The following is a 276,379-nucleotide window of genomic DNA, read 5'->3' on the forward strand; positions in this document are numbered from 1 at the left end:
AGCTGTACTGTAATTAAAAATAGTTAATGGTTCTGTTACAAGTGTCTAATTCATGGGTTCTATCATTTAGTCTTAAAAGATAATGGCTTCATTTTACTTCATTTAGTTGAGTGAGTAATCCTGACTTTTGAAAAGAGTCCTGTTAATGAGTCACATAAATAAAGATGTAGAATTGGCCCCAAATTGAAAATAAGATTTACAGTGTAAATTTTAGCTGAAAACCACATTTATTTCTTTATTCCCCTCTACCTGTAAATTAAAAGGAACAGCTTCAGCTGAAGCAAAACGAAAACACATAGATGCTCTCAATTAACACCAGATTTGTTTTCAGAATGAAATAAGAAATTTATCAAGTGAGCATTCATTACAGGGTTATGATTTTTTTTGAAAAAATCTTGGAAATGCTTTTCAGGTGGTTATCTTTGCTCATGGTCAGTGGTCAGCACTCTTAAAAAGCAAAACCCAAAGGATCTTACTGAGAATCTTACATGATATGCTGAGTTAATACTCACTTCTTACTCAATAAAACATTAAAATCTCTATATCGTGATTTTTTGAGAGAGTGACATCAACTCCAGGCTACTAAGGCAAATAAAACAATCCAGTTTATTCTGCTAAGATGAACAAGGAAAGTGAATGGATATTACAGAAGCTAGGAAGAAGTCTGGGCATCAAAACTGGTTACAGAACGGTGCAACATTCAAGGTACATCTGACAGTGCTTGAGAACTGATGCAAAAGCGGCCCAAACCAATTGATGATTCCAGTGATTTACCTCACTTTGAGGTATTTTTAGCCTAGAGAAAAGGAATTTGAGGGGAGAGCTTATAGATCTCCACAACTATATTAAAGGAGGTTGCAAAGAAGTGGTGATTGCTCCGTTCAATGAAGCTTAAAAAAAAAAGGGGGGGGAAGAAAAAAGGAAAGTGCAGGTTTCAGGCTGAAACTTCCAGCAATCAAGGAATTATTTTTCTTTTTATATGTTTATACATTGAAAACCTAAGAGTCTTTGAGAAAAAGCTAATGTTGTTGGTAGCTAGAATAACTGGAAATTATTCTTGGGGCAAGGACTGAATGGCTGAAGTGCTCTCAGAGCTAACAGCGGCCTTGAAAGTCTCAAAGGTTCCCTAATTTGTGTCAAGGGTGAACCCAAAGATGAATAGGGCCAAAATTAAATTATTATTTTATCAGCCAACAGAAAGGGCAATGATTTTGACCCAAAGGCAAGGAAAAGCTGGATATTAGGAATGCAAGTGTGAGACGATGATCGCAGAAGAGGCAGAAATAAAATTCAAAGGCCTCCATGAGCTATGGAATATTCCCAGTTCCCAAGCTGGTATTCTGAAAGACTTAGCACATGCATTCACATGAAAATACTTTTCATAAATATCCCAATTTGTTATACAAAGAGGTAACAGCAGTTTATGAGTCTGGGTTCCTGAAGCAGTGAGGACAGAAACTGCTCTATTTGGAACTCAGCAGAATACAGTGCTTTCAAACAGATGATGCTGGCAGACAGAAATAAACACAAAATGGATTCAAAGGCAGAGAAGAATGGACTAAACTTGACAGCATTCTTTTTTAAAGAGAGATGTCCTTTGTCTGGACTTAAGTAAAATAGCTAATACAGAGCTCTGTGGGAAATTAATAAAAAATGCTAGAGAAGAAAGAGGTAAAAGAGACACTGTTAGACAGGCATTGCTACAGGAACATTTGCTGGACAGTTGACAGTGCAAGGGGGAATTTGACATCAGAGGGAGCTTAATGATAGATACTCAAGGATCAGTTCTGCAGCCAATTCTTTTTAAAATTTCTTTCATATGCACAGTATAAAAAGGAGTGGTATGATGACATGAAGCAAACATTATAAATACAAAACAAAATCAAGTCACTGCAGAGAAAAATGATCTTGAATGATCTTTGAATGATCTGAGGACGGGAGTAATTGGGGGAAGGGAGAGAAAGTGTGGACTGCAACACTCTTTACTTGAGGACCTAATTGCAAATCTTTCTGCAGTAAATTTATTAAGTCACTGGTGGAAAATGGCTGAAAAAAAGGACTTCTCTTGGCTGTGAGTTACATATTTACCAGGAAAATAGAATTTGAGAGCTAGTACAGCACACATACCTCCCACTGCATGTGATGCAATTTCAGCTGTTCAGCTGCCTAAACCCCCCTGCCAGATCATGGTGTGAGTAAGGGCTGAGCACAGAACAGCTATGAGCAGTGCAGCTGTCATAAGAATGAGGAGAAAATCAGGATGTATTATTTGAGGTATTTTCTGTGGACACAGAGAACCATGTGGGCCATCAGAGAAGGCATTGGTAACCAGTGACAATTCATCAGTTGTTAAAAACAAGGAAGACACAAAGAGGAAGGGGCAGAGAGGCTACCAGAGAAAGCACAAGAGTTATGGTTTATGTAATAGCACATCTCTGAAGCTGACATTTCAGGAAGTCTTGGGCAATCTTTTTGTCTTGGATTGAAATTGGTAGTTTTTGTTTGCCTGTCTGTGTTGTAAGTAAAGTGACAGTCTTAAATCAGAAGAAAAAGGTGGGCTGAAAAAACTCTCAGAACAACACAGGTATCTTAACAGCCTTTTCTAGCAAAGCATTACTTTATACTTAGTTTTATGCAGACCCAAAGTTACAGAACCAGAAAAAATATTTGAAAACTAACAAATCCGTTTGCATGGTTTATCTTTCATGTCACTGTAGAAGAGTGCACTGTACCATTGCACACACAAAGAAAGAATCAGTAACTCAGCCATAGTGATAACATTTATTGTGCTCTGCAAGAAGGACAACTATCATCATCACATCATAACACAACCCCATAAAGAAAGATGCTCTCACTCTGAGCCAACACATGGAAACATACACCTTCAAAGACTTGTTCTAGCCTCACATCCTAACATTTCTAGGGTTAAACAAACAAACAAACAAAAAAACCCAACCAAACCAAAATGAAAAGCAATACAATTTCATTTTTAATCTACCTCTTAGCACAGGTAGATAATTTATGCCACAGTTTAAACTTTCTTCCTTGATAAGGCACTGCTTAATATCATATTGATGCATAAAGTTCCCTCCTCACAGTTGGCAGGCAGCACTTACATCCCAAAAACTTATATCCTGGATGACAGTCATTCCTTTGAATATTTCTGAGGCAAGTTAGCATTGCTGCTGTTGTGTACTAAGTGTCCCCATAAAGTGGGAAGGACCATTTAGAAACATGGGCCATATATGACTTGTCAAAACAAATGATCAAGTCTGGCTTCTCTCTCGTTATTATTCCTGAGGCACAAGTGAGGATAGAGCTGCCAGACACCTGAATATTTCTGTGCCCAGTCTTTTCCAGCAGCTCAGCATGTGGCAGTCACAGAAAAATGGGAAAGTGGCAGTGAAGAGCTCTTGTGAAAGAGAGTAGTGGGGACTGGGATAGATCAATGATTCTGGAGGCAGCAGTGAAGAATAGGCAAGGCTTTCCTTGCTAGGCATGAACAGACGTGCTGGGTCATGCATCAGCAATATTTCCATGGCTTCTACCAAGTGTACTCAATCTCATTGATTTGGGCATGTTCAGTAAATCCAGTGCCATAAGGATTAATCTAATTTAATGTGTAAGTGCAAAGCCTCTGGTCAGTCCATTATGTGCTGGCACATTACCATGAAAGAGCCATGGCACATGACTCAAGTGCTTTCATAAGGATCTGTGTAGCAGCCAAATCAGAAAGAGTGGGCATCACCAACATAAATAACAGCAAAAAAGATTCTAGATGTGGGCACCAAATGTAGTGTTCAGGTCACTAAAATTCAGTTTTTCTCTACAAGACATTCTGTCTGTGGTCCAGGGTAAATCATCTAGTATTCCTTCAGTGTCAGTTTTGTTCACAAGATAAGGAAGATGGTGCTTTCCTGCCTTAGCAGCTTGTTGTAAGGATCAGTACATTAAGGATTCTTAAACATTCAGATTATATGTTATTGTGGGATTACCAAAGGTAGCAAGAATTGTTAGATCCTTTTATTAATCCCATGAAGTTAATTGTCTCAGATCTTGATTCAGAGAGGCCAGATTTATGTATAAAGGATTTCCCGCTATCAGTTCTAAACTGAAAGGCTATGATTTCATTGTGAACCCTTTGCTCTTGTGTTTTGAGAGAGTTAAATCACTGTACCCTCTTGACCCTTCCTAAACCATTAATAATTTATACACCTCTTTCATTTCAATGCTTATTCATTCCTTGTTACATATATATCATAATCTTTTTAATTTCTGCATGTATGAAACTCTTTCCAAGCCTCTAATCTTTCTCAGTACTATTTTCTGTTTCTTATTTGTAAGTGAAATAAGGTGACTAAACTGAATGCATATTCAAAACGGAAGGTTACTATTGCTTTATGTAACATGTTCATAGTACATTTGATTTATTTTAAAATCTTTTTTTAATTTCCCTTGTGTGTGTAGTTGTTTTCAATAGGAAGTCCACAGCAACAATATAGTCTTTCCTCTGAATATAGCTGCTGTTCATTTAGGACTTCTCAGGGTGTGCAAGCAGTTCCAATAATTTTTTTTCAAATGTCCATTAATGTTTTCTTATGTTATCAGCTGCTGTTGGAGTACAGGTTTCCAAGCTGCATTCTTCACCCTAGCATTCTCTCTCTTTTTGCTTAATTTATTCTGTCTCTCCTGTGTCAGCACAGCTGTTCCCTGAGCTTTGCTAAAAAAATTCTGCTTTTTCTTCACTTTTATTTCTGTTACTTTATTAGTATCTCACCATATCTTATATGCCATCATTTTGCATGAACCCAAAGCCAACCATCTGGGCATAATGAGATCTTCAGTCATCTATTGCACTGGTCTGTCTATTTAGCTTGGCATTCCTTTATCTGCTCCCATGAACTTTCTTGCTAATTTATCATGATCTTTTCCTGTCTGTTTGCCTTCCTTTCTGTTTTGCTTTAAATCAACAGACTCCTGCCTGTCTTGATTGCCAAGTGTGACACACCACTGTTTTTTTTTACTCATGAGAAGGTGTCCTTGTTCTCAAAGTCCCGTTGACGATGACTTGGTTAAATGTAGCTGTAGTGCAGTATGGACCATTGGCCCTCAGGCCAGACACATACTCCACAAAACTCACTTGGGACTCCCTAATTAGAGCTCCTGTCTATGCGTCCTTCAGACAAGCACTTCCCAGAAATGTGTGCGGTGTCTTACAGGTGACTGTTACAAGAAGTGAAGCCTAATCTCACTTTCTGCTGTAATTAAGATGTATAAAGACTGTATTGCATACTGTCTTTGAATTCAACATCCAGTCATATATAAGCCCTCAATTAGATATTTAAGTCTGCCAAGCGGACAGACTCTCTGACTGGTCTTAGTGACATCTGTAATTTCATCCATTTTATATCAACTCTTGAGACTATGACTCAGCTCTCTATAAACAAAATGTCTCATTCACTCAGCTCATCCATCACTTTATACAAGAGATAGCTTCATGTAGTATTTATCCCTCACAAGCAGTTCGAGCAGGGACAACAAGTATCTTGGAAAGAGAGTGGGGATGCTACCTGGTTGTGTAGGGATGAGGTCAGGAAGCTCAGGATGCAGCTGGAGCTGAAGTTAGCAAGCGATGCAAAGAATAACAAGAGCTTCTACAGGTGTGTCAGTCAGAAAAAGGTCAAAGAAAGTGTTCCCCTCCAATGAGAAAGAATGGCAAAATGGTAAAAACAGATCCTCAGGGATCCATAATGAGACAAGTGCTGTTTAATATCTTCATCAAAGATGCCAACAGCAGGATGAAGTCTACTCTCAGCAAGCTTGCAGAGGACACCAAGCTGACTGGTGCTGTCAATATGCCAGAGGGACATCATCCAGAGGGAACTGGACAAACTGGACAAGTGAGCCCATGTGAACCACGTGAAATTCAACAAGGTCAAGTGTAAGGTCCTGCACCTGGGTAGAGGCAATCCCAGTAATCAATACAGGCTGGGGGATGATGTGATGGAGAGTATTAACCTAGTGCAGCATAGATTTAGATTGGATACTAGGAAGAAATTCTTTACTATAAGGGTGGTGAGACACTGCAATAGGTTGCCCAAAGTGGAGGTGGGGACCCATCCCTGGAGATACTGTGTTGGGCTTGATGGGGCTCTGAGCAACCTGATCTAGTTAAAGGTGGCCTGGCTCACTGCAGGAGTTGTGGACTACATGACCTCTAAATGTCCCTTCCAATCCAAACAATCCCATGATTCTATGATTCTAATCTGCTCAATGCCAGAGTATGAACTCTTCTGTTCTCATTAAGCCCCACTTCTATTAGAGAGAGTGAGACAGGAAAAGTGCACACTGACCTTGATAAAAGAAGTAAATATAATGTAGTCCATTGTTGGTATCCATCTGAGATGCGTGCTTTATGTTCAGAAAATCCAGTTAACATCTGCTACTGGTAGTGTCATTGCTCCATCTTGTAGTTCTGTACTTCACAACACTCAGTCATCTGAGTGTACTCAGAATGCAGTTTCTCTGATGAGACAGCACACAGTGCTGGTATCTAGAGATGAGCTGGTGAAACTATTTGTTTACAAAAAGCTCAGTCTGTAACATTTTTCTTTATAGACACATTTTGTGTCTCCTGTTGCTTTATAAAACCTTCTGTAAGATGCTGCCTCTAGCAGTCATAGTGTCCTCAGTTTCCTGCAGGACAATTACTTTAAGGAAATACTTCACTTATAATATTTTTATTCTTCAAATGTCTCTTCTTGGATGCATGACTCTTCTTACAGTGCACCACTATGAATGAGAACCCACCTCAAAGGCTTTTGGTAAGAGCACCCAGTATCTAAGAAGACAATTACTCATTCCTATAGATCATTGGCTCCCCTCATATACATCTGTCTTACATATCCTTAATAGCATCTCAAAGCCTGACCATTATTTCCTAGAAATGTACGGAGTTGACTTCACCTTCTTTTTTCCCATCTTTTCACAAATATTCTCTTCCCGGTACTTGATTATGAATTGTTGCATCTTGACATTAAACACCAGCATTGCTTGTGCCTTGATGCCTTATTTACCTTAGAGAATGTAATCAGAACTGCTTCTAGGACTTTTTCTAGTGAGTATTTCAATTGGTTAAAATTCCTTTGAAGATGGAGAGATATTTAAAGTTATGCATGGCCAGCAGTACTAGCCCAATGATAACAGTAAAGGCAGTTGCATTGCCTCATCTTACTAAAACATTTACTTAACTTCAACTAAAATGGCACATTTACCCTAAAGCAGATCTTCCATCCTCAGTCTTTGGATAAGGCCAATAACTTAATTTGGGTTTAACTTCTGTGCAAGTTCTGAAAGTAGCTGAAGAGTCCTTCATTTCTTGTGAAGTTCATTATCACTGCAGTCTGCTGTAACTACTTAAATATGTAGCATGGTAGTTCATTGATATATTTCCTAGTTCCTTTCTATGAGGAGTTTAAAAACATTTAATTTTCTCTCCTAGTAAATGTGGGAATATACCTCTAAAATGACTCTGCACTGTAGGTGTTCCATTCCTATATTATCAGTCTCCTGTTTGGATGCTGTTAGGAAGTTTTTATTTCTATCTCCCATCAAGCATTTCATTGCTATTCAACAGTGGGAGGTTGACTATTCATTTAGACTATTAGAAATCCTAACAAATAGCATACCATTTGGAGAGGGGAGTTTTTATGAAAGTGTGCATCCACTCCACTGACTTCAGAAAATTTTCAGTATCTTTTATCACTTGGTAGACACCTTGCTTAAATCTAACCACTTCTCAGTCCTACTTAGCAGTTGGTATTAGAATGCAGCTGGAACCCCAATAACATAGCTTCAAACAGTATTTGACATGAATATATGTATATTATTTTGGGGATTGCTCATATGTGACACACATCTCTTCTATAGGCTTCATTCATTACCCACACTGATGGTTAATGGTCCTATGGAAGTTTCATTCTGTGGAAATGAAGTGTTTCTAGTCCTCATCCCTGTCCATAGCTTGGCTTTTTTTCTGCTTTTTATGTTGCTTTCTAATGTCTGCCCTAGGTCACAGCATCAGCTTCAATGTCTCCTGTTTCCTGGCTTTCTTTAATTTGAGCCAGTAGACAGGTGGCATTTTTTTCTAGTATCCACTACTGCTTCCATATTTTCCCTGGACAATGCAACAGCCTTTGCTACTGAAAGCTATGCTGTTATGCCCAATCAATGTCTCTTGACATTCTGTCCTGTGAGAACTTTGTACCCCACATACAAATCTGTCATTAACAAGGAATCTTTAATGTTTCCAGAGTTTCATGGGGCTACGAGGCTTTTCAGATCTTGGTATAATTATTTTCTCTTCATCCTGGTTTTAACAAAAACAGCACAACAGCCTGTTTTCCATGACCTTCTTCTCTGGGGTCACATTAGTCATTAAGTACTTTTATCAGTCTCCCCCACGTTTCAGACACAACACCATCTTAATTGTTTCCCTCCCATCTTTTCCCAAAAGGAGAGTAAAAAACCCTTTACTGTCATTTTCTCATCTTTATTCCTTTGTGCATACACTCAATTACTGGTTTAGCCACTTCCTATTTTGTGTAGGTTATTTAATCTGGAAATCCACCATCATATTTTTTAAAGTCCCTCCAGGCCATCTGTTTGCTTTACTCCCAGCTTTATTTTCTAGTTAATCATATTTGAAGTGGGAGGTATGTCTCTCTGGAATTATTGCTGCTGACATATTTCTGCATCATGTTTTGGACAATAACACAAGAGCATTCCATGTTTATAACACTAACCTGGCTTTTTAATAAGCAAACTATTTACACAGATGCTGAGAGTGCAATTAACACCAAAGCCATGGGCATGCAGATTAATTTATGTGTGGTGTCTCAGATCTCCCTGCAACCCATGTTCTTCTCCCTGGTTTCAAACAGATTGCTGTACTCAGTTATCTTTATTTACTTTCCCAGCCTAAGGAATTGTACATGATTTAACAGCAGCTAGAGAAGTCAGATGCTGAGCACTTATCAGTAGTGGTGGCAGCTGTTATTCCAATAAATCTGTCTTTTCCAGCTTGACTTTACATTTAGGTGCTCACTTCAGCAAGACTGAATCTATGTTAAAAAAGAATTCCACTAAAAAAAAAAAAAAAAAAAAAAAAAAAACAAAAACAATAATTTGTGTTGGAAAACACAAAAAAAACCCAACAAAATAATAAAACGAGGGGGAATGTTAACTGTTCATTCTGGTAATTTAATGTATTTAATGTAATTTTCAAAACTTGGTGCTCATGTTGCACACATGATGCATACATATGCAGATAAAATGACCAGTTTTGATTGCTGATGAGATTTTCTTAAATCCATTACTGGTCTTGTACACTGTATCTCATTTGGACTGTATCATGTATATAGGATGTCCGAAAAGTCTGTCCCTGATGAAGCAGTGTACTACGCTGACTGAAAAACCTTTAACAAATTCAGTTTTACTCTTTGATCATAGACTTTGATGGTATTGCCAAGATAAGGATAACAAGTGCATTTAAAGTTACTTTAGCTTAAATGTTTAGACATTACTATTTCTAAATTCAAATGTATAAGAAGTTCTAAAACATATGAGCTACTAAAAATAAATTATAAGTTCCTCTTTTAGTTTTTTAACTCAAGCAGCTAAACATGGCAAAATGCATCACAATATTTTGATAGGGTATTAAAACGTGATCATTAAAATATGGTATCTATGTGGAGGGCTCTTTAAGTCAGTAACACCTGTGCTAATCTAGAAACGTCTTGTGATAATTCAGGCAAATCTGAGAATCAAATGGCATCTCAGAGCCTGTGTTTCAAGCGTTGTGTTCTTCTGTGTAAAGCTGGAATGAAAGATTAATTTCTCATTTAAAAATTAAATAGCTATAAATACAAGATAGGGCAAAACTGCAAAATGAGGATTATACTGCCTTTAAGAAAATCTAGCTAATTTTCATTCAAATGTGCTCAGTCTTACTTAAAAATTAATATATAGAGAGAAAGGTATATTGCATTTTTCCAGGAAGAGAGACATGTTTTCTTACTGCACAGTGCAGTAGAAGTGGCCACATCTGCTCACCTCCGAAAGCAGATGGATATTCAAATACTGTATCAAAGTATATATTTCAAGGAGGAAATTTAACTGCCTGGGTGTCACAGTTTAATTCAATATAGCTGAAGCAGGAAGATTAGAAATTTTTAAAAATTTGCTGAGTTAATTGATTGATGACTAACAGCTTCCTAGAACAGACATTTATTCATCTCATTTCATATACCCTGATCTGACATTCACTCAGATTACCTCCGGTCATAAAAAATGAAAACTAAGGACACACTGAAGTGTGCACTGCACACAATCAGTTTCTATTTTCTAGTATTTTCCTGGGATTTTAATTTCCTGGAAATACATGACCAGCATACCTATTTCTATAAAACTGCTTTAGTCAAGAAATATTATAAGCAAGTATTTCCCCATAGTGTTTCTGTGAAGAGCAGTAATGACCTGGTGCCATTTCCCTTTCTCAGGAGAGAAACATTTTACAACTCTTAACCACAGACAAATGGGAAAGTTTCTCAGCTCCAATGATAAAGATTTTTATAAAGGTTGTTATTGATGAAAATACTTCCATGTTTCCAACAGATTAGCTTTCTTACCCAATAGCTTATACAATTGAGGAGGTGTTTGCTAAATGATAACTATTTAAGGGTACAAACAATTTAACAATAAAAGAACACCAGCATGAAGTCCGAAACATGAAATCTATACACATCATAAGTTATTGCGGATCTACTTGATTTTATCACTGCTGAATGGTTTTTAAATATTGGACTTCTTTCACTTATGCATCCCCAATAAGCAAACAAATGTCAGCTCTTCCCATTATAGTCACCCAATAACAGACAGCAAAATTGTCTAAATAGTAAAAGGGAAATTTAAGAGATTTAGGTTTTGAGATTGCAAGAACCATTTAGAAACATTAAGCTTTGGAACACAGTTCAAATTGTACCTTCCTAAAAAATGATCTGTGATCCATCATACTCAGCAGCTCCATAGCTTTCAGTACACCTCATCTGGACTGTGTCCAGCCCTCTATAGAACATAAATGTTTTTCACAGGGTACTGTGTAACACGATGTTCCACACAGACCAGTGTGGAACACTGGCTTCATTTAGCACTTCACTCGGCAGTGAATGGAAGAAAAGGAAAATTACCTTCCTAGTCACCCAAACTGGGTGGATGAAGAAGCATTCAGTCTGTGAATAACAGAAGGAAAAAACAAAATTTATTGAGAACTTGGGGTTTCTTGTTTAGCATAATAGTAAAATATGTGCTCTTCACAATAATTTATATTTAAAAATGAATACTTGTTCTTGAAAAATAAATAAATGTTTTGCAGCAGAACTCCATCACCTCTGACACTGATCACAGTAGTTTTCTTCTGTCGTGAGAGTGATGGAGTATGATCATTTTTAAGCAGGCCATACCATATAATTATTATCAACATCCATATACATTCAATTGGACAGGTAATTTTTTTCTCACTGATATTGGCCTCTATCAGCTCTATGGATAGATCTTCACTTTGTCTTCTGGAATGTTCATAACACTATTGGGAAATTGATTTCTAAATTATAAACGAGGCAGGGTCATTTATAATAAACTAGTTTTTAAAAGATCAGGCTTTTGGAAGTCAGTTTCTAACATTACATGAACTGTCATTGCAAGGGGTTTGTTGAGCACAGGTAGAGCAAACAGGACAAGCAAAGTACGGAACAAGAACATTTGAGAAGAGGACAGTATTGAATAGAATAAACAAAATATCATGCCAAAAATATACATGGTGTGAGAAGTCAGCTTTAAGAAACTATGAACTTTAAAATTATCGTTTCACTTGTAGCTTGGTGCTGATAGCAAGTTGTCAGCTCACTGCTATCATCCAAACAAGTGGCAAGTTGAGGTTACCAGCTGTATATAGGCAACTGTGTAGAAATAGCCTAATGCCCAGACTTAAGATGAACTGGTCACTTCTCTACAGTAATTTCTTGCAAAAGGGACAGCTCTACAGCAACCCAACTGGTGCACCTAATAGAAAAAACCCACGTGCTTTTGAAAGTGTATAAGGTTATGCTTACTTGCTACATGGATGTGCTGCAGGATACTTGCCCTGAGGATGACATAATGTCATGGAGGTCAGGAAAATGACATGGTGGAAGGTTTTTCCAAGAAGGCCACACTGACTCTTACTGCAAAGCCAAATGGGATGAGCAAGCTCCAGCTCAAAGAAAAATGTTTATAATAGAGACAAGAAGATGGTATTAAAGACTCAGGAGCTTACATTCCAATCTGTTTGGAAGAGACATTGTCTTGTGATAAAGGCTTCTATAACACACAAAGTTTCAGGGTATTTGAGTTTGCTGTAAATAACCAAAACCAAACCAAACCAAACCAAAAAATTAACACCAAAACCAAAAGAAAAGCAAAACAACAGAAAAACGACAACAACAAGAAAAAACCAACAAAGCTACATTCTCCCTGAAAGATTTCTTCCACACATTAACATAGGGGATTTCTTGGGATTGGCTCGTTTTAGGAAGCATTCCTCTGACCGTCATTCTATTTTTTTTCAGTTCTCTTTTTGGAGTTGGGAAGGTACCCAGAAATAGGTGCTAGGCCATCGTAATTTCATCTTCCCTTCAGAATCAAACAAAAAAGTTAGCACTATTGGGTCAAACTCATTTCCATTTCTTGTTTGCATTCTGGAAAGAATACTTTTATATTGCAACTGTACCCTTGCAACAAGTGTCTTCAGGTGTTTTCATTTTTGTAAACTAATGCTTTTTATTCAAGGAAAGGGGGATTGAATAAAAAATGCAGGCAAAGTTAGCAAAAGAAAAATCCTTTGGAGCAAAATTAATTGGGTCATCATTATCCTAAGTTGCTCTATCAAAGGCATCCTCCTATATTCACCTTAACAGTGAAAATAAGAGGTGTCTGCTTCTGGAGAGCAGTGGAAATAAAGTGACAAAATATTAGCAGTATCACAGCAAGTAACAGACAACCTCTGATGTGACAGAATAAAAATAGAAAAGACATCTATTTAATGGACAAAACATACTGATGTGTAGTCATCTTTACATGGAGAGACACTGAAAACAACCCCATAACCTGGCTTCCTAAAAGATGGTAGGATATCATCTTACTGCCTCTCTTTCCTGAGAGACACAATCAGGTACACAGAAGAGTGGCAAGTGCCATTTTTAAAGAATGGTAGTAAGCTATTTCTAGTTAACTAGATAATTTCTTGTCTACCATTTCCTTCACAAGAAAAAAACAAACAAAAAACCAAAACAAAATTTAAAAAACCCCAAAAGTATTTCAAGTTTACTGTTAGTAAGAATGCTAATAACACTTGTCTCTTCATATGAAGTTTTCCATCTCACAGCACTTTCTAAATGTTCTGTTTTCCGGTCTCTTTCAGCCAGGGGATTCAAAAGCAAAGCAGTGTCAAAGTGAGGATGTCTCTGAGGAAACACCAAAGGAGGAAAAAACACGCCCAAACAGTTTTTGTTGCTGCCAAGGGCATTCATATCCTGGCCCTCATACTAGCAAGTTCACAGCTTGAGGAGGCTCCGTATCAAAGGGAGTTACAGAGGGAAGGGGTAAAGGTAAGCAGGCTGGCTGAATGGAAGCAGTGAGGGGAAAATAAAGGTCAGGAAAACCTTGGAGGCAGCACAGTTTGATAGAACAGAATGTGAAAAGCTTAAACAGTTGGCAGGGCCCAGACCCAGAGGCAAAGATAATTCACTAACATTTATGTAGACTGCCAGCTACCTGGGGAAGTAGACCACAGACATGACACCTATTCACTGCATTACAAAGTTAAGTTTTAATGGTGAACATGGCATCTGTTGCACAGGGAATAACATCTCATCACAACCTATGGGACAAAATAAAGAAGCATTTAACTGAAGCTACTATTTTCAGTAGACAACAGGTAAATTCTCTGCTCTATAGACTGAGGTTTGCTTTTTCCTCAACTGCTAAATGAGAAAAAGCTCTACTTAGCTCTCAGCTAGTTGAAGATAGTTCTATATTAAGAAGAGTATTTCTTTGCCTTATGAAAGTGCAATGTGCACTTCACTAGACCAGAATACAGAGCTCCTCTTCCAAAATCCTTTAAGTCACATATCCCTTAGTAGCAGAATCTACAATATGGAGATCAAAGTAGTCACTGTACCAGTGCAGTTCCAGCAATTATCTGAAAAACAGTGTTTCAGACACTAAATATACAGTTTTCATTGACTTACAAAACAAAATTATCATCAGCAGTGAGTGACTACACTCCTCAGAGTTAAGGTCTGATGGAAACAGTGACTGCATCTGTCACCACAAAAGATGTACTCTCTTAGACAGCTCTTAACCATCCCTAGAGTCAGACTCAACACTTAAAATTCATCCCTCTGAATTTAGGCAAGATTATAAATATGGAACAGTGCCCAGTTGTTGCTTATTTGGACCATAATTCCTGTGAACTATAAATGACAGGGTTTGAGACAGAACTTTTAAAGAATACTTACCTGTATCATCTGATTTCTAGTTTGCTCACAGACTTCCATACTTGACTTACGATGTATCTTTTTAAGAACATTTCCAGTATAATTTAATTTCTTATTAAAGTATAAAAAAAAAAGCTGAAAAAACTCATAGGGACCTCAGGGACCTCAGCAGTGTCATTTCTATATAATCCCACTGTTTACAAGAACAGCAATACCTAAAATATTAATTTCTAAGAACTTCAACTCTAGCCACTCTCAAGCCTTGCAAAATCAAAAAGCCTTGCATCCTCAAAAGACAGAAAAATCAGGTAGATCAGTTAATTGTTCCTATAGTAGATCTCTATTCTGTGCAGTGTTCCCACTTGTTTAGTGATGTGGGAAGGACTGCAATTTCCTGTTGTTTCAGTCCCAAGTCACACAAGACCCTGATTAATGCAAGTATCTAGTAAGAATTCCTTTAACAAAAATGAGCTTTAGAGAAAAAGTGTGCAAAAGGCTTGAAGTGTTTAGTTACTACCTACTCAGGTGGAATGTATCACATAACATTGCAGTCATCTTTTAACTAAACATGAATTCTATTACCAGATATTTAACTCTATCTGGCCAGACTCCTCTGTGTCTTAACCTTCTGCAATCATTTACATTTATTCTAGTTTAAAATAAAGAGTAGATAAGGTGGCCATCCAGTACTGACGGGACATAACATTCTCTTACTAATAGCACAAGATGCTCTGCATTAAAGAATCTTTTTGGATATTCAAATTCTTAAATATTGATAAGCTACCACACAGACAAGTTGATTAAAATGTATTACCAAAAACCTACTTAGAGACAAATATTTTTGTAGTAACAAATGGCAGATCTAATCTGGAAGTCTAAAACATTGCTAAAGATAATCTTTGCAGAGTAGACATAAACACTTAAGTAAACTTCTGTTTACTTTTACTATTGTTTGATTGTTGCTGTCACCAAGAGCCAGTCATGGAACATGAGGTCACATCACCTTCAGTGTTGAAAAATTAATATTTACTATGAAACTGAGCTTACTTTTACATTCTCAAAGGCTTCATGGCAGAAAACTGAACTCTTGATGTCACCAAAATTGAGATAAGTATCTGTTGGCTGCCCATAACATGATGCAATTCAGTGCCATACTCTCCAGTTAACAATATTTCAAGAAAACAAACCATACTTGCCATAGAATTTTGTTCTGTTTCCCATATCTTCACTTCTTGTATTTTTTGCATCCTTCTGTTGCCTTGTATAAGTACACAACATCTACACCTTCATTTTTGTAATGAGAACATGTCTGGGTTTTTTGCCATCCCATCAACTTCAAACTTTCTTTTTGTCTGGTGGAGTTAAGATGCTTGGGGGGAAAATATTGAAAAGCCTCTACATTATTTAACAGTGTTTGACATGAGAACAGAACTGGCAAAAAAAACCTATCTTTGAAGTGCATGTGCTATCATACTGTGACATTATATTACCAGGTAGTGATAAAACATGAGACTACATGAAATGATGATACACCTTTTTCATGGAGAATTTTGGCTGCTTTGAAAGAGTATCACTAGCTGTTCTGGGAAAAAAAAAAAATCAAAATTATCAGGAAACTCACAGGATGCCTGCATCCAACACTGAAGAAAATTACTTGAAAATAGTTTCAACTTCACTGCCCAGAGCATATATTAAATGCATTATCTGTATTGAGCTCTGCTGCAGCTCTAAATTTAGTGAAATGTGGTTTTCACTGGGGCAATGAAACTGGCAATCCCTATGGAGAGGGAAATTTTGGCATTTTTCTTTATTCAGTATCTTCTCATTTTCCAACCAGACCACCTCAGGCTATGATTTATCACAGCTCAGAAGCTAAGGCTTGACAGGCTTTTTAAATACATGGATAGGAAATCTTTCTTGGAACACCTGGTATTGAAGGAAAAACTCATAATGATACTATTGCACTACTATAGGGTGAACAGAACAAGGGTAGCAAGTACCTAGCCACTGAAATTGCCTTCTTTTCACTGACATCTAAAATTAGCAGAACCTTTCAAAAGATTTTTTTTTTCTTTTTTCCCCACAAGAGGAAATGCCTATATTCCTGTTTCATTGAGGTATGAGGCTGTTGTTCTGTGTCCCACCAGGTCACATAGCACGTAACCTTTATTCTGGCTTAACTGTGGGCACATAATCATAGTTTCCAAAAAAACTGAATCATCCATACCCATCGTACCCATTTGGCATGAAGTCAGCAGGAACAAAGCTAGATCACAAAAAAAATTTCAGAGGACTCTAACCTAGCCACATGAGTGTGGTCATTTGGTCCTGTGGCCAGGGCACTTCCTATCCAAGGCCAAGAGCTCTTGTGTTGGATTTAGTGTGTATGATCATGTTATAGTTTGGACACAGGTCCAGAGATGAAAAACTGTAAAACTCAGTAAAAAGTTACAAGGATGGAACTTACTTCTGGATTAAGACATCTAAACATAGGGCTCTACATGTGAGTTAGATGTCCTCACTCCCTCTGTAGTTAGTGGAGATCTGATCAATATAGTTCATAGGATCCAAAAGTTATTTTATTCAAAAATCCATTCTGAATTTGGCAGCTCAAAAGACCAGCATGGTTAAGAGCATTGTTTCTGTAGCCAATTTTATACAAATGAACGATGCATCTGTCAACCCACTTCATTACTTTCAGTTCCTGAACCCAAACAATCAAGGACCCATGCACTGCAAGATCAATCATACAGAAGGCTGAAATTCATAAATTTGTATCTCTACATACTGTAAGGGCCACTCTACTTCCACAGAGTCATTGTTATCTGTACTTCATCAATGCATCTTTACTTTAAAGCTCCATTAAAAAAAACAACAAACAAAAAAAAGAGAGAGAGAGAAGCATAACAATTCAGATTTGGTTTAACACCAAAGCTCAAATGATATCATTTCCTATCAGTATTCCTATCAGAGTACTAAGTCCTCTTGAAGAAATATATAATGGCATAATCTATGCAAAGCACCTAAAAAAACACCTGCAGATCAGCTTAAAATCTTTTTAGCTTGGTTAATAGACCAAGATCAGCTAACTGATCTGGGGGAACAAAAATCTGTTGTCTTAGGTTTAGCCTGTCTTAGAACTGCCCTGTAATTAGCTGATAAAACTGGATAGTCTGAGACCAAGACTTACCAGACACAGCACAGACTGGCTACTGGATGTTTTTCAGCTCAGCAACTGCTATAGACACTATCTGGATCATGCAGTCCCTTGTTAAGAAGTGTCAAGGATTAGCCAGAACTAAAACCACTTGTGGGATTGGGGATTCATTATATGGAGACAATCAGGAAAGTGAATTAACTAAAAGTGTTACTTTAAAGAGAATCTGTAAAACTACATTAAACCCTAATGTGGATGCTCTCCTTTAGAATTACATTTGAATGATCTAACTTCACTGAAGAAGTAAATTAAATTAAATTAGGACCACTTGAATTCTGGATAAGAAGGTCCTGGGGGGCTGTAATGGACATTGTAATGACTGATCTGTTTCTAAGTCACATTTGTAGTTAACTCACAATTAATTTTCATTAGTTGATGTGTAGATAACTTTTAAGTTCTGAAATGAGGAAATCCCCCCGCCTCAAAAGAAAAGTGACTGCTAAATTAATGGCAAGAAAATATTCCTAAAAACAGTTGAACCACAGCTTGGTCATCTGCAAAGGCAAAAATAATCACAGTGACTCTGGGTCTGCATATTGAAGGACAAGATTACTAACATCTCTCAAATAAGCTCAAGTGAGCTCCTTGTATACTTCTCACATGGAAAAGTGCTTGCTCTGTGATTGGTGTTTAGCTAGTCTTACATCAATATTTGAGAAACCTCCCACCATTTTGGAAGGCACTTAGTCCAAGGTTAAAATTTATAATCAAAGAGCTGTAAACTATTGACATATGAAGAAAGGAGATTCCTTTTCTCGTTTTTTTTTTTCATTCCAAGCTAAACTGCTAGAAGCAAAAAGAACAAAACACAAACAAAACCACAAAAAACAAACACCCTCCCTCAAAAAAAAAAAACCAAATACAACAACCAAAAACCAAGAGTTTTGAGTTCTTTCTTCCATTTCTGTAATCTATGCAATCCATGGCTGACAATATCTACTTAAACTATTCCTTGTATAGTATTAGAAGGCCAATGGGGCAAATGGCATTACTGACCCTTCTGCTTTATGGATGTTCAATATCTTATTTCTAGAAAGGAAGGAACTACATGACTCTATAGTACTATTGATACTGGAGTTAAATTATGCACCAGTTAATTCGTTGTAAATTCATCTAATTTTCCACAGGCATCCTGCTGTGCATCTAGAGTTCCTTCTGTGATTTTATTGACTATAGCACAAATGCTATTACAGACACTCATATTGGTGGTGTGCCTAAGACTTCATTCCCTGAGACAAGATTTCCTTTTCTTTAGGAGGTGTAACATAAGAATATACATTTAAATTTAAATATAAGGCATTATAAATAGATTTTCCTTACAAAGAGATACTTTCTCAAGTGCCTCATGACATATGTAGTAATGAGCATTGTACCATTGTAGATGGGTTGCAGTTATTGCTGTTCAGAGAGTACTTAGAGGTGGAAAAGTAGGCAAAAAAACAGGCTAAAAGATGTGGAACCATTGGCTCAAATCCTACTGTTTTCATCAATGTCAGTGTGAATGCATGATCTCTGTTGCTAATAGGAAACACATTTAGATTAAAATGTAGGTCTAAAAGTAGTCTACTTTTGAACATGTGCACCTACAAGGATGTTATGTCTCATTTAGGCCTTTTGGGAGGCTTACTATTTTCAGATCTTATTTTACTGATGTCTTTGTATAGTTGCAGAAGTGAAGTACAACATGTTGATTTAGTAGCAACTATGCTTCAAAAAAAATCAAAGATACAGGGTTTTCTCCTCCTTGAAAGAATAAAAGAAAATGATACCTGGGACCAAAAAAACAAAGCCACTTCATTATTGTCATTAATTAGGTCTGAAACACCATTCACACTTCCAGAGTTATTACAGAGGCAGAAAAGCTAAAAAGTTGTGATGGAGTTGCAGTAAGGCTTAGCTTAGCACCTTCTCATTTTTCCATTATGGACTTAGGATTTCAGCATTTTAATTAATAATTCCTGATCCTTTTTTACTCATTATATCATAATTTTCAATAGAAAGTAAACACAACTTGCCAATTTGAAAGCACTGAATAAACCAACAGAAGTAGGGGGGTGCATTTATGAACAAGGTAGAGAATGCAATCCATTTCTGAACTTTCTTGAAAACACAAGGGGCTAAAACCAGTGCAAGTCAAGGGAGGAAAATGTGCCAGCTTTAAAATTGAAGGGGAAGCCTGAACTCTCCATGTGTTTGTGAAATGCTACCATCCCAGAACTTGTAAATGAAAAAACCACCCTACTTCTCAAATATTCTGGGGTGACAGCGATTGCAGAACTTCAGAAAGTTTGGTTCTGTGATGCTGGGATGCTGTTACACATCAGAATACCCTGATTTTTTTTTCCAATCTATTTTTTTTTTCCTGGGGCCCTGCACTAGTGATCGTTTAAGCACCAATCTAAATCCTTGTGATTTCTAAAATACTCTATGTTTTTCAGGACTCTAATTGGCTTTTCATTATGTGTTTGTGCAGACCCTTCCATGACAGATATTGCAAAAGCCTGCCTGGTTCAGCAAATAAACCACCCTATTTTCTGCTGACTTAATGAGCTGAATCAGCTCATGAGTGGCTGAACAAGTAACTGCCTGTACAAAACAGGTTGGACCATGGGGCAGAAAGAAGGGAGGGCAGAAGAGAAAGCAGGAGAGAACAGAATCTGAAATCCTCCTTTCAGCAGCAGCAAAGTATTAAATAGGCTCAGAGATCTCATCTCTTTGCAGGTTTACAGACCCAAGGGTGACACCTGAAAATAGGCAAGCTCCTCTGCTTTTTACTCTTTCCTTGCTTCCAAAGCAGCATGGTTCTGCTAAATATGTGAAAAGTGCTGTTTAATCCTGCAAGTTTTAGCCAAACTTTTTTTTTAATTGATGTTCAAATTTTTTCTAGTAGCTCCAGTGCTAATAATAAGCCTGATGATTTCTCATGTTAGTTAAGAGAATATATTAAGTTTCCAGATGAGACATTTTCATATGGCTTTTCAAAAAGCAATGTCTTTTGCTGTAAAAATGAAAACAATTTATCAGTTTTCATCAAAAAACTGCTAATGAGGTTAAACTTGAATCTTTCCAAGTACCTTCTTCTGACTACAAATAGCACCCCAAAAATTAAGAGAAAAACTTTCCTCTGTGAAAGTCAACATTAAAAGCTTTTAATAAAAATACTTTACAACTTTAACTGTGAAACTGCTAAACCTCCTCTCAAAATGCACCGAAAAATACTGGGGGAGTGAGGTACTGAAATTTGCCTGGATTTTTCTCAAAATAATTATCAACATGCACTGGCAGACTTTCCCAGAACATACAAATCGCAGTAAAGGAAAAATGTTGCCCATTTCTATCTATATTTAAATTAGATCTTTGTGCAAAATCCCATTTAAGATGAGAACTTTCTGCTTAAACCAACATTGGAAAGATGAACTATTGAAAAAAAAAATCCCCTGGTTGAAAAAGAAGAATTATTCCATTTTATTCAATATATTCAATTTTCTTTTCTACCCAATTTTTGATTAAACCTCAGTGATAAAAACCCTCATATGCTACCCTGTGTAATTAAATGTTTTATAAGCAGCATCCACAGAAATCCTAAAAAAAAAAAAAAAAAACCATCATTCAATGCATTTTGAATATGATACACAAAAGTCATCTGTCTTTCACTGTGCAATAATACAAGTACAGAAACTACAAGGTCTCACATGCTCTTTTCCTGGACTAGAAATACTCTCGTGACAAGTTCTTTTACAAAAGTTATCATAAAACGGATAAAAGATAATGGTATTTTTATTCTGAGTGTTGTATCTGCATAATCACAAATACACTGGTAGATTTCTACTGTGGTTTTATTTCAGCAGCTAAATCTTATCGTTGGTTGGAAAAAGGAAAACGTGTGTGTGTGTGTGTGTGTGTGTGTGTGTTTAGGGAATGTATGTGTAGGAGGAAAGGAAAGCAGAAGCAAATGTGAACTCCTGCAGAGAAAAGGTGGTAGTAGCAAGTGGGGGATTCAACATAACATTTGCAAGTAAGCACAGAAATGTAAGAACAGAAGGATGATACGAAGGGACTACAGTTACAGAGTATGCAGGGATAAATCAGCAGGTAACAAGCAGGAATATGGAGATGATTGATGGATAAACAGTGAGAAGGGAAAGCAGCGTGGCTCTGCAGGGTCTCTAGAGACTGAGGTTGTCCTGCTGAGCTATGCAGCAGTGGGACTGTGGCTACAAGATGGGTGGAGCATATGCTGGGGATGGGATGAAACAGATGGAAACAGGAGAGAAAGCACCTGCAGGGAAATGCCATCTTACCCCTATGCAGACACCCTGTCAATTATCCTGCTCTGCTCCTATTGTCAGATTAGTAATTGATCCACCCATTGAAGGTAACATGGGAGGCAGGCATGCAGGGAACCTTTGGAAATCAGAGTTGGACAACAAGGAATTTAAAGATCCACAGTTACAGATACTTTCCAAAGGCTACCTGTTAAAAGACCTTCTGTCTCAGCTTATCTCTAAAACATAGCTACTCTACAGAAGATTTTGAGCTGCTGGCAGCAAAGCTCTTTTCAATACATGGGGTACTATAAAAACATTAAATATTTTTATTGCTACTACTACAAAAAAAACAATAAAACACAATATTGAACAAAGGGCAACACACTGTAATACTGTTACATCCTGCTTGAAAAAATATCTATTTCTGTCAATGATAATAAAAACGTAGTGTACAAATGGAAACTTGTTAAATAAATCTCAGATCAGTAATCTAAAGAGGGTGTGAGTGATTTAAGACGTCGGCACTGGTTCACTTGACTGCTTTTATGCTATATGACTTGAGGGCTGGACTGAATACTCTAGACTGTCATAAGATTCTCTGTTAAGGTTGGATTTGTCTAAATGCATTCCTCTGTCAGAATTGGTTATTTATGCATGTGTTGTAGAGAGAAAACAAGTACTACAAAGTCTCAAGATAGTGATGTAACTCCTGTATTGTAATTTTTTCAGTTTGAAGTCACCACAGATCACTTAGATGTTGCAAATCTCTTTCTTTTCCTCCACAGGAGTCTGGACATACTGACCTTTCTTTACTCTATGCAGGTTTGAGTGGAATAAACAATGTGCTGCTTTCTACAAGGCAGCATAGCGTGGGTGTACATACTCAAGCTGACTTAATTAACTTGTTTGGTGACTGACAGCCCAAAGCAGGACCAGTCTCAATAAATATTGTTAAAGCCTAAATATATCAAACAGCCTAAATGCTCCAGACATCTGTCTGGCTATTCTAGGTATACAAGCTAGCTATTTTAAAGCCAGCATAGGTGTATCATGAGGAGTTACATTGCTAGATTTCAGCATAGATGTATGATATGAAAGACAACCACAGAGATTCATCAAGCTTTAAAAATTAAAAAATGCTGAGGATGAGAACAGGAAAGAGACAAAGACAAATTTTTAAAGGAAATAAGATTTTTACTTTCTGGAAATGACTGTTTGGGCATGAAACCTGATTAATGAAACTATAGTAATGTTTCTAGAATCTAATGACATTTGCTCGGGGTGGTTTTGGCTCCCACCAGTGCTGGCTGTCCAGTACATTCCTAACCAGTGACATTTCCTAAGTCATCTGAAGCTTTGGTGGGAAGATTTCTTGCAACAAACTGATCACAGTCCAAGAGGTTTTTCTCAGGAATGCCACACAAATTTTGAAGATTTCTATTTTTAGCTTCCTGGGTAACAAATTTGCTCATTTGCTTACTTTGCTCAGCAACTTATAACAAGCAAAAGTAGTAAAAAACCTTCTCAGATGGCAGCGCTGCTTCTTTGGGGATCATTTTTTACCTCACTTCATGTTTTCACTTTATTTAAGCAAAATATCCCCACATATATATATCCTTTGTATAATATCCCCTCATATATTTGCAAAACATCCCCACATATATCCTTTGTATAAAACTAAAGTCCTTTAAAAAGAATGTATAAAAATAAGTTGAATGTGGACATTTTTTTAAGATATTAAGTACTTAAAACATTTTAGCATGGGCATAAGTCTCATCAATATGTTTGGGAAGGGAGGGGAGTAAGTCTGTTTCTTAATGCCTGCATCTATATGGAGGGAAAACATAAGAACACACTCCGTGTAACTAAGGGATGAGGGCCATAAAATTTTCAAAGGTCTTTTTTGCTCATCCACAGCTTTGTAGGCAATCATGTTATTTCATTAAGATACAATTCATTAAGGAACTTAAACCTGCCAAACTGTAACCATGAATGATTCTGTTTCTAAGGCTAGAAATACTGGAATTCCTGTGTTTATTTAGATTCCAGCTATTCAGAAAACTGAATAAAACTTTTCTTTTAAAACTTCTCATATTAAAGATACGAATATGCTATTTTTAAATTTAAATTAATACTGTCTTTATTTTTATATGAATTGCTTTAGCAAGCTATATTTTAGGCTTATTTATTTAAACTGATCTGTTTTCAGTTCTGATACTTAGATTAATCATCCCCACATTGTACACTCTTACACAGCAAATCCTTGTTATCACTTAAGTTTTGCCAAAGAAGTGATGAATCACTGTGCTCATGGGCAAATAGATGTGCTACTATGTTTTAAACCACAATAAATTATTTCTGTTGCATCTTCTAGAAGAACAGTAACAGTTTCATTAAAGGCTGAAACAAAATGAAAGTGAATGTTAGATTTTTATGCCTATATGATGCTATTCATTACGTTATCCTTAATCTCTCAGAGAGATTAAAAGAACAAGACCTGTGCAATTTGTTCCAATGATAACATTGTTAGTTCAGAAGGAATGCCCATAAAGACCTACAGTGCTTGGCAGTAACAATTATCAAGGGCAGTAGCAAAGACATATAGTCATGAATTTAAAATAAAGAGATATAATTTACAGATCTCATTTTGCTTACTCTTATTTTTACCTGCCATTGCAATTAGCAGTACCTTAAATGGCTGCCATAAGAAATCATGGCAATAGGAGAAGCTTTTTTTTTTTTAATCAGGATGTATTCAAAAGAATTTTTTTCTACAGTATATAGGATAAGAGGAGGGGTGGCACAGCCTTACTGTAACAAAATAGAAATGAAAACATAATTGCAAAACCTCAACATTTGTTGAGGCACTTGGGTATACAGAGCATTGAACTGGAAAATAATATTTTTCTCTCTCTATGTAGCTCAGAAAAAATCAGACCACAAATTGCTACCCGTTAGAATGTATCTATATCCACCTACTTATTTATATATGTATGCTAAAAATGAAGTAAAATATAATGAAACAATTTTGAATAAGTTATTGAATAACTTCCCTAGAGAAGTGGTCAAAATCCTGCTATTTGTAGAGATATTGAAAAATGAATTGCATAAAGCAATAGAAAAGGTTAGGATACAGAACCATTTCTCAGTGGCAAGGCAATAGACTATGTAACTAGTATGTCTTTCCTAGCTCTAGATTCCATGATTCATATAGTAAAAGAAAATTATTAATTACAGCATCTTATGAAAACTCTGTCCTTCATTATATAAGGTTGAAAAGTCCAAAAAGTTCACTACATGTTCTAAAACTGCAATCAGATCAAACAAATTGTTTAGATTTAGGTTCCATTTCACAAGTTTGATATCATACTTAGGCTTCTAAAATATTACACTTTCTGACATGTTTAGACTTGACTGTGGTCTAACACAACTTGTATGCTCAGGGCAAAGTGACACAGCAAAGTCATACAGGTTAAGAGTATGCCACAAGTATTTAAGCCCAATTTGGGATGTTAATCTAATAGTCAAGTTAGAGCAATAAATGATTGGTAACATCAGTGAGAATTATTGAAATGACACCATGTTAGTCTTCACAGACTAACTGGCTATATTTACCAAAATACCTGAAATTAACATCATCACCTTGAGCTTCACCTACAGCCACTTATGAGAAAGCTGCTCTGCCATGCTATTCAAGCCACCTAAAATCTACATGAAAAAAAAAGACTGAACAGAGGGAGCTTCAGTTATTGATCCCTGCCACACCAAGGAGTACAGTCTGAGACATTCCTTGAACATGATTGTAAATCCTTCCTTGGAAAAATTAGCAGATAATACTCTCCAGCACCTCAGCTACACACCTATTGCAGCTGTGGCTGACCCCACAGTGATACACAGCCCCAGTTATGGCTTTCTTCTCTCCACAGGAAGCAGAGAGGCCATTTACTGGTCCCATGCTGAGTTTCCAATGGGACAGAAAGAGTAGTAACTGGGCTGTACACTGGCTATGCCTATCAATTGGGTGAGTCTTGAGTAACTCTGGGTTTCTCACATGATCTCTTCCCTCAAGATACATGCCATGCACCTTCCGGAGAGCATATACATCCCTGTCATCAAAAAAAAAAAAAAAATTCTGAGACCCATTTCTGTGGGCTGATTCTTCCAGAACAAAATTACAAATAATTCTCAGTGGCAACAGTGACTTAATTCAGTTTGCAGAGCGATAATAGAATTTCTTGAGCACGATGACTAGTATGATACTGAACTGGAGCAGGAGGGCAGGTGATGTCTTCTGCTTTCTCTGTACACAGATCCAGCCCTTAAGCTGCTTATTACTGTCCAGCATTTTATACATTCTTAATAAAAGAGTAATATCAATATCTAGCATCATATGCGTACCATATACAACTTTGAGGGAGAGAGGAAGGGAGGGAGGGGAAAGATATTTAGGGCATACTTCTTGCATCTGGGTTGCTGAACCGTGCATTTATAGGAAAATTGCACTAAAGAGAAAGAAATTGCACTAAGAACATACAGAAAGGAGCAATATTTCCACAGAACCTGGTAATACTGCTCACCTATTTTTATATATTTTTCTTTTCATGCATTAAATTCTCTGGGAACTTGATTCACCAAAACACTTCAGCATAAGTTTAGCTCTATCCACTTTAATAGGGCTATTCACATACCTACAGAGAAATACTTGCTTAAGTGCTCAACTTAAGGCTTAGACATTTCAACAATTTTAAGATTACAGTCTACAAGTAAAACATGCTAAAATAGATTTTATGAAAATTGATCTTATAAAAATACTTCAAGCAACTTTTCTCCCATCATCCAGAATCTGCAGTAATGTCCTAGCCCCATCCCTTGCAACAGAGAATCCTCAAACATGCCTCTTTTGTTATATCCAGACATATAATTAAACTACAAATGTCTCACACAACCTGATCTCCAGAGGGAGCACAGAATTTTTTTTTTAAATCATAACTCTTCCTTTAATTTTTCTAGGAAAAAAAATGAAACGACATACCTAGAAAACTGTCAAAACAGTATATACTGTCAAGAAAGATGCTTTTCTGATCCAAACCAACATGCTTCTCCAAAAAGATATTTTGATCCTGATTAACAGTCAGCAGCAAGTAGCATCTTGCTGGCTTCTAAGAAGACTATGACACAAAAGACACAAGTTTAACACACATGTCACAGTAAGTGCTCTCTGACAACATTTCACCTCAACTAGATGGAAACCTTGACAGAAAAATCACTGATTTTTCTTCTCTCATAGACCTCATTCTTCTTTCACAGATTCAGCCCAGTCAGAAACCAAGCAACTCTATCTTCAAAAGAATTCAAAAAGTCACAGCAAGAAATGCTTAATTCTGTTACTTTAGGCAAGATGCCTAGATTAACCAGGTAGCTAAGCACCAAGAATGCCATCTGATTAGGATTTCATCAGTGCTCCTTCAGGCACAGGCATTTTTCTTTTTCTTCTACCACAGTCAGGGGAAAGAAGCTTAGAATTTAAAATACTTCTAACATTTCTCCACAACTGAAGCAAAGACTTCCACAACTGTCAGAGTTTTCTTCCTTTCAGCCTCAGGAATTGCAGTCAGTACCCTTGCAACACAGCTGAAGGGCAGGAAATCTAGCACCATTTAGTATTAATGGTTTGAGGCTAGAAGTTCATCTCTCATCAAACCAAGATACTTGCCAATCTACAGTACTCTTCTTCAGAGCCCTAGCAAACCTAGATTTCATTAGTTAGGGACAGACATTTTAAAAAGTCTATACACTATCATATTTTTACAGTTCTTTTACTCTACATGTAAATTTTATTCATCAGCAGACAGGACTGGAGCAGCTCCCTATTCACAGTAGGAGACCGTGTATTAGACCAAGAGTGTAAACATTGGCCACAAAATAGCTGTTTTCAGTCATTTTCAATTTTTACATCCCCTTTGGAATAAAGTTTTCCAAGGAAGAATTATTTCTCCATAGTCAACCTAGGGTCACAGGTGCTGGACTTCCTATTACACATTCCTTATAGGCAGTCATGATGGGGATACACTGACCACACTTTGAAATATATCACCAGTGTTGGTAAAAAAAGAAGCAGTCCCTGTGACCCTGTTCCTCTAGTGAGAAAAAGCTCTGCCAGCTCAGCCAGTGAGAAAAAGTTAGGCCTAAGTAACTGTAATTTTTAAAATACTCAGTTCACTAGATACATGGGTAGAAACACAGTGTTTGTCTGCTCATGACATCCATACACTAATGAGCTTGTTTTGAATATTTAGCATCTCAACTCTGCTACCAGTGTATTATCTATAACTCCAGAGCATTTCTCAAGCCTTGCAGATGCCTGAAAATAAGGTCTACATAAGCATAGGCAAGAAGGCAATGCCAAAGGTGATGTGCTAAGAGGCACTGTTCTGGCCAATTTAAATATTCTTTCCTTGGTAACGTAAAGCCTTTCCACATTCAGGTTCTCCATTAAACAAGAGTTGAAGTGGTTTATATAGCAGTACTTTAGTGAGATGGAATCTAATTATGGTTAATCTCCCAATATACAAAAGGGTGGCTTTCCAAAAGTTAATAAAAAGCAATAGTTAGGACTGATGAGCTGCTTCCAAAACGAACTTAAGATAAAGCACAAGAACACCTAGTTACCAGATTAAAAGCCTGTATTGAGAAGTATTCATTTCTCAAGCAGTGACAGGTGGAACAAGTTATCATAGAATCATAGAATCATAGAACTGGCTGGGTTGGAAGGCACCTCAGAGATCATGAGGTCCAACCCTTGACCCACTACCACTGCAGTTACCAGACCATGGCACTGAGTCCCACATCCAGTCTCTTTTTAAATATCCCCAGGGATGGAGAATCCACTACTTCCCTGGGCAGCCCATTCCAGTGTCTGATCACCCTCTCGGTAAAGAAATTCTTTCTAAAATCCAACCTAAACCTCCCCCAGCACAACTTGAGACCATGCCCTCTTGTCTTGCTGAGAGTTGCCTGGGAGAAGAGACCAACCCCCCCCTGGCTACACCCTCCTTTCAGAGAGTTGTAGAGAGTGATGAGGTCTCCCCTGAGCCACCTCTTCTCCAGGCTGAACACCCCCAGCTCCCTCAGCCTCACCTCATAGGATCTGTGCTCGAGTCCCTTCACCAGCCTGGTTGCCCTCCTTTGGACCTGCTCCAGGACCTCGATATCCTTCCTGAACTGAGGGGCCCAGAACTGGACACAGTACTCAAGGTGTGGCCTCACCAGAGCTGAGTACAGGGGCAGAATCCCTTCCTTGGACCTGCTGGCGATGCTGTTCCGGATACAGGCCAGGATGCCATTGGCCTTCTTGGCCACCTGGGCACACTGCTGGCTCATGTTCAGCTTCCTATCAGTCCAATCTCCAAGGTCCCTCTCTGCCTGGCTGCTCTCCAACCACTCTGTCCCCAGCCTGTAGCGCTGCATGAGGTTGTTGTGTGGAGGACCCGGCACTTGGCCTTGTTGAACCTCATCCCACTGGAATCAGCTCAACTCTCCAGTCTGTCCAGGTCCCTCTGCAGAGCCCTCCTGCCTTCCAGCTGATCCACACTCACCCCCATCTTAGTGCCATCTGCAAATTTGCTGATGATGGACCCAATCCCCTCATCTAAATCATATATAAAGATATTAAACAGAACTGGGCCCAACACTGATCCCTGGGGGACACCACTAGTGACCAGCCGCCATTTTGATGCAGCCCCGTTCACCACCACTCTCTGGGCCCCGGCCCTCCAGCCAGTTCCTAACCCAGCACAGGGTGCTCCTGTCCAAGCTGTGGGCTGACAGCTTCTTCTGGAGAATGCTGTGGGAGACGGTGTCAAACGCTTTGCTGAAGTCCAGGTAGACCACATCCACCGCCTTCCCCTCATCCACCAGTCGGGTCACCTGATCATAAAAGGAGATCAGGTTGGTCAGACAGGACCTGCCCTTCCTAAACCCGTGCTGGCTGGGTCTAATCCCTTGCCCATCCTGCAGATGCTGTGTTATTGCACTGAGGATGATCTGTTCCATAACCCTGCCAGGCACTGAGATCAGGCTGATGGGCCTAAAGTTCTGATTATACTTGCCAACCTGGATGAGAGCTTACTGTATGCATTCCTTTTGGACCTACCTTGCACTACTGCTTAGGAAGCTGAATGCTTCTACTTCTTTATCAAGAAACTAGATGACACGATGTTGGCTATATAAGTAAAAGGATAATAATACCATGTGGAGACAGAGCAACTAAAATAGTGATATTTCATTTTTAATCCTACTGGGGATCTGTCACTCTTCATCTTGCTCCAATATATGATGGACAGATTAAAATGTCATCATTTGCCATCATAAATAAATATGATTCAGAATTGAACACCTAAAAGCACTCAGGGCTTGACCTTGTGCTTCCAAATTTTTAGGAGTTTCTACAATACTGCAAAATGTAATAGTATCATGGTGACAGAAAGTGCTAATAAAACTACAGAGGATCTGGCTGATCCTCAGAAGCATACCTTTAACCCAACTAAAACAACAAATCAAGTAAAAGTTGTGTGACTCCATAAATATGTACAGCCTCTGAGCATGATATTAAATGTGTGACATTGTAGAGATAAGTATATTATGTAAGAGACCTCTGAACAGAGTAAAAAACTATGGTAACCAGAAAAAACATACTGTGATACTGATAGTTTGGTCACAATCCCTATCCAGCTTGCCTGTGTAAACTTGGAAGCCTGTATTGGGTACATCAGCCAGGTTGGTGGCATTCTATGATAATGTATCTTAAAAAAGATAAGAAAACACCAGCTAGAGGGAGGAGGAGGGAACAAAAAAGTTAGAAACAGAAGGAACACCAAGGTCTGAAGAGAAGAAGGAAGAAGGGGAGGAAGTCCTCCATGAGAGATCTTCCATGCAGCCACAAGACTCTAACTTTGTACCATGCATTTGAAAGGATGAAACTACACTCACAAAACACATCTCTCTCAAATTAATGCTGATAAACTTGTCCTGGTTTGGGCCAGGATAGACCTAATTTTCTGTCTTGCAGTTTTGCTTTCAGCTAAGTCTTTTGTAAGTAGCTGTACCTGCTGAAATTAACAGCAAGTTTCTCAGTCAGTGTCTCCATCTGGGACTGATAATGCTCGAGGATAGTTATGGCTGGAGAATGTTCCTTGGAACCAAGGCCATTGCTTGGTTCTGAGGAACAACTTCTGCTCTGGAAATAGAAAAGGAGTAAAGAGTTCACACCTGCAACCCTTCTTTAGGGAGGAGCAGACCAAAATTGACCAAACAGAGTATTCCACCCCACACGCGTGATACTTGGAATAAGTTTGAGGAATCACAAGGGTCAAACCTTGTGCCTCTTCTTTCTTCCTTTTCCCTCCACCTCTCCCTGTTTGCTTCACCCTGTGAGGATTCCATCCATTCGTCTGCCTGTGGTCCTGATCTGTGCCAGCCTGAATCTGTGTTCCTGCCTCCAGCTCCCAATTGCTGCTGACTCCAGGAGTCCAGCCTGGACTTTCCCAGGGCTCCCCTGCAGCCTCAGTAGTGATGTGAGAGTTATTAGGGGAAAGCAGAGAGGAACGGGGTATCACTTTCCTGTATATTTGTATATATTTAATAATTTTTCCTTTTTGTCATTACTGTTTCATTAAAGCTGTGTAGTTTAGTTTCCAACCCATAAGTCTCTCTCCCTTATTCTCTCTCCTTTCTTTATCAGAGAGGGGGATTAATAGAGAGCATCTGTCATCCAGATAACTGCCAGGTCAGTGTTAAACTGTGACAAACCCTTTATGATACTGTGTCTGTTAGAGGACAGAGGACAAGAGCAGGTATGGAAGCTGCTGCATAGTTTGGATGCTGGTGCTATCCTGCTGTGTCATGTCATCTGCATCCCATTGCCCCACGTTAACAATGCCAATCTGACACAGGAGATGACAGAACTGGAAAGGCCCTCAAGATGAACCTTGAATCCTGTACACAATGGTCCACACTTAAGGCATCACTACAGGGAACAGTTGGAAGGTTTGTCCACCTCTCACCCACATGATTTTGAAGTTTCACAGTTTGGCTGTTCCGACTGTGTGATCTCCGTGGCACAAAGAAGCTAAAGCAATGCATTGCACAAAACCAATATGCACCTCTTGTAGCTCAGCAAAAAAGCAATGCTGAGATTAGATACACAGGTCTTGGCAATTTAGCAACTTTGGCTCCATGCAAAAAGGAGGCACAGTAACAATAAGGTGAAGGATGGGAGCAAGCAGGCAGGCTGCATGTATGTGCTAGGGGAGTAGAGTTATTAACTCAGCATTTTTAAGGCACTTTTGCACCTTTATGTTAAACACAACTTCATGCAACACCCCCAAAATGTTTTAAATGCAATACGGAGAGCATAAAAGGCAAAAACAAGAACAAGTTCTAGAGGACAGAATTCACACCATGAAACAACGGAGGCTTTTTCAAGTTATGAGATGGCTCGTTCCATTAGGGCATATTGCTTCAGCTGACTGCAACATCAAGGAAGGAAAATAGAGCATGGAACAGTCATATAACCTGCCCAGTAAGTCCAGCAAGTGTCTGCTTTAAACGTTGCTTGGGGTGCTTTGGCAGCAGAGTCTGTTCTCTGGTTCTGTTTTTGCAGCAGCACTTCTCATAGGCAAAAAAGAAAACTATGTTTATTTTTGCCTCAATTTATGTGGTTGCTTTCCTTTATCAATTAAAAATTATCTTTTAGGAAATTAAGTTGAAATACCAACTTTTTATTCTGGGAGCACATATCAGTAACTGGCATATAGTATCAATAGGGATTTCAGTGTTCTAAGACCTATATAAGCAGAACAAAAATTGAGGGAGGGATACAGGAAAAAAAAAAAAAAAAGCAGCAGTAAGGATTAATTATTATGGGATCCATTTCCTCAGGATAGGATTTTAAATTTCATTGTTCCAGATACATATACAATTAAAAAAGATTTTTTAAAAGTAAATAATTTTTTTTAAGTATCAGAAACACATGCCAGAAATATAACTGTGTAACAAAGAATCTGGGATTCAAGTGCTACAGTCATTTGCAGAAAGAGATTCCTGTGGTTAGAACTGACGACCTACATAGGTATCACAGAACATGGTGTCTTAGTACACATGTGGACGGAAGCCATTAAAAGCCTGTAAGTAATTTTTCTCCAATACAGAAGTTTTTCAGCTTCTGAAACCTCTAATCATTTGATGCCACTGCAGCAGCTAAAAAAAAAAAAAAAAAAAAAAAAAAAAGTCATAAAATAGTCATTGCTGAATTCTCTTTTCAATAATGTCCTCACTCCAAATCTATATGTAAGGATGAATTGAAATTACACTATCCCAAATCACCCATAAGCTCTTGCTTTGTATTGCATTGCATCTTTTGGCACAGTTAATTCTGCAACAAAATTACTGTCACTCTTTTGCAATTCTGATGCAGTTATGGATGCAGCATTGACTAGAAGATTATCTACAAGTAATTGAGAAGACAGCAAGAAGACAACAGAAAAGCAGCAGAAATAATGCTTTGTAAACTTCTCTTTCCTCTATGCTATGCGTATTTAGACTACAAATCCAGTTATGGAAAAACTCTGCACAATTCTTGCAGAGAAGCTCCCAGGCATGAGGAATTCTTCACTGGTATTATAAAAATTTCAACTTTTTCCCTACTGAACTAGTTAATGTGCTTGGCTATCTTTGATACTGTAGAAGAACTATTCAACTTAAACAACTTGCTCAAATTTATCAACCAAATTAAAATCAGAAGAGTTTTGATGAACTGTGCCAATAGTCTACAGACACTTTGCAAAGAATACCCCCTTCCCCTTCATTCAATTACTACGAGGAATTGCATGGAATGTTCTGGTGAGACAGGCAATGAAAGAAAATACAGCTCAGGGGTGATCAAAATCCTACCAACAAAATACTCCCAATAATTTCATAAGGCTTTAAATAACATAAACAAATAATAATTTGCTTTCCTTTCTGTTCCTCTCTTCCTTGCTGTTTCCAGACATCTTACTCCAATGTTGTAACACGCAGCTGGTGTTACAGCTAATGGCAGAACGCCACCTGCATATTCTGCTCTCCCCTTTCACTTCAATCTAGTGACGAAATTCACCTTAATTCCAACTAAGCAGTGGCAGATCCCATACATTTAAAATTTATATATCTTTCACTACACTCCCCAGAGTTTGGCTCTTCCCCCCAAGCTGGTTCCCTTAGGAGGTTTGCTGTTCCAACATAATATTTCAACAAGGCCCAGTACCTGCAAATTCTGTGGACATAGCATTTACATTTTAAACATCACTCCTCAGCTATCCGATGGGCCATTTAGTGACATCCCTGAAGAAAACGTTTGGGATTTTTTTTTTAAATTTTACTTTTTGCTAATCATCCCCAAGGTAGCACATTCTTTTTTACCAGAAGGAAGAAAATGAAAATTCTGAAAAATTCTTGGCTGCAGCATTTGCCAAGAACAACAAAGCTCTTGTTAAGGTGCTTGCAAGCACTAGAGGTGACAAAACACAGCACTTCAAGAAAGGTACTTCAGAGATCCAGAGGTTTTAAATAATGCACAGCACTTATGCATATTGGTAAAAATATACACATGTATAATTTTGAGTATGTTTGTTTTGGCTTTGTTATGTTGGGGTTTTTTATTTGTTTAAACACAGGCCCACTTGGTGCCTCTCCCTCAGTTTTTCTAACATGGGACAAAGACTTTGAAGAGCTGGTACAAGCCCATCAGAGGGGAAAAGGCCCATTTCTTCACAAGAAGTGAAGACAAAGTTTATACAAAAGCAGCAGAGGAATATGCTGGGACTGGGGAGGGAGAGCAAAAAGCACTGTGCTTCCTGGCAGATGTGTGTGTGTAAATTGGAGTGATTTTTACCACTGTGCTGGTTATGGGAAATGGAAATTAAGTAGGATAATCAAAACAGCAGAAGCAGAGAAGGAGCATCAACATGTGATTAAATTATTAGAAAGGAAGAGGAGAAATCACCAGTAGAACACTGCCAGGAGTAAGTCAAGTTCTACTTTTATTGAATTACATGCTAGATAAAGGCCTTGTCAAAACACAACACTTGTGTCATTTTAATTCAAATCAATTAAACACCTCATTATAGTTACACAGGTGCAAAGCTCTTTGCAGACAATCTTGTATCAGTTTACAACTGGCTTAAGTGAATTATATGTATCCACGAAGGGTTGCACCTGCTGAATTAAACTGATTTTCAAGTTATTTTAAACCCAGACCATTTTGCAGATATGGAGACTAATAGTTATTTTAAAATGCATTAAAATTCAGATTCTCAAGTAAAATAATGTACAATAGTCTTATGTTTTCTCTTATTTAAACACTGCCATACATTTGTGAACAATGATCATCTTGAACACATAGCTGAAATCAAGCATCCTCCACCGGATCAAGTTATGCTCAACTGTGCTACTTACATTAATATCCTTCAGCTCAGGAAGGATTGTATCATTAATTTCTAAAGTCACCCTCAAAAAAACCCTTAATACTAAGCTTATGAACTTGTTCATAGGCAGGACAACAAAGTTGGAAGGACTGTCTTGTTTATTCATCTTAAACCTGCACTGCTCTTGAAATGTCTTATTAAACTAAAGTATATACTCCTGTTAATAAACACTGCTGAAATATTCCAATAAAGCTTTTTTAAAAACAAGCTGCTCCCAACAACCATGAGTTTGTACTTCTGATTAATAAATTATTACCTGGATGTGTCCATGTGTAGTTTTTTTCAGCACAAATTAAGTTTGACATTCTTTCAATAGCAGACTGAACATCAGTGACATATGGTAGCTGTGCTGAGGAATGATGAGCTCTCATCTGACATTTTCCTGTATGCAGCTTCACAACTTTTAAGATGCTCTGGTTTTTTACAACTATAACATGAATTCAGGACTTGGCATTATCACTGAGTAATTCCATTATTAAGGAAGCTTGAAAATTATTTTTTTCTTAAGGTTTTTAGCTATTATTTTGCATGCTCAGAACAGGACACTGATTTTCAGTATGCAAAGTGGTTCATGACACAAAGTCAACTCTTAACATGGACATTTTTTTTTGTATTCAAAGAAAATGCCACCACACAGAATGGTACAAATCAAACCAAATTACATTAAAACTAATGGAGAAACACAAAGAGGTAGGATGGGGAAGAATGTAATTTTAAAAATAAATAAAAACTGAAAGATTGAAATCTGTTTCCCCATCAAGCTATTAGTATGGGTTGAATGCAGCCTGCAGAATACATTTTGCCTCTCCTCTACAGAAATGTACTTTCCACTGCAGTCATGGCAGCATCAATACCACTGAACCCTTCCATCTAACTGCAGGAGCCTATGAATTTCCACCTGTGTGTGTTCCTTGAATCAATTTTATTGTAAGGCTGCTAAATATGGTTTCATACAAAAATTCAAACTATATATTTACAAAGAGTTAATAAAAGCTTTTACTAGAACCATGCCTTTGCTACCACTAAATTTCATTTCCCAAGCACTGAGGCATTCAGCAGTACAGACTTTGGTTTGAAAATAGTCAACAATATCATTTATTACCAATGACAAGGAAACACTTTACCATTAGTCAGCATTCAAATAAATCATGTTCTGCCTGGGCCTGTCTATGCTCAAAAAATCGTCTGATTTAACTCTGTCTAACTATAGTTAGAATGATAGAACCTCCTTGTTGGATGTAAAAGTTAAAGCACTGAAATTTAAAGTAAGCACCAAAAAACCTTATCCTCACCATGTTCTGCAATGATTTTTAAGTGAACCAGATTCCCAATCAAGTAATGTTAACACTGATACTAAATAAAAAGAAGTTATTATATACATTTTTTTTTCCAGCTGATATGCATCATCCATCCTTTTGGGCTGCTTAGCATCTAGAAAAATGGTCGAGGGAAGAGGAGGAAAGACAAAAGTATTCTATATGCAACACTACCATTTAAAGCAGCTCCTCTACTGCATTGCTAAGCTTGAACTGCTGCTGTCAAAATACAAGATCCCAGCGGAGAAAATGGTCATTTCATAAAAGTACACCAGGGTTGAGCCTGTTGTAAAAATCAGTCAATGCATTTTAGAAAACATTTGATACTTGTGTATTTCTAGTCACATTTGCTCTTTGTTCAGGAGCCAATTAAAAAAAAATCCTTCACTTGAAATGCCAGTTGGTCAGCTCATTAAAAAAGCCTCACTGACAAAACCAGAAAAGGGGCAAATGTCTAACTTTGTTTATCTTGAACATATTATTGGCCTATTTTAACAGGCATTAGAAAGAACGTGTTAGGAAAAAAAAAAGAAAGAACCAAACAAATAAAAACCCCACCAAACAAAATACAGTCTTTTAGGAGACACAATTCACCAAAACTGAAATTCAAAATTTTCTTTTAAGTTTTTCTAAGCCTTATTCTAAAAGCAGATGTAAAATGGAGTCCTTTAGTAGCAAGGGAATATTAAAATGCTCATCCTAAAACACACTTTAAAACACAGTAACTCTGCTTTGAAACCTGGTGCTCAAGTCACAGCTGTTGACTAATACAAGGATTGAGGAAAAAGCTACATTCTCCACAAATTCTTCAACAGAACTTCCCACTAAAAGAACAACTTTAATAGAAAGGCTTCCACTTTGCTTACAAAGAAGCATACTGGCTTCTTCCTCTGCCAAGTACATAAAATAAGGGCAGTAACAAGGACTAATTAGAATTGTATTAGTCATCTAAGGCCCAGTGTAGTCTCCACTGATATTAGTGAAACTGAACTGCAAATCTTCAGGACCTTGGAAAAGCCATGTTTGTGTCCGAAAACAACAGCCTGGATCTCAGACAAGAAAGCCTGAGCTATTCAATTTTAAAAATAAAGTTCTACATAAAAGTCACAAAATGAGTTGTTTGTTTTAAAATATATATTTTTATACTGCCTGTGCTTATTACCTATAACTTTTACTAAAGAAAGGCAGTCTCCTGCTGTCTCAGAGTGGAATGAAGGTCAACAGGACCATTCAAAAAACATGGCTGCAAAACTTCACTAGCTTTCCATCTTCTTCACATTCTCCTTATAACTGCAAGTGAAACATTTAGGGAAGTTAGGGAGTTATTCTCAAATAGCGTTTCGTTATGAAAACTCCACAAATAGGCAGACAGGTCTTACAAGGAGACTTCTGGAAAAAGAGGAGGTTGAGGGGAGACCTCATTGCCCTCTACAGCTACCTGGAAGCAGGCTTTAGTAAGGGGGGTGTTTCCTTCTTCTCCCCAGTGATAGAAGATGAGGTAATGGGTTCAAGCCCTGCCAGGGGAGGTTCAGATTAGACATTAGGAAAAACTTCTTCACTGGAATGGTGAAGCACTGGAACAGGTAGACAAGGGAGATGGTGGAGTCACCATCCCTGGAGGTATTTAAAAAACAGCCAGATGTGGTGCTTTGGTATATGATTCAGTGGTTAAGGAGGTGTAGGACTGATGGTTGTACTCAATGCTCTTTAAGGCCCTTGCCAATCATGATGATTCAATACTATGATTCATTAAAAAAAACAAAAAAAAAAACCCAAAAAACCACCCAAACAAAGAAACCCCACCAACCCAGGGTTTCTGTTTGCTTCTGCACCAGACTGGAAGTGCTCTCCCCAGAGGCAGGTGCAGGAGCTGCAAGCCCTCCCGGCCCCAGGCCAGGCCTTGCCTACAGCTCCTCTTGTTGCTGCCTGATGGTCAAGCTCTGGCTACAGCCAGCACGATTTCCATGGAGGTGACTGACCATTTGAAGCAAAAGAACAAAAGATACGTAAGCCCCGAGCGAGGAGCCACAACATCGCAGAGTCCGTTCACACGATGAAAGATAAACAAGAGCAGCCTCCACAGCTTGACAAGCAACTGGCCCCAGCGCTTAACGCCAGCCTAGGGCCCCTTCAGGGGAGCGAGTGATACCCACAAGGACTCCCTAGGGACGGCCGGGGTTGCCACACACACCTCACCTCCCCTCCCCTCTCTTCCCTTCCCTTCCCTTCCATTCCCACCGCTAGAGGCGCCACGAACCCGCACTCTCCCCCCGGGTCCCCCCAGAGGCAGAGGCCGCCGGAGCCGTTACAGCCGTTGCGGCCCCAGGCGGGCTCAGGGACTGGGGCACGCCCCCTCCCGACGGACTACGACTCCCGGCAGGCTCCGCGGCGCCAGGGGCACGCCGAGAGGGGAGGGGAGCGGAGCCGCCCCACAGGCACCGCAGCGCCCTCGCCAGGCGCCGGTGGCCGCCAGGGCGGATGGCGGCGTCTGAAGGATCCGGTTGAAGCGAGCGGCTGTCGCTCACGGCTGCCCCCGGTTGTTGTGTTGGGGTTTTTTTGTTTTTTTTTTTTTCCCCGTATCCCACCAATGGCTACAGGCGACAGCAGCCTCCCCTACACGCGCTGCCACGCCTTTATCCCCGCATCTCCCATTGGCTGCCTGGCCTATCCCCGCCCCTCTTCAATACCTGTCGCTCTGTGACAGGCCCTCACGCAGCTCCCGTCCGAGGGGCTGCCGCGGGCACCGGCACCTCCCACCCCCATACCCGCCTTTCCCTCCCGGAGCCCCTCCCCCCGAAACCCCTCCCCTCCACCCGTAGCTCCTCCCTCCCTCCCGTAGCTCCTCCCGCCTTGGAGGGCGGCAATGTCAAACCTCTCGCCGGTGGAAGGACCCTACCCGCGACCCCTCAAGGCCGCCCGCCGGCCCTCCCGCCTCCGTCCCTGCGCGGGTGCGGGACTCACTCCCCCCCGCACTCCCCCGCCGGCCCCTCCTCCTCTCCCGCTCGCCCGCCTCGAGCTCTAGCCCGGCCCTCGGCTTCCCGGCTCCGCCCCCTCCCCGTCATTGGCCCCGCCCCCGTCATTGGTCCCGCCCACCCGAGCTCGCGCGCCGCACCGGCTCCCCCCCTTCCACCCCGCCACCCCCCTCCCCCCTCACACTCCCTCTTCCGCCCGCCCCGCGCCGCACTGGGATGGTAACGGCGGCGGCGGGAGGCAGAGCCCGGCTGAGCGAGGAGGCGGTGGCGGAGAGCGAGTGAGGAGCGCTGAGGGAGCGGGCGGGCTCCGCCTCTCCCCTGCCGAGCCTCCCTCCTCCCCCTGCCCTTCCTCCCGCTCCCTCCCTCCCCCACCCCTCGTCCTCCGCCTCCTCCCCGCACGCGCCAGGCGGAGAGGCTGCGAGGGAGCCCCGGGTACAACATGGCGGAGCACTCGGCCCCCGACAACAAGCACAAACCCGCCGCCAACTCCGTGGCGCTGCTCAACAGCCGAACCGGGTCGGGGGGCGGCGGCACGGCGGCGGCGGCTGCCGGCGGCCCCCCGGCGGGCGGAGGCGGCCTGTCGGGGGGCCTGTCGCAGCCGGCGGGCTGGCAGTCGCTCCTCTCTTTCACCATCCTCTTCCTGGCCTGGCTGGCCGGCTTCAGCTCCCGGCTCTTCGCCGTCATCCGTTTCGAGAGCATCATCCACGAGTTCGACCCCTGGTGAGACCCCGTCGCTGCCGGACGGGACGGGACGGGGAGGCGGGAAAGCCGCCTCCTCACAGGGTGCTCCTCGGGCGGGCGCCACGCCGTGAGCCCCGGCGGTAGAGGTTGGGGGGGGGGGGAGGCGGTACGCCCCGCAGGATTCCCCGGCAGCGGCTGCGGGGATGGCGGGAGGCCCCTGCCCCCCCTGCCCCGTCACTTCGCGAACTTGCGCCCTGCCCGTTCGGGCGGGCGGAGGGAGCCGAGAGCCGCGGCCACCCGGGGAGGGAAGTGGGGAGGGGTGGAAGCGCGGACGGGACGGGCAGATTATCTGGAGAGAGCCCGAGGGGTCGCGGTGCGCAGGGACAGGCGTGAGGGACCGGCGGGGGAGAGGGAGTGGAAGCGCCGGAAGCGAACGGCGGTGCCGGGCACTTTGGTGTCCCCGTAGGGCGAGAGGGACCGCAGCGGCGGAGAGCTCGGGGCCGAGGAGACGGCTGTTCCCCCCGATCCGGCAGAGCTGTGCGGGCTGGACGCGGTGGAGTTGCGGCAGGGACTCTCGGCCGCCCTCGGAAGGGGCACGGGGAAAGTTGTGTCGCTGGCGGGGAGGCGGGGTGCCGGGCAGGATCAGGGGCTCCGGCGACCGCCCTCGTAAGGAAACAGTTGCACTAAACGTGATCGGCGCTCGGGTCCTTCTTTGGCGGCGTTGGTCTGTGCGGTGCGGCTTCTCGGAGTGGTCTTTCCTAGAGCCCTTGTCGTCCGGGGAGGGAGGGATGGGGGGGGAGGGAGAGAGAGAGGAGGGGGAGGAATGCACTGCAGGAAGTAATCTTCATAAAAGTGACTTGAGGGATTACAGTGAAATGGGTGACATTGATTTACTGCCAGGTGTTTCAAAGCTGCGTTTCTGAGCCCAAGGACTTTTGCTGTTTCCCACGCATCTTGATTTTTCTGAAGACTGCTTTCCTTTCTGTAGAAGCTGTCTGTTCTTTTCCCCGTTGGAGGGGATTGAAACCATTTTATGTATAAGATCAAGAAGTGAGCACTCGTTCCTTGCAGCAAGGCGAAGTGAAAGATGATGGGACTTGTGGGGCAGTTTTTTTAATGCAAGAACGTGATAATGAATTTTTATATCCGTGTCTATTTCATCCTAGGAATCGGCGAGGTTTTTTAGAATTTAAATTAGGATAAGCGGCAGATGACTTTAGAACAGTGAAGTCTTTGGTTTTAATTTAAATTTTTATGCCTTATTGTTAATCTCATGAAGGAAGGTGATACTTCGTTTAGAAATGCATGGTAGACACTCTGTGTTAAACTTAATCTGAAATTCTTTCTGAAACTGTACTTGTCTGTAAAGTATGCACTCTTCTTTGATACTTTCAAAAGCACAACTTCCTCTTTTCTGGTTGATTTGCCCCCCCCTCTTCCCCCCCCTTGCTTTCCCCCCTTCCCCAGTGTAATCCATTCACAAATCATGGCTCAGAATAGTGCATAGAGAACAAGGAATTGCTTTGTTTCTAAATGCTGTTTGAAGTAATACACATTTTATGGTTTGAAAGCCAAATGTCTCAAAATATCAAGTAATTTCCTGTAATTTAAATGTTTTTCTGCAAATACAAATGTATGGGAGGAATGCAAACTTTCAGTTAAAAAAAGTTAACAGCACAGGGGAGCAACAGTTAAACACAGGCTATGAACCCAGGGTTATATCCTATGGAGTAGCTCTCAGATTCCTATAACCTAAATCTAAGCTAAAAAGATCTTCCTTTCTGTCACAGAGAACACTTTTTTATTAAGCATGCAACCTACTTTTTTTTTCCCCAACCTTATTTGATTTTTATAACCAAGGCTCATCGTCATTGGATAAATGGAAATATTGCAGTGTCGAGTTGCATAACTTTTATTATTAAGCCTTGGAGGACATTAAAAAAGGTGCTATGGGAGTTAAGTTCATAACCATGATGTTGTGGTAAGGGTAAAAAAAGATAAACTTCTGGTTTAAGCAATACGTAAGTTGATGCAAAGTCATCTTCCTGAGTATGCAAAGTGAAGGCATTGCTGCCTATGCTGCTGTGCCTCTGTGAATTAAAGAACATGAAGTTGACAAAATTGATTGATTTTGATGGAGGTCTGAAAAGGAGTTGAAATGTCAAGAAACATGCCAGTGTCATGTTGCTGCATGCCAGAAATGGTAGAGGCAAATGCACTTAAGCTAATTAGCAGGAAAGAACCTAAAATGGCAGAAACTAAGGAAAAACAAAGAGCTTTCTCTATAGCAGCAGCAGTACTGGTGGAAAGAGAGAAAAACGATATCACTCCTAAATATGTTGACTAACTGGGTAGGAATGGTTTTTCAGAGTTGTAAGGGTCTTACAAATCTGATCTATTGTGGGAAAGGAGCTTATAAGAAGAGATTAGAAACAGTGCCCTATATGTTTTTTTTAATTTGTTTTGTTTTGGTTTTTAACCACTTCTATAGGAACTTGTTCAGGTAAACTGGATTTTAAAATTTTTCTTTTCAAGGACAGTGGCCATAGTCTTTGCTCACGGGACAGTTCTACAGTTTTCTCCATTCCTTTGGCTTTTTTCTGTCAAACTTGCATAGGATATTTTGCAATGTGTTGATATGTCACCTATTTTCCAGTATTCATTTTGTGATCAAGAGAGGAAGCTGAATTGTATTTGATAAAATGAGGAGCACTAGGCAAGTCTTGTGTTCTTCTCAATGAAAATATTGTTGCTTCTGAGGTGTAGAAAGCTTTCTCATTTACTTGCAAATCCAGTTTTCTGATATGTACATAAGAAATGTAGGAGATCAGGGTGGGAAAAAAGGAAGATTTACCTTGGGCATACTGAATATTAATTGACTGCTTTTTTTTTTAACATCCCTTTCAAGCTGTATTTCTGATAAATGGCTTTTGATTTGGAGCAGGAGGTTTTTTTGTTTTGTAAAATTAGCCTCCAAGACTTATTCCAGTTGGCATTTCTTCCAGAAATGACCCAAATGTAGTACTATGTGCCAAGGCAGTAAAAAGAGGGCAGCTTCTGCTCTTGATCTCCATTAAGGTACAATGTATGTGTGAGGGGAAAACAAGAAAAACAAAACAAAACCATATTGTGAAGTCACCATGCTGTCACTTCCAAACTTTCTCATTTGGTTGTCATTACTAGGATGGATGGGTTTTTTCCATGCTGAATACCTCTTTCATTCAGTATTGACACTTTATTTATATTTCTCTTATTGTCTTTACTTTCTGTACTTTAGCTGGGGCTTTGAAAAACGTGTGTAATTTTTGGCAGCTCCTAGATCAGGTGAGCTGATAGATGGAGTCATATGACATTGACTTTAAGCTGTGCTATTGACAGGCCTCCAGCATTTAACTTCAAGATTTCATCATCAGGCCAAGAACTCGAAACATGGACAGTGATGGTACATTGGGATGGACAGATTTCATGTCTGAAAGTTGTTTTTTCTGTTGGCTGGTTTGGCAGCTGGGTGAACCAAGAGCGTAATTTCTGTGCTTTTCATGAAAGTACAACAGCATGTTTAACTTAGTTGGCAAGCGAGGTCATTCTTTCTGTCAGATGCTGCCTTAAATGCCAGCATGCCTACTGAACCAAAATTCTGAAGTACTTGAACAGAGACTACTCTCTATGCACCAGTGTGTCAGAAATACAGCTCCAGCGTGCCCTTATGTTCTTTCATTTGGTTGCTTAAATAAATACATGATTTGTAAGTGTGCATATATATGTATACAGACAAAGTAGATATATCTAGCAAGGCTGTTGCATCCTGATGATGCTACAAACTAAAATGTTAACAACCTTTTGGTACACCAGTAGTCTTCAGGGAGTGCTGTCAAAATAGTAACATTCATTCTGTTTGCATAGTTATTACCATTAAGTCACACGTGTGAGAACTGTATCTGAGTTGTTAATCACATCCTATGACATTAAATCAAATTTTTGCCTTTCCCTGAGAATTTTAACATCTTGCTAAACAGCAGATAATACCAGTTACTTGAGGGATGAAAGATATGGCTTAAGTTCGAATGCAGAAGTTCCTGTGTCTGAGTATGAGGTCCTCTCTATACTAGTTTCCCCTTGCAGGATGGAGCACCAGTGCAATCTTTGTCATTTACATTTGCCTACCTACTGCTACCTGGAATGTTGTCTCCTGCTGTCCTCCCAGTTCCTGGTACTGAACAGCACTACCACAATCTCATTTACATCTTTGCCTCTTCCAAACCACTATCGATTGCTCAAACCACCAGCTTTTTAACTGCTATAATAGAGCTAGTGGGAAGTACAGCTTATAGTTATGATAGCAATCCACTCTCTCACCACTGGCACCATTGTCTACCATTAATGGACTTTACTGTATGGGGATGAACTGGTGAAAGTAAAAATAAAATCAGCGTAATTGCTTGCATTCCAGAGGCAGATATGTTAAAGGGATTTTTAAGATAGGCACAATCAAAAAGGCAGATTTTGCTGTGCTGAAATCATGTTTGCTAGATGGGTTCTTGAGTTGTTATTAACTTCTTTCATTAATGAAAACTTAAATTAGCATCTATAAATACAATATGAAAACTTCATTAAAATACAAACTGTGACTCAAGTGAACATTAGAAGTGGTGTATAAAATTGATTGAACACTGAAGGTTGTGTAAATGTATTGATTTAGTTGGGAGAGAATGAGGTTGTGGGTTTGTGTTGTAGTTAGCTGATCTGATGATTGCCTTTTGGAGTAGGAGTACTCCTCTGTCACCCACCGTGCAGTCCTGCTTTTTCCTTTGTGCTTGCTCTAAAGCCGTCACGGTGAGCTGATTCAATGAGGTAAATTGTCAAAATACTGTAACATTTTAGTTCCCTGAGCCTGCCCATCATTATTTTTTATATTGCAGTTCAGTTTCTTATTTTTGACAAAGAACATGAATACTGGGAGGGAATGTAAAATTTAGAGGTTAAGCTGGAATTGAGTGATAGGCTGGGGACATGTATACATACAAATCCAGAGCATGTTAAGGCAGTGGAGCAAAAGGAGTAACAAAAGAAGTGGTATGTATCAGTGAATGAGAATCTGTTAAGCTGGTGTTCATATGAAGGAAAAAATAATGTAAAGATGATGATAGTGTTGATAGTATCAATTAACAGTGCTCAATCTTTGGCTATGGTCAGATGTTGCCCATGTTGTGTTCCCAAGGTGTGACAGATGTCTTCCTAGTGTCTTCCTGGAGACTTTTGACCTATAGCATAACCTTGCAGGTGAGCACGTGAGTGGGAATCTGTTTAGGAAACATTTCCCACCCACCTCAGGATTCTTTTACCAAACACTTCCTTTTGTTGGTAATGTTCAAAAGCTTCCAGACCATAGGGTAAAGTATTTGATTCCAGTCCAGTTTGAATATAATCAGTTTGGACTGATTTTGAGATGTTGCAAATGTAAAGAGATTCATACTTAAAACTTAGGACAGTATCTTCATTCCAAAGCTTTTTAAGTCTGTGAAATGAGAAGTACTCTATATTTTAAAAGATTGTGTACTTACTGTTGATGAATGGTTGGATTAAGTATTTTGACTTAAAGTGTAAGATACAGGCATATACTACATTTGAATGATGAAAACTTTATAGACTAGTAATACCATTAATTTTAGCAGGATTTCAGGTAGCCACGTAGCTCAGGATCATTTCTGCCATATTATGGTAAGAAAAATATTCTAGCATAGTCTCTAATTCTGATTTAGTGGGGTCTGTTTGTTCATGAAGGGCAAGTTCAGAGATTTCTATGTTCTGGAAGAAAAGCCTGCAAGGTGTCTTCTGCCTTCTCCCTTTTTAATGAGGAAGATCCAGATCAGACATTTTTTTGATCACTCCCATTACAATATGACGTGTTGAGAAGCACCGTTAATGTAAGTCAGTCTCAGGCTTTTATGGCTTTTCTTTTTATGGCAAGTCCTGTATATCCTGAACAGCCATTCCTTGTTTAGGTGCTAGGTTTTGAAGCTAAGTAAACATTTCTAGAAGGTTGATACATGTTTAAGAGTCAAGAAGTTGTACAGTTGATTGCATTGAACTTCTCTACTGATTAGGAAATCACAAATAGAAATTTGATGGAAGGAGGACAGTGTGGAAAAAGAACATTGGATAGAGTTGAAGGCATAGCAGAGACTGCTTTCTGAGTTTGAGACCTCAGGAAAGATGTGTTCAGTTAGACTGATGGCAGCTGAAAAGTGGTTTACCATATGGCCTCATAAAGTAGCTTTCATGTAAGAATGAAACCTCTGCACCATCTCTACTGTTGTTTTCTACCGTCTTTACATAGCAGGGAGTACTTCTCTCACTTTCACAGCTTTCAGTTGGGGTGAAAACCTCATTAGGCTTCATGTGGGTGCAGTAATGGAGTTATGCATGAGAGTCTAGGAGGGGCAGCATTCATTAAATATGTTCAGAGTATGGTTGAGTACAGAGACTGCCCTTATGGTATTCTCTTGGAAAACATAGGAGGTGAGGCGGAGTGCTTGCAAAGTGTTGACCCTTTTATTGATTTGTGAATAGAATAATGAAACTTGAAAAGGAAAAATGTGTTTTATGTTGGTGAGGTCAAAGTGAACCAGTAAGTTTAGCTTTTAATGCCATGTTTTAAAAATGGTCTTCAGCAAATACTCTCAAACACTTGAGTAGCTAGAGCAAATGCTATGCTAAAAATCCTTGAATGGACTTTTCTTGGCAGATATCCTATTGTTTGAGCAGCCTATGCTCTGTTTTTTTAAACAGAAATTTGATTTGATTACATAGGGTTAGGGTGGTTTATGAGGGTGACCTTCTGCTTCCTATCATAATTCTCTCTTCTCTGTTTTTGGCAGCCCGTAATCCTACTACTCATGTTTTTAAATCTGTCTCATGTTGAACTGGTGGCGGAGGGGGAGAATAAAATTTTTGGGCAGTAAACCTAGCAAGACAATGCAGAATTCTATAGGTGCTAAGAATTTGGGGGTTGAGGGTTGGCTGGGTTTAGGGGGGGTCTTTGCTGTCCTACAAGGATCTCTTCTGATTCAGTCAGGTTATTTCCCATTTAATGTCTTATCTTTGCGTGTGCTACAGAGACTCATCCTTAATTTTTGAAAATTCCATTCTTGGAAGTCCTTTGAGGTACATCTGTACTGACATTTGGGGCTAATCCTGAGGGCTTCTTTCTGTTTAAGCAGTAGCTTTAATCACTCTGCTTTGAAGCCTGTGGAGCCTGCACCCTGTAGCCGGGCACGTGCAGATGTTTTTTTATTATTATAAGTAACTCTTTTAGCAGAACTTCTAACTATAAGTCTCACCACTTGCTAGGAGGACAAAGTGGATTTAGGACAAGTATTGCTATAGTCTTTTTGTGCTTTACGTGCAGTAAATTTTGTAATATGTCTAATGGGTAGCCTTCATTTCCGGCCCTGTAGCTGAGCAGAGTTTGTGATCTTTATCTGAGCTGTTGCTGGGAATCAAGCTGAGGTATTTTTAATGTGGGTAGCTGGTAGGTCTGGACTTGAGGTGCTGTGAAATTGACCCTAATGCTTGTACCACACCTTCTGTAAGCTGAAGCAGCCAGAGGAATGAGTTTAAGGAAATACAGACAAAATAGATGAGCTGTATTTCTCATCATACTGCTGCTTTCCCAGGATACAGATTTCTTTGGCATATGGAGAATTAAATTCTTTTTGTACTTCAAAAGTCCTTGCTAGTAAATAAGCCAGTAGCCCTGTGCTTTAGAAAGAGAAATTGTCTATTTTAAACCAGGAATAACCGAGTGTTTCCCATGAGTGCTTGTAAGTGCAAGAAACAGCATTTAAAATGGTTGTCTGCTATGGGAGACCCAAGTCCAGTACCATATGCTACTTTTCAAAGAACTTGTCTAATATAAATGACTTGTGGTCAGTATTGTTAATTGCTTCTGGGTGGTTAGAGTGCTTATCATAGCATTTTCTATGGCGATTGATTTATATGTGTTGTGTTAGTTTGTTAGTTAAAGAGCATGATACAGTTCTCTTCGGTTGATAATCAACGAAGACAGAATTGCAAAACATCTTTTCAAAACTTCTTCACTTGGAACAAACAAGAAGACCAAAAAGCCTGTGGAAAACTACATTGTAATTGAGGACACAAGTTTGGTTTGATTATTGACTTTTGGTGGTGTTCTTACTGGGGTTACTGTTATCTTCTAGACTATTTTAGGAAATATTATTTACCTTTATTTAAAGAGTGGCTCACTGTATGCCTGGGCACCATCTATCCTATTTGTTGAATGGTAAATGTGTTTTGCATAGGAAAAAAAATAGCATGTAATTATATAATTTTAAACTGTTCTAGCACACGTGGCAGGGCAATCTACATTCTGTGAGTTCTTTGCTTTATTTTTTTGAGTCTCTGCATTAATTTTTCAGAATTATTGTACTGTAAATGGTAGGCAAATTCTTTAACTTCAAGAAATGTGATTTTACTTATTTTTATTTTGATTCTCCATTAGATGGATGTTTTAAGGAAATCTAGGTATGGAAAGCACCTGCTTGAGGATGCAGCTGACTGGGAAGACCACGTGTTAAGCAAAATACTTCCAATATATAGCCAGAGGATTTGAAAAATACAGTAATGCATTTTCTTGATGCAAAAGTAAAACATAATAAAAGAAGCTTGCTTGTCCTGAACACTTTCGTTTGTGTTTATCCATCTGGGGTGGGGGCATTGTTTATTTTCTGTAGTCTGTTGTTCATGTCTATTGTGCTTCCTTCCTGTTCTAAATTTATTCCAAGCAGCATTTGGAAGTGAAGTTGAATAACTTAGGATTTCATAAATGTTGTTTGTAATGCATATCTTGAAAAAGTTTCATCTTCATGGTTAAAATATCTAAAGATTGTAATTTGGAAATAAAATGCCTTTAATTCTTTCTCTGGCATTAGATAAAATGCATTAAAGTGTTGCTGTTCCTCTAATTTAGAAAGTCAGTGAAACAGAATTGGAGCTCTGGCATTATTATATTGATGTCAACAATGGAAACAAATAGATGTCTCAAACAGGAGTCAGTGGGAGGCAATGCAGTGTTTGAGGTTTTTCAAGAAGTTGTGTGGTGCTTCAGTATTTTGCTATTTTATACAGGTGACTAGAATGATTTACTAATGTCAAATGTCTGAAGTAATATTTGAAAAACTGGTGCATATGTCTCACAATTCATTTAACTCTGCAACAGTTTTAATCTTTCACTTGCAAAGTAAAAAATGGATTTTGACACTGGAGAAACTACCTTAAACATTTGCAACAGTATCTTAATTTGTGAGTCGCAGGTCAGCTAGTGATGACAAATGAAATTTTTCTCCTATGGCTAAACATTTTCAGGAGCCAAGGAATTTTTAGTGCTTTAATTTTGCAAGCCACTGCTGCTTCACCAATGCTCACCCCACTTGCTGACAGTAAAGCCCAGTTTTTGCTTGAGAGAAGGCTGGATGATAAGTTTTTTGTCAAATACCTCATGCTTGTAATTGTTTCATCACTGAATTTTATTTTCTAGCTTTTGCTTTGGAAAGTCAGCTTCAGGGCTCCTTTTTTCCCTGTGCTTCCATAATGCTCTAGTTTCAACACCATGTTCTTACCTATGCACATGACGATTTGGCTTTGCAATAGTACGTTCTGTACAGTGCCATCTGCAGTCTTCATCCAGGGCTATCTTCAAGAAAGAAAAAAGCCACGGGCTAGCTTTAAATTTAGTTGAAAGGTACTTTTACCTGGGAAGTTAAGCAGTGTCATTCTCTGTCTCAAGTATCAAAAATTCATTTCTGGTGTGCCAGCAGGTGTCATATGCACATTGGAAAACACATGGAAGATGATTCCAAAATTTCCTTTGACAGCTTTCAGGAAGCTGCTGTGGCTAATAAGATGGCAGTTCATAGTTTTGAGTGAGGCCTGACTCTGAATATTTAGAATATGACAAGGTGCTACTAATCTTGTTCTCACTATTATAATTTGGCCTTATTTTCATCTGATTAGGTGGAGCCATTTTTCTGGGTTTACCATCTTCTGTTGGACATTTTTTGGGATGGCTTTTTGCTGTGTTAACATCAGTAAAGATTGTAAAGCAACAAGCAGAAGTTGAGTAAGTTCAGGTGTCAGGATCCACAGCTGGATGCCACGAGAGGGGAAATTCCCATTTCCTGCGGCATTGAGCTACTGTATTGGTACATGTTCTGCCCTTATCCAGTCTCAAGTATCCATGAGTTCTTGCCCCAACAGGTAATTGAGTGAACAGATCAATATTTTCTGCTAAAGGTCTTCTACTGCATAAAACCTCTGCCAGAAATAAGATTGTCATTGCTTAAATAGTTATATCGGATGTTTGGGATCTAGAGGTGAATCCCTTGCCTGAATTAGGAAGGTTAACTCCAATTTTCTGATTTAAATGCACATTTATTGAGAGAGAGTTGAGAGGGCATACAATCTGGTAGGGTTGAAGCGTGAAAGGTCTTGGAACAGGCCAGTTTAGTTCATGTCTGGAGAGAAGATTTAGGATTATGTGACCTAAGAACTATCCCTTTAGACCTCTTGTTCAGTCCTTCCCAACAACTCTCCTATCCCCTGCAATACACTGTTTTCAGCCCTGTCTGACCTGCAACTGATCCTCTTGATTTTGTATCCTTCTCTCCCCATGCCTTTCCATGGGCCACCAGACATTCTTTTTACCCTACCCCATTTCATGTGGCAATGGGGGAGATGGGGGAGGCATGGTATGTCCAGTCAGTATTTGTTGTTATATATAACAGCATAGAAATTAAACTCGCCCCTTTTACTGTTCATTAGTATGAGACAGAAGGGCTATCACTGCCAACTTACATACTAATGCAGCCAGCTGGTCAAGGAGGTGAAGTGTTCTGTAAAGGACATGATCCTGGACAAATGATAGAGGAGGCAATGGTGAGTGTAGTCTATGAATGTCTTTGTAATAGCATTTGTGGCAGAAAGGCATCACTGCTTCAAAGCACATGTGTAATATTAAGCCAAACTCATTTTAACAGTGTTTCCCCACCTCCACTTTTCTACTGTATTTTCTGTTCTTTTAAAAGCTCCTTTGAGGTCACTTATAACCATGAATTACTAAAGTGATATAGGAACACGAAAATAGTTTGATAGCTAGAACATAGTAAGACTAAATAATACTAGAAATTCCATTACATAATGAGAAAACAAACATCTAACTTTAATTTCACATTGTACATGGCAGGAATTTAGTATTCATTATAAACATTGGCCTAAATGCTGAGCACTGTAGTCACTGCAGTACATTTAATCTAGTGTTTCTGTGAGGATACCTAATAAAAAGGAAATAATGTTTTGTTATATCATTAACTACAATTCTTAATGGGTTGAATTAAATTCTAGGAAAACCTGTGGTTTTTTTATTTAGAAATACATAACCATAGGGGATAATTTACTTGAATTCAGGTTGCCATACTTATCTCAGAACAAATCAGGCATTAAAAGTGGATCAAGAATGCAAAATATAGTTAGAAAGAAACTCCAGTCTGTGTATTGTAGGGAAGGATGAAGACTGTTTCCTTGTCTTTTTATGCTATTAGTGACATCCTACTCCCACATAGATTTCCCCCAGTGTGAGAATAGGCAGTCACTTTGCAAACAGCTGGAAGTCTCTGCCCTCAGCTGGAGGTCACCACCCCTTCTGTTGGACTGTGTGAATACAGCATGCGAGTACTCTTAATCTGCTTCAGAGCTAAAACGAGTGATACAATTTATATTGTCCTCAGAGTGGTTTGCTTTTTAGCTGTGACTTAAACTAATTTGTCTGATTTGAGCATAGAACCAGATGAGGAGTGCTTCTGCACTCCTATTAACTCTCAAAGGTCAGTTGAAGGATAACTGCCACAGGTAAATTTGGATGAGTATGTAATTCATTTCAAAGCATCCTGGAATCTTTTTTTTTTTTTTTTCCTCTTACCCTTTTGCACTTCAGACTATAATTATTCCTTTTTCTTTACAGCTTTATTTGATTAGGGAATAATTAGCTCTAACTCTAGGCTGTGCAAACCCTGGGTGTATTATTTGTTCTGCAGGTAGCTATCTGTGTACGTACATAACCACAGTGGAAAATTGCCTGATCCCTGCTACGTGCTTGATGAGTATAATTCTTATGTCAATTTATGCCAGGTTACTGAAGGGTTAAGCAGAATTTGAGCAAACATATTTCAATTAGATAAAATTAGGTCTTCAGTCCAGTCTCAATCACTGAACAAAAACTGTTCAAATTAGATAGACTGGTTCTGCTTTGATGCTTTGGATTATCCACTCTGAAACATTAGTTTTTGTTTTTTCAACATTCATTGTAGTAAAAAGTCAGAAAGTCAATATTGCAACAGATGGAGCTGAACAGGTGCTTTATGAGAGGTCCGGATTCTTGGATTTGACATAATCTACATAGAGAAAGGAAGCATGGTCAGAGAATTCAGGTAACAGAGTTAGATGTGGGAGGAAGAATAGTAGGTACAGGAAGAGATATACTAGGGCAAAAATATTTAAGGAATATTGGATGAAAAACTGCCTTGTTTTAATTGGCTAAACTGGCTTAGGTTGCTGACATGTAACCGTAACACTGTAGATTCTTTTAATGTCTGTGATCTGACAAAGGCTATGCTGTCATAATCTGTACAGAGCAGTTTGATGTCTCATGTCCGATTCTGGCTGCACCTGCAGTTTCTCTTGTTACATGGAAATTCAAGCAATAGGCTATTGGTTATCAAGGGATGAACACAGTACTTTCTGCTAAAGCTCTTCTACAGTGTTGTTAACCCTTTAAATGTTTGCCAGAAGTAAAATTGTTATTGCTTAAATATTATAGGTGATGTTGGGAAATCTAAAGCTTTCCTTTTTACCATGTCTTGTATTTCTCAGGGTAAAAATGGTCTGCCAGGTCACATTGTGTCCAGGTTGATTCCTTAAATTTCACTTAACTGGAAGTGTTGTAAAGTTGGTACATGTTCATTTTGGTATAGGTGGCACGTCTGTAGTTGTTGCTGCAACGTAGCATATAGATTACTTTTATTATGTAAAAGAAATACTCCAAGATAGTCTGAAAAACAGAGTAAATGAAAGCATATTCCTTATTCATTTGGGGTATGTTATATTTTAACTATTACAAAAATTACTCTTATTTTTCTGGGTACATATTAGATGTTGCTGTGGAATAGCAACTAGTATGTTTGAGATCAGTTTAGTAAAGAGTCCACTACAGTTCTTGAGGTGTTAGAGGTTGCTTTGTTCTACAGTAGAATGCCATGAATAAAGTGGCTTGGGAGCTAGCCATCCTCTATTCCCAGTCGTCTCTTCTGAAGCAACCACATTCAGTCCCTTGATTTCTAGTGTCACGTTTCTCACGGAAAGAATGTTTTCCTTCTTAAAATTTATTATGCAACTTATTACCTTATAAATTCCTTTCTGTTGACTACAGCCTCATGTACCAGCCTTTAACTTAGAAGGTCCTTAAGTCACCTCCATCACGTTAAAAGCAAGTGCAGCATTAATCTGTTTCATCTGTAAGACACATTCTTCTTTAATATAATCTTGAATTTGGTGCAAAACCTTGAGAGTTGCAGAATACAAGGATAATGTGCTATAGAGTAGCCCAACAGCACTCAGAAAAAGACATAACACTGTAGGGCCATTTGAGTTTGTGGTAGCTAATATTGATCAGGGAAGTGATGCTTCTCCAGAAACTGATGGTGTCAAAAGAATGGAAACAATATTGCCATTAGTATTGGTGCCCATCTTACTGTAGAATCTGCAGTGAAAAGCATGTCCAGTAGAGAGGGAAACAAGCATTCGAGTTTCCCTTGTAGGAATTTTACATGCTTCTATTTGTGTATCCTGTCACTGAAACATCTTGGGAATTTTGACTGTCCCAAGAAAAAAATTTTGTCACTTTCTTCTGAAGTCTAAAATGTTAAATGTTATGAATGGCAGACTTCACTGGTGAAGTATGCCTTTTAGCATTGATCAAATAAACGCTTTTCTTAATAATTTGCCTTGAGACATGGAATAAATCACAAGCAAGACAAAGGCATGGAAAAGCCTAGTAGGCATTAAGAGAAAGTATCTGTGACTGGGAGCAGATACACACCCACTATAGTGATGATGGGAAGCATATAATGACTTCAGATATGGTATATAGTGTGAGAAGTACGAGCTGTTGTCATGAACTGCTTTAAAATGTTTGTAGCTCTTCAGAAAAAATATTGAAGAAGCCCTGGGCTCTCTGAAAAAGTCAGAGTGACTGTACACTCTCTGCACAATTTCATATCATTATGCTAGTGGCAGCATGCAGTTGCTGATTTTAGCACTTGCTAAGCGTGACATCTTATTGCAGGCAGTGAAAATACCATGCCAAGTAGTGCCAGTAGGAATGCTGTAATCCTTCTTAAACACATTGGGGAAATTCTGATATTATTGAAGTTTATTCTGTAACCATTCTGGTATTCTTCAGCATTACCATTCAGCATGGCTGAATGTATAGGTGCCCTTCTGGTTGTGCCATCCAGCTTATTTTGCTGCCTGGACTTCCTACTGTTCTTCCCCATCAGGGATTACTCTAATGGTATTACAAACAGGTGGAGTTTTGTTGCTTGGCTGGATTTCAGGAACAGAATTTTCTCTTTCTGACTCAGAGTATCCATCTTTTCTGAAGTTAGGTGGCCACATTGCTGCAGAACTTCCTGGCATTTTATTACTTCAGCAGACTATCTTTCTTATAAGAGTCTTCACTTTTTATTTTTCTTTCTTATAAAAGTCTTCACTTTTCTGAATGTGTTTGTTTAGACTTTAAAAATCTGTAATCAAAAGCTGGATCATGATAAATTCTGCACCTGCAGCAACTCAGATAGTACTCCTGCCAATTCTCTTACCACACATTAGACTTCTGGTTGACATTCAACTTGCAGGATTTGTATTTCTCTTTTCAAACAGCCTTTTCTTGCAGCGAAACCCCTCAAGATCAGTTGGGCCTCTCTAAATGTAGGACAGTCTTTGCAGCTTTCACCAAATACTTACGATTAGTGGCAGCTTACCTCAGGATAGAAAGAGTAGTTACATATCCATATATTTTGAGGTAAAATTATAAAGACTAAACTAACAGAAATTCTGTCTTTAACTCCCTAAAAACATTGAAATTAGAATCACAGAATCATCGAAATTTAGGGGTTAGAAGGGACCTCGAAAGGCCATCTAGTCCAACCCCCCTGTCAGAGCAGGGTCACACAGGAATACACCCAGATGGGCTTTGAATGTCTCCAAGGACAGAGACTCCCTGGGCAGCCTGTCCAATGCTCTGTCACCCTCACAGTGAAAACATGCTTCTTAATGTTTAATACGGAACTGGCTATGCTCTGCTTTATGACCATTTCCCCTTGTCCTGTTATTAGTCACCCCTGAGAAAGCTTGACTCCGTCCTCCTTGCACTCTCCCCTTACATTTTTATAAACATTATTGAGGTCACCCCTCAATCTCTTCTTCTCCGAGCTGGACACCCGGCTCCCTCATCCTTTCCTCATCAGGCAGATGTACCACTCACTCACTTAATCATCTTGGTCGCTCTGTGCTGAACTCCTTCAAGCAGTTTCCTGTCCTCCTGGAACTGGGGCCCAGAACTGGACACAATATTCCAGATGTGGCCTCAGCAGGGCAGAGTAGAGGGGGAGGAGAACCTCTCTTGACCTACTAACCACCCCCCTTCTAATGCACCCCAGGATGCCATTGGCCTTTGTGGCCACAAGGGTACACTGCTGGCTCATGGCCATCCATTAGGACAATATTAAATTCTACATCAATGAATGCTTTTATTTTTCTTACTGGTTGCCTTGGCTAAGTGATCATCTTTTAATCAACTTCAGTAAGAGCTGTGCAAACATGTTCCAGGTCACTTGTGAAAGACTGGAGAAGTTAATGTGTTCCTGATTCCTGGGTGTTTGTTGTCCAGTGAGGTGCAAAAGCTCCAGTTCAGCATGCAAAGTTGTAACATTTTCCATGTAAAACTGCAATAGGTGTGCATCCAGAGAAATTTAAAAATAAAGATTTGTGGACACAAAAGTACTTGATTATATGTGAATGTTCTAACTAGGGAGAGTTCATGCATTGTATATTTCTGTTGGTGTTAGATCTGTGACCTAGCAAAACCATTCTGCTGATACCAGCTTAAGTTAAGAAGAAAGGAACGTGAGATTTTTCTTAAATAAAATTGCCTGGTTGCTCTTTCATTTTGCAGAGTTATGTCTGTTTTGGCTTAGGTAAACAACCTTCCATCTTGCTGGTTCTTACGTGGAGCTCAGTATCAGTTTTCTCCATCCTTATTGTGAATACCTTGGTTTTGGACTGTGAGTAGTAGGAAAGGCTGTTTACCTGTCATCAAGCACTTTTGCATACAGATACTGCTGGTGCAAAATTCTGATCCTGATTAGTTGAAACTGGCTTAAGTGTCCATGCATACCTTCCAAGGTTATAAACTCAGCCCAAGTAAGCATTTTCGTGATATTAGGTACTACTGTAGTTCATTGAATTCATCATGTGATTGATGGGGTAGTGTACTTCCATTTTAAAAACCGTATGCAAAACTCATTGCGGTAATTGGTTATTTCTAGATACAGATTTCAGAATAAGACTTTAAGGATGTTGTGGTTACAGTGTAACACACAGACAAGCACATGTTTTGAAATCTGGTATGGAATACTGTATATATGTTTCTTCATTTCAGTGGAAGTTACTGAGCTTTCTCATTAGATTTTCCATAGAAGTGTTGCACTGAATAAATTCTTTGGATGCAAAGAATACATCAGATATGGAGTCAATCTGCAACCATCTCTTTCAAGAATCTGGATTTGCTGTTTCTAATTAGATGCTGTATGGCAGAGTTGATTCTGTAATCTACATTTGCATTAAAAACTGAAACTCCTAGAACTGCTCAGCTTGTAATGTTTACAGGTAGTTTATATCATATCTTTTTTCCCAGTTTGCAGAAGTGAAATTTTTGTGCATCTGCAGCTGAAGACTTTCAGAGCACAGAAGCATTTATAATTGCAAGCTTAGAAATTTTTCAGCAGATTCTGCCTGTAAGGAGATTACATATTCTCAGATGGCTATAAAATGTTAGATAAAAAGTCTAGATGATGGGGTATTAGTAGCATGTAGATGGGGTTTTAGACAGTCAACACTCCCACAAGAAGCAACACTCTCATCTTGCACTGTGTTGTAATTGGAGGGTTAAAATGAATTCCATCACTGTTAGTTTAATTTGTCTTAACTGTTGTTAAATATTGAGCTGGATAACGTAACTGCATTGCTCTGTGTGTGTGTGCTCTTTTCCTGTGTGTCCTTATGCACTCGGTAGGCTGAATTTTATTTGAATGTTCAGCTTAAGTGCTACTTTTGTCAAGGAAATACTAAACTTAGGAGTGTCAAAGCCATAGATGCCTTCTTATAAATATAGCAGTAATTGTTGCTGTGAAGTGCTGGAGAATTCTATAGGTTCTGGATAGAGCAAGTGATTGCTGTGAGTAGCTTTAACTAATCATCTTACAGCATTTCCTTGTGTCATCATAGTTCAAAGGGTGGAATAAAAATCACACCCAGACATGGATAGTTAAGATTATGTATTAACAGTACATAACATACAACTGAAAACAGGATTTATTTTGCAAGTTGCCTGGTTAAGCTTTCCAAATTAATGCTGCTACTAAAAAAAAATAAAATGCCTCTGCTTAGTTACTTTGCTGCTTGTTTTCTGTTCTATGCTGAAACTGAAATATTCTTTAAAAATGAGAACCCTATCTTTATTAATACATCTTCAGTTGTCTACTGAACCAGCTATCATAAAGGTAACTCAAATAATGCACAAAACAATGATGCCACACATAGAGCACTTTTGTCATCATTGGAGCATCCCCAAAACGGTTCAAACTACAATGTCATCCTAATTTGGTGATTGGGACTTTGAATTCTGAAATGTACAGAAACAGGATTGTTTGATGATTCCTTTAAAGCTTAGTTTGGAGGAGAAGACAGTTCAAACTACAGACCTGACAGAAAGAGGCAAGGAGAACAGCAGATTATCACTTTTCCTTTTAGAACATCAACTAAAATAAGAAAAGTCAACACTGTGTGTGTGTGTGTGTTAGTCAGTCAGGTTCTTAGGAGCTCTTCTCTGCTGAAGGTTAGGAAAAGTGTATCTTCTTCTCAAAATGGACTAAGAACTTGAATATTCATCTCTGTCTTTTAAGTTCTTTTAAGTTCTTAATTAGGCATGTACTTCACATAATGTAGTTCTTTATTCTTCTCAAGTCTGTGTTAAATTGTCTTGGATCAAAGGGAGGAGGGAGGGTGAGAGGGAATCATGGGCAGTGGGTGAACAGTTCCCATACCTCCAGGTCAGATGGGTGTGAGGGTTCAAGATGGGAGGAAAGGGATCCTTTCCTTCAGTCTGGTCCTGTCACGTGGTACTCCATCCTGTTCAGTCACTGTAACCAGAAACATACTTTGGTTCCTCCGTGTCCTTGGCTAAACAGAGAGAAGGCTGGATAAAAGCCCTAAATACCACCTATTCTTGCTTCTGATGGAGATAGAAGAACTGGGGGAGGCAGTGACACCCAAGCCTGAAATGTTGACTGGTGCACTGCCCATTGCGGCTGTTTTGTCAGTGCCTGAAGCTGGCTTTGATAATGCAGTATTACTCATCAGGCTTCTCCTTATCTATGCATGTGTTTCTATTTACATTTTAACTTATTTTTGTTTGCAGGTTACCTAGTGGGAGGTGAAGTGAGGACTTTTGGGTTGTTTTTTTTAAGTCAAAGTGAGGTACTGTAGTTGAGCTTCTGAATACTTTTTTATGTTTCTGTGGTCAGGTTATTTCTTTTTCTCACCTACAGGTTGTCTAACAGAAAAACTAACATACTTGTAGTATTGCTAAGAATTTCTGTTGTAATGGCATGCCCAGCTGTGTTTGTGTGCTTTCATTTGTGGCAAAGGAAAAAATTGCTTTTTGAAAGAAGGGGTAAATAGATATGTATCTATCCAAAATTATATGAGTAGGGAAGATTAAATTAGAAAGAAAATTATTAGAAGAAAATGCTGTTATGTCGCGTTTCAATTTTGGGTGGTAATACGTTATTATTAAAAATGTAATGGGATGCTGTCAAAGCACTAGACAGTTGTTCACATCCTTCTGAAGTCATTTACGAGTTTTGGAGGGGTTTTTATGTTGTTTTGAAGCATCTGAGTTTGAGTCAAAATTTTAAAATTTTATATTAATACATATTAGTAAGTATCTATCTTGTTTCCATTTTTAAGTTCTAGGGTAACAACGTTGACTGGGTTTTCAGTGTGTTTTAAGACCAGTCCATAGCTGGCTGGACTGTATATGTGCTGGCCAACATGGAACTGATGCTTTGTTTTGTATTGTACTACAAGCACTTGGTAAACAAATTAATAATAGACCTTGCTACACTACGATAAAAGGCTAATTTTACAGGTGCAGCATTTCATAAATAGTATTATAGTTGGCAATTCAGAACCAGAGAATTAATTAATATTTAGAAATCTAGTCAAATGGGAGTAATTGAAGGCTTATTAGAAACAAATGTCACATTGCTGTTTGATACAAAGATTTCTAGGTCAGAATGACTGATGTTTGTGTGAATTTTCTTATATAAACCTAGTCCTATAATTTTCTGGGTTGGCAGGGGCCTTAAAGATCCTCTAGTTCCAACCCCCCTGCCTGGGCACAGACACCTGCCACTAGACCAGGTAGGTTGCTCAAAGCCCCATCCAACATGACCTTGAATATTTCCAGGGAAAGGCCATCCACAGCTCCCTCAGCAGCCTGTTCCAGCGTTTCACCACTCCCATAGTGAAGAATTTCTTCACTTTATCTACATCTCTCCCCTTCAGTTCAAAACTATTACCCCCTCTTTCTATTGCTACGTGCCCTTGTAAAAAGTCCCTCCCCAGGGAGGACCCTTCACGTTCTGGAGGGCCACTATAAGGTCTTCCTGGAGCTTTCTCTTCTCCAGGCTGAACAACCTCAGCCTGTCTTCAGAATAAAGCTTTTCCTTCCCTCTGATCATCTCTGTGGCCCTCCTCTGGACTCGCTCCAACAGCTCCATGACCTTCTTGTGTTGAAGGCTCCAGAACTGGACTCAGTACTCCAGGTGGGGTCTCAGGAGAGCAGAGTGGAGGGGGAGAATCCCCTCCTTCAGCCTGCTGGCCACGCTTCTCTTGATGCAGCCCAGGGTATGGTTGGCTTTCTGAGATGCAAGCAGATGTTATCAGCTCATGCTGAGCTTCTTATCAACTAGCAGCCCCAAGTTCTTTATTTCCTCAGGGCTGTTCTTAATCCATTCTCTGCCCAACTGGTTAATTGTGGTTGGGATTGACCTTACCATGGTGCAGGAGTTTGCACTTAGCCTCATTGAGCTTGATGAGGTTGTCACAGGCTCACCTCTGAAGCCTGTTAGGGTCCCTCTTACTTTTGAAAGTCCACAGTTTTATGTATCCTATATAGCTGCTTATTTAGCATATAAGAGAGTGTTCCTGGAAGTCCTGCGCTACATTTACTTATTTTTTATGTCACCTGTAGTCAGTGGAAACATGCACATTTGCTAACATCTGAACTTGAATTTTAGACCTTTTTGTCGTTTTATTGTGCTGAAGAAATCTGCCCATGACCTCTGTGGCTGTACTTCAGATACTAGAGTTGCACTGATTAAACAAGTAGGAACGTGATGGGTTTTACAGTCTTGAATTGGATTAACTTTATTTATTCTGTTGAAAATAATTACTTCGAAGTAGACTGGTGATACTTTGGGAATTGTAGATGTGTGAAAGAATTTGATGTAGTTATACAAATTGTGTTAAAAGTGATACATTGTACTTTTATATAAGTAGATACATTCTGTAAAATAGACAAAATGAAAAATACATGCAAGCTTTTCCAGTCTTGAATACTAACTGTCTTTGGAAGTCTTTCATGGTGGTTTGTGCATCTAACCTGTTGTCTGTTATGGTATTCCTTGTAGTCACCTGAACTACTTAACCAATGCATACTACTTAACTAATACTACTTTTTAACTGAGGAGTTTCATAATGCTATCTAAATTCCAATTACAATACCTGTTAGGAGGGTTGGTTCTGTGAACGTTGCTTTTTTCAGAAGTGGTGTTCACCTAAGTTTTTCTAAGCCTTAGTTTTCTTTACAAAACTTCACAAAACAGCATCAATACCTACAGCCTTGTTAGTTTGTCTGTTGAATGTTCACAAAAGAGTTGCATTTTGGAGGTAAAACACACTACTGTTTTTCTCCCAGCAGTCTAATATTGAAGATTATTGAACCTGGTAATAGTTAAAAAGGTTTTGATATCTGAAGTTTAAGAAGTTGGAAAAATTATTTGCCAGAAAAGTGGAAAAATTATGTCTTGATGGCAGTCCATCAATGTTGGTTTTTATGTTCCATCAATGTTGGTTTTTATGTGGAAGAATGAACTGAAAGTTTGCATAGGAGGGCTTTTGTAATAAAAGGAATTGTCTGGAGCAGAGAATTTACAAACTTTGAAGATGAAATTACATCTGTGTAGATTCCACACTGTTTAGATTCTTACTGATTGAAAGAAGGGAATATATCAAGGCCATTCAGTTGACAGTCTAAACAAATAGACTGATTCCCCTTGTTGTATTATTATATTATGTCACCTCCTCAATGTTACATACAAAAGAGCAGCAGCAAATGTACTGGGTAGCTAATCCTGTCTTGGAATGGGAGTCTTGCACTGATTCTTTCATCATCTTAATTCTGCTTAAGTGGCATTCTAGATGTGGTACATAACTGGTTGATAGACTACATTTGAAAACTAGCTCTAAAAAGAATGCAGAAAATCACAGGAGTCTTTGTTAGTATGATAGAAAAATTCTTAATGTTTACAAAAAAACACCCCAAAACTGCAGCGTTTCATGTATGCATGCACTGGCTGTAGAAATAAAGAAATGGTTAGTAATGGAGAGCTTAGTTTTTTCCTTTAAAACTATAGATTTGGAGAGGACCATTGGATTTGTAATTTTAACATCTCATTTAGTAAATTTTCCAGGTCTTAGAAAACAGATGAGTTAAGGTATGCCTAAACTTGAGATTCTTGATTTTTATCTCCCCCTACACTTCTTTTCCTCTATTTCTTTCTAGGTTTAACTATAGATCAACACATCATCTTGCATCCCATGGGTTTTATGAATTTTTAAATTGGTTTGATGAAAGAGCATGGTATCCACTGGGAAGAATAGTAGGTGGAACTGTAAGTATTTTAATAGTAACTTAAAGATGATATTACAATAAGTTTTTTGAAATTTCAATACAAATTCAACATTGATAACAAGTAGAATTTTAATAAAATATGCTTTTAATTGTCAAATTGGTGCAGAGGGAATAGGAAGATGTTTTTAAGTTTAGCTGCAGGAACTAATCTCTGTGCAACAGTGCAATGTGAACATGAAATAGAGAACTGGGGGTTACTTCCTTCATGTGTACTTCTAATAGCAATCAATAAGGTATCATGACTACTGTAATTCTGGTACATGAAATGTAAGAAAGAAACCCTAACAAATAAACATATTTTTTTTTAGTTATCTAAGTCACTTGAGGCACAAGCTTTAATCCAGTGGTGTATATTGGGTGGGCTGCATGTATATATGAAAAATGTTAGTATTTCACTGGGAAAAGACTTGTTTGAAATTAAATCAGTGAGGCACCTGAATGAAGAAGCATCAGGCGTACCTAAGATTTATGCAAGTTGCAAGACAAGGAAGGTGCACAAAACAGTATTATCAAAGCAGAATATAAATATTAAATAAATAGAAATATTGTTCATTTGCTGAATAACTTCAGTAACACTAAGTATCACAGCCACATGATACCAAATATGTGAGAATGTGTTAAAACTTTCTAATTATAGTACATGCCATTTAAATGCATTTGCAAGGTTTTTTTTAAGAAATTAGGTCAATATTTGTTTTAGTATCTTAGAGATACATGAGGTTCTTTTTTATGTAACATATATACATGGTTTTTCTATACCTGTCTTATAGGATGTAAAAATCTTTAGGAAATAGTACTGAAGTGTTGATTGCCTACACTAGTTTGCAAGTCACATGGTATATTATGTTTTAGTCGTTTACCTTGAAATCCAGCTCTCAAGGATATATGCCACTAATTTAATTTAGTACCACACCCTGCTTTGCTTTCGCAAGAAACTAAGGCAGGTGAAGTACATACTTTTCTAGTACTTATTGATTTTTCTAATGTTGATAAATGTAGGACAATAGAATTCCTATTAAGAATATTTTTAAGTTCTCCAATATTCCATGACAGGCAAAATAGGTTTTTGTTAAGTCTGTGTTATGTTTTCTGGAGGACATCTTAATTCAGTTTTATTGGGCTTTATTTTAATCCTTCAAATCCAAAAAGATATTTACAGATGTCTTGCAAATACATAGTCAACTCACATACTCAACTGACTGTCCATTAGCTTTTCAGCTTAAATAAAAGAGAAGAAAAGTTGTTGATGGACATTTTCTTTCTGTATGGGTGACAAGAAGTGTAAGAGTGGCATGGTATATTTTGGAGGAAAATGAATAGGGATGGAAAATGTTGGATTTCTTTTCATTGACATAGAGTTTGGTTTTTTTCTTAAAGCTGTTAGGTGGCTTGAAATTCTCTTGCAAACTTTAGCTTCTACTTGCATACCGTAATGACAAATTCTTCTCATTATATGATTACTGTCAGGCAAGATAGGATATTATCTGTATGCTACATATTCATTTACAAAATGGATTATATGTAATTTTCAGCGTTTGGATAAAATGTAAAGAATCTCCAGCATTCAGCAGTGTTGTCAAAACATGATTAAAATGGTGTTCAAATAATTCCATTAGCTTTACCTGCTCACTGCTTATATCAGCTTAAGAAATTACCATTTCATTGCACCTTATATGCAAATAAATCTACCATAATCAGTTTCTGCAGTAACTTAGATTGGTTTTGGTTTTGTTTTTTTTTCCCTCCTTTTAGGTATACCCAGGACTGATGGTGACGGCAGGCCTTATACATTGGATTTTAAATATGCTGAATGTGACAGTCCATATAAGAGATGTGTGTGTGTTCCTAGCACCAGTTTTTAGCGGCCTTACTGCTATTTCTACGTTCCTGCTCACCAGAGAACTGTGGAATCAGGGAGCAGGGCTTTTAGCTGCCTGTTTTATTGCCATAGTTCCAGGTTACATATCCCGATCAGTAGCAGGATCATTTGACAATGAAGGCATAGCTATTTTTGCACTGCAGTTCACATACTATTTATGGGTAAGTAATTGCTGAGTCTTTTGCTTTGAAAAGGTTTTTTGGTTCCTCCTCCAACCAAATGAGTGATTTTTCTTAGAATCCATTGAATTCTGAATCAGTCTCTTCCCTCTCATCCCTCTTCCCCTTGGCTCTTGATCAGACAAGTACTGAGAAGTCACATGATCTGAACCACTCCATAATCATGCTCTTTAGTTCACTATGGAAATACACAGTTCAGCTGAAGGATGTGTGTCCTGTAGTATAATAGTAATGATGATAAGTCTAAATTTAAAGCAAACAGAAGGGTTGTTTCAGTTTTTCAGTTTGGAGGTATTAGTACTATAGAAGCATCAAACTTTATCCTCCTTCAGCTGGTGAAAAACAATAGACCCTGAATTGCTTTGTCTTCTGGATATGTTTTTAACTATATGGAGAGTCTGGGTGTTTTGACATTAATTTGACAAATTAAATACCCCAAGCTGTCCAGAGCAAGATATTAGTATTGCTTGGATGCTTTAAAAAATAGTCTGATGTCTTCTAATTAGCCTGCTTGCTAGTGCAGCTTGTCTGTTGCTCCTTAATCTGTACAGAGAATTGCATCTGTAATGCAGTTTTGTATGAAGGAGTTTACTGATTCATCTCTTAGAAATATCACAAATAACTGTTGGTAATTCAGCATAGCCACTGTGTGGTACTCTACCTGGTGCATTCCTTGAATGCATATACTTTCTATTTTGAGTGTCTCCATTCACTACCTTCTCCATTCATTACAGCTTTTCACATGATTTTTTCAAGGGTTCTACTTTTCATAAGTAGAGGCATACTTGCAAGTTTTTTAGCTTTAGAATATTTCAAACTTGGGATATATTGTTGGTAGGAGTATAATGGAAGGGGATTCAGGTTATTTCATGACCGAGTGACTGGTGCTACTCTAAATGTGTTTTAAATCTGCCTTAAAAGAAACTGCTGCTATAATTGTGTACTCTGTTTGATATCAATAGTAGAATCCAGCTATGTTGTTAGTTTATAACAACTGAGACATAATAGCAGCTACCTGTTTTTACAGAACTCTTATTTAACTAAACTGTATGGTGTAAGGTTTGCGTGAAGGCTTGTAGACTTACGTGTCAATCAAGCATACAGATAGATAACTTCCCAGGTTTATTTAATGTTGGTTTTTCATTCCTATTTTCCCACACCATAACTGCCACCATAAATTTTGGATAAAATCACTTGGGCTAGTTCATGAATCCTGATAAACCCTTAGGAGTATCTGAATGCTTTCATTAACCTTAAGTGAGTTTTTCAAAATTACAGAATAGGTCTTTTATCTGTCAGACTCAGCAGAACAAAGTTTACCATCTGAAGTAAACCAGGGATAGCCAGGGATAGGCTACGTTTAGAATTATAAAGTGGTCTAATATCTTGGAGAAAGTAACAACTACTTCTCTACCTCAGATCATGCAGCCAAGAGCTGCATTGCATCCTGCCTCTGCTTTAACTAGAGAGGAGCTAGGTATAAGTTCTTTTGTGTGTGAATAAATTGCACTTGTGTTTTTTTATGGACATCAGTTCAGAAGCACAGAAATGTTACTTGATACATGCTAAACAAGTTCATTTTACAGTTGTTTTAGAATGAAATTTTGGAATATTGTCCAGTATTTGTCAGTCATGAATACTTGGTTATTTTTAAGGTGAAGTCTGTGAAAACTGGGTCGGTCTTTTGGACAATCTGCTGCTGTCTTTCCTACTTTTACATGGTAAGCCTTTTATATATATTAGTTAAGCTCTTTGACTAGGGTTTACATAAACCATATGCTGATGAAGAACAGAAGATGATTTTTTTAGTGTTGGAGCCATAATATAAAATTGTTGCTTCATACTGCTATTGGAAGCTTAAACATATGAGCAGAAAGATATAATAAATATTTTGAAATTTGAAGTGTATACTCTCTAAGTATAACAGCTTTACTTATAAATTTCTTCTGTGCTGTGAGTAGGTCCTCTGATTCAGTGGGGTTGTTGTTTTGGTGAATTAAGGTGGGATTTTGATATTCATTTGTCAGTGTGTTATTATTACTAATATGCAATAGCAGTAGTTAAAACTTATGGATAAAGTGGCACTTATGTAACTTCAAAAGCTATTTCTTTAGTTATAATTATGCCATAATGTAAAGCTTACCACCAGAACTTTTGAATTAATGCAATGTCTTATTAAATGATCATAAAGTCTGTTTTTATTCATGCTCTAAGAAAATGGAGACTATTGCAGAGGTGTTCCTAAGGGCCAATAGAGGGTAAAAAAAGTAGTAAAATTGCAGAGATAAAATTAATAATAAAATGGAAGGAATTGGTTTTCCCCTTTGTCCATCTTCTGAAACCTTAGACTTCAGGAATTTCCCTGTATGAATCAGAGGTCCTTTTTTCCCCTAATTGATACATTTACTTAATTTATTTTTTATATAGCCACAATAAATAGTCTCTAAACAGCTAGTGGTGGAGCAGTCAGGCTAATTGCTTGGTGTCAGTTGAGGTCTCAAATACTGCTTTTCCACAATCAGGTAACTAGGCTTACAAAAAAAGTAATTTATGAACCATTCTGCATACCTTAATTTAAAGTGCAAGGTTAATTCTGAGGTTATCTGGATATAGCCTAGTTTTATTCTAGCTTTAATGTTCATTGTGTTTTCTGAGAGACTTCTCCTGTCAGTACAGCAAGTCGTAGCTCTGTAGCTGTAAAGAATATATTTCTTTCCTCCCCCATTTCCCCTCCTTTTTACCAAGTTATTGAATAAACAGCCACTTCTTTACACATAGTGTTGGTGTTATTGGTGGTGAGGAGATTCTGTAGGGTTGGTACAGACTTATGATCAGTACAAAACTGGGCATGTAAGTTTTTGAATTGTTATATTTATATAACAGTCTTTTTTATGTTATGCCAGTTTATTGGCAAGATCCTCTTAAAGTAGTTTCCATACCTAGGCTAATAAAAAATATGATACTTTTACAGCTTTACTGCTGCAAAATCCCACAATAACAGGTTTTTAGCATCTTAGTCTGACTAGTGTCTAGGTCTGTGGGATTGTTATGAGAGGGAGGGGAGTGATCTAGAGGGTGCATGAGTGACAGAACATATGAAATCAGTGTCATTGTCATGACCTTCAATCCTTGAATATAAATTAATGTGTGGGGGGTTTTTGTATTTGCATTTCAAGTGCTGTCAGCTGGTGAAAGGTTTAAGTTTTGTCCCTAGCTTAGCCTTAGGGATTAGATGATAGGTACACTCTGCAAGCAGTAGAATTCTGCTTCATCCCTGGTGGTAGCTTTCCATATTCCCTTTGGTAAAGAATTTTGTTAAGATGGCCTTCTAGATGTTTTGCTTAAGTAAATTTTTAGGGCAAAGCATGATATTACTATTCATTATATATCATTCACTTCCCATTTTCTGATGGAACTAGTTATGTTTTCAGTGTAAAGTGAAAATTATATCAAATCACAATTTTGAGGTAGCAAGTCTTTTCATGTGGAGTTAGAGGAAGAACTTCTTGAAAGAGAAGTGTTTTTTTCTTGTATTTATATTTTTCTTGCTTTTATTTGACTTCAGTAACTTATGCTTCAGATAGCTTTTCATGACAAAGAGGTAAAATAAAGCAAAGCTTTACATTGAAGCAATCCTTGTAGGAGTTATATTTTCATTCTTTTTGTCAGTGCATGAGGATACCTCCATTTTGTTTGAAAAGTTCCAAAGTGCATCTTCAATTCAGTACAATCTTTAGTGCTTAGATTTGGTTTAATATTTTAATAATGAGGGATGCAGGTCTCTGGTCCATGCAAGCTGGCTGCTACTAGCTTCATTCAAAACTTCCCCTACATATGACAGCATCCTAATTGCACTTTTTTTTTTCTCATTCTATTCTCTTTGCTTCTATTTCCCTTCAATAAACAGACCCGCCTCTGTAAACTGTGATACTTCATGCTAATAATTTGGCAATAGAACCATGATAATCTGAAATGAGGGTCTGTAATGTTTAGATGTCCAGTCTATTTTTTTCACATTGTATGGATCAGTTACACCAAATTTTGGATCGCTGAGTTTTGTAGTATTAGTATGAAAAAGTAAACTTGGCCTTCCCTTATTTTAGAATCTACTCTATGGTGCATAGTCATTTGAGGGGATTTTTGGATTCTAGGGCTTTAAAAATGTCTACATGAATCTAAGCACTAAACTACAATTAAAGAAGTGAAAAACACATTAGGTAGTACATTCTAAAAATTAAGATCTAGGGTAAGCATGGCACATATGGGAGAAGTTTAGACTGTCATTTGACAAGAGGACAGGTGTTTAAATACAGATTGTCTAGTCAGCATTAGCCCTTCTAAATATGTTAGGAATTTAGATAACACATTGGTAATGGTAGCTCATTAAATCCTTATCTAAATCAGCAATTGGTGATATATTGATAAAATCGTAGTGTTTCAGTTTTAAATACATCACACCATGGCTTCTGTTGCTATAGACAGGTTCACAGTATCCATGATGCTGTTGTACACCATGCCACAGCTCAGCCCAGCTTCCCTATACATCCACCCTTCCCTTTTGTTTCTTTCTTTACTCTGCAAGCTGTGTTGGCTTCTCTGCTCCAGTAGTTCTCTTCCCAGAGGTTTACCTAGCTCTCTTTCTTTTCTCTGGCTGGAGATACTGTTCCCTGTGCCTAGCAAAAACAAAAAGTGCAGAGCATGGTACTAAATTTGTGTGTCAAAGTAAAACTTTGGATCCTACATGGGAAGCATACCAGTGCCTTGTGCTGCAGCCACCACCATAGGGAAAAGCCTCCAGCATCCTGTTCTTGTTTGCCAGCATGACCAGATGTGCTTGGCAAGAGGAGATACAGGAAGAAGGATAGCTTTGAAAATCCACCAGCTCATTTCAGAAGTCTTTAGTGCTTTGGTTTGTAGGGGTTTTGATGGTTTGGTTTTGTTTGTTGTTTGTTGTTTTTTTCCCCATAATAAATATTGAGAAAAATTCTAGTACAGTTACTAGTAGTTGTTGTGACTGCTTGTCTGGATAGGTGGTGTTTGTGTTTTCTTGTTAGACCATTAGGATGTATAAATCCAGCACTGGCTATCCTAAGAACTTGCAGGTATTTTCAGATCTAATTTCCTATTCCATTTCTCATAGGTCTCTGCATGGGGTGGCTATGTTTTCATCATCAACCTTATTCCACTGCATGTGTTTGTTCTGTTGCTGATGCAGAGATACAGCAGGAGGGTCTACATTGGTAAGTGTTTGTTCATTGAACAGTCATTGGCAAATGCTGAATCATGACATGGGAAATTAATTACACTGATGTGTTTTGTATCAAGTGGGAATTAAGTAATTGCATAGCAGGTATTGTCTACAACATGGCAATAAAGATTCAAAACATACCCTTCCAAAATTTAGTATATGGAGCTGCTAACTGATTTTTGCCTTTGTAGTGCACTGAAAAGAACCCAAATAATTTGTAGAATACTTTTAATATTTTTTTAAATATGCATGTGATGTGTGTCTGAAATAATGTTTCATATTTTTGTCTTTTCCTGGTATGCCAAACAACTGCTATTTTTAAAAAGTTGTGCAGCAGAACTTATGTGAATTATTGTGATATATATGAGAAAAGACACGGCGAATTTTAATGTATATTCTCTGTAACCTAGACTAACAAATAGTGTAGGAATCTGTCCACTCCATGTAAATCCTTAAGATTTTACTGGATTAATGGGTCAGCCTTCCTTCCAGTTTCAGGAATGTATGAATAATAATCCTAGGAGACTAACATTTAATTGATCTGCTTGACATTTAAATACTCTGTAAACCGTTTTTACAGAGACTTCACCAGTTAAATCAGTTACCTATGGTGTAGGTGTGTGAGTGAAATCAGTATTAAGCAATTAGGATATTCACAGGTTTATAAGTTAGCGAAAACATTTTGACTTTCTGATGTGAAGTCTTTACAACAGATTATAATTTTAATTATCATTTTAGTAGCATTTAATCTTTTTATCTTGATATATCTGTTTTATCTTTGGGTTTTTAATTATTTTAATGCATTTTGGTGTCTGCTAGAGAAATTACTGTCCTTATGCATACAGTGGAACCATCATATACTGCAATATTTAATCAAGTTCATTTTCATATTTTTTACCAAAACTACAAATTCTGCTGTTTTGCTTTGTTGCTAATCTATTTATGTAGTTCAGAAATGGCAATTCTTTGATAGAAAGAAAGAGGGTAAGAAAAAAAGAGCTATCTAACTAATTTTTTTTTTTTTATGTTAGTACTACTTCTGTATTAACAGCTTCTTCATAACTTAAGGGGAAAGTAATTTATCTTGGTTTGCTTTTAAAATTACTGTATTTAATATTTTAATTCTCCAATTTCTACAAGTTAGACAAGACAAAATTGAATCTACTTATTATAAAATCCTGGAACAATGTGGTAACCAGAGACAATAGAGAATAAGCACTCTTGCTTTTTAAGCTTTCAATGAGCTGTGAACTCATCTGGGAAAAAAAAATACTGCAGGTTCATATAAATTAAAGGTTTGGGCAAACGTGTGTTTTGCAAATAGCAACAGTGTTTTTGAGATGTTCCTGCTTTTCAGCTGTGAGGGAGATGTACTACAGCAGAGCTGTCAGAATGAAAATGTGATGGTGCCTCTGCTGTTCCATTGCAGCTGCTGGCTCAGTTCAAGCTTCCAAGGGAAGCCTCACACACATAGAAGTCTGTACAACTCCCATTACTCTCTGGTTTCTAGGTTTGTTTAACAGATTTTTTTTTTTGTACAACAAGTAAGACTGTTCAAGCACTCCTTGAAGGAAATTAAAGTGGGCTTCACTTTTGAACTATTCAGATAGGGAGAAGAGTTAATAGAAGCTCACTGAAGTAGAGAGAGTAAAGATATTTTTGGAGTTTCTATGAAATGCAATTGCTCGTGTGTCCACAGCAGACTCATAATTCTCAAAACTACCAATGTTCAGCTGAAACTTTTGTAAAATATTGTCAGCTGACAGTAGGTAGTAAAATCTGCATCCATTATAGTATTACCAAGAATTTGTGGGGTTTTAATATCTATTATCAGTTGCTTAATTTTCTTTGAAACTAGGATGAGCCTAATTTTTTAAACAGATGAATGTTTGATTGAACATCATACCATATCTGTAGGGCACATTATCTGGTAGCACCAAGTTTTTAAAAATAGTAATGGTTTCCTGATAAACATGTTTCATATGGGTGTTCATACACCACAGAAGATGTTAATAGGACCATGATCTGATAGGGCTGACAGTGTAATTCAGAATCATTTGATCAGTAAAAGTTTCCCAGAGCATCAACTTCTTGCCAATTTAAAAATATTTCATGACTTGAGGGCAGATGAATTTATTGGCCAGGTAACTGCCGACCCAGTTGGCATCAATGATGATCATGCTACCTGTATTTGAGAGCTTAAACTGTGTGGGGTTTGAGTTTTATTTTTTGGTCTTGACAGTGGTCAGTATCTTTCATCAGATCTTAGAAGCTTAATAATTCAGAACCGGTGCTTACGACTCCAGTGTATTAGCAGCACTTGTATCTGAATGTAGAGGGTTTTACCTATACAGGAACCATTGGTACTTTTTATTAATGTACTTGTAGTTTATCATATGTTGAAAAAGAAAATTATATTTGGAAAGGTACCAATATAGGTGTAAGTCACACTTCAGAGACTTGCTAGTTTTCATTTCTGTCTGTCTGGATTTTTTTCTGTACAATTCTTAAGTTCTGCATGCTTTTAAAATATATGGTAACAAACACCTGAGATATTACAGAATTTAAAACTTGATTTCAATAATTCCTTGTTCTGTGTATTGGGTTTTATAATTTAAATCATGTGCAGGCATGTATTTATATCAACTAATATTCTAAAACTCCAGGTGATTAGTTTGTGATTAATAAAATCCAATAATTGAAATTATGAGGTCCAGTATTTGTGCTATCTGGAGAAGTTTTCCAATAAATTCTTCCTGTGTTTGCACAGTGTACAAGTAACTCAAAATTATTTGTAAAATGAGTTTGTCCACCACAAAGGTCAGAATGCTTTTGTTCTTGACCTAGTCAAAGTTACAACGAGAGTAGCTTTCAGGAATCAAATTTAACTTCTTGTTCTGGCAAAGACTGTGCACATTGGGGAATGTAAAAGAACATGGAAAATTTGTGATGATTATCACATATATGGAAGCTCCTAGAAAAATTTTGTTGCTGTGTAAATTGCAGGTTTCTTTCAACAACATATGTGAGAGCTGTTTGCAAGAAGTGGTAGTGAGAGGTGGGGGGACATAGGCATAGAAAGTATTCACAGCTGCAGGACTGGGCTTAAAAATTATGATTTACAGTGGTCTAACAAATGGGAAATGTAATGATTTATGCCAATCATTGAGCTTCCACGGGATGGCAGTGTTGTAGCACTTTCATGGTACAGTAAGTGATTTATTGTGTAGTGAATTCTTAAAATAATTAATTTCCTACAGCAAAAATGTATTTCAGTGATGTAGAAGATAATAGATCAGTAGCCAGGCCAAGTAGTGCAATACAGATGCTTGGAGGAATACACCAGTGAAGACAACTGGTTGGAAGTATCATCACAGTGATTTCTGTGACTTTTGGAAAGCATGCAGTACTCTGGGAACATAATCCTCCAGTGAGACCATACAGGTGCTACAGAAACAATACCCCTGCTAAATTATGTGCTACACAAACCTGTCCTTATGGAGGTTAGCACAAGCTGGTATGAAAACAGGGATCTCTTCATAAGATCAAGACAACAGTTTAAAAATCTGTGAGGCAGATTATTGTTGTTTGCCACTGAAGGAGCAAAACTTCATTTGAACTTCAGGCTGGGTGGTTACTTCAAATATAGCAGGACTTACAGCTGTTCAGAGGTGATATTTCTCTCTTACACTTCCCATTGCTTCACCCTGAAATACTGAGTAGTAAAACTCTGTCAAAATAAAGTATATGAATCCTGGTGTATACAGAATAATAATTCTTTTTATTAATACTATTAATGTTACTTATGTTCTTGGCCTCTACTTTTGGGATGGTTATGAGTCTCCATGGGTGATGTAGAGCCATTAATAGATATGCTTAATATTAACTCTATTGCTTTTCAGTTTTTTGGCATGCCTCTGGTCTTGTGTTTAAAAAAATGTATTAAGTGTACCTCTTTGCATTTTCTAAATAGGAAGTGGACTCTTAAAGTATTTTGCTTCCTTGAGGTCTGGTCCCTTAATTTCTCCTCATCTAGAAGGCTTCTGTTTCCACTCCCTGAGGGCTTTTTCCCAAACCCATGGCCCATGAAAACAAGAAGAGAGGAGTAAACTGTTCCCAAGCTAGAGCATCTTAGGTGGATTCTTTCCCTTGAAGGAGACAAACATTTGATGGAGAGCAACAGTACTTTGCTACTTCCTCTAAAATTTGATGCAATAGGCAAGTTTATTCTAGACAAAGGAAGAAAAACTAATTAGGATGGCAGAAATATTTAGAATGATACTGCTCTGTTTCAGTGTCACTGAAGTTGGGGGAAATATGGACTCTAGTATAGAACCAGTGGGTTTTGGAATGTGTTTATTCATTTGCTTCCCTTCTTTCTTGTCCTCCCCTGTCCTCATTTTTTGTTTTTTTTTCCTAGCATATAGCACTTTCTACATTGTGGGATTAATATTATCAATGCAGATACCTTTTGTGGGATTTCAGCCAATAAGAACAAGTGAACACATGGCAGCTGCAGGTAAGATAATTAAATGTCCGCTTCTGAACAGCCTGCTCAGCACAAGAGAACCTCATACCCTTGTGACTTTTTTTCCCTGTGCTAGAAAGAATACATACTAACAAACCAAATTGTTAAAGAAAGAGGTACAGTTTAGTGTCTATAGGGGAGTCTCCTTCTCTATGTGAGCTAATGGAGGTAAAATGCTTCTAACACTGGACCAGTTATACATTCTGATAAGCACTTATTTTACACATTGATAATCTCCACTGCTTTGCAATATAATATTGCATTCAAGCACTGTACAATTGTAACATTCCTTACTGGTAAATACAGATTATGATAAGCAGTTTGGGTTTAGAATTGAGAGGATACTGTCATTTTTCAAAGCAGGTTAAAACAAATTACATAAATTACTAATTAATTACTATTTTTAATACCGTTTTTCAATCTTGTTTGATTCTTTTTATTTCTGTAAAGTTGATTTTTCAATAGTAGTTAACAGTCAGACATCTTGATTTCTTGACAGCAGTAATCTGTTGAGACTGATATCATTAAACATATGTTCAGTTGCATACACAGTGTGATATAGTTTAGCTTGTTAGATTCCTCGGGCTTTTTATTATATGTAGTTACTTATCAAAATGTATTTGGGACAGCAATTGGAATATCATTAAAATTTACCAGTAAAATACTTTAAAAATTTAAGATTTTTTTTTAATACTCCAAATAAAATTAAAAGAGTAGAGATTATCAAAACTGCATTTTGCATCTGAAGAATTAAATGTTTAGTAAACAGAGTTTGTTTTCCTCTGGGAGTTCAGAACTAGTGAATTTCAATATTGTGCACCTCAAATATAATGTGAAATTGAAGAAAGACCTTGCACTTGGGTTGTTTTCATCTGCTGCCAGCTACCAGTGATTTTTCATTTTTGAATGGAATATTCATTGGATTGATCTGATTTTCTATGTTGAAATGAATAACAACAGAATAATTGTGTCCAGGTTCTGGTTTAGTGTTGAACTCTGAACAGCTTTTTTGAAAGTATTGGGTGCTTACCCTGTGATTTCTGGTATTTCAGTGTTAGCTTTATGTAGTTCAGTTGTCTGTATCATGTTATGCTTGTCTTGTCTGTTTGGGGGTTTTTTTCTTTCATTAAATCATCCTGGTTTTTTCAGTATCTTAATTTCCACATATTTGTATATTAACTTTGTTCTGTGTTGCCTGGGGTCTGTGTCTTCATTTTTCATTTAGTCTAGCAATGTTAACCTGTGTTTTTGTCATAATCTAGTTTTCAGGTGGTTCTCTTCCTTACCCCCCACGTCAGTTAGTGAGCAAAGAGATGGGGGTGTGTATTTGAGTTCTTGATATAATAAGCAAATACTGTTTTGGAAAATATATTCTCTCATTGCAAGATCAAATCATCCCTGTGAAGTGTTTAAGGCCATTTGTCAGAAAGTGATGTTATGCTGGTTTTTAAGATTTAAGAGTGTACTTTAGATTTATTTTTCTGATTGAAATATAGCCAAAGTATACCAATTGATATAAGAGCTGTTACTGCTTTTGAATATTTACACAAAAAAATTTCATCTTCCTTCAGGTGTTTTTGCACTGCTGCAGGCATATGCATTTTTGCAGTATCTGAGAGACAGATTAACAAAGCAAGAATTTCAGACATTGTTCTTCTTGGGTGTCTCACTAGCTGCTGGTATGGTATTCCTGAGTGTCATCTATTTGACGTACACAGGTAAATAAATGTGAAACTACTTTACCTTTGGAGCAGGAAAACCAGATGACCTGCATTGGGTTTACTCTGAAGTAGTTGTTAGCAATACTACAGCAAACCAGTGTCCATGTTGGTTTGTATTTCTGGGTGGTGGAATCCACTGGGCTTTCTGGGCTGCAAAAAACAAACTTTGTTGCATTGTTTCATTATTTTGCATTTATCTGCAATCCACATGATGATATAAGAAGTCAGAATGGTTGAGGAACATAACTATGACCGATGCATATTATGAAGGTATAGCTAACCTATTCTGAGTAGAATTGATAGGTCAGGGCACCTTCCAAAATACTTGGATCTGATTTCTGTATGACTGAAATTAATATAAGTTCTGCTTTACTTCTGTGGTTCATCCTCCAGTATTGAAGGTAGTTCCACTCAGTCTCCCAACAACAAGCTTCTCTTCCCTAGGCTGACATCCCCAGATGCCTCACCACTGTCTTCTATGATATACTTCCTTGGTGATCTAGTACCATACTTCCTTCCCCTGATAAAGAAAAAGGAGTCTTATTTTCCTGCTACATATGTGTTACCCATGCAAAAATTGACTTAAAAATTGGTTTAAATTACAGGGTCTTCAATATTATCCCACAAATATAGTTCTTGTTTGTCAGACCTTTATTTTAGAAAAAAACCAAAACACTTTCCTGATATATAACTTGATTTTATTTTAACTGATTTGTTTTACTTCATTTTAGCAGTGTTTCTGGCGAAAATTACTATTGCCTTGGTTGTTTAACATTTTGTACTGGTTAGTAGCAGTTTTAATTTTTGTTAATTATGATACCATTATTCCAAAAGCAAGCTTACCATCTACTTGTTTTAAAGTCTTTTAAAATCAGAGGTTTTATGATTTACTTTTCAGTACCTACAAGCAGGTCCTGCCAATACTTAGCAAAAATTTTCAGACTGGCTTATCAAAAGAAAGCTCTTCTTTTAATATTAATGTGCAGCAAAATATGTCTTCTGTTGCATTTCTTAGGAAGTGTTGATTTCTACTTCAGAAATTCACCAACCATGCTTCAGTAGGTAGAACAAACCTCATTCCCTCAGCCTCTGATATGATGTGCAATCTGGGCCCCTGACCATCTCACAGCACTCTGATCCCCCCCTCTCTTATTAATCCTCCTGCAGAAGAGTGCCCAAATCTGGACCCTCTTTTCCCAGGTGCAGCACCTGGAAGAAGGTGTTTAGGTTCTAGATTGACATCCTGCCTGCCATAAGGTGTGTCAGCCACTCTTCTCAGTGTAGTATGGTTCAGTTTTGGTCTCTTTACCAGCCACCAGCTGGACCCCAATCCACTGAGCAGTGCTTTGAGCTCATCCAGCCCATTCTTCCTCAGTTTATAAATAAGAAATTAGGACAGTGGTTCCAAAAGCTTTTACTCATGTCTTTCACAAAGCTGTGTTCTATGATCTTTGCAGGGACTCAGATTACTGTTCTGTAGTTTCCTGTATACTCCCACTTGCTTTTCCTAGAGGTGTAGCTTTAGTCATTTTCTAGGCACCAGGTCCCTGTCACCCTGATGAAGATGGTGGGTGGTTACCCTGTTGCCCAACTCTTTCAGCACCCTCAGTGAATGTCATCTGATCTCATGTTTTGGATACATCCAGAGAAAACCATAACCAGCAGTTCCCCATCTGCTGGCAGCTCCTTCTTCTTGTGTATGCCATGGTATGGGAGCCAGCTTTGCATCCAAAGACTGAAGGGGTAAAAAGCATTAAAATGTAAAGGATTAAGGACAGTATTTACATGTCTGAACTGTGTATTAAACTTTAGTCAAATTATGCTAGTGATAAATAACAGGTAGAAGGCTTATGGTGTCATGAACAAAGACTTGGGTAATAAATAAAGGATTTAACTTTCTCTTATCTCAGCTTTTCTGTCATCTGTCTTCAGAGGGAGCTGAAACAGTTGCAAGGAAAGTGAAAGTAACTTTTACGAAAAATCCTACTAATACCTTTTAATAATAATTTTTATCTTTTGTGTGATAATCATGCTGTTGTTTTTCATCTTACAAAATTCAAGAATTAAAAGTCTTTGCTTTAAAAAAAAAAATATGGAAAGCTTATCAACAAGTCTTGTAACAGTTCTCTATTCTATTCCACATGTAGCTCCATCAACAGAGAAACAATAGTGAATTGGTGTTTCATTGAGTATTAATTTTTTTGGCTATAAGTTCTTCCCACTTTCTTGCTCAGGCTTTTCAGAAAAACTAAATTTCTTGTAATTTATATTTTCTTATACTTCTTCACAGACTATAGGTTGCTATTTGTCATATTCTTTGAAAAATACTATATTTATTATTGCATTGCTTTGACTTCTAGAGTTATTCATGTCTTGATACTCAACAAGTACAATGTGATCTTTTAAGAGTGTTCTTTTGAAACAGCTTCATGGTTGGTAGACTTTATAGCCTGCCTAATGCAGGAGGTCAGATTCACATATATTACAAGTTCAGTGAAATTTCTTTCATTTTGTGCTACAATTTGAGGGAGTAGAAAAATTACTATATTTGAATATCTTAAGCAGAAAAAGGTTTTTTTAACTTTTTTTCCTTTTATCTTTTTCAGGTTATATTGCTCCGTGGAGTGGCAGATTTTATTCATTGTGGGACACTGGGTAAGTAAGGATAAAGAATATAAGGATTTAGATATTAGTAGTGTTCTACAGAAAACTAAAGCTTTTGCTCTGCTCATCCACAAGTACATTCAATCAGGGAGAATATAGTGGACTTTGTTCAGTTATCTAAAGAGAGCATTTATAGTTAACTGCTTCATGATCTTTGTGACCATTTCACTAGTATGTCTATTAAATTTCTTGCTTCTTTGGAAGTCTGATTATGTAATGGTATGTTTTTCTATATGGAATTGTAGTTGTTTTCAGCACAGAATAACCAAAAGCTGTAACAACACTTGAGGACACATTTAAAAATGACTAAGAGCCTTAATCTTAACACTATTTTCATTGCTCAACGTTGCACAAAATCACAAATGTGTTGTACTTATCATCTTGCATGTTGCCTGTTAATTATGTTCATACATTGGTTTTGTGCACACAGATGTCTACTGTGAACAAGTCTGGTTTATTAATGTGTGTTTTCATGGGTAAAACCCCGTGTAAGTTAATCTTTTGTTTTAATTAACCTTTAAAAAAATCAATGATGGATTCTTTAGTCAGCCAGTAGAAGAGGAATAAAGCTGAAGATTTTTCTCAGATAAATGTATTTAAAGTGAAATGCAATTGGTAGATTTTTTTGTTTGTTTTGTTTTGTTTTTTTAAGATTAAAAGCAGAGGTAGGAAACATGAAACTTTTACAGTTCATGTTTTTTCAGGCTCTGAAGTCCAGTCAGTACAGGATTCTGTAGCAGCTCAAATAGGTGTCAGCCTCAGATGAAGAACTTAGAGGTGTTCTTCTTCATCTATAAATTAAGCGATCTATATGTATACAAAGCATTAAACTTTGGAGGGCTTGTCTACATTAGAAAATCATGTGCTGAAACAAACAGTGCAGTTTTGAATGAGAACTAGATCTCAGTGAATAAAAGGAGATATGATTGATGCCTCAAGTAGCACCCCGGGCTAGGTAGGTATGTATAGCTGTCTTCAGTATAGAACACAGTTTTGTCCTTGTCTGCATTAAGTGTTTGACATGTTGTTCAGCTGGCATGCATTTCCAGGGGTAGACAAAGCTTTGGGTTTTTTCAGCATCTAAAAGAACATGGGGACATCAATAGCTGGTCTGGTATTTAATACTGTAACTTTCTGTACTAAGAAAATAAAGGTATTCTGAGTACAGGAAAGTTTTCAGAAATAGTGTTGAAAATCTAGGAGGCTTGCTGGCTTGGATGATTATCTGTTCAAAATGTAATGTTTGGGCTCCAATAATTGTGTTTTCATTTTGGTGAATTTGGCTTCATGGTTAGCCATAACAAAGCAAAACATCCATATTTTTCATTATTTTAATTCGTATGGAAGTAACCCTTTATATTGGTGTTTTAAATAACTCTGTACACCAAATAATTCCTAAATACAGTAAGACCTGGGGACTTTTTTGGTATAAAAGTTTCTTCTACTGGATAGGGCACTTACCATTTTAAATTTAAATGCTTCCTTTGAAATGATTTTCAGAATTCCTAATGTTTACAAGTTTTATTAATTTTATCTTTTCAAAATAATTTGAACTGAATTTTTTTTAAAAAAGGTATGCGAAAATTCACATCCCGATCATTGCCTCTGTGTCTGAGCATCAGCCTACAACATGGGTTTCCTTCTTTTTTGATCTGCATATTCTCGTGTGTACTTTCCCAGCAGGGCTGTGGTTCTGTATCAAAAACATCAATGATGAAAGAGTCTTTGGTAAGAGAAAATATTTTAAACTTGTTTTGAAAAAAACTTGCCTTCAACTTGATACTATTTTGTTTTGTTTGCTTAAAGCTGGTATAGGGCTTGTTCTAAAAAAGTGTTTAAAAGTGATGTGTTTAAAGATGATCAGGGAAAGTTGCCTGCACCCAGCAGTATTTAAAGCCACGTAGAAAAACGCAGAGGTTGGTGAAGTGGTGACAGTGTCATCCCAAGAGGTGGGGTTGAATTATTTGTCACCATGGTTCTGGTCTGAAGTTTCGTGCTCCTCAACATGTCTGATGTTGCAAACCGGTGCCTTGGGGTGCAGCTCAGGTCCCTACCTTGCAGCCTGCAAACTTTCCCTGGATGCCTGGCACTAGTCCCATCACAGCTGATGATTCAAATTGCCTTTCCAGATTTTCTGCTATTTTAGTGAACTGAATCATTTTCTGTGGAACAAGTGCTAGAAAAGACACAAAAGCCTAACTAAGTGGAGGTGTAGGATCTTCCTGTGTGACAACAAGTTGTTTATTTATACAAAGCTGTACTATGAAAGCAGATTTTTAAGATTATGAATGAGGCTTACAAGGATGTAATTTGAAGTTGTAGCCTTTTACGGAGCAGTGAAGATCATTCAGGGACAGGAGGCTTCTGACTAACAAAGCAGCCTCTCGTGATTACCTAAGAGGTGCGTAGGCAACAGGAACATTTACTGTGTTAAATCCAGTGACTCTGGGGGTATTCTGTGCTCTGCAGATTACAAGACCAGTGCTGGGTAACTCACTTTCAGCCACCTACTGCTCCATCCTCCATTTTAGAGTTTAAAACTTGGAGAGGGTATTTAGGTTGGACATGAGTAAAAAAATTCCTTCCTGTGAGGGTGGTGAGACACTGGAACAAGTTGACCAGGGAAGATGTGGCTGCCCTCTGCCTGGAAGTGTTCAGGGCCAGGCTGGATGGGGCCTTGAGCAACCTGACCAGGGAGGTGTCCCTGCCCATGGCAGGGGGGTTGGAACTGGATGAGCTTTAAGGTCCCCTCCAACCCAAACCATTCTCTGGTTCTGTAAGTCTGCATAAAGAAGACCTGTGAGTGGGAATGGAAAAGCCATAATTACTTCACTAGAAAGTAAAACATTTATGTAATGTAATCTGATAAATCGATGTCCCTTCATCATTTCCTTGGTAATTCTTTAATTAAAGTGTATTGTTGAACTCTAGCAAACAAGGAATAACCACTATTACTTGAACAATAGCTGTTCCTAACCATTTTGGGTTTTCTAAGAAAAGTGTTCTGACTGTTCCTTACTATTCTGAAAATCCTGATTTGTTTTTTGGGAGGGGGAAGTGGAGATAATACTGTTCAGGAAAGCTCGCTTCAGAATAGGCTTACAACATCATATTATTTATCTGTCTGGAGTTGTAATGTAGACAAGCCCCCAGGCTCTCCTTAGACATCTCTAACTTAAAATTTTATATTCACATTAAATTTTAATGCTTTCTTTTGCTTTTTCAGTTTTGGTAACTTGTTAGGTCTAGGGCAGTTTCACCTTTTTAATCAAGTGAAGCCATCTATTATTCACTAGCAATTTTGGTATGCGCAACTAAATTCAACTAATAATGTACCTTTTGATACACTGTTAATGAACATGAAAATGGGGTTATGCTATTGTTAGAAGTCATCAAGATGAACTTCAGGAAAGGGTTGAGGGATAAAAGGGATAAGTGTTAATCAAACTGTATCTCTGCAATTCAAAAAGCAATGAAATGCAAGATGCACACTGCAGTCTTGATATACACAGAGGCTCAATCCACTTCCAGAAGTTGTTCTATGGAGAGCGTATATACAGCAGTCAGAGCAAGTGTTACTTTGTAAATGTCATCAGGAGATTTGTTTCTTTGCAGTTGCTCTGTATGCAATCAGCGCTGTGTACTTTGCCGGTGTGATGGTTCGGCTGATGCTCACTTTGACGCCGGTGGTCTGTATGCTCTCTGCAATTGCTTTCTCCAATGTCTTTGAGCGTTATTTGGGTGACGATATGAAGAGGGAAAATCCACCAGTAGAGGACAGCAGTGATGAAGATGACAAAAGGAACCCTGGCAACCTGTATGATAAGGTGAGGTAGCAAAAATTAAAAAGTCAGGAAACAGCTTAATTTTAGTATTACTTTTTATTTTTTTGGTCCGAATATTTTAAATGCCACTAGAGGTCTGAATCACACTAGCATTTATAGTTAGAACAGCTGTTCTTCTCTAGTAATGTGTAACTGATGTCCTGAAAAAATTGGTGTAGCAGTGTGGTTCCTACCAGCTTGATTGGTGTTGAGTCTTTAACCTATAGGAAAGCATACAGTGTTGGCTTGGCTTTCTATAGAAGCAATGGCAGACAGCTGCTCACTTTCCTTAGCTCCTTGCAGCAGTTGCATTGTTTTTCCTCTAAGACATGGTAAAATTTTAGAATAATGCATTTTATGAAAGAGTATTCCTGTTCATGAACTTGTATGCTTACTTCATCTTGAAGAAAACTATCTTAGATAATAAATTTCTTTATCTCTTAGGCATTGTTATGCTGACACTGCCCATGCATCATCCATGCATTTGCTGCTTTTCCTCACAGCCTTTTTTTTTTCCACCCTTTTATTTAATTAGAGCATCTTTGTACTGAGCCAAACCCAGGAAGTCATATATTGGTCCTCTTGTAATAGGTTTTTTTTCTTTGGAAGGAGGCTTTCAAGGAATCATCCATTTTTAGGAGTTGCTGAATGGTCAAAATATTCTTGTGCATGCTTAATTAATTTATGGTACAACTTGGTGTAGCTTTTTAGTATCTTGTAGCATTTTTGGGGGTGCATGTGAAGAAAAGACATTGGTTCCATTGTCAGGAGCAATAAAAGTTGCCATAACACTTGTATTTGTGTTTGTTTAGGCAGGCAAAGTGAGAAAACATGTATCTGAACAGGAAAAAACAGAAGAAGGTCTGGGTCCCAATATCAAAAACATTGTTACTATGCTGATGCTGATGTTATTGATGATGTTTGCTGTCCACTGTACCTGGGTAACAAGCAATGCCTACTCCAGCCCCAGTGTTGTTCTAGCTTCCTATAACCATGATGGGTAAGTAAGGTCTGAAAATAATTAAAGAGCAGAAGCCTACCTGTTGCATTGCCAATTTGCTTTACCTTCTTTTAATCCCCACTTAATACATAAAGGCATAATTGTCACCTGAGTAAAAAATTCTTAATATTTTATTATTCAAAAAGATACAACATTTTCTGGAATATTTAATGGAAATACTTAAGGATGATCCTATCCAAAGCCAATAATGATGATAGCTATAAACAAGAAAGTTTTTGAGTCAATTGGGAATGCTTGTTTATGAATATATATTCAACTGGAAATGCATTTCTTTACATTCTGGATAGCAGCTCAGCTTTCTCATTCAGCCATCACATTCAAACTTATGACTGGTGATTGCACCCCTCAGAGGGAGCTGAGCTTGTAAGAAAACCCTTATTTGTGAGCCCAGATTTCTCACGTTGCAGTTAATTGGTTGCTATTACTTGTACCAGTGTGAATCAAGTGAACTCTGTTTCCCAGCACTCGGAATATCTTGGATGACTTCAGAGAAGCCTACTACTGGCTGAGGCAGAACACAGATGAGCACGCCAGAGTGATGTCTTGGTGGGACTATGGTTATCAGATAGCAGGAATGGCCAACAGGACAACCCTGGTTGATAACAATACTTGGAACAACAGCCACATAGCCCTGGTAAGGGATGGCAATTCTCTATAGAGCAGAAACACCAAAATGTTTATACTGCTGTCAAGTAGGAAATTTTCAGCATCTGTTGATAGAGAGCTTGATATTAAGGAAAACTTCCTTAGGACAAGAAGCACAGAGGTGGAAGGAATGTATTTTTTGCATTTATTGGAACGTAAGGATAAAGAGTTTGGGGACTAGTGATCAATTTTGCTTTCAGAGTTTGCATTTTGTTTACTTGGAGTTTCCAGAACTTCCATTTCAGCTTCTCTTCTTTTCTTCATAGGAGGATAGACAAAAATCTAGTGTAATTATTCCCCTTGTGATTTAGTACTATGACAGCTATGACTTGGTACCAGTGCTTCACTGGCACTGTCCAGATAAGAACTGCTTCGGTCCAGCAGTGTCTTTGCTGACTGGATCTTTGAATGGCATGTGAAAAATACCCTCACAAAACCAAGTTTTCAGACATCTTGGGAATTAGAGAAAGTTTATGAAGAGCAAAGGAAGCATTGCAGATTTGGTGCAATTCTCTCCTCAAAATCACAGTTAAATGAAACATTGGTATTTTAAAATCCTTTCATTTCTGAAGGGTAAGTTTAAGCTTTGTGAATGCACTTAAAAGCAGGGTCTTAGCACTGTCTGTGGTTATAGGGCACTTTGGGCAACTGTTTTCAGAACCAAAGGAATGCTCTGTCTTGTAGCTGGGTCTGCAGTGTTACTGGGTGCTGTGTAATGCCTCCTCACCAGTCATCACTCAGTGGCTGTTTCTTCCCAGAATACCTGTGTCATGCTACCTGAGAAGAATGGGGGAAAGGCTAGAGAAACATCTTAGGGTAGTTTCTTTTCCTGTGTCTGGTAGCTACTACAGCAGTTGAACCAGACAAGCAGTGTTCAAAATCAACAAATTAATCAATCTCTGCCTTAACTGTACAAAATCCTAAAAAAAAAATAAATCTGTTGGGGTGGGGAATCACACAGGTTCATTTTACAGGGATGGGGAACTCGGATGAGCTGAAGCCAAGCTTAAGCTTGTGAATTTGTGCTGTTGGTGCTAATACCAGTCAGCAAGCCTTCCCATGTAGTCCGAGGCACTTTTATTTTGGTTGCTGAGCTGACAGCATCAGTGTGTTTTTATGGAGGTTGAACTCGGGTAGCACACCTCCACCACCAGATTCCTGCAGGACATGATGTATCATGGGAATAGAGACCATGGAAGGCATTTGTATTGCATAAGTGCAGTAGCCATCCACATTACAGCAATTAGCAAAGATGGTTTTTAATAAAGAATGTTCTACAGTCTGACTGCTGGCACTGTCAGGTTACATTTTGGAATGAATGCTCCATAAAGGGGGGACCCAAGCAATAAATGCCTGTTGGGGTGAATATCTGAACTTCTGCTATAAATGAGGCATGCCCTGGAGACACATCCAGATGACTTCCTCCTGCACAGAGGTGGAAATCTGCCAAGTAACTGCACATTGATTAGGATCGTGGCCAAGGAACTGAGATTCTCAGTCTTTATGACAGATTGCAGCCTACGCTGAGCATTTTCTAATTACATTCTTAACTGAATGTTACCAATTTAGATGCAATATTATTTTTATTGCAGTTACTCCATTTTACTACAGTGATCCACTGTTATGTCTTAAGCACAAGAACTGCAACAGCAGGAAAAAAAAGAAAACGTACTAAGCTGAATGCCAGTTACTGACCTAAGCGAATTGTTTAGATGTGGGAAGTCACCAGTATGGAATAGGTTCTGGATAAAGCTTTAGAAAGTTCTTCAAGGTCAAAACTATGTTATGACTTTAGCTCAAGGGTGTCTCTGCTCTGACATCTGTGCATGAACTTGCCTTGAATTCAACACTGAGGATGCCTGTATGCTACTGGCTGGTATGCAGCAGCACGACTGCTTCCTTAGCGAGGGACAGAGATCCAGATAAAAAGACCCCAAAGAAATTTCTAATGTTTCACATAATTTATTCACTTGGGTCTAAAGCTTTGAAAATAATTTGTAGTTAGGTATTTTCTGCAGCATTTGAGTTTTTGGCCTTACAGCCATGAGGTGAAAAATCTGTATGTGCCACAAAGGAAAGCTCCTTATTGTTGTATTTGATACGCAAAACACTGACTTGAGCAGGCAAGCACTCCTCTTACAGGGGAAGGACTGTTTGGTTTAGGTTGGGCTTTTGAGTTTCTAAATAGACATTAATAATGAGTTTCCTTTATCTAGAACAGAAGTGTGGGCTTCTGTAGGCAGGTGTGTATTCTTGGGCTTTGGTCTGGCTGGTTATTGCTGTGTTTCAAAGGCAATCATGCAGGTACTTAAAATACTTTTATATGATGCAGGTGGGAAAGGCAATGTCATCAAATGAGTCAGCAGCATATGAGATCATGAGAAGCCTGGATGTGGATTATGTTCTGATTATATTTGGTGGGGTGATTGGCTACTCTGGTGATGATATTAATAAGTTCTTGTGGATGGTGAGAATAGCAGAGGGGGAACATCCCAAAGATATTCGGGTAAGTGGAAACACACGCAGGAAAACTGTTCTTGACTGAACACTGAGTTTCTGCATGCTCGTTATGTGTGTGTTAAGATTTTATTCGTGGAGGGAAATCTCTACTGCTTACTCCAATTTTATTTGAAAAAAATGTGTTACGAGTTCTTTTCCTAGTAAGAGTGCAGAGGCCTGTAGCCCAGTTTTTCCCAATATTCATGGTTTTGACAGGTCTGTAACCTCACAAGTTTTTCACTTTTTTTTTTCCTTGGCATGATACTAAAAGTACAGGATGCCTCTTGTAATTCTGCTGTGTGTTTCTCACTGTGCACTATCATACTTTACTTCAAAAAAGGGGTGTCCAGACTGCTTAAATGGTTGCCATTACAAGTTTTTTTTCAAATTCTGTAATCACAGAAGACAAGTTGAAGTGTTAATATTGACTTAACGTCGAGTTTAAGTTACTCAAACATCTCAGGGATTGCAGAAGTCTGGAGTAATATTTGATTAAGCCGAGCAAAAAAACTTGTAGATATTGAGCACATACTGAGCACCAGCTTAAGGGGGTATCCTGTGTTTATAGTTTCATCTTTTACTGGTGATGAAAATCGCAGTAATTTTTTGTTTAAATACTGCAGATATATTAAGCTTATGGTGTTAACAGTGCAGACCTGGTATATTAACAATGCAGTGTTTTTCACCTTTCTGAAGTATAATTTTGATAGATTTACAACTAACTTTTACATTTTGAGATAATTTTTCCAGTAACTACTTGTGTAGAAGGGAATGTGAATGTGAAATGACCTTAAATAGGAGTTTAGTTTTTGACTCTATGTATCTTCTTTTCTTTTTAAAGGAAAGTGATTACTTTACTCCTCAGGGAGAATTCCGGGTAGACAAGGCAGGTTCCCCAACTTTGCTGAACTGCTTGATGTACAAAATGTCCTATTACAGATTTGGAGAGATGCAGGTTAGTGCTACAACTTCTAATGAATCTTAACTGAAAAACGAGAATACAAATGTTATTTTGATGTATTTTCCAGCTTTTAGATTGTGAGTTTTAGTAGCAGAATCAGAGGTAAGAGTTAGCTATACAAATTAACACACAAGCTGGCATGGTCTGTTGTATCTAACCTTTAGAACAAAGCATTTCTGCTGCTACCCTACACTTGTGCTTTGCTTTCTACTGTCCTTCACATTGCCTCAGATAAGCACCTTAATTCCACTTCGCAGTGTGCTTGCTGAAACAGTAACTGGTACATTGTGGAGAGCCTCGGGATTTTTTATTTTTTGCAATAACATAAAAGCAGAACTGTTAATTGACTAATTAATATCTGTCAGAAACTGATTTCTATCCAAGTCACATCAGGGTATTAAATCAGACTACACTTACATAATTAGGCCATAATTCACAGAGAGTGTTGTCACTCCCCCTTGGGATCACCAAGCATATATAGTGTGTAGCTGTGTCTGCCTTGTTTGCCTTTTTCTTTCCCGTTCTTCCCCCCCCTGCACCCTGCCTTGCCATGGGCCCTTCATACTGATGTGTCAGCCCAAGAATCCTCTATTCAGCTAAAACTGATCTTATTTGTAACCTGATCAAATTTAACTGCTAAATAATGAACTGCTTCCTATTTGGATGGAAAACCACAAGAGTACAAATTACTGCATTACAGAAGAGAAGGCACAAGGGAGCAGCTTTGCTAAAAATCCACCACGGGCTTCCACACCTCAGACTTTCACTGGAGTGATTTCATCTCTGAATGTAGACATGGGATTTCTGCTAAGACATGGAAGTGGTGTCTCCTGCAACAGCTGCGGGAGTATGAGTTTGTGTCCATCTTAACTGTAAAATAAACAGGGGTTTTCTGTGTAATAGTAACCCGTGCAAGAGAAGTGTTTGTCCCTTGACTAGACAGCTGAAACCACTGCCTTTTGGTATGAAGTACCACGGTTTGCAGTGATGTGTGTTTTGGGTTTTATCTCAAATTAATGTGCAAATTTTAATTTTTTTATAGCTGGACTTTCGGACACCCCCAGGATTCGATCGTACACGCAATGCTGAGATAGGCAACAAAGACATTAAATTCAAACACCTGGAGGAAGCCTTTACCTCAGAGCACTGGCTTGTTAGAATATACAAGGTGAAACAACTAGACAACAGAGAGACACTGGATCATAAACCTAGAGTCACCAACATTGTACCAAAACAGAAGTATTTGTCAAAGAAGGTGGGTTCCCAGTGAAGTAATGGGGAGGGGGTCAGGAGATGGCATTTTTAACAGTGGATCACATAGCTGGTGAATTATGTATTTCCACGAGCCAGAATGTTATGGATACTCTTCATGTTAGTGTCCAATATCAGACCTGCCTGCTGGTAATAATTGTTAATTTACTGTCTGCTTAACTTAAAAGCATGTGAAGACACAAGGCTAGATTTTTTTTAGGCAGAATGCTAACTGGAAATAGAGTGTGTCACTGGCTGTTACAACTCTTCATGTAACTGGAAGCATAATCTCTCAAGTACATCAATTCATGTTTCAGTAACTATGGCTCACTAAGTAAATACTGTGGAAGTTGCTTTCTGACTTTGTTTGGAAGTAGTGATGCCTAGAAGTTTAAAAATGGCAATTTTGTATGAAATAAATTAAATATCAAACTTTTGTTGACGGAACTTTAGTGTCTGGCTGCTTACTGTTTGAAGTCATCTTCATGGTTTTAAGTGTTAGCCATGGTGTGCTACTTCAGCCATTTAAGAAAGATGTGTTACCAGGGGAGGTGGGGAGACTTTTAGCAGCCCTCTCCTTCACAGCATCTGTTTTCTCTATATTCAGATGCATGTTGTAGAAGGGAGTCCAGAATCTTGTCAGAAACAAATGTGTAACAAACAAAATCAGTATAGGCAGTAAATGTGCACTGCAATGTGGAAATACAAGTAAAGAATGTTAGAGGGGGAAGAGGCTCATCTTTTTGATTTGATGGAATTGGCTAAAATAAGCTATTTGGGAGTTGCCACTGAAGCTAGGCTTACCTTGAAAGCAAATTATAAACTTTACTGTGCCCCTTATACTCTTAAAAGTGTAATTTTTTTATCTTAAGTGACAAGCAGGGTTGTAGTTATCAGTAATAGATGCATTAGCCCCACTTAAGCAGTGGATGTGTCTGTTCTGTCTAAAAACAGGGTAAAATGGAAGTTAATGCAAATTGGGATCCATCAACAACTCTTGCAGTACAGACAGGCTCCACTTCTCATTAAGAACTCAGAGAACCAGCAAAGAGCAGGGGGCAATTTACTAAACCAGAATTTCTGACATGAATTCTTGGTAGCCACAGGTTTTCAGTATTTGCTTCCTCTCTGGGAATTCAGTCCATCTCCTACCACTCTTCTGTGTTAGGAATGACATTCCTCAAGCTTAAGAGACAAAACATGTCTGAGTATTACCTGCTAGTTCAGCATTATCTCACTTTATAACACTACTATTGTTATTAAAAACCTAAAAGTTGCATTTAATTGACATAATAGAACCTGCTGATAAGCACAGCAAACTTCAGAAGTCTGGGAGCTGCCTGCTTTCTCATTTGTAGCAGGCACGTTGAATGGACAATTCTACCTGCCATGAGCTAACTAGATTTTTGCAAGTTTGAAGTTAGTTTTACCAAATATTAACATTAATTCTTCCCCGTTAATACCTTAAAAAAATAAATCTAAAATATGCTGATAAAGACAAATGAGCAGTAAGTGCTAAGTAGCCTACAGAACTGTAGCAGAGGACCAGAGACTAAAATGTGATTATTCAGTTTTTCTCTTATTTTTGAAATTGCTGCTTTGAGCAAATATTACTGCCTGTCATCTTGCAACCTTCCAAGGGAACCGAGTTGTCCAAAAGCAGGAAGAAGGTATTTCCAAACTAAATGAATGCTCTGCACCACTTCTGCTCTCCAGGCATACGAGAGCTTTATCCTGTTGGTTAATTATTAATTCTGCCTCAGCACAAGCTTTGAAAAAATACTGTATGGGTCTGGTAGATGGGACCTGCAAAGGTACCTCTTGTGCAGAAGCCAATGTTGGGCATGAATTAACAATCCCAGCTCTAATAAGTGGACAGCACCTAGTTGAGGGTTTGCCATTTAAGCTCCTTATAATCAGTGTAAAGATCAGACATTGAAATGCACATCACTAAACCGCGGTCAAGACCAAATCACTAACTAATACATTTTATTCTGTTTTTCTTTTTAGACCTCCAAAAGGAAGCGTGGCTACATTAAGAATAAGCTAATTTTAAAGAAAGGCAAGAGACCCAACAGGAAGACAGTTTAAAAACACTGTTCTGATTGCTAATACGAAGCAGTTGTCCTTGAGATAACCAGTCTTTGCCTTTAGCTCAAGTCATGTTTCACAGCAACATGAGGGTACAGAACCATCATTGGTCCAGATTATTGTACAAAATTTTCAGGCAATGTCTGATTTAAAAATATTGGCTTATTGAGAACAGCTGTTTTAGATTTGTAATGTGAAGCAAGACAGAGCTGCTATCAAAGTCTAGCAGCATTTTTTTTATTGGTACATATTATCCTTCAAATCTGTTAAGAATTTGGACTGACTGCACCAAAGAACCCTGTAATTTGGTCCTTGGCACATGCATACTTGTCAATCTTTTTTGGAAAACGCTGTCGAGCTGAATAGCAGCAGTACCTAAACTGGAGTGGCAACATCTAAAAATGACTTGGTTTCAACAATTAGGAGGAAGCAGAGCTCTCTGAAATTAAACCTTCCCAACCAGTTACTCCCATGATTATTTTTCAGCGTCCTTTTACTCTTGCTGCAGAGGCTGGTTTTGGGCTGGAGCCTGAGCAGCAGAGCTGTGGTTTTCACAAGAGATGACGGGGCAGGTTAATGGGATGCAGGCTGAGGTTGGCCAAGCTGCTTCTGTTGAAGGTGGGATTGCAGTGCTGCTGCCTGTCGGTGTCACTTCACAAGGTAGACAAGGCACATATTGCACAGGGAAGCTACAAGGGCTGAATTTGTATCCTCCTGACAAAAAAATAAATCTGTCCTGACAGTCATGAATGCTACAGTAACAAAGAGCTGAGCGCCAGGTAGTGGCTGGTGCTTCAGAAGAGAAATAAAACTATTTTAGGTCAATGTTTACATGGGTAAAACAAATATGGCCTGGTTAATGGAGGAAAAAAAATTAAAAAAAAAAGGTTGACAGGTATACAAACCCCCTTTTCTGTGGCTAGCAAGAGGTAGAGGATTTGCAAATCTCCTCTTCCCCTCACTGCCTTCTCTTGTGAGGGTAAAAGTTTTTCTGGAAATCTGTTTCTCTGCATTTTTATTTAGACTGCTTAAATCAACTGAAGAAATCCCTGCTATAGTGCTATTTGCTTTGTCTGTCTTTTATACTGTTGGGTTTTTTGGTTGATTTTTTTTGTTGTTGTTGTTGATTTGGGGTTGGTTTTTTTTTCAGTGATGAAAACTGTCAGATTAAATGCACTAAAATATAAATGGAGACTGAACATGTTCACTTTCCAGCTATAGGAAAAGTTTATACAGACTTGAAAATTTTCTTTAATTAAAACGAAAGGGTTTTGCAGTTTGTTTTCCTGCCACAGGTTGTAACTTTTTATAGAAACAAAACTGGCATCAATAATTTGATGTAAGATGCAGAATAGTATGTACCTTTCATGAAGAAAATTTACAGTGTTCTGTGAGAATGTTACTGCTGACTTTTTTCCCAAGGTGTAGAATATTTTTTTTGATTTATGAACTCATTTTTGACTCCAGTGGTTTATACAGACCAATACTACAGCTGCAACATTTTCACAAAGGTAATTAAATCTGGATTTCTGGCCCCCTGTCGTTTGGAGATTTCATTTTATTTTGTTGCTTTAAAGCTCAACGCAGACCAGTTGTTGACTGTAGGGGAAAATAAAGTTAATTCAAGTTTTGTGTTAAGGGCGTTGTGTCAGTTTTGTTGTGATGGATTAACTTGATGAGATGTGACATTTAGTCATTGGAACTCCATAATGCCACTCTGCTGACTACATGAAGTTGCTGTAATGAAACCATAGCAGCCACCTAACATCCTTCCAGCTTGCATTTGTTGAGCAAAAGGCAGGGTCTGGACTGTGGTGAAACCAAGGCATTGGAATGGGAATTCAGGCATTGGAATGGGCTGCCCAGGGAAGTAGTGGATTCTCCGTCCCTGGAGATATTTAAAAAGAGACTGGATGTGGCACTCAGTGCCATGGTCTAGCAACCGCAACGGTGGTTCAAGGGTTGGACTCGATGATCTCTCAGGTCCCTTCCAACCCAGCCTATTCTATGATTCAAGGAGGCACCGGTGTTTTCAGGGAACTGCAGCAGCTTTTCCCAAACCCATGGTGCAGCAAATCCCTCTTGCATCTGGAGCAGCAGAAGGGCTGAGGATGTGCTGCACAAGTTGCAATCATCTTGCTTCTTCCGAGCAGATCTGCATCCTCCCCCCTCACCCCAGGTAAGAAATAGGGGATCCAACATTGGGAAGAATATCTGAAAGGCAGCAGAATGGGTGCTGCTGCTCACTCTGTGGGTTGGCAGTAACGCAGCTCTGATTTTTTAAAAAAAGGAAGTAAAAAGGTACCCTCCCATCTTGAGGTATCTTTACAGTTCTGTCACGTTGTTTTCTGTCTCAGCTGCCAATATGCTCATTAACAGAGCAGAAATGAGGGGATCCTGTCAGCTTTTATAGCATTTTTAAAGCTATGTGAAAGAAGAATTAGCCAGCTGCAGTAATCTTAACCAGCCAGGGACTGGAGTTGCCCACCAACTTACCTGAGCTTTCTTACATCTAACCAGACTTTGAGGCTTCTGCCCATGTTCTGCATTTAAATGAAATGGAAAGTTGGAGTCATTAAGGCAACCAATTAAAAAAAAAACAAAACACTTCAAAAAAGACCTGGCTGGGTGTTCTGTCACCTTCCCTGGTTCCCCAGGAACCTGCATGCCACATGGGTTACTTGGTTCTAGAACTACTCAGTTAAATGAACTTTCTTTTCTGAGTGATGAGCCACAACTGCAGCAGTGAAGCATCGTGCAGCATGCACCAAGCACCCCTTTCATCTGATCTTACTGCCTTAGCTACAGCCCTCCTGTTCTTCTGCTAGGGCAAAATTTGAAGCAAAACAACTCCCACAAACAGCAAAAAGAGACAAAAAAAGAAGTGCCTAAGCCAGGCTCCAGTCTTCAGTTGCTAAGGGACTGAGTATTTAGAAGCCAGGATTGTGTAAGTTCTGCATCACTTACTTAATCATTACTGTTGAAAGCAGGGAGGGCAGACAGTCCTGTGGGTGATCCCAGGAGAAATATTTTGACTTGTGGAAGTGATTCCATAACAAAGGGGGAGAAAAGTCATTAGTCAACTAACTTAATAGATTTACTCTTGAAAAACCCAGTTAAATGCTTTGCCTTAGCTCTCTGTACATGTCAGTCCCACTATGAGTAAAAACTGAACATAAATCATATTTGGCTACGACTGAAATGCAGTAATGCTTTTAAATCAGAGGTATAAACTGCTCCAAGATGTGGCCTGGAAGGAATGCAGCAAAAGGCAAGGAGCTTCACTGGGTAGTGATTCCTGTCCCCTTTACAGCCAGGGTTGTTTTCTGTTTTCCATACAGAACCAGTGTTCAGGTATGATGGTTTCTCACGCTGTGGATAAATGTTTAAAATAAACCAGAACTGAATAACCTAACACTCGAAAAATGTTGAACAGGAGCCATGAAATCTTTAGGAACATTTTTCCTCTCCATGCAGGTGTCCCATGCTACAGTAATTCAGAGTTGTATTTTAAGAGGTACCTAATTAAGCATGCCTGTTGATGACAAAAGATTAAATACAATTTTCAGAAAGAAAGAACAAAGGAACACCTTAGCCTATTTGCTTTTGATTTGTTAAAAAAAAAACGTATTTTCCCCATACTTTCCTAAAACTCTGGTGCTGCCCAGCCCTGTTTTTCTCTTTGAAGTGCCGTCCAGTGGAAACCAAACCTTACCTGTGTGGTGCCTGGCAGCAGGAACAGGGCAGGGAGATCCCCACAGCAAACCAGCTGACAAATCACTTCTGTCAGACCCTTGGCATCAGCTCCCAGGGACCCTGAGTGTTTTACACCACTCCTGGACATCTGAGCATCTGATGCATGCCAGGGAACTAATGCTTCAGTGGAAAGAGAAAGGGTGTCCCACTACTAAATGAAAGAAATCTTTTATTCATGAGTAATTGTCATCTTAAACTCACAAATTATGAAAGGAAGGCAAATCAGTAGAGACTGCCAGAGCATCTTTTAAATAATAAAGGTATAAATTTTCTTTCTGAACATTTCTAATTTAAGAAAGGAAAAGGTTGCATAGGCTTTCTACAGATGTGCACAAAAGAAGAAGAAGAAAAAAGTACATGGAGCTTTTTACATTACAATTCAGAGTGTACATTGGCTATTTGAAAAGGAGAAGATTTACTTGCAAGTCCAAGACACCTATTGGAACAACCTATAGAATAAGGCTTATGAATATTTACCTTTCAGTCCTGTGACATATACTGAGCACATAACTATCAGAAAAACAGTGACACTTGTGAGCCTCGTTCTGGAATCTCTCCCTGATGGGACCTTTTCAGAAAGGACTATTTTACGTTTGCCTCTCCCAAGTTACTTTGGAAAAGAAGTGGTGGTGATGGCATCAGGATTCTTCACAGCAGCAGAACAAACCAAAACATTTATCAGAGTACAAGTGGAATGTTCTCGGCATGCAGAAACAGCCAACCATGCTGACAAAAAAAAAAAATCTTCAATAAATTACAAGCATAAAATAATTCAGATTTCTCCTTAAAAGAATGGCTACAGCATCTGTGCAGCCTGTACAGTCATACCACCAAAGCTGAAAGAGGTCCACTCTTTCAGGAGCTCAGGCCTGCATGCCTGACAGAGAGAGGTTTTTCAGTGGCTATTTGTAGTGAGCATGTGGCTTGTTCTTTGGTGTGTGTGAAATTCAGAGTTCTGGGAGGATGTTCCAGGTGTTTAATTCTGCATTTTTGACTGTTCTTTGTGATGAAGCAAACTGTAAAAATACTTCTGGTTATATTGATCAGACTAACCTCAAGAACAAGAGAGGATCCAGTATAAAGTTTTTTCTTGAAGGTGGTAAAAGTCCACATTTTCCTGTTGATACTTCGTTGTAGTTCAGTTATTACAATGACAGCATCATTTTGGTTTTGTTACAGAAAACCTAAAACCTATTCCTAAAAATAAGGATTTTTTTTATTAAAAAAAAAAAAAAAAAAGTGTCAGTTACAAAACCAAGCTCATAGAGTCCACAAGTTTTTTTAAAAAATAGGGTTTAAATCACTTGTAACTTTCTTTCTAATGTGTAAAGAAAGAACATAGAAGCAGACAAAATGGCATTTAGGAGAAAAAAAGGGCCACACCTTCATTAATAGAATCTGAAGTTCAAATTTAAAGATCTGCTAAGTATTACGTCCAAATGAACAACTTCTGGTGTGTTTCCTTGCATTCACACCTCCATTCAGCCTTTGGAGTTGCTCAAGAGACTTTATAACATCTACTAAAAAAAACAAATCATCATAAAATGCAGGATGCCCAAGAACAGATATAAGCAGTGCTTTGACCTAAACATACTTGTGTGGTATCTATAAAGCCTAAGTTATGTAGTAAGAAAGCAGACAAAAGGCACAAAATTAATCAGTACTAGGGGAAGGTAGGCATCCATGCTCCTGGATGTTAGAAATACAGTGGGGTTTTTTATGGGGCACTGAAGAAAGCCCCACTGAGCAGAAATAGAAGTCAGCACATAACTGCATTTGCCTTTTGTTCCCACTTCTCTCAAGCATCTTCACTTTCAAACAAACACAAACTAAAAAGCCACAAAGCTTTCAACACTTTCGGAATCCATTTTCTTCATGTCACAGTGGTTACCTTACAAATCAAGATCCAGCTATAGGATTGTGTACTTACTAGGTGGGTTGTTTTGTGTTTTGTTTTTTTTTTCCTTTACAAAACAAATCATATCCTATTGCATTTGTTTCATTAATAAAGTTACTGTCTCAGTGTAACAATTTACTTAATTTTACTTGTACATCAGAAACCCATTTATCTGAGAATGACCTCTGTTCATCCAAATGTTTCTTCCACAAGCAAGAAACCAGGTTAATGGAAAAGGGAAAAGGGAAGGGAAAGAGAAAGAGAAAGGGAAAGGGAAAGGGAAAGGGAAAGGGAAAGGGAAAGGGAAAAGCCCACAGATCTGCTCAGAGCCTTAATATGGAATTGAGGGCTCTGACCAGACAAGCTCTGTCTCATTTCCCAGAGCAGTGCACAGAACCTGCCTCCCAGCTGGTGGGAAGGCTCCTGCCTGGCACGGATCTTCCCAGCCTCACCTCCACACCCAGCTCCACTTCAGCCTGAACTCATCAGCAGAGTTTTAACTTGAGAGGTGAGGCTGTGAACAGGGGGTACCTCAGGCACAGCCCCAGGGGAGTGCACGGGGGTGAAAGCTGAGGCAAGAGTGAGCTGGAACACCACAGCCACATCTGCCAGCAGCTCTTCAGTGGAGCACATAACTCAAAAGCAACTGCATGACAGCAGCCAGGGAACATTAACAGAAGATGAAAATTACCAGAGCAGCTGCTTCACTGCTGACCAGAGATGTATTAAAACACTTGGGAGCATGAACAAAAACTTAAGTGAGGACACAACAGGTTCATGCAAACAATGTTCTGGAGATGGCATTGATACTTCCTAAGTGATGGCAGAAAACTCACACTTGTGAGAGGAAACATGCTCTGAAACCAGCACCCCAAAAAGTGAGGGTGCCATCAGCAGATCATTCTTACATCAAAGTGAGCTACCCAATGGCTGTTGGGACAGAAGTGACACGTCACATTTTAAGTGCAAAACATTTTTTGGCAAAAGTGAAAAATAGAAAAACCTTAAACTGGTACTAATAAAAAAGTATTTTCTTAAATACTAGCATAGGGCCTGATCCTGCAAGCACACAACTCAGGGAACCCCAGCTGAGTCCAACTGGAGTTCTATGCCCTAACTCTGAAGAGGAAAAGGTCTTGAAATCACTGCTAGTGTTAATACTTGTTTACATGTAGTGTAAATAACACACACACAACCACACACTGGGTGTATATATGTCTGTATATATGGACGTGTGTGCGTGTCTGTGTATCCATACACACAAAATGACTCCTGAATAAACTTGAGCTTGTGGGTATTTTGAGATGCATCATTCACAGTATATAGCTTCTTGTTTGGATCTTCTGATAAGGGGACCTACTCAGTGGCATCTCGAAGTTACAGACTGTATCACTTTAATGCCTTTAAGGTAAAGTCGTGAGGCAACTGCTCTATCCCGTCAGTGGGTTTTCCAAAGAGGATTCAAGTATAGCCAACCATCACCCTGAAAGAAAATTACAGAGAGTTTACAAACAAGATTTATACATACCGAATCTCTATACGTCCACATAAAAGCTAAAATACTACTAATCAACACCAGAAACTAGCCTACTGCCTGAAAATTCCATGCTTAACAAATTTACAGATAATGAGGGTGACAGGGAAAGAATTACATGGGGGAAGAGAAGCAAAAGGAAAATTAAACTGATGAACCACTAGTTTAAGCAGTTGCACAGACTGGCTAATGTAGCAGCAGAGTCAAATAATAATAATTCCCTCAGTCAGTTTTCCCCTTCAACCTTTTGTTATAAAACCGGTTTCATTTCAAGAAGATGAAACCTAAAGATGAAACCTAAGATTGTGTTTCAGATGTCCATGCTGGCTGACTTTGGGCACATATCCCTATATCATGTTCATTTTAGGATGCTGAGATCAAGATTAGCAGAGGATGTCAGTGGACAGCACATGCAAAACCAAATGTGGATTTTAAGGTAAAAAAACATTAAGGTTTTGCAAATTAAGGTAACATACAATATTTTAAGGTAAAAACATAGCCTCAAGTGCCTAACATTAGGTACCAAAAATTCAGGTTAAAATTAAGTCTAACTAAGAAAATGAAAAAGTTTACAATACAGATATGGAAAAATCCATTTGCTCTTCAGAGGCAAAAACAGAATTTGAAACAATCAGTGGTATACAACAACACCAGCCCAGGGTAAAAAGCACAAATTCATATGTACTGGCATCCTCCCTGGAGCAAAACCACACTGCAGAGTCCTTAAAACAATACCACAGCAAGTACCTCTTTGGCAAAGTATTTTGGTTTCCAGGAGGCTGCCAGAGCCGCACGCTGCCTCTCCTCCGCCCGCTGCCTCTCCTCAAGGCCGTGCTTGTGCTCTGTCGCTGCATCAATGTTTCCTTCTTTCAGAGAACTGGTGACATGTTGCCACAGGCGCCTGTGTGATGGAGAAGGGGGACAAGTGACAGAGTGAGGACACTTCAGCCCCAGCCCAGTGCCTGGCCAGGCCACAGTATGCTGAGAGGCAAGACTGATGCTGATGATTGATCATAGAATCATAGAATTGGCTGGGTTGGAAGGGACCTCAGAGATCATCAGGTCCAACCCTTGATCCACTACCGCTGCAGTTACCAGACCACGGCACTGAGTGCCACATCCAGTCTCTTTTTAAATATCTCCAGGGACAGAGAATCCACTACTTTCCTGGGCAGCCCATTCCAGTGTCTGATCACCCTCTCCATAAAGAAATTCTTTCTAATATCCAACCTAAACCTCCCCTGGCACAACTTGAGACCCTGCCCTCTTGTCTTGCTGAGAGTTGCCTGGGAAAAGAGACCAACCCCCACCTGGCTACACCCTCCTTTCAGGGACTTGTAGAGAGTGATGAGGTCTCCTCTGAGCCTCCTCCAGGCTGAACACCCCCAGCTCCCTCAGCCTCTCCTCATAGGGTCTGTGCTCGAGTCCCTTCACCAGCCTGGTTGCCCTCCTTTGGACCCACTCCTGTTTGGGCAAGCCACAGTCCTTGTGGACCATCTCTTACTCATTGCATTCGTGGACCAGATTTTCAGGTTTGCTCAGCTCCCAGCATTTTCTTCATGTTCCTGACTTTTCACCACCCGAGTTTTTTATCAAAGCAGACTGATACAATTCTACCATTTCCTGCTCATGTTCTTTACTGATGATCCATCCCCAAATGACAGGTGTTCATACTGCATTTATTTGCAGTTTAATTTTTGAATTATAAGGGCATGCTAACCAAAAGCCTAGAGAACATTACACTGGGACCCTGGCTGTACCCACCTGGTATTAACAGAGGAACTGATGCCCTGATTCTAGGGAGCCCTTCTAGGCCTGTGCTTCATATTCCCAGTCAGCTCGAGTTACCAGTACATAACCAAGCTTGTTTTTCACACAACTGATGGCATTTGGATGTGATGCCTTCTCACACAGTATTAGCCTAACAGAAACTCTTGTCAGAAAAATACTGAGGAGAAACTGACAGCAGCTTTCCCCAATTTCCAGGGATGTTTAAATGAGTTTCTGATTACAATCTGATAAAAAATGCATATCCTGGAGAAACACTTGAATATTTGTAACTTGCTTACTATTATCCAAAAAAATTCAACAAATATTCTTCAGAGCTACTGGTTTCCTTATTTACTCCAACCTTTCTGTTCCTAAACTACAGGAGGAAAATGAGTTTCTGATCAGAAAGAATGTCTAGCAAGCTGGAAAATGGTATCTGACCCTGCACAATGACTTCTTCACATCTTCAGGCAGTAGAGAGAATATGTTTACAGATAGTAAAAGGAAGCTTAACTCACGTTTTTAAATCCTCCAATAAAAGGTTCCTATATTCAATAAAAATACTGATTTTTCTGAGCATCAAAGTTATTGACAGTGAGTAACAGAACAAGTTGGGTTTTTTCTAGTGCACCTAACCAACTAGGCATGTGATGAGAGCCTTAAAACCACGTGTGTGTGTGTGTGTGTGTGCCCATATTTATAACTCACATTTTACATATTTTATCCATATATATGTTCTAAAATAGACAAAACATGAAACTGTAAATTTTAACATGCAATGTGACTTGCAACACACCAATTTGACTAACATGTTACAGACACTCAAAAAGGCAGATGAAAACACAGAACTACCATTTTCCAAATGCTTACTAGAATGCATACAAGCATTGCATAGGAAATTGATGTATTCATCACTGTAATGTAATTTATGTTCCCAAGAACCAATACCCAGCCCCAGCTAGATTAATGTGCTGTAGGAACTGAGGTGGTTTTGAACCACTACACTTAAAACTGCAGTTTGCTTCCCTGTCCTCTTCCCACCTGAGGGATGAGAAGCAGAACACCTTAACACCTCTACCCTCACCTTGATTCCAGGGGGCCTTGCTTTTCTATCGGCCTGATTTTCTTCCTGATGACAGGCAGTTTGTTGGTGTCAATCACTTTGGTTTCTCCGTTGCTGTAAGTAAATTCCAGGGTACCATTCCACTCTCCCTGGGCCTTGCAGACAATGGTGTTAGTGGGATTGTGTTTCACTTCAGCTGTAACCCTGAGTCAGGAGGGAAGAAACAAAGACCACGGAAATAAGAGGTACTATTTATTGCCAGCATATCAAAGCACTGCCACAGCTAATGCTGCAGGCAGCTCTCCATGTACACAAACTGATTTTTCAAGCAAAGTAGTGATGTAGTCTCCAGAAAGACTCAACCCAAGAAAGCTCTGCTAACCCAGCGATAGCTTTTGGATGACCCAACTTGAAATTCTGAGTCCCTGCTCTAACTCAGAGTTGTTTACTTCATCAGCCTGAAAAACAGCTCCTGCCATTCACGGGACATTTTCTCACCCGGACATAATGCTGTGAGATACTGTGACAAAGACTTCAGATACCTTTATTTTCTACTTTAGCTCTGCAAGTTTACTTTGGAGAGGCAGTGATTAAAGCTACCTCAATGATCCCAGAAACAATGTGAAAGAGCAAAACAGGTAGGTAGGACTAGAAAATTAAGATGCAGGGAGAAGTTTTGTGTGTGTATTTCTATGAACGTGCCCACGTGTGCTTCAGCAGGCCATGTCAAGTAATCTGGAAACTCAGTTAAGTTTTTTAATTATTAAACTAACACAGCACAACCTTCCCCAAAACTCAGGCAGCCTGATGGCACCAATTAGTCATCTACACCTTTTAAAGCAACACCTGTCAAAACAGCCCATGTTGATATTTGCCTGAACACAATATTGAAATGGTTGACACACACATGGAAGAACAAGTAAACCCACTGAAATAAAGCAGAGGTAGCCATGCAAAAGCACAGTCTCATGGACACTGCTACAGTCTACAACAGAACCTGAAAGGGATCTTGTGTACGTGAATAACTGGGTCAGCCCAAGCACAGAAGAAAGGAAACTATCTTGCACTGTCTCTCTTCACACCCTTAACAAAGGGGAACCAAAGACACCTAAGTAATATTTTCATCATCTGAAACTCCTGTGCCAAGGTCAGAGTCCCCAGTATGGAGTTACTGCTAAGGACAGTGACACTGTGACACAGTGTCACACTGGAACACCAGTTCACCCACAAGACTCACAGAAGCAGCAGCTGGTGTACCAGAAATCCTGCCTTTTCTGCATACGTTTTTCTGATCCTGCACACTTCCAGCAATTTTCAAAAGCAACAAACAGTGGAGGAATGCATCCACTTTAGTTTAATGAGATAAATAAAGACAATTCAGTTAAATGACATAAAATGTGCAACTGCAATAAGGCGTGCTCTAAAGCTGTAAGTCATCTCAGACATTACAAGGAAAAGATATTCAGTTATCTGTGCATTAAATACTCCAACAGAAGAACCAAACAGATGCCCAAGAGTCCAGTGGCAGCTAAACAAGAGCAAGACAATAATTCCCATACCTGTGGACCTTCCCTCCATAGAATGGCTTGGTGTGGAACGTGACTGTAGCAGAATAGCCAGTTCTGGCACAATTGATACTGACTTTCCCTCCAAGCTCCACCCATGGGATGGTAAGAATTGAGCGAGCATAGGCACTGGGCAGGGTGAAAACATACTCTTCTTCATGTTCCATCAGGTATAGGACACCTGTGTAGGAAAAAGGTTGAAAGTGAAATGATAAAAATTTTCCTGATAAGACCTGACAGTCACTGACTGATCACTGTCATTAAAAAGTATTTCCACAGGGAGGGAGCACAATGTGCAGTTGGCTTTGAAGGAGGGTACCCTCTGGTAAGAAAAGAAATCTGCCCTCTGGAACAAATTCCTTCAAATATTTTCAAAATCACACAATTTGAATGTGTGCCTGGAGGTCCTTCATAGTACCAAATGGCTTATCAGAAAACCTGACTGGATTACTTATTTAGGTGCTCACTCAGAGTCCTATTATAGTTTGTCTCCAGAAAAAACATGGGTGTGACCAAAGACTCTTCAATTCTCCTCTCAATCAGACATGGCCAAGTCCTCTCCACTAATTTCTTCCTGATAAATTTGTTGGTGGCAGCAAAAGGCTCTCTCTAGGTCTGCCTAGACGTGAGTAGGAAAGATGCTAAAGGAAGCCCTCTAGAAATTTCCTCTAAGTTTGCTCCTTCACTTCTAAATGCCTGATTTTCCACAGAACCTTTGTGAAAGTCTTGCATAACAAAAAGGGGTCACCAGGGCCACTGCTCTGTTACCACCAAGACCCAATGTCTCTACCATGCACAGAAAAATTACTGGCAATTCTGTTTCACTCTGTAAAGGCTCCTCCAGCCTCAGCATTATGGGGTAGTAAATAAAAATACGCAGCAGCAGTAATTTCTCAAGATTACTTAGGACTACCAAAGAATTTGCATGTCTGATCAGATCTTAGCTTCCCTTGGGGGTTAAGGAGGGAGCTCTGTCCCCACCATAGGTGTACTGTGGTCTTCAGGATCAGGACAGAAGACCAGATAAAGAGCACCTTAAACCTTACACAGAGAACCAGATCACTCCAAGTATCTGTAGTATATTTTTGATTAGAGTTTACACCGTTCCCTGTCCCATTTAATAACCGCCTAGAGGCAAAAACTACAGCTTTGAAAATAATTTTTCACAACAGGGTTTGAAAATAACCCATCACAGGAAATGCTAACTACCCAGAAATATTTGGGGAAGAAAAAAACCAAAACAAAATGAAACAGGAAAACTATCTTGACAGAGTAATATTATCTGCTTAGAAACAAGATGAGCTTGAGCCAATTTGCCTTCACCCTGGAGCAGATAAATGAAGAACACATTGGTAGAGGTATTGATTAGTTTGTCTGTTTAAGGGAATAACAACACTAATTTTGCAAAGTGATTTGACCTGTAGTGATGAAAAGGCACTGAACGGGAAACAAGGCACTACTACTGCCAGCATCAAAATAAGCTCTTAATGCTTTGTGAAAACACAAATCTAAAAACATTCAAAATTTAAAAGCACTGAGCTGTAACACCATCTTAACTTAAATATTGGCTCCAATTAATGGAACTAAATGCAGGCACAGGAAGCTCTTCCATCTTGTCACTTCTGCCTTCTGAAACAACTCCACAGGAAAATACTTTTTGCAAACCAAGAGTTTTATGCAGTTGTTTTCAAGACTTCTGCACCCTCAGCCTGCCAGCAATGACCCAGCCAGTGCTTCTACTCCAGCAGCTTTGACACAAATGAGCTGGGGAGTGCAAAAGCACAAACAGAGAAACACAATGTCTTAAAAGGACCTTAAATCATTTTGCCTTGGCAAGTCAAAAAGTCTCTCGTGTCACCTGCTGAACCTTCACCAGCAGGGAACAGCCAGGACACAGCTGGAACACATACATATTTTGCCTCAAGCTTCCTCAGCTCTGTACCTGCAGGTGAAACCAAGCTGAACACATTGCAGGAAGGCTGAGCTACCCAAATCAGCTGGGACACACAGCCAGGTAGAACTTCTACTCAAAAAAATGACTCTCATCAAACTAAGTTTATCAAACACATTAAATGGATGCTGTAATAACATTCAATTAATAAAGAACAATCATGAAGCCTTTTTAACTAGATGATGTTCAAGAAGGATCAAACAAAGTTGGTGAGTACTGATCAAAGGCAGAAAGGAAACCTCACAGTCTGCAGTTGGGCATTTTCCACAGAGAACTACAGGAGGTGTAAGACTCCAGCCTGTCAGCTTTCCTCTCCTCTCCTCTTCCCATTCATATTCCACCTTCACTACAGTCTTGGGCACCTGACTGTAGCAGCAGTCAGCTGCAGAAACGGTGTGTGGTGCTCCCCATAAAGTCACATTTCCCCTGTCTTCATGTCCTAAGCACAGACACAATCCTCACACAGTCAAAAATCAGAGTTTGCCTGAAAGCCTCAGCTTCTGACATGACAGTTCATCACAGAATGTTTGGGGCTGGAAGGGTCCTTAAACATCATCTCCTTCCAACTCCCCTGCATGGGCAGGGATGCCTCCCACTACACCAGGTTGTTCAAAGCCACATCCAACCTGGCCTTGAACACTTCCAGTGAGGGGGCCACCACAACTTCCTTGGGCAATCTGTGCCAGTGTCACAGTGAAGAATTTCTTCCTAGTATCTAGCCCAAATTTACTTTCTTCCAGCTTAAAGCCATTTTCTTCCATCCTATCACTTCAAGCCCTTGTAAAACGCCCCTCTCCAGCTTTCCTGTAGCTCCTTCAGATTCTGGAAGACCACAACAAGGTCTTTCCAGAGCCTTCTCTTCTCCAGGATGAACAACCCCAACTCTCTCAGGCTGTCTTCATAGGAGAGGTGCTCCAAGACCTCCCATGATCTTTGTGACCCTCCTCTGGATTCACTTCAGAAGGTCCACATGCAGTTTTGGGGGTTCAGTTGTTGCAAAGTTTTTGTGTTTATTTTGTTTGGGGTTTTTTGGTTGGTTGCTTGTTGTTGTTGCTGTGGGTTGTTTTTTTTTTTTAAGACAAAGGTCTGAATTCATGAACCACATCTTCATTGAACTTCTCCAGTCTCCTACTTCCCCAGGCCCAGCCATTCCCCCTCCCTTTGACCATCACTTCACATCCTCGTGAGAGAAGAAACTACCATGATAAACACAACTTTCTTCTGGGTTAGTACAGGTTTGCTTTTGTCTCGCTGATGGAATTCATATCTTTCTTACTCCACACTGGAGTAGGAGGGATGCAGAGCTCTAACAAATGCCACTGAGCACACTGGAAAGTGAACAGCAAATAAGAGCAGTGACCTTCAATGTCAATATTTAACCACCACAGCCAGTTAGATATTAAAAACTGAACTCAGCTCTCTTGGCAGTATTTTTAGCACTTGACAGCACATTTTTTAAAATTCCTTAAACACCTGAACAAATAAATTTTTAATGAAGTGCTGTCCCACTTGAAATGTGACTCCAGATGAATAGTTAGAATCTAAAAAAGAATAAAGGGAAGGTTTGAATATCCATAACTTGGTATACTTGTAGCATTAACATGACTGTTACTTTCACATTCTATCTTTTCCACCATCCACATGAAAAACATTGTTTTATTGAAGCACCACGAAGACTGTAGCTGTACCATGTCTGAACTGAGACCCATCCTTTCTTTGGGAAGATGAATCTACAATGAGTCAACATTTTAAACTGCTACCACAATTTTAACTCATGGCCTGTAGTGCCAACTTTAAATCTTGAGAAAGGCAGAAGAACCAAAGAACAACTATTTTTAAAAGCATTGTGTACTCTTAACTCTCCTTAGTGCATCATTACATTGTGAACCATCTTTAAGGATACCTACTGGAAAACACAAATACATAGGCTATTCTTCTTCCCTTGCTTCCTTGCTGTAGGGGATTATAAGTAAATGCACATAAAAAGTTGAAGAAGATTCTCCCATTTTCAGCAATGTCTCCTCCTCTCACATCAAAGAATTATTTCAGAAACTGCTGAGTCCTTTAAAAAAAAAATCTTAAGCATTTATAGGCAGCTGTTACGCATAGAAGAATGCACCAGAGAAGTACTCTGGGAGGAAGAGTGGATTTAGTTTATTAGAAGACAAATCCCACAGAGGAGGGTGAAATTTTCATAAACAAGTAGAGAACTTTGAAATTACCCCTTGAAATGTCCTCAACACCATTTACTCCTGCTTTTGACTGAGGCAACATATTCACAGTCATGCTCCTTTCTCAGCCTGCATTAAAGGAAGTGATGTTTGTGGCATACAATTTTCCCTGTTTAACTGTTACACGTCCCTCACTAATGCTGCAGCTTTGTGAATTGATTTTCCAGTAACACATATTGACAAAACACCCAGAGGAGGCTCAGGATCAATAAGCTGCAGAAGAGACATGTGAAATGTAATGCTTCCCACTGATTGTATGGAGATCAATCTGAACAACAAATGGTACGTGGGACACAAATCCCCTAGAGCAGTTTCCTAATTTAACAGCCTCTACCCTCTGTCTGCATTATTTGTAACACACAAACAGGAGCAAGTTACAAAGGGGATGAACCCCATAGAGGGGTAGAGCATCTCCACCCGTGCAGGTTGTGAGATGCCAGAACCAGGATCTTATTTTTCTCATAGATGCATTGCACTGCTCCTTTTCCAAAGACTGAAGCCATTTGCTAAATTAAGTAATGAGTGCCATGCCATACAGAAAGTGTTCTGAAACCACTGGGCAGAAAAGAATATTAATCCAGACATTAGCACTAGGAAATATTTTGGTAGTTGTAGTTGCATAGAGCCAGCAGTCTTTGGGACTGGTAAATTTAAAAGTTGCTAATGCCTCAGAAATAGAAATTATAGACCTGTATATCTATAAACTCATGCACATATGTATACTTCAACAGAAGAAGAGTAAAAGCATTCACTGCTTCCATTTTTATTCATTCTGGAAAGAGTACTGAATCTTTTCCCTACCCATCAATCCTTTCCAAGGTTGATTTCATTTTAACAAGTGATCTTTGGCTTGCCTATATACCTCACTAGTTTTTAAAACATTTTAAACAGCAGGAGTGAAAACACAAGACATAACTAGCCACTTGATAATACAGAGCAATCCACTTAAACGTAGTTTATGGTCTCAGCAAAATTAACCCATGAATCAAAGGTGACACTTTTTATTGGATTTTGCTGCTTTGGAACTAAACCCAAGAGCAGAAAAGGAACACACACAGCTCAGCACTGAGGTGTGCTCAGCACATCGTTAACCACTAAAAAGCACCCTCATCCTCATCCACTAAAAAGCATCCTCATCCTACAACCCAAAATCCGTTTGAAAGATTCTTCAGATCACATACAAAGCATTAAATATTTTACACTGACTCTCTCATCCCTTGCTAATTGAAATCTTAATGATTCTATTTATTACACGCCCTTCCTCACCCTCACTCCCCCATCAGTACATAATTAGTTCAAACCAGAATTAGAGACTGCACATGCAATGTGAATTCTTTTATGAAAAAGCCCACACTTCAGGGTAGCTTCCCTCCTGAGGAAACCCAAACACTGACTACTCTGAAAAAACGGGGTTTTTGTTATGCAGTGAAAAAAAAGTTGAGGCATTTTCTTAGCAAGTTGAGGCATTTTATTAGCAAGCCAGATTTAGACCCCTCATAGCCACAGAGGAAAGGCTAGCATACAAAACAGCTTCTCACACAGATTTCCAGCACTTCCCTCTTATTCATTCTGCACCTCACATCTACACTGAAACTTACTTTGAACCAACAAACAAAAATTGCAGTTAGGGAAAAAAAAAAAGTTGCTTTGAGGTGTAACATACAGTAACAATTGTACAAATCTGGTACTGAGATGGACCACACCGTCCTCAAATCCCTTAGTTCTTTTAATTCTTACTGAATCCTTTGTACTTCTGTGGCATCCTATTGCAGTTATGTCCATGGCTGCTTCTAACAACAAAGCATAAGAAGCAACATGTTCTACACATCTAAGGACACTGTGTTTAAAAAAATAGGCTTCAAAAGCACCACAGAAACATTAGCAGCACATTCCTTACACAATAGAGATCCAAAACTTCAGTACTACTTTTATTTCTGTAAATAGCCATGCAGTAGAAAAAGCTTCACCGAATTGTTTGATGGCCACACACAAAACTATGCAGTAGAGAGCAACATTTCAAAACAAATTCCAGTTGTTTGTATCCAACACTAAGGTCACAACTAGCTACAGGTCAAACAACATTGTTCTGATAATATCTGAAATAGAACAAGATGGTAACTCCCTACCAACTCATTTATCCAAAACATTTATTGCAGCTCTCTAATGCTTTGTTGGGAAGGAATTTATGGGTTTTTTTCTTACATACAAACAGTACTGAATGAATGCACAGGTTAACAAAACTGCTATAACCACCAGAATGATTTTAAGAAAGTCTCAGAATGGGTATATGTATTTTAGAGATACCAAAGAAACTGCTTTTCAAGTAGTATCATGCAGAATTTAAAATCCTTAGTCATCTAACCAAAAGTCACAGGCACCCCCATGTGCATAGGTAAACTTTAGCAACAGCCAGAAAAAGGAGCTGAATACTCATAATGGAAAGAAAAAGAAGGGGACCAGAAAAAAATATGTGGTAAAACCTCACTAGTAAGGTCATCCAATGCACAGCTGCAAAATAAAAAGAAACAGAAGAAAAAAACCAAGGATTCTGTTATTTGTGAGACGTCAGTTTGACTCTTATCAAAAAGCAGGATCAATCAAATTTCAATCATTCCTGAGGAGCTTGGTTAATCTGGTTTTAACAGTTTAAAAATAATAAGACTTTAAAATCCTTCCAGCAGCCCTTGCCATACGGAAGCTCCTCCTAGAAGATAACTTTAGATTCTACCTAACTACCCCTCCACATACTGTCTGACTAATACCAGGTCTTTCCTTAAAGCTACTCTGTGCTAAACTAATTCACTCCATTTGAAAAGCTACAGTACATAAAATGTCTTTAAATATGAAGGAAATAGTCTAAATTATATTTCCCATTAAAAAATTATTAGGCTCTGCTTTATTAGACATGTAAATAGATAGCTTTTTCACACTGTAAGTCCAACAGCTACTTTTTTTTTGGTTCAGAAATCTATTCCCCAGTACTCATGCTGACCTCAATCTAATACACAACTTATGCTTCTGCAGCATATGACAATGAGTGCCTGCAGTAGATTGTAATTTTTGCACAGTCTGACAAATCTACGCACCAATGTATATAGGAAGACTTCCCTGGGATTAAAATAAATAAATAAAAATCAAGAAAGTGTAGTTTCGAGTGAATAAAACCACACTGCAGAGCAAACATTTTAAACCAAGTCTGTCAGGTCTAGGTTGAATGTTTTAAGATGACAGAAAAGCTTCAGCACTACAACTTCTTCCTGGTTTTTGCCACTCCTCAACAGGCAACAGAAATGCTTGGGCTGCAGTGGAGTTTCTCCATCACTTTCCAGAAATGCTGTCACTGTGCAGCTACACTGCTTACATGGATAAAAAAACAACAACAGAAAAGATGAATAATAACTAAAAATTGGAAAGCTTCCTCCCAAAATGCCCATCATAAAGACAGCAATAAACCTTGCAATAAAAGAGTTCACCATTGGAGGTGTTCCCCAAGGCCTCCTCTACACCTAGGGTATCTCCAGGGTGGATGGAAAAAAAAGGGGAGGGGTAGGGGAGAGCTTATTCTCACAAATACTCATTTAACAATCCTAGGGGTAGGGAAGTGGTTCATTCCCAACCTTTTCTCTCTCAAAACTGGGACCACCATCAGGACTTTGAAAGTCTTTAATCACCACAGTAGACACCCCAATCCCAGGAACTCTGTGCGCTAGCAGCAAGAAAAAGGGATGTCCCTACTCCCACATAAGCATAATTACTTTGGGGTTTAATTTTATTTCCATTTAATAGCTCCCTTCCACAAGGAAAAGCAGTGCTAGAAATGAGAATGTACAAAAAATGCAGCAAGTTAAATTGACCCAGGCTGGCAGTAGAACAGTCAGGAGATGGACAGAAGGACCAACTTCCCTGCTCACAATCCCTTCCCAACTTCCTTAACTCCCTATCAAAAGCAAAATACCCAAATCAACTGGGAATAAGGGAACACCAGTTCTGTCACAGACTTTAACCACCACAACAACATCAAGTATAGTAGTAAGGAATTTTCATGGCTCTCCTACAAAAAAGGGAAAATATTGCCATCAGCAAAGAAGCTACTGTAGCTCTTCCAACTGTTTGAGTTTGTTCTTCAGTTCTAGCAAGCAGCAACAGCAGCAGATGTCTGTATGTTTTCACCATGATTATTTTGTTATTATTAATAAGCAAAACCACATCACTACATTTCCCACTCTGTTTTTACTAGGTTTAATATCATAGTAGTTAATATAATGGTGACAAAAAGAAGCACTACTGTACATTGTCTTGGTACTTCTGGGACTACAGCCTAAAAAACTAGTTAAGAGTAAACATTTAAAATTATACACAGGAAATTACCCTCAAATCATTGCAAAAGAGACTGAATTGCTTTCCTATGTGACCTCCTGTTGGTGACCCTGCTCTGGCAGGGGGGTTGGACTCAATCATCTTTCGAGGTCCCTTCCAACCCGTAAATGTGATTCTGCTTAAAAACATCAAATCAATACATTAGCAGTCAGCAACCACACTGGTACAGGTGTGCTTATCAGTTCAGATCATCCACAAAGAATCTGCTATGACCCCCTGTTATTTCTGAATTGATGCTGAGCAATGGCAAACCACCAAAGCAGACTGAGTGTGTATGATGCAGCAAATCACAATCACTCAACTACATGACTTCCTATGAAGCTTGAGACAATACAGTGACTTTATAACACTACAGAAACCCTGATTATTTGCAAAACTATGAAAAAAAGAATGTTTGGCTTAAGTAAAAATGTGTTTTCTCTTATTGCTTTGTTCCAATTGTAAAACTGTCCCATACCAAATCATCTTACTTTAAAAGTGCAAGAGCAAGAAAAATAATAAACATCATAACAAATAATAAACATTCAAATGTTCTTATAGACTATTCTATCAGTAGGCATTTGCTACTTCAAGCTAACACATGGCTGTAATTAACAGTCTCACATAAATATAAGCACACACCTATATACATGACATTCTGTCTGCAGAAAAAAAACACACTTTGAACCCTACAGTTTAGTTCCAAACGTTAAAAACAAGAATAGCCACAAGTTTCAAATGAAAGGGCCAGAGGCAGAGCAAGCAGGAAAATATCTGGGTGCTGACAACCACAACATTAGATCAGAAAGAAAACAATAAATTAAAAGTACATTTCTTACCTTCACCTACCATAGAAACACCTATTGACATGCCCATAAACTTGCTTTTGGTCCACACGTGAGCGTTCACACACATTTTCTTCTCTTTGCACTCACAGTAAAAGCAAGACACCGGCGGGTGATGGGAAACTTGTTCAGCTACAAACCTCAGCTTGTAGCACGTGGACTGGTCCGGGCTAAACTCCTTGGTTGGGTCCTTGGAAACCGCAGAGGCCCCGTTAGTTCTGAACCCTTTCACTTGATCTTTAGGCACATCCCACGAGCAATGAAACGTTTCACCAATTATAGGGTTATAGGGCTTCTTGGCAACTGCTCCCTTTCGGCCTTCGTGAAAAGCTGTTAGATAATACTCCACAAAGCAGATAATTCTTTCCTCAGGAGTGGCTCCAGCTGCAATTGACAAAAACAGGTCTGGATGGGCCATGAAATTTGCATACATCTCCAGCAGGGATCTTTTCTCCAAAATAAATGTTGGAAGCACTACCTGTATGCAAAGCAGACAAAGGCAGATATGATTTCCCCGTGATCATACTACCACAGGGGGAGGGGAGGGGAACAGTTATGACAGCTGCAATTATGGCTCTGCCAACTTTCAGGGAGAGCCAGTTTTTCCTCCCTGCCACAGCAATTTCATTTTCTTTACAGTGTAAACAATGAGAGAAGGAAAAAGCAGCAGCATTGATAGCCATGCAGGCTGCTTCCTATTTCATTATGATTCTCAACAGCAGCTCACGCAAGAGGGATGGGCTGTTCCGCTCACATGGAAATCTGCCTTTTCCTCTCCTCTCAGTTAACAAACCAACCATTGTTGTCATTGTTGTTTACAGGAGATAACAACATACTTTGATGTAAATTAATTCACATCAAGCACCAAACCCAGTGTATCATAACCCTCCAAAAAGAGGCAGGCACACCCTCCTCCCAAACCACTGGAAGATGAATAAATATAAAATATAATAATTTATATAAACATATACATCACCAATTTGTAAGGGGTGGAGTAAGGGGTAAGGGGCTCATCTACCCATTCTGTCAAACATACAGGCTCCCAATTCCACTCCTGGGCCCCTGACCAACCACAGCATATGAATTAGGTCCATTCCAAACTCTAACAAACCAAGCCAACTAGATCCAACTAAAAAAATCTCTGTGTTTCCAAGGATAAAACTACACCAAGGACCCTTCCCAATAGGCTGTGGGCAAGAAAACAGTCTGACTCCCTTTGCATTACATGATCATACACGTTATGTTCCCTCCCAGGCCAAATCCCTTGCTGCCTCCACACTATTCTGTCACCCCCAAGCACACAGCAGGTCCCCTCAGTTTGAGCTTGCACATGCTATTGTGTCCCCCTCCATGCCTTCACCTTATTTCAGACAAGCTGAAACAAACAAAACTTGCACAAACTTTTACGTTAACCCCCTGGGACTAGAGAAGCTCCAGGAGTCCCAGAAAAAAATCTGGACTGAGCACTGGGCAGTCTGCACTGGAGGGAGGCAGCCCTGAGTGCTTTTGGATGTAGTCTTGAGTGACCCATCTACAACACACATGCTGCCAAAGTCACCCACTGAGAAATAACACTTTGTTAAAAGTTTTCAGTGAAACATCCTGGGGTGCACTGCAAGTCAGACAAAGGCTACAGAACCTAAAAGAATTTCTCTCTCTTCCCTTTCCATTGCACTCCAGACCTTGCGTGGGGTCCACCACAGAGGAACTCAAGAGGTTACTCCTGAGTGACCAAGAAGGAAATTCTGGCACACACAGATTTGTCCAGAGTCAAGTGGTCAGTGATGCCATATGCAGCCCAAACAGCTGTTCTCTATTAAAGCAATTCTTCCACTTTCCTCTAATCCTTCATTTACTTCATTCTTTCTTTACTTTTTCCTTCCCCAAAAACAAGGGTTATTTACTGCAGGCAGGGAGCCACCATTCAAACATAAACACATTTGTTTTCCCCACTTTGGCTCCAGCTTGATGTTCCAAGTGGAACCAAAGCGCAGTTCAATCCTTTTGAACCCCATGGATAATGAAATAGAAGCTGTCAAACTTTTATTCACCACTTAGTTCCTTTCAAAGAAAACTTGTAAACAGGAAGAAAAATTCCAGTCACAACAGCTCAAACACAGTCTTAAGAGCTACACAGGAAGCCAACATAGCAGGACTGCAAAAACCAGGTCACTGCTCCATTTGGTAACACCCATGCTCTCTTCCTGCATGTTACTTGCACACATACACTCTTTTATAGGCCAATAAACTTTAACAAGTTTCACTACAAATCAAAGTTCCACCTGCAATATTCCTCAGACTCTACCCTGCAAGTCTTGGGAATGAGGCCTCAAAAGATGAAGGGCCTTAACTTTACACCCTGTGTGGCCAACTATTGAGTCCTAAAGACAGTCCGCAGTCCCCACGGTGGTGTGACAGTGAGGGGCTGAGGAGACTGAATTTGAAAAGTAAAATCTAAAACTGTGGAAGGCAAAGTGGAAAGGCAGTAGATTTCTTACAGTATTTCAACTCTTCAGGCAATTCTCTCTTACTAGCAACATCCTCACTGTGACCAAACACTCATATGCAATACAGTGTTTTTTAAAACTCAATTGAGCATTAGTGAAACTCAATAGAGGATCTCATTTTAATATAAATTGTACTGTCAAAGACCAGGTTATCAAAGAGAAAACCAACAGCAAAACAGAAAAAAAACCGCACCACTTTTATGTAGAAGTGCAAGTAGTGACTACCATGAGTTCACTGCACAGACTTCAAAGGGCAAAGAAACTCATTTGAATATGCAGCACTCTGCATCTCATTATGTCCAAGTATCTCTCTAAAGTGACCTTTATTAGCACAAATGGAGGAGGAAAAAAAAACTGCAGACCATACTTAAGATGATGCAAATTTTCTGATACAACACTAAGATTGCTGTGGTTTCATCCTACTGCTGTGATCATCATCTTCATAACCACTCTCATGAGTAGCACACAAGCTGTGTGCTTTGCAGCTACATACTTAATATAGCTATACCAACACATCCACTAAATGAGATGTTACGAATCATTGGACTCTTGTTATTCCTTTTTTAAAAAAATCAATTTAAAATCTGAATAAAGCTTGTACTTTATTCAAAAATAAGTCAAATAACCTCACATTAGAAGCCCAACTAAAATGGACACAATATGCTTAATTATAGCAGGAAAGGATCCACTGCAAAACACTGAATAACAGAATTGCTTCCACAAAAGGAGGCAGAACTACCTATGAAAAACTCAGTTGTAACCTTATGTGGCTCCAGTGCTAGAAAACACACCTAGAAAACATTGCCTTTTACCAGATAATGTCACAGCCTCAAAGTTTCAATATGCACCACACACTAATATAGTCAACCCCATCCCTTCCCCCACCAAAAAAAAAAAAAAAAAAAATCACACCAGTTAATTTTTTTTAATTGGCCCTATTGTGATTTCTGCATAAATATGCAAACCAGAAGTAAACAAATATGGAAGCATAAGACATTCTTCATGCACTTTGGTAGTACTGTAGCTTCCCAAGGAATGAGGTTTTCAACTCATCTGCAGCCAAAGAGAATGCACTGTTCAGACAAAATACACTGAGGACCTACGTTCTTTATATTTTCTTTGGACAATGACAATTTATTATTTTACTTGTAATTGGTTGAAAAGTCAAAACTGCCTAATTTTTTCCTCTGAGAAACAGTCAGCATGACAAATGGACAAAAGGATCTCCCTACAATAAATAATAAACTGCTGAAGCCTGAAGTAAAACATCTACTGATCGCATTCTAAAATGTTAGAATAACCTCTGTTCTTATGTCTTCTCAGTCTTCATGTGAAATTAAAGCAGTTTAAGAGGCATTCTTCCATTTTCATTGAGGTCAAAAAGAGGATATTGGTTCAAAGCTTGATCATTATCTCCTAGCTTTTAATTCTGAATGATCTGAATGAGGATCTGAACTGAGAAAAGTAAGAGCATGAATTCTTAAGAATAGAGTATTCCCACTACTATTTACTATGAGGCAAAAGATGGTGTCAGCACCATTCCCTACTTCTTTTCATTAATCTGACCAACTCTAAGATGTCCTTCTCTTACAAAAGCTTTCACACTGCTATCTCTGTTGCTGTGGGAATAAACCAGGTCATTTTCATCCCATTTGTATTTCAAAATTACAATGTATAAGTACATTGACAAGCAAATTAAAAACCTAGGACATCATCAACACAGTACAATGTTAATTCACAATGGGTTGATATTCTGCAGAATTACTGGCAGCTCTTTTACACAGAGGAGCAGCCCTTTATTTTTAGCACACACTAACTGTGTAGGGGAGGTGAGGGAATCCAGGGATGAAGGGGAGCGATCACCCATCTGTACAAATTGTCAGCATTAATTTCAATCCATCAGATGTCATTTGCAAAACACATTTATCAAGCTGTCAAGTTAGTTTTGGCGCTACCTTTTCATTTTTCAAAAGTCTGAAGAACAAACAAATTAGAAACTTTGTTTCCCTGCAGTAATTCCAATTTTAAATGAGGTTTAAAGTCCTGGCCCATTGCAAGGTGTCAGTTTTGTACTATGTTGTGTTGCAAACTGCTCCCCTTCCCAACTCTCTCTAGCAGCTATTTGGCCACCACAGAGCCTTGCCTGGTCTAGCAAATCACAGGATCATAGAATTTTCAGGGTTGGAAGGGATCTTTAAGATCACCTAGTTCCAACCCCCCTGCCAAGGGCAGCAACACCTCCCACTAGATCACGTTGCTCAGAGCCCTGTCCAGCCTGGCCTTAAAAATTTCCAGGGATGGGGCTTCCATCACCTCTCTGGGCAATCTGTTCCAGTGTCTCACCACCCTCATGGCGAAGAACTTCTTCCTAACTTCAAATCTAAATCTACCCTCCTCTAGTTTGAATCCATTCCCCCTAGTCCTATCACTACCTGACATCCTAAAAAGTCCCTCACCGGTTTTCTTGTAGTCCCCCTTCAGACACTGGAAGGCTACAATAAGGTCTCCTTGGAACCTTCTCCTCTCCAGACTGAATAACCCCAACTCTCTCACTCTGTCTTCACAGGAGAGCTGCTCCAGCCCTCTGATCATCCTCATGGCCCTTCCCTGGACACGCTCCAGCACGTCCATGTCCCTCCCATAGGGGCTTCAGAACTGGATGCAGCTCTCCAGGTGAGGTCTCATGAGAGCAGAGTAGAGGGGGAGAATCCCACGCTGATTTAATTACTTCCATGTGGGTGCTTTCCTTCCTGTCAGCTCCTCATTAAAAGGCAAGGCAGCAGGACACGTTTCCAAGGTGCAACATCACACGTGGCTGTCGTCACTGTGGGAAATTCATGTCAGTGCCAGCAAGGCCACCACTAACATAAGCAAGCACCCCGTAGGAAAAGATGCTGTTTCCTCTGATATGGTACAAGAAGATAATTATTATGCATCCAGAACCAAAAGCCATCAAGGGCACTGAAGAGCTGTTTTGCTCACGTGTTTGTCCCGTTACAATGCGCAAGCTGAAAAAAATGAGCCAAAGAAACGAGCCCAGGGAGGGTGGCACAGAAAAGGGAAAGATACAAAAAAACCCCTCAGATATCTGTGACCATCTTCCAGCAGATGCTGACCAGCATCAGGGCTATCAGTAATCTGACTTTCAGGCAAATAATGAAAAAAGAGAAGAGGTGCAGCCAACAAACTAAGCTTTACTGTCACACATCTGTGGCCCTAAGGGCCTCATGTCAGGAAGCACAGTTAATAAAAAAAGCAGCCAGCTGTTGTGCAATTCTTTTTTTTAATCCGAAAAATGGTCCAAAAAACGATATGCTCATGTGGCATGTCTCATTAATACTCATCACATGTGTATTCGTGCATCACAGAGACTGGAGGTAGACCTAACTCTGCCATATGCCTTTTCCTCTTTTCAGACAGTGGGTATTGTATTACACATCCATGACAGCATTCTGCCATACTATAGATCTGATAATATTCATCACAGTCCTCAAAAACTCCAAGAGCACTGTGTAAAAATTATGTTATCATATATATTTCCCTTTCTTCTTTTCTTAGAACTGTCTACATCTACAGGAATTTCTCTAATTTACATTAGCTGTGTGTCTTTGGGTTTTTTTCCTCCTCTGCCATGACAAAAATATTACACCAGAAATCAGGGAAGAAAAACCTGTTTCATTACCAAATACAAAATATTTAGAAGAGACAAGAAGAACTGATAAGGAATCTTATTCTAGTTTAAATGGACTGAGACAAGTCTTAACAAACCGACATAGAAAAGAGCTACAGAAAAGTGAGGAATTTCAGAAAAACAAAATCAAAAATGAACTGCGCATAACCCCAGACATACTAAAAAGTGACAAGTATAAATTATTCCCAAATTAAATTATGAAACTTTTTAGAGCAAACATTAATTTCCGTGCAGCTATTCAAAAGCTATACTTAGCAGCAGATCACAAGACTGCTTAGTCTTAAAAATGTAAGTATTTTTAAATATTATCAATTGTTCCCAGGGAAACAGAAAAGACTATATTAAGAAAGCTTTCTTTTGTAAGAAGGTGATAGTAAAAATAGATTTTCATTAGTAAGTAAGATCAAAAGGAAAGCAGATGAACTCTTCAGAATATCAAAATGCCCATGAAGAGCCTCCCCTGCATAGTCACTTCATGCACAAGGGTAATGCTGTGGTCATCCCAAGCTTTTATTTTTTTATGGAGGGACTGGCTCAGAATGAGCTCTTCTTATTTGTGGAAATGGCTTATAGTGGTTTTATTGGGTTAGTTTTGTTTTGTTTTGTTTTTTTAAGTATAAAACCTTTGTGGAAGGAAAGGGTATTCTATATCTTTACAAATATCCTCATGAGAAGGATTCATTGGAATCATTAGACTACACAAAAGAGCCATTCCCTGCCTTCAGAACATCTACCTCATTTCCAAAACTCTAAGGAGGTATGAGAAATTTCACAGACACCATAACTTTTCTGATCATGTCAGTATGGGTAGGGTCATGACAGTACTGGTTACAGGACCAGAAGGATGCAGAGAAGCTTAAACTGCTGAGCTGCTTAGCACAGACAAGAGCAGGGATACATAGAAGACTGTAATTTGTTCACCATCACTGTTTTTCTGAAGCTGCCAAGTAATTAAATAGACTCCAACCCACAGAGAAGTAACACGAACACATATCTCCTTCCATAAAACTCATAGTTCCTCAAGCACTCGGTGCACTCTGACTTAACATATATGTGGAATACATACACAATATATAGTTGTTTTGAAAGACATAAAAAAAACCCATTAAAGAGTTTCTGAGGTTTTTAATTCTTCTTTTCTCCTTCACTTCCTTCTGACCTTGTTTCCCCTATCCCTAAAATACCCAATATGGTCACATCATGTGAAAGGCTGTTTAGCAGGAGATACCACACCATAACTCTCTGCAACCTTTAGGAAGAGTCAAACTCCACTGCCCACACAAATGGACAAATGGGCAAGGGGGCAAAAATGCTCACAGGAGTCACATGCATACAAACACACACACACACACACAGAAGGATGAGAAGAATTAAAAAGAATGAACAATTATAAATGAGATACAGTGTCCATACCCTGGTAAGGTCCATGCCAAGTTTGAGCTGAGAGATGAGATGGAGAATTACGCTACGTTGATCATCCATGACTCCTAAATCCTCTTCTTCATTATCTTCAGTATCTGTCATTTCATCTTCAACTAGGATCAACTCAGAGGCTGAAAGCTGAAATGAAAAGAAACATCACCATCTGGGCAAAAAAATACACTATGGTTTTCTCCATCATGTACACTTAAAAATGGAGCTGTCTCAATGGAACCAAAGACAGCCTCTGTTAAAACCAAGAAAGAATACAAATTTAAAATAAATTTTAAATCCAGTGAGGGGCTCATGGTGCATTTTGATCCTATCCTCAGAACAAAAGTGGTATCTGATGCTAATTTATACTTTATATTCTCATGTCTACATTGCAGAGATACCAAACAAAAATCACAGCAAAATAAAGAGATCTTCTATTTATTAAATAGAAGAACTCAGCTGAAAATGAGTCCTGAAGAGTTTGTTTCATAGCACTCTCCAGCAGATATTCATACCTTACACCTAAATGCTGCCTGACCTGATTTCAGACTGTTTCTCCTTTTCTCTATCCATGTTATATACCTAGGAAAGTCAAGACTATGAAATGAAGGAGATGAAATGACAACTATAATTGAAGTGTACACCTTTGAAAATACACACAAAACTAAGACCTAGATTTTGTGGGTTAGACTTTATGACATTTGCACTACCACACTGCTTCACAGTACAATACATCCAATACTGCCCAGTTTCCAGAAATACCAGCTGAAAATCAAGTGAGAGACATCATGCCATTTCCTTTCAAGAAAAGCTTTACAGCAAAAAGGGGTAATGATTTGTGGTACTTTATTTCCCCTCAGGGCTTACAATACATTACTAACAATAATCCAAACAGGTAGTTATTTTGTTCAGTCTACCGAAATCACTCTGTAAGCCTTCCAGATATATATTTAGCTAAGTTTTTTGTACTTGAAAAAAGCTGTTGGGTTATACAGCTGAAAAATTTACAGCCCAGCATCTCATTACTCCCCAAGATTTCCATGCTGTAAGACAACCTTACCTGCAAAAGTTAAGGTAACTTCAAGCTAAATAGCTTTTATGGAGACACAGCTAGTTATAGAAAATGAAAAATTCATCTCACTGTAAAAAACTTTGAAAATGAAAAGTTTCATTACAGACAGATGATATTTAGAATTAGGCTTCAAATTAATATTTCTGAATTAACATTTTAGAGAACCCCTCAGGTGAACAGCAGCTTGTATAAGAAGGGTGCCTCTGAAATTTAGTTATTTACAGATGTTTCCAAGAATCACATAAAATGAATAAAGTGTTTTCTATATTTTTTTTAATTAAATAAAAGTTAGGTAACAATTCTCAAGAGAATAGCTGTTTGGTGATATCCAAGGACATCTGAATTATGCTTTACAACTACTTTATTTAGAAACTCGAATATGTAGATTACATAAAACAGAATCTGGTGAGCTGTAACCTCAACAGCTTGGAGCTGTTCAAAAGGATGAAGCACACACTTTCTTCTTCCCATTCCCTCAGCAAATAAAAAGATAGAACAATAAGTCCTTTCCTCCCAAAACACACAGCATTATAACCCAACTGATGCCCGACTGACAAGTTCAATTAACACAAAACCTGACAACGTCACACAAAATTATCAGTCGGGGAGGCATAAAACACAGAAGCCTGTCTCGGCTGTACAGGCTAGAATTCATTCGTAGGGAGCGTGGAAAAAGCAGGATGAGAACTTACAGTAGATGCTTCCACAGGAGGTTTCCCTTTGATCCAGCTTGACCTCATTGAGAGCACTGAGCTACCGAGCAAGCACTCCTGATGCTGCTACTGCCATAAACAGAGCTCGCGGCAAACAAGCTCCAGCAGGAATTAATAATGCTAGGGGAAGGGGGAAAAAAAAAAAAAAAAAAAGCAAGGGAACCTCCCCTCCTCACTCCCAACCCCCTCTTTTTTCCTTTTTTTTTTTTTTTTTTTGGCTACCCACTGAGTTGGGAGTGTGTGTGCCGGATGTCAATCTGCTCCTTGCGTCTCCAGTCACATGGCACCCAGCTCAGGCAGCTCCAATGCACGCAGCTCCAACTGGGAAACGCTGCTGCTGCTGCTGCTGCTTCCCCAAGGATAACCCCGTGGGCTGTCCTCCAGGTGGGAGGCAGGGAGGGAGGGACATGAGTGTGCATGAGTGTGACAACGTGCTAGCAGGTAGCAATCCTCCCCAAGTGAACATCTCGCAGCTGCGGAACCTTTATAGCTGTTACCAGCGTCAGGAAATGAACAGACCACAAATCAACAAGTTCACAGATTAAATTTCATATTAAGGATTTTCATTTTCTCCTGAAAACTGCACGTTCACTCGGGGACAGAAATCCTTCTGTCTTTTTGGCTAAAACAGGCTTTAGGTTTTCCACGCCTTTCACAGGGTTATTAAAAGAACAGCAACAGCCTCTCCTTGCTACTCTGCAAAATGTGCACAGTGAGGGCAAGCAACACTATAAATAGTTTAGGTGCTCAGGATAGCAGTGTTTGCATTAATTTAAATGAAAGACTTTCTCCTCATTGGGAAAGGTAAGCACAATGCAACGTTAGGATTAAGCATCTTTAATGCCCATTCTGCAGTGAGGTTTATAATTTTAATTATTCTAACTCCCCCCTCTTTTAAAAATGTGTACAGGGGCACCAAAAATCCCACAACTCTAAAATTAGAATTATCAGCATTCTGGTGACCTTCAGTACATTTAGAATGACATCAGGCATCTGCATTTTTCCTCACCTTTCAAGAAAGTAAGAACTTCAAGCAGCAATTTACAATGTATGTCGCAGGAACTGCACAGCACTCATCTTTATATTATAATATTCTTGCTGTATTTTCCTCTCTTCTCATTAGCTGTTCTAGGTCATTACTGAACTACTTTTTAAAAGCACAGAAAACAGACATTTCTTTTTGCTTTTGTAATGCGTATTTTCTTGAATAAAAGCAACCACGTAAGAGTGTGTGGACATAGAGCCACAAAACACAAAGCTACCATATTTTTCAAGGGTCATAAAAGTCCAAGCAGGCTTTTAATTCTTTTTCTTTCCACAGAAATAGCATGCAGTTTAGTAGTACTCAATGTGCCAGCATGTGGTAGCATGCAAAAGATTATTTTGAGTGATTATCCTTTAATGGCAGCTTTTCTGAATTATCAGATACAGGCATTTCCTTGCACAAAAAAAAAAAAAACCAAATAATAATAATAACATTGCAAAGCTGAACTAGGAAAGAAGTGATTTGCTCCATTGCTGTGTGGTCAAAGCATAATGCAAAAGCTATTGACCCCCAGGCAGCTCAGCCTGGGAATGAACAGCAAAGCTGGGCTTGGGTGCCAACCCTGAGAATCAAATAATCAGTTGCAAACAAGTACCAAAAAGAGGCTTATATTTAAAATAATTATTATTAAACTGCATTCCCACCATTGGGCTGAAGCACCAACATTTTTCAGAAAAATCTGCTAGAAATGCCATGAAGGGATTCACTTCAGAGTTTAAAGGCTGAAGGCATGAGAACACACACTGGCAGAGATCTATTTTAAACAGGTCACTTCACTAGGACTGGGATCAATTAATTGAGAGAGGTCATCTGCTGGGATACAAAACGGATGCTCTAGTCAGCAGTCTACATCAGAAAACATGCTGATTCTTTTTTAACAGATAAAAGCAGTAAGGGAAAGAAATTGTTTCTGAAGAAAACAATCTGAATTTAACAGAAATGTCTTCAGGGGGGAAAAAAAAAAAACAAAAAAAAACCAGACTTCATCAAGCCTGGGATAGAATCACAGAGTTAACAGCTACGCTTTTGGCAAAGGGCAAATCTACTCCTGTTTTTCCAAAACCTCTTCCACAAGTTAATTTCTCAAATTAACTGCTGTGCTGGAAATTAGTTTTCAGATAATTAGTTCAATTGTAAGTCTTGCAGCTTCTTTCTCCATCATACTTCACAAACCATATCATGCAAATTCTGGCCAGCATGATCTCATCTTTTTGCTGATGTTTTTGGGAGGGGAAAAAAGGAATATACAGAATCACAGGATCGTTTAGGTTGGAACAGACTTCTTGAGGTCCTCTTGTCCCACACCCTGCTCAAGCAAGGATACCTGGAACAAGCTGCCGAGGACCAAGTCCAGCTAGGTTTTGAGTATTTCCAAGGATGGAGCACCCACAACCTCTGTGGGACACCTGTACCTGTGTTACAGCAAAAAAGCATTTTCTGATGAATATGACTGATTTTCACGTGCCTATTTGCCCCTAGTCCTGTCACTGGGCACTGCTGAGAAGACTCTGGCTTCCCATTCTTCACTCCCTCCCATCAGGTATTTACATACACTTAAAAGATCACCATGAGCATTCTCTTCTCGAGGTTGAATAGTCTCAGCTCTCTCAGCCTCTCCTCACGTGAAGGATGCTCAAGAGCTTTCACCTTCATGGACCTGTGCTGGACACATGACAGTAGCTCCCTGTCTCTCTTGCACTGTGGAGCCCAGAACTGCAGATGTGGTCTCACTGTGCCAAGCAGAAGGGAAGGATCACCCCACTCCACCTGCTGGCAAGGTTCTTCCTGCAGCAACCCAGGATGCTGTTGGCCACCTTTGCCACAAGGGTGCATTGCCAGATCATGGTCAGCTTGTTGTCTACGAAGATCCCAGGGTCTCCTTTGCAGAACCATTTTCCAGCCAGTTGGCCCACTGGTATTGCTGCAAGGGCTTACCCTCAGGCATCCCCAGATGCAGGGCCTGGCATTTCCCTGTGCTGACCTTGACAAGATTCCTCTCTGTTCAGCTTGTCAAGATTCCTCTCCACAGCAGCACAACCCTCTGGTGCATCAGCCACTCCTCCCATTTTATTTTTTTTTATCATCTACAAACTTGCTGAGGGTGCACTCTGCCCTACTGTCCAGGTCTTTATTAAAAGATGCTGAACAGTATTGACCCTTGAGTGACTGGCCTCCAACTGGGCCTTGTACCCCATCCAGACAGTTTTTAATCCACCTCACTGCACACTACTCTGATCATACTCTGTCAGCCTGACTATGAGGATGTTGTACAAGACCAGATCAAAATCATTACCAAGATCAGAGCAAACAACATCCACTGCTCTCCCCATATGCACCAAGCTAGTCACTTCGTGGGAGAGGGCTATCATGTTGGTCAAGTATGATTTCTCCTTTGTAGATCCATGCTGACTACCCCTGATCACCCTTCCATCCTTCATGGCTTGGAAATGCTTGGGTTAGTTGCTTGGGTTAGTTCCTTTTCCAGGGATCAAGAAGAAGCTGGCCAACCTGCAGCTCCCCAGATGTTGCCAGAACATCCTCATATGGTTCTTCTTGCCCTTTTTAAAGACAGAAGTGACATCTGCTTTCTTCCACCCTTCATTAACTTCATCCCAAATACCTTGACCCTCTAAATACAATAGATGGTGACCTTAAGATGACATTGGCCAAATTCCTCCATGTTCATAGGTGCATCCCCTCAGGACCCATGGAGTTACCTACATGCAGCTTAAGTGCTGCCTAACCTGTTCCTCTTCCACCAAGGTTAAGACTTCCTCCAGATTTTCTCTCAGATCTCGAATGCCTGGGATTGCTAAAGGCTGATTTCACCAGTAAAGACTGAGGCAAAGAAGGCACTGCATATCTCAGCCTTTCCTCCATCACAGTTATAAGCAGAGTTATTATAAACAGCAACACACAGAGCATTTGTACAGGATTCGTAAGGCAATTCTTCCTGTAATTACACCAAAATATTCTAAGAATTTTCATTAAGGCATTAAAAGGTTTATGTACTACGAAAAGGACTGCATTTGGGAGCAAGAGGATGAATCTCAGAAACACAATGCATCTGGAGAAAAAGACATCATTTAATAATATCTTAAGGTAAATAAATAGTTCTTTCCACATTAAACAAAAAAATGCAAAAGAAATACTAAAAAAGTAACACTGTATGAAACATTTCTGCATCAAGAAAAAGACGTAATACATTACTTGAAGGGCTTGTTCAGAAGCAACATTAAACAGAACTAGCACTTTCAAACTAGGCAAGGAGTGCTACATTTTCTATAGTCATCTAATTACAATTCATTATACTAGTGCATACAAAAGTCAAAGGCCTCGTTTTCAGATTCCCTTTGTTAATGATATAGGCTTGCAAGCATCAATTCCACTTGTACTTGTGTAACTTGAGAGCTCACAAACAGGTTTTCTGTGGGTGTAAGACTAAATATAACTCTTTAAGGTCAGAGAGCTTTAGCACATTTACATGTATGTGACAAATTTACCCCATGAGATTTTCACCAGTCTCAAGATGAAAATTAGGATTCTTTTTGTAAAGTAGATACAGTAAGAATACCCTAAAAGTAGTACTATATAATGAGCTGCTAGCATCTTGCAGGGCTCGTCACTGGATCAGAACAGACAAAACTGCACAAACTTAAATGCATCACTTGTCTTCTCCCAGCATGTACACCTTGAAAATATTTAATTGCATTTACTACCAGCTGTGGCATGCACCTGACACAAAAACATGCAAGCTTACTGCACCCACCCCACGTTAGCAGTGACAAGAATCTCAAAGGTAGTTTGTCCAGTAAGTTGTACTTAAACTATTTTAAGTGCAGAGTAGCATATTAGGGTGCTGTTAAAGGTATGATTTCCTCATAGAAAATTGAAATTGATAATAGAAATAATACAGAAAATTTCAGTTTACTTCAACCTAAATCTTGAAACAAAACAAACATGTAGTGAAATGAGGCAACCAGGTGCCACTAATTGCCAGGGAGTGGCATGAGCTTGTGTCAAGCCCACCTGTGCCTAATTAGGGGAGGCCCCCACTGCACATGAGCAGGACCAGGGTGCCAATAAAAGGCCCTAATCAGGCACAGGTGGGCTTGACACAAGCTCATGCTCACTCCCTGGCAATTAGTGGCACCAGGTTGCCTCATTTCACTAAACAAACAAAACCTCAAATACACTGACTTCAAACCCACTGTAAATACCAAAATCATCATCTAGGCATTTCTCTAACTCCCAAAGGCATTTACAAATAATAGAGACATACCTGGTTAGAAAAGTAACTGCTGCACCTGTGTTTGAGGTATGAGAGAGAGGGTTTAAAGCTTTTATATAATCCTGGATACATACATCATTGATAAGCCAAATCACAGAATATTTAGTAGAAAAACATTGAATTACGAAAGAAAATGTAAAAAGTGCCCAGAAACTGACTTCTTACCAAGTTTGGTTGTGTTCTGTAATGCAGGTCTCTAGAGCAAAATTACATTTTTCAGACTAGGACTATCAATGATTAAAAAGGTCATACTTTGTTTGTGTGTGTCTGTGTGTGTATGGATAATTCAAATGTATTCTGTGATTTGTTATCTGGCTTTCTTTATTGAATATGCTAAACACAGTGGATGTTAAGGTCTCTCCAGCTAGGGACAAGTGGAAGGATTAATGTGTGGCAATGTCAGCAATCTTTCACACAAGATCAACTGTATACAATATGAAATAGCAGATTCATCTATTGAACCAAGCAATACGTAGCTCTCTTTAGGACATCCTTCCTTCAATGTGAAGCAAGCGGGCAAAGAAGATATTAATCTTGATGCTAATACTTTAAAAATATAGACAGGCTGACATATGTATGATGCAAGCAAAGAAAATAAACACAAAACCTGTACCTTCAGTGACAAATAGATCTGCAATCTTTTTCCTTTCCAACAAAACTGATCCACTAGGCATCTGGAGGCAAGAGCATTATCTGGATATTCATGATTTTGAGTGCTTTACTAATGCTTTTTTGTTTATGTTTTGCAGTAGTATCTGGGGGAACAGAAGTCTTTTCATCCTTAAAGATAAAGCTCAGAAAGCTTCCTGTTCATACACTGCAGATGTGTCTAACTCCGACCTGTGACCATATTTAGGGGTAAAGTGATGAGGACCAGATAAAATAGGAATTTCAGAAGAAAAAGGATTGATTTGTTCAAAGAGCAGGGAAAAAAAAGCATGTGACATGAAATAAAGGGTATCTATGTTTATGTTGAAGTATAGCCTGCATAAGACTTCACAAAAATATGAGAACATAACCATGAAAGTGATTATGTTTAAGATTAAAGAATCAATCAGTGACTTTACATCTTTTTAAACAGATATCCCCTTCTGAGTTACCTACAGCACTGTAATCCTATTACACACAAGGGTTTGTTGGATAATTTTTTCCCTACAAGCTCTTTGTAAGACAATTCCTCTGGAAAATTTTCATAAACCTAAGGCAGTCAGTCCTGAAAAGCAGCTAATGCTCAAGCCCAGACTCCACAGGAAAACATTAGATACCAGAACAAGTCCCCACACATCTTGCGAGCATCTTTCTTGAAATGAGGGCTCTGGAACTACAGCACTGTAGTTCTAAACCCTAAATCACAGGAGAACTTTGCAGTATTTCATAATTTCAGTGAGAACTGGGAACAAATATTTTTCATCACTGGTCTCATCAGAGAGAAACTGCAACATGAGATTACAAAAAATGCACAGAGAGAAAAGCCCCACGGACTTGTCCTAAATTGAAGCAAAAAAACCTCGAGGGACAGCATAAATCACAACACTAAATTTTATGCTAACCTAAAACCATGATAAATACAGTCTTGTATCATAAACAATTTTAACAAAATCTGTTCTTAATGCAATACAGATACTAGTGAAAAACAATTTCTTTAAAGTTCTGTTTTAAGAATGTTTTTTAGAAGCCTGATAGCTATGAATACAGCATCTGACACTATCCCAAATAACTTACTCAGACTTTACAAGCTTACAGACAGCTTCCACAGTGTGGAAGGACAGATTCCTATCAACAGCCATGCAGGACTTCAGAGATGATGAGGGTTCTGAAAGTGGTGGGTTCATAACTTTTGGGAAGCTAAAGACAAAAAACTGCACTGAGCCTAGCATGGAGGCAAGTATGGCAGAAAGCTGTACTCTCTAGGCATTTCCCTGTATTAAAAGGGATCCTCTTTAGAATGAGATCCCTGGGAAGAAACCTGAAGAACTAAGGAGCAACTTGCCTCATACTGCCACAAAAAAGGGAAAACCAAACACTTTGTAACAGATCCAGCAGGTGCTTTTAGCGACTCACCAGACAGCACAGTACATTGGTAAGAAAAGGCATCATACACAAAAGAACCTTTGCTCTTGTTGATAAAATCCCTAAAGAAACTGCAATAGGTTGTGCAGAGAGGTTGTGGGACCCCCACTCCTGGAGGTACACACGGCTTGACTGGACATGAGTTTGAGCAAGCTGACCTGATTAACTCTGAATTAACTCTGGGTCCTTTCAGTCTGGAGTACTCTGTGATTCCAAAATGATTCTTCTTGCAAAGCCAGTAATTGAGAAGTTTGGAAGCAACAGAACTGAAGTAACTGAGCCAGCTGTAATTTTCTTCTCTCCTATGTAGCTGCGTATGCTAGCTAAGCAAGTTTATGGCAGAAAAATGCTGCCACGTTACTTGATAATACACCATTTTACATACTCAAGAAGGGCACAAAAAGATGGACGACTACAAATTTAACCTTTAGAATCATCTGTTTTTGCAATACTAACCTATATGTACACCCAGTCCTCACGGTGCTATTTCTGGTGTGAAATATCACATGCCAACATGTTTATAAGAGGAGAAAAATGGTAAAGGCATTTTAATATAAGCAGTATTAAAAATCGTTCCATCCACCATATGCACCCTCCTTGCTGCAACACATATACACACAAAATAAGTAAGTAAATAAAGACAGGCTCAAGTCCTCCAAAAGAGAAACAAAATCATTGTAAATCATACCAGGAGAACATTCAATATATACACAAAACAGATTGTCATCTTTCATGTGGCCAGCCTCCTGAGGCCTGGAGAACTCCACTTGAAAAGCTCCTAAGGTTTGCCCTCAGCCTGATGAATCTCTTGGTCTCTCTCAGGCTGTGAGGACAACTTTGTGGTCCCTCTACACTCTAATGTAGAGGAGTCCTGCCTCTTCCATCTTCTCCTTCCTACTATGAGACAAAGTTTTATAATTCAATACTTTCATCCCCACTGTTTCCACATTCAGAGCTTTTCAAATAAAGAATCACCACAAGCAGAACATCCTGTTTCTTCCTAGCAAGACTACGTAGGACAGCTACGTAAGACAGTTTGGATAATGATTCTCTAAACCTGAGAGAGATACTCATTGTAGAAGATTTCAGACCACCTTACTAAAATCTGGCTAAGTTGTTGACAGTCTTAATGAGATGAATAAGCTTACTAACTTATTAGTAACTTAGTAATAAGGCAGTAGAGTCAAGCCCACATACACAGACATACTAAGAAATAAAAAAAAAGCACAAAGCAAATCAATTGGCACACAATAAATCTATTGGCACACAATTCTGAAATAAAATTAGCATTGGCTTCAGAGTTCATTTTGCAGAGGCCACAGGTTTTATAATGAACAGATTAAGCAATTAATCCAATTTAACTCAACTTTTAAGCCTCACTGCAAAAGAATCTTAAGTTCTTTATACTCTAGTGACCAGTTTTCACTGAATTTTACTAATAATTATGAAATTCCAAATGAATCAGAGCCTTGTATTTATTGAAATTGGATTCAAATTTGTATATTGGATTCAAAATTGTATCATATTTTTATTTTAAGTAGGATATTATTCAGATCTATGGAAAGTAGATGGAATACATGCATTTTGGAGGTGGGAGTGACTCAACAAAATGCAATGATGTTGGCTGAAGCTAAATTTTTATTAACTATCACACATAAACAATGTTACTAGAAATTGTTTGCTGACACAGGAATTATTCCAGAAAGCTAGCAAAGCCAAAAAAAAAACCAAAAAAAAAAGCCCTAAAATTAGCTAGATTATCTAAGTCACTGTCAGTGCTGCTGTAGCAGGCTTAGGGTCACTTAATTCTACTTTTAGTGTAATTGTGCATTTAATCCTTAAATATACTTTCCCTTGATTATCCTTAAATATACCTTCAATTGATTATCTCAGATTTCATTTTTTAGATGGTCTGCTAGTGAATGGATTAACTGGTACCATCTTTGCCTAGAGATTAATTTAGAATTTTAAGTCATTACAGGCCATTTACTGTGCTTTTCAGACCAAAAAGTACTTAATCATGCGGAAGGCAAAAAGCAGACTACATTCAGAAATCCTGTAATGTTTGACCTAAACAGTGAAAAGGAACTCTCTGTAATACTGCAAATGTTACTTTCCCACCCTGATCTGTTCTCTATTCATCGCTGTGCTGGTGGCTAGCACTGCATGTCAGGGCTAAGCTGATCACCCAACACCATTGACACAGATTTATGTCAAGAACAAAAAGGAAATAGGAAACACCAGGAACAATTTATACGAGGAAACAATCCACAGTCCTGCTGAGATACAGAGACACAAGGGAATATCAAATGAGAAATAATTTTTTGTCTCTAGCTTAGTTTCCAGAATTGCAGGAGCACTTTCAGAATTCTTAGCATCTCTTACACATTCTGTAATAGCTCTAAAAGCTATTACAACTTCTGTAATGGATGAAGCATCACCATTTTAGAATGCATACTAAACCTACAGATAAAAAAACAACTTCAGCTTGAAAACAACTGTAACCTGAAGAAATTGCACAAAACCACAATTTTTTTAAAATTAAGAACTAAACAATTCAGTACCTCCTGTAAATAATGCAGTTCCTTCTTACAGTTAAAATCACCATGGTTCAGATCATCCAGGAAAACAAAGTGTCTTTAATGACCTGGACTTCAGTGCCCTTGCAGTCACCACCACAATTAAAACCTGGTTTATCAGAGTAAGATAATCAGAGCTAAAGCCTCAATCCTACAGAGCTAAAACTTCAATCCTATTAAGAAGACACTTCAATATGGAGCAAGTGTACAGTTTCTCATGTGCACAAACAAGGGAAAGTTAGGGACAGGAAAGCAGGACGGAAAGAATCAGCTGTCACAGTATTTTAAGGCATAAAAATCACATGAAGAGAGCTAAATCAAAGATGTAGTTACAGCATGGTTTTTTGCAAGGCTTCTTAACTAAATTGTTAGATCAAAAGAAAACTGTGCCTTCCCTCTCAGGTCTTGCATAAAGCAGCTTGTTTCCAATTTGTATTTGGCTGCCAGGGGACACATTTGGCCTGCAGTTACACTTTGTCGGCTCAGAGGGGAATTCTGACACCCAAAATAACAGGGAGTTGAACTGAAACAGTAGCTCACACATGGAAGTGATTGCCACCTTGATTCTACTTAGGCACCAATGTTTATTACAAGTTCATTTACTATGAGACTCAGTATTTTAAAACTAATCTATTTCAGCATTTCCTGAAAGGAACTTCAAAATTAGAAACCCTTAAGTGATGGAAGCAGGGTCTCAGTCACTGCAGACTGAACACTAAACACAGTTCACGTCTCAGCTCTGAAGAGTGCATTCTGGCATATTCCACATTAAGTCTGTTAAGGAAAAAGCCCTAAATACCACCATGAAATTCTTAAATAGCTTATGCAAAAAAGTCCAAAGTGGTTCACTAAGGCATGCACAAAAGGTATTTTACATTAACTCACATCATATGAAGAATAGTTTTGTTCAGCTCAGCCCTTAGTCCTGTTTCCACTTGATGTTTTCAGAAGACATACCAAACAAATCCTAAAAAGGAAACTAACTGACACATGGAAACTTATATCTCCCCCAAAAGTATGAAAAATAAAGACAAAGATGCTTTATCTGGAATTTAAAAGTCAGGTGTTACTTCTTGCAGAGAAGATAACAGGCTTTAACTTCATGCTATCCTATATAATGACCCTAAAAGAAAACTTAAGTGGGAAGACAAAACAGCAACATTAAGAAAAGAGATGCTAAAATAGGCAAGGAACACACACAAAAAAATAATCTCTGATACAAAAATGCATTTTCTGAACTTGTTTAAGTATTATCTTAAATTATCTCCCTGCATTTGGAAGCAAGAAACACCCTAAATAACAAAAGGAAGTAAACACCAACACAGTACTTTAGGAGAAGATTTTGTATCTGCTACATTATTTCATCAGGGGAGCAACTGAATTCCTGAAGCCCTGACAGTGTGACAGACCAAAAAGAAAGGGGTTTTTCTATAGTTATCTGGCATCAAAACTCAACTCCGGAACTTACTATATCCCACAAGAATGCTTATGTATTTGAATAAAACTGCACCAGATGAGCCTTGTTATTCCAGAGGAGAATTATAAAGACCTTTGCTTCTTTATAAACATATTAAAAAACACGGCAGAGAACAAGTAATTGTTTTTTTTAATGATGCTGCCTAATGCACTGCTGCAAAGTGTCTACATGCTGTGCTGAGAATTACCACAGCTATCACTAAACACGTTCAGCCACTTGGTCATGCTGCCAGGATCCTGCTGCCACTGGCAGCCTGCGAGATGGGAAAGATTCCTCAGCAGCCATTCCTACCCCCTCCACAACGTAACAAACATCTCTGTTTGGTTTTTAAAGTCACTGCTGATCCAGGTACCTAAAATTATCTTTCCCTTATAAATAACATTCTGTAATGTAAGCAGCTGAGTCGGCTGTTCCTCAAGGGTAGCAATTTAATGGCTTTTTCTATTTCAGATTACAGGTCAATTCACAATTTGTTTGGTTGGTACGTCTCCTGATGTTTCTGAGTTTTAGCCAAAAAGCTCTTTCCCATTCCTTTAGGGTATAGCCTCAGAGTAAGAGATAAGAGGTTATATCATAAAAAGTAGAGATTTTTTTAAAAATAAAAATCTAAGCCCAGTCAAAGAACAAATTTGGATTAATTTTGTAGCACTGATAGAGGAAACAGCACTCTCTTCACATAAATTCTATAAAAGCAAGGCTTACTTCTTTTGGCAGGTATATTTTCAAAGATGAGTCCCATTAATAAACTACCAACTTCTTCAGAAATTAACATCATCCAGTGCCTAATGGGGGTTGTTTGTTTTCTTAAAAAATAAAATCATTTAGATAAATAAGCTTCATTTGAATGACATTTGTGTGTTCTTCTTTTCTACAAATAAAAGAAGCTACCAGATAAATAAATACAGAAATCAGGGCCTTTGGTGTCAAAAATTTTCAAGCAAGGACATTTTTTCATTCTCTGATGATGCCAGCAGTTTTTCATCTTGATGAAACAAGTGTGATGATTTGTAGTTGCCTTTATGTATAATTACACATACTAAGTAATTAGCACAGCCAGTGCTTTTATATCTTCAAGCCAAGCATAGGCTCCTGCTTCGGACAGAAAACAGGCCAGAATATATTTAAAAATATGCTTAAATACTGCTGGGTAAAGTGTGTTAAGCAAACACCTTTGGCAGTTCTGGGAGGTGCAAGATGTCACCTCCTGGGTGACTAAATGGCTCAGACAGCATTCTCATCAGGGCAACAGGTTGGTCAAAAGATTTTTCTCTTATTCAAAGCCTGTTCTCCCTCCCTCCCTTCTCAAGTCACAGGGAACTCCAGCTTCCTGCTGGAGCTGGCTCAGCTTGGACAGCTGGGCAGAATCTAGGAAAACTTCACCTCCTCTCCCAGAAAAGGATCTGCTCAGAGCAGCCAAGAGGTGCAGCCTCTGTAACAGGGAATGACAACTTCCTTGATATGAAGGCAAAGACCAAAACACAAAACCTCCAACTTCCATTAAGATAAAATGTTTACCTCTCCCACAGCTCAGGTTTTGTGCTTGAGCTTGCCAATGGGGCACGGATTTCTTGATCAAAACTATCAAAACTAAAAAAATCTATCAGCTACAGTTAAAAGAGCACTTCAAACTGGGAGTCAACAATGTCAGCCTCAGACAACACAAAGCACATAAGGAAAGGGAAAATGCAGGTTCAGAAAGAGCTTCCAGGAATGAAGCCTGATTCAGGCCACCTTCTTCAGGCAAACCCAAATTTCTGCTTAATAAACTATACTATGTAATAAAAATTACATGCATGATTCATCTGCTTCTTGTTGTTCCACCAGTTCACAGACTTCCACTTATTGCTTGTAAAAAAAAAAAAATCAGATGTTTATAATTTAAAAATCTTTTGTTGTTTGTTTTGGGGTTTTTTTGTTTGTTTGTTTGCATTTGTTTGCCTGGTTTTTGGTTGGTTGGTTTGTTTCTGTTTCTAGACCCTTTTCAACTGCCAGAGCCCCCAAGGTCTCCAAAATGCAGCTGATTTCAGGAAGACTGTGCACAAAGCACTACGGATTCTGTACTACAAACAGTGCTATGCTCCCTTGCTTATTTCCATCTCTTCAAGGGTACTCTCTTGTCAGTAAATCATGAAGTCCACAAGCAAAGCAGTACCTCAAGCCACACACACAACTCAGTACATTTCTCTCACTCACAACTGAAAAGGAAGAAAGAAGACTTTAAAAAAAAAGGTAATTTAAAGTCAGTCATAAATGGCTCAACTCAACTGTAAAATTATACCCTGAGATGAGTTAAATCGGCTGCTGCTTTTTATGTTCTTGCTGCAAAGGCCATGCTTCCACACCTCATTTGGTTTTACCAGGTGGTCAGGAATAAAAACATCCAAAAAACCCTAATGAAACAAATTACAGTGTATCAGTCAGCAAAGCAGTAACTCTCAAAACAAGGTTCTTAAATACCCTCCTTGAAGTAAAAAAAACCCACAAAAACACACCACAAAAAAACCAACCCACAAAACAAAACACCACTAAAAGAACTGCAAAATTACATGACTTCATAATAAAAAACAGCTAATTTAAACATTGTGATTAATGGACATTAAGAGTAACAGAATTTGACATTACTTTTCTAAGGACAGATCTGGACCAGGACTAGAGTAACACATAACATTTGAAAAAAATAAAATAAAATCTGGTTTTGCCTTGGATTTTTTTAACTATATTCAATTCAAGATCCTACAAAAGAACTGCAAAAACACACAGCTTTATTGATGGCTCCAGCCATTATACATTTTATTAAAGGCAATATAATTCAATTTAAGCCACCGCAATTGCCAAAGAACATTCACTAGTAGAAAAGGCTTTCTTCAGCTCTCTCAAAAACTTCTTCCCAGATCTCCAGGCCTCAGGTGCTCCAGGTGCCCTACAATCTGTGAGGTCTCAGAGTGAAGTGTTTTCCTGGTGGGCAGCATGGGAAACCGAAGCAGAGAGCAGAAGCTGGAGAGGTTTGGCATGGTGAGAGACTTTTCAGTGCATGAGATGCCTGAGACGCAGCTGTGAGCCTCCTCAAAGAGCCGGTGCTTCAGAACTGCCCTTTACCAAGTAAATGCCACAAAAGCAGAGATCAACAGGCTGGTGTAGGATTTTATGGACAAGATCTGTCCATAACCACTTAGCAGGAAAAGGGGTCAGAAAACTAAATAGAGTATCTCAACGCAAGACTAGTCAGCAATACACAAGAGACACCCAAGAGGAAACAGCAACGTGGTAGAACAGGTAGAAAACAAATGTTGTGGTCTCAGTGTCTCCCATCTACCTCAAAGCACCATAAAAAAGAATCAGCTTTTTTTTTTTTTTTCTATCACCAGAAGATAGAAATGCATACTGACCATCTGTGAAATGGTTTTACTAATAGAAGAGACTATGCTTGCCATAGTCTGCTGTCTCTGTCCAAAAAATATCAGAGAGCAAAAGCACACACAAATATTGTCAGATATTTTTCTAATTTTCAGAGTGCACTTTTGCATGAAACATAGCACTTTTACAACTAATTTCAAACAAATAACATACTATTTTAAAAAAGGGCAGTAAGTCATTAAAATAAAAGTATCCACCGTCATACACGGTTTGCATTTAGCCAGTGTCAGGTGTCAGATAAAGCATAAAAGGTCTGTAGAGACCTAGCTTGCTTACCTCTGTATTTGGTTGTAGTGCCTGTCCATCCTGGGCTGCAGATGGTACTACTGCCCACGTTATGTTGGCACTAGCAGATGATAAGGAGCTGAGGGCACCATTTTTCAGTTGCTCTGTGGAGTGAGACTTGGGCCCAGGCCATCCCAGGATACCTTCTGAAGCAGAAAATGGGTGTCAGCTTAAAAGAGACAGATTGCAGATTTCTTCTATTCATCTCACCATTTCACTGGTATCTCTTTTCTGCTTCCATGCACAGTTTTCCTTTAGTAACAAAAATACTCTAGGATCTTCTATGCCAGTCTGTGATAAATATTTTTTTTAAAGTCAATGAAGGAAGATTTTAAAATGTTACTCCTACCACCAGATAGAGTTATACATAAAGAGCATACAATCTGATACATCTCAGTAGTTAAGTATTCTCATCCAGTATTTTAATAATTATGAAGTAATCCAAGTTATTCTTGATACAGTGCAGGTGCCAGCATGTGCCACATCTTATAAATATGAATAAGCACCAGAAGGGGGAGGAATTACGTAGCTTTTGCATCAGCCCTGAGGCCAAAGACTAGTTCAGGTAACATGCTCTCCATGCTTCCATTTCTTCTTTCTGAAATCAGTTTTAAGTTTAGCAGCTCTATTGCTTTTCTGTCTGTACTATGAAAAGCTTTTTCTAGATTAAGTGCTAAAATGCTTTACTGGTCCCAAGACCACAGTTTAGAGAAATACACATTAAGTAGGAATCAAGGAGAACTAGACATCAGAATAACCCTTATTTTTTGGGGGGGGAACCATTATTTCCAGGTTGTGCCAGTATTTAAGGATGCCAAGACAGAAAGAATGTTCAGCTAAGGTGACTAATCAGCTAAGGTGACTATAGTTGTTCCCCCCTTACTGCTCTAAAACATAATATTAACATGCAAATCAGTAGCCCTTAGCATAGGGCTTAAACTTCAGCTATTAATTACACGCTGCTATAAAATGCAGAGATACGATAAGAAAATTGCAGCTCTTCAGTCATTACCATAATTCATATATGAAAATACAATTAGTGTCACAGGGAGGATCTCCTCCTCTCATCACAGACCATTTTTTTTTAAGATGACCCCAATCAACACAAAGTACATTAAGGAACATGTAATTTCTTCTCTCCATATCAACAGGGGTTACCAGGGCTTCCCAATTAAAGTAAATGGTTTGATCTGGTGAGGTAATGCTGAGTACGAACATATTAACGCTTACATTATTTAAAAATGGGCCACAAATTCTATAGCTGACCTCTTAGCAAATTCTAAACGTAAAATAATTACACAACATGCCTCTCATTTAAAATGGCACTGTTATGATGTCTTCAGGTCTACTTAGAGTGATTTCATGGCACTGTTTTGTTGAAGAAAGCATAAGCAGATAGTTAAGTATAAAATTGTTTTCAAAGATCCGAGTAACCAACAGGGGAAAAAAATCCAGTGTATATTTCACAGAATTACTCAAATTTCCCATCACCAAGGGAAGAACCATCTCCATGGTTCTGCTATGAGGCTACATACTGATAAGCTTTTTAGGTTTTGCTGACTTTGAGGACAATGCCAGTAGATATTTTAAGTCCCAGCCAAATTATGCTAACAATGTGAAAGAAAATGCAAGCACCAAACAAGAAAACATTTCCTTGGACTGGCTCTAGTCATTGGTCCAACTCATCAGGAAGCCAAAATCTGCCCCCATGCCAAAGATGGGGTCAAATCAACACACAATGTTGGTGTACATGGCAGGGAATGAGGAGCTCAGTGACTGTAGTGACATCGCTTGCTCCCCAGGTCCTGAGCAGTTTGCTGCTAGAAACAAAGGATAAACTCAGATCCCCCCAAACAAGTCCTGATTCAGAAGATAATCTGAAGACTGTTTTGGTGGATCCAAAATGGATTGTCCCTGCATAGGAGGCATGCCATCAGCATCTACAACAGAACTTAATGGGAAAATTTCAAACAAAAATATTGGCTCCTTGGAGGGAATTCACATGCCTCTAAACCATTAAATCATTTTAGTTAGTTGATTTTGAAGACCAAAAAAAAAAAAAAAAAAAGAATAAACTTGTTTCCCTTTTTAATAGCCATAAAGGTTTTTAGAGAGCATTGTCATGGTTTAGGCCCAGCTGGTATCAGGAAGGAGAAAATCTACCTTAAGGCTCATTAATCAAGACAAGGATAGGGAGGTTTTCATTCCCCAGTTAGAGTAATGGACAAAAACCAGACAAGTTCAACTTGAGAAGATAAAAAAACCTAATTTAATCTACAAGGAGAAAGAGAAAACATGGACAGACCTTATTACCGTCCAGTCCACCCCTCCCTTCTTCCCAGGCCCAGATCTCTTCACTCTTCTCTCCCCCTCAGGGCACAGGGAGGGGCAGGGGGGGTTTAGGGTCAGTTCCCCACACGCTGTTTCTGCCACTCCTTCCTCCTCAGGGGGAGGACTCCTCACCCCCTTCCCCTGCTCCAACGCGGGGTCCCTCTCATGGCAGAGAGTCCTTCAGGAACCCCTGGGCCATGAGTCCCTCCCACAGGTGCAGTCCCTCAGGAACTGCTCCAGCCCGGGCTGCACACAGAGTCACGGCTGCTGTGGGAGCAGTCACCTTCCCTGACACGGGGACCTCCACGGCTTCAGATCCACATCCGACCCTCTCCATGATCCCGCACAGGGCACGGCTCCATGGCTGCCCATCCGTGACACTTCAGGGGCCACAAATCCATGTTTACCCCACCATGGTCCTTCAGGGACTGCTCCACTGTGCTCCTCCATGGGCTGCAGGGGCACAGCGGCCATCTCACCATGGGCTGTGGGGAAATCCCCGCTCGGGCACCTTTCCCCCTCCTTCCTCACTGACCTTGGTGTCTTTTCCCTCTGGCATTTCTCTCTCACTTCACGTTCTACCATGCTCCGCAAGTCCTTTTTTTATATATTTCTTTTATTCCTTATATCTTGCAGTTTCATTTCCCTTTCCTAAGTATGTCACTCACAGAGGCCCATCCAGCCTTCCATGCCTACCTTGGGCACAGGTGGGGCAGGGATTGGGACGGGGGAGCTTCCAGCATCTTCTCACAGAAGCCACCCCTATGCCCCCCCTGGCTTCCAAAACACCACTGCACTAACCCAAGACAAGCATGCCCATGCTCCTGCCTCTTCATTACTTTACAGTAACAAATCTCAAGCTATTTTTCTGCTTCTCCCTGTCAAACAGCTGAATATTGAATTACTGCTGCTATTTTCCTATTACAGAGACTAAAAAAAAATATAAAAATTGAACTAACTTCTCTTTCAATGTTTGAAAGTAAGTCATCTGATCATTTCTTTGGACTACCCATTTTCTCTCTGAACACACAATTTATTTTGGCCTTCAGTGTGCAAAAAAAATATTTTTTTTTAATTAAATTTCTGAAAATAAACAAGAAAAAGCTTTCACTTCAATAAACATATTGCTTTAGGGTAAATTTTAAGTGTGAAGATTTACTTCACCATCACATATTTTTAAAAACACTACACTAGTTTTCCTCTTCAGTACTAACACACCATGCAAAGACTAATTCAGTTTTCTCCATGTATATGGACACTCTCTTGAAGAAACAGAATCAGTCAGAATTATGCAAGTATGTTTTTCCACCTGTCTCAAGGGCAATGATTCCCTCACAAAACATCAGATCTTGTCAGATTAATCAATTTTTAAGCAGATCTTAACAACACATTAGGACCTAGCCAATACCAATAGGATGGCAAGAGTGTGGATGGCAAGATCCAAAGGATAAAGCACATCAGCTTTCTCACCACATCTACATATAAAAAAAAAAAATAACATCAAATTGTGTTTGCCTGCAACTTGACTACTTTGCGGAAGAGGCATATGAAATAAAAGATATTAATCATATGGCAAGGAACTTAAATAAATAAAATGTCAGCTCTCTGAAGAAGTTGAGAAACTTCAAAAGCTTTGAAGTTTCATCAGGGAATCTTTGATGATCTTGATAATCTAAAAATCTTATTCTGAGATGTCAGCATTCTTGTATGACCCCATGGGAGTTGCTGTATACATAACATAGCAGCTTCTTTAACTTCTTCAGGCAAAAGCAAAGTAGAAAGAGAGAACTCAGATATATTCTTAAAATCTACTAAGATGAGCAAACAATCTCTATGTAGAAAGTGACAGGACACAACAACATGGCTCTTACTTCACTCACATGATCACTTGTACATGAAAAACTCTCACCTGCACTAGTAAAAATTACTCTTACCAGAAAATAGTAAAGGCAGTTATTGTTTGTCCCATACCAAATCAAATTATTTTTTATTGGAATCTACTCTCCACAAGCTAAGCTGCCAGCCTGTAAATAACTTGATGCATTTTAATGGAGCTGCCATCTTTGCCACTTATGGCACTCTAAATTTTCTATGCCAACTTAATTCCTGTTCTTTTAAAGGCTTGAAGGAGAAAGAAAGAAGATATAAAGACTACTTCATGAGAAAGTTTGGAGAAACTCTGAAACTCTTCAGAGCTGGAGAAGAGTAAGATGAAACTGCTGTCACTGTTTTGTTTTTAAGCCAGATTTTTGCAGTGTTCTGTCACAACTGAAGACATCTGACAGAAAGGTAAACTCAATTCTTTGACTTAGAATTTCACAGTTCTAAAGAAACTCTCCAAAAAGACAAACACAAATTAAATAAAAGCGCTCACGTGTACACAGAAGCATTCATATTTACACAGCTATTTTAGTATTTGCTTTAAGACTATGCAAAGCACTACACTAATTAAAATAAAACATCTGTTTCTGCAGTAAACTGTGCAAAAACTAAAAAGGAAATTCCAAATACACGGCTAGAAAAATCAGCCAGATCTGTTCTACCTGCACAGTGTTGGTTCTCTGATTCCAAGAGTGAAAACCCAAATGTGATTCCTCTGAAAGTTCATTGCACTTGTAAACACTAAGTGACAGTTCTTAAAAAAAACACCCCAAAATTAGTTTTTTTCCTTTTTCACTGTAACACTGATTTCCACAGTGATGAACAGGCAGCAGATAAATGCACTAAGGCACAGGAGAATGCTTCTACATGAGTACAGCATCCTGATACAACCGGCTCTCCTTTCTCTATAGCAATGCTGCAGTTCATAAAACCCCACCTATTTCAGATGGCACAACAGGCTGTATCCCACACAAATGCCACTAGAGAAAAGTGTTTCCTCCTCACAGATGCATGCAGCAGGAGGGAGGGAAGTTCTTCTCAAAGCCAAGGTTCACAGGAGATTTTTCACTTAAGCAATGGTAATTTTCTTTTGTTGGTTATGATTTTCTGCATGTCTGATGTCCCTTCAAACTATGTTTTTGCATGATGAGTAATGCCTGAAATATGCTTAACACCTACTTCATAATTCTATAGCAAAAACCTTTCTATTTTTAAGTCCTCTGGTCTTGGTTTTCCTGGAACAATTGTAAACTAACTTTTACTGGTAAAACTCTTACAATATACTGTAACAAATATCCCCTTAATTCAATGGTAGGCCTTGAGGAGAAACCAAGATTAGATCTGGATTCCTTCCCCTGCCAGAGAGGGATGTGACAGTTTTGCTTCTCCACTGAACCCTACAGTAGGCTAAACCAGCAACAGCACATAGCATCTGCTTTTCAGATTTCTCGCACTTGCTAATGCTGTGCAGAGACTAAAAAATAACATTATCTTCCAAAGAAAGAAGAATATATAAGGAATACTGCATTAGCATTTAGATAGAAGAGCAAATTGTTTTGGTTATTCTCAACAGAAGCAACTCTTGTGACGTTGTATTTAAGGGAGAGCTGACTGAACATCCCGAATTTAATAAATTACACCAGTAACAAAGAATATGTTCTCTCCTGTTCCTCACCCTTCCCTGCCCACAAGCCTTGGGAGGGATGGTATGGGGGGGTTGGGGAAAGGGGAGGGGGAGTTAAGCAAAGAAGAGAACTCCTCATTTTTCTCCTCTCCTGCCATCTCAGCCGCAGGAGTTGTCATTTGTAGTTGTCAGTCCCTAATTGTCATTTGTAGAAAAATTGAAAGCATCTAGATTTTGTCTTTCCTGTTCATTTATTTTCTCCAATAAGGAGGCAATCGAGTATCTGCTACAACAAAGTTCACATACTCCCCACCCCCAACTCCAGAATACTCTTCAATCCATTTGCTGCCATGGAAGCCAAAATAAGCAGCATTTGCACACTTCAGAAAATCCATAGGGAGGATGAGTTTGGGTTTAGTTTTTAGAAATCCTCAGAACAAAGAAACATTCTACTTTTCACTTTGGAAAAATGGGCAAGTGTGAAACAGCAAAATATAGGAGAGAATTCCTATCAGGGAGATGCTTTATTCAGTAAATGAATGGCTGCTGTCAAATGCAGGCTAAAAGAACAGATCTATCTGTGCAGGCTGCTACTACGAGACAGGATTCTGTCTGCTGAAACACTGGAAAAGAAAAAAAAACCCAAAAAACCCACCATGAAATGAACAGATTTACAACACAACTTAAGCTGGTAAAGCTACTTTAAAACAAACATTCAAGTCTGCTCTGTTAGCAGTTTGGGAAGGAAGGCTGTTAACTATGGTAATAGTAAATAGGCTCTACAGATACTCTTCTGCCAAAAGCTGCAGGGGGAAAAAAAATAACACTAAACATTTTCAAATCTGAAGGGAAGAAATGTGGTTTCTTCACCACATTTTTATTTGAAAAGGCACCTATTCCCTGTCCATGCCAAATGAACTCAGGCTTGTCACAACACACTTAATTGATAAGCACGGACAGGTGACATTCTTGGCCAGTAAGAAAATCCTCCACACTTTTCTCCCTCCTACAAAAAAACCAAAAATCATAAACCCAAAGATGCTTGTATAGATGCAATCCCTCATCCTCAACTCACCATATGTAGCCAAAATGGTCAGCTACCAATATCCTTCTCCAGTGTGTTTTTCAATGAAATTTTTTTAAAATCCTACAAATAATTTAACGAGTGATCAATGTGTGTATCTTTAGTAACAACAGCTAGAAATTAATTTGACATTACTTTGATGCAAAAGTAGAATTACAGTATTTTAAAGACAATCACAAAAAAACTTCCTTGAAGCTTTAGGGTAGAAATAAAACTAATAATTGACTACCTTTCATCACAAGATTGAACACTTCAATTTAATCATGTCGGCTTGTAAGCTTGAGGTCTAACACTGACAACTCATGAGAAACATGGAAATGAAGAGAAAGAATCATGACAAAAGTTGCCATGAAATACTTACAGTTAAGACCTACAGAATCCTAGATTCTGGCTAAGATTCCACTTCATTTTCTACTCACATTAGTGGAATCAAAGCAATAAAAATATTTACATCAAAAGCAAGGAGAGCTTGAGACTTTTTTTTTCCATTTAAAACAATATAGGTCCGTAAATCCATTTAAAATGGCTACTATTTAATTCTAATCTTCACACGTGCATTCCATAAGTAGTAGGTCAGAAAATCTCAGTCACTTCAAATCCTTGCTTTAAAAGCAGTAATACTGCAACACCTACAACACACGAAGGAGAAATCATCAATCCTTGAGTAATTTGGCCATGAAGACTTCAAGGACACAGGCAGAGCAAAGATAGAGAGAAAGCAGATGTGTATCTCCTTTTCAGGCTGTTCTCCCTCTTTATGGCATAGTACTGAGAGCTTTAGATGCTGAAGAAAGGTAAACTCAAGGTTTAAGTTCAAATCACCAAAGCTAAGTCATTGATTATTTCTCACATTTCACATGAGCAGAAGTGTGCTGCACTGCCAGACTGGGCTGCTCTCGTGTACTGTGGGCTAGAAGCAAGAAATTAAGTTAAATTCCTATCTTGTCTCTCTACAAAATTGTGGGGATCCTGCCCCACAGTGGCTACGAGCATCTGGGACACCATGCAGAAGCTAACGAGATAGCACTGGGAGGAAAACATTTGGTAATTAATTGCACAGGGCCATCACCTCTTGTAGAAAAGGTGTTTGAGACTTCCTATTAGAGGAACAGATTGCTTTTACACTAGCAAAGAGATATTTTCATCAGACAGCATCAAGAGATAACAGTAAAGGTCATCTTTCGGTTGTGCCTTCTGGGTATGAAACTAAAAAAAAAAAATCACCTGGAGGACAAAGAATCAAAATGAAATCTATCATTTCTCGTAATTAAAGTATGCTAGAGGATTACTTAAAAGGCATTAGTCCGATTAGGCAGGAGTTTATGCAGCCTTGATGACTCTGAAACTCTACCAACTCAGCAGAAACATTAAGTCTATTAAAGTATGCCTGGACAAAGATTAAGTGTTCAGGAGGACCAGTAATCAAGACTTTTAGGCCAGGTTCTTTCAGGCAGCTGTGTTGTATAATAAGGCCTTGAGGAAAAGGAGAGGGGGAGGGAAAAAAAAAAGAAAAGAAAAAAAGCCAATGCATTTCACAGACTCTCAGTCAGGGAAAGGAGAGTAAATATTTCAGCAGCTTTTAGCTTTTTTTTTTCTTTTTTTTAAATTGCAAGACAAAGAATAAGCACACATGCATGGTAAAGAATTAACTATTAGCATCCAGATTCTCACAGATTCACCAATGATGCTTGTGTGAACTTGTAATACAGAATTTTGATTCCTAAAAGAATTCTTTTAAACATTTAAAGTATTAGGATGAACAAAAACATTTATTAAATTTTATCAAGTACTTCATAGTTGTGGCATTCCACTGTTTTTCAAAAAATATGGGATTTCCTTTAACCAATAACTATTTTCTCTGTTCTTGTGCACAGATCCTCAAAAATCATCATCAAGTCAAAATACAGGCACTAATTTAACAGATTATTTGGACACAGATTCAAGGACATGAGCAACTCAAACCATCTATGTCTGACAGTTCACTTAGATCACATGGACATGAAAAACAACCTTCAGGGACTTTGGAACTACAAAGTCTTTTCTCTGAAGGATGCTTTTCATCTTTATTCCAAACCACTCTCTTTTGAAATGGTATTATATTAAAAAAAATCAGTTAAATGCATTTTATTGTTACTATTTAGATATGTGCAAGGGGTTTTGCATTTTCTACAAGAAAACCAGCACACAGAAAACAAGAAAAAAAATTTTTTACTTATGTTCCTTTATGAAATATATCAGAAAAGCTACGATATACCACAATACAAGTGTCAACATTTTCACAGGTTTTTTCCAAGAACCCTTTTTACATCATTTGCTCGCTTCTCAGCTGCCCTCACATTTCTGTTCTACCCACAATGGGAATTCTTCAGAGGGCTTCCTAACTAACTGTCTCAGCAACCCTGAGGGCATATCCTGCCCTGTCGTAAACCTGCTGTAAGTAAGGACAAGTTGGGGGAGGATGTTGCTAAAGCACTTCAAAAAACATAAAGAGCCCATTTCTGCTGCTGTTGCTCCTCTCATATTAGGTCCTGATCCTGCTCTTAGACTAGGCAGGGCAGTTTGTGCATGAACACTGGCCACCTTTTTTAGAAAGCTAAAGGTCCAACTTCCAGTGTTACAGACAGAGATGCAGAACTGGGTGAACGGAAAAAACTGAACTACGTAGGGACTGAGGTTTGTGCCAGCAGAGCTCAATGAAGAATCACGCTGTTTGACATTTTAAATCTGCCACAGTTTTTTGGAGTTTTTGTTTGGTTTTGGTTTAGTTAGTTAGTTTCTTTTTTAAATAGCAGCATGGAGAACTCTTTCCAGATTTAAAGAAAACCATACACTGGAATAAATCTGCCTTAACAGCATCCTTCAATGTAGAAAACTAGAAATATGATTTTCAGTATGACATTGCATAATATAACAATTATTTTTATTTAAAAAATTAAATCTGTATTGTTATTTCAATCTAAAAAAAAAAGCCACCACCAAAAACCTAAACAAACAAGCAGATTCTGCCTTGACGTTAAGAATACAGGCTTATCTACCCAATCCCCATGCCTCCCCTGTTTTCTCTCTTCCTCTCTTCAGAACCTAATTTCCCTGAGAAGACTTGATACAACTTCTTTTCCTCCTCTCTTTTGATTTAAATAGATTTTGCATCTTTTTTTTTTTTTTTTTTTTTGGCAAAAAAGGGAAATTGTAATACCTGAGGCTATAGCGCTGTTACAAGCTGCCCACCTCCATTTGCCTCTCAGAGGAATGGTTAATTTTGCTTACATCAGGAGCATAATAAAGAACCCCATGGCACATAAAGTGATACTCAAGAGAGCTTGTGCTCACCTGATGACAGTGTCCTGTTATGATGCTGGCCCACTTGGTGCATGCTTTGCTGTAACAGAGTCAGGCATTCTCCAAGGCAGCTCAGGGTGGCAGCAGAGGTAGCTTTTAAAAGCAGCAAGTCCTGATCCAAGGCAGAAAGGGGCCCAGAACTTGGGAGAGCTTCAATGGCTTGTACAAGATTCTTCTGTTGTACCTCAACTTGGCTCATGATCTGTAAAGGTCCAAAAACATCTGCTGTCACAGGAAATATGACTATGTAACTGTTGAATTCTTATGGGTGACTAAATGTGAAGAACTACCACAAATGAATGTTAATGTTCTGATCCAAACATACCGTATACTTACCTACAAAAACGAAGGGCTTGAGACCATCAAAGGCCTGTAAAAATGTCAAGACTACGTTAGAGAGAACAGTCTCTTAAAACAGAAGGCTCACAGTAGGTTTAATAGTGTCACTTTCTGCAAGTCTTTGTAAGGAGAGGTATGAAAACGCTACTTCCTTCTCCATTATTTATTTAGGCTTAGATTTTCTTTCTTCTGCATGTAAGCTCAGACACCCAAAGAAGCTACACTGTCCCTACTCCTCCCTTCCTACATAAAACTTCTGACTGTAGTTTAAAAATGGACATTTTTCATTTCTGAAGCATCAATAAGGAATTATTTTTACTAAAAAAGGTAACATAAAAGCTTTCATACATTAGCATAGGATACAACATAGACTAATTATTCACTATCAAATATGAGTAACAGCTGTCAAGGAGAAAGTTAATCTGTTTGTAGATTCATCCAGGTGAAGATAAAATGCGTGCTTGTATAGCAGATAAAAACAAAGTTATTTGAGCAAGCTGTTCTTTAAAGAAATTCCAAAATACTTCCTGAAGCCAAAAGAAAAAGCAGATGTTTAGAACTTTTCTTTCCAGTTTTACAGCCTGTACAAAATGACGCATGAAAATGACAAGCCTCTTTTCTTACTTACCTCATAAAAAACTTATTGTAAAACTTCAAATGTTCATACTTGGTTATCCAAAGCTTTCCAATAGAAGTGACTAAAAGCTTTACAAGCAACCAAGATTCAAGATCTATTTGTCCAAGTTACTATACCGTAAAAAATGTATTGTTATGAATGTCATTACTTTTTTACTATTTTTATTATATTGTCAAATTATGGTGTGCTTCCTGTAGCCTCTTTATGCTGTGGTAACAGACTTATTAATTCATGTTGAGTGCACTGAAAATCAAGAAAGGAAACTGAACTCAAAGATACAAATAATCATCCAAATAAACAAAGAAGTTAGACTAGAATTAAGTTAAAAGATGTTGCAAGGTTCATAAGAAAATATAGCTAAATGCTTTGCTGAAGGTTACAATAATGAGATTTTAATACTCAATATTTCAAACAGAGGCCAAAGCTTCAGTGGAAGCCACAGTCAATTCCAATTCCCTTTGGCAGAAAAGCAGCTCAGTCAGAAGGTGACACAGACCCCAGGGAACTGCTGGTGCTCTGCTTTGGGAAGCCATCTATCCTGTAACTGAGCTCCACAGCACAGACAGAGGGCTGCTTCAAAGCTAAAACAAAACCAAGAGCAATGCAAGCACACACATGTAAATATTTCTCCCTCGGGAAAGAGAACTTAGGGAGGGAAACTGAAGGAACAGCTAGAAGATCATCTCTGTGGAAGACTGCACAATATAATTGCATGGAGAAATGCTTCCTTTCTTTTCCCACTGTGAATGGAAGTTTCTATTCTAAAGAGTCACTGAAGAACTCTGTGGCAAAAAGGGAAGGAAATAACCAATATTATTGAAATAAGTGAACTTTTTTACATGCTCACCAGTATTTTTTTAAAGTTGTTGACAAAAAGATTTTAAAGGAGCTGAAGTGAGATTGTACTGAAAAGAGTAAAGCAAAGGACAGACACCAGGCCGTGCAGCTGCAGCAATGTCATCTGTCTTGCTTGTGGGCCTGCTTTTTGCTGTCTCAGGAAGAGAGGAAGCAGAGTTCTTGATTTATCCACTCTCTATGCTGGGTTCAGAACCACAATTACAAGCTTTGATCTTGAGAAAGTTATGATTTACCTTTCCTTCCCCAAAGTTAAATAACTTGCTTAATTTCGAGTGACTTTGTTCTTACACAGGGTTATTTCATTATCTTACAGCTCTCCATCCTCCCCATTTGCAAATAAGTTCTCAGCTTTTGACAACAGCAAAGACTATTTGCCCCTGTCTCCTCACCAACTCTTAACCCACTTCTCTTTCCATTCTTCTTTCAGCTTTGGCATCCTCTCTTCACCTTCAAATAGCTTCTCATAACATGCTGAATATTCCCACAAACACACTCAAGCTACAGAAATGCAACTCTGTGATAGATATGAGATAGAAAAACTGTCAGGACTGTATGTATTAAAAGGAATTATATGTGTGTATATCCAACTTGACATTTACCTAACTGCAAAATGTTTGGTAAGAGAAAGCCTCAGGCTAGGAGACCAACTCCTAGCATGGTTTGCTCCTTTCTCTGTCTCCAGCCCACAAGCAGACAACACTGTTTTCCCCATCAACACCTTTGCTGAAGCTCAAAGGAGATGCAGTTCTTGTAGGCTGCCAGAAATTCTGATATTGTCTTGTGGTAGGCTGATGTTGGCACCAGGTGCCTGCCAAGGCACTCTATCACTCCAGTCCTCAGCTGGACAGAGGTAGAAACAATATGAGGAAAGGCTTGTATGTCAAGTTAAGAACAGGGAAAGATCACTCACCAATGACCGTCACAAGCAAAAGACACTCGACTTGGGGAAATTAATTTATTACAAATCAAAATCAGAATACAGTAACGAGTAAATAAAACCCAAACCTTAAAACACTTCCCTCCCCACCCCTCCATTATTCCCAGGCACAACTTCTCTCCTCATTTCTCTACCTCCTCCCTTCAAGTGGTGCAAGGGGAGAGGTAATGGGGGTTGCAGTCAGTGTGTCACACTGTTTCTGCTGTTTCTGCCTCCTCAGGCTCTTCCCCTGTTTCAGCATGTGGTCCCCTCCCAGGGGAGACAGTCCTCCATAAACCTCTCCAGTTTGTGTCCTTTCTGCAGGGTACAGTCCTTCAGGAAGCAGGATGGGTCCTCCACGGTGTCCTGAGCCCTGCCAAAAAACCCACTCCAGCATGGGCTCCTCTCTCCACAGCACGTCCTGCTGGAAGCCTGCTCCAGCATGGGCTTCCTATGGGATCACAGATTCCTTTAGTCATATCCACCTGCTCTGGTGCCAGGTCCTTGACAGGCTGCATGTGGGTATCTCCTCCACCCTTAACCTCCATGGGCTGCAGGGGAACCTCTCTTCCAGTGCCAAGACCACCTCCTCCCTCTCCTTCTTCATTGACCTTGGTGTCTGCAGAGTTGTTTCTCTCACATACTCTCAACACCTCTCTAAGCTGCACTTGCAGGGGTTTTTTTTGCCCTTCTGAAGTATGTTTTCACAGAAGCACTACCACCACTTCTCATTGGCTGTTTCAACCAGTGGCAGATTCATCTTGGAGCTTGGCATTGGTTCTACTGTACATGGGGAAAGATACCAGCATCTTCTCAAAGAACCCACTTCTGTAGCCCCCCCCTTGCTACCAAAACCTGCCACCAATACAGTTCTTCAGAATAACACTATCCTCCAAGAAACCTGCCATCCAATGACACCCTCACAGAAGACTGAATGCAATGGAAATCATCTCTGATGTTTCCCTCAGTGGATCATCTGCTCTCTAACTGCTTGCTCCAAAACAGCTGATTCACAGCTGCTCTTGCTGCCTGCTTCCTCCCTCCTCTTCCTGGCTGATCTTAAAATCTTGTGTGCTTGCTTTCCCTGCTTGCCACAGCAACTGCTAAATACTCCTTCACAGCAGGAACTGCACCTCCTCAATCTTCCTGTTGTGAAAGCATTGCCAACCACGATGTGAGGGACTGAGGCTACAGAACAAGACCCCAAACAAAGGGGTAAGTAGAATTTACTCTGCTGGCAGAGTCACTCAGTGACTCAGCCACACAGTGTGTGAAAGAGAGGCAGAAAAAAAGCTATAAGGTACTTTAGAAGTGACAAGACACAGGTTTCAGATGTAATACGAAGAACATTCTGTGATACATTAAACAAGCTAAGATTAGCTGCTAAAATTAAGAAATGTAATGAAAAATGGAGGTGTTATTTTCTGTGCTAAATGAAACAATTACAGTGATTCAATATTCTTGTTATAATACTAAATGACATATAAATCTTAACAAGAAGAGAAACCTTACAAAACCTGAATGTAATTTTTTTTATTTAAGACTTCAATTTGTTTCTGAAGCTAGAGAGAGATACAGACATATTCCAAATTTTTATATATTTTTCTTCTCATCCTGAAACAAAGATAGGTAGAAATTTCAAAGGAAGAAAACTGAATAGCCACACCTAAATTGAAGAACATAGAACGGCTTTTGACATTATTTTAATCACAGTAGAAATGCTTTGTTATCCAGACTCCAGGACTAGTAGGCCTAAGTCTGTCTGTCCAGCCAACACGTGTGTTATGATAATCAGAACATCTTTTCTTCTGGAATTACTGATCCTACAGGATTTCACCCAACTAGCTCAATGCATCACAACAACCTAAAGCAAACACCAGCCTTAAGCCATCTACATAACTACCCAATCCACAGATGTCTCAGGGGCATCTTCCAAGACAGTCATTTCAAGCTCCCTGAAGCAAAGGAAGAACGACATCAGCCATCATTACCTCAAAGAGCAAGCAGATATTCTCCCTTTGTCATAAAAGCCATCTGGAAGGGGCCAAGGAAATAAGCACCATCACCAATCCTGTCTTTATATATAACAATTTAAATACTTCAGATCTTCCTGTCCTTCTTTTAGAACACAAAACCCAAAGAAGGATCTTCACACATCTCCAGCCACACTCAGATACATACATGAGCAATTTAATTTTTAACACTGCATTTTCCTTTTCTGGTTTTGATCTTCACACATATTGAATCCTTTTATAGTAGGCGCTAAGATACTCTGTAGCAAAAAATTCAGAACACTTCAGAGAAAAAGGAAAAATACTCTTTTAGTGCTGAGAACCCACGGAAAAATTGTATGGTTGAGCTCCTTTGTGATGTGTTAGCAATCATTCAAAGAGACATTCAGCTCCATCAGTTAATAACTCTTTTTTGCTGCTGTAGTATTCCCTGCTCACTGCCACCAGCAGCACATTGTCTGCCTACTCATCTCTAAGCAATTCCTCTGAAAGATTTAATGCAATGATTTTTATTTTTAAATCCTTTCCATTACTGACTGCATGTAAGTTGAAAACAATTATTAAAACCAGGAGAAAATAAACAACACAGTGCTTATAGGAAAAACAAAGCATCCATAAAAATGCACAGCTGTGTGGGATAAGCTTTAGATATTTAAATAGTAATTGAAATGCAACACGGATCCTTTCTTACAGACCCTGAGCCAAGTTGCCCTTGTTGCCCAACCTTCAAAGGATGGGAAATAGCCAGCTTGCTTCCTCAATTTTTTGGAGCTTTTTTGTTTGGTTGGTTTGACTGAGGCTTTTTTAATAATTGAGGTATTACATGAAAATGTGGTATCTCTATCATGCACACATATACACACTTTCTGGAAATATTAGTTACTTGCTTATAGACAATAGCACCAAAAGAAAAACATTTCAGAAGACACTGGGAAAGGACACAGGGAGAGATCAGCTTCACAAACCACCCTAGAGTAAGTCATGGTATGAGTCAGGACCTTGGTTCTCATGGTTAAACATGCATATACCACAGGGGGGATTGTGTTTTGTTTTGGGTGAAGCTTTTTGGAGGGGCTGTTTTTTATTTTCCTTAATATGAAGCACTGCTTTTCTTAAAAGCAAAAGCAGATGAATGACAGAAGAGAAGAAAGTCCACACACAAAAAATAAAAATGTTCTAAGCTATTGTACACCAAATACATATATTGTAAACCAAATACACTGGGTTGCCATGTAAACCTAACATATTCACCAATTCTGACCATGAGCAAAGACTCCTCTTGCAATCATCAAACACAATACAAAATGTCATATGGTAAAAATTAAAAAAGACAACCAATATATGTGGCAGTAATAGATATATATACACACACAAGCACCAAGTATATATCAAAATGTAAAGCATAGACACTTGGACCTCCAATGCCACCAAAGCAATCATACCAGTCATTAATTGTACACAATAGCTACCAATTCAGCTCAAGTTCACAATTTCCCATGCATCTTTCCCACTTTCAACTATTTATTCTGAAAAAGGAAAGAGCATAAGCACACATGCAAAAAGCTACTGTAAGTATTGTTAATTACCAGCTCAAAAGGTATACTTCTCCAATTGAGAATTCTGTCAGGTTGAGGAAACTTCTGAAAGTGCAGTTGAAGTTTTTGTTGTTTGGTTTGTTTTCTTTTTACCCAATGTAGCCCATTATTGAGTTAAGCACTTACACCTAACCACTGCAGAGCAAGAAAACTTCTGCCTTGGCTTATTTTCTGAAAAGCATTCTCATACTACTCAAGGTCACTTGCTACATGCATCTTACTACTTGACAAAAGAAATTTTCTAGTAAGGATTTATAGGCTTCTCTCTTTTCTTCAAGTAAAGTCATGTCCACAGATTTCTTTTAATGGGATTCCATCAATAGAATGCAAGCTGGGAAGCCAAAATTACAGCATAAAACTTAAATGAAAGAGCTTAACACAGAAGTTGCTGCTACAAGTACTGCAATATAGACCCTGAACCAAACCTCAAATTTTGCATTTCAGTTTTATAAGTATCTAACATAGAAACATTTGCAATACTAGATGACCATAAAGGTGCTTAGGTACCACAAGTAGCACATCTGTCCACTTTGCTTACAATAGAAACAGAACTTTTGACCAGAAAGGACCTCTCCTTGAGCTGCAGAGAGAAAGGAATTCTACACACAAAGCTTTGATTTGCATGAAGATCCACAGGAGCCTCCATGACCATTACTATGCTAATGAGAAAAAGTATTTTAAGAAAAGATCCTAGAACACCAAGTGAGATATTCTGTAAGCATCTTGGAACAACAGAACCAGATAATGACATTCATATCAGTTGTCCTTTCTTGATTAATGCTTCCCTCCCATAACAGAGAATAAGCACACAATTCTCCATTAGTGTCACCTCAGGGTAGCAGCTAGCTTGACCTCAATTATTTTAAAGAAGCAAACAATGAACAGTAAAATTGGAATGACTAGTTATATAATAGTTATTAAGGCTTAGACTCATACATCCTATCAATGAAGCTTCAAAGGAGCAAATTAATTTTCACTTGGCATGTAATTTGCAGACAGAGCTACAAAAAGTGATAGAACAAACAGAACTATACCTCTGACAATCAGGATGGCAGTAATCACCAGGGCAAATTTCTTCCTCTTTTCAGGTCTTGCCTCTTCTTTCACAATTCTATTTCTTTACTCTGAGAATGAAAATGAGCTCCCCCTGTGCCCCATCCACTATTGTGTTCTCTTTTCCCTAACCTCATAATCTTTGTTAAAGGAACAACCAAAAGACAAGTTGTTAAATACCTTCATCCTCTTGTCTAACAAAACAATATTTCCTTTGGGATTTTGTTTTGTCTCTTTGTTCCATGCCTTCTTAGGGCATGCTCTGCAAGGTGGTTCCCTTGCCAGAAAAACCTTACAGTACAGAGGAGGAAATGCCATTAGGACTGATTCTAAAAGCCAAGTCTAAGACAACGAGGAGAAAATAATGTGTGCAGGAAGCAGTCTGGCACAATTTTTTTCCTGTTCTCAGCTACTCTTTCCAATCTGCTGCTTTCATGGATGCTGCTGCTCTTCCACTGGTCACCATCAGCACCTGCAGGCTTTGAGCTCTGCAGGGACCTCAGCACAGGATTCACACTCCAGGGAGCAGCTGTTCTTTACCAACTCCTGTCACACACTTTTTAAATTGTCTAGTAAATTTATTCATGTAGTAGGCATGATCCTATGCTCTATTCTTTACACAATCAATTCATGTATCTTTAAATTCTGTAACTTAGACACGTTGCATATCTTTACTACATAGTATCATTCTATTTTGTGAAGACAGCATTCATTAATTATTTGATGGACTACAGACTTTTTATGTCTACTATCCAGTAGCCCACTAGTCACACCTCCAATCTCCCTTGCTATTGGTTGCACAGCTACAACCATCTCTCTGTACTTTGTAGGTCTGCTTACTATTGCTTTAGCTTGTAAGATTGCTGGATTTAGGGGAAGGAGGAAAAAGTGGAAAAGGGTCATGTTTGTAGATGGGTCTGGAAGCCTTCAGCATTCTCTTCCAGTACCAGAGGAAGAAAAATAACCTACCTTCCCAAGAAATACTCAGTCTGTTGCAACTCAGGAATACAGGAGGAAGATGCTCCTTTCTTGCAGTGCTTTGAAACAGGCAGAAGCTCACAAGTTACGGACCTGACCTAACTACCTGTTTTACAAAAGCAGTTCTCTGGTCAGAAGAATAAAAGACAGAATATACTTAGCCAATCTCTTTTCAAATACCAAAGAATATTATGACAGATGTAACTGTCAGCATTCTCTAGGACTTCATGCAGACACTTTGGATTTGAATGCAAATATTCCCATTCTGCCTGTCTGTCAGAATGTCCACAGTAAGTCTCTAGAAAACTCTGCATCAGTCAAACAGACACAAGAAAGAGGTTCACTAGCTCATATGCTAGTTAGTAGAGAGGATTTAGCAGTTCTGGCAGGATCCCTGAGAATGCCTCCAGAAATCTCAGCAACACAGATCACCAGCATTAGGCCAAAGAAAATCAGACTCTTCCCTTCGCTACCTCAGGAAGACTCCTTACCATGCTTTGTTATGATCAAAATTCCAGCCTTAAGGTTAGGTGCATTATTTCTGTATTCAGTCTGTCCTTCTCCTCATCTGAGAAATGAGTTACTAAAAGACAAAAAGGAAACTGGGAGAGGGCCAGAAGAGGAATTAGAAAAAAGACCTTGTGTCACGGAGAGAGACTGGAACAAAAATTTCCAGTCTTGCTAGAGGATGTTTTAGCGGACAGACGATCTTGGATTTTCTAAAGTAGAGAATGCTTTTAATCTTAATCAATACCCTGAGATATTCAGCTTCCCTTGAATGGCTTTACATTTTATGGATGAAAAACAAAAACAAGAAAACAACACTTTTTCTTGTCATCCTCCCAAAATTTGAAGTTATTCTGAGAATCCCTTCTTCCTGCTTAAGATGTGAAGGGGAGAAATGTTTTGCCTTGCAAACTGACATAAGCTTCAGGTCCTTTTCTGTGTGAAAGTTTTACAAGCAAACCAAAGTACTAAAACAGATGAGGAAAATAAAATTCCTCTGATACCATCAAGTATTTTTAGAGTATTTCATGGAGCTACGTCAGATGTCTTTAGGTGAGAAATTAAAGCTTTTTAGGTTTTTTAGCTGCCATAATACACACTCAAGTGAAAGAGCACGATACAGACAAACTGTAGCAATAAGCACTACTTTTCCCCACAAATCAGAGTGAGTGAGCTACACATTTTCTGCAAAATAATCAGTATCAATCTAGTACTAGTCATTTTGCCTCTGAAGGGAGATGTTAGTGCACCAGGGTTCATTGCAGAAGACATGATATTTTTCTTTTTTGCCTGCTGGAGCAGAGCTCCCTGTGGATACTCCACACACTTGTAGGTAATACATGACATTTGCTACCAGTATAAGGACTGTTCCAAAACACCACTAGAAAGTGCTAGGTTCCCCCATCAAGAGGTCTCTTCTTCAGCATTTGCCATGAAAGCTGCTATATTAAGCATATCCAATAATAGTCACCTACTGAAACTTACCATTTACTATCAAAATACAACTCCAGGAGATCCTGGACTCCAGGTGTTGGGATCTTGAGATAAAATCATGGAGGAGAAAAGACAAAAAAGAAGGCAATGGCTGCCGGGGTTGCTTCCCCCACCTTGAGATGCTTCCAGTGATCCAGCATCAAAAATTAGAGAAGGAAAAAGGAGGAGCTGGCAAGTTCAAGGAAATCTTGGACAGCAACTGGCTGCCATCCAGCCAAACAGGAAGAACACTTGTATTTTAAAACAGAGAGTGCAGCATTGAGAACACAGCATATAAAAATATCTTAAGGGACAGTATTCTTACACATTTTGTTATAAAAATCACCTAAAATCTGCAAGGAAAAGTCATTAGTTTTAAAGATTAAACATTGCTCATACAGAAACATTATTGTTTGTGCTTTTCTTAGCAGCAGTTTTTCTTTAGTATTTCAGAAGGATCACTTTGGTGAGTAAAAAACTATAGCACACACCCAAAAAGCATATTTTGAATATCAGCAATTAAGACATATTTGTGAATTTTAAGATTTCAAAAGAGCACCTAAAAGGTTGCTAGTCATTAAGTCAACATCAGGATCCACAGAAATTTTTAATTTACCACAATATAGCATACTATTGATAAAACCTCTTTGTCTGTTTTTACTTTGCAAGAAATCAGCTTTCAAAAGAGAAAAGGCCATGTTGCACTGAAAATAAATTACACATTTCATTTGTAGCTTCAAGGATAAGGAGGTTTCTCTCAGAATTCATGTTGCAAGAAAATGTAATTTTTTTTCTTTAAATTATTCCATTTCTTCTAGGAATATATAAACACACAATACAGACATTCATAGCAGTATTCCAACGTCTCATATAGGACTTATTCAAATTTTTGGTAGACACTTTGAGGGGTTTTTGGCTTTCCCAACAACATCTACACTTCCTTTTACTCCTCTTCCCTTACTTGTAGTGTCTGAGCATACAATCAAATTTTTTTTCCATCTTTTAAGCAACTCTTAGGTGTGCGGTATACACTGGAATGACCTTCAGTTTGAATCAAAGTACTTGTTACTTCCCCATATTACAGTGAATTCACCTCATGTTTTCTGAAAAGCATGAACTGTCACTATCAAGGCTAATTATGCCATTCCTGAGCTTTGAATCATACAAACCTTAATATCTGTGACAAAGCATTCCAACTCCACTCCTTTGAACTTCACCCCATGTCCCAGAGCTGACCATCAGCTGGTTTAAATTGACATCATTAACTTCATAGAACTGAAGAGATTCAATGTACACTACACAGTGATTTGGAGCAGTCAGTTTTACTGTAATATGAATGAACTGCATTCACATAGCAAGTTTCCCACAAATCTACGTGCTTTGTGTCTGCTGGCCTAAACCTATCAAGAAAACTGCAACTGGATAACTGGGGATCTCTGGGAGAAAAACTGCAAGCAGCCACCTCAGATCACAGAAGGTAATCATCAGAGGAACATGCAAGTAGCTAATACTGTTTCTGGATCAAGAAGGAAATACATGAAGCATAACAGAAAATTAAAATAATTAAGCAACTACAGGTATACATCTAATACCTACAGTACAAAGCTACATAAAAGTGTATGTCAAATTTAGGCAGGTATAGTTCAGTTTAGCTTGCCAGATGACGTTGCTAGCCAGCAGTGCATTAGCTATCTTCTAAAAACATATTGCCAGAAACCAGAATTGCAACCACAAAGCAGGTAAGCAGCTGCTTAGAAAGATCTTGTGTGTAACACATGCAAAGCATTCAAACTTGAAAACCAAGCATTAGAGATGGAGATCACAGTAAGAACATGTGAAAAAGCTGCTATAGATCAGGTCTTTGTTAAATAACTGATGAAAGCTATAGTGTTTGCTATTCCTATTTTTTGTAAAATTGAAGTGTTTCCTGTATTTCTTATTTTAGCATGCAGCACTTTCAGTGTTACACAAGGAGTGGAAAGTCCCTCAATAAACATGTGTGATGAGGTAAACTGAATGGTATGTTTAAAATATATCAGCCACTTCTATGCTTACTTGCTCCTGGAGGGCATTTATATAATTACTTTCTGTACTTAATATTTGAAGCTTGGCTAGCCACCTAATACTACATTGTCATTTACTACCATTGAGAACATTGAAAAATATCTTCTACTTAATTTAAATGTCATATTTAAGTGTGGGTTAACAAAATAGCCTGTGTATCTTGGAAGCAGTGAAAAGCATTATAAACAGTTGCAGAAGGTTGGTAAGTGCACCTTGCCACACTCAAGGCAAGAAATCACTGCTGCACCAGCCAGACACCCAGAAACCCACACTTGAAAGCAAGGCCACTAAATAAGGAGCCAGGAGATGTGATACCTTCATAAGAGAAAAGATTTACTGAAGTACGTTTTCTTTAAAGCTTCATTTTCAAACACTAAATTAAAAGTATTGCAGTATTTGTGCTTTAATTGTGAAAGAAAACAGCCTTGTAGCCTTCAAAACTGTAGGTAAGTCTATGATACACTGTGCTGGTATACACATCCTATGTTCAAGGGAAGGTTGGATGGGGCTTTGAGCAACCTGGTCTAATGGGAGATGTCTCTGCCCATGCAGGAGCATTGAACTAGATGATTTTGGTCCCTTCCAGCCCAAGTCATTCTATGATACAAAACAGAACAGTTGAATTCTGCCTTATGGATGGTTTTGAAGGCATACAGATGCTGGAGATTAAACTCCCTTCAAATCTGACCTCTCAAGCTCCTTTGGGAACCTGCCATTTAGTTAAAATTTAATGATATATTTTAATAACTGCAAAAAGTCATCTTCGCTTCTCTGCAACTGCTTAAGAAAACAAATGATGCAGCAGTCTCTGAATTTAGCGATCATATGCACTGTATTATCCCAAATTTATAAATTGCCACCCATTAAATGAATGAATATTACAGTATTTGCTCATACTCTATTACTCCTAAACTTCGGGATTAAAAGAAAAACAAAACAAAACATGAAAAGAAGCCACCTATGCATCTTAAGTATTTGGGAAGTTAGGGAGGTAGGAAGAATTGGAAATAATGAGCCAAGTTCACTCAACACAACCTGCATGGACAATCAGTGTAATTTTAGTAGAACATTTGCTCTACGATTCCCATAGCAACCTTAATTCTCCCTGCCTGGGTATCTGGAATCCAGGATGATTCAACCTTTGCATGAATATAAAATAAAGTGCACAGAGAAGGGTGGTTTTTAGTTAAGTGTAATTTGTGTGCTCTTAGTGACCTCAGAGATACTGCAAAGACAAGGTAAAGATTCAGAGAGCATTCAACTCATGTTTAAGTGATTTTATAATTATTGGTTTATAGTATTAGAATAATTTACATTTCCTCATCCCCAAAGTGTGACAGTTAATGCTATTTATTGAATATATTTCATAAGCACATGCACATTTACTGCTGAGGAAGATACTAGACTGACACTCCCAGAGATTTAAGAATCCCATTTATCTCTTGAGGAGACATGGTTTTATTGATCTTTGCTGCACCAACTTAAGGTAGAATAAACAGACACAGGAGATGAGCCTTCTATGGGCAAGTTAAATAGCTTCCAAAGAAAATGCCACAGGAGACACCAAATAATTTAATCTGTTCTTTTTGCTCTAAATTTACTTTTTGTCTATAAGGATATGGATGGCAGCTGAACTAATATTGCTGAGCAGCCAGAACAATTCTGCATTCTTGCACTCATATCTTCTTACTGTAGGAGGAACACATTTCTAGAAGTGGGGCCAATACAAATTCAGAAGAAAGTTCAATGACACCACCTGCAGCTGCCCCTTTTTAGCCCTCCTACTAGTTTTGAAACTGGTTTATACTGTAACAAGTTTAATGCCCCTAAACAAATTATAACGGCCCCTTTTAAAACACAGCTGGGAGCAATTATTTCAATATTAGCCACCTCCACTGCAATTAAGCTGTTAAAGGTAACTGTAACACAAATTTATATTACAATCCTTCTCAATTCAAAAAGAGTTTCTAAGCATGGTTAAACAGTAATAGCTGTAGTATAAATTACATGAGTATGTTCTATGCCACACAAGTATCAATAGCTGAATTAAGACTTAAGGCCTCATTCCCTTAATATTTACTTCAGCAGACCCAGAGGTTTTCTGTCATCTTCTGTTCACTACCACTAGCCAGGAAGAAATCACTGTTTTGTGGGAAACAGCTATGGTTCTGGTTTGGGTTTTTTGCAAGCACTTCTTCATTCTGTTTTAATGTGGTAACATGAGTACCTGTTTTCCACACCCTGCTAATTAAAATGAAAAAACTGTGACAGTGATTTTTTACAAACAAATTAAAGTACCATACAATACATAAAGTATAGATGTGGCAGTACTAAGATCGAGCCTATTAAGAAACATTTCTTATTTTCTGACCAGCATCCATCTATAGTTATAGATTACATATTCTGTTTATGATATGATGCACCTGATTAAAGTTGATCAAATTACCTTTATTATGTATAGTGGGGGACTGGGAGGAAGACATTTTAAATACAAGTACAGAAAAAAATTGAGATCCTTAACTAACCAAGGCTTCTATTCTGTGTTCTCTCTCTTTTCTTTCCAAAACTGCCACTCACTGTACCACCATATTATTTGTCCAAACGAACAGAAAATAGGATACATTTATTTGCAAAAGTGAAACACTTTCTGTGAAAATTGAAATAAGTAAAATTTTACTTCTTCAAAACTGAAAAGTAAAATTTGGCATGAAACAAAAATTGTTTCATTATCATTTAATTTACAGCTTAAGCAGATTACGAAGTTTGCATACTCAGAGCTTAGCTCTGTGTTCACATGTGAACGTCCTGCAAGTCTGAATGCTTCCCTGAATAACTCCAGCACTTCCTCACCTGCAATGCTACCTGTGCAGTGCTACAATTCTGTAACTGAATAAACAGTTCACACACAACAGCATCCTTTTTCACAGTTGTTAATCACAGTTCCTAGTTTTGCTATCCAAATATTACAGTGACCTGAAGACATACAATTCTCCTTTGAAATCCCCAAAATGTTTTAGAATCATCTTTTTCTCTGAGTAAGCACAAAATTTGACAGTTGCAGCCCCACAAAATGGCAGGAAAGTTCAATCCACACAGCCCTGTATGCAAGTCCTAGATTTTCCTACAATGTCAGGCAGAAGGAAAGAACTATCAGATAGCTGTATAATTCCTGCAGGAATCAAATGGTAACCACGTTTATAAATGGCAAAGGATATGCAAGCAGCATCAGGATTGTCATCTTACCAAAAAGCAGTCCTTTCCAAATACTGGAACTGCCTACTGGCATAAAAAATAGGTATCACTCTGGTAGAGGCCCCATGACATTTGGATCTCACCATATCAGATGTTCAGAAACACAAGCTGACGACAGGACCACTGTATAGTATCAACAGCTGTCATAAACACCACATTTCAAATGAATTAGAAATTCCCCTTAGTGACTTTTTTAAGAAATGGAAAAAAAAATTTCTCTAGACAACTCCTGGTTAATTCCATTTAATTTCTGTAAATTTCAGTAAATAATTCATGTAAATTAGTACAAAATGGTCACATTTAACAATTATTTGTTCTTTAACAACAATGGTAACACTGGCAGAGGTCATAAAATAGTCAGATATCCTCTGCCAAAAGGAACAACATTCCAAGATGATGTGTGCCACTATTATTTAGTTCAGTAATAGATAAAATTTAATATGAAGTGTGATGTGGCCACTTGACTTTCTGTTCCAGTTAACTTTAACCACCTGCACTAAGGAATTCTGCAAGTACAACTCTTATCACACGTTCCTAAGAGGCTAACAATATGTATAGTTCAAAAAACAGAATTCATTCTCATGACCACACAGCATAAAATCACTAACTAAGAAATAGAAAGAAACCCTTAAATCATAAGTTATGCCCAAACAAACAGGTGAGACCTCAAATAAATCTGAGTAGAATAGAAGACATAGCAGATCAGTTCTCCCAAGTAAACACATGGTGAATTTTAGCTTTCATATATTATATAAACTGGTATGGACAAGTTTCTTTTGCTACCTTTACAGAATTTTGCATGTCCTAAAGAGTAAAAGAGTAATAACATTAAATTAGCCAGAAGAACAAACAACAGAAGGAAACGACATATTGTTTATACTTCCTATGAAAGGAAAAAAAAGGCAAAAAAGAACAACCAATATCATTGCATTATGTCAAATAGAGAAGTAAATTTCTGCAACATGCAGATATGCTTCACTGTTTCCAAATAACACAGCCAAATCAAGAAAAACTGGTCCAGAATTGAATAGCAATTTCAAGTTCAGTAATTCCCAGGGATGCTGTCCAAGCTACTGAAGACCATATGTCCCAAGTAAAGGATGTCCCTTTTGCAGCATTCCTTTTTCTCACAGATTTTGTATATAATACCGTAGTATGACCATAACATTGTTACAAAAAAAAATTTAAAAAATAAAAAATAATTTTAAAAAGCTTATTTGCATATCAAGCTTCAATTACTTCATTCTATAAGGGGAACACTAACACAGGTCCATAGTCCCTTTGCTGTCTCTTCCTTTCATCCAAATCATACCAAAAAACTTGCAAATAAAAAGCAAAAATTCAGGTGTTGAAGAAATTAATTCTTGCTTATTGTACTTTTATTGTACATTTGCACATTTTATTGTCCTATTTCTTTCTTATTGTTCCTATTTCTCCTCAATTCAAATAATAATAATAAATAATAATATATATAATAATAGAAAAAGACTAGAAGAGATTTAAGCACACTTTTGTGAAAGTCACTCCACAAAACAAAGGACCTCCTTCTCATGAATTTAACACAAGAAGGTACATCTAGCAGTACATCCCCTTGACTCATACGGGGAACAAGAATATTCCCTGAAAAAACAGGCAGCATATACCCAAGTTTATTGCATTCACTATTTTAGCATCATTTCCCCTCCCTGAAAAACACACTCCTATTAAACTTCAAGCAGTACCATATGTTCAGTGTCTAAGATTTTTTTATTGCAGCCCTATAAGTTGTTCTCACAGGCTACGGTACTGCAACTGATGTAGCTCTCACATCAAACACAGCAAAATAATTATCTTCCATGATTACAGATTAAAGCCCTGTAATATTTAACTTTTTGGAATGATGTCACATTGCAATATGGTGCAAAAAAAAATGAGTCAGCAACCCTGAGGCATTTTCTGCAGGGATGATACCTGTATTGTATTGTATTTATTTTTTTCCTTCACAAGTTCAGTTCTTTAAATCTGTTGACATTTTCCCTTCCCAAGTTACAATGATCTGAACTAATTCTCTAAATTCCTTCCAGCCCTACTCAGTTTCATTTGACAGAAGTGCAATAGCTCCTGCTGTTTATTTTACTAATACATTTAAGGTGGACTCTAAATTAAGCCTTAGACAGGAAATAAACTTAGTAAGGTAGAAGCAACTCAGGGCAGATGATGTGTAGACAAAGACAAGATATTCTCTTGAAAAACAAAGAGATGTGTGTTTTCTGTAATGCGAAGAAAACCCATGTAACATTCAGCCAGTAGGCTCTTCAGAGCAAGGTATGACCATTAATACAATAGGGGATACAAAGCAAGTTCTTTTGCTTTTAATGTCACTAGGATAAATATAAAAACAAGCATTCTTCATCAGGATATGTAATTTAAGTCTTCACTGTGTGCACACACTAAGAATTTATTCAAATTCTTAATACAAAAGGCCTCCGTTTATAAAATATTATAAAATATTTAGGGAGCTTAATCTTAAAAGGAGACTCTTGAGACTACAACTTGAAGAATAGGGGTAGACATTTTAAAAGCATGTGATAAAAGAATGCTTTTAAGCAGCAAGGCTGCCAACAGCCTTGTCTTTGGTAGAAGAGGTGATAGGGGGATCTACAAAGGCACTATTAGAGAACAGCAAGAAATTCAGACAAAGAAAAAATAACAATGGATGAAAGAAAGATGAAGGCAAGTTCTGTGCAAGTCTGACATAATATTTAAGGTTAAAATCCTGCAGTATTTTTGTTGTCTGGAATACAGACTTAAATCAGCATACAAGCTATACTTCTTAAATCCTGGTGAACATACTTTGAAAGAAACATACTTTCTTGTTTGCTTTTCATGTGTTTAACACTGACAAGGCATTCTTCCATCACAAGGCCAGCAACAGAAACTTGACAACAAACTGAAGACTACAGCCTTAAGAAAGAAACTGCTGAGTTTGGGGAGCTGTTACTTCTCTCACATTCATTCAAACTTATTAAAGTTTGGGGTTTTTTCTAGTTATATTTAAATGCTTCAGGGCTCTCTTTCTAATCTGATAGGTTTTACTCAATGCAGCTTAAAAAAGAAGTTCCTCAAGCACAGCAGCACCACTGCAAAGTTTGGCAGCTGTGGCAAACTTAGTTCTTTTAAGCACATGCACACAAATTTTAACACTAGCAAAAAAAGACCTGTATGGACAAGATTTAAGCTGAACCAGAACCTCTTTTGCTCAGCGAGGGAATCAAAATAAATCAGTCAAAAACAAGTTAGAAACATAGAGAACTGCCAACTCGTCAGACTTGATCACTTATTCTAAAGCAAAATAAGCATTTAGAAGTTGTAGCAAAACAGCAGATTTTTCTCTCTTACCTCTCTGACTTCATGGAGTTGACCAGAACGCTGGCTCTTTGCTCTTCGAGCAGCTGCAGGCGATTTGTGATGTGTGATGGTTACAACAGCTGACCCACTTTGATTTGTATGTTTCTGGCTAGCAGGAGATGCAGAATTAGCTGTCCCAGGTGGCAGCAGAGATGAGCTTCTACTTCGAGAGGAGGAAGTGCTCTAGAACAAGCAAGGGCATGTTGGTATTAGCAACCTCTATCTAAGTAAATAATTTATAGTTCAGGTTTGTGCTGATCTTCTTCTCTCACAAACCTAGCTCTGAAGGTATAACTGCTCTCAGGATTTATTTTTTCTTTCTGAACCACCTGCATAGCTCTGCAGGGATCTTCTGGGAAACACTGTGGTTATCATCTTTGTTTCTTGGATTGTCTGCAATTGGTCTTCACAAAAATCTTCACAAGTTCATACATATACCAGCAAGCTGCTAAGTTCTTACAACTACAATTTCTAGGAAAAATTAGGAAGGATTCTGAAGACAAAGTAATAAGTATGCCAACAGAACTATTTTTATGAAGCCACTGACCTATATGTCACCAAACTGTTCTGAACAGTATGGAAGAAAAAAGATCTTAATGCTTAAACCTGATGACCTTCCGAAATAATGCAGTGCTGTTTTCAACATCAGAGGAGTTGCAATTTTGGTAACACTTCTCCATGCACTAATTAAAAAAATTAACATTCAAAACAAAACATGGCTTTAAGAGTCACTACATTTTGGAGTAAGTTTGAAATAAAATCTAGTTACAATAAAGGCCACGGTATCTGTAGTGTGAATGCTCTTAACATACAGTCTGAACATTCTTTCTGTGTTATTTAACCATTTGTCAGTGTTGTCATCTTGGTTTATTTTCTGCAGCCCTCAAGCCCAGGTTTTCCTGAGGGTCTTTAGGACATCAGCTCTCAGTCAAGCTCAGCTGTGCACTAAAGCACCATGAAATATAAAACTGCAATGTGAAAGGTTTTCCTTTCTGTTTGAATTGTGGATTGCATCTGTAATGTTAAAACTGAGACAGAGTAACTCTTACCTAATGGAAGACAAACCACTTCAGAGAGTGACATTTAGTAGCTCTTTAAGAAAGCAAGGTAAACATACAGCTCTATGGGTGAAATAGCATTTCACCTCTCCTACAAACCCCACTCAGGTAAGGATGGAAGCCTTCAACACTGCTGAGACAGTTGCCACCAACGTGGGGTACTACCTTGGAGTCAGCTGCCAAGTGCAAAAAAATATTTCTTGGGTATAATCTCTCTCCATATCCCTTATAGGTCGAACTTTGCAATTCTGAGTTAACTTCATTAAAAGACTTTTAATCCAACGTGGACAGGTTCCTGCTAGGACTGGAATAATAGTCAGGCATCACATTACCATTTACTGACTGTAAATGACAAGGCAGACTACTTGGCACTGCCAAGAGGGAAGAGTGAAATAAGTAACATGATCCCTTTGCTACCCCCAGACAAAACCAGAAGTCCAACTCTTGGAGGCATTTGAAGGTTTAAAAACAGGGTTATCACATTCCCAGCATGCATATTTCTGTACTCAGAGAAATAAGCATTATTCCACTCATCTGGATTTACATTTACAAACACTTCTAAGAATGGTGGTCTGAATGCAGTTTTGCAACAAATATATTCTTTACTACCATGACAAATAGGATTATAAGAATAGGCATTCGCAGAATCAGACATTCAAAACTATCCATCCTGGCTGATAATTCACAGTTGCATATAAAACAGGACTTGACCCTAAGGAAAAAAGAAAAAAAGACAGGGGGTGGAATTTCTCACAAGGGCACAGAAGGTTGCCAGGTTTTTAATTCATCTTCCATTTGAAAAAGAATTGCTTAGACATAACTACAACTAAAATAAGAGCCAGAGGAAAAGGTATTTGAGAGAAGGAAGGGGATGAGGGAAGATGGATGTGATTGAATTTCCTTTCTTAAATAGAGGTTTCACAGAAAAAGGCTATCCCTAGTGTAAAGTAGCAGAATACATTTACTGATGCTTCTTTTTTTAAACTGACTAGCCTCAGAAAACTTCTAAACTAAATTTAGGGTAAAGAAACAACAGGCTCATTTCATTTTTTTGCAGCATAAGATCAATTTCCCTTCCAGTTGAATAAGCTGCTTTATTTTTAGAATTAAATCTTTTGAAAATCAAAACTATTCTAGTATCATGACATTAAAAATACACAACTACCTTCATATAACTAAACCGATCCTAAAACTCAGATAAGCAGCAACAATGTAAAACAGTGAGTTTAGCCATTAGTTTTGCTTGAAAGAAAACAACATTCTGTGAGAAGTGAAGTTTTATTATGTTTTAATTTTTTGGTGGAGGGGATGTTATAGATCTGTAAATAACAAAAAGTAACACAAAACAAATATGGAAAACCCCACGAAGTGTTTCTTTCAAGTTACAGAATCAGGAAGGAATTCTAGGTGAGAGTTAGCTTTCAGAAAAAACAGCTGCCAAAATAATTTCATTTAACCTGCACACATGGAAAACTATGTTCATTCGAAGTCAGTATCTATCACTGATACTATTTGGCAATTCAATGTTATTTTTCCTCAAGACAGTGTTTGAAACTACAGTGAACTGCATGATCACAACAGACACCTTGACTGCAGTTAACACCTCACTGGTTCTCTCATTATGTCCCCTAACACAATACACCTCTCAGTGAACCCCATTTACGCTTGGGAGTCATAAATTTGAGAGTGCACTATTAGTAAAAAATCTGCTAGCTAGCTGTAATTTTTTCAAATGGTTTTGTTTCACAAATAAATAATGAACACATTTCCAAGAAAGAGAAAACTCCATCATTTTAGGAGTCTCTTAACCTAGATTTATTTTTTTTTTCTTGCAAGATTTGCTCCAGTTCATATCACAACTCACTGGGCTATATCAACTATACTGAACTGCGGCTTGAGGCAGAATGAACAGTCTCTGGAACCACAGTGCATTTAAAATGGCTTTTCATTAAGCTTTGCAAAGGCACATGATAGCTCAAAGCAGGCCTTGTTGTTGGACAGATATTTATTTGCTTGGGAATCAGTACAAACAAGAGAAAAATCAGGAAGATTAATATATATAGTTTATATTATAAATATATTATCGTTTTAGTAGCAGGTGGTGCCAAGGAAGGCTGTCTTGGTACAGGGATACTAGGTAACCCCAAAACTCTACATATATAAGTTCACATTATACATTCATACACCTAGTGACCCAATGTTTCTGACCAACGTGCCAGAAATCACCAGCTCACAACATAAATCCTCTAGCATCTAATTTGGGATTACTTTTTAGAGGACATCTGTAACACACAAGCCCTAAATGAGCTCAGCACCAGGACCCCTGGCTACCCATGAAGATGTCCCTGGGCACGGCCCCTTGATAAATGCAAAAATTCCAACTTAAAACTTCCAGAAGCATTCACACACAAAGTGTGGGTGAATGTCTGCAGGAGGCAATTTCTACAGACAAGCAAAATCTTCTGAAGTGGGGCTGTGCTTCACTCCCGAGTGCCACAAAGAACAGCAGCAGAGCACTGTGCCTGCTTCATCCAAGACAGAGGCAGCAGCTAATTTCTTCTGACAGCTTCTTCCTGCCATTGCCAGAAGAGTCCTCTCCAGAAATTACAACTCAGCCCCTTATGCACTTCAGAATTCTACAACACATTGTCAACACCTATGTCCCAGCCAAATACTTCACTCCTCTTCCACAGAACTTCTTTGGATTAAACACTGGGAACAAGCAGCATCTCTTTTGCATTGATAAACAGATGTACAAAAATCAAATATTTTACAAGAGTGGAACACTTTAAAACCTATGTGATGTTTTCCACAGCTAAAAGCACTTTTATTACGTATCATACTATAACAGTCATTAAAGTCATCCTCCCAGGAAATCAAAGCTATGACAGTAACTGATGGATCTTCATTCCTAATCCCCTGCTCCTTACCCCAGTGCCAGTGGTATGGCTGATTTGCCCCTGTGACTATTATCATAACTTGACCTACTGCTTCCTGGTCTGCAAATAAATAAGTTAAAAGACTCTGAAAAGTGTAATGAAAGGAATACATAAGCTCTTCAACAATTAGTAATGGATGGTGCCAATAATGAGTCAAGAAATCCATAGGCTGAAGCATCCCAAAAACATTACAAATATTCTTTACTAACTTCACCAGAGCTCAAACAGTTTGCATGCTAATAAAATTAAATTAATAAAATAATAGTATAGATTCTAAAAAATTAATTTATAACATGCATTACAACCAAATGACCTAAAGATAGCTAAAATATGTTTAGCTAACAGATTTGGTTTAAGATTTTTATTTTAGTAGACTGTCCGTGTCCAACATAAAAAAACCCACTACAACTGATGTTTCCATTTGTATATCAAAATTCTTAACAATTAAAATAATATAATTGTAGAACAGTAAGCTACTACTACACTAATGTTTTCATGATTCATTCTCTCTGGAGATTGCCCTTCCTGCTCACAAAGAAGGTAAAGTGTTTTTCACCACTTACCAGAAGCAGTTTTGTTTCATTTGGAAAATAAATGCAATGTTCCAGAGATCAATAAACTAATTTCTGAAGTGAACTGTCATATCTGTCTATGGCTGATAATCATAATTTTCACAGGCAGTATGCTACAGATGTTTTCTACAGAATAAATAAATACTGTAACAATATTCCTTTACTCCTCTATATATATATAGAACAAAACCAGTCCTTGCACACAGCTTCACAGCCACAGAAAGTCACACATTATTAGAAAATAATTATGATTTTGAGACACCACCATTTGGTATTTTAGTTCCCATCTACTTTTCCAATGCATCCTAAGTAAACAAACACTGGAAAGAGAAAAATATGGACAGAGATCTGTTTAATTTCCATAGTAAACATTCACAAATGTTAAAATGCAAATAACTGAGCCTACATATCATCAAGACTTCAGGGACCAGCTTGACGATGTGCTTTGCACATTTGTGTAAAGCACCATCATAGTGCTTCATCATCTTCAGTAAGGCAATACATGTCTGCTTTTAAGCAAGAGACTATGATAATAATTCCATCATAAAATAATTTCTTTCATTTAAGCAAGATCATGTTCAGTCCTAAATGGATTTATTTTTTTTTTCCATTTCTGTAGAAGGGTTTTGGAAGCAGAGAGCTGTAACTTATCTTTATACAGCTTCTGCAGGGAGTTAGAAAGATGTCAAACACACATGTATCTACAGCCCAGCACTGCTTCCTTCTCAGCCTCACCACTGTGAGGATTTGCAAAGCACATTATAATTAGAAGCACCATCCTTTTCCTCTCTCATCCCTAACCTATAGAAGGCATCTAAATAGACAAGCATACCAAAGGAGCACAGGATGAACTTGCTCAGAAGGAAAAGAGGATTGGTGTACATAAAAGAACCAAAACAGCACTCACAAAGACTTTCAGTAATCTAGCTTTATGGGAAGAGTTATCATAGAGATGCAAATAATCCATTTAGAAATTTAAAGGTATCTCTGTGGTCATTTATAAATAAGGCAAGAAGAAACCAGGTAAAACTGAAGGACCACTGAAGATCTATGATAGCCATTCTTCCAGATGTAGAGGAAAATTACACATCCACCTCAGAATGATTTGATAAAATGTTGACCTCAAGTTTTCAGGCATTACTACAGATGCTGTTTCACATCATAGCTAAAACTGCCACAGTAGTTGCCACTGAAAGGGGCAGGTGTGGACTTTTTTTTTCACCATCTCTCCATGCTAGCTCTCAGGTGCATTTGACCTCAATGAGAGCCACTCCAGGGAGTTAAATGAGAATACAAACAGAGATGTAGACAAAAATACATAATTTTCTGCTGATTTAGGTCCCCAAAATGCCTTTCCATAGGGCTGGATGATAGTTACAACAGGCATCAGGAGCAGTGCTCGAAGGGAAAGAGTACAGGACAGTCAGTCCCTCCGAGACACATGTGGTCTTAGAGTTGGCTCAGTGTTGAATACAAAGCCTCAGATGAAATCACAGAAAAGTCACATTTTGGCCAGATCCATTTCATCCTCCATCCAGGAGAAAGAAGAAAGCAAGGCTGTACCACCAGGGACTGATGGAAACAGAGTCCAGCTTCCCCTACGTCAGTGCTCATCAGATTCCTCCATGAGCTTGGCCAAGTGACTAAGTCCTTTCTAACAGGATGTGAGTTTTTCTGTTTCTGACGTGCAAGCTAACATAGAAGCAGAACCACGACAGAGCCAGCAAAAGGCGTGGCAGCAGAAGGAAGGGAACTGGGCTGCCATTTACAGCTGCAGGGGATCAGCAGACAAGCTGAGCTGAAACATGAAACCACACCATCCAATTTTTGGCAGCCCACTTGTGCAGCTCCAACGCAGGAGCTGGAACAAAAAGGAATCTACCTCTTTATTCCAGCACAGAACTAAGCTGAAAGTCATCACAAGATGAAGTTTCCTGTTCCCTGACACTTTCCTGAGGCACACAGAAAAATACAAAGGTTATATGCCAATCCAGCAACTGATTGACACATTGGAATTAAGAGCTGGTATAAAACCCCATGTGTTTTTTTTTTACTAGTGCTTTTAAAGACATCATCATTAAACAGTCAAGAAAAAAAGAATACAAAACGGAGGAACATACAAGCTTGTGACAATTTATGGGTGTGAAACTATTATTTTTGGAAGTTATCACAAAAACTATGCATAAGCTTGCTTCTTGGTAGCATTTTATATCACTGAATTCCAATTTGACTAATGCTTTAATTAAAACTTGCATGATCATATTCACTTAGAATAGATTTTAAAAGCACCAATCCTATCCAGGCATATAAGACTTCTTCCTAACCAGTGTGATTTGGCACTCTGTGGAGTTTGAGCAGTTTGTAATTAAGCTAAATGAGACTTATATGGGAATACCAAGAACATTAAGACTATCTTTCACCTTGGGAATTATTTGCTAGAGAACATTATCCTTTTACTGCTTTTTTATCATTAAGATGTAAAATTTAATTAAAGCAAAGTGACAGACTTAGCTTGTGTTACATCCACTTGTTAGCTGTATAGCTCACCTTTGGACCATTCATTAGGACACAACTAAATTTAGTCATCAGTATACAACTTTATTTTTTTTAATCACTGCTCTGCTTAATTGCCTCTGCAACTCCTGTCCTCAGCTGAAAATTTAAAGATAGCAATGCCAGCAAAGTTAAACAGTAGCATTCTGAAGCAGGCAGTATCTCTGAAAAAGAATGGAAAGCGCTGCTGATCTGGATCTAGTGCAGGAAGAAAGAATGCTCTCTGAATATTTCACAGAAATAGTGACACAGCTCCAGCTTTTAGAAAACATTATCCTGTTTTCCTGTGAATCTCCTTCCAATAATATCTATTCAAGATTTTAAAAATGTGTTCCCTCTCCAGTATGAATGACCTGTAGGTGAGAATTCTTTATTGGTTAACTTAACTGAATTTACCTTCCCACTGCTTGCCTGATTGTCCCATTATTTTTCCCCAGTTAACCTATATCCCACTTGCACAAAATAAAATAAACCTCACACTGCATATTTTACACTTCCCATCCCACCTTCTTCTTAAGTGCATAGCTCCTAAAGAATAACTAGAGATTTATGCCTCATTCTTTCTGCAAAAAAGGTGAGTTTAAGAAGCTGGGAACAAACACTCAGGCTCCAACTTTCCAGATGCAGAAACACACCTGTTACCAGCCAACAGAGAGCTTGGAATCTGTTCAAACTCCACAAGCTTAAACCAAATAAATATCTACACATCTGCCTGTTCAGGATACCACTACGAAAGACAGATAATTAGCAGTGATCACTTACTACAGCCCTCGGAGTATGGTGAGAGAAGAGAGATTCAGCCCTGCTGCAGGTAGAATAACAAGGCACATCATCACAGCCCTACCAATGGAAGGGCTACTTCAACAAAATCCAAAAATACAAATTTTTGTCAAACCCCCAGTTATGAAAAATGAAGTAAAACATGTACCATTCTCTGTGCCATTACAGATTTCTGTGTGGAATTCCAGCCCCTAGCACCCCTAGAATAAAAGAAAGAATGAGGTGGCTAAAAGAGCAATTTGCTGGTTTATATAAATTGGAAAGATTTTAAACAGCATGTTTCCACTTCCATGCTAATAATTACTAAAGTATCTGGATCTATGGGAGAAAGAAAAAGAAGAAATTTAAAAAAAAAGCACAAAGAAATAGCAGTTTTTTCCTCTCTTATGCCCTACCAGGCAGTGGTTTTGAAGTAAGAAGCTTGAAGGAAAACTTTAAAAAAGAAGTTAGAGAAATGCATTTTCTTCTCGTGTCTGGTCCTACTACTGCTTTCTGTCAAACAGCACTCCTTTGTGGCCATTATCTGATCTCCAAAGTCTAATCATTATAGCATTAAAGCTTTTGATCCCTTGCTTTTGTAGAGAAAAGCAGAGAGAAGTTTTAAAGCTTAATTGTAGGTGACATCCAAGTTAGCACTATGTGCAATGCTACAGTCAAGGAAAATTTGCCCCTCGGGTAATACTCTAGCACTGAGAAGACAGGAGGGGAAAAAGGAAAAAAGATTATTGAAAAATAAGAGACAAATCTTGTGAAAATAAAAGTTCCTAGGAGCAGATAAGCACAATAATCCTTTTGTTTTCTTCCATGATAAAGCCTAGAAACCAAAAGAAAGCCACAGCAGTGGTAGGTCACTATGCAAGACTACAAGAACGAGCCCAAAGAGATGATCCAATTCTAAGTCCTCCTTGTTCCAGAAAGTTGCATCTTAGACCTTCTGTGACAGTGGCTGCCTTTATACTTAACAGTCTCCCACTCACTTAAGTCAAGACTAATAACATTTTGCCTTTCAGAGCCATATACACTTTTGCTATCCAAAGCACCCCATAATAATCTTCGGTTCTTATTCATCTGCTTTTACTTTGAACCTGTTTTCAGCTCATTCTTTTTGAAGGCTTTCCCATATTCATATTATTATTAACAGCTACGAAATACTTCCTATTGAGCCACTATGGAGCACTTATTAACACTGCACCTCCCTGATTTGCCCTTTCTATTCCCAGCATCAGGAAAAAAAAAAAAAAAAAAAAAAAAAAAAGACTCCAGTGTACTCAAGTTTCATTTCACAGAGTTCTTTCTGTACAGAACACTAACAAAAGTGACGGAAAGCACTTTCCCCCATTCCAATGTTTCTGTTTCAGAAATGGAAGGGGACTGATAAAAGTATTCAAGAAAAAGCATCTCACAGCGTTAGCTCAGGCTGTGCATTTTCCCTTTTATTCTCTGCTCTTTTCCCAGTAATTATTTGCCTCCTAAAAGGGTTTAATTATAGCATAACCATTTCCCGACAAGTCCACATGACTCAAAAAGACACCAAAAAAACTTATTTCACACACTTCAACAAATGCCACCCTCCTCAAAATATCATCCATCTTTTCAAAGACTGATTTTCAAAGTTACTCAGGATCATAACTTTTGACTGTGGGTAATATAATACTGATATCTTCAACATCTCAGTGCAGGGAAGGATCCTTTCTTCTTGCAGTTACGTGCATTTTTTAAAATACAGTAAACAACTAGTCATGAGGAAAGCAACCTTTTTCACACTTGTAAAGCTATCAACAGAAGTACTTTAAAAAGAGGATTTTTTTTTTTAGTGACTTAGTATTAACACCAAAAGCATGCAAAAATAAATACAGTATTAATTTCTTTCTACTAGGGTTTTTGGTCAGGTTTTTTTTAATACCTCCCATTTTCAAAGTGCATTATCATTTAAACAGATTCATGTCAATTGCTACTTAAGAGGGAGGGGACATCCTCAACCCATCGCTCTACTATTTTTGAAGTGCAAACAGTTTTTACCCTTTTCAAAATACTTACCTAAGAACAAAAATTCTGACATCACTTCTAAAGAGAAATAAATACTACAAATATTGATATGATGACCTCTTTCAGATTTGCTAAAGAAGTTAAAGACTGACCACTGTTAACATCTACATGAAGCTTCTATAAGAACCATTAAATATTACAAAATGAAATAAAATTAGTATCAGTTAACACTTATAAATACTATCAGCACATCACACAGACACTTATTAATAAACTGTTAATCTAGCCACCCAATTAACCATGTACTGACAGCATCTGAACTGCACTTCATTCATTTTTCATAATAGGATGTTAAATTATTAAGATTGCCCAACTGACTTAAGCCTGCTCCAGGTAGTGATGCATGACAACTCACTGCTTCTATTCATAAACCTGTGAACATCAACCCACTTACTACGGCAGCCTTTCTACCATCCAGATCATGCTATTCTTCACCTACACCACTTAACACATAATAATTAATTCTCTCTCAATTATTTACCTTAGAATTACCTTCCTTGTGATGTTTGGCACAGGATCGAAGCTGATTTATCCAGTATTGTTTCTCCTTTGCATCAGCAGCTAGAACAGAAACAAGAATACACAGGGAAACACACATCAAGGAATGCTCTTTTTTTTTTATTGCAAAACGTAAAGGGGACAGGGAGGAAATTTTTTCTTGGTTAGGATACACTATAGATTTTCACTTACACTACTTGAGTGTATGTAAGTTCATAAGTACAACACATCTAAACCTCAACTTAAGAGTGTGGTCAGTTGGAAGAGATAACTGAAGAGAACTTATTAGCTTAGCTCCTTCAAGTGTTATTAAAAGCAGAATTACCTCAAGATTATTTTTTTTTTTAATTTAATCCGCTTTTGCTTCACTCATCTCTCTCTTTGAAGGATAAGGGCCCCACTGTAACATTCAAATTGATGAAACCTCTACACTCAGGCTGTCAATCAGCTACCAGACAAGCTACCAGTCCCCCAGATACTTGAGTACTTCTGTTTCAATGTAGTTCAGCCAAATCTCTTTAAACCTGTGCCATTCACACGCAACTTAAAGAGACAAGGATGAAAAAGCAAAATTTTCCCCCATACAACTTTGAAAAACAGCTCTAAAAATTATTGAAAAGATTGTCTGCAGTGTCTACCTGGTGGCTCTTGTGTAACACCAGTAAGTATATTTAGGAGACAGATCTGGTCATGGGGTTTTTTAATAATAATTTTTAAAAGAAAAACAAAAAAAACAAAAAACCCAACCCACATTACTACAGTACTCCTAACTAAGAATACCAGCAGACTGGATAATGTCAAATATTTTCTCTTACTTCCTCTGCTATCAAGAATCTCAGTGCTTACTGACTCAGCATTAAAATCATTTGCTGTTTTGAAGCAAATTCCTAGATCTCATTGAATTAAAAGCAGCATATTGTGTGTTGATAATTTGATAATTTCAAGTGACTGGAAAAGTACAACAAAACCACAAGTGCTCATGACTTCTAGCTGTCCAAATTCCAAATCTTGTAACAGAAACCCTCTCTGTTCTTCTCTAAGTTCTACATATAAAGTAAAATATAAATAAATCACATTGTACCACAGGGGAGTCCTGCATACCCTGCCCTGCTAGCCAACAGATAAAATGTGGCCAAATTGGTTTGGGGTTTTTGTTTGTTTGTTTGTTTTTGGTTTTGTTTTTTTTTTAACTATTCTAAAGTAACTTTTTCATACCATGTATTTTCTTTCTTACATTGAAAAGCAAGGGAGGGCAAAATTTTATCTTAAATATGCACCTAATTATCCCAAGACTAAAAAGAACAAGAGTATCTTAACAGTCTTTCACTGGCACTTTTTTCTTTTTCTGGCTCAGCAGCATATTCATAACTGCACATTATCTGCAGGATGGTGGCAAGGAAGAACAATACAAGAAATGAAAGGCTGTGCCATGGACAGCCATGAAAGCAGCCTTTTCTTCCTTTGTAAGTAAATGAGACATACTGTACAAACAAAATGCTTTTAGAAGGCATTTTGAAGCATCTTCCAACCCTGAAAGTCTATGTGTTGTAAATTCACACATATTTAACTCCAGATTAATGTTCCACTGTGTTTTCTAATAGAGTATGTAACAACACAGCTGTATAACCACTACTTTCTGACAGCTTAGGGAAGTAAAAGAGAAATGAGACAAGAGAGAAGAGGCACAGAAGTAGGAATGGGAGAGAAAATTCAGCTGGCACTCTAAGCAGCACTTTACCTCTCAATTTATACATCTCTCCATTGGCAGAGTAGACCACCAACATGTGTGGCACTTCATCACTGGGCGATATTATAGCTCCAGCTAAAGACAAGGTTCCTCGTGGCTTCTGGTTTTTACTTTGTTCATTCACAAAATACTGCAGAATCCCCGTCTCAAAGTCCAGCACAAAGTACCTGTTGAAAGAAATTGCAGTGGTATAGTGTTTCTGTTAAAGAGGTTTTTTAACATTTACTTAAAGAAGAGCACAGGTTGATCTTAAATCAAGATCGCAAACAAAAAAATTAGGTTGAAGTAACTTTTTTTCATAAATCAACTTTATAAATTACTGTTATTTCAATCATTACCTTTGCTTAAGGGTATGTGTGAGCTATTCTCTTATGTTTCTTTCAGAGTAACTGTGAGGTTCACACACATAACATTAAAGCAAGGAAATGAGAAGTATGACACTGCTGCTCCATTTTTTTTTCCATTTATAATCTTGAAAGACAAGCTAACTCCCCATTTAACTAGTCTTGTGAACAGGTGACACTGGTTTGGAGAGGGATGAGCTCAATTAAAGGCACTGTGGTACTTTCATCTTTGTGGTAACATTTTACCTACAGATGTTGAGTGCAATTTTGAAAACTGGCCAAGGAAATTGAACATGCAGTTCCAAATAAATATTGGGTAGGCACTATCGACACTCATGTAAAAGAAAACAGTAAGAAGCAGAGAAAAGTGAAGTCTAAATTCTATTAGGTCACTCTGCTAACGAATTCTAATAAGGAAAAAAAAATTACTGATGATCATATATTTATGATCAGGAAACACTCAGCCAGTGAAAATCCAGCAACCACAAAGATTAGGAAAAAAAGTCCGGATAAACAAAAGCCATTCCACAATAAACCAACTGCTAGGATTTCAAGATTAAAACAAACTAACTGCATTGTCCAAGTGCACTAAATGAAAGTGAAAATGTACGGAACTTAGTGTCTCAGTTTCAGAAATTGGGTTTTTTTGCAAATAAACAGATCTTTCACAATAGCACAGATATCAAATTCCATTTCTTTGTGGAAATGACCAATGCTACTACACAGAGCAACTATTTAACTCCTTGCCAAAAGTGGATGGGCAGCAACCCCCTAGCTCACATGAAGAACAGTTTGTGAGGACTTGCCACAGACCAGAGTGCAGATCACACAAATGCAGGTTATCCTCTTAGCTTCAACTGAAAAAACCCAGCCCTACAAACCTGGCTAATAGCACTAATCTGGGCATTTGGAATGCATACTATTTGCTGCTGTTCCTCTAGACAGGATTACTATAGGTCATACGAATTTGTGTATTCAGAAACAGTGAGTATTCAAACTTCTATGGTTTTATGTACCAGATTTGCTCATGTCAATACTTCGTTTCAAGGTTACTGCAGTACTGCTCAACAATTAACAAAAAGAGGAACAGCGGCTAAAAAATAACTAAATAAAAATATAAAATTAAAAAGGAAAGAAAAAAAAAAAATCTGCAAGAAACTTCATCTTTCCTATCAAGACCAAAGAATTCAGGGGAAAAGGTCCTCTGAGTCTATTAGAACAGACTCTATTAAGTTAGATAAACACTATGAGCACTTCAGCTCAGAAACCACTGCATGCTAGACCAGCAAAGCACTCCCAGAATGACTGTAAGCTCCACGAAGAAGGGCTTTTGCATTGCCATAAAACTATCCCAGGGACAGTAACCAGCCACTCAAGTAGAGAATACACCTTTTTACAGCATAATGACATCCCAGAACAGCAACTTCTGCAAATCCACATGTGCAGAGACAGCATCTTTCCACATCCTTGTGATCACAGCTACAGCAGTAGTGTTACTTTGACCTTCTAGCCAACCATTAACCTATTTTATGTATAGTCTTGGTAAAGCAGAGAGTTATCATGGCCTTGTACCTTCAGTTTTCAGTACTTGTGACACTTAGCTGCCTCTAAAAGCATACAATATGTTTCCAGTAAAACTCCAGCAGTAATTTTAAGAAAGAAAATGTAACCAGCTCTGGAAAGCCTTAGCATTGCCATCTTCAAGTATGTTACCTTCCTTCTTGTCCCACACAAGGTTTGCAACCTTTGGAAGTCTTAAGAGAATTATCTACAGAAACACAAGACCCAAATGCCCAACAAAAACCAGCCATGTCAACAAAACAGCTTTTCTGTGACTCTGGAGAGCTCACGAACTTTTCACAGGCATTCTGACCATGACATTGTTCCTATCACACTGCATTTCAAGAGTTACAGTTCGATGCACAATTTCCCTCTACACCCTTCACAAAGTGGCATCGCAAGAAAAGATGAGGAGAAGTAAAATGCACAGGCAGCTACAGTCTCACAAGAAAAGAGGGGTGACGATGCATTTTAAAAGCTGCTAAAAGGACAGGAAAGGCCAGGAGAAAGAATAAGGAATTGTCAAATCAAGCAGAGCAAGACTTCATACAAAGAAGGTGGAGGAACAGGAACAGAAGAAAAAGAAGGAACCTTCAAAAACTTTTTCTTGCATCCACAGACCAAGTCACTATCCAGGTCAAGTCATCATAAAAAAAACCAGAAGAAATGTAGACCAGATTTTTTCATTAACTAAAAATAGAAAAACATATATATATGTATATATATATGTGTGTGTGTGTGTGTCTAAAGAACAGAAGTGAGAGAATGATAGGTGTCCCATTTTAGAAGCCCCATGAAACTGTATCAAAAGGACAGGGCTACCTTTAAGCTGTTGTAACAGAAGTCATTTGTTCTGCAACCAGGGAAATAAAAGCATTAATCTCTCTAGAACTGGTTAATCTTATACCTTGTCCTGCTTTATTTTACTGACCTTACTCACAGAGCACACATTTACCCATGATGTCAAATTTCTTTAATAATTTCCAGATTAGCATTGATGCAAACTAACACACTCTTTAGAGAACAGTCAGCTAGGAGGCACCAGGGTGAAGCTGTATCATTCTAGACATACAATTAGCAGCACACAGAAATTATTGAAAAACATGAGAGGCTTCCAAAACAGCTAAACTTTTGTTATTCCAAAATTGGACAAAAATCGCAATTTTGTTGCGGTTTTAAATTAACATTAATAAAATGGGCATTCTAATGATCAGCTAGAAAACTGTCTCTTTAACAGATTTAAACAGAACAGAAAACAAAAAAACCAAACCCAAACAACCAACTATAGCAGAGAACCAACACCACCACTAAACATCAACCAAACAACCAACAAGAAACAAACAACAAAACCAAAAAAAGCTAAGCCAAATAAAACCCATGACAAACAAAAATCAAAAACCAAACAAAAAAACCACCAACCACCCAACAACCACCACAAACAAAAAACAAAACAAAAATTAAAAAATAAACAAAACCAACCCAGCACAGGAAAACAAAAAGCAAAATAAACAGGAAAACAAAGACAGAAACAATAAGCAAAATAAACAAGACCACAAAAATAAGCACAACCAAAATTCAGCAGCCCCAAACCAAAAACAAAACCATCAAAACCAGAACAAACCCAATCAAAACAACAAAAAACCTAGCAACAAAAAAGAACCACCAACCACAACCACCACCAACCACCACCCAACCAAAAAGACAACACAAAAATAAGCACAAGCACAACCAAATCCTAACCAGTGGCAAACAGACAAAAAAAATGGTGAAAAAAATAAATTAAAAAAATATATAACTAATACACAAACCCCAAACAGTTTGACTCTACCAGATTTTTTATATTCATCATCAGTTTACTAATGAAGCCTGATAGTACTCCTGTTTTACTTCCTGTATTTCAAAATGTGTTCCCTCAGAACAAACCTTAAATTCTATGAAGCTTGTAATTATGTGTCATAATTTTTCATTTCTATTTCCACTCAGCTTGACAGCCAAAAAAAAAAAAAAAAAAAGAGTCAGGTTGAATTTGTGTGATACATTAGGAAGTGCAGTTACGTTGCCTTCAGAATTCTTGGAGGGAAACAGAAAGATCCAGACACTCTCCCAATAAACTATTTCAACTCGATTTTGCATTCATTGGTATGAACAGTTATGATAGTAATAATTATAATATATATTGTAATTATTATCATTGTATGTTAAATACACAGTTATAATAACTATAATATAGAACTATATTTTGTTATAGACCATTATCATAATTTATTTTTTGTCCCTCATTCAAGAAGGAATTAAGAAAAGCAGTAATTGTGGTTTAAAAAGTGATGAAATCTTGATGGTACTGTAGACCACCACCAGAACTTAAGAATGAGGACAAGCAGCTCTATAACTCTTCCACGAGAAAAACTGACATTTCCAACATTATCCCAGTTTGAGGCAACAAAATAAACTAATACCCAAAATGATTTTCAAAGGCACTTAAAAAGATCAGAGGCATACTATATGAACATTTTCCACATAATTTACTCACATCACTAGATTTAAGAACCTTAATTTTCCTGTTTCCAGTCAATTTAAGCATTTCCATATTCTGCAGTGGAAATGCATGCTTAAAAAAACAAATTAAAAAAAATCCTATTAAAAAATCCAAACTTTTCTAGGCATTTCAACATTTAACTGCACATCCATTACATGGTGCAGTGCTCACTCCTCAGGCTCAGATCCAAGCTGGCAATGCATCCTAAGGTATGGCCCAGCAAAAAAAAAGAAAAAAAACAAAACCAAAACCCTCTGAAAATAAAATTTCTTTATTTTCTCCTCTTATTCTGAACACGTTTCAGAAACCAACCATCTGAGAGTTAAGTTTTGACTACTCTGTATTTCCAAGAAGTTCTCAAGGTAGGACTGCCAAATCTTACCACTGCATAATTTCTTCATAATATCATAAAATGCATTGGGTCATTGAGCCCAACCCCTCTGTAGTGAGCAGGGACAGCTTTAATCACATCAGGTTGCTCAGAGCCCTGACAAGCCTGACCCTGAATGTCTCCAGGGATGAGGCCTCCCACACCTCTTGGCAACCTGTTCCAGTGTCTCACCATTCTCACAGTAAAGTACTTCTTTTTGAACTTTACTTGGTTTTTTTACTTCTTTTGAACTTTACTTTTTAAACTTCATAGTAAAGAACTTCTTTCAGTGAGACACTGGCACAGATTGCCCAAGGAAGCTGTGGCTGCCCTCTCCCTGGAAGTGTTCAAGGCCAGGTTGGATGGGGCTTTGAGCAACCTCGTCTAGTGGAGGTGTCCCTGTCCATGCCGGGGGCTTGGAACTGGATGAGCTTCAAGGTCCCTTCCAACCCAAACCATTTGATGATTCTATGATTCTTCCTATCTATATCTACCTTGTGCTAGTTTAAGACCCTTGCCCGTCATCCTGTCTCTTACATGCCCTTGTAAAGTCCCTCCTCAACTTTCCTGTAGCCTTCAGATACCAGAAGGCTGCTATCAGGTCTCTCTGAAGCCTTCTCTCCAGCTAAGCAATCCCAATGCTCTCAGCGTGTCTCTGTAAAAGAGGTTTTCCAGACCTCTGATCATCTTTGTGGCCCTCCTCTGGACGCACTCCAACAGGGCCATGTCCATCTTGTGCTGAGGGCTCCAAAACTGGACACAGTACTCCAGGATGAGGTTTCACCAGAACAGAAGGGTAGACTCACCTCTCCATCCACTGGCCAAGCTTCTTCTGAAGCAGCTCAGGATGTGATTGCCCCTCTGGGCAGCAGCCATGCATTGCTGGCTCATAGCCCACTTTTCATCCACCAGTATCCCCAAGTCCTTTTCCACAGGGCTGCTCTCTAACACATCATCCCCCAGACTACACTGATAAAGGGAACTGCCCCAACCCAGGTGCAGGACCTTGCCTTGTTGAACCTCATGAGGTTCACATGGGCCCACTTCTCCAGCTTGTCCGGATATCTCTGGATAACATCCCATCCCTCTGGTTTATCAACAGCACCACTCAGCTTGGTGTCATCTGCAAACTTGATGAAGGTGCACTCGATCCCGCTGTTGACACCATTGATGAAGATATTAAACAGCATCAGTCTTAGTACTGACCCCTGAGGGACACCACCTGTCACCCCTCTTCATCTGGGCATTGACCTGTTGATCAGTACCCTCTGAATGCAACCATCCAGCCAATTTCTTGTTCATCAGCCCACACATCAAATCTGTATCATTCCAAATTCAAGGACACTGTGGGGGATGATATCAAAGGCCTTTGCAGGAGTCCAGATAGATGTCCACTGCTCTTCCTTTGACCACTGATGTAGTTACTCCATTGCAGAAAGCCACCAGGTTGGTCAGGCAGGACCTGCCCTTAGTAAAGCCATGCTGGCTATCTCAAATCACCTCCCTGTCCTCCATGTGCCTTATCAAAGATTCTAGGAGGATCTGTTCTGTGATCTTCCCAGGCACAGAGGTGAGGATGACAGGTCAGTAGTTCCCAGGGTCCTCCTTTCTACCCTTCTTAAAAATGGGTGCTATGTTTTCCAGTCACCAGAGACTTCACTTGACTGCCATGACCTTTCAAGTATCATGACGAATGGCTTGGCAACTTCATCAACCAACTCCCTCAGGACTCTGGGATGCACCTAGTGATTTGAATTCACCCCACACTCTTCTTCTCCATCCAGTCAGTTTTCTGGATCAGATTTTAATTCATAATGTGATAGAGGGTTTGAAAAAGACTTTGGCAACTGGACAACCACAATCCCAGTCAAATCTTCAATTATGGACGCAATCTCCTAAAAAATCTCTTCTGAAAAGTAGAATTGTATTAATTACTTCCTTGGATTTATAAACTAACCTACATGGGAATCTATGCTTCTCTGGTTCTCAGAGCTCATCTGTTTAAAATTGGTACAGATACCAAAATACTGCACAGTAGCACAGACAAACCCTTTGACTACCGAAAAAAATCTTCCAAAATCTCCAAGCAATAAAATGGTTTTCATGATACGGTGACTTAACACAGCAACTACTTCTGGATGGAGAGGTATACTAAGTTTCTACAGCAGGCTTGCCTTGGTTTCAGCTGTTTAGAAATTTTTTTTCCCAGTTACTTCCTCGTTGATAGACAAATGAGTTTTCCTCTGTAAACACCACTTAAGGTCTTCATAAGACTCCTTTTCTCCTATCTCAATTTCTCGATACATACTTCATTATCTACTTTTTTTTCCCTTTAACAACAAAAATGTAATTTTTTCACATAAAATACATTCATTTGAAAAAACACAAGGTCTTCTCTGACTTAAAACTTTGATAGGAGCTTCACCTTCTTCCCGTATTAGAAAAGCAACAATACATTATTTCCCCTTCTGACACTGCTGAATTTATTATTCCAGACAATATGACAAAAACCAGGCTCCAATACACATTTCAGCATCATTCATTCAGCACATTAATCACCAAAAACAGAAGCAGCTCACCAACAGAAGCATTTCACTACCTTCTTAACACCTGTTAAGTGAGTTTTAAAACACCTGTTTCCTTTCACCCCATTCCAGTGTTCCTCCATTAACTGCCAGAGTGCATTATCCAGTGAGGATCCTCAGAAGGAGGACATTTTCAAGATAAAATCAAACTATTCTATAGTTCTCTTCTCTTTTTGTTTTGTTTTGGTTTGTTTTAATTGTAGTTTAAAAAGAAATAGAAAGGAATTATAGCTTAGGAAATAAATGTGTCAAAGAAAAGCAAAGTTTATGATCCCAGTAACTGAATGAGAGGTCACACAGAAAAAGTACATTTTTAGGAAACTGTATCTTATTAGGCCATCTTGTAAATGACATTTTATGCAAATGCTGAATTCTTTTTTTTCTCTTTTACTTTGAGCCATAAGATTAATGGAATTACCCATGCCAATAAAGATAAAACATGACATACATATCTGACAGTCAATGACTTGATTATTAAAAATAATCTCTGAAGTTGTCATTTAAAGACAGTTGCTTGGAAAAATATGCTCACATTTCAGTACCTGTTTAACATCCTTAATTCGTTGAGGCTCCTCAATTTATCTTTTTCTTACATAAAAAACATAAGAACTGCAACATTCATTAAAAGCTTTACTGACTAAGAGCACCTCTGAAAGAAAACTGAATTTTTAAAACAGTAATTTCTCTGTATTATTGAATTGCACAACAGTCAAGCTGAGCTACAATTTGCTGAGTAGTTTTAGAAGTATTCCACATCTAAAATGTGAGATAAGAAATAAAGGAAGTAGTATCCACAGTAATAAATGGATGACTTGTTCATGATTATCATGCCCTTCATGATTTCAACATCCACAGATAATATTTTAAGAGACATTTTCTTTCCTGTTTTGTCAAGTCCCAATCAATATTTAAGTTTACAAGCAAGAGTGCTTTATGAACTAAAATGCCAGTTCTTTCTCAACATCCGCAGATGCTACAATTGCCACTGACTAACTCATCAGTTCATCAACTTCTGCTTGCCATGTCAGTTACTTCCAATGGTCTGAAAATCTGTACAGTCAGCAACAGACATGCTGCCCACATTTTATTTAGGTAAAAACAGACTAGACTAAGAATAAATATTAGACTAGTTTTCTAATTTCAAAGAGAGTTGCTTAGGCATTGCTTTGTAAGACTGAGAAGGAAAAACAGGCCCTTAAAATAATGGATCCACTTTTACCCATCAGGCTTAGAATTCATGTGGATTTGTGGCAATGTTCATTCACAGAATCATAGAATCATAGAATTGGCTGGGTTGGAAGGGACCTCAGAGATCATCTAGTCCAACCCTTGAACCACTACTGCTGCAGTTACCAGACCATGGCACTGAGTGCCACATCCAGTCTCTTTTTAAATATCTCCAGGGACAGAGAATCCACTACTTCCCTGGGCAGCCCATTCCAATGCCTGATCACCCTCTCCATAAAGAAATTCTTTCTAATATCCAACCTAAACTTCCCCTGGCACAACTTAAGACCGTGCCCTCTTGTCTTCTGTGTTCATCACACTGATCTATGCTTTAGCATATTATGGCCACATTGAGGAGCGAGAATTGCAATTTAGGGGCAAATACATAAATAAAAGATATACAGTTGAGATTGACACCATAAACAGCACCTACTGCTCACAGCCCATCAAACCTGCTGTCTGACCAATGCCACATTGTGTCATTTAGTAGTCCCTGCTACCTTCCATTTTATTTAGTCTTTTTATTCACTACTACTAAATAGCTAAGCAGTCTCCAACTTTTGTTGGAGCTGGATCAGAGAGGAAAGGCTAGCACTAACATAATGGGGGGAATAAAAGGAATCTTAATTTTGGCAGTTATTATCCAGCTCCATTGAAATCACTGATTAAATACAGACCTCCCAAATAGGAAAATACATTTATACATCTATATGTACATATATAAAATAAATGTATGAGTGTGTGTATATATATATAAAAATAAATAAAAATAATTTGCCTGTGATTAAAGGACTTTAGAAAGACATATTTCTGTGTGATTATAAAGCAAAATACAGGTAAGTTACAAGAAACAGCTAGTTACACACACCAATTCCATTCCACACCTAAGAAGAAGGCAGTGATCTCTATGACAGGACTCTCCTGCTAAACTGGTTCTTACAGAAGCCAGGTCCATAGGGCAGTCATTTTGCATCCATCTTTTTTTGCTCCTTTGAGAAAGCAATATTACAGGGACTGACTGTGGAACCTGTGTGGACAACTGCTGCTCTGCTCCAAGTCTTTATGCAGTATTGATCTGTCCTAACTAGCAAAAAAAAAAGCCCAAAAGCAAAACACCAAACCTTAGCAATTAACGTGGCAGCTATCAGAAATCAAGATGCTAATTTTTTGTTTTCCCAAAATCTAGCTCAAGTGGGGTTTACATTATAATGTTTAGATTTCACCTAGCTATCCCAAGAGGATGCAAATGAGTAGAATTCATGTACTTTTACTTAGTCTAGGATTATTCTAGTTGGATGGCACCTTAAGTCTATCCAGAGATAGGTTCTATAGGAGAACCTATAAGCAAACTAGGTGAGAAGTAATAAGTATATGAGAAAAACTAATCCATTTCCTTTCACTACTGTAGCATCAAAATTCTAAGTGATACAGTAATATTTGATCTTCATAAAAACACACCACTTTTTTGCTTGAAACTTTCTGCAACAGGTTCCATGAGATTTGACAGCTTCAGCAAGCACACTTCACATCAAAAATTGCATCAACTCATCTTTCACAAGGTGCTTGCAGCATGAAATAAACACCTTAGCAGATGGCCTAATATATCAAAAATATACTTCTCCAACAAGCCAGATATATTCAGGAAGCCTGAAATGCTGAATCAAAGGCTCTTCCACAAAATTAAACACACTATGGCTGGTTTTCTCAGAATGTAAGCATCCCACAGACCTATTTGAAGGAAAGTAATCAAAAAGAAGGCAACACCGAATGGGAACACAGCTGCTCAGAACAGGGAGTCCAGCAGTGACTGCCATTATTGTATATTATCATTTCAATGATCTCTACTTCAAGTAGAGTTAATGCAGGCAGCACACACAGACACAGAGGATGCATTTCCAGGGAAGTCACATATGGAGACAGAACAATAATGAAGTGAGATTTGATGAAGGACAGTATTTTGTAGATATTTCTCTCTGCTACTTGGCCATCTTCTGCAGAAGACTTCACAAACTGAAAAGATGGGACCTTACTTTGATTTTTCAGTACTTGTTATTACACCATCCATAAATGAATCAAATATAAATATTTGACAGCCTGGTTCTCATAATGAGAGAGTAGCAAATTTCAGTCACCTAAAATAATTCTCCAATAACACACTCATAGGGAGCCTTGCATTGCTGGTTTCGTATCAGCACTACCACGCAACAGTTGAAAGAAAACCACATCCCACTGAATTTGCATGAGTCAGATGGCTTTAAACCAAAACTTCATCTCAAAATACTATCATCCATAATCCAAATTCTCTGCAATTTGCAGTTACTAAATTTCAGCAATCTCAAGCATACACATGCCTGGAAGGGGCTACTAAACAAAAAAATATCTATTAATTAGAAATGCCCCCTTACTCCTCTCCTTCACCTTCAGCAACTAGAGCCTGTTCTCTGAACTGCCTTAAGAAAAATGGATATTAGTACTAGAAATTTAGACTTTAGACTAGAAATTTAGGAAGGAAGGAACTAATAAACACATGTACACACCTCCTGCCTAGGGTTAGCTTCCACTAACCCCACCCCAACCTTTCATATCACTTCCCTCTTTACATTGTATCACTGATAAATCAAACCCTCATTTGCAGAGGTGAAGTTGGTTTATGTTTCTCTCACGCCTCCCAGCCTTTCCTCTCTTCTCCAATAACCTGCGTTCCTGACTGGTAAGAAATAACCTTAACTCAACCCTGCACTACTGTTACTGGATACTATGGTCAGTCCAGGAGATGAACCTTCATACATCAAACATCCGCAGATTTTCAGAGCTTATTTTTGCTGCCAAAAATTAGAGACTGTATACAAAAAAGCACTCAGCTATGAGACAACAAATATGACCCCACGTTTTTATGCCAGACTTGATGTTAGTTCAGATTTCACTTGGAGATAATATACTTTCAGGGACTGAAATATTAATGAAACAAATAACAAAGGCAAGGAGAGTGACCCTAAACAAGAGCATGAGTGCTGAAGCTAAGGAAGAGGTGACTGCTGGATAATAAGACAAGGGATGGCCCAAACGCCTCCAGGTGGGAATATCAGGCACACTGTGCAGGTAATCAGACTGGCAAACAGACTGCAAACACAAGTAGCTCAATTTACAGGACTATTCTAGCTTCAATTAGAGTAGCTGTAGAACAGTTCAGCTGCTTTAAGTGCTGCTTTTTGCTCAATTTAACAGTGAGAGAACAGAATTTAGGAGTTTCCAGTCATATCTTGAGCCAATTACACAGACAAAAAGCGTCTGTTATCTCAACCTGAAGGATTTGGGCTGCATGTCTCCAAGTTAAAAGCCGATGAAATTATCTGTGTAGGTGAACCCTAATGAGTCTCTTTCTCACAAGTGAATATGGTCCCATGAGCAACAGTAACAGCCTGCAGTGCTAAGTCAGGGAACTTCAGAGTTGACCTGCATATAAATAAAAAAAGAGTAAATGTCAATGCAAGCAAATTGGCCATTAGAAATCTTTCCAATTCATTTTCACTGCTTACTGGAAACCAAAGTTGCTTTAAGACAGATTGTAAAAAACCTCAAGTCACAGGAAATGTATCTTAAGTTATACAACTCAATAATAAATTCTATGCTATAAAATCTGCACTATTCTTTGTATAGCAATTATTGAACAAAATACCTGAAGCACAAAACTGTCTTAACTGTTAACTTAGCTTTTCCTTCTGTCATGGTTCGGGCCAGGATAGAGCTAAGTATCTGTCTTGTAATTTTGCTTTTAGCTAAGTCTCTTGTAAGTTGCTGTACTTGTTGGAGTTAACACAAGTTTCTCAGTCAGTGTGTGCTTCTAGGACTGATAACGCTTGATATTTATAGTAATGGCTGGAGAATGGTATGCAGAACCAAGGACACTGATAGATTCTGGGGAACATTTTGTGCTCTGAAAAGAGAAAGGGAGTAAAGGGGTCATACCTGTAACCCTCCTCTAGGGAGAAGTGGACAAGACAGGTTACCAAAATTGACCAAACAGAGTATTCCATCCCATACACATCATACTCGTTATAAATTTGAGGGATCACGAGGGTCAAACCACCTTCACCCTTCTCCACCTGTCCCTGTTTGCTTCAGCATCCTGGGAGGATTCCATCCATTCCTCTGCCTGTGGTTCTGACCTGTGCCAGCCAGAATCTGTGTGTTCCTGCCTCCAGTTCCCGACTGCTGCTGACTCCAGGAGTCCAGCCTGGACTTTCCCAGGGTTGCCCTGCAGCCTCGGTAGTGATGTGAGAGTTACTGGGGGAAAGGCAGGAAGAATGTGGTATCATTTTTCCTATATATTTGTATATATTTAATAATTTTTCCTTTTTTATCATTACTGTCTCATTAAAGCTGTGTAGTTTAGTTTCCAACCTGCACATCTCTCTCTTTTATTGTCTCTCTTTATCAGGGAGAAGGATTAATGGAGAGCATCTGCCATTTAGTTAATTGCCAACCCAGTGTTAAACCATGACACCTTAATTTTTAATTATTAAATGTGAAATATAGAAGACTAGATAGGATTCATAAACTCCCTTTAAACAAAAAGATGACACCAACCTAAAAGTTTTCAATAGAAAAATGTTGCTGAAAAATATTTAGCACAGTCATGCCTGTCACAGTTTGTGAAGACAGAACCTCAGTTTTACTATGACCACTCTGCTGCCACCAGGAGAGGGACAACCAACAAAGGAAATGAAATGGTAGGATGAAGGAATAGACAGTTTGGCAACAGGATGTGCCAAAACTTTTCAGTATGTTTACCTAAAATTAAGTACACAAGAATCTGAAGAATTGTTTGACATTACAATCAACAATAAACACCTTACTAGCGAGACCTCCAAACTTCATCCAGAGCAAAACACTCTCCTGCACTGGACTATATATACTAATGCTTCATTATCAGGGTAGTGAAGATTGGTTTTATTCCTACTTCTCTCATCTTGAACATAGCCTTAAAGAAAATAATTAGTTGGTTACTCCTTTCAAGGCTTATTAAGGTGACTGACAGAAAAACCAACATCAGACCACACTGTGACAGCACATTCATATCACTCTCTTAAGCTACACGTAATGTGTAGCTTAAACATAAACGTAAACGTAAGTATTACACGTTCTCCTCATTGCTGAGTAGTTTCAACAGACTAAGCAAGAACATACAGGAAGCAGAAAAGATGTAACTTGCGTACTTTCAAGCTGGAGTACCTAGCAAGAAAAATACTAACATCTGATATGTACTTATCTTAAAACTTTCATCTTTTTTGGTTCAGTTAATCTTCCTATCTTCCACCATTTTAGTAAGCTGAATGCCATTTCCATCTGACCAACAGGACAGAGTAACAAAAAAGGAGGAGTGAAGAGCAGTGAGTAACATGAAAGGCAGATGCTCCCTTTTTGTATTAAGAACAACATGTTCTTAATACAGTTTAAGAAACCCCATTAAACCATAACTCTTGAGGGCTATTTTAATGACATAGCACTTTACTGTATTTATCAGGAGAGATAGAACTGTAGAAAATAATTCTGATGCTTCTGTTATTCTCATTTGGCCTTTCATATTTCCAGCACTACTAAGTATCATAATCTGTGGTGTGCTGTTAGAATTTTGGGGGTTTATTTTTCAGTTAAAGATGAATAACCATAGTACAATTTTTACGCATTCAGTTTTCTCTTATGCCATACTCTTGACTTTCATTGTACCACCTGCTAATCTAATATAGAAACCTGCATTTATGGAAAATGTAAACCTACAAGTGGAAATGTAAATCCACTAAATTCTGTACATTCAACACTCCAGGCAAGCTGTGTGGAGATCTAGTTCTATCACTACTGCTACGTTTTACAGTGACCGGCAGGCAAAAAAAAGCACTTGCTTTATTCCTTTTTGATGCATGACAGACACCTAGAATTCTCTCCTCCAGTCATATCAGCCTCAAGATATTAGTTCCAGCTTTCCCTTGTCTTCCTGGAAAAGTAATATGCCAGAAACACTATCACAAGACATTAAACAAATAAAAGTTAATAAACATTCATTCGTGAAGAGCAAGCAGGGAAATACTCAAAATTACACAGGAATCTAAATCAGCCTGCAAAAGCATTCCATCTTCTCTCTGTGTGCTTTCTCAGAGCATTTTTTTTTCATTACAAATCTTTAAAAATGTCAAACAGGTAACATTTAAAAAATATGAAAGTCATTCTTTACTAAATACCTGCAGGCTCCAAATCACAAGAGCCACTAATGCATGCTGTGGCAGAAGAAGCTGTTTGCAACTTGTTTGTATCTTCCCGTTGTCTGCTCCCCTCCACTTCATGGCCAGAAATCATCACAGAGGAGCAAGCCCTACCAAAGTCCAAACCCAAACTGATGGGCTGGTGGCAGATGACTGTATTAACACTACACCACATTATGAACAACAGCAGGCAAATGTGTTGAGTCAAAAACTCTACTGCAACAGGTAAATGACTGACGAAGAAGCATGAGTGGTAAATAAGTGATTAGAAACAGGCCTCAGGGACACAAATTATCACTTCCCTCTCCCTCAGAAACTGGTGTGTTAGGTTTACTGCCAAGTGTAGGTTGAATTTATGTATTTCTGACTTTCTTCACAAAACACAGTCCAGTTACCTTCACCTCATGTCGAAAACTCATCTGCTTGTAAAATGTAGTGTAACGAGGCAACCAGGTGCCACTAATTGCCAGGGAGTGGGCATGAGCTTGTGTTAAGCCCACCCGTGCCTGATTAGGGTGGGCCCCCACTGCGCATGAGCAGGACCAGGGGGCCAATAAAAGGGGCTTAACACAAGCTCAAGCCCATTCCCCGGCAATTAGTGGCACCTGGTTGCCTCATTTCACTACACTAAAACATCATCCAAACCTAGGGCTCACCACCACTCCTCTTCCCTCCTTCTTCTCCTGCTGCATGTTCACAACCCATCCCTTGAATGCTCTCTACTGCTCATCAGACTCAGTGAGAACTAACTCATTATGCTAAAGCAGTGGAAATAAATAAAGAAGGAACCAGCAGCCAGGAGAAGGTCTCCCTATTCAAAATTAGGAAGGCGAAACAGGGGCTCATCTTCTGTTCTCGTGAAAGCAGTTAGTGCAAGCTACCACAAAAGCAAAGAAGTCTGTTTCAGACATCATTTATGAGCTTGGTCAAAAAATATAAAATACATTTATGCTAATTATATCAGCAGACATCAACTGGAATATGCAAAGTAATTTAACTAGTAAATCATTATAAAGGCCACCAAAGAGAGATAAGCCGTGTTCATTTTTTCCTCTTAACTATGCAGTAAAATTTTACATCCTATCCTAATCTCCTTTTCCAACATTGTTATTTGGAAGGAAGTCAGGGATATTTAATTCTGTGAAAGTTATTGATATGAGACTCTAAAGAACATGACATTCCTCTGGAAGCTAAAGCCCTTCCAAAAATTATATTTAACCTAATTTACATTCACTGCACTTCCATGGATGAAGACTTACGAAATCAGCACAAACATCATCTGATAATTGTTTGCGTTCTATGTAAACAATTCCACTTCAGAACTACATTATTGAAGAAAATACATAAAATAGCTCTGACATTTCTCAACACATAGAATTCCTTTATTACCAGTACATCAAAATAATAAAAAAAATATTTAAAAAATGGTTAAGCATCAGATATGAATCCTTTAATCTCTAAATCACCTATTTTCAATAAAAGTACAATGTTTTGTATGTTTATACCACAGCACACTGCAATGTTGTAAAATAAACAGCAAATGTTCCTCAGGCTGCTACATCAACATAACTGGGCAAAGTAAAAATCAGTTGTAATGTCTCACTCTTCCTTCTGGAGGAATAACTGATGATTTGCAGTTTTAAAACCTGGTTCAACTCAACCAGCTTTCCTCTGTTTGGTGTCACATCAGAACTACTGCTCTGGCACCTTCATTTCTCTGCTCCCATCACTGGTCAGCAGCAGCAGTCAGCACCATAGCCCAGAATAACTTATACAATACAAGAGTTCTAGAATAATGCAGCCAGGTCAGTCATTCAGTAGAAGAGGAACTTTGCAGAGTCATCCATCCAATGGGAAAGAGATCCATTTCCTCTGTAGCTATAAGAATTTAATGGAAACCAATATTTCCAGCTGTAGGTCTGTGGCAGATACACCTGACCCCTTGCAGTACTTCGATTCAGGCTGACTAAGGAGCTCTTTCCAAATTACAGTCACTAGGTGACTCTCCCCTTGAGCAAGAAAACCTCTCAAGGTTTGAGATGCCTTACCTGAGACTAAGAGACCCTTCCTTACTCAGGGTAGAAAGATCTCTTGCCTGCGACAGATCCTCAGCAAGTGACTGACGGCAGGTTGAATTAATGCTAATAAACCATCATTAATTCATGTAACTACTCAGTATTATTATAAACATGGTATAAATAATTCCATTAGACATAAAGCAATGTCCAAATCTTAAGTCTCAAAAATCTGACCTAGCTGCATCTAGGTTCACAAAGGAGTTTACAAAGCAAGGGAGTTCACTCTGAACCTCATGACTCAACAGGACTGTCCCTGTTACTCTTTGCATCCCCAGCCTCTGTGTGAATCATTCTAACTCAATTCTAACCCAATTTTCCTTTCTATATTTCTTCCATGCAGTGATAAGGTGAACCCTGCCATCAGACGTACTGAACCATGTGAAGCCACTGTTAACCTTTGTTAAAATCCACCAAATTTCTTGAACTCTGTCAATTATGTTACCTCAATAAAGCATATTGCTGCTCCTCTCTTTTGAGTGTGGTGCATTTCACTTATCTGCAACAAGGTCACATCTAAGTCATCATACACAGTAATTCTGACTTGACAGCTTGTCAAGAAGCACACAGAAACTTTAACCCACTGCCCCATTATCAACTTCCAACTACTCCAAACACCTTTGAAAGCAAGCTTGTCTGCAAGTATGAGCAACAACTTTCTGCTAGGTTGAAAAGACAGCCTCTCCTACACTAACAACTACTTTCTAATATGAATCTTGGATGGATGGTCAAAGAAAACAGATAGTAAGAACAATTCATTCAACTGAGCACCAGCAGTCACAACAAATCAGCTTCCAAAGTACTCAGTTCTACATCAGCTTCCATTTTAAAATTACAAAAAATGTAATTTTTCAGAAGCCTCCTACATTCATTACATATGTATCTGTCAAATCCCTTGTTGAATCTTATTAAATTACTGAGAAGAGTCATATTGACTGATCAGCTGGCAAATAGGCACTTTTAAATAAAATCTGACATAGTTCTTACTACAAAAGCAACCAGCCCACTCTACAAAAAAGCTCAAACTTACAACTTTTTAAAAGTTTAACATAATTTCTACAGCCATTCCTACAGTTACAATCACAGTAGTTTTAAAAGCAATTCAGAAATGGCAGATCTAATCCACCCTCCCACACAAACAAAAAGAAGTTCCTTGATAAGAGAAATTACGAATTTCTGAGCTATGAAACTACAAACTGACACCTTCCAAAACACTGTAAATTCTTCACTTTTGCAATAAACTACTACATGGGTATTGAAGAAATAACGCTAATAATGAGCACATGATGGCAAAACCAGTTTCTCCTAAACATGCCAATGATGTCACAGCTTATCAATGATATGAAATAGAATCACCTGTCTGTGTAGAAGGTTGTTTCAAACCATGGAACAATGAAACAACTTAATGAAACAAATAAAACATCTGTCAGAGTCTGCTTCCAGCTCAACTTCAAATTTTTATAGATTCTCTCATGTCAGGTTTGTGCTCTCCTCTTTTTGGTAAAACTGCCATTAAATATACCAAAAGAAGAAGAATCTTTCCATGTGATGGGAAATTACATCAAGTTGAGAGATTTCATTAAACAAAGAAAATATCCTAGCACCACCTAGAACCCCAAACCATATTCATAGTGTCCAAACACGATGTCTTCATGAATCTCCATAGCTATAATGATGAAACACTACGGGGAGATTTGTAAGAAGGAGAGATCACATTGTTATAGCGTAATTATTTCCTCAACTAGCAGTATTTATGCTTCAGTTGCCAGAATTCTTCAGCTTTAAAAAGCAGAAGCAAGAAAAATTACTCCACTGCACCAAGTTCTTTTCAGAAATTACTTATTTTTTTTTTTACTTCAAGTAGAGTTCAAAAAGCTCTTCCTTCTAGCATTTTTCCTTGTCCCTAATTATGAAAAAACAATGCTGTGTTAATTACTATTTAACCACTTCTTTGTAATTTCATTTTATTTTTTCCCAAATGTTATCAAGTGTTTGCAAACAGTCTTAATGGATGCTGTTCCTTAGTAGTTTTTCTTATCTAGAGCCTCAAACAGACGAGATACGATCTGAGAGCTTCAGAACATACACCATTATTCTCTTCTTTCCAACAAAATAATTCCTCACTCTTCATATTTGAGACTTCCAAATAAAAATCAGAAATGCTCAAGCAAAAGAATAGATGGAAAAAATCCCAAAAGAATGTTAGTCCCAACTGAACACTGAAACTACAGAGATGCTTTTTTTTTTTTTTTTGAGACATTTCTAAAAACTTACTCTATTTCTCAAAATAAAACATTGTAAAGCAGTATTACTCTCTCACTTCCAGAAGCAGAAAATCTAAGTCCTGTTTTCTAACAGAGATTTGACACTTCAAGGTCACTCCTGCTCTGCAGTGCTCTTTGGTATCCTACTACCTGCCTTCACCACCCTCCTCAGTACTCCCACTGCTCCTGCACTGCAGCATTTCACAAGGCACCCTCTCTGCTCTTTGTTTCATCCTGAGCAGTGACAAGCAGACAGCATGAAAAAAGGACCATAAAAAAGCCAAAACCTGCAACCTGAACACACTCGGAGGAGTAAGTCCTTAAATAAGAGACTAAAACACCAGCAATAATTTCATGTGCTTCATTAATTCCATTAAACTCCTCTCATAAACCCCATGCTGGCTGTTAGGAGAATAATACCCAGCTTGCCTACTATGCAGTCCCTGAAACAAGAGATAGGGAAACAATGCAGAAAAAGAATTTCAGGAAGAAATTCAGTAGCAGGGATGTCAAGAAACAGAACTTCTTCCCCTGAAGGGCAAGGCATAAGGTGCTTATTTTTTTCCTTCAGCAGTATAAACATGCCATAACCTAACTGAACCTCTGAGCCTAGCATAGGCAAATGCATACAGAAAGGTGGTGGGCAGAATAAACCAACTCATAAGTGCAAAATACTCTTTATAACAAAAGAGACACAATTACTCCAGATGACATTAACAGATGACAGTGTTACCAGGAAAAGAAAAATGCATAAGCATGAAACAAGTGGAGATAATAAAATTAGATACCCAAGCAGTTTTCACATTTCCAGAACTAAGATGCAGTTTCTTAATTCTGGTATTTTCCTTTTTACAGCATGCAATTCAGCATCCCAATAATCAAATCTAGTTGAGAGAACCATTTAACAAAAGTTATATCTCAACATGAGTAGGTATTCTCAATCTCAGACAGCTACTCCTGATGTCCTGACACCATCCCAAATGAGCAAACTGCCAGACACTGCACTATATTTTTTCCTATATCAGCTGTTTTCTCTATTACTACTGACAACTCCATTGAGCTTTCCAGCTCCCTTGCTTGAGACAGATTCCACGCCCCTTATGGTCGATCAGTTCAAATGTCACTTCTGAAAAAAGAAAAAACAATTTTAAGCTCAAGGGGAACAAAATCCAAAAAGTCTTCATGTCATTTGCCTCCTCTCCAGAACATGAGGTCACAGTTCAACCATCTCTAAATTTTAGCACATGTGACATTTTCATATCTGATCTCCTTACTTTCCGATGTTTTCTTCAGTCCATCTCCTGCAGCACTACTCCCCTTACACTTGCAGTGCAAGGATCAAATAAAGAAGGGCAGAGAGATTCTTAGGAACATGGGAAGGAGAAGAGGTGGATACATACCACTTATATGATTCTACAGAAAAGTGCCAGACTTAACTGCCAACCTGTTTGGTCAGCTCAAGGAGCAAGAATGCATCTGACATCTCCTTCAGAGTTCTTCCTCAAGGCTTTAATTCTTCCATTTAAAAACTAGCATAGAAAAAACAAGAACCAAGTTATGAAGCTAACAGCTGAAAGCTGCTACAGTCTGCTTAGAAGGTCCAGCTATATCCTGTGGCTTGTAGCTGAACCCAAGAACTTCAATCAGAACCTCTGTGCCTAAGGAGCATCCTCCCTAAGTCTCCTACCAGCTTCCCAAAGTCTTCTGCAAAAGATGCTGCACAGGAAGATACTTCCAGTAATTTTCCACACTGACAGGAGCACTTTGTGCTACAGGGAGCCCTGAACTCTGTAGATAACTATCTGCCAGCCTTTTAGTCCACATCAGAGCAAAAATCCACTGTGTATTACAGGATGTCTTTTGGCCAACAACATTCATACCACCACACTGAACAAAGCAAGCTATGCCACACCTGCAACCTACCCTTTGCCATTCAGCCCAGGGGCTGTGAAATGATTCTGCAGATCAACACCAGTCTGAGCTCACAGGCACACATGAAATCCAGGCCACGTCATGGTGAGAACCCCAAAACTGGGATTCAGGCAGAGGCCAGTTCCAGCTGTCAGAGACCACAACAAAACTCTCTAGTGTCCCCAAAACGCAGGCATCACCCACCTGCGCCCCGTAAGCAACACAGGGCACACAAGGACAAAAATGCTGGAAAAGCACCACATTACTGGAAAATTGCAGAACGAAACTTGATGTTTGAACCTCTGACCCCCTGGGAAGGACAGAGCAGCTGAACAAGCCTGTCATAACCAACAGGTTATTGACTGCTCATTGCCTGCAACTGATTCTCCTGTTTGCACTCACAATTAACTGTTCTCATTCCCCTTCATGATTATCCAGTCTAAATTGTTATCTTAATTTTAAAAAAAAAAAGGATAAGAGTATCAGTGAAATTATCGTTTTCCCAGCATAAATTACATTTTCAGCAGGGTTTTTATTAACCAAATCTAACTACTGTGGGCAAAACTAGGAGTCCTGTTCACAAGTTATTCAGTGACAGAAGAAAACTGAGGAATTACACATATCTGGAATTTCAGTCTCTCATACTTTTTTTCCATCCAGGAGCAAAGTGACTCACCTAGAACCCGACCCCCAGGTCAGGTGTCACAAAACCACCACCCCCTCACAGATTTAATTTTCAGACAACATTACCAAACTTCCCTAGCCAGCACAATTTGGGACTTGGGAGGAAAAGAGGATAGTTTGAAATGAGCTCCAAAGACAAAAGTGCCCCCCTAGAGAGAGAGAGACAGAAAATAAGAAAAGAAAAATATGACCCACATGTTTTATCAGCAACCTCCGGATCCCCTCCATTTCACTATCTCCATGATGATTAATTTACTTGGCACACCAAACTGCATTCTTTACTGGGTGTGGAACAATTCCAGGCACACTGTGTGAAGCCTGGTAAGGTTTAAATACAACATACACATAGACTTAACTGGACAGGACCTGTACCAATTACAACTGTAGTTTTCACAAACAATATGAACTCAAAGAAAGGCTTCAAGCTGTCCAAAAAAGTTTGAACACACCACAGAGAACAGAGGCAGTGGCAACAGAGGAATAGGAATGGAAGGGAAGTATGACTACAATCAATTTAAAATAAATCTATGGAATTTTTTAGAGATCTTCTACAACAGGAAGTAACTGTATTAATCAAGATCATGTACCATGTAAGTTTTTTTTTCTCAGTACATACTATGTTAGGGACTGGCAAGTATAAATAGTTTATATTATGATTATGCTAAAAAATGACAAAAACATTTTCAAGCATACTCAAAACTACTCCTACTTTATTTTTAGATCAACCAGATTTCAAGTTGACATTTTTTCAATATTTAAGAGCTATTTTGCTGTAGCCAACTTTTTAAGAACGAGAATATATCAAAAGAAAGATACTGTCTGTACTGTATTACAATAATGCAATCCAGTGAGGTTCCAACCATAACCACATCCCATCGATAGATATTAATGTATAAATTTCTAATTAGGTGCCTTGAGTCAGCAAAGTGTTACAAAGGTTGTATCACAGTTCACTGACTTCTCTGCCAGACCTTCATAGCTCACCCTTGTTGTGCAATGCCCTGTCCTCAGCAAGAATCATTGCCAGAAGCCAGAAACTCCAAGCCTGCGTTATTATCTAGTCCATTGCTAAAAGCATCCTGGAATGAGACCCCAAGAGATAATAATAACCTTCCTGTAAACTGAAAGATTAATGTTTAGATTTGAAAAACACCTTGTCAGTGAAAGCCACTTGTGGATCTCAGATTTACACCAAAAAAAGAAATACATAAATATTACAACTTGTGATGATTTAATGAGGAACAATGTGCTTAGACATAAAGCACCTCTTCCTCTAACCTAAGTAGTGTAAGCATCACATCTGAGGCTTGCTCAAATTTTGTGAAGTACCTACAGTATTTTCGTATTAAATATTTTTAAATAACATACTAGCACAAGTAACACTGTATTCAGTGTTTAAAATTTTAAAAAGAGAACATTTGTGCTACAACGTAGTTTTACCAAGTAGTTCATCTTCACTGAGTTATGTATTGCAATACTGACAAGGATGCAAGCTCACTGACAGCTTTTTTTTTTTCCTGTAATATAGTATGGTATGTTTGAAGAATTAATAACATTTCTAAGGAAACTGAATAGTAAACAGTTTGAAAAATGTTTCCATATGAAATGTGCTTGTCTTCATCATCTACATCATCAGTTATAATGCCAATATATTAAATTTCTGTATTCAAGAATCTGTATTCCTTATTTTTCCTGTGAACTCTCTCATCTAACTCTTTCATCTAACTACTTTTTCAGCTTGTGGACATATGTACATTGCTCATGCAATTTGTGTGGAAGAAACAAACAGTAACAAGAGCTAGGGAAAGTAACACAAAAATTTCAATAGTAATGTCCAGGTAAAGACACACAAATGATGCCAGGAGACAGCAGTCTTCAAACCAATTCTTCATCCCTCATTCTGCTCTGTACTTCTATAATTCACCAAGGGTAATATTCTCTGTAGCTGTTCTAGACACAGTTTATCACAATATATACTAAGTAAATACATGGACTAGCTGACACTTTCTAGGAGACAAACACTTTCTGAACACATCTGTTTAGACTGTAACTCATGTGCAAGCCAATGGAATAAAACATCTGTTTTTAAATTTGTTCTCTGATTTTACTGCAGCATTTACAGCAGCTGTTATTTTTTACTTTCAATATGCAGATAATTTATCATCTAGGTTCTAAAAATTGAACCCCGAGTTGAACCATAACACTGGCATTTTTCCCAACTGCAAGTTTCATTTAAAGAATTATTTCACTGACAGAACCTGTTCAACAAGTAATATTTACTCTACTCTCATATAAAAGGGGCCAAAATTCAGCTATGTTACTCTAATGCCATTTTCTGTGAACTGCACATATGTTTTTTAATATATATTTACATAGAAGAAAAAAACGCAAAAGGCACGTTAAGGTCTTGCTTTGGGAATTTTTAAGTTCTCAGTTTTATATCTTCCTTTATCCTTGCTCATTCTAGCTTTCTTGTTGTTCATCTTAGCTTTCAAATTTTTTTTTTTTTTTTTACACATACTCTAAAGGTTCCTGGTTGGAAAGAATTAACATATCCAAGACCATGTAGTATTTTCTTTATGCATCATATGGAAGAAAATAGGATACACTAAGTAAGAATCTTGCCTGTAATGTCAGTATGCCTACTCTTCAACAACAACACTGTTGTTCAGTGTTGTTGAACAACACTGTGCAAAAACCAGACCATTCTTACATTCTGCATCATCTTAGGATAGGGGGAACTTTTCAAGTTTTCTGTACCAATACTTTATAGTTCAATAGCTTCATGCCCTGCCTTTACTTTGAGGAATATCAATTCATTGTCTGAAATGAGAGGTTTAAGTTTCTGTGTTTTGTCTTGATTCTGACAGCTGATGTGCAGCCATCCTCACCACAGAGTATCTTGTCAACACTGTTTGTTAGAAGCATATGTATGAAGTCCACAGTGTCCAAAAAAGGTGGTTTCATCAATATGTTGAAAGCTATGATCCTTCTGAAGAAAGCATATTTAGATATACGAGCAGCAATCACTGCTGAAGACCTTTATGCATTAGGTTCCTATTTATATATGTATTTCTGTTCTACAAAAAAGTCCAGATCCTCATTGTGTAAATCAAAATTGAAGAAACAACACTTAGAACCTTGACCAGATAAACAGTTTCATCATCACATATGTTTGAATTCTCACATAAACAGTTTTATGTATAAAAGGGCAAAGGTAAGTCTGGCACGTTAATATATATCCAGGTGGGCACTGTCAGTAGCTTCCTCTGGCTGCTATTCACACCACTCATCCACCAGCCTGAAATGAGCTCTGCTACAGAAGGTGTCAGAGGAAAGAAACGAAAACCAGAAAAATACTCACTGCACTACACAATCTGCTACTTAAAAAACAGTAACTTCCTCTCCACTTGTGTGCTTTTCTTAATGGCAGTATTAAAATTAATAAATAAGAGCAAATTATCTCATTTGAGCTTCCAATACTTACTTCTGAATTAACATTGTGTGATTTCCAAAATTATTATTTCTTTGAAGTGGTAAAGTTCTATCACTGTGTTGTCTCCAGTTCAATATCTACATCCTTCTCTCATCTGTTTCTTCCCTTTCCTTCCATCAGTTCTCTTTCAGAGGCTTTAACTCCTTTTCTAAACCTCTCCCACCATTTTATTTGCATCTCACCCTTCCTCCCTTGTTCTATTGCCAAACTACCCCTTCCTTTCACTTGCATAATAAAAATAAAATAAAGTTTGATACATGAACCCAACAGTCACAAAATCAAAGCTGACCAACCAGGTAAGATAAAAGAGGCAAGAGAAGGAGAAAAACAAAACACAAAACCCACAGTACAAACCTTCTAGCTCAAAAGACAGAAATCTATATCCCATTTTCAAGGGCAGGAACTCAGGAACTTCTATAAAAAGCTCACTGTGATATGCCACCCAAGGAAAAAAAAATATATCTTCAGGAGAGGTTTTTGTGACAATGCAAAAAGTCCAAATGCTTACAGAAGTGAATAACACAATTTTTGGCTTTTCCTATCTTGCCCAAACTTCAGTATCCTTTTCATCATCAAGTTCACTATCTTCCTTCTATCACCACACTAAATGCAATATGGAGAAACTGCATATAATTCTTCTTCAATACCCCTTCAGCTCCAAATAATGGCAACAGACAAGAAAGTGTTCATTTGCCCTCTTCCTTTATTTTCTTTATTTTTATAAATTTACAGAGAATAATAACAAAATGCCTGGTCTTGCCTGCACAAGCCTAAATGATGCTCCTTTTACTAGGAAGTAAAATCCATATTCCAAAGCAAATAAAAAACACACACTCCTCTCCTGGTGAAGGTTAAACATACTACTCTGAATACCGTGCATTTCCCAGAGTACTATGTCCCCCTTACATAAAAGCATCATCTTATCTCAACAAAGGATGTAGCAACCAATATAGCTGTAAGTGGCAGTGTGGGTCACAGTTGTGTTCAAAATGTGAAAGCAGAAGCTTTATTGACTAAGAGGCACAACTTAATATTTATGCACTTCCTCTAACTTCTAAATATACTGTTGAACAACCCAGACAAATCATCCCAGTTCTTACCTGTGCTCCAAGTCTATTCTCAAGCAAATCAAATAATAATTTCTGACTTATTTCATTTAAAAAAATCTTCAGAACCTGATGAAAGACACATTATATAAGGTGCAACACTTAACACTGCAACAGGTGGTCTCTAAAAGGCTGTGACATTGAAGCAAAGCCATTTCCTAAGTCACCAAGAAACAGGTACTTGATACATGAACTTGTGGGAGTAACTTTATCCAAACAACAGAAAAATAACAGTTTAGGGATTTGAACTGACAACCATGCAACTGATAGACTAAGGCCTTTCAGTCAAATATCTTAAGGTATGTGCAAAAGCTGTACAACACATCTGCAACCATATTTAGCCTGTGGAAAGGTCCAGAAACAAGCACCAAGCATACAGCAATTAACAATAATTGTTACTATAATAATACTTATCATAGTCCTGTCTTTTCTTTTGAAGACTAGTATTCCCAATTTTAAATTGTGATTTTATCATATGGCTACTACCAACACAATTCTTAGGTTTCACCAAGCATAGTGAATTTTTAGAAATATTTTAATTTCACCAATGGAATGTCGGCGCATTCAGCTCCTTTCCATGAAAAATAACAGGAAAGTTCCCAAACTGAAGAAAACTATGCTATGAAAGCATTGTTAAAACTTTAAATACAACAGCCTAGTTCATCACATATGCAGTTCAGCCTATCCAGTTCTCAAGAAAAAAAAAAATACAACATCTGATGCAGTACAATTTTAAACAAAATACATTTAAACCAAGTAAACATTACTAAAAACGAATTTCCTCCAGAAAACCTGCTAGGTTTCCAATACCACAAATTTGGTTCATAGTATTAATGGCAATGAAGCAATGGCTTAATGCAGGCAGAACTGTTTATTAAGTAAAAAAAAAAAAAAAAAAAAAAATTAACAAGACATTAAACACACTGAAAAACTGTTAAAAGATGGAACCAGCCCCAAAATATAACTAAACATGGATTTTTCAGTGCATGGGTAGCTAACAGGTTTTCTTGGTAATCAGTTCTTGGCTTTCGAGTGTTTAGCAATGACCTAGATGGGGAAAAAATTTCCATAAAGCTTGCTGATGATAGGAAAACCAGCTATCTTTAGCAATCAACATGCATTCCAATTCTGCCAAAATAAAATCATAGATCTAGTGATGGAAGAGTCATAATTACAAGATAGAGGACTTACCTGGAAAAGCACTGCCTCATAAAAATTCAGAGTAAGGAAAACCTACTGATTATTTTGTTTAAGTAATCCTTCTGACTAATAATCAAGTTTCCTCAACTACATTTTAAATTAGTACCTTCTGCAAACAAATAAATACTATTTTTACCCCTTCAAAAAGAGGGCATGCACACACCATATGAGAAAGCCCAAGAAGTGTTACTGGTGATATGCAAAAAACATACTACCTGTGGAGAGAGAGAGCATACTGCAGGCAGACAGCTGCCACAACACTCCTTTTCATCACCTTCTCACAAAAAAGAAAAAAAAAAAAAGAAAGAAAAAAGAAAGAAAAAAAAAAGTTAGGTGCTAGTCTTCATTTTGACACTTCTAGCATTCATTTTGGTAGTGCTATGCCATATGGTACCCTATGAGGAGAAAACAACCTAAGAAGCACCCAGGGGGTTGTGCCACTGATAGCTTAAAGCAAAGCAAGTAGGAAGTAACACAAGTCACAAGTGTGGTTATAAAGATACCTGCCTGGAGAACCCAGGCAGCAGCAGGGAACATGAGGTCCCCGTGTGGTGTGCAATTAGACTATGAGCTAAATTTAGAAGGCAAAATTTACAACTCAGTTTTCAAAGAATAATGATGGAGACCTAGGAAGCTAATAGTCTTGGAACTTTTTAAGCAGGCAACACTGAGCTGGAGGAAATGGGATGCATTACCTCTGTATTTGATCCCTGCTGCAACTTCAGCTGAAATGCTACACAGTTCTGGTGTCCACAAGTGATGAAAACCACTGAAATACCAAATAGTAATCAGAACTGTCACACATTATTGAAATTACTGGGAGATCTGGCTTGCAGTAAGAAAACTCCATTGGTCTAGATACTCCAAATACACACAAAAGATAACCTAGCCTGCACAAAAAGACTGCACAGAGAAATTAGTATGTGGTAAGAGGCATCTTCAGTCTCATATAGAACCAGCATAATGATATTCAGTGAGATGCTGACAAGTACTAAGAACAACAGTCAATTTTTTAAATAGTTATTAAAACTGGGCAAATTGTTCCCATAGCTATAGTAAAGAATACTCTACCACTAGTGGAAAAATTCTCAGATACCCAAAAAGAAATGCAAGTCAAGGTGGAACAGAAGCTGGGTATATAAGGGCCTATATTTATCAACCCTAAATTTACTAACTAAAAGTCACTTTGGAAAAAGAAGTGTAGTAGCATTTAGATAGCATTTACTGAAACATTTTTATGTTTAACAGTTAAATACTAGACAAACTTTGCCTCCCCGGATTGGTTTCCAAAAAGTAATAAAAGATCTTAGTAAAATACCTACAAAATCCTGGAAGGTCTCAAGCAAAATGCCAAGATACTTGAAGGGAAAAAAAAAAAAAAGTTGCGAAAGTGTATTAGGACCAAAGAACCATTTTTAGCTAAAGCAAGTTCAGTAATTTTTTTTCTTTCTTCATTATAACACATACTTAACAAATATGATTTTACATAAAAAGTAACAGTCATGGCAATTTTTAGCTTCCTTTTGACTCAGAAGGTTTAGCCCTTTAAATACATCATAAAGAACAAAGTAAAAATATCAGCAAAAGCTAAAGTGCAGGTACATTCTTCTTAATAAATAATGGGTTTTAAGTACAAAATGACAGGGGGAAATCTGAATACTTTTGTTATATACTTAAAAAAAGACACCAGGCAGATTACTTAGTTTAACAACTTATTATCACTTCTCCTACATGAACAAAATCCATATTCATAAACTCGTGGTGTTTTTTCGAATGAGCCAGCAAGTGCATGTCTGCTCCCTCTAACCACATCTATCATTGTGTCTCTAAGCACAGAAGTCACCATGCAGAAAGCCAGCGGCAAGATGAGCAAGTAATAACACCCAGATAAGAAGTGCCTCAGTGTTAGTGCCAACTGCCACTTCTTTTCACTGTCTGAAAGCTAAGTGTGACATCTGAGTGAAAGGAAGACCATGCTCTATTTTGCCTGCCACTTCACTTCCTCTGGTACAAGACAGCTGCTCAGCTCTGAAGTTCACTTGCAAATCCCCAATATAACTCCTGAGTGAAACTGCCCAAGTCTCATTTGTTTTAAACAGATTTTTTTTAAGTTATCTTCAAGCATCTTATGCATTATATCATTATGCACAGGGTCGAGCACAGACCCTATGAGGAGAGGCTGAGGGAACTCGGGCTGTTCAGCCTAAAGAAGAGGCGGCTCAGGAGACCTCATCACTCTCTACAACTCCCTGAAAGGAGGGTGTAGCCAGGTGGGGGCTGGTCTCTTTTGCCAGACGACTTTCAACAAGACAAGAGGGCACGGTCTTAAGTTGTGCCAGGGGAAGTTTAGGTTGGATATTAGAAAGAATTTCTTTACGGAGAGAGTGATCAGGCATTGGAATGGGCTGCCCACTGAAGTGGTGGATTCTCCATCCCTGGAGATATTTAAAAAGAGACTGGATGTGGCACTCAGTGCCATGGTCTAGCAACCGCAACGGTGGTTCAAGGGTTGGACTCGATGATCTCTGAGGTCCCTTCCAACCCAGACAATTCTATGATTCTATGATTATACAATTTTATCCGCTGCATAGGCATAAGCAGTCCTGACATGCTGTGACACAACCAGATGAAGAACAACTTGGTTACCTGCCTGGAGATAACAGAAATGCCTGTGGAAGTTCTCCAACCAGAATCTACATTTCAACAGTGCAAACCATAACCACAAAACCATCCTTTTCAATTTCAGTCTGAGGTCCAACGTTGCCTTCCAAATGGTTCTCATCAGAGTCACTGAAGGGCAGAGGATGCTGGATTCCTAGATAACCCTCTTACCCTGTTAAAGTTCTTTCTGTGACTGCTCTGCTTAAACAGCCTCCTCCATTCTCTCAACAGAGCTGGTTTAGACACAGCATGCAAAAGCTACTCAAACTAAATCAACCAGTTTGCAATTAAACTGCCTAGGTGTAATCAGCTACTAACTAAACAAGGAGAAAGTGCATCTTAACTGAAAGTTATAATTCTCCTACTGACACATTAGTGATATATATTCAGAGAGACTACTTTTACTTGTTTGAGGGTTTTTTATTACTTTTTTGTTGTTTTCTTTTTGTAAGTGAGCATTAATGATGCTTATGGAGACAAAAAGTTTAAACAGAAAAAGGAAAGAAGAATGAAAAGAAAGCTTATATTTGACCATGATTATTTTTTTCTACATAGATTTCAGGATTAAGAAAAAAAGGTTAGTGCGTTAATCCAAAATAAAACAAGTAAATGATTTTTTGACATTTTACACTCAAAGTTTATTTGAAAGCTTATTTAATGACAAATATCTGAATTTCAATAATATAAGATATTGGACTCCTCAGTGTTTAGAACAGAAAATACCCCATTCATTTGTTCAACAGAACTAAAACACATTAGTTTTAAGCATTTTCTTCCTTTACACATTGCCTCCTACTACAAACTGAATCTACACATGAAGGGACACAGTCTCTAGTAAAATCTTTTTGCAAGTAAAATCTTCAATAGTGTTAGCCCAACACTATCAAAATGCTTTAAAAGTGGAAAGTGTTCCCACAATTCCTTACAAATTATAATCAAGATTCCAAAATTTAAGGAGCAGATTTCCAATACCAGAAGAAAGAAGCTTGCATCTCCAGCTCCTTAAAATTGGGTCTCCCTTTTCCAAAACTCTGCCAAGAAATTCTGTAAGGTATTTACAACAGTACCCAAAGCCCTGTATAGGTATGACAGAAACACCCTAAGATTAAAAGATAAGCAGTGGACAGGATGGTGTTAATCTGATTCAAGAACAAAAGAACTTCCTACTACAGCAAACTTCACAAACATTAAATAAGCACATGGCTATTTTCTCCTTCTCACATACTGCCTACTGCTACAATTCTGACAGTATAGTTTATTGTATATTAAAAAAAACAGTTTTCTTCCTCTAGAACAGACTTTCCTCCCAAGTTATACCTATACAACTATAGTCATATAGCTTGTTCAGTAACGATCTCTTCTTTTTTTTTACTCTAGAAAAAGGCCACAAAACATTGCTAGAACAACTTGACTGGTACCACTGAAGAATCTGCAACTACTAGAGGTGCTAACTACATCAAAGCTCCATAAGCAGATGTGTCAATCCCAGAATATGCAAAAGATGGGCTAGCTAATTCACAAGGAGGGAGTAGGGTACTATTACTGATATATATTTGAAGTATAGTCATCAATTCCTTTTCTAAGACTTCACAACCTCTTTCTCCAGAATATATATAAAATAACAATAATGATGATAATAACAATAAACAACTTACTTATTTTAGGTATTTTGTCAACATATGTAGAAAACAACCCTCCTGTAACAGCTATTGTCAGAGCAGCATAACTTCATAGAATCATCAAGGTTGGAAAAGACCTCTAAGATTATCGAGTCCAACCATCCACCCTACAAGCCCTAACCACCAAACTATCCACTGTAGCTCTCCATCTACCCGTGTGTTGAACACCTCCCTGGGCAGCTCATTCCAATGCTTCACCACTCTTTCTGTGAAGTTTTTCCTAGTATCTAATCTGAACCTTCCCTGATGGAGCTTTAACCCATTTCCTCTTGTCCTGTCCCTGGTCACAAGAGAGGAGACCAGTATCTGTCTCACCACCACCTCCTCTGAGGTAGTTGTAGAGAACAGTGAGGTCTCCCCTCAGCCTCCTCGTCTCTAAGCTGAACAGCCCCAACTCCCTCAGCCTCTCCTCATAAGACCTGTTCTCCAGAGCCCTAATCAGTTTCGTTGCCCTTCTCTGCACCCTCTCCAGTGCCTCGATGTCCTTCTGCACACAAGGACAGTGCCCAAAACTCCACACAGTATTTAAGATGCAGCCTCACTAAGGCAGTGTCTTGGGGCAGGATCACCTCCCTGGTCCTGCTGGGGACATTGTTTCTGATGCAGGCCAGGATGGAGTTGTGGCCAAAGTACAGAACCCAACATTTGGCCTTATTGAAACTCATGCAGTTGGCTTGGCCCATCGATCCAGCCTGTCCAGGTCCCTCTGCAGAGCCTCCCTACCCTCAGGCAGATCAACACTTCCACCCAACTTAGTGGAAGCTGAAAATTAGGGTTAGGGTTAGGGTTAGGGTTAGGGTTAGGGTTAGGGTTAGGGTTAGGTTAGTGCAAATTTACTGAGGGTGCACTCCACCCCCTCGTCCAAATAATTGATAAAGATGTTAAACTTCTGGTAGTCAAAGAAGCCAGGCTCTGAAATAGCTCAAGGAGCAGAGTCTTTTGGTTCTTCTGACATTATCCTGGCTGCTGTCTAAACTCTAGAAATAAGGAAGGGTCTTTTCTGTGGTGGCAGCGGTCAGATTGCAACCCTTCTCTGCAACTGCTCAAGCAAAGAGACCACACCACAGTACTGGGAAGCCAAACAAAGAGACACAGCACAAAAAAAATCCCCAAATTGCCCCAGAGTACACTTTTTGTTGAAAATCCAGAAGGGCAGCTAATCCCCAAAAGAAGTCTGGTGGTGCCCAAGCTCAAGTTCATCAGGCACAGTTCTTGCAGACTGGTAAAATATATTTTTCAACTGAGAGAGGCAACAGAAGTAGGCCAAAGAAATGCTTTAGAAAACACCAGGCCTATAGAATAATTTACACAAAGCAGTTCAGCTCAGAAAAGCAACAACATCCATGAGCTGGTGCTCCATTTGTTGTTGTTACAAATCCAAATTTAAGCCCCAGCCCAAATGCAGATGATCCAGGGGCTTAAATATGCTTGCAGGACAAAACCCTAGAAGCACAAGTACTAAAAACATTTTCAAGGAAAAAGTGGGGGGAGAGAGGCAGACCATGTAACAGTTTCACATACCTCGAGCAAATAGAGTTTAAGACTCTTTACATTTTATCCATCTATTCAAAAACAGGGTAATAATGCCACAGGCAATAGGTGTTTCATTATTATCAAATTAACTCATGCAAAATAGGCTCTGCATGGTATCAGATGATTGTACAGAGACATTTTTCTCCATCAAGCCCACACAACTCCCACTTAAAATACAAGCTACTATTTTCCCACACATGTAAAACAAGTAAACCCCAATGGCAATGCTTTGGAATAGTACTTCAATTCTGATAACACAATTATTTGTAATTTCACAGCAAAGACAGTCAGATACCCCTTACATCTCAGATCAGACACAAGGGTTCTTACCCTTGTCAAAGTGTCTGTTTTTTAGATTAATACTTGTGTAAAGTATTAAAACAAAACATTACTCCAGTGGAGGCACTCCAGATGCCCAGGCCCTTTTGACACCTTTATCACAAAACAAACTTCTTCAAAGCAATGAAACAAAAAAAGCAGTGTTTCCTTCTGCTTATAATAAAGGTGAAGAACTACACCTCATTCACTTCCAAATCAGATTATTCCTGACCCTGCCAGAGCAGAATAGATTTCTTTACTAACAGACAGCACACCCTTAGAAGTTCTTCAAAGCAGTAATGCAGCTCCCCAGATTGACTGATTTTGAGGCCTTAAATTACTTCAGATAATCCTTATAAATGCAGTGTTAACTCCAGTATTCATACTCAGTTGCCTCATCCAAAATAAGATTACCTTGTATAAATCTGTTACAGGACAGCTGATAAAAAAGTGACACTAATTTATTATAATTCAAATGACAATGATTTCCTTAGACTTGAAGAAGCTAGCCTGCATAGTAAGTGCTGGATAATCTAGGAAAGCCTTTCAATTTAATACTGCGTGGCATACACTAGCATTAAACACATTGAAATTATTTAGGCTAATGAATAATGAGCTTCAAGGATGAGCATTCCAAATCCACAATCACTGAACTCTTGTCAGCTTTCACTTTATTTTTCTATTTTATTTATATTCATGCCATCTGGCTGCATTGATCATGCGATTAAACAATCTTGCATTTTTTCAGATTAAGTAAATTCAAAACCAATTTGTATGATCACTCAGTAATACACACACTCTTGATTGATTTTCAGGTGCCAGCTATGAAGTCACGTACCAAATGTTACAAACTGGGCTCCAATTCACAGAAAAAAAGAGGCTCCATGACAAATATTCAGAAGGCCAAATGGACAAGAACGCTCAAACCCACGGATCACTACGCATTTACTAGATGCTGTAAGATCAACTTCTTTAGCCTCAAGTTTTGACTGCTCCATTTAGAACTTGTATCAGATTCCCCATCCCAAACAACCAATACATCACTGACACAACCAAACTGAACAAACCAAAGATAGTCAGCATTAAAGCTCTGTGTCATGGTAAACCACTTGCTCAATCACCCAGATTTACAGAAAATAAAACTGGCAACTGACAAAGCAGCATAAGAAAGAATAAACAGACATTAATTTCCAAGTGCTATGGTAGAATGGTTTAAGTGACATTTATCTTTTTTCTATTATGTTGTCAGATAAAAGTTTCTTGGACCTACACAGATTACACATGCTAGATCAAGCTGTCAACCTTATGAAATATTTAATCTGTTCCCAAATACAACAGTTCTACACCCAAAGATTTATAAGCATTGACCTGTATTTTGAAATTTCATCAGATTAACATGACAGCAACCCTTAAAGTCACACACAATAAAAAAATTCCCATTTCTACAAAAAGAGATGGAGGTGTCAAGGAAAAAAAGGGGAAAGGGAGGCTTTTAATTTTTAATCATTAATTTTATTCTTACATTTTTGGTATCAAAATGTGTTTATTTGGTTTTTAAACAAAACTACAGGAGGACCACATAAATCAACAGATACAAGTCAAATGTGAGTCTAGCACAGAACTGCAATAGCCAAGTGATACAATAAATGGTCTTCTCAGTGTCTGCACTGAAGCAGTCTAGTTTCACGGAGATGAGTGCCAACCCAAATCATACCAGACATATTAATTATCAGTCATAGCTGGCACACCTATGCATGCCCTCCAGTGTATGAAATTAGAGCAGCTCCTGAAACTTTTCAGGAAGTAGTGCTCCAGCACTGCTACCACTGGTTTAGCCCTTGAACGCGTCAGCACCCTAGCATCACTGCCATTAGTGCAATTAAAGTCTGTCAATTATATATGTTTCAAAATTACTGTCAAAACATCAAGGTCCCCACCACTCCCATGTTCTCACAGCCTGGGATCCCTTCATATGAGCAACAGCAGGTTTTGGTAGGTTTTTCTTTCTGAAGGTTTGTGCAAAGGTGTGACTAGTCCTGTAAACATTCTCTCTTATAGCATTTGCTTCTCCTCAAAACCATCACTGTGATGCCTTACACTAAAAAGTCAAGTTCTAGATACTCATCAGCATCCATCCTCTTAGAGGACAGAGTTAAATAATGACAAGTAAAACACCAATATGAAATCCACCTTGGTTTCAACACATCCCAATACAAAATTATTAATTCCCCAGTCTAGCTTCAACTCTTGAGACTCGAGATTCGAAACCAGACCTTCCCCAGGACTTTGACAGATGCACATCAGCCCGTCCACGCCCAACAAATTGCAGGACCAGGGCCTGTCACCGTATCAACCTCAATTAGGACTCGGCAAACAGGAAAGACAACGCAACAGAAGAGATCTTACTATACAATACACAGGGATAAAGTAACACTAACAATCACAAGCGTGGCGGTTTCCTCATTTATTTTGCGAGGCTCTCACCCAGTCTTTCATTCTTTTGTTATCCCAGGTAAGTTCACATAAGAAGGAGACTAAGGTGATAGAAAAGGAGCTTTAAAAAGCTGTAGGTAGGTAAGGACGGGGCTTAGCAGTGGACTTGGCAGTGCGCTAGGTTATCGGTTGGACTCGGTGATCTTAAAGGACTTTTCCAACCGAAACGATTCTGTGATTCTATAAAATTTTAAAGAGAAAAGCATGTGCAGCGTTACACCTCCCCTGCCCCCGCGGGGGCAGCGCTGGGGACCATCGCTCCGCCAGCCCAACGCGGGGCCGCACCCCTCCTACCCCCCTCCTTAAGTCCAACTGCTCCTTCGACTTGGGGGGGACCAAACGCGTAAAATAAAACGAAGGAAAGCGGGAAGGGAGCCTGGCCTCGGGCAGGGCTGGAGGCACAGCCCGGCCTACCTGCCCAAGGCAGCTAGAGAAAGGGTCGGGTCGGGGCGGCGGCACCAGCAGCCCGGACACCATCTTGGGGGCGGCTGGGGATGAGAAGCGGCGCCCAGAGGGGGAGGACGCGGCCCCGCAGCGCTGCCGGGGTCCGGCCGGGCGGTTTACCTGCTCTGCCAGCCCTGCAGGAGGTTGGTGTATTTGCTGAGCGTCCCTTCCAGCACCGGCTCCCGCCTCCTGCCGCCGCTACCGGGCGCCTGCGCGCCCCCCGGGCTGGCCGCCGCCGAACTGGGGCTGCTGCTGCCGCCACCGGCCCCCCCGCCTCCATCCAGCCTCCCCGAGGCCGCCGCCCGGCCCGGCAGCCCGCGGCTGGCGGAGGAGGACGAGGGAGACGAGCCCGCCGACGTGGGGCGGCTGCTGCTGCGGCTGCTGCTGTTGCTGCCGCCGCCGCCCTCGCTCACCGCTGCCGCCTTCTCCATGGAGCCCCGCGGCGGAGGCTCCGAGCCCGCTGCGGCCGCGGCTGCCGCCTGTGCCCGGCAAAGCCCTGACTCACAGGCGGCGCGGAGAGGGGCGGCGCCCGAGGGAGAAGGGGCCGGGCCGCGCCGGGCGAGGGAACGGGCGGGCCGCCTCCTCCCGAGTTGCTGAGGGGAGTTGGGCGGCGGTTGCTGCCCCGCAGCTCGGCCGCCTCCCGCCCACCGCCCCCCTCGGCCGCCCCGCCTGCCCGAGCCGGGGGCAGGGCGCTGCCCTGGCGGCGGGGACCGCGCAGGCCCTAGGGGGGTGCCCCGTAGACGAGGGGAAAGGAGGGAGGGGGCGAAGGTGGAGAAGGCGTGACATGGACACAGCCAGGGGGGTGCCCAGGCAGCCCGAGCGGTGACACGCAGGCGCGGGGCGTGCGATACCGAGAGGGGACCCAAAAGGAAAGAGTGCCCGGCAAGAAGAGGGCGTGGGGCGGACGCGTGGCTACCTACACACACAGAGCGTGATGACACTGGGAGAGGATCCCAGGCACACCGCATGAGACACGCATGTGAGGAGCGAGGAGAGCAGTGTCCGTCTGCGGGTTGTACGCACGAACACCACTAGAGAGAAGGAGGAGGAGGAAGATGCTCAGGCTGTTAAGCCTATGACGGTACTCGGAAAAGCTGTGCCCACCGGAGCATAGTGTCAGAGAGGGGATTTCTTCGTACAGACTGCTGCACATCACTGCCCATTACCGCAGAGCGTGACACCAGGGAGGCGACTGTCCCTGGTGTACTGAAGCAGCAGCAGCACAGAGCTGTGACAGCAAGCAGTGAAATACCGAGATGCAGGCGGTGTGCCTGTCAGCAGTCAGGAACCCAAGATTCATCCCCAACACACAGCACATACTGTTTTCACATAATGGATATCAACATATCGCATCAATCATATTTTCATATGGACTTTGCAAAAAGTGTTACTCTGGTTTCTGTCACATCTCCAGAAAGCAGAAGACGTAAACTCAAGGTCACTGTGAAGAGCTAAACTGGTCCCTGTACAGCCAGCTGGGTCCAAATCTATGTGGTTACATTCCCCTAAATCCCTTCTGTGGCCATCCTCGCTGCAGTAACCCGAGGACCTCAGTGTTGTTACAATATGTATCTTCACAGCTTAACAACGGTGTAGTTACTCTTGTCATCATTTCATAACCAGGGACCTGAAATACAGAGGAGCTCAGAGAGTCTCTGACAAAGTACGAATTGAGCTTATCTTAACCCTGGGGAAAGTTTTGCTCTCCTCTGTACAAGAGATTTTCGGAGTGTACCAAATGTCATGTGCCTGCTGTGTTCTGTAGCTCAATGGACACCCAATCCATCTGAGTCAACATGCAGTTAGAGGACTTCATTCCCCATACAAATGAGCACAGACAGGAAGCACCCAACTTATTTTTTTCCCAGTTTGATATCTGGAAAATCCTACCATATGAGTTGTGGTTGGGTAGCAGAAATGTTGGGCAACCTGACCCTGAATTTTGGGTAGCTAAATTTCTCATGTTGTAGCTAAATACCAAGGCACTGCAGTCTGGAAACTTGAATTTTAATTTAGTATTTCATTGGTGGAATATTTAATGCACATCTCTCACAGTGCAGACAAAGATTATAAACTCAATTATTTTTTTAAAACTAAATATTTTAAGCAAAGTAATTTTTCAGGTCTGAGCTATTACTTAAGATGTTCACATAAAATTCCCCAGTCATCATTTACAATAGAAAAGCTCCATGATCACAATCTGAAAATCCTCATTCTTAGGCTCAATTCCACGACTTCTGATGACCACACTTTTCAGAAGACTTTGGAATAAACAAGGTATGCTCCTTCAGGAAGCTCACCCCCTGCTTACTGAAAGAGGACACCCCTGCATTTCTCTTCCTAGTCAGTTCCAATAACAGCTTGGAAGAGTGAAACAAAAAGCCTCTAAGAAATGTCATCACATCAGCCACTGCAATACGTTACCTATATATGCTCCACATTATAGATAATAAATGTAATTTTTTCTGCCCTCCACAGAATGTATTGGAAGAGAATTATGTCAGGAAAAGAAGCCTTCTTACATAGGTATAGAGAAACCTCCTCATTTACATGTTGTGTAGAAACACAACAAAACTCAAGTAACAACTGTGTGCTCATCAGGAATTTTCTGAAATGGAAGGAACAATGGGGTTTAAGTATATCATGTCCCCAGGAGAATTTTGCAAATTGACGAAACATTCTTGACTGCTGCTCAAAGGATTACTGTGATGTGATAGCATAGAAAGTCCTCTTACCAGTTATAAATAGGTTAATAGATGGGAAACAAAATGCAGGAATAAGTGGACACTTTTCAAATAAAGGGAAACCAGGACTCTGAGTTGGGATCTGTTTTAGTATCTTCTAAAATCAGAATCCCTTCATTTGCTTTAAAACTAGAATCAAGTGCAAAAATAGCAGAAGGATCTCACAATGGTGACAAAATCACTGATAAAATGTCAACTGAAGTTTAATGCTGATAAAAAACAAAGAGAATCACACAGGGGGAAAATAGCTTTTACTGTGTATGTGTAATGATGATCTATAAATTAGCTATAGCCTCTCAGGAAAGAAATCTGAGTAATTTTAAATAGTATTCTGAAAACCCCATCCCGGTGATCAAGGGTAATCGAGCAAACAGCTGTGATGAACTTATTAGAAAAACAGAAGTACCAGCATGGTACTATTGTACCAATGGTACCATTGTCTGTATACTCTGCATTTATAATATCCCTTCAAAAAGGACAGTTGAAATAGAAAAGGTGAAACACCCAGCTTTTCCATGAAGAGAGAGCTAACCGAACAGGGTTTTCAGTTGGAAAAGAGATAACCAGTGTACAAAACAGTATTCAGGTTAATAGGAACGGTACTTCACCGTTTCTCATTAAACAAGTAAAAACAAGCACAAAATAATACTTTTCACAGAATTTGAACTCATAAAACTTATGGTTACAGGATGGTTTTGAATGCCAGAAGTCTAGGAAGATTAAAAAAGCAATTTTAAACAAGATTCACCTAAGTGTTGTTGACATGTACAAAGTTCAGAAAGGTCCTTCACTTCAGACTCCTTGAAGACTATTTACTTTCTTGATTAAATAATCCCTTCCCTGTTCTTGAGTCTTTCTCTAAGCACCTACAGTGGAAGGAATAAAGTATTGGACAGACCTCTGAAATAACCCATAGTGCAGGTCCTTGGTAAACCAGAAGTCCTTTCGAGTCAAGCATTGGCACTCCATGCAGCTTTTTGGTTGCATTAAATCACAAGACTATGTTATATACAACCTTCTCATCTCTTTTCCATGCCCAGTATGTACATACTGTTGCTATCTAACAGAGCTGAACAACCTTCCATGGCAATCTTGGTGTCAGTGAGCCCTTATCCTTATTTGTTTTAAGTTATTAATGTTCTTCAGAATTAATGAACTTGTTATTTTTTTTTTTCACTAGCTAATGGTCTATCCCAGTGGAGCCAGACATCAGGGTAATACACACTGACTTAGTCTGATGCCATCCTGCATGATTTGTTACAAGTATTCTTAATTAGCTGTTTATGAACAGCAACCTAACAAAGGTTCTCACTGTTTCTACAGTAACATTGCTGCTACATTACAGTCCTCCTTTAGAACTTGACTTTCACACTCTGGCCAAGTCAAAAATTTACCTCTTTCATTAAGTACCTAAAAGAGCCAAAATAACCTATTGTTTACACCCCCACACCTTTTAGAAAGCAAAACATCTGGTAAGATAACAAATTCAGCACTGTACCCTTATCAGGAAACAGCAGTTTCTCTGTGCTTTGCTGAATGACACAGTTTTTTAGCTTCTAGAGCAAGGTTAGCTTGTAATTGCTTTGCCAGTTTCTGTTTCCTGGTCATCTTGGTTTGGGTTTCTATAGCTTTTCAATGCTCCCCTAGCCAACAGTTCTTTGTATTACTTTCCAGGCTCTTTTTCCACCTCCTCCTGCCCTTCCTCAGACCAGTTCCATAGATTCCTGGATTAAAAGAAGCCGTGGCCCCTCTTATCTGCCCTTTTTCATAACACAGACCAAGAAATGTATTATAATTACTATGTTCTATCATATATAATGATTTCGCTTGGATTTAACCATCATGTCATCCATAAGTAAACACTTCTGACCTGAGGATTTCAAAAACATAAAGAAGCTACTATGAACTTTGCATTCTGCCAACTTTAGCATTAGCTTTGCTGAATTACTGTGTATCTTACCTTCCCTCCCTGCTGCCTACAAGCCTGCAAAGTATGCTAAACATTCTTTTTTTGCTGCACTTGATCCTGTTCTCAGCAGCTTCTCATCCAAGTTAATAATTCACCAGTGTAACCATCCCCTTAAACCCCACTTAACCGAAAGCTGGTGAAAGGGAAACAGTCAAAAGAAACACAGCATATGGCAAAAGTACCCAAACTACATTGGCTGCCAGAAACAATTGAGCCCAGGAAAGAGACTTGTGTGCACAGTAATTTACTCTGCCACAAGGCATTGCAAATTCATTTTGTACTGAGGCTTGTCCTGCCACAGCCAGACTCTCATAGCTGGTTTACTCAGCTACACTGCACTGCTCTGTAATTTGCAGGTTAGACCAGTTGAAACAAAACATGATCAAAGCGTCTGACTCTCTGGAATACAAACTTTGAGGTGATTAGGTGGAGAGAATATCAGTTTATATCATGCATATATAAACCTCTTTTTATATTTGCACTGTATGTCATTAAATGTGCATGAGGAAGTGATGGGTATAATAACCATGACAAAAGGTTTTGCCTGGATAGCTAGAATCAACCCTTAGAACTGTGACCGGGAACAAATAGGAAGGCAGTGCATGAAGAAACTAAGTGAGGATAAATACCACTGAGACTGTATATTCTGCCTTTTGGCTAGTGGGAACAGCCTTATTCTGTGCCAACTAACATTTGATCAGTTGTTACAGGTAGCTGCAAAGACAGTTCTTTAAAATAGAGTCATTCATATACTGAGGCCTGAAGTAAACACTGAGATGATCTAGCATAACCTGCTTGATAACAGAAAACCTCTTAGGTTTGATGTGAAGCTATAGATAAATGTAAATTTACAAAATCTCAACAGCATGCTCACATTTTTACCCATTGTCTTTTTTAGTTCTCTAGTTAAATATTTAGAGATTTGAAAAGGACACTTGCCCACTAAGGGGGAAATTCAAGACCAGGTTGAGTTTACTCAGTGTCACTCTCCTATCTCAGACCAGTGCTCAACTTCTCTTTTACTCCTGTTTTTTGAGAGCTGAGTAGCTCCAGTGGAATCTGTCAGATTTCAACATTATTCATATGGCATGAGGCTGAGTATCACTGTAAAAATACCCAGCTTAGTGTCCGTCCACTTTTTAAATTAAATACCTATGCACCTGTAATCCTACACCTAATTTGCAAAACCACTTTTATATTATAAAAGTATTGCTATAGAGCACTTACGCTGCAGAGTGTATATTTATTGATAATATAATGCTATCTTATGCCACTTGGGCTCTGATCTCAACAGCTATTTGTGTGGCTGTTTGGTAACAGTGTGCTGTATTTTACAGCTCAAGAACCAGTCTCATTCAAATTGTACAAGTTTTTAATCCTGTTATTCACTGGCAGCAGAGCTGTATTTTACTCACATTGTCTTTAAAATACTATCTAGGTAGTGTCAGAATCCACCACACAATGGGATGATAGCTTAAAAAAATACAAAAATAACTATGCTCTTGAAATCAAAAAGCAAAACAAACATTTTAAGATTTTTTTGGCACTGAAAAGGGAAAAAAGAGTTAATAAAACTTTCTAACAACTACTTATGCAGAAAATACTTTGTATTACTAATTTCAGGCTCCATTCTGCAAGCACTTTTATCTATAGAAACCTAATTGAAACAAACACAGGTTTTTAATGCAACATGACTGACTCCTTTTTTACCTACAAATTTGCATTAAGAATACTTGTAGGTATTTCAATATGTGTGTTTCAAATATATAGTCATGACAGAAGACACATGTGTATATTTTACACACTTTCTGAAACTGCAGAACCTGCTAAAGAAGTGAGCATAATGTTCACCCTGCTTTTTCATGTTTTAGAAGCTGTGCATATTATATAAGTTTCCTAGGTTTTTATGAGTAATGTTAGCAAAAATGCATGAACCTCAGTACAAATAATAAATATCCATATTTTTAACAGCGTTTTACTATCAAAATAAATCTCTTGTAAATTCAATAAACTACTGAAATATATTTTTGCTGTTCAATTCAAAAGTTTGGCTCTCACCAATAAAATCAGTCAATAGGCACGTAAAAGGCAGTAAAAGGCAATAAAGTTTGGGGTTTTTCCACAGTTTGGGGGTTTATAGTCTTGAGGGTTTGACTTTACTCAACTCTAGAATGTGTGATGTGTGCAATTATCCCAAGCTAGGGGTGACATTTTGTTTCCCAGGATTTAGCACTGAGTGATTTTAATTTGGCAGATAACAGACAAATTATAGTAGCTTGTGAAAAACACATGAACCAAAAATTTCTTACATATTACAATAAATAAGATTAGTTTATAAACAGTGCAAATGCTGGGCTAATTCTTTCACGGTTTGCAGGTTTAATGCTGATGTAGCAGGCCACATGTTTAGCGGGACCCCACAGCACAGAATTGATAGATACTTTCACTGAGTATGAAGATCAGTAGAAACTGAGGTTTAGAAAAACCTGACAAGGTCATTTATCTATAACTCTTCTGGTTGCTGGACAGAAAAAGACAGCCATTTTTCTTTCTCCTTCTTCTCCAGTGCATTTGCTTTCAATGTTTGCTGTCTCATATCACACTCAGCCTTGACAGAAGTGTCCAGTGGAGCTAAACTCAATATGCAAAGAGCTGAATTATGATTCTGTCTCTCTGGTTTCTAAAACTCAGCTGACAGCTTTGATCTTTGCCTTTTTAGATCATATTCTGAAAAACTGAAAGTGCATTTGTACATGGTGATCAGATATGAGAGCATTTGCCTTGATTTCAAAGGTAGAAAAAAAAATTTAGAATAAGTAAACTACAAGTTCAGGAAGCTGTAATTTCTCAGTTTAACTTTTCCTGGCCTTGGTCTTTTCCATAGAGGAAAGCTCTCTTCCTTAGCTGCAGTTTCACAAATCCAGACATTCTAAACTCTAAGCTCTGCCAGCTTCAGTAAGTCAAAAACTTCCCCTTTACTATGGTGATGCTGTGTTACAGCCTAAAAATAAGGTAGCAGTAAAGTTATGAAAACTGATAAAATGCATTCCAGCTACTAATAACCCGAAATTACAATAATAGGAAGAAACCAGGCATTTGCTCACACAGATGATTTTCTTCCTTCTTTATAAGATACAGAAGAGATTTGAGAAATTTTTTTCTATTTTTCTTACATCGTGTTTGTAGGAAATAAAGAAGGAATGCCTAATCCTACTGTCCTACTGGGGAAAAAGAGGGACTGATTCTAAAAGACCTTGAAATCCTGATCAGGAGAGGTCAACACCTAGACAGGTCTAGGATCTCAAAAAAAGTCTTATCACAAATATTTGAAACTGTTATAAGAAGCAAAAATTTAAACAAACAATATAAGAAAGCCTTGAAAGGTCTCAAGAATTTTCCCCATTCAAATTAGGCTTTATTTGATCTGCTGTAAGATTTAATAATTCTGCGAGTTCTCTGTATAATTTTCAAAACTATTAATGAAAAACAAATAGAAAGGATCTAAGCTTTTAGTATAAATACCAAATGGAACAGGAAAGGTCTTCTAAAGATCATCCACCTCCTTTTTTTTTTTTTTTTTTTTTTGAAGACTGCTTAAACAAAGCCCTCATCTAAAAGCTATGAAAAAACTCATACATAGCAGCACTTCATAAACTGGAATAGGCTCTTATTATGGGAGTACATAGCCCATGGACTAATGTAATCTGATTTCAGATTCCTTCATGTCAGAAATCGAATTCATACTGCTTTTAGTAGAGAGGACCATAGAATTCTATTGCTGACTGGGACAAAATTGGGCTCTGAGGCCGAAAAAAAGTTAAAAGCCCATCAGCTTGGAAGAGTTTTAAATTTTTTCATTTCCCAACAAGTGTGGGGACTGTCACACCACATCCAGAGCACCAGCAAGGTCTTCGGCAGTTGGTCTTTCCTTATTTTGCCAGAGAGATCTGTTCTAACCAAGTTTAGACAATACTTTGGTAGCAACACAAGCAGCTGCTCTACTTCAGAAATCCCAGTGGAGGTGGAGCTGCTCCTGTGTCAGCCTAAAAGTGTAATGGGGAGTTTGCCAGAAAAGGATAGGTTAAATGCAGTCTTCAGAGGCTGCACACAAACCACGTGTCAAAATCCTGGCAGTTAGCTGCCAGGAAGTTTATAACCCAGGGGGAAATAGAAGATGAGTCTCCTGACATAACCACAGGATTTTCTCACTCTCACGTAGCTTCAGAAGGAAAACTGATGTTGTTTGATGATGCAGTGCATCAGAAATAAGTCACAGGTCATCAGCCACAGGCACAGATAACCAAGCTTTTCAGGGTGATTTGAATCATAGGAGAATATTACAAAGGCATATGATCTAAGGAAGCCAACCCAAGCCATCACTCAAGAAAAGAGAAGGGCTTAGGAAAAAAAACAAAAAAAGACCCCTTTCTCTGCATGACAGTAAACTGATGTTTTGATGCCATAGATTTTATGATTCTTTTTTCTTATTAGATTTGAAGGAAAATACCACTCCTATGTACAGAGTTTTTATACATAACACTTCTGACACATTTCTTGAGCTCGGGTAATCTTTGTAGAGGACAGGAACTGTGCTTATTCAGAGGCACTAATGGCCTTAGTAACCAATTAATATAGAAAGAGATACACAAAACTTTCCACATTTCTTTCCTAACATATACCTAGCATATAGTTAACACAGTTCTCAAAAGTAGAAATTCTATTGGGTTGTTTATAAATATAGTACAGGTCCTCAGTCTTGAGTCTTGCTAAAAGAGAAAAAAAAAGAGAGTGAAAGGGAGAAAAATAACATTGCATCAGCCTAACCTCTTTTTCAGGAAAATTCTCCACTTTAGTTAAACTCAAGAGAACTAAGATTATCAACTCCTTTTTCTTTGGCCAAGAGCAGTTTTCTTCAACCTAGGCTTGGGAGGTAGAAATAAACAGCAAGCAATACACAGTATCAGTTTACAAAAAATGAATTAATATCTGTTTGTAACATAGATCCAAAGCAGCACTCTTTTCATTTTACAATCTACAGCACAGCATAACTGATGTTTCTTCCTTGTAGGAAGAAAGTTGTTTTCGTTTCACTAGTGCTGCTCTTACTTACAGGAATGCACATGTGGTAGGACTGACCAGGAAGCATGCACCTTCCTGTTTCAGTGGCTTCTGAACTTCCCCTGCATTCTGTGTCCTGCTAGTGGCACTCTTCATGAAGAAACGTGACTCTGAGAAATTTGTGCTATGTATTAGAGAAGATCAAGACATCCAAGCCCAACTGGAGTCAGAGCACTCAATGGAGTTGATCTCTGCTATACCTTCTCTGTCTCAGACTCTCCTTAATGTCGTGTAACATCAGAAAACAACTAAAATATATATCCTACAGGCTCAATCACAGCTCTAGCTCTCAAGAAATACAGCACACAATGGAAGGAAGTTCAAAGACTGTTATACTGAGTGTACAAAAGCGATAGGTATCACGAAAGGAAAAGTGACATTGAAAAGGTCATCTTTTTATGGTGGCTGGTGCTGAAATACATGGTATGTTCAGGCATCTCCTATTAACATAGGTCAAATGAAGCAGTGAAACTGAAGCATAGAAATGTAAGAAGTCCAATAGCTGTGCCATGAAAGGAAAAACAAAACCATGGTTTTATGCAGAGTACAAGGTTACGTTAGAAGTATCTGTGGCTGAGAAGAAAAAACAAATTAAAATCTAGGACAGAACTGAAAAGCTTCAGAAAACACTTTCACTTAAAAGAGTAAAAGATTTAAAATTAGATATGTGTCCATTATGTAGAATTAGCTCAAGATCTACTCAGTCCAGAACAAGACTTCTAGAAGAGGGATGGCAGTCTAATTCAGCAGACATGGTTGAAAATTCAAAATGCCAGTAAAAAGGACAGTTCAGGTATAAAGATCACCTTGGTAGGGTAAAAAAGTATGCATGCAAAGCTCAAAGTCCAGAAAAACAACACAAGAAGCCTTACATTCTGTGATAGTGAAAATACGCCACAAAAGATAAGCAGAAAGAGAAGCAAAAAATCTAATACATTATGTATTTTGCAAAAGCAAAGGTGCACCAGCAGAGTACACAGCATCAAAAAGGAGATGAGGACCTCATTAAGTCTGATTAATTCTTCACAACACTTGTATCAGGAGATGAATGGACTGTCAGCTAGAAAGCAAATGGGAAATGTATTGTTTTGTGCACCAGTGTTCAGTTAAAAGCTAATGTATTGCCAGAACTGCAGAGTTTCTTCAAAATGCCACTAATAATAGAAGGTAAGCAATAGGACCTAGATCTCAGAGTGGTTAGCTTTTCCCACAGACATAATATATTAACTTGTCTATATTTCTATAAATCATAATGATGTCAAAGGAAAAAAATCCCTAACATTTGGATGAGAAGTAGGTATCATCCTTGGTCTTACTCAGGAGGTTGAACTCAGAGGCAAAGGGAAAGCAAAACATATCAGCTTAATATCAAGTGAACACAGAATTCCTCAAAGAGTATAGAAAAGAGCTGTAAAAGTTCAAGCACTTCACATTTCATGCCTCCAGGACAGTTCTCCTTAGCCTGAGAAGAGAATCTGAATGCATTATTTTGTGAGTCATGGAGCAAACAGAAGAACCAAAAGAGCAAATGCATTTAAACATCACAGAAAAAGTATTCCGCTTAGGCATGGATTCCAAAGAACTCAGCAAATATTTAAAAAGAAAACGTTCCCTTTTCTCAGAGAGAAGGAACACTCAGGAAACAGGGCTGATGCCAAGGATTATTTTGTTCACTGAATGCATTCTCAAAATCTTCCAGATACATCTGCCAATCCTGAAAAGCTTATGTATTTCACTTTTCCATTTGAGCACAGACTAAATCATATTTTCATTTAATCCAATATTCTAATATAATCTTTGAAGCTTAAAGGTGCAAGAAAGTACTCAGTTAATGTGGTAATTAATGACTACAAAGTCAATTTTCCATTTCATTATAATTTGGACAGCTCACACACTTCAGAAGACTTCTAATTGCACTACTGATTATAAATTTTGAAAGGTCAAAGCATTCATGTGCTGTGCACATTTTAGTGCCTGGAAGGGCAGCACACTAAATAATTAAAAACTTTCAAATAAATACTCTTGAAAACTTGAAAGCTAAACTATAAAGTACATTACTAAGTTTACTGTTATTACAAAATTAATTAGTCATGAAACACAGTTTATGGGTGCACAAAGACAATGTATCAACTCCACTAGCAGCAAATATAAAGATCTGAATCTCAAAGAGAACTGGTAATATTTTTGTTCTAAAAGATGCAGCAAGTTGAAAAAATAAATATAAATATAAATATAAAAATAAAAATTTATTTAGGTGATTTATTTAATGAAGCTTCATTATCTACTGTGTTAATCTGTTCTTCAATCCAAATGTTTTCTACACCGTTTTGGTATCATTCCTATGTATTAGGTAGAAACTAGAATATCAGATCAGAGAAGATTCGTTCGCAGTGAATGGGAATAGCAACAGGGAGAATGGTCTCTTTGTGCTAATAATTGTAAAGAATTTTCCTCCTTAAGAAAATCAATACAAATTTGACTATCAAACAGTGCTAGAGCATCTGCTCTACATAAAAAGACAGCTTTTTTTCTGTGTTTTTTTTGGTTGGTTTTTGGTTTTTTTTTTTTGAGACAATAGTTCATGGAGTGCTGTTGGCACTCAAAATAGATTTATGTGAATAAAACTCAATTTATTACTTTTGCATATTAAAAATAAAAAGTCCTCAACTGAGTGGTATTTGCTGATATTTACTGATATCTGGTGATTCCTATCTATCTACTGATATTTATTGGGTTTTGTTCCTGTCAGTAGTAATCAAAACTCAGCTCTTGTTCACTCTGTTTCTACATCAACCTGGCTTCATCTTATACTCCCATCGTTTATGCATGCACAACCCTATTTATGGCAAACAAGTTGCTTGAGCTTTGAGGACAAATACTTCAGGCTCTAGAACACTGATTTATGTCTGAATAACACATTAATACACATACCTGTTACAAATAATGAAGTTTTTCTATCCAAAACTGAAGAAAAAAATAGTGATAACATTGTTACCTTCACCACAGTTCATCACTAGTTTTCTAAAACTTGCAGAGATTTTTTTCTTCCTGTTGCTTCTCCCACACCCAAATAACCAATTGAGGCATCACTCAGGAATTTGGAACTCAGAGCTCTTTTTGAAATGCCTCTGTTGAGCAGGGACTAAAGCTGCTAAAACTTATGAAGCTATCCAGCGAATACAGATTTGTAGTTTTAGTTTGGTTACAAGGAACATCCCAGTCTTTCTTAAAGATAAAGGGTGGAAACTTAAATTAGGTCCATAGTGGGAGATTAATTCAAATAATTTAGTCATTTTAAGAACTGCAATAATAATTGTTATGTTAACTGGCTGTATACTTTTATTTTGTGCTACATCTTGCCCAGAAACATTCTGTTTAATGCCTCCTTAGTTCCATCTTGGCCTTTTGCTCAGTCACTTTGCATACAAACTCTGCAAATCACTCTAGGTCCCCTATGTTTTGAACTTCAGCTGCATGGGACAGGATTTATTGTCGGGAAACTGCAACTCCCTCTAGTGCCAAAGGAGCTTCCTCCTTCACAACACATTAAATTAACCTCCAGTGAAAGTCATTCTTTGCTGATTAATATTGTGTTCTTGTTATAAAGTTGCATTCGGGAGTCTTTTCATCTGTTACCAGGCTTTGTTGTGTCTGCTAACACAAATGTTATCAGACACTTAAATTTAATGAAAAAACTCCTCCATTTCCGTGCTTGCAAATCAGAACACTGCCAAACACTGGTGATTTTTCCTTTGACACAAATGATGAGAGACCCACTGAAAAGCTTTGGTGTACATACTCAGACCCTATGAGACTGGCATGAAAGCTGAGTAGCTGCCATCTTTGAAAGCTGTTTCAGAACCCTCTGGTCTTTCACTCAGTTTATGGCAAGTGTATGATTTCCAACTAAAAAACATTCAGATCAGTCCCTGTTACTCTGGGTGCTAAATTTGTCCTAGGTGTCTGTACTAAGGAGGTAAATAAGCATAGACTCTGCCACAGAAAAACAAAATAGGAAGCTGGAACACCCTCATGGGAGTTTTTATCCTCTTCAGGTAAGATAAGTAACCCTTAGATTACAAACTAGCAGCAGCAGAGTTGTTCCAGAGGGGACATTCCATGCAGCTTGGTATGCTGGTAGCAGGAGTTGGATGGTGCTGGTCCACCTAATATAGATCTGCACATCCTGTACATGAAGGTTACTGGGATTGTCACACTCGATGCAGAGAGGCTTTGCACACAATCAGGACTGCACAGCTTGCATTGTTTTCTGATGCACAGCAATGGAACAGCATGAATGTTAAGTGGTAAAGGCAAAAAAACCCAGCCCACTGCCGGTGAGAGATAACATTGCAATGTCATTAAAGGCAAGCAGAAGCAGAAGGGAAGCTGTCCTACCTCCATCACAGAGAGGTAGGACAGACCAGCCTGCAGTGCTAGATCTGCCCTCTGTCCTGAAGGCACACTAAGCACTGTGGGTGGAAAAGAACAGGAAATGGGATTTATAGATAAGACCTCACTAGAAACTCCTGTTACAATGCTCTAAACGTTAGGCAACGATTTGATGTCCAAAATTACCCATTTTTAAAGTGTTAAGAGATCACATATTCTGACCTACTATCTAGAAAAAAGGATGAACACAGGAAGCCACCAGCTGCTCTGCTGTCTTAAGGTCAGAGGTTGAGGTACAAGCTGCCCCTCCTGCAGTGTATGTGGCCACCTACCAAGCACACAAGCACACGCAGACCCACAGCAGCAAGTGTGTCCCTGTTGCAACGTGGCAGAGTTCTGTACAGTGCACAGGCAAACACAGCACAAATTCAGGGTACAGAGAATTAGGGTCTCCACAGTGCAGATAGAAGGGATGAAGGCAATGAGGCCAAGAAATTACAACTCTATCCCAGTGCAGCTACTGAGTACAATTTAGCTTTTCTTCTCCTCTATGCTTTTTTATATTTTTCTGAGATCACTGTCAGCCTTTCAAGTCCTATATAATAAAACCCCTCCATACTGTATGGCTTTACACAACAGATACCTCACAAACTGGTCTTCATCAACAGCCAGGTTGGTTTGGTACTCAGATCAAAAGCTTGGAAACTTCCTCCCTTCTATAAAGAACCATGCATTTGGAGAATATCACCTGAGATTTAACTAAGTAACCAGCCTGACTGCCCAGATGGAGCCCTGGTATAAAGCAATTCTCGAGTCACCCAAGAATCTCTTAAGGCTGTTTTTCTACATCTATTATGTATTTTGTGGCTAATGAAACATTGTCTGGAATAATTCCTGGAGTTTTCAGATTTTTCATGAAGAGTTAGAAAGCTGCTTTTTACTATATAGCATATATGTTTTGCTTGACATGATGACTGTATTTTAAGACATAGCATGTTACAGATATAGATTTTGTTTATCTACCAGATTTATTTTTAGTATGATCTTACATAATAATAGAGGAATGTGCTCCAATTCTACAACAAGAGAATGAGATGATGTTTTCACTTCCAGTCCTAATTAGTTCTGCAATCTGGAATAATTTACCCTTTGTACACACCTTCACTGTGTGAGTGAGTCACTTCTTATGGCCCTAGTCTCTAATACTGCATAACTTTAGTCAAATAAACTGGCTTTGCAGCTGCTCAGATGACTGAGATCAGACAGGAACACAGGTGAATCACCTTTCTGTGCAGCTGATCTTTGTCCTTGTTGTTAGTCTTACTCCTACTCTCAGCTATGCAGGATCAGCACAGGCATACCTGCATAACTAAGAAAACATTCTTCCATTTGCTGTGCTGAAAGTGAATGTTGCATAACCCTGCATCATTATAGCTTTAAAAGTAGTGTAGAAAAATATTTCTACCTTTATCTGTCAGAAAACAGCAAGAATGAGCAGCTCTGCAAAGGAAGGTGAGCTAAGAGGATGAGCCAGGATGGCAAGCAGGTGGGAATAATGCCCTTTCTTACAAGGGTTCCACACTGCCTGAGTACGAAGAGCAAAAGCAGGTCTTGTAACAGCAACGAAGTTCAACCAAGAGTCCACTGATGGCTAAACAACTGCAGATACCTGACAAGTCCAAGGTCAACCCAAGGAGACAAGTCAGGAAGGCAAGATCAAGGTTGGCAAACTACATGCGGCATGGTTCAGGCAGGAGCCTACAGCAAGGCCTGAACTGAAATGCAGCTGATAAGTCAATGGGTGGAGTGTTTATGGATGGAAACGCACATCCTGGTCCCACCTGACATTTTTCACAGCTCCTCACAACCTAGCTCTGTACAGAGAAGTCTGATGTGATGTCACACAACTCTGCCACACCACAGTGGCCTATACAAAAAGGCAGCCAAAGCCTGGGAGATGAGGAATGGATTCCAAAGCAGGCTTACAGTGAAAGATGGTTATAGGTTGGCCAAGGCAACTAAAGACTGTGGGGTCACTGCAGGCCCTAATAACACCTTAGCTAAAATGTTTTGTAAAAACTTTTCAGCTATTAATTTCCATTTAAACATGAAGTACTCATTTCATATTTCTTTTCTTGCTACATCAAATGTTCACCTATTCTCCCATTTTGCTTAATGAACCAACTTAGTTTCTCATTTTAGTACATAACATTGACTGTTGCACAGTGAATTTATATTGTTTAAAACATGTTCTATGGTTCTCAGTTCAGTGTCTCTTGATAGACAAGACAGTTCACTAATTTGCTCTAAAAATGACAATGACATATAATCAAATTTGAATGCAACAAAAAATCAATTATGGAACTGCATGAAATTTCACATAGACAACGTGAATAGGAACTATTAAGCAGTAATAAACTGACTTGCAGACACACCTCTTGAGAGAATCAGCTAAGTGTATCATTGAGCTAGCAGGAAATGCTAGGCATAATAGTTTCTAAAAGTCAGCTATTACATCTGTCTACAATAATTTTATCTGAATGTTTTATTCAGACTATAACTGACATATGGAGAGGAATGAAGACATTCTTACCTAGGTCAACATTCACTATTGTCACAGTCTGACAGTTGCTCTATCACTTGATCCCACCCATGAGAGAGGATCCATAAAAGGAAGGAGACCTATGGGTTGAAATGAAAACAGATTTAATAGAATATTAATAATGAAATAATATTAACCCTGATGCTAATAAAGAAAACAAAGTTATACTCAGCTCCAAACAGTAGTTACGAGTGGTGTGCTTCTAGCAGGGAATGCTGAATGCCAACACTGTGAGCACCACAGCTCTAGTGGTGCTAGAACATGATGGTCACAGAAAGCAGAAGAGATGTTTCAGGTAGGACCCTCTTGGGAAGGCAGCCATGGTAGAAGCTCCCAAACATCTCCCCAGACTTCCCAATTTATAGTGAGGGTGATGTTTATGATATGGAATACTTTGTTTGGCCATTCTGGGTCAGATGCCCAGGATCAGCTTCACCCCACCTGGCCCACTGCACCTGCATGGTTAAAAACAGCCCTCAGCCTTGGTCATTACGGAAACTTGCACACCAGGGCACCTTATATCGTCTGTTCTGACAGAATTGGACTCTGCAGTCTCTTGAAACTACAGTTTCTCTAAACAGTAAAATTATTTTAGAATTTTGTCCCAGCAAAAGCAGGACTGCTATGTTGAGGGAACTACCTTCACAGTCGCAATTCTAATTCTGGAAATCCTAAACTTCACATTGTGATTTACTAAGAACTCACAGTGAAAGCACCAGAGTGTCTTTCAGAACATTTTCAATCTGCAAGTGTAGCTGGGTGCAGGTTAAAATTCCTTTTAGTTTCAGTCACTGGAACCCAGTAGAGACCATAAGTGATCTATCCTGATTGCAGATCATCAGATACTGCAACAGGCTCCATTGTGGATGAGAGAACTGTGTAGTCACTTAGATGTGCTTCCCATCATGTGAATATCAGTTATATCCATAAAACTTCTGATTCAATAATTTAACTGACCAAACAGTCATTTTACATCTTGACCAGCTAGAAATAGTTTTTGCTTCAAGTCCAGACTCTTCTATTTGATCAGATCCTTTAGTACAACATTGAATTGGGGCCAAATAGTCCTCCAGATTTACCCAGTGTCCATGATGCTGGCACACTGCACTGCACTAAGCAACCCAATAAACCTGTAGCAGTACTAAGGAAATCCTGACTATTTGTCCAGAGCTTGTAAGCCTACTCAGTAGTCTCTTATGTTAAAATATGGAGTCAATGATGCCATTTTGGAGTTTTGTAAGAGATCTTGTCACTGCACTTGCCTGGAAGGCAGAGCAACCATGCAAGGAAGAGTTATCTGCAAAGTAGAACTCGGTGATGAGGGCAGGACAGTGCTGCAATAAGCACCAGAGTATAGGCATTAGTTAGTCCCTAGAAGCTGTAAATGTCATGTCAGAGATACTGACTGAGGGTTTGAATTGAAAGCTTTATCAGAGCTGACTGATAAACAGCAGGGAACTAGGCCTACATTCTTACACTATCACCTTTCTTCAAGCTTCCAAAGACAAAGGTCTTTTATATAGTTTGCTTTGTGGAGGAAAGGTTAGAAAGAAAGCATTCTGATAGAATGGTTCAGTGACTAAGGTGAGATGAAGACTAATTCACCTTTGAAAATAAAAGAATGGAGGATAGAAAAGAAAGGCATGATTTGAAGTCATCTGCACTTCCAAAAAGGGAAAAAAACCCTTACATATGTAGAGCAAAGCTTGTCTTTACTTTTTCTTTTATAAGGGATGTCTTTTGATACTGTTTATTTATAGGACAGAGCAATGACATGCAATTCTAAAAATGGTTCTCCACTGCCTAAAGATTGTAAGCAAGAAATCTTTACCTGACAGACACCCATATTTGCCAAAATAAGTTTTGTGTATTGCCCTCAGCCCTCATAATTCTGTCTCTGATTTATATTTAGACTCTGTGTTCCACAATACAAACATAACAGAAGTAAACTGCTTAATCAGACACTTGACTTATGCTATGGACCGAGACAGTTGCTCAACAGACACTTTGAAGTAGAAAAAACAAATAAACACAGCTAATTCTCTTATTTTATTTTCTGTGTGGACTACACAAACAACAACTTCTGCATCAGCACAAGATGGGGGAAGAAAGTGCAGAGAGGTGAATGAGAAACTTAGGGAAAGATGGCTTTCTTACTGACCCAGAAAGTTTACTATGCTATGACCTGGAGTGATAATAATATAACACAGAAGCTTAATGGAATAAATACTAACAAATTACTATTAGTAATAGGTTACCTAGGAGAAGTACACCATATTGGACAGGCAGAGGAAAAAAACAGTGTTGGCAGAATCTGTAAGATAGAGAAAATCATTATGAAGCTAAAATGAGATTTATTTTCCAGATGTCTCCTTACGCTTTATAATTTATGGCTGACCTAGGTTTCTAGCTAGATTAAACTTGTATTCATCTTGTAAGCCCTGTCAAAATGGAGCATGCTCTCTTAGCAAAGCTGGAAACATTTTTTTTTCTTTGAGAATAAAGAGGTTATATATTTGGAAGACTGGATTATTTTGAAGTTATCTGTCAACCTTCTGTGAGGTGAACAGTTTTCTAAAAACAAAGTGAATGCATTTGTGTCTTTGTAAGGAAATGTGACAGAGCTCTTAACCCTCAAAACACCTTCATCTTCTCATTAACTTCTTATCCTCAAAAATGCAGAATGGTCAGCCAAAGTAGGGCTGGACTGGGAAGACTGAGGTGAGAAACATCTGAATAAAGGAGTGGCAAGCTGAAAAAATAAGCACAGGTTAAGTGAAGAAAGGATGAGGAGAAATAGGGAGTGGAGCTGATGATGAGGAGGAAGGCTGAGCTGGGAGGGAAGGTAAAATATTTGTTTCTCTTAACATTTCTTGGCCTTCATGTGCATTTCTTTTTTTTGCAGGGGGACTCCAAAGCTACCCAGCAGTCACTGGGAATAAAAAGAAAACCAAAAAAACAGAAACAAAATCTAAAAGCCAAACCTGTCTCCTTCCCATTCTGTACAACTTTAAAAAAGCCACAGACTGTGGGACATGATGATCACTTCTTTAATTCTATTATTCAGTTACCTCTATGTATCTATAGTTTGGGCAGGACCTCATTTCTGTCATTAAGATGCTTTAGAGACTGAGGTGTCTCCTGGTCATCACCCCTTTGAGGTCATCTACTCAGAGAGGCTGAGCTGTGCTACCTGATCCACATCCACAGTGATGCTAAAGCATTTATACTACTAAAGAAAACACACACTTTTCCCACAATCACACAATACACATGTCCAAGAAATTCCTACAAATTCAGCAGAATTTAGATATGTTCCAGTGCAGCAATTACCCAGTTATATGTAAAGAAAATTCCTATCTTTTGTACAGAAAACAGAACAGAATGAAAGGAACTGCCATTTTGTGTTTTTAAATGAAAAAAGAAAGAAACCTGGTGGGGTTTTTTTATAAGAATCTATTCAATGAGAAAACCAGCATATTAAATGGTAATTTTCCAAATAGGTGATCAAGAAATTACAAGGAATTACAATTAAAGCTAGATGTTTTAAACTACCATACTTCTCCTGTATTTTCTAGTTGCCAGATGCTTCTGCTTTATGCTGGACTACTTGCAGCTGTATGTTAACACTGACATATTATCTCAGGGCTCTGAGTTTTGATAAATGCTTGGGCATCAGAAAAATAGAGAAAATCTTAGAAAAAGAGGAACAAGCATCCTAGCAATATCTAGAGTAGTTAAAATAAATTAACTGATTAAGCTGTGACTGTGTATGTAATGTAGAACATGGAGCTAGAGAATCTCAGAGCTTCATATTTCCCTTATACATGCTGTTTTTGTTCATTTTAATGGATGCTTAATGCATGCTGTCTTCTTCATCAGCATGTGTAAAGTCAGTTGAAGCACTGAAGGAAAAACTGATCCATTTCTGTTGACATTGGACCAACAAACCACTTAAACACAGAGGAAAGCTGGAAAACAAGAACAGTGGTCTCATTATGTATGCGTTTCTTCCCCTTCTAAAATTTTTCTTTAGCAATCTCGATTTTTTTTTTTCCTGTAATGGAATTCTAGAGGTACAAAACCATCTGCTTTCTGACGTGCACTAGATAAAGCTAGTATTCACTTAGTCTGTTGGGGTGTTGACAGACCAAATCTGTCAAATCTTAAGTGATGGTTTAATAAACCCAGATGCCTGCTTCATCTGTCAGAAGAGCTCATATTGCTGCCATTGCAAAGTTGGCTTAAAGGAACATGTGGAATATGTGCTCCTGCTTCCACCCTGCTTCCTGCTGCTTCCATCCAAAGCCCAGAATCTGAGGGCCTTAACACTGTGAGGTAAATGGTTGTTTAGATTGATAGTTTAGAACCCATAGCTGTCTGTCGCTTCCTGCTGGCTGGTTGTTGTACAGAGTTCAGTAGGATGTAATGTGCACATGAGTATCTGTGACTTTGAGTTCATGGATTGTACCTGGGATGTGACAGGTGAGGACATGCTCTTTTACAAAAGAGGCTGCTATACTGATTTCCCTGAAATTACTTTTCAGATTGCCTTTGCTCCTAACCCATCACATTAACAATTTAAGGTAAAATGCCAGACTCCGGACTCAAGCCGCTAACACACAAAAAGTAATTTCTTCTGCCAACCTTGAGAAAAAGCTTTAAATCTCCAGTTTTGTTTGGTATGGACCACTAGGACAGGAGGAAACTATCTTCAATAAATAAATCTAGATTGCCTGAACACATTATCTATCTGAATCTGAAGGTGAGGTATAAAAGAATATTTTTGTGGTTTTGCTAACACTCATGATCTGGTAGCACTTCTTTTGACAGTAGAAAAGCCCTGTCTTTCTCTTCTTTCTCTATTGCCTACAATGATTTTATTTAAAGGGTTGGTTACTTCGTACCTCAGATGCAGCTTAAATTAATCAATACTCTATTAATAGATAAAAACCTCTATTTGGAATGGTAGGTCTCTGCAATATACTTCTGCAATGCATCTGAGGATTCTTCAAGATGAAGTTCTGTTTACATTGTATTTTCTTATCATCTGTTAACAGAGTCTATAAAGACTTGAATGGTTTAACTAGACTGCAGTTGACTTCATTGTGAAGATATGTCTTAAAGTTCAGGTTACAGACTGCCAGTAAGACAATGACAATTCTGTGTAAAATACAGAAATACACACATAACCAGTAACATATTCAATTTTATAGGACTACTCTTCCCCAAAAAAACTAGGCAGGGTGTTGTCAGCTCTGGTCTCTGGATGCTTAAGGCAAGCACAAACAAAACAATTCCTCACAGAACTCAGACAATAATGAGATGTGGGTTTTCTCCACAACAGAATATGACACCAGTGAAAATGAAGATACGAGGGCAAGAAAACTGGATTTATGCCTGTTTTGGTTGTTGTTTGTTTTTTTCTCTCTCTTCTGGTTTAGTTTAACAGGATAGAAAACTGTCAATGGGATAAGTGAAAACTGCACTTAAGACCAGGTAGCAGTTCATACTGCTTCAGTTACAGTGACCCAAAAGGCAATTGAGCCCATCCAACTTTTCCTTTCATATAGCCTCTAACTGAAGACACATTTCAGGAATAGATTGCACCATCATGCCCCTTACAAGACTTGGAGAAAAGTTAGAGGAGAGAAAAACCTTGTCCCTGTAATGGAACACTCAAAAGGGTATTCTTTTGTTACATGGTTTATTCTCATAAGGAGAGGGCAGCGTCACCTTTGTACAGAGACAAAAGCATTGTGTTTGAGTGCTTCCAGGTTATTATTAAGTACAGCTGAAGGAGTCAGTTGAAATATGCCTTTGTCAAAAAGGTTTCTCATAGATGACTCAAAACCACCCTACCAAACCAACAGCTCATCTTCGTTTTTCCACCCCAGAGCAGTATGAGGGAAGGAGAACAAGATGATTTTGTATAAGTGCTGAGGGAAAGGGAATATTTGAAAATACTTGCATTTCTCTCATTAACATTCCTCTGGGGCCTGTCCTGCTTTATTACTTGATACCTTGGTTCTTCCACATATGGGTGCTTCTTGGACTTATTCCATAGCTATTCATAGAACAGTTTGGGTTTCAAGAGACCTTGAAGACCACCAAGTTCCAACCCCCTGCCATGGGCAGGGTCACTTCTCACAAGACCAGGTTTCTCCAAGCCCCATCCCTTGAACCTGTCCTTGAACACCTCCAGGGATGAACCTGTACATGAACACCTCCACCTCACAACTTCCCTGGGTGACCTGCTCCACCCTCATACTGAAGAATTTCTCCCTTACATCTAGTCTACATCTACCCTCTTCCATTTTAAAACCATGACCCTTGTCCTTTCACTACATGCCCCTGGAAAATGTCCTTCCCCACCTTTCCTGTAGGACCCTGTAAAATCTCCTCAGGGCGTTGCTGCTCCAGCACTAGGAGAGAGCAAAGGGGTTTTGTCGTGACATATAGGAGTGAAACGTATGGTTATTAGTTGAGTATATTGTGTATATATATAAATGCGTATATATCAATTAATATTGAGTAGAAAAGAACATGACACACTCGCCTGCCGGGCTGCCAGCTGCGGCCTTGGGCTCCCGACATGGAGGGCGTCGTCGCCGAAGCCCTCAACCCCTCCTCAGAGCCGGCAAGGACGACAGAACAAGCGTTGCGTGTCGGAACTACACTTCCCGACAAGCCGCAGGGGCGGAGGGAGGTGAGGGCGATCCGATCCCCTGACGGCGGAGGCGGGGAGGGGATCGTGAGGCGGCCGCCTCAGGGAGCCCCATCGCCGCGGCCATTGGCGGGGGCGGCTGCCATGGCGCTCTCCGCGGCGCCCCTCAAGGTCTGCATCGTGGGCTCGGGCAACTGGTGAGTAGGGAGGGCGATGGCAGCCCCGGAGAGAGCTGACACACTTCGGCCTGACCTTCCCCTGCGGTTCTGCCGGCTCCCGGGCCTTGCTGTCGCTTCCCGCGCACCCCCGCCGTTCCCCCGGCCGGCCCGCAGCCGGAGGGTTTCGCGTTCCCCTCGGAGGTGGCGGTGAAGGAAGCCGCGCCCGCCCGAAGGCGACGGCCCCGGTGCTGGTGGTGAAACCTGCGGCTGCCATCGGGGCTCGGTCTGTGGAGAGCTTTTGGGCTCGCTGGTGCCGTACGGGTGGGCTTCTCCAGCCCTCGGTCTCCCTGGCAGGCAGAGGAGCTGCCGTAGGGAGGAGCGGCGGAATTGTTCCGGCGTGCCTGCGGACACACATCTGTTCCGTGAAGAAGTTACTTTAAGATATTTTTAACCTGGTATTTGTTGTGTGGTGTCCCTGATGTCAGGTGGCGTAAATGTTAAACACGCCGAGCATATTTTTTTATTATTATTTTGGGGGTTTTTTTCCCCAGCAGATCATTGCTAACCTAGGGCCAGCAGCAGGGCTTCTGTAACAGGTCAGCTCCTCTCCAAAAGTGTTGTTCCGGGTTTCCTTTCTTAACTCTTTTCCAAGGGAGATCAACAAAGATTTACGAGACACTAGATTACTTGAAACACCTTTTTTCAGATGGGCTATGCTGAAGCAGACTGAAGGCTTGAACCAAGGTTTTATTGCTGCATCTATCACTAGCTTATAATTAGACTTAAATAAACTCTTACTGTTGTGCCCACTGAAAGCAACAGCTTTACAAATCATTCCTCTGAGAGGAGCATCATGTGGACAGGCTTCTGCAGTATCTCTGCCATTCCTGATCACTCTTTTTACCCTGGATCCCTGTTTACAATGACTAAGTTAAGTACAATGCGTTAAATAAATGTATCTTCACAGTTTGTCACTTTAATTGCTAATGCTAAGCATATATTATTTCTGATAGCATTCAGTTTTTTAAGAGGAAATCTAGATTCAGAGGAGTTTGGTGTAGAGCAAAGTGCTGCAATTTGTTAAACAAAACTAAAAGCTTTACATTAAGGTGATCTTAAGCTTGTTGATCATCATTGCCCCTGTGTTCAATTGGCTTTTGGTGCTGTTTTTGTCCTAGTTAAAATATATCAGCAACTGCCAAGTTGTGTTTTTCTTTGTGATAGCTTGTTGAAGGAATTGGCTGACGTTTCAGTGCAGCTTCTCCTGCTTTCCTTGCACTAGCTTGTAAGATGAATGGGGAGATACTCTGCACTGCAATATATATCTGAAGGAAATGATGCAACACTTCCATGCTTGAAAACCAACAAAAAAGTTTTACAGGACGTTTGACGGCATTTGTATTTGTTTCATTGTGAAACACACTTGCAGAAGGAGAAGGATTTGTAGGTATTGCCTACTAGCATCTGCCTCGTGCATAATAAATTTTGTTTACACCTCTCTGGATCAGTTTAATAACAAGAAAAACTGCCTAATAGAATAGATATTTGGGTAGCAAAATGCCTGTTTCTGTGATGCTGAGAGGAAGAGGTAATGCCAGGCATCAGTGTTTTTCTTTCTTTTATGGATAATTGTATTCAAATAACTGATAGGTTATTAATAACTGATAGCTTATTTAACATGTGTTAGCAATGTGGCAGAAAAGCATAAAGGAAGGTAGTAAAAAATTCTAAATTGCACATGATTTGATGTTTAACAGCTCTCCCATCTTCCACAACATCCTCCCTCCTTCACCCTTGCCCAGATGTTTCTGAAAACAATTATTCTTCTAGAGGTAGGTGGTGTCTTTCTCAAAGTCCAAGGGATGACCAACACCAAACCCTGTCTGCTAAACAGGACTTTATTTGAAATGTCTGCCTGTGAGCACATAAGTGCCTTTCTGAACTGTGGGCCTGTGGTCCTCAAACATAAGCATTTAATACTCAAAAGCAGGTAAATGGAAAGAAATCAGCATTTATATCCATCTTATCACTGATATTTTGGAGTTATATATTTTTGGAGCCTGGAATACAGGAGTGTGTGACTGTTGCCTAAACTGTAAGTTTTTAACTGTAAGCATGTGAGTAGTTGAACTAAGTAGGGTTTGGCATCTTTAGCAGTTCAGAGACTGTGGAGTTTGGTGTTCTCTGTGAGATGATTCTTTGCCTTCTCACAGCCTTTTAACATATAGCTGGGATGAAGAAGAAAAGGCTGAACAGTGGCACTTTAGAAGGGTTGAACGAGTCACCTTTGATGATAAACTACTTCCAGTCAGACTTGTTTGGTCGGTTTGCTTGGGTGGAAGGTCATTTTAACAATGAAGTGTTAAAAAGGAACACAGGATGGAAGATCATGGGACAGGGCAGGTGTCTCATGAGGCACCAAAGAGCAGGAGCTGTGCTTTTTGCTGGCCTTGCCCACTTGGATTTTCTCAGCTGGTGGATAAGCAATTGCATTGGGATAGTTAAAATGGGGGATAAAATAAGCTTTTCTTGTATCTGAAAAGAGTACACCTAGCCTTGGAGATATGCCTTGGAGCCTGAGGGTTTGGCAGTGCTTGTATTTGGTTAAAACATTTCAAACACTGCCTCAGGCATGTACACAGCCAGAATTTATCCCTGTCTATTTTGCTAGAACCAGTCATTAATAAGTCTGCCCTTTTGCAGATTAATTGCCCAACTTGAACAGAGACTCTGGAGTTTGGGAAGAGACGGGAAGTTACTGGGACAGAGGGGTTTGTATATCTAGTAACTCACTGTAGAAAGATGGGAGGTAGAACCTATAGCTTAACTGAGGTGATTTTCTAGGGACAAGTAGTAGAGCTGGAGTTAATCGTGCTGTTTGCATTTGGATATAGTAATGTCCACTGAATCTGGTATCAGGGCAAATGCAGGAGTTTCTGGGTTTTGTGCTTTATTTTTGAAGTGATGAGGGGAAAACAAACCAGCTGTGGTACCCTGTAATAGTGGAATGCTGGGGACTAAATGGGTGGTCTTCCTCAATGGGGAGGAGATGGAGTTATTCAGAAGTGTTAAATAGGTGTATGTGATTGTATTTGGGCGTATCTTTAATACTTATTGCCAGGAAGAGAAGTGCTGTTCAGCATGCAATGAGGTTGTATTGCTTGAATAATATTAACCATCCCTCAGAGCATGTCAGGGTTAAGATTTATGAAGGAATCTTTCACTATCATTTTTCTTGTGTAACTGAGCTCCTGCATGTACCAAATCTTGCAACCTAGCTCACACTAGAACTGTTTTTGCTAGGAATGAGCTGGCAAGAATTCCCATTCCTTTGCTTTGTGATATGTCAGAAATACACAAAATGAGCCAGGCATCCCAGTAAATTATTTCAGAGTACACACTGAGGATTATTGGGACACAGAAGAGAATATAGAGAATATAGGCTTGCTTGCTGAATTAAGAGATGTGGGAAGCTGGTATTTCACTTTGCACAGGGCAATCTTAATCTCAGTGTCAGATGTTTGACCTTTTTAAAGTCAGTCCTTCAACACCTGAGGCAACCTAACAGGAAATGATGAACCAGAGAAGCCAATCAGGAGAATGTTTTTTAATTCAGGAGCCAACACTAGACAAATATTCCTTTTTTTTTTTTTTTTTTTTTTAATACTACATTCAAAGGCTGAAAAAAAAAAAAAAAGGAGAGCTGCTGGAGCACTTATTTTTTAAATATAATGGAATTCATGTCTTGCTCAATTAGTACAGACTGCCAAACTTTGTGTTAGCAAACTTTTTGAAAATCCCTCTTGCACAGTTGCTGAATCAGTCATTTATCTTTCTCTTTCAATACTGAGTACACAGAATGTGTAGTGAAGTTAAAAACTGGAGACACTCATTTACCAGAATTCAGACTTTGTATATAAATCTGCAGTAGTAAATGTGCTTTTGTTCAGAGAACTCAAAGCACTTTCTGGGGAACATGTACCTCTGTTGTGTTGTCTGTGACTGATACTGTTTGTGTGGATCTGAAATTTGTGGTCTGAGCTGGTGAGTTGTCTGCAACTTGGAGCAGAAACCCCTCTGTATGCAGGTTTAGAATATGGCCTTGATAAGAGATGGCAGACAGCTGTGACTTCTGCATCACCTCCCAAACCCAGGAATTTGTAGTGTGTAAAGTGCTTATTAGAGAAATAAATTCCAGTCTTTTAAGCCATAGAGTTTTATAGTTTATCTGAAAAAAACTCTACTTAGGATACTATACTTTTTTTCTGCTGTTACTTAGAAAGTGACCTTAGGCCTATGATAGCACAAGTTGTGCCATATTAAAAGCTCTTGGAGCAGAATGAATCCATTAGATTCAGTTGCTAGCTATGAGTATTACAAGCAATGTTTATAAGAAATTTAGAGGAGTGTAAAGTGTTCTTACCTCCTAATAAGGTGTGCATAAAGTTTGCACACACATAAGCCTCAGACTGGTGACTGTTTATTTTTTTCACTTATTTCTAAATTTATTTTGCCTGCTTAGTACATTATCAGTAATTATGAAGCCACCTATTTTGTCCCTGGAAAGAAGGTCAGGTTAACAGGCTTCATGAAACTGCATCTTTTTCTTATAATCATAAAACCATCATGGTTGGAAAGGACCTTCAAGATCATCAAGTCCAACCATCAGTCCTGTACCACCGTAACCACTAAATAATCTCCTGAAGCACCATGTCTACCTTTTTTTTTTAATACCCCTAGGGACTGCAACTCCACCACCTATCTGGGCAGCCTGTTCCAGTGCTTCACCACTCTTTCAGTGAATAAATTTTTTCCAATATCCAACCTGAACCTCCCTTGGTACAACTTGAACCCACTTGCTCTTGTCCTATTGCTGGTCACTGGGGAGAAGAGGCCAACACCCACCTCACTACCACCTCCCTCCAGGTAGTTGTAGAGAGCAGTAAGGTCTCCCCTCAGCCTCCTCTTTTCCAGGCTGAACAGGCCCAGCATCTTCAGCCCCTTCTCTTAAGACCTGCTCTTCAGACCCCTAATCAGCCTGTCTGACCTTCTTTTCACCCTCTACAGCACCTCAGTGTCTTTCCTACACTGCAGCACCCAAAACTGCACATGGACCAGGCAGAGTACAAGCCTAAGATCTTCCATGTAGCATTCAGGCTAGGAATGGAAGGGAAGGTTGCATTTCTGCCTCATCTTCTATGTAGTTTCAGTAATTATGGTTAATTTCATTGTTGCTTAGAGATTTGAGTAATGTCAATCACCATCCTACATGCTTCACTCTGTACTGTTCCTGAGGGGAAAAAATGAGGTTAGCAGTAATGGAATTGCTTGCAAATTCAGATGATGCTGTTGCAATGGTTAAACTCTGAGAAGTTTACAGCATAACCATAAGCTTCACAATATATGCCAGGTATAAAAGCTTCTTGGCTTTAAATGCATGTCGGGATGGTAGAGCAATTGATGGGTCATTCATCTTAGTGAAGGAAGCTTCCTGTTTCTTAAAGGTGAAAATGCTCCATTTTTCAGAATTGAGTATGTCACATTTACCACTACTTTGAAGATACAATCCATTTGATTTTTGGAAACGTGGTAGCCCAGACTCTCACTGGATAGCTAATAATTGGACAAAATAAGTTGGGACATTTTCCAGTAAATGCATCAGACCCACCTACTCCAGGTGTTTGAGTGTGTGAATGACTTGTGTACTATTCCATTTCTTTTACTGGATTAAAATGCTACACAGTAACTGGCCCAATAGCCTGTGAATTTCTGTTTATTTAAAGACAATGTTTTTCTTTCCTCTAGAGCAAAATCATAACACATCTTTTTTTAGAATATTTTGGTTTCTTTTCTTTCCTGCAGGGGTTCTGCAGTTGCCAAAATAGTAGGCAGTAATGTAAAAAAGTTGCAGAAGTTTGCTTCTACAGTGAAGATGTGGGTCTTTGAGGAGAATGTTAATGGAAGAAAACTGACGGATATCATAAATAATGAACATGAAAATGTAAAGTACCTCCCTGGATACAAGCTGCCAGACAATGTGGTAAGGCTCAGAACCTAAATTCTAGTTATGGAGCAGAGGGAATATTACTCGTGCTGTGAGTGGAGGTAGAAATTAATCTTTTTAACACCATTAGGGTTTGTAAAATTTCATACTGTATGCTATTTTACTGATGAAATCAGATTTGAACAAGTAAAATTATGCAGTTGTTCAGAAAGATACATCCAATACATGCACATTTTGGGTTTGTTTTTTTTTTCCCTTCTGGTCTTACTGTTGTGTTTATGTTACTTCAGCTTCTGTTATAGGGAAGTAAATGTGAATATGGGGGCGAGTTTAACAGCTGTGACCATACCCATTAAAAAAAAAGACAAACTGGTCCCAGCTTTAGAATGGAGCTGCCTGATCAGTGAGAATTTAAGAGGTTTGAGTTACTCTGAAACTCTTATTATGGGAGGAGAGCTGGAGTATTTCTGAAGCAAACTGCAAGCTGTTAGCAGTTTATCTGGTTCTCACTTGTGTTTCAACTACTTGAAGTCAGATCAGCATATTGGGTGTAGCATTGCCAGGGCAGAGCAGTGGGGCTTTGCTTCTCTTCCCTGTTCTAAGAGTACGATGGTGGGTGGGCAGGTGGTGATTCTTGCCCCAGATACATTATAGGAAGAGACTGCAGCAGCTGATGACAATCAGTGGAGATTTTAGACAGGGAAAACAAGAATTGACATGCATTGCAATTTTCTATTTAACAGTAATGCTGAAATCCTTTTTCTCAAATGGGGTGTTTCTGCTGTCCCCTGCCTGCTCTTTCAAGGTTGTTCTTTTTATCAGTGGGTTGAACTTATTGCTACATTTTAAACTGAGAGTGTTACTTTAAGATAGTCATCAAGTCTTAGGAAAAGTGGAGTCTGGCAAATGACTTCAAAGTAAGTCACCTTTTTAAAGGGTAAGCAAAATCAATCTGCACTGAGAAGAGAATATGAACTAGTAGGTATAAGAGGCCTGAAGAAGAAATCTGACCATATAAGGAATTAAGAAACTACTTTTCTGCATGTAGTAATTCTATCAAAGAATGAGATTATTTGGTCAAATAGAAGGCAACTTCTTATTACCTATTTTCTTACTCAAAGTACTTGTCTGAGTGCTGTGGAATATTTTCAGCTTTTGTTACACTAACCATGCTGGTGGCTGTGAAGATGCCCCTTTCAAAGCATAGTCTAGCTTGTTTGAAATCTTAAGTTCTTTTGCTTTACTGGGAAGTTTATCTTACTGCTTATTTTCAGTGATGAAGGACAGAAGATGTAACATTCAGTGAAAGACCAAAATGTGCTTTTATTTATCAGATAACACTTGGGTGTAGTGTCAATTCTAAGAAGTGATTTGGCCTTTCTCTCCCATAAACTACGCAGGTTGCTGTCCCAAACCTCAATGAAGCTGTACAAGATGCTGATTTGCTAGTTTTTGTCATTCCTCACCAGTTCATCCATAAAGTCTGCGATGAAATCACAGGACGAGTACCCAAGAAAGCTCTTGGTATAACTCTCATAAAGGTATAATTAATACCATGCATTATTAACTGAGAATGTGTCATGGAATCTTCTGAAACAAGATGGATTGATATTTTAATATGAAAAATCTTTTTGTATTGTTCACTTATTTGTTCTGTTCAACTTTTCTAGATGTAAGACTGGAATTTTTCTCAGTCATTAGTGGAGATAGCACTCCCCTTTAGGCTAGTGCTTGCAGGAAAAGGAAAATGAGGCTGTTCACAAGACTTCTAAAAAGGAAGAGGGAGTGAATATGTTTTGCACCACCAAGCTTTTCAGTCTTCTATTTGTTGTTTCCAAACACATCATTAGATGAAGAACAGAGCGCAAGCATAATGCTTTGATTGTTAACACACACACCACACACTGTCTATCATTTTAAGAACTACTGAGAGAATTTCATGTGACTGAGAGGATAGTGCTCTTTTTCATGTCAAACATGAGGTTGCAACAAGAGAGTTTGTTTAGCATGGCTCAAAAAGAGAATTTGGGCATAGGAAATAGAGGCAGGGGTGCAGGAAGTATTTCACTAGAGTGTTCGTGGTTTTGGTGACAGGAGAATTTTTAAATGTGGATGAGCTCCTTTTTTGATTTGGTTTTTTTTTTCCTTCCCCCCTACACTGTGTGGTTAGATACAAAAATGATCTATTCCCACAAGAGTTGGGAGATTCTGGTTTGGTTTTTCTTTGCACTGAGCTGAGAGTAGGTCATTTTCTCAGCACACATTCCCTTGTTCACTGTAATTCTTGGAAAATGGTGCATTTTTGGATCTGTGCTTAAAAAGAACAAAAAAACACCATCACTTCTTACTGCAAGCTTGTCTCTTTAGTTTGGCTAACTAAGCCCATTAAATCTGTATCATTTTATCAGTATTGACATGATATATCGTGAGATGTATGAAAAAATAATGCTTGTCCTTGCTACATTTTGTTGAAAAACTTCATATTGTAGAAGGATAAAATAAAGTGGTGATAAAAGAGCTGAATGCATAGCATAAAACCACACAGCTGTTCTAGATGCCCTTAAAGTTTATTGCTTTGAAGTTGTCAGTTTATGCTTCCTTCTTCTGTAAGCTCAAGGTAAACATCATTTTGCTTTAATTTGCTATATTTGATTTATGCTCTCATGTCCTTAGTGATAGGAATAACTCTTAATGAAATCAGTGGAGTAAATGCACATTTATGTCAGCATATCTGAAGTCAGAGTCTGGATCTATATTCCCTTGAGATTACTGCTCTGGGTATTGATTACCAGTGCTTTAATGGAGTGTTGATTAATGGTTAAGTTTACAAAAAAGTGGGAGGGGCAGTACTTAAATAATTATCTTATAACAAACAAACAAAAAACAACAAACCAAACAAAAAGGCTGTGTTACTACTATCAGTAAAACAGTTACCTCTCAGCTTCCCACTGTTGTGTATGTAGCAGGACTGTATCAGTAGGCAATCTTTGGAAAGAAATGGTTGTGTGGCCCATTTCTAGTATTTTTGCATGAGAATGCAAAGTACATCTTACCTTCTGTGAACAGGAGTAGCTGTGCATCAGTAAAAGTACAATTTAAAAAGAAAGGGCAGATAATAAAACACAGCAATTAAGCAGTAGGGACAAGAAAGCTTTCTTTCATCTACTTTTGTAGCTTCTTTATACATGGTGTTTTCATCAGTCATATTTTTAGTGGTCTAATTATGCTCAGCCCTGATGCTATTATGTGGCTTATGTTAACTTTGGCAGTTAGAAGTGCAGTTCTGCTCTGAAAAAATATCATTAGTGGGATGTCTCATTTCTGTGCTTCCTAAATTGCTTGGCAAGTTAGCAGTGTGTCATCTTTAAGGGTTCTTTTTTGTGTTTTTTTTATTTTTTGGTTTTTTGACAGTCTAATGTTTAGCTAGAGCCTAATGTGTCATAATAAAACTGAGACTTAGGGACATAAAGCCATTTGTCTACTGGTTAATCTGTGCTCCCACTGCAACATTTGCAGCTGTGTTGCTGCAGCATTGGTTCTAAACACCGGTGTCTATGAAAACCTAACTAATCATTGTGTGGGGAGGAACCCTGTGGAACTTAAAGCTTGGTACAGCCATGTGCACAGGAAGCAGGGTAAGGGGAGATCACCTAGCATACTCTTCAGTCAACATCAATCTCATTTTCATCTACCTACAGGCTCCTCTGGCAGGCATGTTAGGACAAAAGTTTTAAGCCCATGGAATTGGACTTGCACTGCCTGGGGATCATTGCTGCCCAGTGGAAATTCCCGTGCTGGAGGCTTGTTTTTTAGGGGAGGAAGTGTTTGGTTTTTCCTGTCATCTTGTCATTCAGTATCGGATATAACTCTGCAAGGAACAGGTGCAGCTCTTCCTGACTTTGTCAGAAGTTGCATCTGTTTCATAGCAGGCTGAATTTGGCACGTAAGCCTGTCTGATCTCCTTTCACTTGTAGGAGTAATTGCTGTGTACATATTCACATTTCTGGAGTTGGTTCCAATATGTGAGTGCTTTTCTGTCTGTTAATTGCCTGCTTAGGAGGAGGGGCCTTACATTTATTTTGTGGGGATGTTTCTGATACTGTAAAGCAAAGAAATAATATATGTATGTGTGCTTGCTTTCAGATTCTTTCTTTATGACTCATTAAAGATGAGAATGCAGAGCTGTTTCTTTAATGTTAAACATTGAAATATAATGGAGAAATGCAAGCACTGTTGTCCGTAGTCAAATTGGCTGGTTTTATATAGACTTTCTACATGTCTCTTGGTTGGATCATGTTATTTAAGGAATAGCACCTCTGTTCTGTGGAAATATAAGTTATTGCCTGCCTAAAGTGTGATTACTGGTAACATATAAAAGTATGTGTGTGTACTTGTACCTGAAAGTAGTAGAGGATCACAGTGCCTTCTTGCCTTTAAGTCATAATTCACCATTACCAATCCCCAAAAGTACCAAATCTTCAAGATTAAAAAACAGTACTGTAAAAAAGGTAGTGTACTGTGGTAAAGAAAGACCATTTCAGTAGCTTGTCTGCCATACCCCTGTTGTAAAAACTCAAAAGGAGTCTGCAGCTAGCAAGGTTTTGTGAGAAGAAAGTGATCTCACTTGGAGTTGTTCACGTGGGCAAGAATCAGACTTTCTTCTCCATTGCAGCATTAATCTCTGGGGTGATCTTTTCTGAGGTTCTGTTTCTGCCCCTTTTTCATGCTTTGTAAAGAGTGCGTAATAATTACAAATTAAAAAATATCTTTATAAATTAAATTATTCTAAGGTGTTCAGCTTCTACTCAGCTGTGAATGGCCGTCCCATTTGTAGTAGTATTCAAAACAATTGAGCTGTGTTTCAGCTGGTAAACTGTTGATATTAAACACAAGGGAATCTGTCTCTGATATTGCAGTTCAAACACAAAACAAGTTTTTGGGATGCCATTTGGTGAGGTTTAGTGCAATTTCAAATCCAAGTGCAGGCCGGAATTACAACTGATAGATTGGTGATGCACTGATGGTAAGCAGCTGAGATTCTGAAGTAACAAAGATGAATATTCAGCACTTCATAGAATCAGGGGTTTGAGCATGGGGGAAAAAACTGTTACCATCATCTAGAGTTTAGTCATAATTTTTAAGGTACCTCCTATGAAAAGAAGACAGCTTTGACAGGTTACAAAAATGGCAGAATATCTACTGGTAGCAAGTCTGTCCTTTACTCTTTATCTGAATATACCTTGTTGCAGTTCTCACCCATGAACAAAGGTAATTGTGATGTGCTTTCTTCTTTGCTGTGTCTGATTAATGACTTTTTAGTAATTTCATTTAATGTTGGCTGCAGGGAATAGATGAAGGCCCAGAGGGACTCAAACTGATCTCTGATATTATTCGGGAGAAGATGGGAATAGACATCAGTGTGCTGATGGGAGCTAACATTGCCAATGAGGTTGCAGCAGAGAAATTCTGTGAAACCACAATAGGTACTGTTCCAACTAATAAGAATGTTTAAAACATGCTCCTGTCCTCGCAGTTCCACACTAAATGTCTTACATTTTACGTTTTTCAACATAAAATGACTGTTATCAGAAACTGTTGGGTTCTAATTATTTTAATGTTAAATTTCCTAGAATGTTTACCCTTTCCAAAGTAGTAAGGCAATACCAGGAAGGAGTGCAATTTTACCTTGTCTCACTAGGGTTCTAACCTTAACAGGTGAAATATTAAGCATGCTTTTTATCACCCTCTGTGTAACAAACTGCTTTATTTTATTGCTTGCCATGGGTCTGCATAGCTTTATGTATATGTATATATAAATGATTATATATTCTGTACTCCAGTGCAGGTGTTATGGTCACAGGTGTTTCTGTATGTTTGGGTTGGAGTTTTTTTAAGTATCTGTAGTTTCTCAAAATAATTAGTTCCCCCAAAAGTTAGGCATGGCTTTAGTTCTGTGTTGATGTCTGCACACCTTTGCAGCACAAAGATGTCCCGAGTCTTGGATTTCAGTGTCTACATAGCCATATGTGTACATGTGTGTGCCTACAGATAGTCATATCTAATAGCACAGAGTTCATGTTATTTTTTCAGTGATAGTTTTTAAAGTTTTGTGCCTTTCTAGCTTTGTAAAATCTCATAAACAGCTTTTGCATGTAACATAGCTTTCAATGGTTAAGTTATCTCTTAGTGCTTAGAAGCATTTCTCGGTGTCCATATGCTCAATTAATAAATCATCCCTGACATTCCTTTGTCAGTAGGTATGTTTCTGAAATGCAAGCCTTAAAAATAATTGGTAGAAATGCACTCCTTATATTTTTTATTCACCTTTTTATTTTTTTTTATTACGTGTTGGTTAGTTTTTTAAAAGACAGTGATCAAAAGAGAAAGTACAGAAAATTAATGGAATTGTTATTTAGCCTCTGTTGCTGAGCAGACAATTAATTATGAAGCAGTCCAGGGTAACTCAGTGCAGAACTTCTAAGTGTGATGTAGACATGTCCTTAGTCACTTAAAACAGGACTCTCTTTAGCATGAAGACAGAAGAACTTTATCTCTGCTTTTAAGTATTACGGCTTGTGCAGTTTAGGCTAAATAACACCTGAATAAATTATTCATTTTTCAGCCTTCAGCTGTCCTTTTTCTCTCTCTCAACAGGCAGCAAAATCTTGGAAAATGGTCTTCTCTTCAAAGAGCTCCTGCAGACTCCAAACTTCCGAATAACTGTGGTAGATGATGCAGATACAGTTGAGCTTTGTGGTGCTCTGAAGGTAAGATTAGCAGGCTGCAGCTGACACAGATGGAGTGGTGATCCTTGAAGAAAAAAGAGGGTGTTTTCATTTAGAGAATTATGTTTATTGTGCTTTATGTAGTATATAAAACTGCCACATAACATGTTTTAAAAGCTGGCTCTTAGACCCTGGTCTCAGCATCTCGCAGATTCTTCTTCTGTACCTCTTACTTAGCTTATGCACAGTCATGGAACAAGTGTTGATTTCATCTAACTGGTCAGCATATTTCTAAAAAACATTTTATTTGTCTTTCTGCCACAGTGTGTTCACAAAAATAAAGTGAGAAAGAAGTTGGCATTAATTCATTGCATCTGTTGACAAAACTATTTCCCTCCTCATTGACTTACACAGCAGGAACACTCTTACACCACTGTGTAAGATTCATGTGGATAACCACATACAGAAATGACCTGAATAGACAAAAAGTTATTTTTGACAGTTACTCATGTGAATTTTTTTTTGATGCTGGCAGGAGGCAAAGGCTAGCTTAAGCATATTCTTTTTGCTGTTTTGGGGTTTTTTCAGATTAATTTACAGGCCATTTGAGAAAGGAAGGCATTAGTTGCTTGGTACCTTGGGCAATAGTACTGTAGTTTACATTATCTAAAACCCATCATTGAAGCATTTCTGAAGGGTGTAGTGGTTTAGTGGATAATTTGACTTACTTTTTTATTTTTTTGTATTTTGGATAATTATCTTGTATAACTTTGTTTTCTCTGTTGAAGTTATATGTAAACTATGCCATTCACTTGTAAAGCTACCATGCCAATGAATGATGTCTTTAAGCTAAAGAGTTCTGACTCCTGCTTAGTGGGAAGTAGATTGGCAGCTATCATAACATAATTTTTGCAGGCTGGTTTTCTTGATAATTTTGTCTTGAGAACTACTGAAAGTCCTGAGGAGGGTGAGGCCATGGCTCTGTGCACTGGGCTAATGGGACAATTTATCAGGATTATGGAGCTCATAATTTGGCTCTGCAGCCACTGCTTACAAACACAGCAAAGAAATCCCTGCTTCTAGACCCATGGGATTAGTCAAATAGCTTTAGAGACTTGTTTTTCCTTGAAATCTGCTCAGTCTGATGTTTTCTGGCTAGCTTAAATTCTTCCTTGATGGAGGAGTTATGTCCATTTTTATTCCAGACAAAGCTTGTGAAAAGAATGCTAGAGATGAGTGTGCCTGTCAAACTGAGCAGCTGGTCATCAGACACTCAGACTTTACTGTAAAGGTCCAAGTCAGGCAAGATATACTGGTATCTCTTTGGCAAAAGAATTTAAATAAATCGTTCTTGACCTGGAAAGGAAAGGAGATGAAAGTTGAGTATTTTCTTTGTAGTCTTGTTCTGTTCCTTCCTCCTGCTTCATTATTCATCATGCACCCTGCAGACTCAACTCCCTAGCTGCATTTCTTAAAAGCTGTATACACTCATATCTGCTCTGATAATTTGGTTTTGATTGCAGTATATTTTCTTAACTGGGTTGAGACTTTCAAAGAAATGCATGGTATGAGCTCTAAACAAAAAGTGAATTAAGGATAGATTAACTTGTATAAAATACTAAGAGGTTCTTGCCTGATTAAAGGGCTTGAAGTGATTTAAGGAGTTGTAGATCAGTCATGCTAATATAGGCAGTGTTTTTTAAACATGCAACTCTTCCTTAATCTCAAAGAAAATTATACTGAAATTGTATTTTAAAGGCAATTTTTAATTTAAAACCCTTTCTAGTTTATTCCTAAATCTTGGGCTGACAGCATGTAAATAATTTTCTGAGATGTTTTTTAACTCAAAATTTTATTAATGCATTTGGAACAACTATGCATCTGAACAAAAATGAAGAAGCCAAAATTAATCAGAGGGGAATATTTTTATTGCCTGTGCAAAGAAAAATGCAAAGCTCAGATGTGAATAGTGAAATGTAAACCCGAGCTTTTTTCTTCAAAGTTGTATGCTCTTACTATTAAGAGAATTATTAAGGTTAACAACAAGCACTCTGCTTTCTTATGCTTAATCTGATAATCCTTATAATGAAAAATATGAAAAATAAGCATCTTTTCATGTGATTGTTTTCAAGGAAAAATCTAAGAGTAGCCTCTACCAGATGATAGTTACTTTAATAAACTTGAAAAGTTACTTCATCAAGAAAGTAACAAAAAACAGCATTATTTAACTTGAGGAAAGGAGGAAATTCCTATTTCAGAAGATGGCAGTGTCATGTTGTGTGAAGAGACAGGTATAAAAGAAGAGGGTCTACTCTTTCTGTAGCAGTGGCAATTCAAAAAGTCAAGAGTGTCACTGCAGACTACAGCTTATAGAGCAAGAGTAAGAAGGCACACATGCAAGTCTGTACTGTCTTTTTGCATGTGGATATAATAAAAGCAACTCCTGTGCTGGCATTTAAAGGGTGAGAAATAGTACTCTATGAGAAATAATATATTCTCCTAGCTTCTGCATTTTTCTATAAATACCAGCTTGGGAAAAGGAGACTTTCCTGGTGTATCTGACACAATAGACTAGATCTACTCTGGGATGTGTACTCACGGGACTCCACCTGGAGTACTGTGTCAAGTTCTGGAGCCTCCAACACAGGAAGAACGTGGAGTTCTTGGAGTGAATCTGGAGGAGGACCACAAAGATGATGAGAGGGCTGGAACACCTCTCTTATGAAGGCAGGCTGAGAGAGTTGGGGTTGTTGATCCTGGAGAAGACTCCAGGGAGATCTTACAGCATCCTTCTGATAACTGAGGGGGCCATACAGGGAGGGAGGGACTGGGGAAAGACTTTTTACAAGGGCATGTAGTGACAGGACAAGGTATGGTTTTGAGCTGGAAGAGGGTAGACTTAGTTTAAACAATAAAAAGAAATTTGCTGTGAGAGTGGTGGGACACTGGAACAGGTTGCTTGGGGAAGTTGTGGGTGCCTCCTCCCTGGAAGTGTTCAAGGCCAGGTTGGATGGGGCTCTGAGCAACCTGGTCTGGTGGTACATCTCCCTTGCCCATGGCAGAAGGGGTGGAACTAGATAGTCTTCAAACCCCAACCATTCTATGATTGATCTCATTAAAAGTCTTTATTTCTGCAACTCTTTATTTCTGCAAGCTATTTCTAAGCAGGGGAGATATTCAATGTAGGTTGTTGCCTAAAAGTTGTGAAAAAATACAGAAAGGCAACGGGGGGTGCACTGAGCACAGCTTTCCCTTACAATAATAATTTTTGGTTTGAAAATTTTTGAGGCACACTTGATTTCAGATTGTAATAATAAGTCTTGCAGCTGGGTGATAATGAAGAAACATGTGCTTGATTGCTATTTATATAAGCATATATGCATACATATATAGAGAGAGATTATCCACTTCATTTACTGTATTTATTTTTGTGACAGTGGGCTGATGGTGATGTACTGAAGTGTTGAAATCAGCACAGTTGAACTGCAGTCTTGCATCAGCTTGGAGACTGACTGAGCAAGCAGTGGCAGTCACTTTATAAAACCCAGTGACACCGAGGAAGAACAGCTGTCTACAGTAACTTGCTGTAGGAAAAAACAGTGCTTGGCGTGTTCTTCTCTGTCAGATTTTTTTTGGTTTTCTTTTGAGGACACCAGCACACTTCACATTTATTTTTTGACCTTTTCTAAAGGTTGAGGTCAGAAATTAACTAACTTCAAATTTGGGTAGTACCATTTCAAGGTGTCCAGTTGGCTTTACCTGCAGCCTGGCCCAAGGATACCAGCAAGCTCCAGCTGACCTTTGCCAGACAGTAAAGGGGCATTTCTAGGAAGTGCTTAAAGGTTGTGACAGGGCTTTAGGAGCAGAATATGCAGCTGTGCTTCCATATGGATGTGCTCCCAGATGCTGATGCTGCAGAGTAGCACAGACCAAGGATATCACCTCTGAGATGTTCTTAGAGTACTTAGTGCCTGTGCCAATGTGTGGTCTTATAATTGAACAGCACAGATGTGAGACAAGGCTAAGATAGTGTATGAACCTAGTACCATCCTTTAGAGTCAATAGAAACTTTAGTAGCTGCATTTGTGGGTGTAAATTGTACTGGAATCACTTTACCCAGTTCAGCAATGCCAGGGGTGAGCATGAGGAAGAAGAAGTGAGAATCTCATCACTGGATATGGCAAAATGGCTGCACTCCAGCTGCCTGATGTGCATGTTCAGGCATCTGGAGAATTAAAAACCCTCAAGTGACAGCAGCCAAGGACCAAGAAGGGTGTAACAGTTACTGTAGAAAGGAGGAGGAGTAGCAGCTGTAGCTGCTTTTCAGGTTGCTTGTGGTCCACCTCTCAATTTTATGTCTCCAGCTTAGCCGTAAGCAAAGAAGTAAGGATTGTATTGAAGATTTATTCTTTACCAGGTTATGTAACCCAGCATTACTGCTTCCAAAGGTAGTATTGCAAAGTGTGTGTATGGCAGTCACTGTTAGATAGCCAGAGTAGGTACTGTAGAAGCTGATTGTAGTGGTTATTCTTTCCTGAGATTAAGTGGAAATGAAATCCATTATTTACATTCAAGTTTCCCAGGAGCAAGCAAGCAGTTTGTGCTTAACTTCTCTGACAGTCCTATTTGATTTGTTGAGTCTCCATCTGACCCCTCAGCCATGATGTGAAGCAAGGAGCTTCTGCAAGTTAATGTGTAAGCAGGAGGGAAAGTTGCTTGTGCTGAGCTATAAGACTATCTCAGGGAAGACTGGACATCTCAGGTGAATTAATATTTCTCTATTCATTAATTTTCTAATGATGCATTGAATTATGGAGGGGTAATGGTTGTCTCAGAAATGGCCCCTGAAGCTGTTTTCACGAGCACTTCACAAACTTGCTGTAAACAGACTAGGACTAAACTGGATGTTTCTAAGCACTGACCGTGTAGGAGAAAAACATGGCAGCAAAGTCTGCGGACTTGTTAGCCTTGATTTCCTTGTCATCTACTGACCTTGCATTTGTGACCTCTGGCATGTTTGCAGCAGGTCATGGTCAAGTAAAAGACATTTTTTCTCATTTGTCCTGACACATACTGTGAGCGCTGCCTGGCATCAGCTTTTCTTTTCTGAAGTGTAGCTTTACTGTGCCAGTGATAAAATAACTGAATCCAGCCCTTGCTCATGTTATTCTATAATAACAGGGCTGGGACTAACTCCAGCTTCTGGACACCAGACCAGCTAAAGACTCATCTGTTAGTGTGAAGTATTTCAGCTGTTAATGCTGAGATGGAGGAAATGGGTTTGCTTAAGCATGAAGTGGTTTTGAGAGCTCTGACATCACTCTGAGTCTCTCAGGCCAAGACAAACAGTGTTGGAGTAATTTTGTGGTTGTTTTGACAGTATTTTTGAACCTTTGGAACAACAGGTTGTTCCTTAAGCTAAAGTGGTCCTTGCTTATTGGCCTCTCAGCCCCCCATGTTGTATAGGCACATGCAGCCTTTATTTGGGCTCCCAAAAACATGGGCTGTCTCCTCTCACACACGTGTGCTCATTACATTTGTAGGAACTCTTGCAACTTCAGGTGTAGGCTTTGGCAGTGGCAGTGTTCAGGATCACCTGTATCAGAAAGGTGGTTTTGCCAGGCTGGTACATGATTCTTCTGCAGTCTGTTTCTGAGAGTATCACTGTAGTGCTAGTGCCATTAGGCTCTTGTGAATTAATCTGTGTTTTATTTATTCATCCTCCTGAAACAAATTTGGCTGAGTGACTCTCCTAAGGGGTTTCCAAGTACTGTGCTGCCTGTTTTGATTTTGGTTTTGGCTGAAAGATGACTCAGTCTCAAGTTTTGACTTGGGTTTTTTTGTTTTTAAAAAGGAGTGACTTGTCTGTTAATAAGGTATAACTTTCCATGTTTTATACTTCAGTTTCTACTAGACATGAGAGAGTTGTTATAGATTGCTTCAAGGATTTAAATGAAACCAGATGAGTGACCTGGTAAACTATAATTGTGGCCTGAGGGTTATGTAGACCAGGATGTAACATTCTTCTAGGTGTGGGTGTGTTTTAGAGCATAATCAGTTGTCTTGTTTCCTCATTATCTGCAAACTGTGTGCAAGAACATACAATAGGGGCATTGTAATAAGGAGGAGCTTAGTGTTCCAGAGTTAGACTTACAAATTCCCTTCTTCCCTACCCCATATCCTCAGAGGGAACTACCCTTGGTATGACTTTCTTAAAATAATAATTCTGTCACTCCAAAGACAAACATTGTAAATGGTAGTAGACAACAAGATACCATAGACAGAATTACACTGTAAATTATGGTCAGGTAGGCTGCTTTAAAGGGGAAAGGGAAATCAAAGCAGGCAAAGTTGAATAAGAGGGGAAGCTGTAGTATTGGAGTGTTCAGGAAGTAAATGGAAGGAGCCCAGAGGTTGTTAAAAAATGTTTTTGTTTATAGCTGTGCTCTAAACACTTGCAGGCTTCACATATGTGTAAATTCCATTTAGATGGGTGATCCCATCTGAAAACTTAGTAAATATATTTGTCAACTTCTTGTTTCTTTCACCAAATGAACAAATATTGGAGGTTGCTCTGGGAGAGGAATTTGATGAAAACAAACTTTGAGTGAACCACCACAGCCAAGGTTTAAGCCGTGATGATCTAAAGTACCTGCTTTTAAAGTCTGATCATCTTTTTCTGCCTCAGGTCTGATGCTGAGATGTCTGTCTGCAATTTTTAAGGTCACTTTTAGACCTCAGCAAGCTGCTCAGAAAGCTGTGACTCATGCTCAGACCTTGTTTGATTCAGAGTCACTTAGCCATGACTGGACACACAGCACTGCAGCTGCCTCCCCTTCTTGGTTCTTGTAGTCCAAAAACCAAAACCACTGTTAATTAGCTAGTTGCTTTCACTTCTGACTGTTACTTCTTCAGCAACAGTTAAAACTGGTTTGGTTGGGGTTTGGGTTTGTTGTGGTTTTTTTCCCCTCCAGCATCAGGTGCTACATTAGGTGCCATAATGTTCTTCTTCCTGTGGTTTCTGCTGTGGTCACTGTTGCTGTTGTTGCATGCAGAAAGGTAGAACTAAAGTACATCTACTGCTTCCTTGTTTGCTTTTTCAGTCTGTCAAAATGTCATTTTTCTGGAGTGTTTTGTTTATTCGGGAGGGGTTTTTAATTTTTTAGTAGTGGCAAACTAACCATGGCTTGTCTCTGAGGCAAGAAAATAGCTCTTCATTCAAGTGTCTTCTCAACTCATCTCTATGTTTGTAAACCAAAGAAGGGACTGTATAGCTGATTGTGAAGAAACAGCCCATTCTTTGTAGAAAGCTGTCACCAGGTGCCAAGTTAAAAAACAAGGACCAAGAAAATTTTTTCTTAGGCAGGGTCTCTCTGTGTCCTGAACCTGCAGGGAATCCTTAATTGACTATTGCTGTTATAGAAGCTCTGCTTACCCAGTAGGACTAAATACTATTAGCTTGGCTGAATTTGGTCCCTTAGCATATCAACATGGAAGTCAGGAAGTGTTTCTTACATTCAATATTACTTTAGTCATAAAGAAAATATGGATAAAAGAGCAGTGGGATGACAGTGTAACTTCAGGGCAGGAACAGCCCCATCTATATAAAATCTTGTTAGGGTGTAGTGTAACGTGTTTGTTCTTATAGTCAATTATAATAGCTCCACAGCCTCTGGGGCAACTTCCAGAGATTTGACTGTGCTTTTATCCTTGGAAATACTTGGTAAGATAAGATTGTCATTTTTTTTTTAAGATTATTCCATAGACCCCAAACAAAACAAAAAAACCTAAAACAACAACCTAGTCTTGTACAACTAAAATGTTCACAGTTGAAAAAAAAAAGGCAATAATAATGCTCTGCCATTATTATTTAACTGCACTCTGCCTTTTCTGTCTCCTAGGATTCTGTAAGCAATAATTGACTCATTTCCCATTTATTTTTTCTTTTCTCTTCAGAATATAGTAGCAGTAGGAGCTGGGTTCTGTGATGGGCTTCGTTGCGGCGACAATACCAAAGCCGCTGTTATTCGCCTTGGCCTAATGGAAATGATTGCCTTTGCCAGAATTTTTTGCAAAGGAAAAGTGTCTACTGCCACTTTCCTGGAGAGCTGTGGAATTGCTGACCTCATCACAACGTGTTATGGTGGCAGGAATCGACGTGTAGCAGAAGCATTTGTTAAAACTGGAAAGGTACCATATTCACTTGATGAAATCCATTCTTGGATGTAGTGGGACTTCAGCTTTGTTGGGGTAATAGCACAGTTGCCTGAGATATGATTGCTGTACTGAGTGAGTACTCTTCTCCTTCCCCTCATTTCTGAGTGTCTTGCAAGGCTAGAATGAGTGTAAAAGTGTTAAAAAGGAGAGGTGATTAAAAAACAGAGCCAGAGGGGTAAGATGTTGGGAGAATATGGGAGAATATTATGTATGCTCACTCAAGTACACTTTTGACAAAGGAAGAACGCTCAGTAAGATAATTTTTTTTTCCATCCAGATGATACTGCTAGGCTTGTGAAAACTTTATTGCAGCTCTCCTTTTCTTGTTTTCCCCACCCTCCCTCTGTTGTTTAGTCTATTGAAGAACTGGAGAAAGAAATGCTGAATGGTCAGAAACTGCAAGGACCACAGACTTCTGCAGAAGTGTATCGCATCCTCAAGCAGAAGGGATTGCTGGAAAAGTAAGTAAGACTGGATAATGTAGGTTCCACTTACCCCTTTTATATCTCCCTAACTCTTTTTTGCATTTGTAGTCTTTGTATCTCCATGAACGTAATAGCCAAAAAGAAAATATCTGTAATAAGAGTAGTTTAATCCCCAGTTAAAATCGCAGACAAAAGTGAATAATAATACTCATAATAATGGTAGAAGGGAATAATATTGCTGTAGATAGAACTAATACTATGATATTCAATTTATGAATGCCCTTCAGTTTACAGAATGTATTATTGCCTTCTGTTATCATAGAAAAGCAAAAGAGTGTGTTTTAACATGTGAAAAGAATAAAATACATCAAAACTAAGCTTCTTAAAGAGACTTGTGAAGAGACTCTACAGCTCATTTCATAGCACTAAATTCATTGCTTATCTCCAAGGAGAGGATCTTTATTACTAAAGATTTGTATAGCTGATCATCTGAATAGAGTGGCTGCTTCTGTTCACATGTATTCTAGCTTAGATACCGCAGTTTTCTTTCCTAATGTGTCTTCCAGTTTAATCTAGGATAAATCCTGCCATCTGCTTGTCTTTGTCAGGTTTTTGTGTCATGAAATTAAGCAGGTTGTCTTGGCTTTTCATTTGTATTTATTAGAGTCAGAATGTGTATGATTTCTAAAGCCATACACACATTTGTCTCCTTAGGAGATTAAGGGATGTATTATCTCTAACTATTCCCATTTGTAGATGAGGCAAAACCAGAAAATAAATGACTGCCAGTCAAAACACAAAGCCCTCTTGCTCTTTTTTTCCCCCTGAATTTTTTAAAGTCTTGTTTTAATTGTTCACTTGCATTAAAATACTTATTTTTATCATTATCTTTGTAGATAAGGAACCAAAGTGTGTTTCTGCAGTGTAAAGTAATTAAGCTAACTGCACAAAAAAAAATCTAATTAAAATGTTGGCATCAGTCCTTGCTGTTTATGGTGCTCTACATGAGACAGGATGCTGTGTTTGGGGTTGGTGTTTTGACTTTGGTTTTATTTGGCTTGGTTTTTTTTGTTGTTTTTTTTTTGTTGTTGTTGTTGGTTGGTTTGGTTTTTTGTTTTATTCTTTTTTTTTTCTTCTTCTCTGTTCTATCCTACAACAAATAGAGTGCATTATAGAAGACTTTAGACTGTGTTTCAAATAAAAAATAAGCAAAGAGGTGCTAATATCTGTTTGGTTTATCAACATTCAGTTCTTCATGAAAGGTCTCATTCCACAATACTTTTGAAAGTAACTTCTAAAGTGGTTTTGAAAACTTGCTACTCCTTGAAAACACAAGAGACAGTAAACCAGACATGGTTTCAAGATGAAGAGGTAGGAGACTACTAAGAATAAAATTTCATACTCTTAACTTACAGTGAAAGTCTCCACGCTACATAGAAATATACAAAACTCAAAGCAGAAGAGCCTTGGTGTAGCAGGGTTGATGCCCACTGATATTTGTAGTGTAGTTTGCTGGTTTTTGTTTTTTTTTTTTCATTTCAGCAGTTGTAGTGTATATATATACTGAAGTATAGTTCTTAATGGACTCAGACACAAAATGCATTTTGAGTTTGCTGGCCCTGAGCCTTGCAGTCAGCCTTGATTCTGCTTTCCCCATGTGAAGGGTGCCAGACCTGTGCACAGCAGAGTCATGTTCTCTGTGGTAAACAGCAGGAGTTATGGATGAAGGATGTGGCTTGCAGTTGTGGCACTTCTTCACGAGAAGTAACTGTCAGAATGGCACCTAAAGCTGTGTAAAACTTGCTTTTGCTTCAGAGGGTTCATGTGTTTTCCCTAGTAAAATCTCACGTAGGCATCACAAATTTTATTTTAGTGCCTGCTTTTGAGTTTTTATGGTAAAAGCAAACTCAGACCCAGCCCAGTATGTTATATAAAATGGATAATAGATGGTAAGACATGTTGCAGGTTTGCTTTGTTGGGGATTTGTTGGTGGTGGTGGTTTTTTACTACCTGTTTCCTGGGAAGAGTTTTGCAATGTAAATAGTGTAGCATTGGATATGACAGAGCAACAATGTAGCTATATCCTGATTTTTGGTTCCAAGGATGAAATAAAAACAAATATTAAGTCAGATGAAGTGATCTGAAATAGCTTTTGCTAACGCTATTATTTTTCTTATGGCTTTTCCTGTGACCTTTAGTTCACTTTCAGGAGTTTAGTTCAGAGCTATGTGGTGACTGCAGAGTTACACCAGTCTCACCCATTAGCAGAGTGTATGGGCAAGGATATAAACTGCTCAGTAGTGGCTGGGGGTTCTGCTCAGTGCTGCATTTGTGCATTACAGAAGAAGCTTTATAGTAACTGCTGGAACCACTTTCCTGAGGAGAAAATCCTAGTCCAGATGTACTCTGAATCACTCAAAAATTAACAACTTCACCATCTCCAATACTCTTTATTTTTTATTTCAGCAAAAATAATGTAGTGTGTTTGGTCAAAATTTATCACTATGAAAGGGCACACCGAAATGCCATACTTGTTCTGGTGAGCAGATAATTAATCCCTAAAATTCACCAGGCTCTGTATGAAAATGGGATTTGTCTGTTTGTCCCTGTACAGGACAGAAAGAAAACAAAAATAAATTTCCGTGAAACATCTTCGCTGTAACAAGCCTTCAGATTATCAGAGAAGCCTGAATAATTTGAGGGTTGTTGGAAACGTGGTCAATTTAAAAGAGAAAAGAAGAGAATTTAGTGTTTCAAAATCCACATTTAATTTTAGACACATTAAAAACTTGGCCTTCAATTTTTCGTGGGTCACTTTGTGTCCTATTCTGCAGTTGTATTACCAAATTATTGCTCAGAGATATTGTATAGCTGGTGTTCCAGTCGTCCTTTTTAACTACAGATAAGTACTGTGATGATGTCAAGGAAAGATGTGACTGTTTTTAATTATTTCATTTTTTAGACCCCTTAATGGTTGTACCATACATAATGAATGTTGCAGGCTCCATTATAGCTAGCTAGGCTCCTAATAGTGACTCAATTTAGAGATGCATGTGGATTCTGTATTTATCCAGTGCTTTTCAGCCTGTCATTAGTGCCTGACAAGTATTAAAAGAAATTGATTTTTCAGTCTCTCTCTTCCCTCTCCTCACTCCATTTTATTTTTACCATTTAAGAAAATATGTTTTACCATATTAAGAAAATATTCTTTTTACCATTTAAGAATAAATTTATGCTGTGTTTGCTTTTCCCCCCACCCTGTTTTCCTCAGGTTTCCACTGTTCACTGCTGTGTATCAAATCTGCTACGAAGGGAAGCCTGTCAGAGAGATGATATCCTGCCTTCAAAGTCATCCAGAGCACATATAAAATCAATCATGCCATCGTACTAATGCAGCTTTCTGCCTTTCAAACTTATATCTGGGTTCCAGTGGATGTATCAGTAAGCTTGGTTCAAAGCTGCTCACTAGGCAACAGTAACAACATTAATGTCTCCGAATGGGTACTGGGTTTTTTTTGTTATACAGCCTAGTTTGATGTAGCACTCTGTGTTGGTGATTGTCTGTTCCTGTTGGCTGAACTACAACTGTTTTAAGATGCACAATTCAAACGTTGCACTACATATCTAGTGTATATCCACAAGTGTACTTTCTGTGTGTTTCTACACCATAAACCACAATGTTTTGTCTTTTCTTGCTAAGGCCTAGTCCAAAATCCGCTGGACACCGTGGAAAAGAATCCCACTGGTTTGGATGGAGACTGAATCAAGCCTGTAACCTTGAAATATTAATGGTCTTTCTATTAGAACTTATGTACACATTGACATTTTAACACTTTGCATGCTTATGATTATATCCATTTAAGCAATACTAATGCAAAACAAGTGATAGCAGTTATTTAGGGGGTGCTGCAGGGATATTTTAATGAAATTTGGTGAAGAATATTTTGATTTTTGAAAGTCTTTAAAAGTGTCAGACTATTTTGAAGCCAATTTCTAAGTGAATTTAAAGTTTTTAATTACACTATTTTAAAGGGAGTATGCTGGGGGGGGGATTACTACTTCCCCTTCTGCTTTTTAATCTTTGTGTTTTTGTATTTTTCTGTTTCTCCCTTGCTGTTCCCAGGTGTTAGGTTCTTCTAGAATCTCATTCCTCAAAATAAGTGGGAAATGTTAACTTGGGGATTCCGAGCCCTGGAGCCTAAGGTTCATTTTAGTGTTGTACCTGTGGTCATTCTTCTCTGGTTTTGTTCAAGGAGTGGGGAAAGATACTCCCAAGTATCTACTGCTCAGAATGGTCATGCTGTGTTTCCAGGCTTAACTATCAGCTACAAAGTGTTGCACTCTACACAGCACTCCAAGGAATGTTTGAGGAATTCCCTGGTAGATCATGCTTGTGTTGTCAAAATAGTCATGCTGAGTCAGCACGCTGACTCCGTTTATTTCAGTGCCTGCCAGTGACTGACATGTCAGATGGACTGTAGTCCTGGAACAGCCTCCCCAGAGAAATGATGAATTCTGAAGTTACTCTTTCAGATGGACAGAACTTGAATGGGTGCTGATCAAGTCCTTTATGGCCAGTCTCCCAGGAAGCTTCTTAAAGACATCTGTCTCTTTTATTCTCTAGGAATCTCACCTAGCTTTTTCCAGGCACTTTTGTTTTATGAGGGAGGTGGTCATATTTATCACTGGAAAAATTCTGATTTCGACGGTGGGGTTGGCTTGGTTGGTTGTTGGTTTGTTTTTTTTTTTTTTGAAGGTTGATGCAAAAGAAGACAGATAAAAGAAGCAATTCTTGCTTTTCTCATATGCTAAACCATAATTGTTTTGGTAAAATATATGCTGGGTACAGAAACAGTGAACACAGTCTTGGAGCTGGGAGACAAGGGCTAGTATTGAGATTTACAGAGCACAACAAGAATGCCCATCCACTCTGAATATTCACTCCTGGTCTCTGAGCAGTATCAGAACTGTTGTTCACTGTTCTCAGCGATGTTTTTAGACTGAAAACCGTGAGCACAAGGCCATCCTGAAGCTTGTTTTCCATTCAAAACTTGCTGAGACAAAGGAGCTGCCTGGGAATAATTGTCATACTTACTGAAGTAGCCTGGATTATTCTGAAGCAAGTGAGTATTGGGGCAGCTTTGTATAGACAGGAAGAAGCTTCAGCTCAGGGGTACCATTTCATGTGATCCTGTCATGCTTTCCATTAACTTTTGGAAGATCTCATGAATGTCATCAGATATTCATCAATGAGAAAAGTTATTTTGCCTTATTTCTGATTTAGTGCTAAATGTAATGGATGGCCAGAAGTTAAGCAACATCAGATGTTTGTGGCAATTGAGGAAATCACTTTTAGACCTGGCTGGGCCTAAGCACTATGCTTGGACAATTAAAAGGATTTGTTAAGATTGGGAGCACTGCTAGGCTAACGCACACATGGAGCATACAGTCCTCATTACTGCATAATTTTTATTCTGTCTGCTTATGGTTTGTGGTTTTTTTTAATACCAAGCTGAACAGCTTTGCCTTTGTATGTGTATATTATATATATATAAACTTTTTTTACATGCAGTATGTAGAACAGTAGCATTTTGTGAGATACATAAAGGGCTATATGAGCTAAATGTGATAAATTAATATATATTTTAAGATTATTTCTTTATTATTTCAATGCTACTTCTACCGCTGAACCCCCAAAATCTTAATTGCTCTTCTTTTATACAGAAGCCTATTCTAAGGCAAATCCAGAGAGAAGGTTTTTAAGGAATTCTTTCCTCCAGTCTATAACAATATTCTTTTTCTTTTCAGACAAAAAGTGAGGTTTCAGCAGATAAAATAGTTTATTTAAATTTCTATAGGTACTTCACCATTTGTATTTGCTTTTCAGTGCTTGAGAACATTCAGCTTGGCACTATATATTTTCTCCCCACTAGTATTTTATTGCTCATAAGAAGACTGTGATACAATACTGGAACTGAATGATTCCTGTCCTGTTCTACAAACACTCTTTTTTGCCTAGTATTGGGATAATGTTACTGAAAGCAACCCCTGTGTAAGGTTTCTGCAAACAAGGTTCTAAATTTGTAACTAATCCTTATTTGTGAAAATTAATTACTAAGGAAGGCATTATGTTCTAATGGTACATACTCAACTTGCTCCAGACATGTGTACTGAATTTTGTTTAAAGATTGTGAATGTATAGCCTTTTGAAGAGTTAGTACAATTAAACATTTCTGTCTTGGGAATCCCTTTGGCTTCCATTGTCTCATTTTACACTACTTGCTGCTAATATTTTAATCACTTGATGGAACTTAGGTTTATATGAATCTGGTGTGTAATGGTAGAAGATACGAGATTGCTATGCAAGAACTTAATTTTTTTTCTGAAAGAGCTATTTGATATCCAGATGTCAGCAGCTTCATTTCTGTCCACGAATGAACCAGTTTCAATGAAAAGGTGACTGACAGGTTCTTGTCTCCAGTTCCTTGAGTTACTGGAGGGCACTGGTGGGTAAGTGACCAATTCCTTCCAATAGCCTGCTCCGCAGTTACTTTTCTTCCCATTTATTTCTGAATTTCCTTAGGTTTCTGTATGACTGCAGCTCTCTTAGACTGTGTGCCTTGTATTTGGAGATGGTCATAGTTCAGCACTGGAGGTGAGAGAAGGAGATTCCTATAAAACACCCCACACCTTATTACCTCTGCCAGAGGCTCTTGTCTCGTCTGTTGTCTCAGACCCTCCCAGTACAAGACAACAGCCACTGCCTCAGCTCTTGGGTGAAATATTCTGTGAGATCTTTCAGCATCATTTGGGTTCTGGTAACATGCATACTGTAATGCTTGTTTCTGTTGCATCTGGAAATTGCAAAAGCCTGGGAAGCCATGAGAGCACTTTGTGCTCAGTTTTGTCAGTTTTGCTCAGTTTTGTCAGTTTTTATGTCAGCAAAAAGGGTAGGAGGTGTCACAGGTGTTTAACTAGGGAAAGGAACCTCTACTATCCAGTTGTGGTACGCCATGCTATTATAAACAAAGTTTTGGTGAGCAGGATAATGCACTGTCTACCTGAAAGCCTCAAAGCATTAAACAAAACAAGAGCAATGTCCTAATCCCTTATTTACGCATATGGGTACTGAAGACAGGTAAAGGTGGTTGCCCAGCAAACCTGTGACTGGATGCATTTTATTCCTAAATGCAGAGTTTCAGCCACTAGGTAATTTCTTTTCATGCTTTTATCTCAAAATTGTGTTTATTTTAAGGGTGCATGAAATCAGCCAATAGAATAAATATGTAGATGTCTAAAACATGCACTCCCAAGGGCCTTTAATTCTAGTAAGCCTGCTTCAACAAGAAAGTAAAAGCCATCACAAGAAAATTAGGATGGATATCTTTCTTTTAGATGGGCATTTTCTTACAAAGGAGTGGTGCTTTCTCACTGAATCAGTGTTTACAGGTTGGGTGTCTTTGATCATCTGACTGTAACACCCAGGCTGGCCCTGAGGTACAGGAAAGAAGGCAGAGAAGACATCATTTTCCAATGGCCTATGCTGATGCTTTTACATAATGCTCCTACTCTGGACTTCTTGGTAAGGCTGGAGTTGTATGAATGAAGTACATAGATATCACAGGGGCTGGTCAATGCTGAGCTAAATTGTCCTGGAACATGTAGCACTTCGTATTATTAGAATGTGTAAAAGCATTTCTCTTCTGCCTGTTTCCTGGCCACATGGATTTTTCTCCTGTGATTTACCATGAGTTGAACAAAAATCTGAGCACTAAAAGGTAACAATTCTATTGTGAATAAAGGAAAAGTATCTGAAAAAAAAAGAGTATCTGCCTTCAGTCTCAGCAGGTCCAAAGGAGAGGTGTTTGGTATTCAAATTAAATGAAGCCTTCTTCTCTTATAAGTCTGTTCTAACCTGATTTTGGATTCCTCTTAACCTGCTTTGGGTAGGGACTTTCAGATAATCTCCATCTACCAGTCTGGTACAGCTCACATTGAAAGTAATTGTAGAACTGGATTTTAAGAGGCGAGCAGTAGGGTGACACCCAACAGAATGGTCCATCTGTCACAGTTCCCCACGTCTAAATTTAATTTACCTATTTGTTACCTATTACCTACAGTATCTGTTTTAGAGAGGTGTTGGCAAGGGTAGTTGTAGGAAGCGTAGGGAACCATATGTTTATTTTATTTGTTTTTTTCAGAAAGCTACTAGAAACATCAGGAATTACTGCTTTTAAATATATGTTCTTCTTGTAAGTCATGCTGAAGGAATTGGTGAAAAATAAATGAACATCAGCTCTGGCCTGTGAGCAGTCTTGATTACATTTGTTAAAAATAGATCATATACCATGTTTAGGTGAAAATAATGACATTAATTGAATTCGTTTACCCTTTCTTCAAATCCCTTTTCCTTATAAGCCCCACTTTAAAAATTGCAAACTACCACATCATAGTCTTGTCACAGAAACAAACATCAGCTCTCACTTTGTGAGAGGACTTGGTGAATATCTTTCAGTTTGTTGATTACAGTTTGGGATTAAAAATCCCCAGCCTTGGGAATTTTTAGTTTGCTTTTTGAAGGCTGTAGAGAACTGGAAAGTGAGCCACATCTGTTAGCAAGCATTGGCTGGGTTCTTGTTCTATGTAAATAATAATATAGAGGCATTTATGAAACCTTAGCAAGTATTTAAAATGCAAACTTCAGTCACAAAATACAGCTTCTCAGAAAATATAAACCTTCTTTTTTTTTTTCATTCTATTTTGTGGTACCTACTCCCTATATTGTGCACCAAGTATAAACCAAGCTGTATTGTGATGCCTGATTTTGAAGGTTCAAAATACTCACCTGAAAGCATTTTAGCAAAGTGAACTCGAAGCAAGCTGCTCTCTACTGTGATAGCTGAGCAGAGACAGCATTGCCTGTGCATTTGAATTAAAGCTTAGTTTTGGTACAGATCTTTTTAGTGGTATATTTAAACCCAGTTTAGTGATTTTTCTGATTTCCATCTTCTGTAAAAAATTGTATCTGAATATGACAGAGATGCTTCCATTTTTGTCTTGTTTTGGTTTTTTATTGTAGACTTCATCAACAATCTTCTTCAAGCTTCAGGCTGCAGCAGGACTGAGTCATGCCAGTTCTCCCTTGTCTGTATTTAGTCTTAGTCTAACTGAAGGTTTACTTCATCTGCATTTTTTCAGGCTGTAGGCTACTCCAGAGAAGGAATACCTTTTGTTACTCCCAGAGATTTAGCCAGCACAGCAAAAAACCATCAGCACGCAGCCATCTAGCATACAGCATTTAGCCTGCTCTTACGTTTGCTGCCCAGCAGAGGGGCTAAATGTAGAATAAAAGCTTCAAAACTTTCATGCTGTTGGATTTAATCCTTCTTCCACTTGCAACTTTATTAATATATTCACTGTTATAAACCAGCAGAAGTTCAAGTTTTTCTTGATTGTTTTCCTTGGTACGGGCTCTAGAATTTGTGATCACACAAAAATCTTGCTAGCTAGCAGTGATCTTCTTTACCCAGACAGAGTCCTTAAAGTTTGTAACAAAAAGTTGCTTAATTTGGTTCAGGGGTATTCGTACTCCAGAGTCACAGTATCCTACACTTCTGTATACAGTACTTCATTACCATATTCACTCAAATATTGCTTTTTTTCTCAGAAATTCTGCCTCCAGCTTATACATGACAATGTACCATTCACAGTTATATGCTAAAACGTGTGATTTGGCTGTTTATAACCATTTGGCAGAGGAGTGTGCAGTTACTTAGTAAAACCCTTCCCAGGTGTGGCTTGTCTTCTAAAATACAGGGTGGATGGCTTGACAGTGTTGGGCAGCTGAGGCGTTTCCTAGCAGGCACAATTAACTTTCTAAAAGCAATCAGATTAGAAATGAGAGAAAAGCATGGAATGAGGTTGGACTGCTTACCCTACAGGTAAATAGTTTGAAGTGTAACTTGTATATACTACATGGGGAGGAAAGAAGAAACTTGAGTTTAAAATATGTCACTCTTCAGAGAATATGGAGTGAGATCAAGCCAGTTTTAATCCCTGCAAGGGCTGGTAATGCAAGAACATGCACTAAAATACAGGAGGAATGAAGACAAAGCTATCAAGGCTTGATCTGAGCTCCTTTCATCTTGTCATTCTGTACCAGGCACAGCTTTATGGTAACACCTCATTGCAGCAACATTCTCTTCAAAGTAAAACCTGGCAAAAGTCTCCTCAGAGAATTTAGCAGTTGCTCAAGTGCAAGAGAGATTTCACAAGCACACTCGGTATTATCAAAAGGCACTGAGATGTAACAATTGCTCCTGAAGTTCCCCCTCCCTTCCATGTATTACTCTCCATAAAAGATGTGGGAAACTCTCGAGATGAGAAAAATATGCTGTTCATGCACTCCAAACAGGTTAAACAGAGGAAATATGGACTCTACTCACTTTGCAGTGGGATCATGAGAGCTCAGAAAAATGCGGAGATAGTCATGAGAAAGCCCAGCAAGAGGCAGTCAGAGAAATCATTGCTACATCCTTGCACATGCTGCATTTAACAAGTGAGAGATAATCAGAAGCATTGTTAACTTTTTAATCAGTTTATAATTTTTCTCAGAGGTCTGGTCTGACTAAGTTAAAAGATACAGTCCTTCAAAGCAAAGCTCCTCAAAATGTTCTCTGTGGGGGGATTTTCCTCCTTCTCATTCAATTGCAGATTCAAAGGTAGAAGTGGAAGTCTTAGTAACAGCAAAGTGTGCAAAATCCTGGTTATCACAGCTTTTTTTAGTTAACAAACAAATAATTATAATCCTAGAATGCTAGTGCTATTAGCTGCTGTAGCATGGTGTTACCAGGGGCTGATTGATAGAAATTGGGTGAGAACACTCCAGGGACAGTCACACTCCTGAATCTTGATACATTTTCCTCAGTCTGAAATAGGCCCTGGCCTACAAGTATGTTGTGTATCTTGCTGGTTCCTTCCATCTGAGAACCTGCATGTTGTGTACAAGCTCTCTTCTATCACAAAGTCAGCATCACTGGTCTTCTCCTTGCTACTGTAATTGGTCCTAAAGGGAAGAGTAGGAGACTTGGTTACATGATTTTTGAATGACCAAATATTATGGGGGGGGGGCACCAGAAGTTCTTCTGTAAATGATCATATTTATACAGAATCCATCATGTCAGCGTGTGGGCTGAGTCAGGAGAGCATCCAATGAGTGGTAAGCAAATACTGGGAGGGTTAAACATTGCTGCTTTTTTAATGTTGGAACAGTAATTAGGGCCAGACTTGATGGACCCATGTTTTTTAGGAAATAGAGTGAAAAGGCCCAGAATGGGAGAATTTGAGAAGAGCAGCTTCATAGAACTTGTTTTAAATACCAAGTTGCACTTGACTGATTTAAAACTTACTGTATTATAATTAATGGGAACTCTGCACCAAGTAATCAGGCCTTGGATGAGTCCCTCTTGAATGCATTGCTAAAAATGACAGTGGGGCTTATTGTCCCAGAAGCTATAAAAATAAATAAGCAGGGAACCTATGTTATTCAAGGCAGCCTGCTTGAGTCAGGATTAAAGCATTTCAGCTGGGTTATTACAAGGAGGTTCCTGGGACTGCTGACTAAAAAATTCCTAAAGAACAAGCAACTTCATTCCCCAGGACTGCTTGCTTTGTATGCTAAATTAACATTTTAAAAAGGAGATGCTTGCACATGAACAGATAACAAACAGGGAGAATTCTTAATTTTCAAGTCTGCTTTCAGTTCTGAAGTATTAGTACTAGCAGGAGATTTATCTCTATTCAATGAAGCTTTCTTGGGTTTACCCAGTCACAAGTCTTTGCATAGCTAGATAGAGTTTTGGAACAATTTTTGTGCTTTCAAAAGCAGTATCTGGCTTGTGATAGTAAAATATATTGAAATCCAGTAGGCAGATCTCCAGGAATTGCTGATCTTCATATGTATTTTAATATGGATTTAGTGTGTTTGGGGTTGGTGGTGGTTTGGGTTGGCAATTTTTTAATTTTCTCTCTTGCCTTTCAGCAAACACAGCCCAATACATCTGCTTGGGATGTATTGACCAGCATTGCTGACTGATTATAATGTGATGATGGCTTTTTTTAGCATGACATATGTCAATTAACTCACTGCCACACACTCACAGGATAAGGGCTGCTTCTCTGTGGTGAGAGAAGTCTCTCTATGAAGATTCTCTCTAATGGAGAGGCTATGCCTCTCACTGCTGCTTGTCTTAAGCTCATGCCTACTAACAGTTATTTTCAACCATGTTAATGAATTACTGTGAAATAACAACCTATTCTTCAAGGGAGAGAGATAAACAGGGCAAGTCTGGGCTGAGTGTAGTTCTTCAAGTCCTGTCTCCTCCAGATCTGGAGGTGAAGTTCAGATGTATCACTTGCACTCAGATGAAGTAGGCTGTGGGCTTGCTGACCCCTCCATTCCCCTCTGCTAGAGAGGCAGTCATCATCCATCCTCACAGCTCCTGTTCTATGTTCTTATATGAAGACATGATTTGTAATAGAGGTGCCTCTACCTCTGTATTTTTTCTTCCTTTTTTCTCTGTGGTTTTTTTTTTTTTTTCTTCCTTCTGGTTACCCTACATGCAATTGCTTTATAGATTGCAGTATTTTTGCAGCTGGAGGATGGCACCTATACATCATCTTCTGATTAGACAGATATCTTGAAATAGCCCTTAAAAATGTCACCGTGTTCTTCATTGCTATTTACAAAGGTAATTCAGTAAATCCTGCATTTCAGCACTGGTGAACGTAAGCCCCTCACTCTTATTTCTCTTACTTGTGAACTACATCAAGAAATCCTTCACTGGTAAATTCAGAAAGACTGTAGAAGTAGGTTTCTTGCAGAAGATGGATCCTTCTATGCAAGAAATAGCCTGATTTCATCAAAGCAGTACTTAGTTTGAATATATCCTTGCTAAGGTTAATGTTTTCCTTGTACAATGAATTGCTTGAAAAATGAATCATGAAAATATCACCTCCATGATTACTGCTTCACTGAAATAGTAATCATAACATCACTTAAACAGAAAGCACAGAAGTTTGGTCCATGACCTTCATTTGCACACATTTATACAGCTTGTTTCCTGAGCCTTCTATTGAATCCTTGTTAGAAAGGCAACTAAGAAATTGATGGGCATATTCAGAGAACCACACTGCTTTTGTAAGATCATATATTTGATATATTTAGAGACTATTTTTTTTTTCCCCAGTAATTATCTGGGTCTGGGAGACAATCTTTGATTTGTATCAATGTATGTATGTAAATATATATTTATCTCTGTACAGTTTTCTGATGTGCTGAGCAGATGATGGCTAAACTATCACACCACCTGTCCCCTTCTTCCTTCTTAACTTTGAACCTATTAGACAATTCCAGCTGAATGTGACAAAGTAGAAGAATACCAAGAGATGTCAAGTTCTTGCAAATACCAAGAAAACATGCAACCTAAGGACACCATCTCAGTAGAAAAAAACTACATGGAGCAGATTGAACTTAAAAATTATCCCATTGCAGCAAGTACTTTCAATGGTGTCTGAACCTTCTTGAACAGTAAGGTGAGCCAACCTCAGAGTGCATAGGAAATTAAGCTTTTTAATTGTGAGGCTCATGGGGACATCTATGTTACATCAAAACTCACATCAGAATTGTCTCATAGTTAGCATTAAGCCAGACATTCACAAATACACCATGGACTTAATTCACCTCAATATTAGTCATTAGAGCAACATCCACATCAGAGCATCCTCTACTTACTTCAAATCTAATACTTCACACAACAGAGCTGTGCCAATTCATGTAATTTAAATAGTTAGGTAATTAGGTTGCCCTCAGTAGAAAGCCTGTATTTTAGCTGCACTAGAAGCATTTAGCAAAATCCTTCTTGGTATGTTTTTCTTATGGTTCAAAGAGCTTAGATAGCCTAACTCCTATCAGCTCTTCTCCCAATCTCCTAAAATCCCCAGATGAAAACCTTCTTTTCTTCTGAAATTCTCTTTTCCCTCACTGATCAAGCAAAGAAGCATTATCCATGCTCAGTAGCTAGTTAGTAGGGTGATAAATGATTTGACAGGATAAGCTTTCTCAAGACATGTCCCATAAATGGGATAAGCCTTTGTTCTGAGGAAATCCCAGTGCCTCCAAAAGGCAGACAACCCATCATCCATCCCCTGACTACTCCACAGACTGATACCATGCACCGTTCTCACGCAGCCTAAAGCCTCCAGTTTACAAAGCATAAAACCATGGAACACATTGGCTTGGAAGGGACCTTTAAAAGTCATCCAGTCCAACCCTCCTGCAGGAAGCAGGGACACCTGTAACTAGATCAGGTTGCTCAGAGCCTCATTAAGCCCCATCCAGGGATGTGGCCTCTGTCATCTCTCTGGGCAACCTGTTCCAGTGTTTCACTATCATCACTGTAAAAAGCTTCTTCCTAATTTCCAATCTAAATCTACCTTACTCTAGTTTAAGCGGACTAAGTCAGTTGAGAAATGTAACAAAATTTGTCTTTCTCAATTAATCAAAAAATCACAGTTTTTCCTAGGCTGCCAGCAGAAAACACACTCTGGTTCCCATAAATGCATGCAGACACAGTAGAAAAATAATTCTTGCTTCTACTTATCTCCTGTTTCTCCAGGATCCTATTTCTTTTGCAATAGTTTTTTTCCAGGAACCTAGAGCCAAAGAATGCACCAAGTGGCTTACATCACTGCAGCTATTTTTTTCATGTGCTGACACAAGACTTAGCAGTATTAGCAGCTCTGCATGCTGGTTTGTGTACATCTGCAACACTAGAGCTAAGGAAGCATCCAGTAATTATTTGTAGCCATGAGAATTGTTCTGCATATTCTAAAACACTTGTGCCTGCACCTCTGTGTCCTGCTTTGAATTTAACTCCACTGTGTTTTTTCACTAGGGAAGTTTATTTCCTTGTTTTTGTTTCATGTCATGGCTGAGACTGTCCTATGAATACAAATAATAGGGTTGTTTTGTCCATTGAAGTCTTTTGGCACTGCTCTACTTGAAGAGATTAATTACTGATTTGAAAATACTGATACCATCTTACACAGTCACTTGGAGATTCCAGACTGTAACAGAAGAACACATTATACCATGTAAACATTTGGATCCCCTTTTCCTAATGGAAATAATGTCTTTAAACGTCTTTAAATGTCTTTAAATGTCTTTAAACCATACTAACAGAACAGCTGTGCTAAGCAGTCTCAAGAGCAGTAAAATGTCTGCCTGTATTCCTCTGCCTACTCCTTTCACTCTTGTGCTCCAAGACTTGAGTCAGCATCCTGCCAGGCTCCCAGTTCTCCCTTGATGCTCTTCAGCCCCCATGCCCACTCTGGTACCTCACCCTAGTTAGCTGATGCCTTCCTCAGCAGATCCTGCAGAGAGCCCACTGGTATTTTTTCTTTCTCACCCTTAAGCCTTGCAGCTCACCTGCATAAAACTGATTATCCCCAGACAGCAATTTCATTGCCCAACTTTTGACCAGGCACAGCCCATGAGATCATGAGAGCTTCTGTGGCTGTTTCAGGGTAAGGAGATGATGTATTCAGCACTGGTACTGCATGTATATTGTACAGCTTGGTGACTACAGCTTTGACAATATTTTAGCTTTATGGTATTAATTTTGATCAGTTTCTGTATTTTCTCACTTCACTCATCTCTTTTCATGTTCTGTATAATAGAGACCACAACATTTGTCAAAATAAGCTTGCTAAGGAGTATACTTTAAATAAATCCACAGCTTTGAAGTATAGATTTAAAATTATGGATAGTCTATGACTTTACTTAATAAATTATTCAACTAGCTAATTATGCTGTATTAAAAAGATGGGTAAAACCTCCAAACAGCAAAGATGCTTTATTTTCAGTCTGATTTTGTGCAGCTTCTACTTCCAGCCACGCTATCTGGTCAGGTTTTTGCCTGCCAGCTACTGCATGACTGCTCTCTGTATGCAGGGACACAGCAAGCTCAAGTCACCACCTACTAATTTAGCATAATACAAGGCATGCTTTGGTTCTCAGGCATGTTTCATGGTGTTGTACCAACCACAGCAGAGCAAACTGTCTGGTACTAAAGCCTGCAAGCAAGCTGATGGCAGAAGTTGTGAGGTGGCTGTAAACTCTCTCCTGAAACATGGGTGATGCTGTGATGAAACCACAGTGGAATTGTTCAGTCTTTCATTAATCATCTGAAATGTCTAAATTATTCTGTAAACAAACAAACAAACAAAAAAACGGGGATTTGCAATTGTTGAAAGTTACGTTTTTCTGCAACTGCTTTGCACTGGGTTTGGGTGCTGTATAAACATTACCTGTTGTGATTTACATAAACACTTGAGCAAGCACCATCCTCAAGGAGAGAAAACATATATGTCCTCAGTAGAAACATTTACGTTCTCAAATACTGTAAAGAGTAGCATGAGTTTGTACCACAGCAGCATTTATGGGTCTACAGAGGACTAAAGACCCCAATGAAAATACTTATGAGGGTGCCTCAGCCTGTCTGGACATGCTGAGAGCCAGAATAAACTCCTTCCTCACATAACACA

At 38.8% G+C, this 276,379-nt stretch overlaps 3 protein-coding genes across 4 annotated transcripts; 2 read left to right on the forward strand and 1 right to left on the reverse strand.

Moving 5' to 3' along the window:
* The first annotated feature begins 40,121 nt into the window (after nt 1–40,121).
* Nucleotides 40,122–93,101, forward strand: STT3B (STT3 oligosaccharyltransferase complex catalytic subunit B). Its single transcript, XM_030444943.1, has 16 exons — nt 40,122–40,604; nt 62,824–62,932; nt 64,705–64,992; nt 66,666–66,731; nt 70,151–70,250; nt 74,679–74,777; nt 76,358–76,504; nt 79,114–79,162; nt 80,745–80,899; nt 82,787–82,998; nt 83,808–83,995; nt 84,479–84,650; nt 86,994–87,167; nt 88,002–88,115; nt 89,164–89,376; nt 91,383–93,101. Exons 1-16 carry the CDS (start codon nt 40,324–40,326, stop codon nt 91,461–91,463), a joined length of 2,448 nt encoding a protein of 815 aa, XP_030300803.1. The 5' UTR covers nt 40,122–40,323; the 3' UTR covers nt 91,464–93,101.
* Nucleotides 93,102–98,490: 5,389 nt separating this feature from the next.
* On the reverse strand, nt 98,491–215,184 carry OSBPL10 (oxysterol binding protein like 10). Of its 2 annotated transcripts, none has more exons than XM_030445542.1 (12): nt 214,874–215,184; nt 178,002–178,177; nt 176,247–176,326; nt 165,809–166,000; nt 147,239–147,449; nt 136,980–137,131; nt 120,043–120,189; nt 112,426–112,909; nt 103,043–103,229; nt 101,505–101,687; nt 99,398–99,551; nt 98,491–98,599 (listed from the first exon to the last, which is right to left on the reverse strand). In XM_030445542.1, exons 1-12 carry the CDS (start codon nt 215,182–215,184, stop codon nt 98,555–98,557), a joined length of 2,322 nt encoding a protein of 773 aa, XP_030301402.1. In that variant the 3' UTR covers nt 98,491–98,554. The 2 variants fall into 2 exon arrangements, with proteins under 2 accessions (XP_030301402.1, XP_030301401.1); XM_030445541.1 differs by having other exon boundaries at nt 136,980–137,134.
* A 23,106-nt stretch (nt 215,185–238,290) lies between these two features.
* GPD1L (glycerol-3-phosphate dehydrogenase 1 like) lies at nt 238,291–266,019 on the forward strand. The gene is made up of 8 exons (XM_030445240.1): nt 238,291–238,442; nt 244,266–244,443; nt 245,808–245,948; nt 249,752–249,890; nt 251,062–251,174; nt 259,089–259,322; nt 259,704–259,810; nt 263,046–266,019. The coding sequence occupies exons 1-8, from the start codon at nt 238,390–238,392 to the stop codon at nt 263,140–263,142; spliced, it is 1,062 nt and encodes a 353-aa protein (XP_030301100.1). The 5' UTR covers nt 238,291–238,389; the 3' UTR covers nt 263,143–266,019.
* The last annotated feature ends 10,360 nt before the right edge of the window (nt 266,020–276,379 follow it).

This window comes from Calypte anna, chromosome 2 (assembly GCF_003957555.1).
Source record: "Calypte anna isolate BGI_N300 chromosome 2, bCalAnn1_v1.p, whole genome shotgun sequence".
Lineage (NCBI taxonomy): Eukaryota > Metazoa > Chordata > Aves > Apodiformes > Trochilidae > Calypte > Calypte anna.

Bases quoted from the DNA above. Each gene is read 5' to 3' on its own strand.
- OSBPL10 (XM_030445541.1), bottom strand. From the start codon at position 215,184: ATGGAGAAGGCGGCAGCGGTGAGCGAGGGCGGCGGCGGCAGCAACAGC. The intron at 178,178-214,873 runs GTAAACCGCCCG...TTCTTTCAACAG, and splicing joins CTGCAGGGCTGGCAGAGCAG to GTACTTTGTGCTGGACTTTG. The intron at 101,688-103,042 runs GTATGGGAATTA...CTCCTGACTCAG, and splicing joins TATGGAGGGAAGGTCCACAG to GGTTACAGCTGAAGTGAAAC.
- GPD1L (XM_030445240.1), top strand. From the start codon at position 238,390: ATGGCGCTCTCCGCGGCGCCCCTCAAGGTCTGCATCGTGGGCTCGGGC. The intron at 244,444-245,807 runs GTAAGGCTCAGA...TAAACTACGCAG, and splicing joins ACAAGCTGCCAGACAATGTG to GTTGCTGTCCCAAACCTCAA. The intron at 245,949-249,751 runs GTATAATTAATA...TGTTGGCTGCAG, and splicing joins TTGGTATAACTCTCATAAAG to GGAATAGATGAAGGCCCAGA.
- STT3B (XM_030444943.1), top strand. From the start codon at position 40,324: ATGGCGGAGCACTCGGCCCCCGACAACAAGCACAAACCCGCCGCCAAC. The intron at 40,605-62,823 runs GTGAGACCCCGT...ATTTCTTTCTAG, and splicing joins ATCCACGAGTTCGACCCCTG to GTTTAACTATAGATCAACAC. The intron at 76,505-79,113 runs GTAAATAAATGT...TATCTTTTTCAG, and splicing joins CATCTATTTGACGTACACAG to GTTATATTGCTCCGTGGAGT.